The sequence below is a fragment of the Bos mutus genome, chromosome 28 (assembly GCF_027580195.1).
Source record: "Bos mutus isolate GX-2022 chromosome 28, NWIPB_WYAK_1.1, whole genome shotgun sequence".
NCBI classification, from domain to species: Eukaryota; Metazoa; Chordata; class Mammalia; order Artiodactyla; family Bovidae; genus Bos; species Bos mutus.
Genome location: NC_091644.1, coordinates 42,900,591 through 43,174,426, shown reverse-complemented (window position 1 = coordinate 43,174,426; position 273,836 = coordinate 42,900,591). Strand labels below are relative to the sequence as shown.

Here is a 273,836-nt window from a genome sequence, read left to right as displayed (position 1 = left end):
AATAGTTGTTCTCAAAGCTTCTTTGTCCTGGCCAGTGTCATCATGCAGTTTTTATCTGTCTTTAAATAAAGACGGAGTTGCTGGCATATTCAGGCTTTGGCCCAGTTGAATACTCACTAAACAACTTGCTTCCAGCAGCCGAAAAGGTCAGGAGTTAAATGTGGTGAAGAGTCCGCTTCCTGGCTTCACAGAGCTCAGCCCTTCTGCCCGCTCCACTGCAGGCTGTAGATGCTGCCTCTGAGCTGCTCGCAGTGGTAACCAGAGGGCAGGAAGGGGCAGCCCGGCCTCTGGCCTCTGTCTGCATTGCCATGGTGGAGCAGGGTGAGGAGTGTCCTAAGGCCTCTAGGGGAGTTAGGGAGAGAGAGTTGTCAGATGGCATAAGAAATGGTTGGATTCTTGTGTTAAAGGATGTTGGTTTTAGAGGGACTTAGTTCTTCTCCATTGGAGAAGGCAATGACACCCCACTCCAGCACTCTTGCCTGGAAAATCCCATGGACGGAGGAACCTGATAGGCCGCAGTCCATGGGGTCGCTAAGAGTCGGACACGACTGAGCGACTTCACTTTGACCTTTCACTTTCATGCATTGGAGAAGGAAATGGAAACCCGCTCCATTGTTCTTGCCTGGAGAATCCCAGGGACGGGCGAGCCTAGTGGGCTGCTGTCTGTGGGGTCGCACAGAGTCGGACACGACTGAAGCAACTTAGCAGCAGCAGCAGTTCTTATCCATAAGATCCTGTCATGTGACACTGTGCTCTGGGGACACAGGACCGTGCCACCTCCTTAAGTGCTACAAACCCAGTTACCCCATGTGAGGAGAGGCAGTGACGGTGACCCTGGCCTGCTGACCACAGCGGGTAAAGTGCTGCTCTCACAGCATGATGGCTGACTGTCTCATTTTGACAGAGAAAAAGGCTCTGCTACCTCTGTCTGTTAAGGATGGCCGTAGCTCTAAGATGGTTGGGGCTTTTAAAAAAGAACATTTTAACAATAATAGCATAATTAAAGCCTAAAGATTTTGAGTACTTCTTTTCTTCTAAATTTAAAAAATTTCCACAACATAGTCTTCATCAAAAAATAACTGATTCTTTTACAAACTGGGTAGTTGATAAATTATAAAGGTACTATAAAGGTGAGCATGTTTATTAAGGAGACAGAAACAGTTCTGACTTGGGAAAGGTTTTCTTTGCTCCTGTCTTTGAACACTACTCAGAAAGTCACAGCTTTTGGCCCCAGTCAAACAATAAGGTTGTGGATTTGATTGTGAGGAGTGGGCCTTGTGTATTCTCCTGTTTTAGGGATTTGTGAATGTGTCAAGGATTAAGACAGAATTTGAGAATCACAGCAAGAGACATGCTGGAATTCTTGGTGAGGTAGAAGGCGACTGATACTGATGCCCTTTGTTTTGGCATCTTGTTTTTGAAGAAAATTTTTTAGAAATTGAATTTTGCTTCTTTTTATCTTTGAGGTCTGAATCCTACTTTTCTTGAAGCGTCCATCACCCCCTAAGTACTGGGGGACTCTCTGGGGGAGTCAGGGTGTGTGGCACAGTCCTCCACGTAACTAGACCTGGAGGAGAGCCACACTTGATGACCTTAGCCTCTCGCCATGCGTGGGCATATTTGATAACTACAGAAGTATCAGTGCAGTCCACCTACCTTTTCCTGGACAGTTTATTCAAGGAATCCTAGAGAAAACAACTGTCTATATTCCTATGTAAACTTAACTCATTGAATACCAAAGTGTATTTTTCACACAGAATCTTATATAATTCTATAAGTCAAAAAATACTGTAGGAAATGTGAAACCTCTCAAAAATATATGGAGGAAAATAAACCCCTGTAATCCCACTAGCCAGAAATAACTTCAGTTACCATTTTGAAATATAGCCTAAATTGTGCATGTATCACATCTTATAACCTATGTATTTTGATGTGAGGTATTATGAGCAACCTAGACAGCATATTAAAAAGCAGAGACATTACTTTGCCAACAAAGGTCCATCTCATCAAGGCTATGGTTTTTCCAGTAGTCATGTATGGATGTGAGAGTTGGACTGTAAAGAAAGCAGAGCGCCAAAGAATTGATACTTTTGAACTGTGGTACTGGAGAAAACTCTTGAGAGTCCCTTGGACTGCAAGGAGATCCAACCAGTCCATCCTAAAGGAAATCAGTCCTAAATATTCACTGGAAGGACTGATGCTGAAGCTGAAACTCCAATACTTTGGCCACCTGATGCGAAGAGCTGACTCATTTGGAAAGACCCTGATGCTGGGAAAGATTGAAGGCGGGAGAAGAAAGGGGTGACAGAGGATGAGATGGTTGGATGCCATCACCGACTCCATGGAGATGAGTTTGAGTAAACTCCGGGAGTTGGTGATGGACAGGGAGGCCTGGCGTGCTTTGGTCCATGGGGTTGCAAAGAGTCAGACACTTTTTAGACACTGAGTGACTAAACTGACTGACTATGAGCACTTGTATGTATCTTTAGTCCAGTATTTCTCAACCTTCTTTTTCATTATCATTCCTCCTTAGGAGACTTTTTAGGACAATTTTCTTCAGTCACTGTTCCCTTCGCCCCCACCTCCATGAAAACTCATGCCACAAGTATATTGTGTGTCTTATTTATGGACCACAGCCTGTGGAGCCACAAATCACTGTAATGTCTGAGATTCTTGTAACCTCCTAAGAACTAACCTTTCCCCCTTCAAGAATGGATGTCTTCAATATTCCTCAAGATACGTGTTTTTTTAATGACTGCCTGACACTTTACCGTATGGCTGTATTAATTTATTTAACAGATTCTGTCTCTTCTCAACAGTCTTAAAACACTTGGGTTATCGGTCTTGGGTTGGGTTGGTTTATTTATTTTTTACCACATTAAATAAATACTGGAATAAATCTCTACAAAAATCTTTGTGCATAAAACACATTGACTTTTCCTGTCTAAGTGCTCAGTGAGCAGTTGTAATAGTTTTTAGTGTCTTTTGCTCACCCTTACCACCTCATCCCTCTCACCACCTCCAAACCCTTTTAGAAGATAGTGTACCATTGTTTTTGTGTGTATTCCATGCACTTACCTAGTTTCAACCTTCAGTCTTAAAGAGTAGGTGGCATCCTCAGTTAAGAAGGCTGATTGCCTCTGGAAGCCACCTGCCCCAGGTCACATAGCCTATCAGAGGGACAGGTACACTCAAATGAGCTTTACTGAAGGGCAATCTTTTAACTGATTTACTACAGCTGATGTGTGGAAATGGCAAGGGGAGATGCAGTAGAGGGAAGGGGGAGGAATGGCTCCAGTGGAGTCTTTAGTCCCTTAGAGATGACAAAGCAGAGCAAGTCTCAGGCTGAGAAAACCAGTAGAAGATCCAAGTCCTCTCTTCCTGATTGCCACAGTTGACTGCACATTTTTAGATGTGTGGCTTAGGAGGACAGCGAATTTGGGTTTTTTCCTTTACCCACTTGGTCACTGGACTGTTTCTGACTGTGTTGCCAGGCAGCCCCCCCTCACTATTTTTTTTTTTTTTTTTTTTTGAGATGACAGAGGATGGCCGCATGTGAAGCCATGACTTCAAGATGTCTTTGGCCCTTCATTGGAGAAGATCCCTTGAGGATCTGTTAAGTTCCAGAACATACCAAGTGTTGGACAAGTTTAGAGAGATACAGAAGGTAGCCCAACCACTCCTAGGGAAGGGAGAGTCTTCCAAGCCCCTGTGTGTCCCAAGCAGTATGGTACCCAGGACATGTCTGGCTCTTTGGACCTTGGTTTTCTTATGTTTAAAGCTAGTGTAACTAGTACATGTCTCACGTACCTCCAGATAGTAACAGGATTAACGGAACAATATGAAACATAAGCATTTTAAAAGTTCATGTCTAAACAGGTCAGAAACCGACAGCACAAGGCTGGGATCCACAAACGGGAGGAGGTGAGGGATGTGGCTGAGGGGATGGGGGGGAGCACATGGGCTGAGCTGTGGCAGATGGGCCTGTCAGATGATCGAGCTGCAGCTGCCCCTGCAAACCTGGAAGCAGGAGTTCTCCTCTGAGCATAGCTTGCATGGCTGACCTTTCCAGGGTCACTCTCAAAAGGCTGTGCAGTCAGTGACCCGCTTACTCAGACGCAAGGCACTGGGTTGATCCCCAGAGCGTACATGTATGGAGACTGCCTTCCACCTGCTCCTCGGACCATTCCTGAGCCAATGAGAGTTCAACCACCCCAGAGTGGCCCTCCAGGACTATTTCAACCAGCCTGACCTGGGGCAGAGAACAGACATGCCAACTGGTGTTCTTAGGGCCCACCTCCCCAGGGTTTGCTGTACCATCAGGTCTCTGCTAGCTTGTGAGTGCTTGATTCATAGCTTTTCATGTGTGTTCAAATCTAACAGACCCTGAGCTTACAAAAGCCTGATTCATAGCTTTGCGTGTGTGTTTGAATCTAATAGATCCTGAGCTTACAAAAACTTGCACTGAGAAGAGTTGCACTGAGCAAGAGTTTTGAAAAATACAACCTCCTTCCCCTTTAAGATGTCAACAAGTTCTTAGGTATTCAGTAAATGACATACTTCTACCTTCAAGACCAAAATTGAAGCTATTCCCCTTACACTGTATACAGAGTGCATTCGCCACATTGTTTTCCCCTAGTGTCTCCATGTCACACTGCCACAGCAGAACACAAGGTGTTGAAATGTAGTTCTCTCCAGTATTCATTCATTCTCTAATTTAAAAAGCTGAATATGAAGGCACAGTGGCTTTATACACATTAGAGAGGCCCCATACTAACTCCCTAGTTTGTAATTGACTTTGGTCATTTTTTAGGAAGGTCTGCAGTAGTGTGCCGGAGAAGGCAATGGCAACCCACTCCAGTACTCTTGCCTGGAGAATCCCATGGACAGAGGAGCCTGGTGGGCTGCAGTCCATGGGGTTGCTAAGAGTTGGACACGACTGAGCGACTTCACTTTCACTTTTCACTTTCATGCATTGGAGAAGGAAATAGCAACCCACTCCAGTGTTCTTGCCTGGAGAATCCCAGGGACAGGAGAGCCTGGTGGGCTGCCGTCTATGGGGTCGCAAAGAGACGGACACGACTGAAGCGACTTGGCAGCAGCAGCAGCAGCAGTAGTGTGCAGCTGGGGAGGAGGGTTTCATATGTGCTTTTATATCCCTCTTCGAGGACCCACACCTGTCCCAGTTGCTGAGTTCCACCACCGAGTTCCTATTCTGGGAACACTTGAGCACATCAGAAAAATGAGTGGTTCCATTCTGGCTCACACCACATCACTGATGCACCCGTTAAAGCATGTCCCTGAGTTCATTGCAGAAAACTGTTCCTCCTTGTACCTTCCACAGCAAGGTTAGAACTGTTCCCCTCAGGGGAAAAAACAGTGAGAAGCACCAACTTAATAACCTCCTCTGACCCCTACTCCACCTTTACCATAAGTAGATCCAAATCCTTCTAGAAAATCAGAAAGACAGATCCCCGTGTATCAGCGGTATAAATAGAACCGCTCTGCAGACTCTGGTGGACGGTGACTCTCCAAGGTGGATTGGGAATCAGCTGGCCTTGGCTGGGCATCACCCTCTAAATATAACGATGAGTTTGTTCAGCCTTTGCAGAAGGGAAAGGTTTTGCCCATCCTAGAGCGCGATGCCCTTGTCCTCTTTACAGGGAGGAGAGACGGTTGAGGCTTCATCTAGTAAGAGCACCTCTCAGTTCCCACCCTAGGGCTATGACACTTGCCTTTCCTCCCCAGGACTGGGAAGTCGGTGAGCCCCGCCAAGGATGCGGGAGTAGGGTGCTCAGCTCGGCCTGCCATACTCCAGAGCCGGCCAGTTAGTCACTCAACTTCACTCCCTTCATGAGCTCCCGAGCCCACAACACGTCCCCGAGACGGGCAGCTCTGGGTGTCCTGGCTCAGTGCCAGAGGCTGCGAGAGCCGCTGCGGGGCCTGTGCCGGGAGCCCAGCGCCTCCTCCCCGGACTCTCCACAGTTGTCCTCGCGACAGCTGCGCGCCCGCCGGCCGCCGGTGACCCTCTCCGGTGGGGGTGGGGGCCGACGGTGTCAGCCCTCTGGATTGGGGAGCTCGGGGCTGGGGAGAGACCGAGTTCGCTGGGAGTCTGGGGGGAGGGATCGCCTGCCTCCCTGCCCGGGACTCCGGGAGTGACTCCATCTCCGGTCCTCTTGGCCCCACCACTAGGATATAGAGTCCTGCTCGGTGGAGTCACACTTAAGGAGTTGGAGGTGGGGGGTAGGGGTAAAGAACCCGAAGAAGAGGTGAAATGTGGGCGCACCTTCCCGAGGCTCGGAGAACACCGAATGGCCGGGGGCGAGGCGGCTGCGGACAGGTGCAGCCCGGGCGCAGGCTCACTGGCGCACCCCGAACACTCGGTGACCCTCGCCGCACCCCAGCCCCTCCGCCAGGCAACTGGGCGGGGTCGGGAGGGGCCGACCAGCGGGCAGACACTCCATATACGGCCCGGCCCGCGTTACCTGGGCTCAGGCCAGGCCTCTCCTTCTTTGGTCAGCGCAGGGGACCCGGGCGGGGACCCAGGCCTTGAACTGGTCGGGGGAGGGGGCTCTAGTGCCCAACACCCAAATATGGCTCGAGAAGGGGAGCGACATTCCTGCGGGGCGGCGCGAGGGGAGCGCCCGAGGGCTATATAAAACCTGAGCAGGGGGACAAGCGGCCACCGCAGCGGACAGCGCCGAGAGAAGTCTCGCTTCCTTCCCACGGTGACCGGGACCGGAGCCGGAGAGCAGCAGGTGTAGCCACCCGCCCAGGTAGGCAGGGGCGGGGTGGGGACAGAAGGACGTGTCCCACTGCGGCAGCCTGGAAAACTCCAGGTAGAGCGCGGCCACTCACTGCATCAGCCCCAGCCCCGCGTCCTGTGAGCCGCGCCTCTGGCCCCAGAGTCACGTGTGCTTTAAAGAAGAGACAGGAAGCCGGGTCCTTTGGAAAGATCTCCAAATTTATTCCCAGCCCTTTGGGGCAGCTCTCCTTGACACTTCGTGCGTGCCGAGGTAGATGAAAGGTTTTGCTTTAGTCCTCCCCAGGGCAGTTCCTTCCCAACAGAACCAAAGGACAGTAGAAGGGACAATTTCCCCTGGCTCGCCATCAGTTCCAAGGGCGCTTCGGCTGTGAGTCTGAAGTGCCATGGAGGTCCAAAATAAGCCATTCGTGTCCTGGTGGAGTGCCCAAGCCCTTTCCACGGCGTCTCCTTCCACCCTCACAGTGGCCCAGAAATCAGGGTTCGCGGACCTTGACCCCCATGCGATGCCAGGGAGGGCGGAGAGGGCGGTGCCTGCAGCGAAGGCAGAGAACTCTCGGGTCCGTGTGTCCTGAGTTCCCAGATGGAGAAACGCTCTCTGTGGTCTCTTCGCAGTAGAGCTCGCAGCAGCGAAGCTCCGCCCGCGCGGCTTTGATTGCTTCCCCCGCAGGATGGCGCCGGGCTGCGGGCTGGAGGCTGGAGGTGTCCATAGGTCCCCGGGGAGGGAGGGCGCTCCAGCCACCGGGGCCTCTTGCCTGAAACACTGAGCGTCTCCATGGCATTCCTGTCCTTGCAGAAACCAGATACCATGTGTGACGAAGACGAGACCACCGCCCTCGTGTGCGACAATGGCTCTGGCCTGGTGAAAGCCGGCTTCGCCGGCGACGACGCCCCTAGGGCCGTGTTCCCGTCCATCGTGGGCCGCCCTCGTCACCAGGTCAGGCTGCCAGTTCCCGGAGGGAGCCGGGCCGGGTCCCTACGCGGCCTAGCCCCGCTCCACTGGGAACCTCGGTAATGAGAGCTTGGTATATCCGCTCCGCAGGGCGTCATGGTGGGCATGGGGCAGAAAGATTCCTACGTGGGCGACGAGGCGCAGAGCAAGAGGGGTATCCTGACTCTCAAGTACCCCATTGAGCACGGCATCATCACCAACTGGGACGACATGGAGAAGATCTGGCACCACACCTTCTACAACGAGCTCCGCGTGGCCCCCGAGGAGCACCCCACCCTGCTCACCGAGGCCCCCCTCAACCCAAAGGCTAACCGCGAGAAGATGACCCAGATCATGTTTGAGACCTTCAACGTTCCGGCCATGTACGTGGCCATCCAGGCCGTGCTGTCCCTCTACGCCTCCGGCCGTACCACCGGTGAGAGCCCAGAAACCCCCGCCCCCTCTTCCGGAGAGCCTTGCCCCTTCCCCGAGCGCCTAGCAGAGCCCAGCCGCTCATCCCCGACCCTACCCTCGCGCAGGTATTGTGCTGGACTCCGGCGACGGCGTCACCCACAATGTGCCCATCTATGAGGGCTACGCGCTGCCGCACGCCATCATGCGTCTGGACCTGGCTGGCCGCGATCTCACCGACTACCTGATGAAGATCCTCACCGAGCGTGGCTACTCCTTCGTGACCACAGGTGCGCGGCGCCCCGGGCTCCCCAGGCGGGCGGGCCGGCAGACTGTGCGCTGTCCCCGGGACCCCGCGCTGAGGGCTCCTCTCCCGCCCCGCTCCCCGCAGCCGAGCGCGAGATCGTGCGCGACATCAAAGAGAAGCTGTGCTACGTGGCCTTGGACTTTGAGAACGAAATGGCCACCGCCGCCTCCTCCTCCTCCCTGGAGAAGAGCTACGAGTTGCCCGACGGTCAGGTCATCACCATCGGCAACGAGCGCTTCCGCTGCCCGGAGACGCTCTTCCAGCCCTCGTTCATCGGTGAGCCCCGGGCACCCGCCATCCGGCCCGTGCCAGCCCCGCGGGCCCCCCGGGCCTCCCGCCCTCTGTCTCACGCTCCCCTCCGTGGCCCCCAGGCATGGAATCGGCGGGCATCCATGAGACCACCTACAACAGCATCATGAAGTGCGACATCGACATCAGGAAGGACCTGTACGCCAACAACGTCATGTCTGGGGGCACCACCATGTACCCGGGCATCGCCGACCGCATGCAGAAGGAGATCACCGCCCTGGCCCCCAGCACCATGAAGATCAAGGTGGGTGGCGCCCTCCCCCAAGCCCCTTCCTGTGAGGGGCTCCCCGGCCGCGACCGCGCACCTGACAGGTCCCTACTGTCTTACAGATCATCGCCCCACCTGAGCGCAAGTATTCCGTGTGGATCGGTGGCTCCATCCTGGCTTCGCTGTCCACCTTCCAGCAGATGTGGATCACCAAGCAGGAGTACGACGAGGCCGGCCCCTCCATCGTCCACCGCAAATGCTTCTAGACGCCTCTCCGACAGCCGCGACTTCTCCCCAGGACGACGAATCTGCTCGCGGCGCAGGCGGCTGACCTCGAGCCACCGCGCAGCAGCTGCTCTCCAACCATCAGCGTTGCCGCTGCAGCAAACTGACACACTGTTTATAATGTGTACATACATTGTTTACCTCATTTTGTTATTTTTAAAACGAAGCCCTGTGGAAGGAAATGGAAAACTTGAAGCATTAAACTCAGCCGTTCTGTTTTGCTGCGTAAAGTTGTCTGCTGTGTTTCTTTGCGGGGGCGGGGAGCTGTGGGGATAGGGGAGTAAAAGGGACTCCGTCTTCCTCCGTCACTTTTCACAATACTCTAAATGAGTGCAGGCCTTACAAGGCCGTGAGTTAGGTCTTCCGCAGCTCACGGCCCTCGCCTCTGGCTCAGATCTATTCCTCAGACTGGCACCTGCGCCGTGGCCCGACTTGACCTCTGGCGTGTCCCCTGTGCAGGGCTATCTGCCGGAGGCGCCGGGGCGGCGCTCGGGTGGCCAGGGCGCGCCTCAGGCAGGGCGCTGACCGTGGTGCTGGCCTGGGGTCCCGAGAGCAAAGCGCGCTCCCGCTCCACCCGCGGGGGCGTGGCCTTACTGAAGCCCGGTTCCCTCCTCAATCTGAGATCTAAACTGAAAAGTGTGCGTTCTGCATTTGAGGAACCAGTTCTCCTTTGTTAAGTGAAGATAACCACTTCTCGGGAAGGCCTTTGCTTCGTCTGGGTGACGAAGCGCCCTTTCCAGAGTGGGGAGGGGAAGGAGCCGCGCCCAGAGGTGGGAGGAGGCGAGAAAGGACCAAGTGGAGGCTCCAAAAGGACAGCCCGGCCTCAGCGGGGACAGGCGCGGGGGGCGGGCCAGCGAGGAAATGCCTTCAGGGAAGGAAGCGGAGACAGTGCTGAGCAGGGGTCAGCAACGAAGAGGAAGCAACCCTACTCCACTCCTGCAAAGTCCGAAAGGCACAACACAAAGGAACAGTTTGTATTTCTGAGAGAGCAGGACATCTATACATTTTAAAGTAGTCTAATGTTTCCTGGGAGAAGGCAATGGCAACCCACTCCAGTACTCTTGCCTGGAAAATCCCATGGATGGAGGATCCTGGTAGGCTGCAGTCAAAATTCCTGGGAAAAGTGTTTCCTAAATGAAATAGATTCTGACTCAAAGAAGGTAATACACTCATTCAGAAATATGTTTATAAGAATCAACAATACAGCTATATCATATGCCACCTTGCCACATTTATTCTCTCCTGTTATGGCCCAATGAGAAGCTTCAGGAATCATTGAAGCTTCCAAGGTAGGAATACTGCCAAACCCAGATATCAAAAGAACCAGTCATTCAGTAGAACTTAGGATTTTAATAAAACAAGTATATGATACCAAATCCATTGAAAACTATCTATCTACCCGGGGTGGACAAAGGTTTAAAAAAATGGTCTAAATTCTAGTCTTTCAGAGGAACCCATCTTTTACTGAAAAATATGAGAATTACATGAGTAAGCTAACTGGCAGTTTAAGTCTTTTTTTTAAAGCCAAAACCCAGGTCTCTTAATTAGAATTTTACTAAGAAATTTAAGACAGTAATGACACATTTCTCCTGTGTTCATAATCATCAAGCTACTGACAGAAGTTTTCCTCCTGCCTCATCTTTGACAGTTTTCTTCTCCTAAAAGCACGTACAAAATTTAGAAATTGTGTGGTTTCACTGGAAGTGTGCCAAATGACCTTTCCTTTTCTGGTATGTCTTTAAAAAGAAATAAGCATCACATATTTCATTAGTGTTCTGTATCTTTCCTTCTCTCAAGTAGTTTGTGATTGTAGTTATTCGGTAAATTGTGTTACTTATATTAGACCTGAGAGAAGATTTTTGGTGTGGTGTAGTAAATACTTTATATATATTCCCTGGGTGGAATAGGCTTCCCTTGTGGCTCAGGAGTAAAGAATTTGCCTGTAATTCAGGAGGCAAAGGTTAGAGTCCTGGGTCAAGAAAAAGATCCCCTGGAGAAGGAAATGATAACCCACTCCAATATTCTTGCCTGGAAAATCTTATGGACAGAGTCACCTGGCAGGCTACAGTCCCGTGGGGCCCCAGAAAGAGTCAGACACAACTTACCCACTAAACATCTATATATATGTATAACACTATACATATAAAATGCACATGCCTACTGTGTATAGAACACATACACATCTCTGTGCTGGGAGAGGAGAGAAATAACTATTTCCAGCAGCACTAAGTGTGTTTGCAGAAGGAAGAAGTGAGAAGCCGCTGTGTGGCAACAGTGTACTCACACCAGAGGGAATAGTGTTATGGCTGATTTCCCACTGAGAAGCCATCTCAGAGCTCCAATTTTTGGACCTGTGAGAGAATTGAAAACAACAAAAAAACTTTCTGATGATCACTTATGGTGTGTCTCCTTAGACTTGGTAAGTCTTATCAGGGATCTAACTGCAGTTATTTTCCTCTATCAAAATAAATTGCCACATTTTTTATTCACACCAAATCTAGTTTACTGGTGCTCAGTTGAACAAACAAGAGACAAAGAAGAAAATGAGAAGAGAGGATATGTCAGGATTGAAAAAGAAGGATTAGACTGAGTGGGAAAAAATAGAAGAATCTGGGATTGGAGTACACCTAGGCTTTATAACTTAAACCATTGGAAGTTATTAATATAAGTAGACCATGGGCTGTCAGGGTACCTCCTAGATGCATTAATTCCTGAATTGTTCCCAGATATGACAGAACCCATAAGGGGATTCATGAAATATTTTATTGACCATCTACTATGTGCAAGGTGTGGTTCCCTCCTGCTAAGATGTGATTCCCTCCTGGGAGTTTGCTGTCACTACCCCGCCATCACCGGGCACCGATGCCTTGACTTGGATCACCATAAGACTTGTTGGAGGAGCTGGCAGGAAACAGGGAGGCTACCCTGGAGCATGACCACTGGATGCTGTGGACTTCTGACTGCTTTGCTCTCACCACCACCAGGCTGGCTTCCCTCCCACACAGCATTGTCCTCTGACAGGCTGGATGGTTCCAAATATAGATTCTTGTGGGAAAACATCCCTCATTGTACTGGAGAAGGACATAGAGTACGGCCACCTCTCATCCAGCAGTACCTCTGCCCTGAGGACAGAAGGCAGAGAGGGCTCAGGCCATAGACCAGCCCTGCCTCTGAGGGCACTCATGTGGCCAGCCCACCTGCATGCTTTTCTCCTTTTCTGTCTTGCCTCATTTGTCATTTCTTCTTTCTCTCTGCCTGGTACTGTCCTTGGAAGTTATCCCCTTTAGCACTGTTGATATGTCACAGTTCATTTGGGGAGTTTCCACAAGCTCTGTGTCTGGGCTGCAGCTCAGAGAGGAGCTGAAAAGATTTGCTTTGCTGGCACTCTGGTGAGGTGGGCAGCATGGTGATTCCCAGGGCTCTGGGTCCACTTGCATCCTTGTCACCTACAATCAGAGCCACTCCTCCAAGCAGACCCAGGGCTGCAACTTCTGGAATTGGCATAGGGTGGCAAAAGCAGCTGGAGGTTAGCCAACATGAATGAGCAGCAAGGGCCCCTCATTAAGGGTGGCTCTGCTGCTGGGTGCAGAGTCCTGAGCCTCTTGCTTGACCCTGCCTCTGCTTGTAAGTTTCTTAATGGCTTATCCTGATGAAACACAGCAGGACCCTATGGAGTCTTCCTAGAACAGACACCGCCCTCTCCACCACATGTTATCTGCCTGCCTCTTGTCTGTAGAAAAAACTTCAGCCAAAGAACAAATTTAATAAGAGAAGTGAGAAATTGCAGAAGCAAAGAAGGTAGTCAAACAGGATGGTATAATGATAATCATTCAGTTCAGTTCAATCGCTCAGTCATGTCCGACTCTTTGCGACCCCATGAATTGCAGGATGCCAGGCCTCCCTGTCCATCACCAACTCCTGGAGTTCATTCAAATTCATGTCCATTGAGTCAGTGATGCCATCCAGCCATCTCATCCTCTGTCGTCCCCTTCTCCTCCTGCCCCCAATCTCTCCCAGCATCAGAGTCTTTTCCAATGAGTCAATGCTTCGCATGAGGTGGCCAAAGTACTGGAGTTTCAGCTTTAGCATCATTCCTTCCAAATAAATCCCAGGGCTAATCTCCTTCAGAATGGACTGGTTGGATCTCCTTGCAGTCCAAGGGACTCTCAAGAGTTTTATCCAACACCACAGTTCAAAAGCATCAATTCTTCAGTGCTCAGCTTTCTTCACAGTCCAACTCTCACATCCATGCATGACCACTGGAAAAACCATAGCCTTGACTAGGTGGACCTTTGTTGGCAAAGTAATGTCTGCTTTTGAATATGCTGTCTAGGTTGGTCATAACTTTCCTTCCAAGGAGTAAGCGTCTTTTAATTTCATAGCTGCAATCACCATCTACAGTGATTTTGGAGCCCCCCAAAATAAAGTCTGACACTGTTTCCACTGTTTCCCCATCTATTTCCCATGAAGTGATGGGACCAGATGCCATGATCTCAGTTTTCTGCATGTTAAGCTTTAAGCCAACTTTTTCACTCTCCTCTTTCACTTTCATCAAGAGGCGTCTTAGTTCCTCTTCACTTTGTGCCCATAAGGGTGGTATCATCTGCATATCTGAGGTTATTGATATTTCTCCTGGCAATCTTGATTCCAGCTTGTGCCTCTTCCAGCCCAGCGTTCCTCATGATGTACTCTGCATATAAGTTAAATAAGCAGAGTGACAATATACAGCCTTGACATACTCCTTTCCCTATTTGGAACCAGTCTGTTGTTCCATGTCCAGTTCGAACTGTTGCTTCCTGACCTGCATATAGGTTTCTCAAGAGGCAGATCAGGTGGTCTGGTATTCTCATCTCTTTCAGAATTTTCCACAGTTTATTGTGATCCTCACAGTCAAAGGCTTTAGTCAATAAAGCAGAAACAGATGTTTGTCTGGAATCATTAAACAAAGTCAAAGACTTTAGACCCTTCTTAAGGATTATAGGTAATAGTCTGAGCCATGTTCTGTGAGCTGTCTTATAGATACTGAAACTCCCAGCAGGTGGAAGAAGTTAACTACATGATGACCAGACTGTGGCCATGACACAGCTGCCACAATTCCAAGTAATGGGTACAAATTGACCCTGGAACCAAAGATGAACTGTACTGAAAACAATCAAGATGACATTGATCAGACCACTGCATGACTGATTTCAAGATGACCATCAGACCCTGTTGTGCTGTTTTTGCATGTATTAGATTGGTGCAAAAGTAATTGCAGTTTGGCATTGTTGAAATTTGCTATCTAATATTGGAATACATCCTTAAATAAATGTAGTTATGTTACATACCATTTTAATGTGCATTTCTTGCTCTATGTTTTTTGCTAATGACTTACTACTTTCTTTTATTTTATATGTATTTTAGACTATGGAAATGATGTTAGACAAAAAGAAAATTTGAGTGATTTTCTTATTTGAGTTCAAAATGGATCATAAAGCAGGAGAGACAACTTGCAACATCAGCAGTGTGTTTGGCCCAGGAACTGCTAACAAATGTACAGTGCATTGGTGGTTCAAGAAGTTTTGCAAAGGAGATGAGAGCCTTGAAGATGAGCACAATGGCCAGCCATTGGAAGTTGACAAACAACAGTTGAGAGCCATTGTTGAAGCTGATCCTCTTACAACTACATGAGGAGGTGCCAAAGAACTCAACATTGACCATTTGGTCATTTGGCATTTGAAGCAAATTGGAAAGGTGAAAAAGTTCAATAAGTGGATGCCTCATGAGCTGACTATAAATCAAAAAAATCATCATTTTGAAGTGTCATCTTCTCTTATCCCGCACAACAACAATGAACCATTCCTCAATTGGATTGTGACGTGCAATTAAAAGTGGATTTTATATGACAACCGGCAATGACTAGCTCAGTGATTGGACCGAGAAGAAGCTTCAAAGCACTTCCCAAAGCCAGACCCTTTTAGCACCATAAAAGCGATCATAATCACTATTTGGTTATCTGCTGATCCACTAGAGCTGACCCACTGTGACACTGGATCAGCAGACCAGTATCAGTGGTGGATCAGCTGGCCCACTACTGCTGATCTGACCCACTACAGCTTTCTGAATTCCGGTGAAACCATCACACCTGAGAAGTTTGCTCAGGAAATCAATGAGCTGCACTGAAAACTGCAATGCCTGCAGCCAGCATTGTTCAACAGAAAGGGCCCAATTCTTTTCCACAATAACACCCAACTATACATTCCACAATCAATGCTTCAAACGTTGAACAAATTGGGCTACAAAGTTCTGCCTCATCTGCCATATTCACTTGACTTCTTGCCAGCAAACTACTATGTCTTCAAGCAGCTCAGAATCTTTTTGCAGAGCAAACACTTCCACAACCAGAAGGAGGCAGAAAATGCTTTCCAAGAGTGCATCGGATCCCAAGGCTCAGGTTTTTATGCTACAGGAATAAACAAACGTTTCTTGTTGGAAAAAATGTGCTGATTATAATGGTTTTGATTAATAAAGATGTGTTTGAGCCTAGTTGTAATGATTTAAACTTCAAGGTCCAAAGCTGCAATTGCTTTTGCACCAACCTAATAACCTCTCCCTCTGCCTGTGCATCCCTGAAGCTCCCTTTCAAAGCTCTTGCCATCTGATTGGTGGGGGGATTGGCCTTTGGATATGAGTGTGCTTTCTCTGCAGGTCGCAGGCCTCCACAATAAAGCAAGCTTTTCTTTCTACTAACACTTGCCTCTGAAATATTAGCTTTCGATGATACTAAACAGTTTCTGGGGGTGGTGACCACATGAAAGAAAGACTGTGAAATGTGCAAAAGTGATGTTGTAGTTCTCAGAGGTGCCTGTGGAACCAGGATTGCCTTTCACATGACAGTCACTGGGGTTTCCTAAGCATTATTCCCATGTAGAGAGTTCTGGTCACTGAACCAAAGGAGCTGGCCTCGGGAGTAGTGGTCACTCTACATCATGAGCCAAGGGGGCCACAGTACCCCTGGATCCTTGTCCACCCCATCCTTCCTAATTTCCTTTACAAGACCTGTACTAAGTTCCTGTAACAAGTTACCACAAACTAGGTGGCTTAAAACAATAGGAATTATTATGTTTTCCCCAGAGTTCTGAGTGCTAGAACCCCAAATCTAAGCTGAGTTTTCTCCTTTTGAGGTCTCTCTCCTTGGCTTCCAGAAGCCTCTTCCCTCTCGCCATGGGGGTGTCCATACTTCCTCATAATATAACATTCTGAAAAAAATAAAATACCCTTTCTCCAAATACAGTCACATTCTGAGATCCTGGGAGTTAGGACTTCAGCATATGAATTTGGGGTGGTGATGACACAGTTCAGCCCACAATAAGGGCAACAATTTAACCCACTATAGAAGAGGTTACCATTAACATTTCATCCTATTAGTCTATGCATCACTTATGTTAATATTGTATCTGGTGCTGCATGAAGAACTTTAAAACACATTAGCTCATTTTATCTTTTAAGGTAGTTAGGATAGGGATTATTATTCTGCTTTTATAAATGGTAACAGTAAGGTCTCAAGACTCAGTGACTTGCCCAAGTTTATAAACAGTTTATAAATTAAGTTTATAGATTAGTCAAAGTAGCAGAGCAAAGACTTTTGTAACTCCTGACTTTATTATTTTCTTTTTTTAAACTATTCATTTTCAATTTTGATGTACCCTTATATTTTATTTTATTACCCTTATATTTTGTATATATTTCTTGTAAATAGCATAAGGTTGAATAGTGTTTCTAGCCTGACAATTTTGTCTTTTAATTGAGACATTTTGTTCATTTTATTTAATGTGATTACTGGCATATTTAGGATTAAAGCTATCATTTTACATTAGCCCACCCTGTTAAAAATCTAAAATTAATCAATATTTTTACCCTCTTTGTGATGGTGGGAAAGTTGCTCAGTCATGTATGACTCTTTGCAACCCCATGAAATAGTCCATGGAATTTTCTAGGACAGAATTCTGGAGTGAGTAGCCATTCCCTTCTCCAGCAGATCTTCCCAACCTGGGGATTGGACCAGGATGTCCCGTATTGCAGGCAGATTCTTTCCCAGCTGAGCCACCAGGGAAGCCCAAGAATACTGGAGTGGGTAGCCTATCCCTTTTCCAGGGGATCTTCCTAACTTAGGAATCGAACCAGAGTCTCCTTGATTGAAGGTGGATTCTTTACCAGCTGAGCTACCAGGGAAGCCACACAGGGACACTTTGAGGGCTGCTAGTTCATCTGTTTGCTTTCCTTCCGATTTGTCACATATTGTATTCTGTCTTTATAAACCCCTAGGTATGATTATTTATCACACATCAGTCATGGTTTTAACCTTCTCAAAGACTGCGATTGTTTTACAGAGTTGAGGTTCCCTTGTATATCATTAATTTTTTCTACTCATTTCTTCTTCCTATGGGTCCCTCCCAAGGGAGATTATTTCGCTTATGACTGAAGCACAGGCTTTGGAATTTCCTTTCATGATAAAGTGGTTGCAAAATCTTTCAGTTTTTGTTTGCTTGTTTACTTATGTTCTTATTTCTCCCTCATTTTTAAAAGACACTTTTCCCCTAATATAGAATTTCAGGATAATGGTTGTTTCTTTGTTGTAATGAAGATGACATTTCTCTGCCCTCCAAGTGCCATCATTTTGGTGAAAAGTCAGCAGTTAGTCTAGACCTTCTTTGAGGGAATCTGCATTTCCCTTGCCCCACATTCCAGCTTAATTTTTTTTTCTCTTTGTCTTTGATATTCTGCAGTTTCTCTATGTTGTACCTAAAGGTAGGTTTCTTTTTACTTATCTTGAGCTTTTGAATATGTGGATTCCTGTCTTTCAACAGGTTTGGGAAATTGTCAGCCTGTTTCTTCAAATATTGCCTCAATTCCATTTTTTCTCTCCTCTCATTCTGAAGAATTGACAGATTGGGCTTCACCAAAATTAAAATAGTTATTCATCAAATAACACCACTAAGAAAATGAACATTCAAACCACACACTGGCAAAACATGTATCTGACAAAGGATCGGTGTCCAGGCTATATAAAAATCTAAAATTCAATAACAAAGACTAAAATGCAATAAAGTGGGCAAAATATTTTTAACAGACACTTCACAAGAGAACATAAATGGATAAAATAAGCATATAATCATGCTATTACAATGGCTATTGTAACAAATAGAACAAAATAACAAGTACTGGCAAGAATATGGAGAAATTAGAATTCTCATGCATTGCTAATGATAATGTAAAATGGTATGGCCACTATGGGAAATGTTGTGGCAACTTCTAAAAAAATTAATGTTAGAATTACCATCAGACATGGCAATTCTACTTCTGAATATATACTCCAAAGAAATAAAAGTCAGGGATCCAGAGCTATTCACACACCCATATTCATTGCAGCATTATTCCCAATAGGCAAAAGGTAGAAGTGGCCCGTGTCCGTTAACAGAGGGTTAGGTAAACGAAGTGTGGTGTATATGTACAATGGAATATTATTTACTCTTAAAAGGGAAGGAGATTCTGACCCTACAGCATGGATGAGCCTGAAGACATTATGCTAAGAGAAGTAAGCCAGTCACAAAAGAACAAATATTGTACTATTCTGCTTATAGGATGCCCCTAGAGGAGTCAAACTCATAGAATGTAGAATGGTGACTGTCAGGTTCTGGGAAGAGGGGAATGGAGAATTATCATTTAATAGAATTTATCATTTAAAAACAGAATTTCAGCTTGGGGAGATGAAAAGTTTCTGTGGATGAATGGTGGTGATGGTTAGACAACAATGTGAATGTACATAATGTGCAGAACTGTACACTTACAGACATTTAAAATGCTAAATTTAATGTTATATGTTTTTACCACAATTGAAAAAAATGATAAGCATATGAAAAAGTGCCCAATGTTTTTAGTCATCGGATAGATGCAAAATAAAAGAGCAATCAGATACTACTATATACTCATCATGTGGTTAAAATGAAAAAGATTGGCACTAAAATTTTGTCAAGTATGTGGAGCAACTGGAATTCATACTCTGGGAATTGTAAACTGGTGCAGCCATTTTGGGGAACATTTGGTAGTTTCCTATAAAACTAAACATACTGCTGCTGCTGCTGCTAAGTCACGTCAGTTGTGTCCGACTCTGTGCAGCCCCATAGACGGCAGCCCACCAGGCTCCCTGTCCCTGGGATTCTCCAGGCAAGAACACTGGAGTGGGTTGCTATTTCCTTCTCCAATACATGAAAGTGAAAAGTGAAAGTGAAGTCGCTCAGTTGTGCCCGACCCTCAGCGACACCATGGACCCACCAGGCTCCTCCGTCCATGGGATTTGCCAGGCAAGAGTACTAAACATACACCTGCTCTAATACCTGATAGTGCTACTCCTAAGAATTTACCCAGTAAGATTAAAAATATAGTCACCAAAGGACTTACACAAGAATGCTAATAGCAACTTATTCATAGTAATACAATCTGAAAATAGACCAGGTGTCCATCAATAGACATATGGATAAACAATCATGTACAGCTGTATCTTGGAATATTATTTGGCAATAAAGAGGAACAGACTATAGATGCATGTAACAACATGAATGGGTTTCTTTTTCCTAAGTGCAAAAGAAATTTACACAGAAACATATGTACTGTTGAACATAACTTAGCAACTGCACAACAAATATATACAGTGATATTCCATTCATATAATATTCTAGAATAGGTAAAGCTAGTCTATGCTATAGCAAAATATCAGAGCAATGGTTGCCTCTGGGAGTGGCATGGACATTGAAAAGTGGTATGAAGGGATTTTTTGGAATAATGGAAATGTTCTATATCTTGATACAGGTTGGGATTACCAAGGTCAAATACAGTGACTGTATGATTAAGATCTGTCCATTTCATTTTATGTATATTTTAATCAAAAGGAACAATTGCAAGCAAAATATAGAATGTCAGAAATTCTGACACTTTCTATATTAATTTTTTTTTGCATTTTTCTTTTTAGGATGTATATCTGAATTACATCTTAGTTACATAGGATAATTTCCTCTAATTGATCTTTCAATCTGCTTCTCACTTACTTAATCTATTATTAAATCCTTTTGTTCAGTTTTAAATTTCTAGTATTGAATTTTTAACTTTTAGAAAAAAATTTTTAAATGTATATATTTTTGATTAAATGACACTTGCTTTATAATATTGTGTTGGCTTCTGCCATACGTCATCATGAATCAGCCATAGAACTTTTAGAAAATTTTAAAAATTATTTTACTACTTTTCAAATTCACTAAGTCATATGTTTATAGTTTTCTGCTTCCTGTGGATATTTGTTACCTTGCCTCTTACTTCTTTAACAGAGCAAGCGTGTGAATCTACCAGTCCTAGTGGCTGAAGTCTTGGAGTCTGGGTCTGTTACCTACCGTTTTGGTTCTTACTCATATTACCCTTTCCTGTGTGTACTTGACAGTACTGTGTTCAATGTCTCTGAAGAAACCCAGAACAAAGATGATTGTCTTCGGAAAGGATTGTGTTTGCTTCTGCCAGGGATCGCCTAGGATACTACTAATCTGAGATGATGTGAAACTAAATCCATAGGTCTCTTGGCCCCCGTAGATGACATGGGCTGCAAATATATGAGACAGCTCAGCCTGATTTTACAGTTTCCCAGGAATCTGCACCCCATGCCACTAGCAGGCACTCAGCACTAAGGCCCCTGGCTTTTCAGATCCTTGAGTTCCATATGGGCAGGGCTTACTCCTGGCTTACTCCATCATGCTTACCCATGGTGTAGGCTTCAGGGTCCCAGCTTTATGAGGGAGGTACCAAGTTTTGCAAAACTTTTAGCCCTCAAATGCAAAGTAAATGAGATAAGCAAACATTCTTGGGGCAAGAGCTCTTTCTAGAATCACTGGCCTTGCTGGCTCCCATCAGATTCTGGACTAATTTTTTACTTCCTTGTCAGCTCTTCAGTGCCTGTAAGATGTTCAAAATACTTGATCTGACTTTTTAGTTGTTTTCCACAGGAGTGTTGTTCCAAGAACTCAGCCTGTCATATTCCCTAAAAATAGAATTCAACATCTCTCACTGCACAAGCCTGGCTTTGGCCACCCCTGAAATGCAGCTCAAATCTCACACACAGGCTTAAGAAATTCTGCCCCAAATTCTGTTGCCTTATTTTAAAGCTGTTATTTTTTTTCCCCAGGGCCTAAAAATGCACTGGGTATGAAAACTGCCAAGGATGACAGGGCACCAACTGGGAGGCAGAGCTGCCTGGAGCCCTGAAGCCCAGCACTAATGTGCCATGTGTCCGCAGGGACCCACTGGACCAGGGGAAAATGAAGGGCAAAGGATCAAAGCAACTCGCTCAAAGTGATAAATCACCATGATGCTTTCTGTAGAGGGGATGACAGGTGATTTTTTCCGGCTTTTTATACTTCATTATTTTTTTTAAACTTTTTTTCAAGATACATGTGCTATGTTAATATTAAAAATACTTAAGTGAAAAATGAAAAAAAAATTAGTAGAGAAAAGCCCCTTCTATAACTCACAGCCCTGAATGGTATTTCCAGCAGCAGATATGGGTTTGGGCAGATCCATTTGCAGCCAAAGGAGTGGTGGGAAGCAGGGAAACTGAGCCCGACAGAGGAGCTTAGGACTTTGGGCTGGGCCAGGAGTCAGAGGATGGCTGTGTCCAGCATGATCCCAAGGCAGCCTCTGCTAAAGGGACTAAGCCTGTTTCTTCCATTTCTTCAGTCTGAGCTCCTGAGTGAGCTGGGCAGATAGCACTGGGAAAAGCATCTCTGAGTTCCAGCCCTGGCTCAGTGGTTGACTTTGGTTTCCATGGGTAACAGCAGTGGGGAGCTCTGCTCAAGGTGGTCCCCATTCCTCTGATAGCCTGCAATCCTGCTCCCCTCTAACTCCTCCTGCCTCGGACCCCAGGATAGGAAGGGAAGGCTGTTCTGAAGCCCTCAGGATGAAGGAGAAGGGGATGAACCAAGAAGATGAGACTCCAGTGCTCTAAAGAGTTTCTCCACCTCCAAGTTCTCTATTAAGTTCTGAAAAGTCTCCATTTGCACTTTGCCCTTCTTAAGCCAGAGCACTCGTAATTCTGCTCTCTCATCTCCATTCATCCACACATATTTATTGAATGTCTCTTCTATTGAGGCACTGAGAGGTACTGTGTGGGGTAAGTACCTTGCACTTGAACTTCTCCAGTAAATGCTTTAAAAGGATGCCTTAGATGCTTCCCAGCTCTTAAAGGTTCTCTGTAGTCTAGGTTTTCCTCTGAGCTTTGTTTCTGGCCTCTAGTGTGGGTGCAGGGCAGGCAGGTGGAAAGCTAGACCCCAGGCAGCCCATGTGCTGGGATCACCAGGGGCACCCAGAACTTGCCTCCTTTCAGAGAAACTATTTATTTCTTCCTATACTGCCCTGGCTGTGGAGGCCAGGAATTCAAAAGCTGGGGATGTAGCAGCCATAGGGCATATCTCGCTTCCATGGGAAGATACACAGTGTTCCAGCGGGGCTTGGAGGTGCCCTCACAGCCGAGCCTCCTCAAGTCTCTGTGCCCCCTCCCCAGCACCTCCCTGGCTGCTCCCTAGTCCCAGACCTGCACTGGGTGGTCATATTTTTTCCAAAGGGCAATCCAGGCACTGTGAGGCAAACAGATTTGTTCCCGGCCACAAGAGAGCACAGGGTCATGATTCGTTCACAGCCAAGGAAGTGTCCTTTTTCTCCACTTGTCTTCCTGGTTATCCAAGGACAAAGGCGTGGGGCCGTTGGTCCCTCAGCTGGAGGAGCCAAGGCATCTAACATCAAGTCTTGATTATTCTTTAGCTCATTTTCCAAAAGCACCCAGAACTCTGTCACTCCACTCTGGCACACCCTGCAGCTATCAATCAATTTGCTGATTTACTCAGTAAACATTTGCTGAACTTCTACTATGTGCAAGCACTGTGCTGGGAGACAAGGAGGCCAACTGGACAGTCTTGGTCTTAGCTTCAGGGAGTCGTGTAGGAGACCAAATTTATCAATTGTTGTTCAGTCGCTCAGTCATGTCTGACTCTTTTCGACCCCATGGACTGCAGCACACCAGGCTTCCCTGTCCTTTAATATCTTCTGGAGCTTGCTCAAACTCATGTCCATAGAGTCGGTGATGCCATCCAACCATTTCATCCTCTGTCGCTTCCTTCTCCTGCCTTCAATCTTTCCCAGCATCAGGGTCTTTTCCAGTGAGTTGGCTCTTCGCATCAGGGGGCCAAAGTATTGGAATTTCAGCTTCAGCATCAGTCCTTCCAATGAATATTCAGGGTTGATTTCCCAGGTCAGAATTCATCAGACTATGATACAAATGGATGTAAGTCTGTCCATTTGGCACAGGCTACAAGAGGCATGGCATGTGACAATATAGAAGCCAAGGGGGATGGGTTTCTGAGCAAGCATCTTTGAGGTACTTTGAAGATGAGGAGGAGGCAGCAGGTGAACTGGGGAGGCTGGAGGTTCTCCACCAGCAGAGAGGTGGGTGTGGCTGGGTGTGGGGGTGGGAAGAGTGGTGGGCAGCAAGGGTACAGAGGGAGGTGGACACAGCCTGAAGATCCACCACCTCTGAGTGTATATTTTCTCTTTATTCTAAGAGTGATGGAAAACCATGAAACTGTTTCAAGCAGAGAGAGAAGGGGAAGCTGCATTGCTGGGGCAGAAAGGGGTTCCAGGATGCCTCTTGGGCCTCTGACTTACCCGTGGATGCCCACTGAAGCAATGGCTCCTGGAGTTTGTGAGCTGTGGCTCATGTGGGAGCCAGGTAGATTGGTGGTCCCAGGCAGGAGGGGTCCTGGCCTTGAGGGGATGCAGCCTAGACCCTGAGGGGAGGTGCAGCCCTGGCCTTGAGACAGGGATACACGCTGGGTCCCAGGATGGGGTTGCAGCCTGAACCTTGAGAAGGGGGTATACAGTCGGAGTCCTGAGGCGGGAGTGTGCTATGGGCTGCAGCCTCTCACTTTCTCTCATTCCATTCTGAAACGTTCTCTATAGAAAATTCAGAAAAACCACAGGAAAATGAGGATTTGTGCTGTTTTCCTCCCATCTCCAGGCACTGAAGCAAGGAAACCGTAAATGATAAATGAGCCTTGGAGAAACCTGCCTCAAATAGCACTGCTTTATCCAGGGTTTGTTCAGAGGGGCCTGGGGGGCGGGGTGGAGGAGGAGGGGGCGGGGTGGAGGAAGGAAGGAGGGGGAGGGGAGGGATGGCAGCTGTCTGTCCTGCCCGCCGGCCGCAAGGAGTCAGCCCCCACCACCTGCCTCTATTTTTATATCAGTGCTTGTTCATATCTAGTGGGTTGAATCAGCATGAAGCCATCCCTCTCTCTTGCAAGATATTCATCTTTTCCCTGGTCTGCGGTGCCCCTGCCAGGCCGTCAGAGCTGTGGGGACAGAACAGAGAGTCAGCCCGGACACCAGCTTGGATTTGGCAGCGAACGAATCCAGCACGGTGGCAGCTGCAGGGGGGCTGGGTGCAAATTGTGCCGCCCGGCGGCGTGACGGCCTCAGTGAACAGTGGTGGATAACAGACTCTAAGAAACCCTCAGAAACTCAGGCAGGAGCCTGGGGTTGGCAGTCAGATGCCCGAGGAGCCTCCCTCCGCTGGGCAGTGCCACCTCCTGCAAACCCGTGGCGTCTGTGAGCCCCCTTCTGGTCTGTGCGAGGGAGCAGCGAACCCAGCCCTGCAGGGTGGGAGGATCTCAGCAAATCACTAGTTCTTCCTCTTCGCTGTGTCTTGAGAAGAGCTCTGCGCACTAGCCTAGCTCTGTGACGGGTACAAGAGCCTGAGGTCACTGGCAGGGGTCAAGGGCTAGAGGTGCTCTGCCATGTCCCTTTGGACCCCTCTGGGGCTCAGCCTCGGAGAAGGCAATGGAACCCCGCTCCAGTACTCTTGCCTGGAAAATCCCATGGATGGAGGAGCCTGGTGGGCTGCAGTCCATGGAGTCGCTAAGAGTTGGACACAACTGAGAAACTTCACTTTCACTTTTCACTTTCATGCATTGGAGAAGGAAATGGCAACCCACTCCAGTGTTCTTGCCTGGAGAATCCCAGGGATGGGGGAGCCTGGTGGGCTGCTGTCTATGGGGTTGCACAGAGTCGGACACGACTGAAGTGACTTAGCAGCAGCAGCAGCGGCAGGGGTTCAGCCTGCACTCAGGTAGAACAAGATCATCTCTTAGAGGTCATAGCTTCTCTGAGGTCCTGTACTTTCAATCTCTTGTTTATTTGGTGCATCCAGTCAGAGGCTGCTACTCGTCCCTGGCTCCTGAAGTTAGGTGTTTGCATCAAATCACAGCATGAATATTGCTAGCCTGGGGTCTAGAGGCCCTTGGAAGATGGAGTCAGGGTTGACTTTCATTGGCAGCGAAGGGATAGGCTGGGAACAATGCTCCCTCTCGCATGCTCTGTGGTCTGGGCGCCAGCCCCACCAGCTCCCAAGCTTCCAGGCCTGGTGAACAGCCATGAGTCTCGGATCTCCCCTCTGATGTTCCAAGTGCAAACCTGGTGGCCCAGGCCCCGGGCCTGCTTGTACCCTAAGGCTGGGGCTAGCCAGGCTGACCCTGACCCGGAGCAGCGCAAAGCCCTAAGGGTCACAGCCACAGAGCAGGCACCTGGCCACTGGCACAGCCTCTCCTTTTGGGGACTCCGGGGCAGGCAGCTGTCCTCCTTTCACACACTCCACCTGACCCTAGAAGGAAGCAGAGGGACAGCGACAAGTGGCCAGTTTTTCCCCTTTCTCCTTGGACACTGTGTGTCCTCCCCTTCCTGTTGGGCATCTGGAAAGCTTGTTCTGCCCATGGCCCCAGTCAGTGGGCAAGGCATGGCCCCCAGGGAGAGGCAGTCGGGTCTTGAGCTCCTTGGAGGCTGTCCTTGGCTTCAGGTGCCTGGCCACGGTCTCGTTAATCTCAGGCACTCCACGGGAGTTGGGGCCAAGCCCCCAGAGTCCTGCCACTCCTGCTAGGGGGCTGGCTCTGGGGGCCGCTGGCCAGCGCTGGGTCGCTTCCCATAGTGACCTGTGGTTGGGAGGTCTTCCCTGCCCCCTGCCCCTGTGTCAAGGAGCTGCCAGCCCCAGAGGAAAGGTAGAAGTTTTCCATTTTGCAGATTGGAAAGTCAAGGTTGAGAGGTGATGATACAGTCTCAGGCTGCTGTTGTGTATAGAAGCTGGTTATTTTTCCTGGGATGCATGGGGGAATGTGGTGGTGAGAATGGTGCACAAGCCTGGGACAGCCCTGGAAACAGTCAGGGTCCTTATGAGGAAGGATTAAAGGGGCACGACCCTCCTGCATCCCCTCAGTCAGAGTCAGCTTTGAGGACAAAGCTACCATTTCCTTTAATGGGTTTGCTGTTTTCCCCTCTTCTAAGTGGCCTCTCTGCACTCTGTGCTCCTGCTTTGCCATTTCACAAGTTCATTACCGTTCAGTCTGGGCTGCAGCTTGGGGACAGGAAGGAGGGTGTGGGGGGAGCTGGCTTTCTGGGCCGCCTCAGTGACAGCTGGGCCGCATGCCTGCCATTCCCCCCAGCAGGCTCATTCTCTCGATATAGGGGCTGCTGGCACAGCCGGGGGCCTGGTTCCAAGGCCGGGTGCCCTGCTGCTTTAGGGCAAGGCCAGCAGGCCAGGCTGGGCGTCAGCTTTCCCTCTGTCCTTGCATGGCCAGGGCCCGCAGCCCGTGTTCTGATTTGTGTGTATTATTAGGTCTCAGGACTCCTGCAGTCCTGGGCGATCCTCGGAGGGTGGGGCCCAGCCTGTCTGTGAAGGGAACGTGTCCCGGAACTTGCACTTTGTTGGGGGTCGTCCAGCCCACTTGAGAGGACAGGCTGACCAACTCCTGCTGGCAGATTGAGAAGGGGCCTCGGGAGCTATCAGTGCCTTTTCTTGCTGTTCTGCCACCTGTCTCTGAGCTCCAGATGCTCAGCCATCCCCACCTGCACCCACTGCCTCCCAGGAGCTGGTTTCTGTTCTATAAACTAGTTCGTGGCTGATGGAGGCTTCACTGCTTTCTTTCCCTGGTAACACTAGGGCATGTTTATGTTTACTGGGGCAATTAATGCCATGACTCTACAAGGAGAGTTAGTTTTTGAAATTGGGACTGCACTGCCCTGGTGGGCACAGAGGCACCCCGGTGCCCAGGCCTGGCCTGGCTGCTGAGTCCTGGGAAGGGCCAGATGCCTGGACACTATTCCACAATGACTATGAGAGGGGAGAAGCTGAGCAGCTTTGCCATCAAGGGGATGGAGTAACAGGCCCTTCACTCTCTGCCTTCAACAAGGAAAGCTCACTGCCTGCTGCCTTGGGGGGTCAGAGCCAAGACCAGGCCTAGTGGGCAAGTTTAGTTTGATTTGATTATCATTATTATTATTAATCTTTTGTTTACAAGCAAATAACTTCATTAACATTTGTTTCAAGGTTTATTCCCAGGCTTCTTCAGCTTAGTGAGCTGTGGAGACTGAATTGTTTAAGCAAAGGGTGAAAAGAACTGCAGTGTCCAGGAGGCTTGCACTTAAAACTACTGGAGATCTAGATTTTATCAGATTCATGAACAAAAGTTTTAAAAGCAGCCATAACAGAATGGCAGCTCCCAGTTACATCCTCAGGTTTTGTCACCTTCTGATGTTGACTCAGTTCAGTTTGATTGGCTCTTGGAATTCTCCAGGAGATCTGATCCTTATCTTCACTCCTCACCTGGGTTTGAGCACAGGTGAGAACCTGGTCCGGGGAGGCCGGGCTTGAGGCGGGAGCTGCAGGAGGAACCAGCCCTCAGGGTGTATGCCTCACGCTCATCCCTTGCCTGAGCCCGTGGTGAGACCCCTTCCCAGGGGGTGGCTCGGGGTGAGAACTGCAGCCTTTCTTCAGAGGGCACCTCACCCACAGCAGGCAGCCCAGAGGCCAGTCTCCCCTGGGCTCTCATGGCACCGGAGGCCCCACCTCCTCCAAGCACCCTCCACTGCAGATGTGGGCACTGGCCCCAGAGGGCACTGGGCACACATGTGGGCTCTTCCCCTTGCTCCAGGGGACAGTCCCTCCTGACTTTGTGCCCCTGAGTCTTATCTTCAGCTGAGAGGCTGAAGGGGCATGTGGGGCACTGTGGTCACTTCCCAGGGCCTCTCAGCCCCAGCCCTGAAATCCTGCCTGCCCTTCGACTCCAAGCTCAGGATTTGGTGGGCTCCTGAAGGCCCTCTCGACTATGGCAGTCCTGGTGGACCCTCCGCCCTTAGGGAGGAGATCTGCCTCCCTCCCTGCTCACAGCACCAGGGCCAGGGGCTTTTTTGTGTCCTCTGTCCTCTGCCTACCAGCGTGGGCCACCACGGTCACCAGCGTGTCAGAGGGAGAGGTGATGTTTGGGCCGCCTGGAGAAAAGCATCCTGGAGGGGGTGAGTGCAACATACATGGGTGTTGAATGCATTAGGGATTTATTATTAAAAACTTCAATTAGAGGTTTTTCAAAAAGGAACTTCTATTTTGGAAAAAGTTTAACTTTGAAGGGAAGTTTCCCTGGGAGGACACAGACTCCCGTGCATCATGTCTCCCCCTCCCTCCGGTTACGCTTCTGTTTCCTGGAACATTTGTCATTCTTGGCAACCAGCCTTAGTGCGATGCTATCACCCACTCCAGGCTTTCTCTGGGTTTCTCCGGTTCTCCCTTTGCTGCCCTCATTTTGCTCCAGGATGGACTGTACATCGCACAGGGTTATCACATTCATTTCCTCTGTTCTGCCCTCATTTTGCTCCAGGATGGACAGTAGGTTGCACAGCGTTATCACATTTATTTCCTCTGTTCTGCCCTCTTTTTGCTCCAAGACGGACAGTGCATTGCACAGAGTTGTCACATTCATTTCCTCTGGTCTGTGACAGTTTCTCAGTCTTGTTTCTTGTGACCGCAACAGTTTTGAGGAGTTGTGGTCAAGTACTTGGTAGAAGGTGCTTCAATTTGGGTTATGCCGGTGTTTTCCTCACAATCAGGCTTGGGTTATGGGTTTTGGAAAGAGCATGGCACATGGCTGAGGGCTGCCCAACAGTGTTTTCCACCCCGGGGGACTATTCCCACTGTCCCCACAATATTCTTTGGCTCCCAGGCGTAAAGGAAGGGGGTGAAGCGCCAGCCCCCTGGAGTGGGCATTGTATCCATATACTGTCAGAAACCCTTTGTAAAGAGCAGTGCCCCTTCTCACCCATTTACATACTTATTCAATCATGATTTTCATTAGTATGGATTTTATATATGTATATATATAAAACTATGTATATATAGTTATTTTGTACTTTGGGTTATAATCCAATACTACATTATTTATTCTGGTGTTCACATCCTTCTGGATTTGGCGATAGAAACTCTTTCAGGTTGGATAAGATAGTAGGAAATACATGTATTTTTGGTCCCTGCCACAGGTTCCTGGTACAGAGCTCCTAAGATCCTTGTGATTTCCTGAGTGATATCTTCTGTTCTAGTGAGGTGACTTTGGGGAGTGCTTCTGAGTAAGGCCGGGTCACCAGCAAGATCCAGGCAGGATGAGAATCCCGGAATTGTCAGCCCCGTCCCCCATTGAGAAGAGCTGAAAGTGGAGTTGATGACCCATCAGAAATGGCAGCCTGCTCCAGTGTTCTTGCCTGGAGAATCCCATGGGCTGAGGAGCCTGGTGGGCTATAGTCCACAGGGTCAGAAAGAGTCGGCCATGACTGAAGCGACTTAGCACACACATGACTTATGATGAAGTTTTCATAAAGCCCAGGAGGCTGGGTCATTAGAGCCCACAGGGAGGGGCCCACAAGGTGCTGTCTTGACCCCAGGATCCTAAAAAATGTGGTCTTCACTTCTGTAGGAGAAGCCTAGCCCAGGCTCTCGCCCAGCACAGTCCTGTCCATCTCTGCCGTCGTAGCGGAGCTTTGCCTTCACCTCTCAGGACATTGGAATGACCAGTCACCAGCCACATGGCCAGTCTGCTGCCAGCCTCCCCCTGCATGGGCATAGACGGGCTGCACCGCCTGGGCCTGAGGCCCCCTCTGCAAGTCGGGACAGAAGGCACATCTGAACAATACGTGGGACTCAGAGATCTTGGAAGCCTCAAGACTGAAGGGAGAGCAAGAGACGTGACTATTGTAAGAATGAATTATAACTCCCTTCTGTTCAGACCTGGTGCAGGTGGGGCTGGTGGAGGGCACTCCAGGCTGGGGCTGCATCAGTGCTGATCCCAGAGGGAGCAGTGCTCCCAGGGAGGGAAACAGAATGTGAATCAGAAGCAGGCAAGGCAAGGTAGCAGACACTTATTGGGTACCCACTGTGTACCTATCCTGTGACCAAGTGGGGAGACAGCAAAGGAAGAAGAGACATCCTTCCTGCCCAAGGAGCCCACTGTTTCTGAAAGAAAGAGGCATGGGAAACCACCCTGTTAGTAGGGGTGCTGGCCAGGGATACCTCCATGGGCCCACCTCCTGGAGACCGAGTCCAAGGTCCCCTGCCTGCCACTCTTATTGCAAGCTCCCAGGGAATCTTCAAAGAGGTATGAAGGGAGGAGCACATGCCCTGTGCTGGGCCCTTCTGCTTTTGCCTCCAACAGCAGCAGGCCAGGCAAATGGGACTCCTTACCTGTTCCCTTGGAAGCAGAAAAGTCTACAGTGGGGTGACACTGAGGACAAATTGTCCCCAAAGATGTCCATGTGCTAATCCCCAGGACCTGTGATGCTGGTACCGTATATGTCCAAGGAGGCCACAGTTTTGACTAAGGAAAGGGCCTTGAGAAGGGAAAGTTATCCTGGATTATCTGACTGGGCCCAGTGTAGTCATAGGAGTCCTTATGGGAGGGAGGCAGGGATTCAGAGTCAGACAAGTGATCATGGGAGTGATGCAATTCCAGCAGGGCACCAGGACCCAAGGAAGACAGGCAGCCTCCAAGGAAACGGCCACTCCCACCAGGAGGAGCACAGCCCTGCTAACAGCCTTCTCAGACTTCTGGCCTCCAGAAATGCCAAATGGTGATAGGAAACTAACACAAGTGCTTTATGAAAAATGACCCTTTCTAGGGCTGACTTCCTTCTCAGCCTAGACCACAGGTTGTACAGAAATGATGGAAACCGTGTTGTGAAGTGGACTGATTTCTTTGGGGTCTGTGTGAGGGATTGACACTGGGCTCCCACCACCCCCACATCAAAAGCACATTGATAATGTGCATCCACTTTACTCAGATGGAAGCAGACTTGCTTTCTGTTCTCTTTTTGAAGGTAGTAATTATCTGCCTTTGCTATTTAGAGCTTCTTCATTTCCTGCATATCAGGATGACAACAATACCCCTCAGGCAGACCCTCTGCTGCCTGAGGATTTATTTTCACACATTGCTTTTCCCTTCTCAATAACAAAGTGTCTCAAGGGAGAAGCGGCTCGGTGGAGCCGGGCACGCAGAATGGTGACATTTCTGTGTGCACGTGTATTTGAGGGTGTGGGTGTCATATGCTCTTGCCTTTCCAGAAATAGGTGGACTGAATTTTCCACGAGATTTGAGGAAGCCTTGAAACAACAAACCCGCTACTCTCTGTGCACTCTAGCTGATGTCACACTTAACGAGGACTACGTCCCTTTGGGGAGGGCTCCCTGCAGGCAGAGCCTTCCACAGATGGAGGTCCCTGGGCATGTCACAGACGTGCCGTGAGGAAGCCAGCAGAGCCTATGCCCCATGGCCTGCCGTTCACGATGGCGCTCAGACAGCAGCCCTGCACATCATACAGCATCTTAAACCTATTCTCAGTTCACAACTGAGAGCCGCTTCTTCATCTCTGAGAGATATGGCAAGGACTGCACTGGGCTCCTTGTCTAATGTGGTGGTGAGGCAGGTTTCTGGTAGAAAGCCAGGTGGTTGTCAGATGCCTCACTCACCTCACCCTGGAGCCTATAACTCAATCTGGATTACCTGTGTCTTGTATCCTTTTTGACTGAGGGATGCTCCATTAATTTTCAACAAAATTGCAAGACTACTGCATGCAAGAGAATAAAGTTGGACCCCTACCTTACACCAACACAAAATCAGACATAAATCTAAATGCAAAAGCTAAAATTATAAAAATTTTAAAAGAAACATGGCAATAGATCTTTTTGTGATGGAATAGGTGATGGATTCTTAGATATGACACCAAAGGCACAAGCCACAAAAGAAATAGGTAAATTGGACTTCATCAAAGTGAAAAACTTTTTTCCAAGTTCTGTGTCTTCTTTTTTCTTTAACTGAGATATAATGGACATAGACTTACATATATTTACAATTTTTTTCTTATAACAAGACCTTTTAAGATCTACTTTCTTAGCCAATGTACAATAGAGCATTATTAACTATAATGACCATCTGTACATTACATCACCAGGACTTATTTATTTTACAACTAGAAGTTTGTATTGTTTGACTACCTTCATCCATTTCACCTTTCACCCCTCAACCCCTGCCTCTGGCAACCACTAATCTGTACTCTGTATCTATGAGTTCGATTTTATTTTGTATTTTTTTTTTTACATTCCGCATTTAAGTGAGGTCACACAGTATCTGTATTTCTCTGTCTGACTTATTTTATTTAGCACAATGCCCTCAAAAGATCATCTATGTTGTCATAAATGGCAGGATTGACTATTCTTATGGCTGAATAGTATTCCATAATTTTGTAATAGTCACATTCTCTTTATCCACTGATGGACTCTTAGGTGGCTTTCATGCTACCTACCGTAAATAATGTTGCAGTGCACATGGGGGTCCATATATCTTTTTGAGTTACTGTTTTTGTTTCCTTTTGGAAAAACACCTAGAATAGGAGTTGCTGGATCATATGGCAATTCAATTTTTAATTTTTTGAAGAAACTCCATACTATTTGCTATGGTAGCTGGAAAAATTTATATTCCCATCAACAGTGCACGAGGGATCTCTTTCTTGTCTTTTGAATAATAAACATTCCAAAAGGTGTGAGGTGATATCTCATTGTGGTTTTAATTGCATTTTACTGGTGATTAGTGATGTTGAGCATCTTTTCAAGTACCTGTTGGCCTTTTAATGTACTTACATGTTTTCTTTGGAAACATGTCTATTCAGATCCTCTGCCCATCTTTCAAACTGGATTGTCCATTTTGTTTGCTATTGAGTTTTGCATGTCATTTTATTTATTTTTATTTATTTATTTTTAATTATTTAATTAATTTATTTTGCTTTACAATATTGTATTGGTTTTTCGATACATTGACTTGAATCCACCATAAGTGTACATGTGTTCCCCATCCTGAACCCCCTCCCACCTCCCTCCCCATTCCATCCCTCTGGGTCATCCCAGTGCACCAGCCCCGAGCACCCTGTATCATGCATCAAACCTGGACTGGCAATTCATTTCACATATGATATTTTACATGTTTCAATGCCATTCTCCCATATCATCCCGCCCTCACCGTCTCCGACAGAGTCCAAAAGATTGTTCTATACATCTGTGTCTCTTTTGCTGTCTCGCATACATGGTTATTGTTACCATCTTTCTAAATTCCATATATATGCATTAGTATACTGTATTGGTGTTTTTCTTTCTGGCTTACTTCACTCTGTATAATAGGCTCCAGTTTCATCCACCTCATTAGAACTGATTCAAGTGTATTCTTTTTAATGGCTGAGTAATATCCCATTGTGTATATGCACCACAGCTTTCTTATCCATTCATCTGCGATGGACATCTAGGTTGCTTCCATGTCCTGGCTATTATAAACAGTGCTGTGATGAACATTGGGGTACACATGTTTCTTTTGATTCTGGTTTCCTCAGTGTGTATGCCCAGCAGTGGGATTGCTGGGTCATATGGCAGTACTATTTCCAGTTTTTTAAGGAAACTCCACACTGTTCTCCATAATGGCTGTACTAGTTTGCATTCCCACCAACAGTGTAAGAGGGTTCCCTTTTCTCCACACCCTCTCCAGCATTTATTGCTTGCAGACTTTTGGATACCAGCCATTCTGACTGGCATGAAATGGTACCTCACTGAGGTTTTGATTTGCATTTGTCTGATAATGAGTGATGTTGAGCATCTTTTCATGTGTTTGTTAGCCATCTGTATGTCTTCTTTGGAGAAATGTCTATTTAGTTCTTTGACCCACTTTTTGATTGGGTCATTATTTTTCTGGAATTGAGCTGCAGGAGTTGCTTGTATATTTTTGAGATTAATCCTTTGTCAGTTACTTCATTTGCTATTATTTTCTCCCATTCTGAAGGCTGTCTTTTCACCTTGCTTATAGTTTCCTTTGTCGTGCAGAAGCTTTCATTTTACTTAGGTCCCATTTGTTTATTTTTGCTTTTATTTCCAGTATTCTGGGAGGTGGGGCATACAGGATCCTGCCATGATGTATGTCAGAGGGTGTTTTGCCTATGTTCTCCTCTAGGAGTTTTATAGTTTCTGGTCTTACGTTTAGATCTTTAATCCATTTTGAGTTTATTTTTGTGTATGGTGTCAGAAAGTGTTCTAGTTTCATTCTTTTACAAGTGGTTGACCAGTTTTCCCAGCACCACTTGTTAAAGAGATTGTCTTTTCTCTACTGTATATTCTTGCCTCCTTTGTCAAAGATAAGGTGTCCATAGGTGCATGGATTTATCTCTGGGCTTTCTATTTTGTTCCATTGATCTATGTTTCTGTCTTTGTGCCAGTACCATACTGTCTTGATGACTGTGGCTTTGTAGTAGAGCCTGCAGTCAGGCAGGTTGATTCCTCCAGTTCCATTCTTCTTTCTCAAGATTGCTTTGGCTATTCAACATTTTTTGTATTTCCATACAAATTGTGAAGTTATTTGTTCTAGCTCTGTGAAAAATACCGTTGGTAGCTTGATAGGGATTGCATTGAATCTATAGATTGCTTTGGGTAGTATACACATTTTCACTATATTGATTCTTCGATCCATGAACACGGTATATTTCTCCATCTATTAGTGTCCTCTTTGATATCTTTCACCAGTGTTTTATAGTTTTCTATATATAGGTCTTTAGTTTCTTTAGGTAGATATATTCCTAAGTATTTTCTTCTTTTCGTTGCAATGGTGAATGGAATTGTTTCCTTAATTTCTCTTTCTATTTTCTCAGTATTAGTGTATAGGAATGCAAGGGATTTCTGTGTGTTGATTTTATATCCTGCAAGTTTATTGTATTCATTGATTAGCTCTAGTAATTTTCTGGTGGAGTCTTTAGGGTTTTCTATGTAGAGGATCCTGTCATCTGCAAACAGTGAGAGTTTTACTTTTTCTTTTCCAATTTGGATTCCTTTTATTTCTTTTTCTGCTCTAATTGCTGTGGCCAAAACTTCCAAAACTATGTTGAATAGTAGTGGTGAGAGTGGGCACCCTTGCCTTGTTCCTGACTTTAGGGGAAATGCTTTCAATTTTTCACCATTGAGGATAATGTTTGCTGAGGGTTTGTCATATATAGCTTTTATTATGTTGAGGTATGTTCCTTCTATTCCTGCTTTCTGGAGGGTTTTTATCATAATTGGATATTGAATTTTGTCAAAAGTTTTCTCTGCATCTATTGAAATAATCACATTGCTTTTATTTTTCAAATTGTTAATGTGGTGTATCACATTGATTGATTTGTGGATATTGAAGAATCCTTGCATCCCTGGGATAAAGCCCACCTGGTCATGATGTATGATCTTTTTAATGTGATGTTGGATTCTGGTTGCTAGAATTTTGTTAAGGATTTTTGTATCTATGTTCATCAGTGATATTGGCCTGTAGTTTTCTTTTTTTGTGACATCTTTGTTAGGTTTTGGTATTAAGGTGATGGTGGCCTCATAGAATGAGTTTGGAAGTTTACCTTCCTCTGCAATTTTCTGGAAGAGTTTGAGTAGGATAGGTGTTAGCTCTTCTCTAAATTTTTGGTAGAATTCAGCTGTGAAGCCATCTGGTCCTGGGCTTTTGTTTGTTGGAAGATTTCTGATTACAGTTTCAATTTCCATGCTTGTGATGGGTCTGATAAGATTTTCTGTTTCCTCCTGGTTCAATTTTGGAAAGTTGTACTTTTGTAAGAATTTGGCTATTTCTTCCAAGTTGTCCATTTTATTTGCATATAGTTGCTGATAATAGTCTCTTATGATCCTTTGTATTTCTGTGTTGTCTGTTGTGATCTCTCCATTTTCATTTCTAATTTTATTGATTTGATTTTCTCCCTTTGTTTCTTGATGAGTCTGGCTAATGGTTTGTCAATTTTATTTATCTTTTCAAAGAACCAGCTTTTGGTTTTGTTGATTTTTGCTATGGTCTCTTTTGTTTCTTTTGCATTTATTTCTGCCCTATTTTAAGATTTCTTTCCTTCTACTAACCCTGGGGTTCTGCATTTCTTCCTTTTCAGGTTGCTTTAGGTGTAGAGTTAGGGTATTTATTTGACTTTTTTCTTGTTTCTTGAGGTAAGCCTGTATTGCTATTAACCTTCCCCTTAGCACTGCTTTTACAGTGTCCCATAGGTTTTGGGTTGTTGTGTTTTCATTTTCATTCATTTCTATCCATATTTTGATTTCTTTTTTAAATTTCTTCTATGATTTGTTGGTTATTCAGCAGCGTGTTGTTCAGCCTCCATATGGTGGAATTTTTAATAAGTTTTCTCCTGTAATTGACATCAAATCTTACTGCATTGTGGTCAGAAAAGACACTTGGAATGATTTCAATTTTTTTGAATTTACCAAGGCTAGATTTATGGCCAAGGATGTGATCTATCCTGGAGAAGGTTCGGTGTGCTTGAGAAAAAGTTGAAATTCATTGTTTTGGGGTGAATATCCTATAGATATCAATTAGGTCTAACTGGTCTATTGTATCATTTAAAGTTTGTGTTTCCTTGTTAATTTTCTGTTTAGTTGATCTATCCATAGATGTGAGTGGGGTATTAAAGTCTGCCACTATTATTGTGTTATTGTTAATTTCCCCTTTCATGCTTGTTAGCATTTGTCTTACATATTGTGGTGCTCCTTTGTTGGGTGCATATATATTTATGATTCTTATATCTTCTTCTTGGACTGATGGTTTGATCATTATGTAGTGTCCTTCTTTGTCTCTTTTCACAGCCTTTGTTTTAAAGTCTATTTTATCTGATATGAGTATTGCTACTCCTTCTTTCTTTTAGTCTCTATTTGTGTGCAATATCTTTTTCCAGCCCTTCACTTTCAGTCTGTATGTGTCCCTTGTTTCAAGGTGGGTCTCTTGTAGACAACATATATAGGGGTCTTGTTTTTGTATCCATTCAGCCAGTCTTTGTCTTTTGGTTGGCGCCTTCAACCCATTTACATTTAAGGTAATTATTGATAAGTATGATCCCTTTGCCATTTACTGTATTGTTTTGGGTTCGAGTTTATACATCCTTTCTGTGTTTCCTGTCTAGAGAAGATCCTTTAGCATTTGCTGGAGAGCCGGTTTGGTGGTGCTGCATTCTCTCAGGTTTTGCTTGTCTGTAAAGCTTGTGATTTCTCCTTCATATTTGAATGAGATCCTTGCTGGGTACAGTAATCTGGGCTGTACGTTATTTTCTTTCATCACTTTAAGTATGTCCTGCCATTCCCTCCTGGCCTGAAGAGTTTCTACTGAACGATCAGGGGGTGGTCTTAAGATGGCAGAGGAATAGGATGGGGAGACCACTTTCTCCCCCACAAATTCATCAAAAGAACATTTGAACGCTGAGTAAATTCCACAAAACATCTTCTGAATGCTGGCAGAGGACATCAGGCACCCAGAAAAGCAGCCCATTGTCTTCGAAAGTAGGTAGGAAAAAATATAAAAGATAAAAAGAGAGACAAAAGAGGTAGGAACGGAGATCCGTCCCAGGAAGGGAGGCTTAAAAAAGAGAAGTTTCCAAACACCAAGAAACACTCTCACTGGTGAATCTGTGGTGAGCCTTGTAATATCAGAGGGCAATATCAGTTTAGGTCAGTTCAGTCGCTCAGTTGTGTCCGACTCTTTGCGACTCCATGAATCGCAGCATGCCAGGCCTCCCTGTCCATCACCAACTCCCAGAGTTCACCCAAACTCATGTCCATTGAGTCGGTGATGCCATCCAGCCATCTCATCCTCTGTCATCCCCTTCTCCTGCCCCCAATCCCTCCCAGCATCAGAGCCTTTTCCAACAGTCAACTCTTCACATGAGGTGGCCAAAGTACTGGGGTTTCAGCTTTAGCACCAGTCCTTCCAAAGAACACTCAGGACTGATCTCCTTTAGGATGGACTGGTTGGATCTCCTTGCAGTCCAAGGGACTCTCAAGAATCTTCTCCAAAACCACAGTTCAAAAGCATCAATTCTTTGGTGCTCAGCCTTCTTCGCAGTCCAACTTTCACATCCATGCATGACCACTGGAAAAACCATAACCTTGACTAGACAGACTTTTGTTGGCAAAGTAATGTCTCTGCTTCTGAATATGTTGTCTAGGTTGGTCATAATTTTCCTTCCAAGGAGCAAGCGTCTTTTAATTTCATGGCTGCAATCACCATCTGCAGTGATTTTGGAGCCCCCCAAAATAAAGTCTGACACTGTTTCCACTGTTTCCCCATTTATTTCCCATGAAGTGATGGGACCAGATGCCATGATCTTAATTTTCTGCATATTGAGCTTTAAGCCAACTTTTTCACTCTCCTCTTTCACTTTCATCAAGAGGCTTTTTAGTATCTCTTCACTTTTTGCCATAAGGGTGGTGTCATCTGCATTTCTCCCGGCAATCTTGATTCCAGCTTGTGCTTCTTCCAGCCCAGCGTTCCTCATGATGTACTGTGCATATAAGTTAAATAAGCAGGGTGACAATATACAGCCTTGATGTACTCCTTTTCCTATTTGGAACCAGTCTGTTGTTCCATGTCCAGTTCTAACTGTTGCTTCCTGACCTGCATATAGGTTTCTCAAGAGGCAGGTCAGGTGGTCTGGAATTCCCTTCTCTTTCAGAATTTTCCACAGTTTATTGTGATCCACACAGTCAAAGGCTTTGGCATAGTCAATAAAGCAGAGATAGATGTTTTTCTGGAACTCTCTTGCTTTTTCCATGATCCAGCAGATGTTGGCAATTTGATCTCTGGTTCCTCTGCCTTTTCTAAAACCAGCTTGAACATCTGGAAGTTCATGTATTGCTGAAGCCTGGCTTGGAGAATTTTGAGCATGACTTTACAAGCATATGAGATGAGTGCAATTGTGCAGTAGTTTGAGCATTCTCTGACATTGCCTTTCTTTGCGATTGGAATGAAAACTGACCTTTTCCAGTCCTGTGGCCACTGCTGAGTTTTCCAAATTTGCTGGCATATTGAGTGTAGCACTTTCACAGTATCATCTTTGAGGATTTGAAATAGCTCAACCCGTTACCTCCACTAGCTTTGTTCATAGTGATGCTTCCCAAGGCCCACTTGACTTCACATTCCAGGATGTCTGGCTCTAGGTGAGTGATCACACCATCGTGATTATCTTGGTCGTGAAGATCTTTTTTGTACAGTCTTCTGTGTATTCTTGCCACCTGTTCTTAATATCTTCTACATAACATGGAGGAAAAATAAGTAAGTAATTAAAACCCACAAATTTGTGCCCCAGGGTAACTCCCAGTGGGAAAGCAGTGCAGCCACCCCCATCCCCCACTAGCAAGGCGGGTCTGGGCAGGGAGGCGCGGGCTGCATTGCTTAGAGTAGGGACCAGGCCTGAATGCCCTGAAGGCAAACTGAGGGAACTAACGTGAGATAGGAAAGCAGACTTTGGGATAGCTCCCCATGAAAAGGCGAAAAGCCTTAACCTAAAACACCACAGACCCGCTCACAGAACAAAGGACTGACTAGAGCTAGCCGACTGTGGACCAGCCCATCCCCCCCAGAGTCAGGCAGGCAAGGGCAGCCAGAGCTGGAAGAGGGCAATCGCGGCACCAGAGAGGCATCATTTACCAAACTGCAAGCAGGCTTCGTTGCTAACCAAGACTTCTTGGGATTCTGGATGGTCGACATCCTCCTGAGAAGGTGTGCCAGTTGTACACCCAGAAAACCGAGCGGCAGGGACGGGGGAGGTGATAAGTCGCAGCAACAGTGCTCACCAAACACCTGGTCACCTGAGCTGCTCGGACCTGGGAAGGGCACAAAACACAGGCCCAACCAAGTCTGTGCCTTTGTGGAGTACCCTAGTACCTGAACCTGAGCAGCTTAGACCTGGGAAGTGCATACAACCCAGGGACGGCCTCAGACAGTTCCCGGCAGAGCAACCTAGAGCCTGAGCAGTGTAGGCTGGGAAAGCAAACACACCGTGAGTGGGGGCAAACCCAGTGTGGCCGTGGCTGAGACACTGTGAGCACTCCCCACAGACACCAGTGTTATTTGTTTGCAGCGTTCCTCCCTCCCCACAGCACGACTGAACAAGTGAGCCTAAAAGAGTGTCCACCACCGCCCCCTTGTGTCAGGGTGGAAATTAGACACTGAAGAGACCAGCAAACAGAAGAAGCTAAAACAGGGGGAACTGCCTTGGAAGTGACAGATGGAGAAGCCTTGAGGCTACTGTAAGAATAAGACTGAAAACCAGAGGCAGGAGGCTTAAGTCCAAATCCTGAGAACACCAGAGAACTCCTGACTCCAGGGAATATTAATCCCTGGAACTCATTAAATGCCTCCATACCTACACTGAAACCAAGCACCACCCAAGGGCCAATAAGCTCCAGAGCAAGACATACGATGCAAATTCTCCAGCAAGACAGGAACATAGCCGTGAGCTTCAATATACAGGCTGCCCAAAGTCACTCCAAACCCAATGACATCTCATAACTCATTATTGGACACTTCATTGCCCTCCAGAGAGAAGAAATCCAGCTCCACCCACCAGAACACTGACACAAGCTTCCCTAATCATAAAACCTTGACAAGCCACCCGTCCAACCCCACCCACAGTGACGAAACTCCACAATAAAAAGAACTCCACAGACTGCCAGAATACGGAAAGGACACCCTAAACACAGCAATATAAACAAGAGGAATAGGCAGAGAAATACCCAGCAGGTAAAGGAACAGGATAAATGCCCACCAAACCAAACAAAAGAGGAGGAGATAGGGAGTCTATCTGAAAAAAATTCCGAATAATGATACTGAAAATGATCCAAAATCTTGAAAACAAAATGGAGTTACAAATAAATAGCCTGGAGACAAGGATCGAGAAGATTCAAGAAATGTTTAACAAGGACCTAGAAGAAATAAAAAAGAGTCAATATATAATGAATAATGCAATAAATGAGATCAAAAACACTCCGGAGGGAACCAACAGTAGAATAACAGAGGCAGAAGATAGGATAAGTGAGGTAGAAGATAGAATGGTAGAAATAAATGAAACAGAGAGGAAAAAAGAAAAATGAATTAAAAGAAATGAGGACAATCTCAGAGACCTCTGGGACAATGTTAAACGCCCCAACATTCGAATCATAGGAGTCGCAGAAGAAGAAGACAAAAAGAAAGGCCATGAGAAAATACTTGAGGAGATAATAGTTGAAAACTTCCCTAAAATGGAAGAAAATAATCACTCAAGTCCAAGGAACCCAGAGAGTCCCAAATAGGATAAACCCAAGGCAAAATACCCCAGTTCAGTTCAGTTCAGTCGCTCAGTCGTGTCGAACTCTTTGCAACCCCATGAATCGCAGCATGCCAAGCCTCCCTGTCCATCACAAACTCTCGGAGTTCACTCAGACTCACGTCCATCGAGTCAGTGATGCCATCCAGCCATCTCATCCTCTGTCGTCCCCTTCTCCTCCTGCCCCCAATCCCTCCCAGCATCAGTCTTTTCCAATGAGTCAACTCTTCGCATGAGTTGGTCAAAGTACACATATTAATCAAATTAACAAAGATCAAACACAAAGAACAAATATTAAAAGCAGCAAGGGGAAAACAACAAATAACACACAAGGGGATTCTCATAAGGATAACAGCTGATCTTTCAATAGAAACTCTTCAGGCCAGGAGGGAATGGCAGGACATACTTAAAGTGATGAAAGAAAATAACGTACAGCCCAGATTACTGTACCCAGCAAGGATCTCATTCAAATATGAAGGAGAAATCACAAGCTTTACAGACAAGCAAAACCTGAGAGAATGCAGCACCACCAAACCGGCTCTCCAGCAAATGCTAAAGGATCTTCTCTAGACAGGAAACACAGAAAGGATGTATAAACTCGAACCCAAAACAATACAGTAAATGGCAAAGGGATCATACTTATCAATAATTACCTTAAATGTAAATGGGTTGAAGGCGCCAACCAAAAGACAAAGACTGGCTGAATGGATACAAAAACAAGACCCCTATATATGTTGTCTACAAGAGACCCACCTTGAAACAAGGGACACATACAGACTGAAAGTGAAGGGCTGGAAAAAGATATTGCACACAAATAGAGACTAAAAGAAAGAAGGAGTAGCAATACTCATATCAGATAAAATAGACTTTAAAACAAAGGCTGTGAAAAGAGACAAAGAAGGACACTACATAATGATCAAACCATCAATCCAAGAAGAAGATATAAGAATCATAAATATATATGCACCCAACATAGGAGCACCGCAATATGTAAGACAAATGCTAACAAGCATGAAAGGGGAAATTAACAATAACACAATAATAGTGGCAGACTTTAATACCCCACTCACATCTATGGATAGATCAACTAAACAGAAAATTAACAAGGAAACACAAACTTTAAATGATACAATAGACCAGTTAGACCTAATTGATATCTATAGGACATTTCACCCCAAAAAAATAAATTTCACCTTTTTCTCAAGCGCACACAGAACCTTCTCCAGGATAGATCACATCCTTGGCCATAAATCTAGCCTTGGTAAATTCAAAAAAATTGAAATCATTCCAAGTGTCTTTTCTGACCACAATGCAGTAAGATTAGATGTCAATTACAGGAGAAAACCTATTAAAAATTCCAATATATGGAGGCTGAACAACACGCTGCTGAATAACCAACAAATCATAGAAGAAATAAAAAAAGAAATAAAAATATGTATAGAAACGAATGAAAATTAAAACAAAACAACCCAAAACCTGTGGGACACTGTAAAAGCAGTGCTAAGGGGAAAGTTCAAAGCAATACAGGCTTACCTCAAGAAACAAGAAAAAAGTCAAATAAATACCCTAACTCTACACCTTAAGCACTTCCGAGGTCAGGGGTGGCGGCCGAGAGGAGCTACCCCATGCCTGAGGTCAGGGGTGGCAGCCGAGTGGAGTAACCCCATGTCCAGGGAGCGGCAGCTGCACAGGCCCAGGAGGGCCAAGAGGAGCTACTCCATGTTCAAGGTCAGGAGGGGTGGCCGTGAGGAGATACCCCTCGTCCAAGGTAAAAGAAACCCTAGTAAAACTGTAGGTGTTGCTAGAGGGCATCAGAGGGAGACACACTGAAACCATAATCTAGTCAATCTGATCACATGGACCACAGCCTTGTCTAACTCAATGAAAGTAAGCTATGCCGTCTGGGGCCACCCAAGACAGGCGGGTCATGGTGGAGAGGTCTGAGAAAATGTGGTCCACTGGGGAAGGGAATGGCAAGGCGCTTCAGTGTTACTGCCTTGAGAACCCCATGAACAGTGTGAAAAGGCAAAATGATAGTATACTGAAAGAGGAACTCCCTAGGTCGATAGGTGCCCAATATGCTACTGGAGATCAGTGGAGAAATAACTCCAGAAAGAATGAAGGGAAGGAGCCAAAGCAAAAACAATACCCAGTTGTGGATGTGACTGGTGATAGAAGCAAGGTCCGATGCATGTGAAAATTGGACTGTGAAGAAAGCTGAGTGCCAAAGAATTGATACTTTTGAACTGTGGTGTTGGAGAAGACTCTTGAGAGTCTCTTGGACTGCAAGGAGATCCAACCAGTCATTCTGAAGGAGATCAGTCCTGAGTGTTATTTGGAAGGACTGATGCTAAAGCTGAAACTCCAGTACTTTGGCCACCTCATGTGAAGAGTTGACTCACTGGAAAAGACTCTGATGCTGGGAGGGATTGGGGGCAGGAGGAGAAGGGGACGACAGAGGATGAGATGGCTGGATGGCATCACTGACTCGATGGACATGATTTTGGGTGAACTCTGGGAGTTGGTGATGAACAGGGAGGCCTGGCGTGCTGCAATTCATGGGGTCGCATAGAGTCAGACACGACTGAGCGAGTGAACCAAACTGAACTGAACACGTGAGGCAACTAGAAAAGGAAGAAATGAAGAACCCCAGGGTTAGTAGAAGGAAAGAAATCTTAAAAATTAGAGCAGAAATAAATGCAAAGGAACAAAAGAGACCATAGCAAACACCAACAAAGCCAAAAGCTGGTTCTTTGAGAGGATACATAAAATTGACAAACCACTAGCCAGGCTCATCAAGATACAAAGGGAGAAAAATCAGATCAACAAAATTAGAAATGAAAATGGAGAGATCACAACAGACAACACAGAAATACAAAGGATCATAAGAGGCTACCATCGGCAATTATATGCCAATAAAATGGACAACTTGGAAGAAATAGCCAAATTCTTACAAAAGTACAACTTTCCAAAATTGAACCAGGAGGAAACAGAAAATCTTATCAGACCCATCACAAGCACGGAAATTGAAACTGTAATCAGAAATCTTCCAGCAAACAAAAGCCCAGGTCCAGACGGCTTCACAGCTGAATTCTACCAAAAATTTACGGAAGAGCTAACACCTATCCTACTCAAACTCTTCCAGAAAATTGCAGAGGAAGATAAACTTCCAAACTCATTCTATGAGGCCACCATCACCCTAATACCAAAACCTGACAAAGATGCCACAAAAAAAAGAAAAAGAAAGAAAGAAAGAAAACTACAGGCCAATGTCACTGATGAACATAGATGCAAAAATCCTTAACAAAATTCTAGCAACCAGAATCCAACATCACATTAAAAAGATCGTACATCATGACCAAGTGGGCTTTATCCCAGGGATGCAAGGATTCTTCAATATCCACAAATCAATCAATGTGATACACCACATTAACTATTTGAAAAATAAAAGCAATGTGATTATTTCAATAGATGCAGAGAAAGCCTTTGACAAAATTCAACATCCAATTATGATAAAAAACCCTCCAGAAAGCAGGAATAGAAGGAACATACCTCAACACAATAAAAGCTATTACATGACAAGCCCACAGCAAACATTATCATCAATGGTGAAAAATTGAAAGCATTTCCCCTAAAGTCAGGAACAAGGCAAGGGTGCCCACTCTCACCACTACTATTCAACATAGTTTTGGAAGTTTTGGCCACAGCAATTAGAGCAGAAAAAGAAATAAAAGGAATCCAAATTGGAAAAGAAGAAGTAAAACTCTCACTGTTTGCAGATGACAGGATCCTCTACATAGAAAACCCTAAAGACTCTACCAGAAAATTACTAGAGCTAATCAATGAATACAATAAACTTGCAGGATATAAAATCAACACACAGAAATCCCTTGCATTCCTATACACTAATACTGAGAAAATAGAAAGAGAAATTAAGGAAACAATTCCATTCACCATTGCAACGAAAAGAAGAAAATACTTAGGAATATATCTACCTAAAGAAACTAAAGACCTATATATAGAAAACTATAAAACACTGGTGAAAGATATCAAAGAGGACACTAATAGATGGAGAAATATACCGTGTTCATGGATCGAAGAATCAATATAGTGAAAATGTGTATACTACCCAAAGCAATCTATAGATTCAATGCAATCCCTATCAAGCTACCAACGGTATTTTTCACAGAGCTAGAATAAATAACTTCACAATTTGTATGGAAATACAAAAAATGTTGAATAGCCAAAGCAATCTTGAGAAAGAAGAATGAAACTGGAGGAATCAACCTGCCTGACTGCAGGCTCTACTACAAAGCCACAGTCATCAAGACAGTATGGTACTGGCACAAAGACAGAAACATAGATCAATGGAACAAAATAGAAAGCCCAGAGATAAATCCACGCACCTATGGACACCTTATCTTTGACAAAGGAGGCAAGAATATACAGTGGAGAAAAGACAATCTCTTTAACAAGTGGTGCTGGGAAAACTGGTCAACCACTTGTAAAAGAATGAAACTAGAACACTTTCTGACACCATACACAAAAATAAACTCAAAATGGATTAAAGATCTAAACGTAAGACCAGAAACTATAAAACTCCTAGAGGAGAACATAGGCAAAACACTCTCTGACATACATCATGGCAGGATCCTGTATGCCCCACCTCCCAGAATACTGGAAATAAAAGCAAAAATAAACAAATGGGACCTAATTAAAATGAAAGCTTCTGCACGACAAAGGAAACTATAAGCAAGGTGAAAAGACAGCCTTCAGAATGGGAGAAAATAATAGCAAATGAAGTAACTGACAAAGGATTAATCTCAAAAATATACAAGCAACTCCTGCAGCTCAATTCCAGAAAAATAACGACCCAATCAAAAAGTGGGTCAAAGAATTAAACAGACATTTCTCCAAAGAAGACATACAGATGGCTAACAAACACATGAAAAGATGCTCAACATCACTCATTATCAGAGAAACGCAAATCAAAACCACAATGAGGTACCATTTCACGCCAGTCAGAATGGCTGCGATCCAAAAGTCTACAAGCAATAAATGCTGGAGAGGGTGTGGAGAAAAGGGAACCCTCTTACATTGTTGGTGGGAATGCAAACTAGTACAGCCACTATGGAGAACAGTGTGGAGATTCCTTAAAAAACTGGAAATAGAACTGCCTTATGATTTAGCAATCCCACTTCTGGGCATACACACTGAGGAAACCAGAAATGAAAGAGACACATGTTCATTGCAGCACTGTTTATAATAGCCAGGACATGGAAGCAGCCTAGATGTCCAACAGGAGATGAATGGATAAGAAAGCAGTGGTACATACACACAATGGAGTATTACTCAGCCATTAAAAAGGATACATTTGAATCAGTTCTAATGAGGTGGATGAAACTGGAGCCGATTATACAGAGTGAAGTAAGCCAGAAAGAAAAACACCAATACAGTATACTAATGCACATATATGGAATTTATGAAAGATGGTAACGATAACCCTGTATGCCAGGCAGCAAAAGAGACACAAATGTATAGAACAGTCTTTGGACTCTGCAGGAGAGGGCGAGGTGGGGACGATTTGGGAAAATGGCATTGAAACCTGTAAAATATCATATGTGAAATGAATTGCCAGTCCAGGTTTGATGCATGATACAGGGTGCTCGGGGCTGGTGCACTAGGATGACCCAGATGGATGATGTGGGGAGGGAGATGGGAGGGGGCTTCAAGATGGGGAACACATGTACATCCATGGCAGATTCATGCCAATGTATGGCAAAACCAATACAATATTGTAACATAATTAGCCTCTAATTAAAATAAATAAATTAAAATAAATAAATAAATAAATAAAACATAAAGAAATGCTATGAAAAAGAAAAAAAAAGAAAGATCAGCTGTTATCCTTATGGGAATCCCCTTGTATGTTTATTTGTTGTTTTTCCCTTGCTGCTTTTAATATTTGGTCTTTGTGTTTGACCTTTGTTAATTTGATTAATATGTGTCTTGGGATGTTTTACCTTGGGTTTATCCTGTTTGGGACTCTCTGGGTTTCTCAGACTTGGGTGATTATTTCTTTCCCCATTTTAGGGAAGTTTTCAACTATTATCTCCTCAAGTATTTTCTCATGGCCTTTCTTTTTGTCTTCTTCTTCTGCGACTCCTATGATTCGAATGTTGGGGTGTTTAACATTGTCCCAGAGGTCTCTGAGATTGTCCTCATTTCTTTTAATTTGTTTTTCTTTTTTCCTCTCTGTTTCATTTATTTCTACCATTTTATCTTCTACCTCACTTATCCTATCTTCTGCCTCTGTTATTCTACTGTTGGTTCCCTCCAGAGTGTTTTTGATCTCATTTATTGCATTACTCATTATATATTGACTCTTTTTTTATTTCTTCTAGGTCTTTGTTAAACCTTTCTTGTATCTTCTCGATCCTTGTCTCCAGGCTATTTATCTGTAACTCCATTTTGTTTTCAAGATTTTGGATCATTTTCACTATCATTATTGAGAATTCTTTACCAGGTAGATTCCCTATCTCCTCCTCTTTTGTTTGGTTTGGTGGGCATTTATCCTGTTCCTTTACCTGCTGGGTATTTCTCTGCCTTTTCATCTTGTTCATATTCCTGTGTTTGGGGTGGCCTTTCTGTATTCTGGCGGTTGGTGGTTCCTCTTTATTGTGGAGGTTCCTCACTGTGGGTGGGGTTGGATGGGTGGCTTGTCAAGGTTTTCTGGTTAGGGAAGCTAGTGTTGGTATTTTGGTGGGTAGAGCTGGATTTCTTCTTTCTGGAGTGCAACAAAGTGTCCAGTAATATTTTTGAGATGTCAATGGGTTTGGTGTGACTTTGGTCAGCCTGTATATTGAGGCTCAGGGTTATGTTCCTGTGTTTCTGGTGAATTTGCATGGTATGTCTTGCTCTGAAGCTTATTGGCCCTTGGGTGGTGCTTGGTTTCAGTGTATGTATGGAGGTGTTTGATGAGCTCCTATTGATTAATGTTGCCTGGATTTAGGAATTCTCTGGTGTTCTCAGAGAACTTAAGTTCTTTTTGGACTTAAGCCTCCTGCCTCTGGTTTTCAGTCTTATTGGTACAGTAGCCTCAAGACTTCTCCATCTATACAGCACCAATGATAAAACATCTAGGTTAATGATGAAGTTTCTCCACAGTGAGGGACACCCAGAGAGGTACACAAAGTTACATGGAGAAGAGAAGAGGGAGGAGGGAGATAGAGGTGACCAGGAGGAGAAGAGGGGGAGTCAAAAGGGGAGAGAGCAAGCTAGCCAGTAATCACTTCCCTATGTGCTCTCCACAGTTTGGATCTCTCAGAGATATTCATGGAGTTACACAGAGAAGAGAAGAAGGAGGAAGGAGACAGAGGTGGCCAGGAGGATAAAAGAGGGAATCAAAAATAGAGTGACAGATCCAGCCAGCAATCAGTTCCCTAAGTGTTCTCCACAGCCCAGAACACACAAAGAGATTCACCTAGTGGGTAGAGAAGAAAAGGGGGAGAGGGGAGATAGAGGCAACATGGTGGAGAGAAAGGAGAGTCAAAAGGGGGAGAGAGCAATCAGGCCAGTGATCTCACTCCCAAGTAAAAATGGGTACTGAAGATTGGGTTCTTAAAGGTACAAAGTTGATAACAAATACCAAAAAGCAAAGATTAAAAATCTTGAGTAGAGGTTAGATTCTCAAAAATACAATATTAAAAAAACCCAAAAAACCAACAACAAAAAAAGCACAAAACAAAACACACAAAGTCACAGAAATTATAAATATATATATATATATGAAGTTTGCTTTAAAAAATAGGGTCTTTTTTTTTTTTTTGCAAGGTAATAGGTTATAAAAATGAAAATTAAAGGAGTAATGGGGACTTAAAAATAACAAAATAAAATAATTTTTTAATTGAAAAATTATAATAGTAAAAATATATCTAAGATTTTCTCTGGAGCTGTTGCAGACAGTGTGGGGTCAGTTAATTTTCAGATAGTTCCTTGGTCCGGCTTGTACTTCTCACGGTCTATAGGCCCCTTCCTATATAGTCGGTGCTAACTACAGGGTTTTAATCTATTGCACCTATCACTTTCAAAGCAGTTCCCTCTTTATTTTAGCTTCTTCTGTTTGCTGGTCTCTTCAGTGTCTTATTTCTGCCCCTACACAAGGGGCGCGGTGGTGGTCACTTTTTTTAAGGCTCGCTTGTTCAGTCGTGCTTTGGAGAGGGAGGAACACTGCAAACAAATATCACTGGCGTGTGTTCACAATGATTCAGCCACACTGGGTTTGCCCCCGCTCACGGCGTGTGTGCTTTCCCAGTCTATACTGCTCAGACTTTAGGTTGCTCTGCCAGGAACAGTCTGATGCAGGCGCTGGTTTGCATACACTTCCCAGGTCTAAGCCGCTCAGGTTCAGGTACTCAGGTACCTGACTTGGTTGGGCCTGCGTTTTGCACCCCTCCCAGGTCCGAGCGGCTCAGGTGACCAGGTCCTTGGCGTGCATAGTCGCCCAGTTGAAAGCTGCGACTTATCCCCTCCCCCATCCCAGCCGCTCGGTTTTCTGGGTGTACAATGGGCATGCCTTCTCAGGTGTGCCCTGTGTCTCTTCTGGGAAGCTGATCTCTGGCTTCGACCCTCCCATTGAATGTCGACCGTCCAGAATCCCAAGAAATCTTGGTTAGCAACAAAGTCTGCTTGCAGTTTGGTATAGGATGCCTGTCTGGGGCTGAGATTGCCCACTTCCGGCTCTGGCTGCCCTCACCTGCCTGTCTCCAGCGGGGAATGGGCGGGTCCGCAGCCAGCTAGCTCTGCTGAGTCGTTTGTTCTGTGGGTGTGCCTGGCGGTAGTTATGGCTTTTCGCGGGATCGCTATCCCACAGTCTGGGTTGCTATCTCAAGCTAGTTTCCTCAGATTGCCCTCAGGGCATTCAGGCCCAGTCCTTATCCTAAGCAATGCCGCCCTCTCCTCCCTGTCCCTCCCCCGCTTGCTAGTGAGGGATGGGAGCGTCTGGGCGGTTGCACCGCTGGGAGTTGCTGTTAGGCACGTAATCTGTGGGTTTTAATTATTTATTTATTTTTCCTCAAGGTTATTTTGCCCTCTGAGATTCCAAGGCTCACCACAGACCCGCGGGAGAGAGTGTTTCCTGGTGTTTGGAAACATCTCTATTTTTAAAGACTCCCTTCCAGGGAGTCTCCATCCCTACCTCTTTTGCCTCTCTTTTTATCTTTTATATTTTGTCCTACCTCCTTTCGAAGACAATGGGCTGCTTTTCTGGGTGCCTGATGTCCTCTGCCAGCATTCAGAAGTTGTTCTGTGGAATTTGCTCGGCGCTCAAATGTTCTTTTGATGAATTTGTGGGGGAGAAAGTGGTCTCCCTGTCCTATTCCTCTGCCATCTTAGGACGGCCTCCTGCGGGTTGTTTTAAAAATACTTATTTATTTGGCTGCTTCAGGTCTTAGTCCTGACATGGGACATCTTTAGTTGCAGCATGCAGACTCTTTGTTGCAGCATGTGGGATCTAGTTCCCTGACCAAGGTCTCAACCCAGGCCCTATGCACTGGAAGTGCAAAGTCTTAGCCACTGGACAACCAAGGAAGTCCCTGACTTGTTTTTTTCTTTTTTATGTATTTCACTGAAGTATAGTTGATTTACAATGTTTCAGGTACACAACAAGGTGATTCAGTCATACATAGACACATATATTATTTTTGATATTATTTTCCATTGTAGGTTATTACAAAATATTTACTATCCTGACTTCTTTATGTATTTTGGGTATTAACTGCTCAACGTCTTAAGTGCAGGAGCTTCTGACCTCATGAAGTCTCCCATTGTGGATGTGTTGCCAATCTGGAAGCTTTCTAAACCTCATAATATTGGGATATTATGGAAGCTTCTTCACATAGACATGATCGATTATTAACTCTGTCTCTAGACCCTCTCCGTTCTCTGGAAAATAGTGTGGGGCAGAAAGCTGCAAACTTCTGATCATTGTTTGATCTTTCTGTGGTTACCAGCCCCCACACAGGTCCCATGCAAGAGTCCACCCAGAGTCATCTCAGTAGAACAAAACATGCTCCTGGGGCTCTTACCACTCAGGAATTTACAGATTTGTGGCCCTGTGTCAGGGATGAAGTCTAAGAGAAATATTGGAATAAGAGATGATCCTAGATGATTCCTTATCACTTAGGAATTTATAAGGGTTTTAGGAGTTCTGTGCTGGAAAATGGGGACAAAGAACAGTATATATGAATATTCCTTATTATTTCATATGTATAGAAATAATATTTCCTGGAATTTTACTGAATTTGTTTATAGACCAACCTTTTTTTTTTTTTTTTTTTTTTTTGGAGTCTCTTGGGTTTTCTATAAGTAGTGTCATGTCATCTGCAAATAGTAACAGTTTTACTTCTTTCTTTCTGACTTGAATGCTTTCTGTTTCTTCTTCTTGTCTAATTACTGTGGTTAGGACTCCCAAGACTATTGGGTTGGTCGAAAAAAATGCAAACAAACACTTTTGGCCAACCCAATATGTTGAATAAAAGTAGTGAGAATGGGCATCCTAGCATGTGTTTACTCTCTACATATTTGTTCCTGATCTTAAAGGAAATGCTTTCAGCCTCTCATTGTTAAGTGTTATGTTAGTGGTGGGGATATCATATATATGGTCTTTACTATGCTGATGTACACTCCTTGTATATCATATTGTTGAAAATTTGTTTTCTAAATCATAAATAGATGCTGAATTTTGTCAAGTGAATTTTTTCTGCATCTATTCAGATGCTCATATGGTTTTTAGTCCTTACATCGATTGACTTGTGGATATTGAGCCATCCTTGCCTTTCTGGAATACGTTCTACTTTACTAACAGTTTTTGGTCTTTTAAATGTATTGTTGGATTTGGTTTGCTAATATTTTGTTGAGGATTTTTGCATCAGGGATACTTGCCTATAGTTTTCTTTTCTTGTAGTATCCTTGTCTGGTTTTGGTAGCACGGTAATGCTGGCCTAACAAAATGAGTTTGGAAGAATTCTCTCCTCTTTTGTTTTTTGGAAGAGTTTGAGACAGATTGGTATTAATTCTTCTTTGAATATTTGGAACAATTCATCAGTGAAGCCATGTGGTACTAGACTTTTGTTTTTTGGGAGGCTTTGTTTACTGATTCAGTCTTCTTACTAGTAATCAGTCTGTTTAGATTTTCTATTACTTCATGACTCAGTCTTGGTAGTTTGTTTCTAGGAATTTATCAGTTTATTCTAAGTTATCTAATTTGTTGGTGTGTGATTGTTCATAAGTAGTGTTTTATGATCTGTTGTAGTGTCTTTCCTTTCTAAATTTATTTTAATTTTTTTCTTTGTGATCTAAAGATTTGTCACATTTAATCATAAAAAGAAAAAAACCCACAACTATTAGTTTCCTTGATCTTTTCTATTTCCTTTTTAGTCTTTATTTTACTTATTTCTACTCTGATATTTTTTTTTCCTTCCTTCTGCTATTGTAATTCATTTTTCCTTCTTTTTCTACTTCCTTGAATTTTAATATTAGATTGTTTGTTTGAGATTTTTCTTGCTTCTTGATGTAAGCATTTTTCACTATGAGCTTCTCTCTTAGAACTGCCTTTGCTGCATCTTGTAAATTTTCATTTATCTCATGGAACATTTAAATTTCTTCCTTGATCTATTGATTGTTCAGTAGCATGTGTTTACTCTCCACATATTTCGATTTTCTCAGCTTTTTCTTAGTGTAATTGTAGTTATACACAGCTTTATACCATTATTGTAGTTTTATATCACTGTGGTCTAAAAAGATGCTTTATATGATTTAAATCTCCTTAAACTATTAAGACTTGTTTCATGGCCTAACATATGATCTGTTGTGGAGAATGTTCCATGTGCAGTTGAGAATAATCTGTAATCTGTTTCTTTTGGAGGGAATATTTTATAAATGTCTGCTAAATCTGTCTTCGCATTAGTGGTTGGGGCATAGACTTGGATTACTGTGATAGTGAATGGTTTGCCTTGGAAACGAACATAGATTATTCTGTCGTTTTTGAGATTGCCCCCAAGTACTGCATTTCAGACACTTTTGTTGACTATGAGGGCTACTCCATTTCTTCTAAGGGATTCTTGTCCACAGTAGTAGATATAATGGTCATTTGTATTAAATTCAACCATTCCGGTCCATTTTAGTTCACTGATTCCTAAAATGTTGATGTTCACTCTTGCCATCTCCTGTTTGACCACTTCCAAATTACCTTGATTCATGGACCTAACATTCCAGGTTCCTTTGCAATATTGTTCTTTACAGCATCAGACTTTACTTTCATCACCAGTCACATCCACAACTGGGCATTGTTTTCACTTTGGCTCAGCCTCTTCATTCCTTCAGGAACTATTTCTCCACTCTTTTCCAGTTGCATATGGGGCACCTATCGACCTGAGGAGTTCATCTTTCAGTGTCATATCTTTTTGCCTTTTCATGCTGTTCATGGGTATGGAACCAGACATGGAGAAATTGACTGGTTCAATACTGGGAAAGAGTACCTCAAGGCTGTATATTGTCACCTTGATTATTTAACTTATATGAAGAGTACATCATTTGAAATGCCAGGCTGGATGAAGCACAGGCTGGAATCAAGATTGCAGGGAGAAATATCAATAACATCAGGAGTTGTAACACATGCTACAACTCCTATGGCAGAAAGCAAAGAGGAGCTAAAGAGCCTCTTGATGAAGGTGAAAGAGGAGAATGAAAAAGCTGACTTAAAACTCAACATTCAAAAAATTAAGATCATGGCATCTGGTCCCATTACTTCATGGCAAATAGATGGGGAAACAATGGAAAGACAGACTTTATTTTCTTGGGCTCCAAAATCACTGCAGTTGGTAACTGCAGCCATGAAATTAAAATATGCTTGCTTCTTGGAAGAAAAGCTATGACAAACCTAGACATTATTAAAAAGTAGAGACATTACTTTGCTGACAAAGTCCGTCTAGTCAAAGCTATGGTTTTTCCAGTTGTCATGTATGGATGTGAGAGTTGGACCATAAAGAAAGCTGAGCATCAAAGGATTGATGCTTTTGAACTGTGATGTTGGAGAAGACTCTTGAGAGTCCCTTGGGCTGCAAGGAGATCCAACCAGTCCATCCTAAAGGAAATCAGTCCTGAATATTCATTGGAAGGACTGATACTGAAGCTGAAGCTCCAATAATTTGGCCACCTGATGTGAAGAAGTGACATTAGAAAAGACCCTGATGGTGGGAAAGATTGAAGACAGGAGGAAAAGGGGATGACAGAGGACAAGATGGTTGGATGGCACCATCAACTCAATGGACATGAGTTTGAGTAAGCTCTGAGAGATGGTGAAGGACAGGGAAGCCTGGTATGCTGCAGTCCATGGGGTCACCAAGAGTCGGACACGACTGAGCAACTCAATGACAAAGTCCGTCTGGTTTAACATGTTGTTTAAGGCCGATATTGTTTAAGGCCAATATTTCCTTATTGATTGTACATCTGGATGATCTAGTCACTGATGAAACTAGAATATTAAAGTCTCCTCATTAATGTATTTCTGTTTCTCCCTTAGGTCTGTTAACGTTTGCTTTATGTAAATAGGCTCCCCTATATTGGGTGCATAAATATTTGCAAATGTTATATCCTTTAGTTGGATTGAAACCTTCATCATTATATAATCCCATTCTTTGTTGCTTATTGCAGTCTTTGTCTTAAACTCTATTTTGTCTGATAAAAGTGTAGCTAACCCAGCTTTCTTTTGATTTCCTTTTCCATGGGATATCTTTTCCTATCTTTTCACATTCATTCTGTGTGTGTTTACATCTGAAGTGAGTCTCTTGAAGGGAGCATATAGGGTTTTTTTTCCATTCAGTCACTCCAATTTGAGAATTTAGTCCATTAACATTTAAAGTAATTATTGATGGGCATTTACTTGCTGCCATTTTGTTACTTGTTTTCTGGATATTTTGTAATCCCTTTGTTCCTTCTCTTGCTCTTCATTTGTGATTTGATGATTTTCAGTAGCAGTATGCTTAGATTCCTTTCTCTTTATCTTTTTTATCTACTATAGGTTTTTTGCTTTATGATTACCATGAGACTTACATAAAACAATTTATATTTATAATAGTTTAAGTTGATAATAATTAAGCTTGAATTCATTCTATAGATATACATTTTTACTTTCCTACCATGTTATGTATTTTTGATGTCACAATTTGCATATTTTTAGCTTATGTATCCTTTAACAAATCATTGTAATTATAGTTATTTTTCTACTTTTATCTTTTAACCTTCCACCTAGCTTTGTACGGAGAAGGCGATGGCACCCCACTCCAGTACTCTTGCCTGGAAAATCCCATGGACGGAGGAGCCTGGTAGACTGCAGTCCATGGGGTCGCGAAGAGTCAGACACGACTGACTGACTTCACTTTCACTTCTCACTTTCATGCATTGGAGAAGGAAATGGCAACCCACTCCAGTGTTCTTGCCTGGAGAATCCCAGGGACGGGAGAGCCTGGTGGGCTGCCGTCTACGGGGTCGCACAGAGTCGGACACGACTGAAGCGACTTAGCAGCAGCAGCAGCTGGCTTTGTAAGTGATTAATCCACCACATTTACAATGTTAGATTATTCTGATTTTACTGTATTTATATATATATATATATATATATATATATATATATGTATGTATGTATCTACCAGTGAGATTTCTACTTTCATATGTTTTCCTGTTACTAATTACTGCATTTTGCTTCAACTTAAAGAAGTCTTGTTAATATTTCTTATAATATAGGTTTAGTGGTGATGATCTCCTTTAGATTTTCCTTGTTTAGAAATCTCTTCAGTTCTGAGGGACAACTTTGTTGTGGAGAGTATTCTTGGTTGCTGTTTTTTTTTTTTTTAGCCCTTTAATTATATGATGCCACTCTCTTCTGACCTGCGAAGTTTCTGCAAAGTTATTTTCTACCAATAATAAGAGTATCTACTGATAATCTCAATGTAGGTTCCCTTGGACATAACTTATTTTTCTCTTTACTCTTTTAATATCCTTTTCTTGTCTTTAACTCTTGACAATTTAATTGTAATGTAATCTGGTGTGGGTCTCTTTGGGCTTATCTTTGGAACTCTTGGCTTCCTTGATCTGGATGCCTATTTCCTTTCCCAGGCTATGGACGTTTTTAGCCATTATTTCTTCAAAGATACCTTCCGACCCTTTCTCTCTCATTTTTCCTCTGAGATTCCTAGAATCTGAATGTTGGTCCACTTGATACTGTCTCATACGCCACCTTCACCCTTTTTCATTCTTTTTTCTTTTTTCTGCTCTGATTAGGTGGGTTCCAGTGGCCCTGTATTAGAGTTTGCTGATCCTTTCTTCTGTATTTTTCAGTACAGTTACTGTGTTCTTTAGTTCTATGATTTCTTTTAGTGCTTTCTTATATTTTCCATCTCTGTTGAAATTCTCACTTAGTTCATTCATTCTTCTCCGAAGCATGATGAGTGTCTTTATAACCATTATTTTGAACTCTTATCAGGTAAATCACTTATCTCTGTGTCATTAAGGTCTTTTTTGAGGTTTTATCTTGTTTGTTAATTTGGAACATATTACTCCATTTTCCTTGACTCTCTGTGTTGGTTTCTATGTATTAGATAAAACGGCCACTTTTCTCAGTCTTGAAGGTGTGATCTCGTGTAGGAGATGAACCTTATTATTCAACCCCGCCCTAGCTCTTGGTTGTGTCTCAAACCTTTGTGATTGTCCAGACTGTCTATTCTTAGTGGCTCCCAGGAGCTGAGGCTGTACCAAGACTTGTCAGTGTTCCAAAGGGGAGGATCCTGGTCAGTATCTAGATGTAGGCTGATTGAAAGCCAGACTCTTTGGCAGCAGCATTTAAAGTATGTAAATATACCTCTTTTGGAGAAGGCTGAGAGATGGGCATTCTTCTCTGCTCCTTTTTCACTGAGCCCTGGGTAGTAGCCAGTGAAGAATTGTTTCTTTGTTTGCTACCATCCTGTTGAAGCTGTGAGCACAAGCCCCACTGGCTACCAGAGCCAGCTATCAAGGAATGTGTCCTCTGGGCAACAAACACAAAAGCTAGGCAACAGACATGTACACAATCTCTTCTATTCTTTTCTTTCAAAACAGTTTATTTTCTGTCAACCTATTTCCACTTTACGAGTTTGTAGAAGAGCTTAAGACCACTGCTGCCCATCCAGTGTCCTGAGCAGTGGGAGCTGCAGGCCAGTCTTCAGTGGCAGGTTGGAATGCTCCAGTCTCAAGTGGGGAACTGCTGAGTAGGCTCTGAGGGCACCAGCGTGGCTTCAGACCAGTCTGCCACCTCAGGTTGAACAGCAGTGAACTCCAGAGCTGGAGTGATCCATTCTCCCTGAAATTCCTCCTTGGTCACAGCCTTCTCAGCTGTTCCCTGGTCTTCCTTTTCAGTCTCTCCAGGATCTCTGTAGAAGTAGAGATCAGGCATGACCTCCCATGCGTGTTCACTGGGGATTGTGCCATGCATGTGCAGAACTTTCCAGGTGAGCACCCCCCACATCAGACCCACTGAGTGAGCTCCCTGGTTGTTGCATGGGATAGCAGTGTCCACATAGCACAGAGGACAGTCTGTGCTACACAGAACAATGATAGGCAGGTTAATGTAGAGCCTCTCACAGAAGCTGACAGTCAGCCCTGAAACCAGTGAGCACCAGATGTCTTTGCTCCTGGAAGGCCATCAGGATCTGGTTAGGGAAGGAGCCCGGAGTGAGTGGCCAGAAATAGGAGTGGCTCCAGTGGCTGCAATAAACTTCCTGAAGGATGTGACACTGACATCAGCTGAGTTTTTAGTGACAACAGTGGCACAAGCTGCCAAGAGAAGCTTCTCTGAAGTTCCCTTCAGATTTATGATGCCATCACTTTTCCTTTTGTAGATGTACTGTTCCATTTGGAAGTTAAGGTGGACACCACCCAAGTGGGTTCTCGCAGGAATTTGAGGATATCCTCCTCCTTCATTTGCAGTACATCAAAGGTTCCAGGTATCATGAAAGTTTCCCTTTAAGTTACGCTGGGAATCCAGAACAATGCCATATGGACCCTGTCTGGATAGCACAGAAAAGCCACAGTTTCCTTTCTTGGAGACAGCAATGACCTCAAGCAGGGCAGAGAGCAGGCTTGAAGATGGCACCCACCAGCCTCCCTGGTCTCTGGAGAGGATTGCACTCAGCCCCATAATGTGTGTGTGTGTGCTCAGTTGTATCCAACTCTTTGCAACCCTATGGACTGTAGCCCATCAGCCTCCTCTGTCCATGGAATTTTCCAGGCAAGAATACTGGAGTGGGTTGCCATTTCCTCTTACAGGGGAATCTTCCCAACCCAGGGATCAAAACTGCTTCTCTTGGGTCTCCGGAATTAGTAGGCAGATTCTTTTACCACTAGAGCTGCCTGGGAAGACCCTAGATACAAGTTTAATTAGAACTCTGCTCTTTAGGCTAGAGCCATGAAGGTCAGTCAATAGGCCCCTTTCAAAGAAAGAAGGGGGTTAGTTTCAGTCTTCTGGGTCTGCTCTGTGCCCTGGTGGCAGCTGGCCAAAAACTATCCCTCTGTTTGTCCCAGTCCCCTGAGACCTACAAACATGAGTCCCCCAGGGCATCCAGGGACATCCCTTGCGGTCAACCACAGAAACCAGGGCACCAGATATGAAAACCAGGAAACCAGATGTGAAAACTGGGGTACCAGATGTGTACAGCTCCTCTGGGAGGTCTGTGCCCTCTGGAACATGGCAGAGGACAGTGTGAGGATGGTGCCTGCCCTCCAGGCCTCTGGGAAGGGTTACATCTCTACAGACATGTTGTTTGGAGCCTGCCCCTCAGGCTTTAGCTGTGGAGATGAGCTGACAGCCCTTGGTCTGCTGTCTCTGCTGTGTCTGTTAAACCCTTTCTCCATTTGTTACAGCTCTGTGGGACCCACGAGCATCAGCCCACCAGCTAGCAGAGTCAGGCAATCAAGAGGTGTCTCCTGGGTGGCAGCTGCAAAAACTGGGTGTCAGATGAGGGTGCAAGCTCAATAGTGGCAGCGTGGAGTGAGGCAGAGAGTGAAGATGGCCCCTACTGGCCTGCAGAGAGGGCCATCTGAACACCAGAGGGTGTCAAGCTAGAGGCCGGCCCCTCAGGCCGATGCTTCAAGATCAACAAGCCTCTTTCACAGAAAGTCTGGGCTCTTTTCAGCCACTGCCCCTGCACCCTGGGAGCAAGTTCATGCTGCTCTTCAAGAGCTGTTTCCCTTCAAGATCATGACAGCCTCATGTATCTTGTAGATAGCTCCAGTGACTTTCATAGTTAGATGTTTTGAGGGCTCATTTCCCAAGTGCAAGTCTTGAAAGTAGGGGTGCCAGATGTGGGTTCAGACCCTTCACTTCTCAGGGGGAAGCTTTGGGATGGGAGTTCCCTCTCAATTGTGGGTCTCCATGCTGAGCGTGGGGTGTATGGTGAGACTGTGTCTCAGCATCTCGTACCCACTTCGATGTGTTTTTTCTCACTCACCCAATGTACTAAGAGTTATTTAGACAATTGTGAGATCTTTTCTTTTTTTTCAGAAGAAATCATTCCATATGTAGCTATAGACTGTGTGTCTATGGTAGGAGGAAAGTTTGGGATCCTACTATGTGACCATCTTGAACCAGAGCTTCAAAATTGAAGACCTTTGTTTCTCATAGGATACTATCAAGAAAGTGAAAAGACAACCCACAGGATGGAAGAAAATATTTGCAAATCATATATTTGCTAGGAAACTTGTGTCCAGAAAAGAGAAATAATTCCCAAAATTCACCAGTAAAAAATGAGTAACCTAATTAAAAATAGGCAAAGGATTTAAATAGACTTTTCTATAGAAGAAAAAATAAACAAATGGGTAATAAGCATATGATGTTCAATGTCATTCTGGAAACATGGATCAGACTGCAATGAGAGGCCACTTCGTTCTCACTCAGATATGCAAAAAAACAAAACAAAACAAAACAAAAAATACTGGCAAGGATATGGAGGAGCTGGAATTCTCATGCACTGCTGGTGGGAATGTCAAATGGTGCAGTCACTTTGGAAGACAGTTTTGCAGTTCCTCAAAAAGTTAAATATAGGATTGCCTTATGGCTCAGAAATTCCACTCCTTGATATATACACAAAAGATTTGAAACCAGGTACTAAAACAAACACTTGTACATGAATGTTTGGAGCAACATTATTCATAATAGACCAAAAGTGATAATAACTCATCAATAGATGAATGCATAAAGAAATGTACCCCATTCATATAGTTCAGCGATACAAAGGATGAAGCTATAAAGTGGATGAATTTTGAAAACCTTACACTAAGTGAAAGAAGCCAAACATGAAAGGTCATATGCTGCCTGACTCCTTTTGTATGAATATCCAGAATAGGTAAATCTAGGAACAAAAAGCGGAGAGGTGGTTTCCAGGAGCTGAGGTGAGGTAGGTTATAGATGAGGAACTGCTTCCTGGGTGAGGGGCTTTGTTTTGGGGTGATGACAGTGTTTTGGAACTAAACAGAGGTGGGCATGGTTGCACAGCATTGTGAGTGGATTAAGTGATACTGAACTGTTCACTTTCAAATGGTTAATTTGACATCATATCAGTTTTATCTCAATAAGAACACTTAGGATAGTGATTGCCTGCAGAGCATATAGTGACCAAAGTGAGTCTCTGAGGGGATTCTGGATTGCTGGTGATGCTGTTTGTTAATCAGGGTGTGGAATATACAAGTGAATTCAGAATGTGAAAATTCATTGAGCTGCATACTCACCATCTGACATTTTGCTGGATATGTATTATAGATCTATAAAAAGCTAAAATGGAAAAAAAAAGATGCCCCAGACAGTGCCTGGGGGCCTCAGATAGGTCAATAGCCCCGCACTGCATTCCTGGGCCTGCTCCCTCACTGCCTTGGAAGCACGGTTTGGGGAGGGAGGCAGGCACGGCTCCTTCTTCTCACCAGTAGCTGATCTGATTCTCAAGAGAGTTCTGTTGCCCCCACTGGAGACATCACACCACAGCTCAGTCCTCAGACGGGACCCAGTTGTCAAATCCTATCAAAGATGCACCAGCAATGCACTGAGGAAGGATTTTATGAGAAAACACACGGAAAATGGGCTTTAGCCTTTAGTATTTGAAAGATTCTTTCTGCCTTGTTTATTAAACACCACGCTAACTGATCAAATATCCTCTTAAACCCTTTTTATGGCAGTTCACAGAGTGTTTTCTCCAGTTGTTTGTGGCATGAGCTCAGGCCACATCCTGTTCAGACTGGGGTCCCTTGAACCCTACGAGGACATTCTGTCTGCATTTGTACCACAGCCCCTCATGTCAAGGACCCTGAGAAGGAGCCGTGGGCCCCACAGGCTCCCAGGACTCAGAACAGAAAGTGCTCATGGAAGGCGCACCCTGTGAACAGGGCCCCTGTCCTGCTCCCCAGGTTCTGGCCCCTAAGGTCTCCTCTAGGCCCTCAGAAAGCCAGTCTCATCCCGCCTTAAGGCCTATGATTGCAATGTCTCCCCTGCCCCCACCTCTGATATAATAACTCCTCCTGCTTCAGGGAGCAGCTAAACCTCCACCCTGCAGAAGCCCCCCACCCCACCCTGATTTGCTTTCTTTTATCAGGAAAGACACTCAAACCTGGAAATGACTGCCATGAAGAAGAAATATTTTTATACCAAAGTTAACTAAGAAAGAGGAGGTGCCGAGCATTGCAAGGCCACAAGAGGAAGACTGTTCGGTCAGGAGGTAGGGAAACAAGGGGAGATGTGGGTACGGGCTTTAATTATAGCTTGTGTGGGAAGGAAAGGGCAAGGCTGGGTCAGCAGCCTCCACGGGTGCTGGTTTGGATCATTCAGGGGACACTGGGTGTGGGGGTCCCTAGTTGTGTGGTCCAGGATCCATTGGAGCAGGGGACGGGGATCCTGAGTGGAGTCACATAGAGCAGCTGGTCAGTAGGGTGGGCTCTGGGTTGGCTGCTTTGCATTTGAAAAGTTTGCTCCTGGGGTAAGTTAACTCTCTGTGGGGATTTGCAGCCCCTCCAGTGTTTGCTGGGAAAGAGGAAAGGCAAAAGGAGAAGGGTTGGCGGAGCATGAAATGGTTAGATAACATCACTGACTCAATGGACATGAGTTTGAGCAGGCTCTGGGAGGTGGTGAAGGACAGGGAAGCCTGGTGTGCTGCAGTCCATGGGGTTGCAAAGAGCTGGACACGACTGAGTGACTGAACAACAGCAGCCAGGTATTCATCACATGTTAAAGTCTGAGAATACAGAAAATAGGAGACGTTGTTACCACAGAAGCCTCCCTGGGCCAAAAACATCTAATGTATTTTCTTTCCTTCTTTTTTAATTTTCATTTTATGTTGAAGTATAGTTGACTTATGATGTTGTGTTAGTGTCAGGCGTACAGCAGAGTGATTGAGTCATATGGCATCCACGGTATTTTCTATTGGTTCCTCCGCTAGATGCTGGCTCTGGGAAGGGGCCACGTCTGTTGTTTTTACCTGTGTATTCCTAGCGTTTAGCACTTAGTAGAAACCCAATAGTGAATCAATAAGTGAATGAAATTATGTTTGCTTTGGCAAACTGAAATTTTAAGAATTCCTTTACTAAGGCCCTAATTGTACATGTGTGTGATTTTTTTTTTTCCCTAAGTGGGACACACTGGTCTTAGTGGCTGGCAGTCCTGAAATGGAGATTATATTCCCGTACGTCAGATCTCCCAAATGTTCTGACAAATGTTCCCACCCATGACTTCATGCTAAAGTGGCGCCTGGAGGGGAAACTGTAGGCTGAAGGAGGCAGGCACACCTGGAGCCCATGTCATATTTTCTTATCAACTCCTCTCCCCACTTTTGGGGGCAGTTTTTGTTTTGAAAGCATCCAGAGAGACGGAAGCTTGCACTTCAGCTAAAAGGATATGTTGTCTCCAGCTGACTTGTTTTCTAGACCAGGTCTCTGCTGAGAAGTGATGCTGCGCTAATCCCAACAGAATTAGCTGCTGACCACCCAGCCCTCCACAGTGGCCTAATGTGCAGCTGGCTTTTCCCTAGACATGGACAAATTCCCCTTGGCTGAGGAGTCAAGTAAGCCACTTCTGCAACCAGAAGAAAATGAGGACTTGATATACGTAGTTGCCAACGCCCAGCTGCAGAAAAAAAGGAATAAAAAAATGGGAGGAAGGGGGAGGGGAGATGTGTGGACGGAAGGGGGCTGGGGGCCCTCCTGACACTGGTAGCATCACTTTTTCCGTTAGAAATTTGATGGGGAATAAAGGCCTTGGTTGTTGACTTCATTTGCTTTTCTTTGTTCACTAGTGAGTTGAAGTTTGCTTTTGTGGCGTGTGTGTGGCATATGCTCACTGGGCCAGACTTGACCTTTTGTGATGGGCCTGTTGAAAAACACATCCAGTTTCCTGATTAGTCTGAAAGGACTCTTCACTCCAGCTTCTGTTTATATGTTGTGATCTTTTTTTTTTTTTTTTTTTTTTTGTGGCTCCTCATTTTGAGACGTGGCGGTGGATTTGTAGGTATTTACACATTATCAGTGTGGATCACACATATAGGCTAGTCTGGTTTTGAATTTAACACTGGCAAGAAAAGCTCTTTGTCACTAGCGCTGATAAATTTGCTTCCTCTGGAGTCTGCCTGAACGGGATGGAGAGTTCCAGTGGGCTGGGCAGCTCTGTGACACCCTTGCTTCTGAGTGAGGTAGGGGAACAGCAGATAGTCTTGGGGTGACAAGGATAATGATGCTGGCAACTTAGAGCTAGGGACAGGGGCCTCCTGACTTGCAGAAAGTTCTGGGCAAGAACAAGAATTTCTCTGGGCCTCAGTACTGACCTCATCTAAAAAGACCATAAACAAATAAAACAAAAACAATAAAAACTGGAGAGGCTGTAGAGAAAAGGAAATCCTCCTACTCTGTGGAAGTGTAAATTGGTACAGCCACTGTGGAGAACAGCATGGAGTTCCTTAAAAACCTAACCTAATAGAGCTATCATATCATCCAGCAATCCCATTCTTGGGTATTTATCCACAGAAAACTATAATTTGACACAATACATGCACCCCAATGTTTGTTGTTGTTCAGTTACTAAGTCATGTCTGACTCTGTGGCTGCATGGACTGCAGCACACCAGCATCCCTCTTCTTCACCATCTCCCAAGTTTTCTCATACTCATGTCCTCTGAGTCAGCGATTCTATCCAACCACTTCATCCTCTGTCGCCCCCTTCTCCTTCTGTCTTCAATCTATCCCAGCATCAGGGTCTTTTCCAATGAGTCGGCTCTTTGCATCAGGTGTCCAAAGTATTGGAGCTTCAGCTTCAGCATCGGTCCTTCCAGTGAATATTCAGGAGTGATTTCCTTTAAGATTGACTGGTTTGATTCTTGCAGTCCAAGGTGCTTTCAAGAGTCTTTCCCAGCACCATAATTTGAAAGCATCAATTCTTTTGTGCTCAGCCTTCTTTATGGTCCAACTGTCACATCTGTACATGACTACTGAAAAACCATAGCTTTGACTATATGGACCTTTGTCAGCACAGTGATGTCTCTGCTTATTAATATACTGATTAGGTTTGTCAATGCTTTCCTTTCAAGGAGCAAGCATCTTTTAATTTCATGGCTGCAGTCACTGTCGGCAGTGATTTTGGAGCCCAAGAAAATAGAATCTGTCACTATTTCCACACTAATGTTTACTGCAGGACTGTTTACAATAGTCAAGACATGGAAGCAACCTAAATGTCCATTGGAGAGGAATGGGTAAAGAAGCTGTACATATATACAATGAAATATTCAGTTCAGTTCAGTTCAGTCGCTCAGTCGTGTCTGACTCTTTGTGACCCCGTGAATCACAGCACGACAGGCCTCCCTGTCCATCACCAACTCCCAGAGTTCACTCAAACTCACGTCCATCGAGTTGGTGATGCCATCCAGCCATCTCATCCTCTGTCGTCCCTTCTCCTCCTGCCCCCAGCCCCTCCCAGCATCAGAGTCTTTTCCAATGAGTCAACTCTCCACGTGAGGTGGCCAAAGTACTGGAGTTTCAGCTTCAGCAGAAATATTACTCAGCCATAAAAAGAATGAAATAATGCCATTTGCAGCAACATGGATGGGCCTAGAGATTATACTGACTGAAGTTAGTCAGACAGAGAAAGATAAATATCATATGATACTGCTTATATGTGGAATCTAAAAAATGGTACAGGTGGACTTATTTACAAAACAGAAATAGTCACAGATATAGGAAAAACCTTATGGTTACCAAAGGGGAAAGAAGGTGAGGCATAAAACTGGGAGATTCAGATTGATGTATATGCACTGTTCTATACAAAATACATAACTAATGAGGACCTACTGGATAGCATCGAGAACTCTACTCAATGCTCTATAATGACCTATACAGGAAAAGAGTGGATACATGTGTATGCACAACTGGTTCACTTTGCTGTACTGCAGAAACTAACACAACATTGTAAATCAACTATACTCCAATAAAAATTAATTTAAAAATTTAAAAATTAAAAATTATGCTAAAAAAACCAACACAAAACCAAAGTTAGAAATCAAAACCAAAGATACTCAGCCTTTCTTGATGCATCAAACAGCAGCCTCCTGAACAATGAAAGAGTCACAGAATAGAGAGGACGTGCTGAGAAGAATGACATTTCGGGATATTCTGCTTCATCAAGATCAACAGATGTAAAGATCCATGTGTCTCAGAGTGTGTTCAGGAAATAAGAAAAAAAAAAAAAGAAATAGAATGAAGCAACTTGGGCCCTACTTTGTCTAACTTCTTCAATGTGAAATGACACTTGTCATGTTTGTTGAAGCCACTTTTCCTCACCATGCTAGGAACTTCCTGATCACTCTTAGGGGTGATACTGATTTCGATTACATCTTTGAAGGGTTTGGATGATACTGTAATAAGGAGAAATGGATCAGAATGTAAATAAAGTTCATCGTGAGGAAATCAGCACTTGATTCAGCTCTGTTATCACTGTGTAGCTTATTTCCCACAAGTAGGGAGAAAAAGCACTTCATACAAAAGAAAAATAATACAGCCACTCTGTCTAGTTTTGGTTTCTGCAAAGAACAAAATCTTGAGCATTTCCTGTAATCCAGGACTCTCAGCAGGAGCCACATCATCCTGGCTTTGGGTTAATGTCTGAGGCTGTACACAACATCAGGATGTAAGGAGCTGATCTTTTCCCACCATGAACAGATAGATGTAAAATGATGATCTTATGGGGGTTAGATATTGTTCGATTTTTTTATCGGTTTTATTGATGTATGATTCCCTCGCTTATTTTTGCAAATAATTTTTTTTTCATTTTGAAGTACTTTTTGCCTCTGAACCTAGCCTTGACAGATAGAATCAATGAATTTGATCTCACAGTTTTGAAAAGCCATACATGTCCCTCTTTCTAGAGCTATGTGGAACATCTACGGGGCCCAGAGCCCCAGTGTCAGCTCTACCACGGCTGCACCCCAGGGCTGGCACCCTCTTTCCATGGGAAACCAGCATCAGAACCAGCTAGTTCAAGGGAACTAGCCTCATTGGAAGCCTGATCACAGATCTACCTCACTTGGCCCATGTGTATTTCATGCAATAGACTGTGCTCAGCTTCATTTCTTTACAGGAGCACCTAGCCCTGGGATTGCAGGTGGGCGAGGAGATATTGCTGTGGTCCTGGGGGACTTTGGTGACTTTCAAACCAAGTCTCCATCACCTAGGGCCATTTGTCAGCATCCATGTATTTGGAAGGAAATAAGGAGATGCGTGGCCTGATCCCTGGAACAGCCATATGTAACTGAAACCACCTCTGCACCGCAAATCCAGGCTTGTGCTGTAACTGTGTGCCTGCTTTCCATCAGCCCTCCTGGACCCTGGAGGCTGCCCTCCCTAGAGGAAGCTGTGCAGGCAGCCTCTCAGCTCTGATGGAGAGCCGGAGAGCCGTACCCTCAATGTGTTTCTGGTTCAATGTCAAAACTCATGGTTCTAAGCGACCTGTGGCAGCTGCCTGTATCACGCCTACATCACATCGTAACAGAAGCTTTCTCACCATGGCAGGGGGCTGCTAGCAGAACACCTGCCACATCCCTGCTGCTCAGCCTTAGTGCTGACTTTCCCAGCATGGAGGCTTCCCTGGGGCAAGAGAACTGCTGTGCATGCCTCCAGGGAGAAGGCACTGCTGCACAGGCACAGGATGCTGAGATGCCTGGACGCTTTGTGGTAGACATCTGTCCACACCCTTCTGTCTTCCTGGGGACTGGCTGTCGATGCTGCCCAGCACTATCATTCACATTGTTGTACTCCCCCATCCCCACAAACCAGGACCAGGCACATGACCCAGGATGAGCCAGAAATAGCACTCAGTCCTGGATGAACCCGTGATCAAATGGTCCAGGGAGCGCCCTCACTCAGGCTGGTTTGCAGAGGGCAGAGATGGGGCTGCTTCTGTGGGATCTGGGCATCCCAGATCTGGGTGGGAGTCCTGTGTGGCTAGGGCCCCACACACCCAGAGAAGGAGTTGGGAGACAGAGAGACAGGTTGGAGGTGCTGGGTTTGGGTCTGAAGACCCAGCCTATACCTGTACCCCTTCCCATTGCTTGAGTAATGATGCCAAAAGATCAGTTTCTCTGTTTACTGGTGTCAAATCAAATCTCAGAGACAGAGTTTTGGGGGGAAGTAGAAAAGGAAAGCTTTCTTGCTTTGTCAGGCAAAGGGGGACAGAGTGAGCTCATCCTTCAAACCAAGTGTCCCAACCTGGGGAAGATAGTGACAAGTTTCATAGTAACGGTTCAAAGAAGTCATGATCAGCTTGTGGACATTCTTCTGATGGGTTGGTGGTAAGGTAAGTAGGAGTCAGCAGCATCAACCTTCAGGTCCAACTTCTGTGGGGTCTACATGCTTGTGGGCAGCATACCATCTCTGATTGTTAACTTCTCCCACCTGGAGGGTTTCAGGTAGCTGAAAAACAGCTCAAAGATTTTGTTGTATGTACTTGTTGATGGGGAAATAGGACTGTGCTGCAAAGCTGCTCTAGATCATTTGTTTCTTCTTGGTCTCCCGTCACCTCCTTCCCCTGATTAACCACTGTTTGAATCTGCCTCTTGTAACTCAGGGAAGGTCACGGAGGCTGAATGAACATTGTTTCCTATAATTAAAGAAATGGGGGATACAAAGGCCTCGTGCCCAGGAGCCCCACAGAGCCCTGTGTGGTATCAGTAATGAGAATTTACTTCCTTCCCATCTTTGTTTCGCTTCAGTTTCATTTGGGTTTCTGTCACTTTCACCTAAAATTGTTCTGGCTGTCCCTTGTACCCAGGCAGCTACCTAGTGGTTAAAGGCACAGATGCCTGGGTTGTGATCCTGGTCCTAAGTGCAGGATGCTAAAGCCTCCAGCCTGTTTTCTCAGGTGTGAGATAGGTCAGGCCACCCTTAAAGAGCCTGTTGGTCATGTGCAAGTGATAACAGGCAAGAAAGCTTCCAACACCTGCCAATCATTATGACTGAGTCTTTTTAAGGCCTCCAAGTCATGTGCTCCAAACAAGAGTTTGCTGTTGAGAAGAATGTTCTTATTTCTGAGGTAGATTTAAGTGTAACTAGATGAATCCAATGGAGAGGGCAATGGCACCCCACTCCAGTACTTTTGCCTGGAAAATTCCATGGACAGAGGAGCCTGGTGGGCTGCAGTCCATGGGGTCGCTAAGAGTCGGACACTACTGAGTGACTTCCCTTTCACTTTTCACTTTCACGCATTGGAGAAGGAAATGGCAACCCACTCTAGTGTTCTTGCCTGGAGAATCCCAGGGATGGGGGAGTCTAGTGGGCTACCGTCTATGAGGTCACACAGAGTTGGACACAACTGAAGCGACTTAGCAGCAGCAGCAGCAGATGAATCCAAAGGCCTCCACTTGCTTATTATAGGGAAATTTATCCAGAGGAAAGGAAAACTGCCATTCCCATTTCTTCAGAGAGCCCTTCAAGAAAGGAAACCCTCCTTATGCCAAGCATTCTGCTAAATTCACAAGCAAAAGTATTTTTATAAAATGTATAAGAAATACATATCATGGCCTGTACACTAGGAGGTTATGTTCATGATCCAGTTGCAGGGCAGTGTTCTGTAGAGTTCAGATTCCTTATAAAATTGCTGTATGCTTTTATTCTCATTGGGCTTCCCTGATAGTTCAGTTGGTAAAGAATCTGCCTGGAAGGCAGGAGACTCTAGTTCCATTCCTGGATTGGGAAGATCTTCTGGAGAAGGGATAGGCTACCTACCCTAGTATTCTTTGGCTTCCCTTGTGGCTCAGCTGGTTAAGAATCTGCCCGCAATGTGGGAGATCCATGGCTTTGATCCCTGGGTTGGGAAGATCCCTTGGAGAAGGGAACAGCTAACCACTCCAATATTATGGCCTGGGTTGCAGAGTTGGACACGACTGAGCGACTTTCACTTTTCATTCATATAGTAATTTGTATGAAAGTCCTTACAAGAGACTGAAATGTTTGTTTGTACACTTTCTTGTTCCAGAAAAGATTTATGATGGTTTATACAAGATCCAGCCAAAGAAGGAGAAGCTCTATACAGTCAGCAAAAACAAGACCAGGAGCTGACTGTGGCTCAGATCATGAACTCCTTATTACCAAATTCAGACTTAAATTGAAGAAAGCAGGGAAAACCACTAGACCATTCAGGTATGACCTAAATCAAATCCCTTATGATTATACAGTGGAAGTGAGAAATAGATTTAAGGGCCTTGATCTGATAGATAGAGTGCCTGATGAACTATGGAAAGAGGTTCGTGACATTGTGCAGGAGACAGGGATCAAGACCATCCCCATGGAAAAGAAATGCAAAAAAGCAAAATGGCTGTCTGGGGAGGCCTTACAAATAGCTGTGAAAAGAAGAGAAGCGAAAAGCAAAGGAGAAAAGGAAAGATATAAGCATCTGAATGCAGAGTTCCAAAGAATAGCAAGAAGAGATAAGAAAGCCTTCTTCAGTGATCAATGCAAAGAAATAGAGGAAAACAACAGGATGGGAGAGACTAGAGATCTCTTCAAGAAAATTAGAGATACCAAGGGAACATTTCATGTAAAGATGGGCTCAATAAAAGACAGAAATGGTATGGACCTAACGGAAGCAGAAGATATTAAGAAGAGATGGCAAGAATACACAGAAGAACTGTACAAAAAAGATCTTCACGACCCAGATAATCACGATAGTGTGATTACTGACCTAGAGCCAGACATCCTGAAATGTGAAGTCAAGTGGGCCTTAGAAAGCATCACTACGAACAAAGCTAGTGGAGGTGATGGAATTCCAGTTGAGCTATATCAAATCCTGAAGGATGATGCTGTGAAAGTGCTGCACTCAATATGCCAGCAAATTTGGAAAACTCAGCAGTGGCCACAGGACTGGAAAAGGTCAGTTTTCATTCCAATCCCAAAGAAAGGCAATGCCAAAGAATGCTCAAACTACCATACAATTGCACTCATCTCACACGCTAGTAAAGTAATGCTCAAAATTCTCCAAGCTAGGCTTCAGCAATATGTGAACTGTGAACTTCCTGATGTTCAAGCTGGTTTTAGAAAAGGCAGAGGAACCAGAGATCAAATTGCCAACATCTGCTGGATCATGGAAAAAGCAAGAAAGTTCCAGAAAAACATCTATTTCTGCTTTATTGACTATGCCAAAGCCTTTGACTGTGTGGATCCCAATAAACTGTGGAAAATTCTGAAAGAGATGGGAATACCAGACCACCTGACCTGCCTGTTGAGAAATCTGTATGCAGGTCAGGAAGCAACAGTTCAAACTGGACATGGAACAACAGACTGGTTCCAAATAGGAAAAGGAGTACGTCAAGGCTGTCTATTGTCACCCTGCTTATTTAACTTATATGCAGAGTACATCATGAGAAACGCTGGACTGGAAGAAGCACAAGCTGGAATCAAGATTTCCAGGAGAAATATCAATAACCTCAGATATGCAGATGACATCATTCTTATGGCAGAAAGTGAAGAGGAACTAAAAAGTCTCTTGATGAAAATGAAAGTGGAGAGTGAAGAAGTTGGCTTAAAGCTCAACATTCAGAAAACGAAGATCATGGCATCTGGTCCCATCACTTCATGGGAAATAGATGGGGAAACAATGGAAACAGTGTCAGACTTTATTTTTCTGGGCTCCAAAATCACTGCAGATGGTGACTGCAGCCATGAAATTAAAAGACGCTTACTCCTTGGAAGGAAAGTTATGACCAACCTAGATAGCATATTCAAAAGCAGAGACATTACTTTGCCAACAAAGGTTCGTCTAGTCAAGGCTATGGTTTTTCCTGTGGTCACGTATAGATGTGAGAATTGGACTGTGAAGAATGCTGAGCAGCGAAGAATTGATGCTTTTGAACTGTGGTGTTGGAGAAGACTCTTGAGAGTCCCTTGGACTGCAAGGAGATCCAACCAGTCCATTCTGAAGGAGATCAGCCCTGGGATTTCTTTGGAAGGAATGATCCTGAAGCTGAAACTCCAGTACTTTGGCCACCTCATGGGAAGAGTTGACTCATTGGAAAAGACTCTGATGCTGGGAGGATTGGGGGCAGGAGGAGAAGCTGACGACAGAGGATGAGATGGCTGGATGGCATCACTGACTCGATGGACGTGAGTCTGGGTGTACTCCAGGAGTTGGTGATGGACAGGGAGGCCTGGAGTGCTGCGATTCACATGACTGAGTGACTGAACTGAACTGATACAAGATTATAAAAGATAAAAACAAATAAGCAAAGCAAAAGGACCATGGAAGGTGGAAATCTAAGATATAGGAGTAAGATTAATTAGACAAATGAACTGTACATTTAATTCTGAGCTTAGTAACATTTTACACAAAGAGAGAAGGATGAGTTAGTATATATATGTACTAATCATGTCTTTGTATTCTGGTGCTTTGATGTCTTGGGGCCTTGATGACCTTGTGACGACCACTTCCCTCCCAGGACCAGAGACAGTAAACAATTAGAGATAGGCTGGGCTTCCCAGGCGCACAGTGGTAAAAAATGCACCTGCCCATGCAGGAAATGTGTGTTTGATTGCTGGGTCAGGAAGATACCCTGAAGGAGGAAATGGCAACACGCTCCAATATTCTTGCCTGAAAAACTCCATGAACCGAGGAGCCTGGCAGGCTATAGGCCATGGAGTTGCAAAGAGTTGGACGTGACTGAGCAGAGATGGTAAACAACTGGCCTTCAGGCACTTTTCAAATGCAAACCAACCAATGGCTAAGGGGCTCTCATACTCTGGGCCAAGATCCCCCTGCCCTGATCATCCAGGGTCAGGTAGCAGACACCTATGTCCCCAAACTCACTGAGATTATTCAAACTCAATTATTCAAAATCGAATTAGCCAATATTAAATCTGCTTACTCTACCTCTCCTTACCTTTTTTGTGGAAACTATCATAAAGGCTCTTGGCTGAATTTTTCCCACTCCCTCAGTCTCCTGGCTGACCATGGGGCTTCCTGTATGGCCCTGCATCTCATTTCCAGGGACCTGTGAGAGTGCAAAAATTCTTCCTTTGTGACAGATGTTTCCATGTCTGTGTGTCTTACCAGACCTGACTAAAACAAATCTCTGGCACAGTCTTACAACAGTGATTTTTGGCATCCAAGGAGAAAAAAAGAGACAGTTGATCAGAAGCGCAGTTATTCATAAAATTGAGGCCAGAGGTAATTATCTCCTGTGAGTCCTCTTAAAGAGGATGTTTTGTCATGGTGTAAGCAAAGCCTCAAAGGCAAATCCACAACTGAATGCCTTGGTATCAGTTAGGACGCTTTCAGCAGCAAGTGATAAAAAACTGACTGAAAGAGGCTTAGAAACTAAAGGTCAGGATGGGGCAGATCCACAGAATTCATAGCTCTGGGAGAACTTGATTTCTTTGTGATTTTTTGGGGGTCTTTTGCTTCACCATTGAGTACCTTCCAAGCCTTAGTAGATCTTATCATAAGTAGCAAGAAAACATTTGAAATACTAACTGATCATTATTATTCTTGGTATTCCTTTCTATCCCATGACCTTATTTTCTAACATTAGAGGTCAAGTCCAGAGAAAGAAAATGGAGTCAAACCCTTAGCCTTGACTCTAAATAAAACAGGCTTGTAAAACTCATAGCAGAGGGAGTGTCTTGAAAGCTAAGGATTTCAAATGACAGGAGTCTAGCCTTTGGGTGGGCTGAGGGGACCAGAAGGATCACAGTGGAGAGCTGAGTGCATGACATTTATTTAGAAATGACAACTGAAAGAATACCTTTTAGCCCAATCTCTCCACCACAGAATGAGAGAAGGAAGGCTTATTTTCTGGGCTACAGGGCAGAAAGTCATTCCATTTAGATGGTAGTGTAGCAAGCAGGGGCTTCCCAGGTGGCTTGATGGTAAAGAGTCTACCTGCCAATACAGGAAATGCAGGTATGATGCCTGGGTGGAGAAGATCCCCTGGAGGAGCAAATGGCAACCAATTCCAGTATTGTTGCTGGGAGAATCCCATGGACAGAGGGGACAGGTGGGCTATTATCTGTGGGGCTGTGAAGAGCCCGAACATGGCTGAGTGACTGAGCACACAGGAAAGGCCACTGAAGCTGTGAGTCTCTAAGAAGGAATTCTGTGTCAGGCACACACAGGCCAAATGAGTCATAATGACACCTATATAAGTTGGTGGGGCCACCGAGCACTGGAATCTGTGCCCTAAGAAGGAGCCAGCACGGACCAGGGCTCATTAGAACAGCATCTAATCAGGGTCTTTGGGTAGCCAAGGCTATGGAGTTCAGGGTGGATCAGGGAAAGGTGCTGAGACCCCAGGAGGTCCAAGAGGTGCTGAGAGAGCCAGGGGGACCTGGGGAAGTATCGTGGTCTGGTGGGGGTGGGGATAGAAACTTAGAGAGCAGCAGAAGAATAATGGTTCTGGTGGGGGTGGGGATACACACTTAGAGAGCAGGGGAAGGATCATGGTTCTGGTGGGGGTGGGGATAGATACTCAGAAAGCAGGGAACCTGGGGAAGGATCATGGTTCTGGTGATGGTGGGGATAGATATTCAGAGAGCAGAGATCTAGGGAAGCATCATGGATCTGGCGGAGGTGGGGAATGACACTCATAGAGCAGGGAACCTGAGGAGATTCATGGCTCTGGTGAGTTGAGGATAGATACTCAGAGAGCAGGAGATGTGGGGAAGGATCATCGGTCAGGCTGGGGTTGGGACAGACACTTAGTGAGCAGGGGATCTGGAGAAGGGTCATCGTCAGGCAGGGGTTGGGACAGACACTTAGAGAGCAGGGGATCTGGAGAAGGATCATGGTTCTGGTGGTTATGGGGATAGAAACTTAGTGAGCAGGGGACCTGGGGAAGGATCATTGTTCTGGTCGGGGTGGGGATAGATAATCAGAGAGCAGGGACCTGGGGAAGGATCATGGTTCTGTTGGAGGTGGGGATAGATACTCAGAGCCTGGGACCTAGGAAGGATCATGGTTCTGGTGGGGGGTGGGGATAGACACTCAGAGAGCAGGGACCTGGGGAAGGATCATGGTCCTGGTAGGGGTGGGGATAGACACTTAGAGAGCAGGGGCCTGTTGAAGGATCACGGTTCTGTTGGAGCGTGGGGATAGACACTTAGTGAGCAGGGACCTGGGTTAGGATCATGGTTCTGGTGTGGTGGGGATAGACAGAAAGAGAGCAGGCACCTGTGGAAGGATCATGGTTATGGTGGGGGTGGGAATAGACACTAGGAGAGCCAGGGACCTGGGGAAGGATCATGGTTATGGTGGGGGTGGGAAGAGATACTCAGAGAGACACTGTCCTGGGGAAGGATGATGGTTCTCGTGGGGTTGAGGATAGACACTCAGAGAGGTGGGGACCTGGGGAAAGATCATGGTTTTCGTGGGAGTGGTGATAGATACTCAGAGAGCAGGGACCTGGTGAGGTTTCATGGTTCCAGTGAGGGTGTGGATAGATACTCAGAGAACCGGTGAACTGGGGAAGGATCATGGTTCTGGTGGGGATGGGGATAGATACTCAGAAAGCCGGGTACCTGCAGAAGGATTATGGTTCTGGTGGGGGTGGGGATAGACACTCAGAGAGCCGGGACCTGGGGAAGGATCATGGTCTGGTGAGGGTGGGTATAGATAGAGAGAGATGGGACCTGGGGAAGGATCTTGGTTCTGGTGGTGGTGGGGATAGACAGAGGGTAGAGATCTGGGAACCTGGGGATTGATCACGGTCTGGTGTGCCTGGGGATAGATACTCAGAGAGCAGGGACCTGGGGAAGGATCATGGTTCTGGTGAGGGTGGGTATAGACACTCAGAGAGCAGGGGTCCTGGGGAGGGTTCATATTTCTGTTGGGGGTGGGGATAGTCACTCAGAGAGTAGGGGACCTGGGGAAGGATTATGGTTCTGTTCAGTGTGGGGATAGATAATCAGAGCTGGGGACCTGGGAAGGAACATGGTTCTTGTGTGGGTGGGATAGATACTCAGAGAGGTGGGGACTTGGGATAGGATCATGGTTCCAGTGGGGGTGGGATAGACACTCAGGGAGCTGAGACCTGAGGTAGGTTCATGGTTCTGGTGGGTGTGGAGATAGATACTCAGAGAACAGGGGACCTGGGGCAGGATCATGGTTCTGGTGGGGGTGGATATAGATACACAGAGAGGTGGGGACCTGGCAAAGGATCATGCTTCTGGTTGGGGTGGTGATGGACACTTAGAGATCTGGGGACCTGGGAAGGATCATGGTGCTGGTGGGGGTGAGGATAGATACTCAGAGAGCAAGGACCTGGGGAAGGATCATGGTTCTGATGGTTGTGTGGATAGATACTTAGAGAGGCTGTGACCTGGGGATGGATCATGGTTATGGTGGGGATGGAGACAGATACTCAGAGAGTCGGGTACTTGGGAGAGGATCACAGTTCTGTTGGGGGTGGTATAGACATTCAGAGAGCCAGGACCTGGGGAAGGATCATGACTCTGGTGGCAGTTGGGGTGGACACTTAGAGAGCCAGGGACCTGGGGAAGGATCATGGTGCTGGTGGGGATGGGGATAGATACTCTGAGCTGGGGACCTGGGAAGGATATGGTTTTCATCAGGGTGGAGATTGATACTCAGAGCTGGGGACCTGGGAAGGATCATGGTTCTGGTGGGGGTGAAGATAGATACTCAGAGAGCAGGGACCTGGGGAAGGATCATGGTTCTGATGGTCATGTGGATAGATACTCAGAGAGGCTGTGACCTGGGGATGGATCATGGTTCTGGTGGGGATGGAGACAGATACTCAGAGAGCCGGGTACCTGGGGAAAGATCATGGTTCTGGTGGGGGTGGGATAAACCTCAGAGAGCTGGGAACCTGGGGAAGGATCCTGGTTCTGGTAAGCCTGGGGATAGATACTTAGAGAGCAGGGAACCTGGGAAGGATCATGGTCTGGTGGGGGCAGGGATAGACACAGAGAGATGGGACCTGGGGAAGGATCATGGTTTTGGTAGGGTGGGGATAGACACTCAGAGAGCTGGGACCTGTGGTAGGACCATGGTTCTGGTGTGCCTGGGGATAGATACTCAAAGAACAGGGACTTGGGGAAGGATGATGGTTATGGCGGGGGTAGGGATAGATACTCTGTGAGCAGGGGACCTGGGGAAGGTTCATCATTCGGGTGGGCATGGGGATAGACACTTAGAGATCAGGGGACCTGGGGAAGGCTAATCGTTCTTCTAGAGGTGGGGATAGACACAAAGAGATGGGACCTGGGGAAGGATCATGGTTCTGGTGAGGGTGGGGATAGACACTCAGAAAGCAGGGGACCTGGGGAAGTATCATGGTGTGGTGGGGGTGGTGATAGACACTTAGAGAGCAGGGAGCTGGTGAAGAATCGTGGTTCTGGTGGGGATGGGGATAGACATTTGGAGATCAGGGACCTGGGGAAGGATCATCATTCTGATGGGTCTGGGGATAGACACTCAGAGAGCCAGGGATCTGGAGAAGATTCATCACTCGGGTGGGCATGGGGATAGACACTTGGAGATAAGGAGACCTGGGGAAGGATCATGGTTCTTCTGGGGGTGGGGATAGACACAAAGAGATGGGATGTGGGGAAGGATCATGGTTCTTGTGTGAGCGGGGATAGATACTCAGCGTTGGGGACCTGGGGAAGGATGATGGTTCTGGTGGGGGGTGGGTAGAGACACTCAGATAGGCAGGGACTTGGGGAAGCATCATGGTTCTGGTGGGTGTGGGGATAGACGTGTACAGAGCTGGGGACCTGGGAAAGGATCATGGTTCTTGTGTGGGTGGGGATAGATACTCAGCGTTGGGGACCTGGGGAAGGATCATGGTTCTGCTGGTAGTGGGGAAAGACACTTAGAGAGCAGGGTACCTGGGGAAGAATCATGGTTCTGGTGGAGGTGGGGATAGACACTCAGAGAGCAGGGACCTGGGGTAGGATCATCATTCTGATGGGGGTAGGGATAGACACTTAAGAGAGCCGGGTACCTGGGGAAGGATCATGGTTCTTCCGTAGTGGGAATAGATACTCAGAGATCACAGGTTCTGTGGAAGGATCATGGTTCTGGTGTGGTGGGGATAGTCATTTAGAGAGCAGGGGACCTGGGGAAGAATCATGATTCTGGTGGTGGTGGTGGGGATAGACACTTAGAGAGCGAGGATGTGGCATCCAGGACCATGGCAGGGCTGTGGGGGTGCTAGGCGTGAGAATGAGGGCCCCATTACAGGCCACGTGGACAGAGATGGACTTTGGCCAGCACCTCTGTCCACACCCGCAGCACTTCTCTGGGTCCCCCAGAGCCTTGGCTCTTCCCCAGTGTTGAGCAGGGGAGAGACATCTGAACCTAAAACCTGAAATGGCTCCATAGTCACAAACAGAGCTTGTCTGGAAATAAGAACTTATTTTTACTATTGAGAGAAAATAGGGGCTCAAGACAAAAGTAAGCATTTTCATGGAAAAATTATGTTCTTTTTCATGGTTGAGCTCACAGATACTAGGGAAGTCACTGTAAGATGTTTTTGTGTTTAGTAAAATAGCTATTTCACTCCAACTAATACCAGTTATTGATTATTAGCTATAGGCAAGACTCAAACGGGTCTCAGAGTTTCTCTTTTGTCCTTATAGGAAAACAGTTTGTCTGTGTTTTCTCATTTTAATTAATTTTCCATAATGAACATTATTGCTGTGGCATTTATTCATTCAGTAAACACTACTGAGGATTTCTAGGCATCAAAGACCTTGTGCAGCACTTTGGAGTAACAGACAAAATATCAGTGACTTAAACAAGACAGAAAAGTATTTCTCTTTCCTATAAAACCCTGCGAGGAGACAGTGTAGAACTGGAGGTGTGGCTCCACAACTCCACAAGGTCCTCACGCACCCAGAACTCTTCTCTTGCTTTACGCGGTCTCATTTCACACAATCACTTTCTGATCCAACACGGCTGCCCAGGTCCAGCCATCACACACACATTCAGCTAGTGGGAAGGAGGACAACACAGGATATGCCTAGCTGTCTTCTTTGGAAGTTCCTGGAGGCTTCCAGGTGGATACTGCCATTTACACCTCATTGGGCAAATCTTGGTCAATACGTATTGTTTTAAGGATGACTAAGAAAAGCAGTTTTTAATCTGAGTAGTCACGTGCTCAAAAAAGTGGGAATTCTATAAACATAGAAAAGGGAATGATTTAAAGAGAGAACTATCAATCTCTAACAAGCACTAAAAAATATGTAGGGGTGTTTCATTCAAGTCAATTTAATTCAACAAACATTGATGGAGCCTCTAGCACATGCCAGGCACTGGTAAGAAAGGTGTAGGCAGGGCCTGCTAGGCAGGCCTTCACCCCATCGTGCTGCTCTCCCTCTGATGAAGCAGCCATTCTTCTTTTCTTTCCCATCCGATTTGGGTTTGCAGAGATAATAAAGGTATTAAAAGTATTTTCCACTAGCAGTTGTTGCTTAATGCTGAACTTTGAGGGTAAATAATTGTTTTACTTACCTGACATTTAAAGGGGCATCCTAGACTACAATTACCTTTAGGATTTGAGTGTGAATCATCAATCAGTATCAAATTGCTCAGATCCAGAACCACAAAATCTTAAAACTAGAATGGTTTCAGAAGCTACTCAGTCCACCCTGCTCATTATACGTAGGAGGAGGACCTGACTGGTGCCGGAGAACGCCTGGGGTTTGTGGTCCTCTCCAGGCCCCCTGCCTCCCACCACTAATGGGAGCACTAGTGTCCGGCAGAGGCCAGCATAAAGGGCAATCCCAGGCCTGTGTCACATGTCAAGAGGCAGTGCCAAGGGAGGTTATAATTGATGCTTCATCCTGCTCTTTAATCCCCAGGTGGCTTGTTCCAATTCTGCAGATACATATCTCTGAGCCCTGCTGGAGGTAAAACTTGCTCCTCATTACCCATCTCCTTCTACCTCTCCTCTCCTCCTCTTCCTCCAGCCACCCATGCCATCATCCACCCCTTCAACACTTGCCTACCTGTCTTTATATCCATCCTTGGGTGCAGGGGCAAGGGGCAGAACTTCTCCGCACCAGCCAGGTCAGTGTGTCCTGAGTAGGTGGGCTGAGTATAATTTGTTGCCCTAAGAGTAAACAATCTGGTGGTAAGTGATTGAGTGGGTGTATATAGAGAAAATTACTCATGTCCTTCTCACTTGGGCTGAAGTTAAGCCAGGAGGGCTGGGGATTAGCCTCTCCCTGGCGTACTTGGAGGCTAACTCAGAGATGCTCCTGATATCTTCCTTGAGCAGGTTCTGGTCACACAGCCTCCAGTCTTCGATCCAGTTCCATGGGGGTCCCCACCCAGCCTGCCGCTTCCTCAGGCACCTTTCCTGTAGCTTCTGGGTCCTCATGTGCCAGGGCATGTGGAAAAAATGAGTCCTTTCCTTGGGCCCATGTGGGCCTCAGCTTTCTCGGAGTGCAATATGGGAGTGGAGTGCTCAGAGTTCTCCCTCCTGTGCATGAACAAACCGGAGTTACAGATGGGGTAGTGGGATAGAGAGGAATGGAAAAAGACCAAGGGAGCATCTCAACCCAACAGGCTTCCCTGGTGGCCCAGATGGTAAAGAATCCCCCTGCCAAAGCAGGAGACTGCGGTTCAGTCCCTGGGTCGAGAAGATCCCCTGGAGAAGGAAATGGCAACCTGCTCCAGCATTCTTGCCTGGAGAATTCACAGACAGAGGAGCCTTGTGGGTACAGTCCATGGGGTTGCAAAGAGTCAGACACAACTGAGCAACTAACACTTTCACTCCAACGGAGGCAAGATGAACCCTCTTCCCACCCCACATTCTGGAAACTGATTCTCAGATGTTTCTGTGATCTGGATTCATCTGACTCAAGGTCCCAACTGCTTGGCACAGGGTAGGGGTCACTCAGGGCTGTCAATACTCTGAACCATCCTTTTTTTTTTTTTTAACACACACACACACACACAAGTCGCTCGGTCATGTCGGACTCTGCGACCCCATGGAGTGTAGCCCACCAGGCTCCTCGGTCCATGGGATTTTCCAGGCATGAATACTGGAGTGGGTTGCCGTTTCCTTCTCCAGTGAACCATCCTTTAATCCTTTGGGGCAGGGGTGTGCAATGGGGCTTAAATATTGGGGAAAGGACTGGGTCTGTTTTGCTCCATAAGGAGGCAGAGAAAGTCCTGCTTGAGATGCAGAATCTCCTTTCTTCACCTGCTTTTTTGTTCTCTGTGTGTGTCTCCTGCATTTCAGAATTCCCCATGGAGAATCTACCTGGAAAAGAAAAAGCAAATATTCAAGAAGTAACGATGCTTCCTGGAAGTTAAGATAGCATCGCCTCACCTGGGGGCACTGTCCTTATTCGGGGAAGAAAACGGAGGGTTATTATTGGTTACAGACTGTGGGTGGCCTATTTCCTTGCAAGTCATTCTAAGTGGAAGGCCTAACTGCTTCAAGCTATTTTCCTTGAATTCATTTGCAAAAAGTGCTCCCAGAGTCTCCCTACAGAGAAAGAACACACCATATTATTTTAAAGAGAAAGGAAAACCCAGCCTGAGAATTCCTGGTCCCCTAGCCTTGCCTTCCACACTCTCGATCACCCTTGGCTGCCGGCCTGCACCAGGAAGGCTGTGGTGGGGGAGGGCAGCCTCCCTTTCCAGGCACCATGTGGTTTTACTCTTCCAGGGCATAGGTGGAGGGTAAGCAGCATACCTAGACCTGTCTCCTCAACAGGACGGTCCTGGTCTCGGGCGTTTTGGATGTTACTGCGAGTGACAACTATGTCCACAAAAATGGCCCCAGGTTACAATATCCAGAGTCCAGGAAGGCCCTATGGCCAGAGGTCCATTTGGCTACCTTGAGATCTATCCTCAGGGTCATAGAACAGCCTCAGCTGGGGTCCCACTGAAGCCTGAACTCTGACTTTTTCTCCTTCCAGTGTTGATTCCCTATTAGGAAACTAGTTTTTAAGGAGGTGGCAAAGAGGAATGAGACTTGGTCGGTGAATCTTCGTTTTAGTCTGAGAAATGAGTGAGGATCTATTTCAGGTCATCTTATCTCACCTTCAGCCTTAACAAGAACTGGGCATCCCATTGCAAAGGTGGAGGAGACATTATTTATCAAAAGTTCTCTTAGGGAAACACAGGTATTTATTTAGAAGCAGGTGTCCACAGAATGAAATCCCACAGTTAGAAGGAAGCTGCAGAAGGCGATTCCCAAATTGATCCAACAGTTCTTGTTTTGTTTGGTGGTGGAATGGGGATGGCTAGGAAGAGATGGATGGAAAAGGGCCAGTGAGAAAAATAAGCTCTCTGAATTATCCCACATCTTATAACAAATAAACTCACCAAAAGCTCTGGGTAAGTGAACATCTGGTGCAGAGGCTCAGTTTTGCCAGGGAGCAGGCACACATAGCCTGCACTCATGGAGGACCCAGAGGCAGAGGCTGGTGGTGGTGGGGTGGGTGGGGGGGATGGGGTCACAGACATTGGAGTCTTATACTCGAATGGGCCCCAAGATTGATCACGGGGCTAGGGATGGGTCTCAGCCAAACAAGTTTAGACCTTATGATGTAAAGGTCGACATCTATCCTAAATAAGCAAGTGAGTTTGGAATGAAAAGCAAAATCAGCCTGTATTTTCCTTTTTGTGCCACTTGAGAATGTCACCGATTTCAAAGCCACAGGCTTTGGGCTGTGTGTTTGTGCTCGACAATGAGTATCCAGCACTCTGGAGGGAACACCACTCCCGGCTCATCATGTGGGTCACATGACACAGGCACCCCTTTTGCCTGTCTCCTAGACTGAGAACTCTCAACCTGGGAGCGAACACTTTGTGCCTCCAACACTCCCCAGGGTGACTTGGGTTTCTTTCTGAATCTTATAGGGCTCCTTTGCCTTTATCTCAATTCCACCTCCCCCATGGTTGGGTTGGTGTGTCTTAAATTCTTTTGGTGCATAGTATTGCCCAAGGTTCCTATTTGGATGAAGATCCTGATTCAGTAGACCTAGGTGGTCTGAGATTGCACGTTTTAACACACTCCAGGTGAGGCAGTGCTGCTGGTCAGTGGACCACAGTTTCAGTACTGACCCTCTGGATTCTGGTTCATTCTCTCTATCCAATGGGTCCTCAAGAGATCTGCATAAGAGTCCCCTTGGTGGGGAGGTGGGGGCACTGGTGGCTAAGCCCCAAGCAGCCCAAATCTAGGGAGGATACCTGGCAGCAACAGATTAATAAAGTCCCAAATGATGTTCCTGCAGACAGATGTTGGTAAGCAGCTGCTCCAGGAGCAGAAAGACTCACAAAGCCTGGGACAGAGCCGGGGTCACAGTGGCCCACAGATTTGTGCTGCTGCTATGTGCATGACTTTCTCTTTCTGGGCCTCCAGCTTTGGCTCTCTGACTCCAGGAAACAGGAGATCATCTTTGTAGGATGGCTTCAATAAGCAGCAGTTCAAGTCTTGACATAAAGAAGACTTCCAGGGAAATGCCACCTAAAAGAAAAATCACCTAGGAAAGCATTGGTGGGGAGATGGTGAGGAAGGACTCTCCCCTGACTTTGTTCCATGGAGCATCCCTGGAAGGCTGAGGGGAATCCCCCAAGCCTTCACTGAGGGCATGAGGCTGGTGAAGCGGGCAGAGCTGGCCGGCAGGGCTCTGGTTGCTAACCAAGGATGCTGCCTTGGGGCAGCGCCAGCACCCTCCGTGGTGGACACAGCACCTCCCAGAAGATGCACCATCCCACAGGGCATCTAGCGCAGCAGACCTGGCCCTGCCCCAGCCCTCAGCAGAGCATGCATGCACTGGGCCCCACAGTTGAAACTGCAGGTGACAAATCATGTAGGGACCTGATCGCATGAGCAGACGGTGTGGTCCCCTTGGCACTTACATCTAGCGGCTGCTCAAACTCTAGAAAAAGAGTGAAATTAGAGTGTAGTTACACCACGCTTGCTTCGTATATTCATTTCTCATGTCAAGTGAGAAATGTCACCCTTAACCAATGGTTTTATCTTCCACGAAAACTGCCTGCCTGCCCAGGGTGGACCTGCAGATGATTTCTACTTTCATTTTAATAATGACCCTAAAGTCATCACCATCTCCCATAGCAGTGATGGTGCCCCTTGCGTGTGAAAGGACTTGCACTTTGAAAGAGCAATTCCACGGCGCCAGATCCACAGAGACCCCGAGCCGCCTCCCCACCCGCTTCCGCCCGCTTGAATACACAGGGTGCCTGCCAGGTGTGGTGGGCAATGCAGAGAGGGAGGCAGCACCTGGCATCGGGGTGTGCACGGCGAAGTGCAGAGACAGACAGGCACTTAGAACCCCTGTCGTGAGTGCGATGAGGGTGGTGCAGCAGGAGGGAAGCTTCCTGAAGCCACGAGGCCTGCACTGAGCCCTGGAGGCTGAGCAGGAGTCTTATAGGGAAACACACCAGGGCTGGAAGGTCTCTCCCACTCAAGGAACTAGAAGCAGCCAGCAATGCTAATGCTGAGGCTGAGGACGGCATAGGCTTAAGGAGGTGAGGATGAAAAGGCAGGCAGGGGCCAGAGCAGGAAAGGCTTCCTATGTCCTGCCTAGGGGGTTGGCTCCCACCACTGCCAGCAGAAGCACCTGTAAGGCCTTATGCAAAGGACCCTTTAGGAGTGGGTTCTGGAGGAGGCACAGGCAGGCCTTGCGTAGCTGCCCACCTGGAGAGGGAGGCCTTGGGATGTGCCAGCTCTGTGCTGTGCTAGCAGACAAATTCTTGCACACTTCAGTGCTCGTCTCATTATAGGTCAGATCCTCCACTACCCTTCACGCCCCAGTTGGTATTCTGAATGGATCTAGAGTCAGCCATCTGTCTGCCATGGAGGAAGTAGAACTAATGGAACGCAGCCATCAAATTCATTTTCTAACCATCAGTAGGGAAAATACTCACCACAATTAGAGAAATGGTTCATACCTAAGAAAATATTTACCTAAGAAAATAGAAAATTGACATTAAAAATAATCAACAGAAAGACAGGCAAAGGACATGTGTAAACAATAATTTCAGATAATATATAGAAGCACAAAGACTACAAATGAATATAAAATAAATACACAAGAAAAATATTTAATTCTATTAGTGATCAAAGTCATGACCATTTAAGCAAAGAGTTGCCACTTACCATATATCAAATTTGCCATATTTAAGAAGTAAACACCCAATTCAGTACTGAGTGGTGAGGTACACTCTCCCCAGCACAGCTGGGGGCTTGTAAACTGGAGACTTTTAAGAAAGCAACTTGGGAAAGTAAAACCAAAAGCCATGACAATTTCTTATTCTGTGATTTTGCTCTCATGAATTTCTCTTAAGGGAATAATAAGGCAGCAGATATATTCTCAAGGACACTGCCATATTAAATGGTGGGCCCTAAATGTAGAAGTTGAGTGTTTGAAAAAACAAGATGAAACCAAGAAACACAAAAAGTCATCTCTGAGGAAATATCTCAGGTCATGGGACAGGACAAAGGGGAGGGCAGGCCACCGGCCACCAGCCACCAGCTCATGCCTCAGGAGAAGTGTTTCCCAAACTGTGTCCCCTGTAGAGGTGGAGCAGTTCAGCCAGCCTGGACGTGTAACTCTCAAGGGATAGGAGCGGTTCTGAAAGCCTGGCACAGTGACACTGAGTGCGGTTGGGGTCAGCCCTCGGCCCTGCTAAGGGGCAGACTCTTTCCAGGGTGCGATTGGGTTTAGACAGTATTTATTAGGCATGTGCTGGGTGCTGGCAAACCTATGGGGCAGGGGGCTTGTCTGTTTTTCTCACAGCCATAACCCTAGAGCCTGGAAGAATGCCAGCCAGACCAAGTTCACGGTCAGCACAGGGTGCATGGGCCTGAAGCTTGCATGATTTGGAAGAGGCTCTTTAAGAAAAAGAATTCAAAACTCTTTGAAAAATTGGTTCCAGATAAATTATTTAGCATGAGAAAACAGTAAATTCTAAGCTTAAAAGCCTACAAAGGCCACAAATATACAAGATACAGGAAAATAGTATAATCATATTAACTAGCTGACTGACTCATCTCTAACATTCACACAGACCAGTTTTATTTGGCTGTACCGGCTCTTAGTTGCGGCACGTAGGACCTTTAGTTGCGGCATGTGAACTCTTAGTTCCAGCATGTGGGGGTCTGGTTCCCTGACCAGGGCTTGAACCGGGAGCCCCTGCATTGGGAGCACAGGTCTTAGTCTCTGGACCACCAGGGAAATCCCACCGCCACGTGTTTTGAGGCTGTGGCTCCACATCTCCCAGGACTGGGCTCAGTGAGGCTTCTAAGGGTCACAGTGCAGCCCTGGGGCTACACGGTGGCCTCGGAACCCTGGCTGGTCAGCAGAGGGCAGGGTAAGAGGTCAGGGTCAGAGCCAGCCATGTGATGAATGGTGATGATGGGGGCAACCAAGTACATAAGCCCCCACCCCCAACTCTAACTTAAGTATCCCTGTCTCAAATCCCACCAGCCAGGCCCCAAATTACCAGCAGCCATCCCCATCATATATGAAAGGAAATGCACTGGGAAAGTTGTGGTTAAAATATCTCACTTGGCAAATTTTACCAAAACCTATGACTTTCTGAAAGTGTCACTAGAATCCCTCCTACAGCCTCGATAGGGAACAAGGTGACGGGTGGTCCCCAAAGTGAAAGGCCACCTCTGTGCTTAGTAAATATGTGCTACTTTGAGTAAAGGACACTGTGACCCTGTGATTCATAATGAGAAATACTCATTTGGTCTTTGTCCCTGTTTGTGACTCACAGCTCTTCAAACCCTTGGGATTTCCTGCGCAGTAAGAGCCACAGAAGCATCTTTTGTTCTGCTTGGGCTCTTGTCCTCTGATCCACAAGGTGAAATGGGTGTCCTGTAACTCACAGAAAGCTCCTTTCCACCACTGCTAGGCTGATGTCAGTGAGGAGGCCTTTGGAAGTGCCTGCAGATGGGGGCTGGTTGCCAGGGGAACCAACCATGAATAGAGGGCTGCAACCTTCAGCCCCATGCCCTGACTTCCTGGAAGGAGAGGGGCTGGAGACGGACTCAGTCACCAGTGGTCCATGGCTTGATCGATAGAGTCTATGGAGTGAAACCTCCATAAAACTCAAAAAGACAGAGTCTGAAGAGCTTCCAGGTTGGGGAACAGTTAGTGATCTGGTAAGAGTGGTGCCCTCATGGAGGGCAGAGAAGCTCCATGTCCTTCCCCATGCCTCATTTGCCATCTGCATCTCCTCCATTTAACCATGAATATTGATTGGAAGGACTGATGCTGAATCTAAGCTCCAATACTTAGCCAACTCATTGGAAAAGATCCTGATACTGGGGAAAACTGAAGGCAGGAGAAGAGGGTGACAGAGGATGAGACGGTTGGATTGCATCGCTGATGCAATGGACTGAACTTGAGAAAAGCTAGATGATGGAAGGGAAGGGAAGCCTCATGTACTGCAGTCCATAGGGCCACAGAGTCAGACACAACTTGCCAACTGAACAACAAAAAAACCCCAGGAATCTAGTAAGTAAAATGTTTCTCTGACTTCTGTGAGCTTCTCTAGCAAATTAATCAAGCCCCAGGATGGGGTTCTAGGAACCTCCAAATTATAGGCATTTGGTCAGAAGCACAGGTGGCAGTCTGGACCTGTGACTGGAATCTGAAGTCGGGGTGGTCTTGTGGGGATGAGCCTTCAGCCTGTGGGACCTGATGCTCTCTCCGGGTGAAGAGTGTCAGAACCGAGTTGACTCATAGGACCACCAGCTGGAGTCAGAACCCTGCTTGTTGGTGGTGCAGGGAAAAGCACCTCTCCCACTCCTACACCCTGGACTCAGTACTAGATCATCAGAACTGCACCTTCCCTGGAGGAGCTCTTGTTCCAGTGCAGAGACCTGGGACATCTAGTCAAGGATGGATTCCTGAGTCTTCTTGGGCATTGCCTGGGCAGCAGGGACTGTGGAGCTGACCTCAGAGCCAGCCTAGGCCTGGGCACTCAGATGAGGAACACCGTTCACAAGAGGCACTTGCGTTCCCTCATGGCCTTGATTCTTGCTCCAAGGTGGGTGCTCACACTTATATCTGGGAACTCCACCTTCTAGGCTGGGGGCTACTGTTCCTATTTCTTCAATCCATGTGGTGGCTGGAAGGGGAGGTGGGGAGGCAGTAGGTTTGCTGAGGCCTGCAGATTCAGGTTTCTGAGCTCTGAGTGGAAATCAGAACCCTATGGGGACCCTGGATTATAAGGGACAGATCCAAGGGGAGGTATTTTTGTGGACACATGGTGTGGGTTTGGGAACCAAGTTCATTAAGTGGATGGCCATCACACGTTAACTGTAGTGGGAGAAGAGGAGTCAGGGGTTGGGGGACCTGAGAGAGGAAAGCCATGCTGTTTGCTTGTCTCCTCCTGCCCAGTGAACCCAGTTGTCTGACCTGCTGGTAGGAAAGTAATTTCAGATGCACACCTAGAAATCAAGACTCTTCTTCCGGCTCCTGTGAGAGGTGGCCTTGAAGATCCTTACTGGATGGATCCTGTTCTTTGGGAGCTGGATCCACCTGGCTCCTGCATCGCTCCTTGGCTGGGTGGCCGCATCCTCTCTGGGGGCCTCTCCCCACCCTGATCGAGCCCAGGTGTGCCCTCGCTTCCCACAGGACTAAGGGACAGGCTAGAAGCAGATCTGTTGCCCTCTGCAGTTGGACCTCGGTGCCCCCCCCTCCCCCTACTCTGGTTCATACCCGTGAGGCTGTGGTCAATGATAAACTGCGATGCTGACCCAGAACTGCCACGTTCTGTGGGTTGGACTGCAAGCAGCCCCTGCTGGGCACACAAGCCAGCTGTGCGGCCACTCAGTGGACACTCAGCATCTTTGAGGCCCTTCACTCTTCCAAGGGTGAAGTGCTGCTGTTCCAGACCACAGTCCTGGGCACTTTACAAGCTGCCTGAGTTTGTGTAGAATGCCATGGGGCAAGGATTTTGGCAGTTAGAATCAATCAATTCTGCTGGCCACTCTTCAAATGAACCCCCCAGTCAAGTCCACCTTTGTTTCTTTGTTTTCGGATCTGAGAAGCCAGATTGGGACCTTCAGCCACTGTCAGTGAGATGGTACAGAGTCGCCCTCCTGGCCACAATGCCCGAAGAGGACCAGGCTAAAAGCAGCATCAGATCAGAAAGAAACAAAGAAAGAAATCAAGCCATTAGCTTCTTTGGAAGCTGTCTTCTTTTCAGTATCTCAGTTCTTACACATGTCCCAAACTTAGTTCCCTAGCCTCCAGGAAAACTTCTGGTCAGGTGCTGACCATTGTTGTCCTAAAACTCCAAATCTAACTTCAAAAAGGAATTGATCTGAAAATCCTCGATTTTGTATGGGCTTGGCTCATTGATTTTATTTCATGCAAAGCAACCGCTGAAGAAAGACAGACATCTCTTTTGTGTCCAGGGGCCCCAAGCCCCTAGGTGTTTGGAGCTATTTATAAATGTGACACGATGATGCCTGCCTTGGCAAGTGGGTCATACAGAGCATGAAGTTTGGGGAGGTCGGAACAGATACCCCTGTCTGAATCTGGCCATGATGTCATTTACCTTCTAATTCCAGGTGGCTTGCTGCCCGGGGACGCCATCTGAGCCTTTGAGGGAACCAGGGCCCCAAGGGAAATTCAGTCCCTGAGGACCCCAGCTGGTAGGTTGGAGAACTCTGTACCTGTCAAAGGCAGTGGTGTTGGGAATGCTCCAGTACTCGGTTTTCTCAGTTTATGCCCTTGGAGCAGTCCTCGCGTATTTTAATGGAAATCAGGTTTCCCTCTGCCTCACCATGCTCTGCCTTGTCCTTTCTAGGCAACAGCACAACCCAGGGCAGAGCATGATGCTTAAACCACCCAGACCCCAGGCCCAGAGAGTCTACAGCTGAGCCTTCTGAAGATGCTCCTAAATGTCATTTGGAACCCCTTTTCTTTGGTGATTTTGAAGAATCATTGAGAATAGTAGAAATCAAACAAAAAAGTACGAAAAGCATTTTTAAAGGAAATTATAATAGATCCTAAGAAACTGTATGTCTGCCTGGCATTGCTCCCCAGAACACTCCTGGGATTGATTGTTGAATGATTTGTGACCATTACGAAACAGACACAGTGACGGCTGTAGGTCTGCACTAGTTCAGAACTTGCAGGTCACACCAACCTCACACCCCAACTTGTTTAGGTAGTGCTGCTCAGCTAATGCCTCAGAGGAAGCCCAAGCAGCATTTTTGCAATTTCATAAAATATGAAATATAAAGTATGAATTAGATCAGATCAATGAATAAAATACCAACCAAGATGAATGTGGACTTCAGATTTAAAATTTTAAATATGAAAAAAGAAGGAGATATATGTATATATATAACTGATTCACTTTGCTATACATCTGAAACCAACACAACATTATAAATCAACTATAATAAAAATTAAAAACAAAACAAAACAAATTTTAAGTTTGGGAGAAACATCTTGGTAATTCATGTGAAAAATAATTGGAAAGTTAAATAAACCACAGTGTTATGTGATCAAAACACATGCACAAACCTGCCCTGCCTGCCTGGAGGAGCTGTGCCCTCACTGAGAGAAGAGAGTCCTGACCCCGCAAGGCAGGTCCTGGCAGACCAGAAGGACAAGCACTCAGGGTCTCTCTGAGAGGCAGTGCAGGGCTGGAAGAACGAAGGCCTGCACTGAATTAGGGACAACTCAGAGCTCGCTCAGGACAACAAAGGAGTGGCTCCAGGTGGAGGGGGCAGAGGGGTCGTGTTTGCATGTCCAGGTGGTTGACCTTGGCAGACGCATGGTCAATAGACCCCTACCAGCTTCCCTACATTTTCCTCTGCAATTGGTTGAGTTCATGTGACCAAATCTAAAAATGATGTACGTCACTTCAATGGCCATGGATATTAAGAGTTGGTGTGTCTCCTCCATTCCTGTGAAATTATAGAATATACACATATACACACACACACACACACACACACACACACACAGAGTCTCTGTCCTTGGTTCCAGGCATAGAACTCCTAAAAGCCACATAATTTCCCAAATGATAAGAACAGTTGGAGTATCTTTTGTTTCTCTATCTTTGTCTATTTTGGACTCCTTTTTCCTATGCTAACTATCTAACGTTCCCCCCTCAAGAGACAGAGCTATCCTGAGAAATCTTATCCCCAGAAACTTAATTTTGGAAGCATTCATTGGAATAGCACTCATTTGTAGTCTGAATAGGTATCTGAGATCTCCCAGGGGCTCACAGGTACATTGAGTGTCCTCTTCTGTTTTCTTCCACAGCTTGACTCGTGAGTAGTGAATCCCGGAATCCCGGTACCTTGACTGCTGTGGGGGTAGAAAGTATTACAGGGTAGGGGCCCTTCCATGTGGGCTGGAGTTGAGCCTTTGGGGACATCTTTCCAGATTTTAATAGGACTTGAGTCCCTGGACCATATAGTGGTGGCTCTTTAGAATCTTTTGGGTCCTGGTTGACACCCAACATGTGTATGTCTTGTTGGAATTGCCTAATGGCCATGGTATAAGACGAGAGGGTCTGAGCCTCTGGATCTAAGAAGAGGTTATTGACACAAACAAAAGATTTCCCATATAGCATCTCATAAGGACTAAGACCAACCTGTTCCTTAGGGGCAATACGGGTGCAGAGGAGAGCTATTGGTAAAGCCTCCTTCCATCCCAGGGAGGTCTCCTGGGTTATCTTTTTTATTGATGATTTTAAGAATTGGTTGGCTCTTTCTAGGTTTCCTGGAGACTGAGGCTTCCAGGCACAATGGAGGTAATAAGTAATGCCCAGTGCTTTAGAGACCCCTTGGGTGACCTTAGAAGTAAATGATGTCCCATTGTCACTTTGTAATGACCTGGGCAGACCAAATCTCGGAATGATTTCATGGAGCAGTTTTTTTTTTTTTTTTTAACCACCTCCTCAGCCTTCTCAGTCTGGGTGGGAAAGCCTTCAGTCCATCCTGTGAATGTATCTATCATGACTAGTAGGTACTGATACACTTGAGAAACTGGCATCTGGGTGAAGTCCATCTGCCAGTCCTCTCCTGGTCCCATGCCGTTGGACAGGCTGGGCCAGCTGGGGTCTTCAAGCTCCTTGGGGGTTGTTTTATTGGCAAGTGGGACAAGAGGAGACAGCTTGCCTTATAGTCCTTGGAGGCCTGTTCCTCTGAAGGACCTTTCTGGTAGTCTTTGGAGGGCCTTCTCCCTAAATGAGTGGTGGCATGTAAGGAGTTAACCAACTTCCATTGGAGGTTTCCAGGCAGAAAAAGGAGTCCCTCTTTTGGGAAACACCCCATATGATCTTCCTGAAAGCCCTCACTCTTAGCTTTAAGAGTCTCACCTTCAGTATATGAAGGACTTTCTGGCAAATTAGTCTGTGGAACTAAGGTGGCCACCCCTATTAGGTCATTGTTCTGTAATGCTGCTCTCTTAGCTGCCTGATTAGTGGCTTGGTTCCCTCGTGCCACTTCCATGCTCCCTTTTCGGTGTCCTTCACAGCGGGAGACTGAAACCTCAGCGGGCAGATGGACTGCTTCCGAGTGTAAGGATTTGATCACCATGTTTGATTGGGGACCCGCGGGTGGTCAAGTGGCCTCTTTCTTTCCAAATAGCAGCATGCGCAATGTAGCACCAGAAAGGCATTCTTGGAGTCCGTGTAAATAGCTACTCTTTTTCCTTTTCCCAGCTCTAAAGCTCAAGTCAGGGCTATGAGCTCAGCCAATTGGACTGAAGTAACTGGTTGCAAAGGTTTAGCCTCTGTGGTCTTGAAATTGGAAACTACTGCATATCTGGCTCTTCTTTTTCCATCTAAGACAAAGTTGCTTCTATCAGTGTACCAGATTTCCTCAGGATTGGCCAGAGGATCTTATGACAATCCCTCTTAGGGTTTTGTCCAGTGGTCCAAGGTTTCTAGGCAAGAGTGAAAGGGCAGAGAGCCCTTGGGGGTAGGCAGGAGGGTAGCTGGGTTAAGAACCTCACAAGGGGATATAGTCAGGCCTGGATTTTCCATCAGCAATACTTGATATCTGAGGATCCTTTTGTCACGTGAGTGTATGTTCCTCGGTTCTTTGTCTCGTCACAACAAAGATTTGGAGCGACGGACATTAAAGCCCTCGGCGCGTCACAGCTCTCGGGTCTTAGACAAACCATGCTACAGCTCTTAAGCAAATCAGTGTTACAGCTCCATTTTATTTAGAAGATACCAGGAGAATCCAAGACTCGAGAGAGAGAGAGAGAGAGAGAGAGAGCCCGCACGCACGTGGGGGAGAGAGTCTGTGAGAGAGCGCTTTGGCTCCTCCTTTTATATGTTTTTTCCTCCACCTGGGCCTGCCCTATGCAAATTGGGCTTAGCCAGGAGTGCTGTTTGTTCTGCCTGAAGTCTTCACTCTGGTCCTCGGACCTTCCTTTGACCTTCCTTGTCTTTTAGCCACCGCCATTTTGGACTCCTTTTCCCTATTCTACCTACCTAACACTTTGATCAGACATCCATGAATGGTCTCTTCCATTTAGGAGTTGTTTCATTTGGTGGCTAGTAAAAATAGTTAGTTTACCCCTAAGAGGAAGTTTTAAAACATCTTATATCAGGACTGAAATAGCTGCAAGATTTCGAAGATAGGGAAAGATCTCTTCCTAATAAGGGAGTAGGACACTCAGGGACCACTAGAATCTGGTGGGAAAATATTTGTCCATCCCAGAAACAAAGAAGTGATCAAGTGAATCTTTTTGTAATTGTTTTTCCTCTAGCATCCAAAGTGGTACAGGATTGAGGGGAAAAGGCTCTGGAACAGGAGGTTAGGATAGAGTAGGTAGCCCCTGCATCAACCGAGAAATTCTTGGACTTATCTGCCACATCCAGTTTCACCCTTGGTTCCAGCCAGTGATGGTTATCTGTGACAGATGGGCTGGCTGAAGCCAACCACTTCAGTCCTGTTGAACCATCTTGAGGGAAGGCTTGACACTTGACCTTGAGTTTGTTGTGTCCTGAGGGCAGAGTGCCACCCACTGTCCCAATTGATGACATTTGTAGAAAGCCATTTTAGGAAGACTTGTCACAGTTTGGACACTCTTTGGCCCAATGTCTTGCCTGTCTATAGATTAGGCATTTGCCTCGTGCCTTGTCCTTCAAGAACTTGGGGTTTGCCATAGGGCTTCCCTGGAGAGTGGCCAGCATCTGGACATGCCTTGTCTCTTTCCTTTTCTCCCTTTCCTGGGCCTTGATCTCCCTCTCCTGTTCTGTTATAAAATATATTAGTGGCTGTCTGGACCATCTCATCTAAAGAGGCAGCAGAGTCCTGCTGCTGTAGCTGTTGTAGCTTTTTCCTGATGTCTGGTGCACATTGGGACAGGAATCTGTCCATTAAAATCACCTGTCCCTCGTAAGAGTCTAAGTCCCAATTGGTAAACTTTTGGAGGGCCTCTTTTAGCCTTGCCAGAAGGGCAATGGGGTTCTTGTTGGGCTCCTGAATTATTGCTGAGACCAGGCACAGTTCCACAACTAATGGCCTCCTTCTATTTCCATGGGTGGACGTCCTAAGGGGTGAATCTTTCTGAAGTTTATCTTACCCAGTACTGTTGCAACCCAAGAGCTTGGCATCCCCGGGTCAGGATGCAGATCCCTAGGCAGGTTGAGGCATGACAACTTCCTGGAGATCAAATCCCCAGGCAGGTCAAGGCAGGTTGACCTCTGGGGACCCCTGGACTTGCTAGATCCCCAAGCAGGTTGAGGCATGACAACCTCCCAGGGACCAGATCCCTAGGCAGATCAAGGCAGGTTGACATCCTGGGATCCCCAGGCTGGAGCTGGGGGTCCCCAAGGTCTCCAGCGTGACTAGTGCTGGGTAGGATTAAGGGCTTGTAATCTTAACTCATTGCCAGTTTGTCCACAGTGGATGGGAATAGATACCATGATGTAAATCAATCCAAGCCTGTACCCTGAGACTAGGAATCTGGCGAAATAGCCATAAGGCTTATCCTCTTATTGCTCTGAGGGAATATAAGTCACTGATTTCTTCCCCTAGTCTTCCATAAGAGCAGTTTAGAGTGTTTCCAATGGTAAACATTTCATTGTCATAGACCCAGTTTAGGTGATAACAGAAATAATGACAAAGGAGTGGGTTATCTGGTTCTGTTAGGGGCATTAAAAGTATTTTAATAATAGGCTGGGTGGAGTGATGTTGCCTACAGAGGGGGTCATGGTTGTAGGAGTTAGTAAGTGGCTTAAGCACAAAATAAGAGACAACAGACCAGATGTTCCATAAAAATGGAGTGGGGATTTGATCCAGGGCATATGTTTGTAGCCTTAGGAGAAGGGTGGTAAGGGTTTTGGACCAAATGGCCTACAGTGCTAACTCTTAAAGTGGCAAACATTGTCCTTGGAAGCCCAGTTGCCCTTGAAGAGATGCCACCAACAGATGGACTTCTAGCAGGCATTGTGGGCCTATCACCTACCCTTGCAGGTTCACTGAGAGGTGCTGTTGACACACATGTTGTAGGAAACAGGGAAGATGAAGGCCTGAATCTCTAGAGGGATTGGACATTATGCAGTATTTCCTTCCCAAGGGCCAACTGTTTTCTGGCTGTCCCTCCAGAATACTGTAGAGGCAACATTGTGGGCCCAGATGGGGCTCAGGAAAAGAGCTTGAAACAGGAGGGAAGGGGGCAGGACACAACTTTTGACATAGAATGACATAGCACAAGGGCATAACATAAACCAATTAAATCAAATGGGTCCAAGATGACAGTATTGACTAAAAAAGATGTATAACTTGAGAGTTGCAAGTTAAGTTTTATTTGGGGCAAAATGAAGACTGTGGCCTGGGAGGCAGCATCTCAGATAGCTCTGAGAAACTGCTCCAAATGGCAGTGGGGGAAAGTCAATATATAAGGTTCTGGTGAAGGGGGATTCAATACCATGAAGCTCTCATTTTATAAAAGGGTTTTTGTTAGTCATGAGGATCTGATGTCACCATGAAGGGATTTAGTGCTTCTCTAGATATGAGGAGATGCAAGGATTGAGATCATAAAATCTGTTCCTAAAAACGTCCAACTATCTAAAGACCTGTCCCACCAGATTCCCTGGAGCACAGAGTGCCTCACTCCACCCTGAACTCCCTCAGGGTTGTTGAAGGTCAAAAGCTATAGCAGCATGAGGTTCAATCTCCGTAGAGGCAGATGGCAAATGCCTTTGTTATTCAGTCATTGGTAATGTTCTTGGTAAGTGCCAGTTTGTAGTTGACCGCAGACAAGTCAAATTCAACTAAACCTTGATCCTCAATTTGCAAGCTAAATGACACACCCAGAGGTGCCATGACAGTTCCAAGGCACTGTCAAAAGACCAAGGAGTGGATAGTTTCTCAATTGTTGGAAAGATCCTCCCACTCATTAGGATATGAAATCAGCCAGCTCACAAAAACTAACCACACCACATTTCATGGCCACTGCATACACCCTCTGTGATGGTACACACTCTGTGAACTGTGCTTCTCTCTGAATCCAAACAAATCCACCTCTTATCTATTGCTGTGTCTCACTGAATTCTTTTTGCAATGAGACATCAAGAACCTGAGCTTCATTAGGTCCTGAAACGAGGCACCATCGGTTTTGGCCAGGCTCAAGTCTCAGTTGGACACAACTAAACCTAGCAAGGGTCTGCCGTGTGAGTTTGAGTCCCAATCTCAGGTAAATGGTTTCAAGAACAACTTTTAGAAATGGAAAGATGATGACCTGCCCAATACTTGGTAAACAGTGGCATAGATGGGGAGAGGAGCGGAAGGATAGGAGGAAAAAGCAGTGGGAAGAACATGCTGAGGAACCCCTTTCATAACTTGCTGGAGAAACTGCTAAATGCCTGGTCTGTGGCCACAATTTTCATTGGCCTGATCTGTGGCACAAAGGAGGTTAAGGACAGAAGAACCCTCACCCACTTGGGCAACGGCTACTAAGGTGCAGCAGATGGAGCCTTTGGGGCACACTGGGGAGTAACCCCTTCAAGAGTCCCTCAGTTGCACCCACTGCAACTCACCTGTTCACAGGGGGTTCAAGGAAACAAGAAATGAGAGACTGTAAAGGGATTAGGATTTTGTTAGCCATATGTCCTTCCAGGGGCATAGGGGCTATGACCTCCTACCTTAACTGGAGGTCTTCTGGAATCTGAGACTGAGTTGCCTGAGCTTTCTACCAAGTTTGTTTTTGTTGTCCTGGTTTCCAGCACACAGGGCTTCTTGTCACTTCTGCTGTTCTAGGTTTCCTTTGCATTCAGTTTCCACCACACGAGCTTTCACCAAGTTGGGCTTCTGCTCTGCTTGGTTTCCGCCTCGCTGGGGCTGAGCTGAGGTTGTTTCAGCCAGGTTACATCTGAGACACGGCACCCATATGTCAGGGGAGTATAATTTCCTCGGTTCTGTCTCGCTGAAGCAAAGATTTGAAACAGTGGAACAGTGTTACAGCTCAGTTACAGCTCAGGGTTTTTTTTTTTTTGCAAACAAAGGATAGTACACCCTCAAGGCATGAGGGCAGGCAAAGCCCAAAGGGGAGGCCTCAATCCTGGCTTCCTCTTATATGTTCGTCTCCTTCCCCCTTTGGCCTGCCCTATGCACATTGGGCTAGCCAAGAAGGGGCATGTTTGTTTCACCTGAAGTTCTCACTTCAGCCCACAGATTTTCTTTCGTTCCATTTTTTCAGGCTTTTCTCTTTGTCTTTTAGTCACCACCACTTCGGACTCCTTTTTCCTATTCTAACTATCTAACAATATCATATTGTTAGGGGAAGCACACTGACTGAAATCACCCACCCTGACCAGGCACCATCATAACCATTTGTGTGAGTTATTTTATGACAGGAGGTTTTGGTAAGAAACACAGAACTAATAAGCCACCACTAAGCCACTTCTGGGAGGCTTCCCTGGTGGCTCAGAGGTTAAAGCATCTGCCTGCAATGCGGGAGACCTGGGTTCAATCCCTGGGTTGGGAAGTTTCCCCTGGAGAAGGAAATGGAAACCCACTCCAGTATTCTTGTCTGGAGAATCCCATGGATGGAGGAACCTGGTGGGCTACACAGTCCACGGGGTCACAAAGAGTCGGACACGACTGAGAGGCTTCACTCACTAAGCCACTTCTTTCCCAGAAGAATTTGGGAAAGGTCAAAGGAAGACACCACTGACTACCTCCTAAAATCCTTCTTGTTGGCATCCACCTTGGCTGAACAAAACAATGCATGTTCTACCAGGAAGGACTGAGTCAGAATGACTGGCCAAAGACAACCCAGAAACTAATCCCATCACCATAAAACCCAAGACTGTGAGCCACATGGCAGAGCAGTTCTCTTGGGTTCTCTTACCCTACTGCTCTCTACCCAGGTGCCTCTTCCCAATAAAATCTCTTGCTTTGTCAGCAAGTGTGTCTCCTCAGACAATTCATTTCTGAGTGTTAGACAAGAGCCCATTCTCTGGCCCTGAAAGGGGCTCCCCTTCCTGAAACAATATCGTATTTGTCTTTCTCCATCTCATTTATTTCATTTAGTGTTGTTGCAGAGAAGAACCAACTCTGACTCCATTTTGGAACCATTTCTTTGATTTGCTTTTCATTGCTGTTGTTATTATAATCATATAATGGCCTGCCTCAAGGGACCCTGTCCCTCTACCATGACTGTTAAAGTGCCTTTGTTCAGCTCATAGATAATCTGACCCTGCCTACCTGTGAATGGCTACAGAAAAGAAGGGATTTAGTTCAGTCGCTCAGTCATGTCCGAGTCTTTGCGACCCCATGAATCGCAGCACCCCAGGCCTCCCTGTCCATCACCAACTCCCGGAGTTCACTCAGACTCACATCCATCGAGTCAGTGATGCCATCCAGCCATCTCATCCTCTGTCATCCCCTTCTCCTCCTGCCCCCAATCCCTCCCAGCATCAGAGTCTTTTCCAGTGAGTCAACTCTTCGCATGAGGTGGCCAAAGTACTGGAGTTTCAGCTTTAGCATCATTCCTTCCAAAGAAATCCCAGGGCTGATCTCCTTCAGAATGGACTGGTTGGATCTCCTTGCAGTCCAAGGGACTCTCAAGAGTCTTCTCCAGCACCACAGTTCAAAAGCATCAATTCTTCGGCACTCAGCCTTCTTCACAGTCCAATTCTCACATCCATACATGACCACAGGAAAAACCATAGCCTTGACTAGATGAACCTTTGTTGCCAAAGTAATGTCTCTGCTTTTGAATATGCTATCTAGGTTGGTCATAACTTTCCTTCCAAGGAGTAAGCGTCTTTTAATTTCATGGCTGCAATCACCATCTGCAGTGATTTTGGAGCCCCCAAAAATAAAGTCTGACATCTATTTCCCATGAAGTGATGGGATCGGATGCCATGATCTTCGTTTTCTGAATGTTGAGCTTTAAGCCAACTTTTCACTCTCCACTTTCACTTTCATCAAGAGGCTTTTTAGTTCCTCTTCACTTTCTGCCATAAGGGTGGTGTCATCTGCATATCTGAGGTTATTGATATTTCTCCCGGCAATCTTGATTCCAGCTTGTGCTTTTTCCAGTCCAGCGTTTCTCATGATTAACACATCCCTTTTCAAAGGTTGGCCCTTCCCAGAGATATTTTGCAAGACTGAAGACCCTCTTTACTTCCTCACTACCTCTCCCTCTGTATTCTCTTTTGACTTTAGTTCCTCACAGCTTCTCTCTGTTGTTTTATAAAAGAACCTGGCATCCAGGCAGGCCTTGACAAGATGGTTACTTTGAAACATTAGTCTGCCATCTTCTCAGTCATCTGGCTTTTCAAATAAAGTTGTATTCCTTGCCTAAACACCTCAGTCTCATGGATTCATTGACCTGTTTTGCAGTGAGCAGAGTAAGCTTGTATTCAGTAATACTGTGATAATCTTGAGGTCCATTCATGTTACTGCAAAAAGCATTATTTCATTCTGGCTGAGTAATAGATCCTGAGATGTTTGTGTTTGTCTGCTGGAGAAGCTGGTGGTTTCCTGTTCTATTTAATACACTAAGTAGGAAGTGTTTATGGAGACTATTATCTTATCCAAATGAGATGAAAGGCAGCAAAAACTTGCTCAGACTTCTCTACTTTTCCAGAGAGTGAGGACTGTGACCTTGGTTTCATCTGTTTCACTTGTTGAAGTGCACTTTGTCAGATGGTCTATACTGAAATGCTTCTGCTCTTTTTTCAAGAGGCACAAAATCAATGAAATTTCCTAACATTTATGAAAGTGAAACAGAAGGGAAGGGGGCAGGGCACAACCTTTGAAAGAATGACGTAGCCCGAGGGCACAATATAAACTGATTCGAACCAAATGGGTCCAAGATGTTAGACAAGTCAACTTGACTAGACTTTGATCCTCAGTATACACTCATTATAACATATCAGCAAGCTAAATGACACAGCCAGAGGCACCACGACAGTTCCAAGGTTGACCATCAAAGACCAAAAATTGGGTGGTGACCCAACCCCTGGAAATCCCCACCCCTTCCCCAAAATAGTTGAAATAATCCTCCCACTAGTTAGCCTATGGACTAGTTACCCAGTCCATCAAAGCTAACCACAGCACATTTCAAGGCTGAATTCACCTTCTGAGATGGCCCATACTCTGTCAGTGGAGTGTGTTTCTCTCTGAATAAATCCACTTCTTAGCTATCACCTTGTCTCTCACTGAATTATTTCTGTGATGAGACATCAAGAACCTGAGTTTCATTTGGAACTGAAACCAGGTCTGTGATCTCAGTTGGAAGATTATGGGTCTTGGCTCAGTTCAATTCCAGCACATGGGTTCAAGTCCCAGTCTGAGGTAAACAGTTTAGAAGTCTTGTGAATCCCCCAGTGTACATCTTGCTGCAATGTTCCAACAACTCTGTGACAGATGTATTGCTACCATTCCCATTTTTCAGGTTGAAAAGCTGAGGTTACACAGGCAAGTGGCTCCCCTAGGGCACAGTGGAGATAGGTGGGGAAGCTGGGTTCTCAGTCCAGGTCTGTCTGACTGCAGAGCCCTTGCTCCTAATGTCTAAGTGACTCTGCTGATATAATTTATTCTCCACTTGTGCTCCTGCAATGCAGGAGACCTGGGTTCGATCCCTGGATTGGGAAGACCCCCTGGAGAAGGAAATGGCAACCCACTCCAATATTCTTGCCTGGAAAATCCCACGGACAGAGGAGCTTGACAGGCTACAGTTCATGGGGTCGCGAAGAGTCGGACATGACTGAGTGACTTCACTTCACTTTCACTAGTGCTTGAGTCCCAACAAGGGTCTTCCATAGTCTACTTGATAGAGCAGTCAATCACATTTCTGGCCCATTTTAATTTGTCAGAAAGTTCTTCATCCTGAGGTGAAATCTGAGTCCCAGGTCTCCAATAAATGAATCATGAAGCATTCACGAGTCATCGTTGTCCTTCTACACTATATTCTGTATGCATCTTTCCACTTTAAAGAGACAAAGGGTCTGTACAAGAAAAGGAAAGAGCAAGAGGATCCTTTCCGGCAAGCTGTCCATTGCAGAGAGAAGCAGAACTGAAGAGTATTACACAGTACATTTCAACATCACAGTGAGGGATGAAGGGTAATGCTTGCCATTGGTCTCAGGATCTTGTGCTGTGCTTTTGTTGCTATTTTAACATATTTTACATGTAAATTCTATTTTGAAACATCTTTATTATGAATCATAGACAACAGTTTTCTTCAGAGTCATCTTTGTGGCTTATAACAGGTGGCTCTCACAGAATGTAATGTATCTTCTTCCATGTGGGATTAAGGGGAAGTGGATTTATTTTTTGGCTGCACCTTGGAGCATGTAGAACTTCCCTGATCAGGAATCAAATCCATGGCCCTTGCAGTGGAATTGCAGAGTCTTAACCACTGGACACCACAGAAGTCTCTTCTTCCATGTGAATGAGCCAAATGAAGGATTTAATTCTGCAGCTCTGTCAGTAAGGGTGTGACCTTGTGGGACCTTATAAGATTTACCTTATAAATCTTCACTAGAATCTTATAAATGTGTGTCAGGACCAGCCCAACAATGAACAAACCTGAGGGAGTGGTGCCGCAGAAGAATAAGGAAAAATAAGACTTGGAAATAAAGTGGGGATCAGGGGGCTGACGCCAATTGCAGGCAAAAGCCCAGATCCTAATCCTCGCATGCCTTTTATTTCTAACTTCTACTTCCTTATTTGTGCTCTAAAGATATCTGTTCTTTACGATCTCAGATCGGGGATAAAGATATACAATGCACAGTCCTCAATGTCAAACCTTCAGGCCTTTCATGACTTTGTTTAGCCCTTTGGCTAGTGATGCCCTTTCTCAGCAACTCCCTCAAGGCTCTGGAACAGTCACTAATGGTTTTCCATCAGTCACATCAGTACTTCAACATCTTGTTTTCAAGATGTCTTTCCAGGATATACTTTTTACTGCTCCCAGCCCTTCATCTGGGGGTGATGAGAAAGTCATTTTTATTTTTCAAAGAGGCCCTGTTAATTAGAGTACAGGCCTGTGCATAGTATATTCCTACAATGTGCTCTCAGTTTTTAAGACTAAGGGGATGTGGAGTAACCAATATCTAAACAGCCTCTGAATTTTAGGGGACCCATGAAGGAAAGCTTGCTATACCTCATCCCATCCCCACTGCCCCAACTCCCACCAACAGGAAGTCTAATTTAACATTGCAACCTTGATCAGAAGGCTCTTCTGATACTTTTTCTCCACTTTCTGTACTTTATCATCAGGATTTCTTGATGACCTGTGTCCTTGTGTTTAATCTCCAGTAGTGACAAATTGGTCTTCCCTGAACATTCAGAAAACTAAGATCATGGCATCCGGTCCCATCACTTCATGGGAAATAGATGGGGAAACAGTGGAAACAGTGGCTGAGTTTATTTTTTTGGGCTTCAAATTCACTGCAGATGGTGACTGCAGCCATGAAATTAAAAGACGCTTACTTCTTGGAAGGAAAGTTATGACCAATCTAGATAGCATATTGAAAAGCAGAGACATTACTTTGGCAACAAAGGTCCGTCTAGTCAAGGCTATGGTTTTTCCAGTAGTCATATATGGATGTGACAGTTGGACTGTGAAGAAAGCTGAGTGCCAAAGAATTGATGCTTTTGAACTGTGGTGTTGGAGAAGACTCTTGAGAGTCCCATGGACTGCAAGGAGATCCAACCAGTCCATTCTAAAGGACATCAGTCCTGGGTGTTCTTTGGAAGGAATGATGCTAAAGCTGAAACTCCGGTACTTTGGCCACCTCACGCAAACAGTTGACTCACTGGAAAGACTCTGATGCTGGGAGGGATTAGGGGCAGGAGGAAAAGGGGACGACAGAGGATGAGATGGCTGGATGGCATCACCTACTCAATGGACGTGAGTTTGAGTGAACTCTGGGAGTTGGTGATGGACAGGGAGGCCTGGCGTGCTGCAGTTCATGGGGTCGCAAAGAGTCGGACACAACTGAGGGACTGAACTGAACTGAACTGAACTGATGACTCAGTGGTCAAGAATCTGCCTGCCAATGCAGGAGATGTGCGGAGATGCATGCTTGATCCCTAGGTGGGGAAAAATCTCTGGAGAAGGAAATGGCAACACACAATAGTATTCTTTCCTGGGAAATAACATAGACAGAGGAGCCTGGCTGACTATAGTCCATGGGGGTCACAAAAGAGTCAGATACGACTTAGCGACTAAACAACAACAAAATGAGAAGTTAGTGAGCACAGCCCACAAAACTACCTTCCCTTTGACACCAATTGCAAATGTGAGGCTCCCCGAAGTCCATCCTTAGGTGACCTCAACTCCCTTTCACGTACCATTTTCTCCTTCTCTCCTGGCTCACAAAATGGGCGACACTCTGGCTCTCAAGATTAAGACTGCTGCTTGTGCATGAGGTCTCTTTTACCCACATTTAGCCTATTTCTTTCTGCAGATTTTCCCCTTCTCCAAATATGAACAATTTACTTCTGTCTTTAATAAGTATTTTTATTTGACCTAGTTATATTCTAATTTTCGGTTAGAGCTATTTACCCTAGTTATTCTCTAGAAGGACTGGTAGAACTCATTGAAAGCTGATATACTCATAGTTACAGTTTATAACAGCAAAAGGATGTAGATTGAAAGCAGATAATTAGAGAAGTGTATGGGCAGAGCCTTGGAGAGTGGTGGGCTTCCAACTCAAGCCTTTCAGCCTCTTCCCCTCTGGAGACAAGAATGGTGCTGACTCCTCTCAGCAATGATGTGAGGCTGTATGAGGGGAATATTGCCAACCAGGGACGCTCACCCAAGTCTTGGTATCCAAAGCCTTTATTGGGGCTCCATGGTCAGCTGTCCATGTGGCTGACCTCAGTCTCTAGACCTTCTGGAGGTTGAGCTGATACTGCATGACTCAGAACCCCCACATCAACACATTGTTAGATATTCTGGTGCAGTCCAAAACCCCAGGTCAACAAAGACACTCACCAGGTATGGCATTCCAAAGGATGCCACCCACCATGGGATGGGGGCTAAGGTCAGCCCTCCTTTCCCACCATGGTGAATGTTAAAATTCTTACTACACATGCAGAAATGTTTTATATCTAAAACATTTGGAAATAACAGTCTTCTTTAAAAAAAATTTTGTTTTCTATTTGAGACAAAACAGAGCCAACTACATCACCCACAGTAAATGCATTTTGAATACCTGCTATTGTGCTTGGAGAATCCAGTGTTAATGTTGACATATTCTACCTTACCATGTCTTAGCCATGTATGTCTTCTCTACTGGCCAAAGGTCCTGGTGTGTTACATGTAACATGCGCCAGCAGCACAGGCTGCACAGGGTTGGGGAGAGGCTTAATGTGGCTTCTGACTGGTATGGGATAGGGTTGTGGAGAGGCTTAATCTGGCTTCTGACCGGTATTGTCATTTTGGGCATGGTCGCCAATTCCCTGGGTTCTGAAAAGAAGCATGATGAGATGCTGAACAATATCAGCAGCCCCAGAATCCACAGTTGACTTGTCACTGTCACTCAGTTCCCCTTCAAACAGCACTTTTGTCTTCTCTCCAGGCTCAGAAATGGATGACACTCTGGCTCCTAAGGGTAAGGCCTCTGCCTGTGCACGAGGTCTCATTTACCCCTCTTTTAGCCCATTTCTTTCTATAGATTTTCTTCTTCACCAAATATGAACAAGTTACACCTGTCTTTGATAAACATTTTAATTTTATCTAATTATATCCCAATTTTCTGTTAGAGTTATTTGTTTATTAGATTAAACACATGCCAAAGACTTATTTAACTCATGACTAAAGGAACCAGTAAGCTGAGAGAGATAGTTCAAAGGGTTAAGGGAGATACAGAAGTATTTATAGGCACAGAAAAAATGCTGGAAGAAGATTACAGCACCCCACAAAATTGGTTAATGTTCCATAGAGGAGTAATAATTGTTGGAGTTTTATTTTCTATAAGCTATAAATAATTTGCATCTCTATGGGACAAAGTTCTTTGGATAACAATAATTTGTAAGTGATATTAGTAAAATTATTTTATACCTATTTCTGTTAAACCACATATAAAATATCTTTTCTGATTACAATGGAATAAAACTAGAAGTCAGTAACAAAATGCAAACTGGAAAATATACAATATATGAAAATTAAACAATGCTCTCAAACAGCCAGTAAGTCAAAGAAAAAATTATAAGCTAAACTAGAAAATATCTTGCAACAAATGAAAATGAAAACAAAAACATAATTATGTTAGGTCAAAACTTAAGTTAGGTAGCAGAAACAGTGCTAAAAGGGAAATCTGCGGTTGTAAACACATTAAAAAGAAGCACTTCAACTCAACAACCTAACTTTACAATTGAGAAAAAGAAGAAAATATTAAACTCTAAGCTAGCAAAAGGAAGGAAAAAGGTTAGAGTGGAGATAAATGAGATAGAGAATAGAAAAACAATGGGAAAAAATCAGTGAAACCGAAATTTAGTTCTTGAAAAAGATTAACGAAATTTAGAAATCTTTAGCTAAATTGATTAGGAAAAAAGGGGAAGAGAAGAAAAGTCAAATTACTACAGGCAGAAATGAAAATGGAGCCATTATTACTTATTTTATAGAAATATAATAAGAAGGAATATAAGAAAGTAGTAGGAACAATTGCAGGCCAACAAAATGAATAGCCTAGATGAGATTTACAAATTCCTAGAAACACACAACCTACCAAGAGTGAACCATGAAGAAATAGAATATATAAATAGACCTCTAACTAGTAAGGACATTACATCATTAATTTAAAATTTCCCAACACAGAAAAGCCCTGGATCAGAGTGCTTCTCTTGGGATTTTTACCAATCTTTCTCAAATTCTTCTGAACTATTGAAGAGGAGGAAACACTTCCTAACTTGTTCTGTGAAACCAGCATGTCTCTGATATCAAAGCCAGATATTAAAAAAAATAATAATATTACAAGAAAAGAAAACTACACACCTTTACTTTTGAACATGATATAAAAATCCTCAATTAGCAAACTGAATTAGCAGCATAGTAAGAGGATTATACACTGGGACCAGGTGGGATTTACTCTCAGAATGCAATGATGGTTCAACATATGGAAATCAATTAACATAACAAATATTAATAGAATGAAAGAAAAAAGTCACATGATTATTGTAATTGATTCAGAGTTTGTTTTTTTTTTTTTACAAAATTCAACACCATTTTATTTTATTTTTTATTTTACAATATTATATTGGTTTTGCCATACATTGACATGAATCTGTCACGGGTATACATGTGTTCCCCATCCTGAAACCCCCTCCCACCTCCCTCCCCATCCCATCCCTCAGGGTCATCCCAGTGCATCAGCCCCAAGCACCCTGTATCATGCATCGAACCTGGACTGGTGATTCGTTTCATATATGATAATATACATGTTTCAGTGCCATTCTCCCAAACCACCCCACCCTTGCCCTCTCCCACAGAGTCCAAAAGACTGTTCTATACATCTGTGTCTCTTTTGCTGTCTCGCATACAGGGTTATCGCTATCATCTTTCTAAATTCCATATATATCCGTTAGTATACTGTATTGGTGTTTTTCTTTCTGGCTAACTTCACTCTGTATAATAGGCTCCAGTTTCATCCACCTCATTAGAACTGATTCAAATGTATTCTTTTCAATGGCTGAATAATATTCCATTGTGTATATGTACCACAGCTTTCTTATCCATTTGTCTGCTGATGGACATCTAGGTTGCTTCCATGTCCTGGCTATTATAAACAGTGCTGCAATGAACATTGGGGTACACATGTCTCTTTCAATTCTGGTTTCCTTGGTGTGTATGCCCAGCAGTGGGATTGCTGGATCATATGGCAGTTCTATTTCCAGTTTTTTAAGGAATTTCCACACTGTTCTCCATAGTGGCTGTACTAGTTTGCATTCCCACCAACAGTGTAAGAGGCTTCCCTTTTCTCTACATCCTCTCCAGCATTTATTCATTGTCGATTTTTGGATAGCAGTCATTCTTACTGGCATGAAATGGTACCTCATTGTGATTTTGATTTGAATGTCTCTAATAATGAATGATGTTAAGCATCTTTTCATGTGTTTGTTAGCCATCCGTATGTCTTCTTTGGAGAAATGTCTGTTTAGTTCTTTGGCCCACTTTTTGATTGGGTCATTATTTTTCTGGAATTGAGCTGCAGGAGTTGGTTGTATATTTTTGAGATTAGTTGTTTGTCAGTTGCTTCATTTGCTATTATTTTCTCCCGTTCTGAAGGCTGTCTTTTCACCTTTTTTATAGTTTCCTTTGTTGTGCAAAAGCTTTTAATTTTAATTAGGTCCCATTTGTTTATTTTTGCTTTTATTTCCAATATTCTGGGAGGTGGGTCATAGAGGATCCTGATGTGATTTATTTTGGAGAGTGTTTTGCCTATGTTTTCCTGTAGGAGTTTTATAGTTTCTGGTCTTAATTTTTGTGTATAACACCGTTTTATGATAAAAAAGAGTCAGTAAACTAGGAATGGAAAGAAATTACCTCAATAATAAAGACCACATAAGAAAACTTTCATATCCAAAGGTGAAAGATTGAAACCTGTTTTTGTTAAGACCAGGAACAAGAAAAGGATGCTCATCTTTTTCAATTTCTTGAAGAAATAAAATTATCTCTGTTCACAGATGGCATGATCATATATGCAGAAAACCCAAAAGATTATACATAAAACTTGTCAGAATTAATAAATGAATTCAGCTAAGTTGCAGGATACAAAATCATTGTACAAAAATCAGTTGAATTTCTGATTATACAAAAACAATGACAATCCAAAGAGGAAATTAAGAAAACAATTCTATTTATAATAGCATCAGAAAAAATAAAATACTTAGGAATAAACAATCAAGGAGGCAAAAGTCTTGTACCCTGAAAACTGTGAAACATTGCTTAAACGAAATTAAAGAATACACTAAAAAATGGGAAGAAATTATTTGTCCACAGATTGAAAAGATTTTATGTTGTAAAATGCCAATACTATCCCATGTGTGCATGCTCGGTTGTGTCTGAATCTTTGCAACCCCATGGAATGTAGCCCACCAGTCTCCTCTGTCCATGGAATTTTCTGGACAAGAATACTAGAGTGGGTTGCCATTTTTTACTCCAGGAGATCTTCCCAACCCAGAGATTGAACCCCAGTCTCCTGCATCACAGGTGATTTCTTTACCACTACACCTGGGAAGCAATACTATTCAAAGTGATCTGCAGCTTCAGTGAAATCCTTATCAAAATCCCAATGATTTTTTTTTCAAAAATAGAAAAACATATCTTAAAATTCAAGGTACCCTGAATAGCCAAAGAAAACAAAGTTGAGGACTCATAATTCCGGATTTCAAAACTTATTACAAAGCTACAGTAATTAAAAAAAAAAAGTGAGATACTGGCATAAAGACATACACATACACAAATGAAATAGAATAGAGAGTGCTGAAACAAATCTTTTCACATAAATAAACCTTTGCAAAAGGATGCCAAGACCATTCAATAAAGAAAAGACAGACTCCTCAACAAATTGTGCTGAGAAAACTGGATATCTTATGCAAAAGAGTGAAGTTGTACTCTACCTTACAACATATACAAAAAATCTACTCAAAATGAATCACAGACTTAATTGTAAGAGCTAAAACTATAATACTGTCAGAAGAAAACAGGAAAAAGCTTCATAACAATTTCTTTGCTATTTCACAGAAAGCACAGCAACAAAAAAAAACATACATAACTTGGACTTAATCAAAATTTAGCTTTGTGCATTTCAAAGTACACTATCAACAGAGGGAAAAGGCAACCCACAGATTGGGAGAAAATATATGCAAACCATAGATCTGATAAGGGGTTAATATTCAGAATTATAAAGAATTCCTGCAACTTAACAACAATTAAAACAACCTGATTTAAAAACAGGCAAGATACTTAAATAGACATCTCTCCAAAGAAGATGTACAAAGGCCAATAAGCACATGAAAAGATGCTCCACATCACTGCCTGGTAGGGAAATACAAATCAAACCCCTATGTGATACCACTTCACACCCATTAGAAGTATTGGCAAAGAGTGGAGAAACTGGAATCCCTGTGTATCACTGGTGGGACTGTAAAAGGGTGAAGCTGCTGTGTATAAAATTAAACACATAATCACCATACGATGAAGACATTCCAGTTATAGGTATATACTCAAAAGAACTGGAAGCAGGGACTTGAACACTCATGTTCACAGCAGCATTATTCACAATAGCCAAAAGATGATAACAACCAAATGTCTATTGATAGGTGAATGGATGAACAAAATGTGGTATACAAAGCATGGGGTATTATTAAGCTTTAAAAAGGAAGGAAATTCTAATGTTACAAAATTGATGAACTTTGAAGACATTATGCTAATTGGTAGTCAGTCACAGAAGGATAAATACCCTACAGAGCCACTTATATGAGGTACTTAGAATAGTCAAAATTCATAGAGACAGAAAGCAGAATGCTTGTTGTCAGAGTCTGGGGGAGGAAAGAGAGAGGAATTACTGTTTAAGGTAAATGGAGTTTGAGTTTGGGATGATGAAGTTCTGGAGGTGAGTCGTGGTGATGGTTGCATAGCAGTGTGAATGTCCTTAATGTCACTGAATTATACACTTAAAATGGTGAATTTGGGGTTGTGTATATTTACCACAATAAAAAAATCATTTGCATTTTTATAAGTTAACATCAATACTTCCTTACACAATTAAAAAGTGTCTAATCAAAAATTAAGCAAGATACACTGAGCAGGCTTTCCCAACCTTGGCACTACTAATGTTTGGGACAGATGATTAACTGTTGTGGGCACTGTCTTGTGCCTTGTAGGGTGTTTAGTAGCATCTCTGTCCTCTTCTCACTAGATGCCACTAGCACTTTTTCCCCTTTGTGACAACCAGAATTGCCCCCAGACATTGGCAAATGCCACATCCTTACTGGTTGGGAACCACTAATAAGAGTTTTGGAAATTTTGACTTGATCTCATACTGAGAGTTGTCCAAGCAGCTTCAACTTGTAAGTCTATAGCTATAAATTTATTTCTTGAGGTATCGATTGTTAGACATTTCTGGTAAAATCTTTTCTACCAACATCCTAAGACTGTCATTCCCTGTTGTAATCCCACTTCCAGAGTCTGTATTAATAGTTTAGAGCAGAGCAAGTTCATAGCTCAGAGAACTGACCTCCTTTATGGTGTGCATGAAATATTTATGTAATTGACTTGAGTTCATAAATAGACAAACAAGACTGTTAACACAAGTCTCCATTGTATTTCATGTGGTAGAGAAAAATTATCAGCATCCTCTTACATGGTTAGACCATAAAGCCAGACTCCTAATCATTGCTACAAGGAATACATTATTAGCCATATCCAAATCAGAGCCAAAAGCAAGCTTGTCTAAAGACCTGAAACAGAACCCAAACCATGGAGCAGGGATGGAGGGCAGAGAAGCAGAGAGTCAAAAAAAAAAAGATTCCTAATACCACTTGGGATTCACTCCAGGGACTAACAAAATACATTCCTGGGCTTACCCAGCCTAGGGGGTGCACTTTTTTGGGGCAATGATGTGCTGAAAGTTGAATCTACTTGGACATCACATTGGGATCTCCAAAACTGTCAAAGTATATCCCATGGACTGAATGGTGCCCCCTCCAAATGCATTTGTTGAAGCTCCAACCCTCAATATGACTGTGTTTAGAGATAGGGCCTGTGAGGAAATCAATTTGGGATGCCATCAGGTCTACCTCTGGTGCATCTCTGTCCTGCCTCAATGGTAGAATGAGTGGGCTGATGGGAATGAGTAAGGTGTCTGTGTCAGTAAGGGACAGACTAAGTCAGACAAGGAAAGAAAAGCTTCTCTGGAAAGTCTGTCCCCACCCCCATCTAAAGCAGGGAGGGACACCTCCGGTGGAAAAAAGCCATGGCTGTGGATGCTGCTTTTTTCTCTCTTACAGATGGGAGCTAGCAGTTCCAAGAACTACTCCTTTAAAAAGTATTTTTAAAAAACTGGGGCAAGTTTGATCCCCAGAGTTTAAAAAAGACATGCCTGATCTTCTTCTGTGATACTGAATGGCCACAGTATCATTTGGAAGAAGGGGAATGCTGGCCAGTTGAAGGGTATCTTAATTATAATATTGTTTTACAATTAGACTGGTTCTGTAGAAAACAAGGGAAATGGGTAGAAGTGCCATATGTGTTGCGCTTTTTCTCTCTGTGAGACATGTCAGACTTGTGCAGATTTGGGTGTGAAACCGTCAGCTCCCTCCTATCCTCTTACTTTGCCCCTATATCTGGGGCTTCCAATTGAACAGACTGAGAATCAGGGCACCTTTCCAGGAGGGGTTGCCTCAGCCTCAGTAGAAATTCAAACAGTCCCAATTGTGGTCGAGGATCTAAAAAATACATAGAAGCCTTTATGGGACTAATTTTACTTTATGACTTTACTTGGAGAAATGTAACATATGTCTTGGGACAGACGCTGACTCCTGATTCAAGAGCTCAAGTTTTTGGGGAAGCTACTACTTTTGGAGATGGCTTGAATGTGAGACAAGTGGGAAAAGAACACAAAATAGTCCTCCTCCCCACTGGGAGATGAGCAGTTCCCATAACAGAGCTAGACTGGACTATAACATGGCTAAAGATGGGATCAGAGCCTTCTTTGTCAGATGTATTCTTGAAGGACTCAAGCGAGCACATGCTAAGACTTTAAACTATGCTAAGTTGGCTGACATAGAACTGGGAGAAAAGGAAACTCCTAACATAGACTATGGGAGGCTCTCTGCAAGTTTACTGACATTGATCCCAAAAGTACAGAGGGAGGAATGATCTTAAAAGAGATTTCTCATTCAGTCGGCTCAGGATATCCACCGTAAAGTACTAAAACAGGCATTCGTACCAAATCAGTCTTTAGATAAACTGCTGCAACTGGCTCAGACAGTTTACTATGGTAGGGAGGAGGAGGAGAAAAGGCAGAAAAAGACCAGGAAAGACTGAAGCCCTAACAATGGCTTTCAGATCCATTCTAAAACAGCCTGAAAAATGCCCAGAGGAACCCAGGCAAAAAGGGACAGGCTTGTTATTACTATGGAAAGGAGGGGCATCTCAAGTGAGGTTTCCCTCAGGCATCTAAGCCGCTCCAGCTCCCCATCTGGTCTGTAAAGGACCACACTGGAGGAGAGACTTCCCCCAGAGGCGTAGGCCTCAGGGGTTGGACTCTCTGGATAATCTGGACTGAAGGTGCCTGGAGGTCCCCACATGAGCCCCCGTCCTAATAACACCTGAGGAACCCTGGGTATTAAGAACTGTGGGCAGGGGAGGGGGCGGGCAGTCAATTGATTTTCTTCTGGACACTGGGGCAACTTTCTCTGTGCTCCCTGAAGGCCCTGGCCTGCTTTCCTCCCGATCCACTACTGGTACTGTCTGGATGAGCCAAATGCTATTATTTCAGTCATCTTTTAAGCTGCAACTGGGACTCTACGCAGTTTCTCATGAATTTCTGATCATGTTGGAGTCTCCCTCACGCCTTCTGTGGAGGGATATACTGAGCAAGGTCCAGGCCTCTGGTTTCATGAATATGGAGCCTGCTCTTTCTCTCCCATTATTTGAACAAAATGTAAATCCTAGAGTGTGGACTGATGGAAAAACTGCGAGTCAAGCACAAAATACTGTTCCTATCCTTGTCAAGCTCAAAGACCCTCATCTATTTCCATATCAAAAGCAGTATCCACCGAAACCTGAGGTTAAGGAAGGGTTAAAACCCATCATTGAAAATTTAAAGGAACAAAGGCTATTAATTCCCTATAACAGTCCATGTAACATTTTGAGTGTAAAAAAAGTCCAATGATAAATTGAAACTAGTTCAAGATTTATGAATAATAAATGAGGCTGTGGTTTCTTTACACCCCATGGTGTCTAATCCTTATACTTTATTGTCTGACTTTTAACTTTGATTATACATTATCTTCGAAGAAGGCAATGGCACCCCACTCCAGTACTCTTGCCTGGAAAAATCCCATGGGCAGAGAAGCCTGGTAGGCTGCAGTCCATGGGGTCGCTAAGAGTCGGACACGACTGAGCGCCTTCACTTTCACTTTTCACTTTCATGCATTGGAGAAGGAAATGGCAACCCACTCCAGTGTTCTTGCCTGGAGAATCCCAGGGACAGGGAAGCCTGGTGGGCTGCTGTCTCTGGGGTCGCACAGAGTTGGACACGACTGAAGTGACTTAGCAGCAGCAGCAGCAGCAGCATACATTATCCTGGTTTAATGACTATTTTGCTGCACATAAGTAGGTAAATGGGTCTAGAACTGGTGGTTTTCTTTCTGATGTTTATCAAATATGTAATGAGGTCATATGGCTAACTCCTGAAAAGGGACACCTGGTATCTAACACCTCCATATGCTGGGAACCAAAAGAGCCATACCCAGAAGTTAGCCGACAATTATAACGACTAGAAATAATTGGGATTTTTGCCCCAAGAAACAAGCAGTGTAACAATTCCTATGTGTTCCAATCCCAGTTCAAGTCCTCCTTTTGCCTGGCCAGGCACTGACTGGGGCTGGATCCCTCAGTCATGCTGGCTTGCTCCTGATGGGAGCCACTGGATGTGTGGCTCTTACCTGTGGGCATGGCTTCCCCCCGGCTGGATAGGGAGATGCACCCTAGGTCTAGATTTTATTCATGACTTCATGGTTTCAGAGTTTCCAGAGAGGCCTGCTAATCTGCCACACCTTAAAACTCACTGGACAAGGTCTGTATTTCACTGGTATGATTATCTGGCTGCAATATTCCTTTCCTCTGGGAACTACTGATATTATGCTACGAGTTGATGCTGACTAACTTTACTCAACAGACTTTACAAGATTCTCAAAAAATCAATTTCAGCCCTTAATGCTGAACAAATACAAATTAGAAAGGTGGTTTTACAAAACAGATTGGCCTTAGATATTCTAATGGCTTCACAAGGAGGAACTTGTGCCATTATTCATACCCAATGTTGTACATATATACCAGATATGAGCACTAATGTTACTCACTTCACTAAGCACATGAACAAGATGATTCAGGCTATGGATTCTCCTGAAGCCTCAGTCACCTCATTTTGGGAAACATTAACTAGCTCCCCATGGTGGATAACTATCTTAATAATAATAATTCTAATTGTTCTGTTTTTATTGTTTGCTCCCTGCATCTGTAATTGTGTAACTGGATTTGTTTCTAATCATCCGAAAGCTTTTAAGTTAAAGTGGTTGTCCAAGCTCCTATGAGTGCCACAGCCTCTCCAACTATTACTTGGGGGCCCTGGATCAGAGACTCTCAATGTCAGGGTTAGGGGAATATGATGCCTCAACAATTTAGGGACAGTGCCCCATCCCAGCAGGAAGTACTTATGGAATGAAAACACCACCCCTTTTCCTTTGCAACATAATTCTTCTAAAAGAAAAAGGGGGGCAATGAGAGTCAGTTCTTAGGTTGATAAGAAGTCCGGGATCCGCAAGGATGAGAAAGGGGTCTGGGGTGCTCAAAGAGGTGAAAAGGACAAACCAGAGCTAATGATTACACAACAAAACAACTCATCTTCCTCAAGGATATGTTCTTCCTTAAACTCTATACCAATGATTATATGACAATGTATCCTGCTCGAGGACATGTTTCTCCTTCTTAAGAAACTTCTAATTCTGTCATCCTAAAGTATATGTCTGCTTCAGTTCAGTTCAGTTGCAGAGTCGTGTCCGACTCTTTGTGACCCCGTGGACTGCAGCACACCAGGCCTCCCTGTCCATCACCAACTCCCAGAGTTGACTCAAACTCATGCCCACTGAGTTGGTGATGCCATCCAACCATCTCATCCTCTGTTGTCCCCTTCTCCTCCCACCTTCAATCTTTCCCAGCATCAGGGTCTTTTGAAATGAGTCAGTTCTTCGCATCAGGTGGCCAAAATATTGGAGTTTCAGCTTCAACATCAGTCCTTCCAATGAGCAGCCAGGACTGAGCTCCTTTAGGATGGACTGGTTGGATCTCCTTGAAGTCCAAGAGACACTCAAGAGTCTTCTCCAACACCACAGTTCAAAAGCATCAATTCTTCTGCACTCAGCTTTCTTTATAGTCCAACTCTCACATCCATACATGACTACTGGAAAAACTGTAGCCTTGACTAGATGGACCTTTGTTGGCAAAGTAATGTCTCTGCTTTTTAATATGCTGTCTAGGTTAGTCATAGCTTTTCTTCCTAGGAGTAAGTGTCTTTTAATCTCATGGCTGCAGTCACCATCTGCAGTGTTTTTGGAGCCCCCCAAAATAAAGTCTGTCACTGTTTCCACTGTTTCCCCATCTATTTGCCATGAAGTGATGGGGCCGGATGCCACGATCTTAGTTTTCTGAATGTTGAGCCTTAAGTCAACCTTTTTACTCTCCTCTTTCACTTTCATCAAGAGGCTCTTTAGTTCCTCTTCACTTTCTGCTATAAGGGTGGTGTCATCTGCATATCTGAGGTTATTGATATTTCTCCTGGCAATCTTGATTCCAGCTTGTGCTTCATCCAGCCCAGCATTTCTCATGATGTACTCTGCATATAAGTTAAATAAGCAGGGTGGCAATAGACAGCCTTGACGTACTTTTCCTATTTGGAACCAGTCTGTTGTTCCATGTCCAGTTCTAACTGTTGCTTCTTGACTTGCATACATATTTCTCAAGAGACAGGTCAGGTGGTCTGGTATTCCCATCTTTTTCAAGATTTTCCACAGTTTCTTGTGATCCACACAGTCAAAGGCTTTGGCATAGTCAATAAAGCAGAAATAGATGTTTTCCTGGAACTCTCTAGCTTTTCTGGTAAGATCTTTCTATTGTTAGTTCTAATCCTGTTATCTTAAAATGTAAATTGTGGGAGTGGGCCTGGTAAGACCTTTACAACCTTGAGACATTCTTTTGATTTACTGTAATAACCAATTGAAAAAGTGTATAACTCCCTTGCTAAGACTAGTGAGGAAGGGGGACACTGTCTATTCCCCTTCTGATGTCTATGTCAGAAGCTTTCTCTGTCCCTTTTTATACTTTAATAAAACTCTGCTACACAAAACTCTTGAGCGATCAGGCCTGTTCCCTGGTCATCCCAAAACTAAATCTTTTTCTTTAGAGATCACAAATCTGACATCATTTACCAAAGTGTTTAATTTTTACCATTCTACTTGTGGTTTGTTATACTCATCCACAATTCAAAAATTATACAGAAACACACACACACACACACACACACATACATGGGACTTCCCAAGTGGCTCAGTGGTAAAGAATCTGCCTGCCAATGCAGGAGACAGGGGAGTGCAGGTTTGATCTCTGGGTCAGGAAGATCCCTTGGAGAGGAAAATGGCAACCCACTCCAGTTTCCTTGCCTGGAAAATCCCATGAACAGAGGAACTTGGTGGGTTATATACTGTTGGGTCACAAAGAGTTGGACATGACTGAGCAACTGAGCATACACACACACACACACACACACACACACAAATGCACATATACACACATATATAGGGCTTCCTCAGTGGCTCAGTGGTAAAGAATCCACCTGCCAATGCAGGAGATGTGGGTTCAATCCCTGAGTCTTTCCCTGATCTTTCCCTCCAGAGGAAAGATGCTCTGGAGAAGGAAATGGCAACTCACTCCAGTATTCTTGCCTGGAAATCCCATGGACAGAGAACCCTGGTGGGCTACAGTCCACGGGGTTGCAAAAGAATCAGACAGAACTTGGCAACTAAACAAAAATAATACGTACATATATATATACACACACACACACACATTTAACATTTTTGCATCATTTTAATGTGCATTCCTCACTTTATTTTTTGCTATTGATTTATTACTTGCTGTTTATTTTATATTTATTTCAGACTATAGAAATGATGCTAGACAAAAAGTAAATTCAAGTTTCAAAATGGGTCATAAAACAACGGAGATAATTTGCAACATCAACAAAGCATTTGGCCCATGAACTGCTAATGAATGTACAGTGCAGGGGTGGTTCAAGAAGCTTTGCAAAGGAGGCGAGAGCCTTAAAGATGAGGAGCACAGTCACTGGCCATCAAAAATTGACACTGACCAATTGACAGCAGTCATTGAAGCTGGTCTTCTTGCAACTACACAAGAAGTTGCCCAAGAACTCAACGTTGACCATTCTATGGACATTTGGCATTTGAAAGAAAGGTGAAAAAACTTGATAAGTGGGTGCCTCATGAGCTGACTGAAAATTAAAAAAACCATCGTTTGGATGTGCTGTCTTCTCTTATTCTATGGGACAACAACAAACCATTTTTTGATCAATTTGTGACATGGGACAAAAAGTGGATTGTATATGACAACCGACTCAGTGGTTGGACTGAGAAGAAGCTCCAAAGCACTTTATAAAGCCAAACTTGCAGCAAAAAGAGGTCATGGTCATTGTTTGGTGGCCTGCTGCCCATCTGATCCACTATAGCCTTCTGAATTCTGGCAAAACCATTACATCTGAGAAGCATGCTCAGCAAATCGATCAGATACCCTGAAAACTGCAAAGCTTGCAGCCAGCATTAGTCAACAGAATGGGCCCAATTCTTCTCCACGACACTGTCTGACCACATGTCACACAACCAATCCTTCAAAAGTTGAATGAATTGGTTATGAAGTTTTGCCCCATCTGCCATATCCATCTGACCGTTTGCCAACTGACTACCACTTCTTCAAGCATCTTGACAACTTTTTTTTTTTTAGTGATAAAGAATGTTCACTTTATTAAAAATATAATCCAGCAAAGGAAGCAAAGACAATCACAGTCACTTGTCCACTTTGGTCACACAGGGAAAGTGGCAGGGCTGGTATCAAAAGCCTTTCCTCCTCTGCCATATCTATAATAATCTTTATTTTTGTCAGAAATAGAAAGTTGCAGTATCACTCACTGGGGAGACAGGGCCATCAAGGAGGTTAACTTCTTATCGCCTTTGCTCAAGTAAGCGCTGTGGGTCCTGTTTCCCAGTTGTTGTTTCCATGCTCACCATCCCTTTTCCTGGCCCATCCCCATCCCTACATTTAGTCACACACATCTCAGTGAGATTGCTAGGGCTTTATTACAAATGCAGTTGACTGCTTAGAACTCCCTCTTCAAACTTTCTTTTCTACACTCTTCCTCTCAATGCATCCCTTCAGGACAGGGCAGTAGGCCATCAGGGAAGAGAAATATGGGGAGAGTGAAAAGGAGGAATGCTTTCTCCAGTCTTTAGAAACAACCATCGAGTCCTCCTGGCTCCAGCTAAGACTCTGGTAGGAGGGTGACATTCAGAGTTAGCTATGTTCAAAGTCCTCCATGCCTACATTCTAGGGGGCTTTTGTCTTCTGTTTTGATTTGGGTTGTGTTTCACTAGTCCATTTCCATGGCTGCTTTCTCTTTATGGGCAAGCCTGATCTGCTGGAGTTTTCTGCACTTCTTCCCAGAGTCAGGCTGGCACTGGATGCCCAGTTCTTGAGGTGCCACTGCTTAAACAGTCTTCACAGCTCTGACCACCCAGTGCTTCAGTCGCGGATCCTGGTTCTAAATCTGCTGTCATTTGAACAGCTTCTTCTTCAGCTCCTTCAGGTAGTGGCCAGTTGATCTTTCCGCCTGGAGTACCCATGGATGCACAGGGAAAATGCTTCCACAACCAGGAGGAGGCAGAAAATGTTTTCCAAGAGTTTGTCGAATCTTAAAGCATGGATTTTTATGCTACAGGGATAAACAAACTTATTTCTTGTAGGCAAGACGTGCTGATTTTAATGGTTCCTATTTTGATTAATAAAAATGTGTTTGAGCCTAGTTATAACGATTTAAAATTCATGGGTCCAAAACTGCAATTACTTTTGTACCAACCTAATACAATGTAGTGTTACTTTTAAGTGTACAGCAAAGCGATTCATTTATGCATGCATATATATGTGTATAAGATGGACAGGGAGGCCAGGAGTGCTGCGATTCATGGGGTCGCAAAGAGTCAGATACGATTGAGCGACTGAACTGAATTGATATATATATACACATATATATTTATATTCAGGATTCAAGTGTATTTAGATACTGATTTCCAATTAAGGTATTTAATATCTCTTATGTATCTTATTGGAGAAGGCAATGGCAACCCACTCTAGTACTCTTGCCTAGAGAATCCCATAGATGGAGGAGCCTGGTTGGCTACATACAGTCCATGGGGTCTCGAAGAGTCATACACGACTGAGCGACTTCACTTTCACTTTCATGCACTGGAGAAGGAAATGGCAACCCACTCCAGTGTTCTTGCCTGTAGAATCCCAGGGTCAGGGGAGCCTGGTGGGCTGCCATCTGTGGGGTCGCACAGAGTCAGACACGACTGATGTGATTTAGCAGCAGCAGCATGTATCTTATATGCCGATGTGACATCTGTGTAGCTTCATATTACATATTTCCTGCAAATCTCATTGAATTAAAAAGTTCACATTTTACATGAATTTTGGAGAATTAATAACAATTTTCAAAAAAAAAAAATTTTAAGTCAGCTTCTGAAATACGTGTGCTACAAGAAGATCAAATCTGTAAGAGAGGAATTTAGAGCAAGGAAAAGAATACAGCCCTGGTATGTTAATGCCCAAAAGTGCACCATAAATTTGGCTCTATACTTTATAGCAGCTGAAGCAAAGAAAAAAAAAAGAATTTCCAATGTTCAAGATGTAAAAAACTAGTTAGCTTGTCAATATAAGACTGAGATGAATTTCTGCCATGGGTTGTCACAGAGGATTATGCACAAAGTGAGGACCAGGTCATTTCCCTTTCCAGATCCAACAGTTCTGTCTGGCTGTTTCCTGTCCAGATGCAATTCAGTAAAAGCAGTTCTGTGAGGGGCCAGAGCAGTGCTCTTTAAGTACATGGTTTTCTACTAAATTGGCTAGAATGCAAGGGATAAAAATAGACTTTGGAATCCTAGAGCCATGGAGAGAGTGCATATTCATTAGGGAATCCTCCAGGACAGATATTTTCTTGCTCCCCAGCCTGGCAGAGTTAGAGACTCTGTTCTCTGGGGAGAAAACTTGAAATGTAGGGAGTCTGTGCTGCTCAACTAAGAATGTCATCCTCTCATGAAAGTTCTGAAGCCTCAGAGAAAGACACATATCCTTACATGCATGGTGATGGGCTGATTCAATACAGGCAGTTTGGCCAAGAATGTCTTCAGAAATTTACACAGTTAGGTGGCCCTGGGCTCAGCATCCCCCCACACAGAGCAAGACAGTCGGAATTTGAGTCTGGGCTCACTCTCAAAACAGGCGTTCCCAATGCTGTCAGAAGAGTTGCACACAAAATTCCATGTTCTGTCAAATTGCCATGGTAATCACACTGTTCTTCTGGATTTGATGGCGTATTATCAAGTAGTCAAGGTAATTGGGGATATTTTTGCTTCTCTGTTAGATGGAACCAAGAGTGGGAACAGCAAGGAAGGGGAGGCAGGCACAACTGGAAGTGGAAGGGTAGAGAGGGGGACGGTGGTGGGGAGAGCTGGGGGACTGTTCCAGAAAGGCCCTAGAAGGTGAGGAGCAGCGGGGGGAGGGGGATGGTAGAGGAGGAGTGTTGCTGTGGGCGGAATGTCCTTGTCCCACTAGTTCATATGTTGAAAACTACCCCCCAGGGTGATGATTCTAAGAAGTGAGTAAGGCCTTTGCAGGACCATTCAGTCCTGAGGGTGGAGCCCCCATGAATGGGATTCTGCTATTATAAGAGATACCGGAGAGCTCCCTCACCCCTTTTCTCACTATATGAGGACACAGTCTGTGAGGGACGAACTAGATTCTCCCCAGAACTTGTCCATTCTAGCAGCTTGACCAGGGCTGTTAGAAATGAAGGTCTGTTGTTGATGAGCTGCCCAGTGTGTGATGCTTTGTTATAGTGGCCTGATCAGACTAAGATGCATCTTCACCTGAGAGCCGTCCCAGGGCTGAGTAGCCTCTCAGGCCAGAGCTCAACTGGTGGCCCAGGTCAGGGTCTGCAGTCAGTGGGTCCTGGCACAGAACCTCTCTTTTCCTCTTCTCAGGAAGTGAACAACTCCAGAAGCCCCAGAGATAAGTAGGAGTCTGGGCAACCTCACTGTTGCATAGACAGACAGTTTTGCACACAGGTTGGGGTTTGCTGTTCGGGAATCCTCTTCTCAAGAACAGGCTCCAGGCTATCAACTTGGGGGTATTTTCCCAGGCTTCTTGGCAGGAACTCAAGCTAAATATTTTGTTGTTTTCAATGGATAGTTTTGATTTTTTCTGTTGCTGGTACGAGGTTCAGACATAAGGTTATGACCACCAGGACTGATTCAGTGAAACAAATGTTTCACCCAGATCTTATCCACAAAAAAGGAACTGTTCATATGTATTTTTCTATATTGTAGTCCCTGACTACCTCCATTGTAGACAAGAAGAGAAAGAGGGCAGTTAAACAGTACTGAGTTGTATTTGATGATTTTTTAAAAATATGATTTTTCTCTGCCCACATTTAGCAGTCTGGACCAGCTCAGGCTCTGACAGCCCCATCCCATCCCAAGCCACAGGAGTGGCTTCCCTTGGCAGTCATCATGGGGGTGGGGCTGAGGGTGCAGTAACACAGCTGGGCCTACTGTTGCTGCAGACCATTTGTTTAGATCAGGTCCTTGTTCTCCGCAAGGCCACGAAGGGGGTTTGATGCTTGTGAGTTGTACCTCCCATCCCTGACCAACGTGATAAGGTGGGGATGAACTCAAGAGACACTGTCTGATGGACAAGATCACCCTAGCCTAGCATGTGGGCACCCAGGCTCTAGGATGACCCTGACATTTTGACTCTATGACTACTACTACTACTACTAAGTCACTTCAGACGTGTCCGACTCTGTGCGACCCCATAAACGGCAGCCCAGCAGGCTCCCCCGTCCCTGGGATTCTCCAGGCAAGAACACTGGAGTGGGTTGCCATTTCCTTCTCCAATGCATGAAAGTGAAAAGTGAAAATGAAGTCGCTCAGTCGTGTCCGACTCTTAGCGATCCCATGGACTGCAGCCTACCAGGCTACTCCATCCATGGGATTTTCCAGGCAAGAGTACTGGAGTGGGATGACTCTATGACTGGGAGAATGAAAATACCATTAACAAAATGGGGAACAGAGACAAAGGGATTGGTGGGGAGGGTAAGATGGTAAATATGAACACTGAATATGAGCTTTTGGCAAGCTGTGCACCAAGGGGGAATGGTCAGTGAGCTGCACAGTGGTCTGGCTCTGGGGTTGGGGGTCACAGAGGTATCGATGCCACAGTATACATAGTAATCACTGCTCTGCATAAGTGGTCCCTTGTGCAGAGATGGTAGGTGGGGAGAGGTGCAGAAAGAATGAGGAGTCCTTAATTTAATAAAGAGGAGGAGGAGGGCTTCTCTTAAAATCTGCCTGTGGCTCAGTGGTAGAGAATCTGCCTGCCAAATGCAAGAGACACAAGTTTGATCCCTGATCTGGGAAGATCCCACGTGCTGTGGAGCAACCAAGCCCATGTACCACAACTACTGAGCCTGTGCTCAAGAGCTGGGGAGTCACATCTACTGAAGCTTGTGTGCTCTAGAGCCCATGCTCTGCAACAACAGAAGCCACCACACGAGAAGCCTGTGCACCACAACTAGAGAGAAGCCCTCTCTCTCTGCAGCTAGAGAGAAGCCAGAGCAGCAACAAAGACTCAGCACACCTATAAATAAATAAATAGATAAATTTAAGAAAACAAACAGAGGAGGAGGACTAGGAAGCTGCCAAAGAATCCAGATACCAGTTAGCAAGGAGGAAGGAATTAGGACAGTCCAGTGCGTCAGGGTGCTTGCTTAGAGAAATCAACACTGCTAATTTTAGGAGAAAAGATATATATCAATATTTAAACAGTGCTTGGGTGGCTTCCAGAATCTCTGGAACAGGTTTGGGGCTCTGAGAGGAAGAACACCAATGGAGACCAATGGAGCTTGCATCCCTGACATCATTGGCTCTGGACAAAGGCATTTCTCCAAGTGTTGGGGCCACTGCTGCTCTAGGAACTTGGCTCTGAAATTGGCATTTCAGCCAAAGAGAAACCTTCTTGGTCCTTGTTTCTCAGCACCATCAGACCCTGATTCCAAGCCTGGGGGCAGGAGTATCTGATTAGCAGAGTTTATAGCTCACCTGGTAAAGAATCCACCTGCAATGCAGGAGACCTGGGTTCAATTCCTGGGTTAAGAAGATCTGCTGGAGAAGGGATAGGCTACCCCTTCCAGTATTCTTGGGCTTCCCCTGTGGCTCAGCTGGTAAAGAATCCACCCGCAATGCAAGAAACCTAGGTTTGATCCCTGAGTTGGGAAGATCCCCTGAAGAAGGGAAAGGTTACCCATTCTGGCCTGGAGAATTCCATGGATTGTATAGTCCATGGGGGTCACAAAGAGTCAGACATGACTGAGAGACTTTCACTTTCAGGTCACAGGCCTATATTCTAGCTGCAAAGGATGCTATGGAAAATATCTAGCATCTGTAGCATCCATGGGTTTCCCAAGTGGCACTTATGGTAAAGAATCTGCCTGTTGATGCAGGAGACATAAGAGATGGGTTCTATCCCTAGATTGGGAAGATCCCCTGGAGGAGGGTACAGCAAACCATGCAGGTATTCTTGCCTGGAGAATCCCATGAACAGAGGAACCTGGCAGGCTACAATCCATAGGGTCACAAAGAATCAGACACGACTGAAGCGACTTAGCACATAAGCATGTGAGCTTCCACACTGGGGGGTGGGTTTATAAAAAGGGTAGAGTGGATAGTGGATTCCCAAGTCTGTGTTTGGAGACAGAAGGTGAGGGAAAATGCAAGGGAGAGGGAAATAGAGAGAAAAAGAAGCAAAATCCAGAGACAAAAGGGAAGATGAAAGCTGATGGAGCACCGGCTGGGAGGGGTCAGGAAAGGCAGAAGGCACATGCCCGGAAAGAACACCTCAGGGGGAAGGAATGGTGAATAGGGGGTGCTCTTGGAAGATGGCCTCTCTTAGCTCAGAAGGACACAGACATTGACACAGATGGGATGGTATTCTGAGGGGAGGGAGTGGCAGTGCCCGGGGCCTCAGGATGCAGGACTCTGGAAGCAGGGAGCTAGGAAGTGCAGCCCAGCTTCCCTGATGGAGGCCAGCCTGCGGGGCTTGCCACTCTGTGAGGCCGCCAGATGAAGTCACTAGTAGGTTTTCAGACATGGAACCTGTGCACTTGGGTAGCAAATCTCGATTATCTTTCTATGATCTTTCAGGAGTTTAGCACTGACCTTCCTTTCAGCTCCCACTGTATCTTGTAGAGGGATCCACCCAGGGCTGCCTCTCACTGAGTTCCTTCTACCAAAGTCCTCTCCTGTCCTTATGGGGACCCTGATGTCCAGTCTCTGATGACCCTTTGGTGTCTGTCTGTTTTCTACTCTGTTCTTCTGTGAGCTCCAGAGGCCAGCCCTAAAGTCTCCCTCTTGCTTCAGAAACCCGTTGCAGATCCATATTTGCCACAGTTGTAGCTTATAATCTCTGCTTGCTGGTCCTGATTCTATCTGTAAAACAAAACAACACTGTTTTCTCCACAGGCAGTCCTTCAGTGCTCTAGGAACAGAGGGTTCTCTACAGGAAAGGTTTACTGCCCCTGATAAAGAAATACAACTTTGTGGCTACTGCTTATGATTGTATTCAACATCTTAACAGTTGCACCTTACTTATGGTCAACTAGGACCCAGAAGGTTCTCCCCACCCATGCTGTCAAATTAGATCTTTCTTATCCTGTTTTTTTTTTTTTAAACACAAAGACGAATATATGGATGAACATATGTTGTTTTATCTGCCTACTGCTCCTTCCTCTGGGGAGTCAGTCCTTTCTTGTTCCCTGTGGGTCTCCTGGGGCTGTCAATTTCAGCCTCCCACCCTATCCCCATTCACAGGGATGGAAACATGACCCATTCCTGGCCAATCATATCACCTCCTACCCCTGGGGTAGGGTTAGGTGACAGCCAAGAATCTTTCTCTATAACTGGAATGCTAAGAAGTTGTCTGTTCCTGGTGGTCCTCAGCTAAGACAACATAAGCTTGGAGTACAAGCTGCACTTTCTCCAGCTGTGAAGAGGAAGTCCATTGTAGTGGGAGAAAAGGCCAGCCCCCAGAGGAAAGCTCAGAGACCAGAGAGAGAAGTAGAGTCCCAATGATATTGACTGGATTCCAGGGTCTAGGTTTGCCAGAGACAATCAATACCCTTTCTGTTTAAGCTAGTTGAATCAGGTTTTTGTCACTTCCAAGTGGTAAGCCGTGAATAATAATACTTTAAAAAATTAGAATGAATGGCATGCACCTATCTGCACAATGCTACTGCTAAGTCACTTCAGTCATGTCCGACTCTGTGTGACTCCATAGACGGCAGCCCACCAGGTTCCCCCAGCCCTGGGATTCTCCAGGCAAGAACACTGGAGTGGGTTGCCATTGCCTTCTCCAATGCGTGAAAGTAAAAAGTGAAAGTGAAGTCGCTCAGTTGTGTCCGACCCTCAGCAACCCCATGGACTGCAGCCTTTCAGGCTCCTCCATCCATGGGATTCTCCAGGCAGGAGTACTGGAGTGGGTTGCCATTGCCCTCTCCATCTGCACAACAGAGAAATGTAAAACAAAAAAATAATTCCTAACCCTATTTTTCAGTTATACAGAAAATGGTGTCATACCTTATATACTGTGTGTGTGTGGTTGTGTGATTGTAAAATACAGCCACAAATTCCTCCATCCAGTATGCACACCCCTTTGCAATGCAAGTTTGCGTCTACTCCTCTCAGGGAGAGGTGGAGTTTCTTGCTCTCTGAATGTGGGCTAGCCTTGGGACTTATTTGAGCATTAGCTTGCAGCAGAGAGACGTATAAGACCTTCAGAGGCCTTCCAACTTCTGCTATTAACCTCTTAGAAGAAAGGGCCAGGTGAAGAAGCTAGGCTAACCTCCTGGGGGACAAGAATACAGGGAAGATATCAAGACAGCCCAGCCCACAGCCAGCCCCAGTGTCAGGCATGTGAGTAAAGCCATGTTGAACCTTCCAGACCAGTTCTCCCTCAGCTGAATGCAACTGTTCGAGTCTAAACCAGCAGAGTGAAACCAGCTTTGGAATGGCCTAGCTAACCCATAGAACTGTGAGAAGTAATACATCTTTTGTTTTAAACCACAAGTTTTGGGGTACTTAATTATGCAACCAAAGCTAACTGAAACAGATTGTGTTCTGAATTTTTTATGTAACCGCACATCATCATTTCCCCCACATTATTAATATATTTATTAAGGTTCTTTTGTTTGCAGCCAGGGGAAACCAGTTTAAAGAGAAATGCATTAGCAGGTTCCTGGGATATTTCAAGCTATAGAACATAAAGTTGGGGAGGGGAGAAATCAGGGCCACCATGTGGGTGTCAACAACAGAGGTCACAAGTGTTTCTCCAGAAAACTGCGGTTAACAATTAGTGTTAATGACTTCTGGACAACAACCTTCAAGGTCTCAGAACGGGCTGACTTGTCCTGCTTGGGCACTGTCTACCTACGGATCTTTTGGTTATGATGCAGGGCGGCACAGGAGGTGGAGGCAGAAGGGAAAACAGACGCGAGTTGAAGGAAATCCAGTATGGAAGCCAGAACCTAGGCCTGCTTTTTAACTGCTAATGTTTTGACTTCCCCCAACTTCTTTGCGAGGAGAGATAAGAAAGCCTTCCTCAGCGATCAATGCAAAGAAATAGAGGAAAACAACAGAATGGGAAAGACTAGAGGTCTCTTCAAGAAAATTAGAGATACCAAGGGAACATTTCATGCAAATATGGGCTCAATAAAGGACAGAAATGGTATGGACATAACAGAAGCAGAAGATATTAAGAAGAGGTGGCAAGAATACACAGAAGAACTGTACAAAAAAGAGCTTCACCACCCAGATAATCACAATGATGTGATCACTCACCTAGAGCCAGACATCCTGGAACGTGAAGTCAGGTGGGCCTTAGAAAGCATCACTACGAACAAAGCTAGTGGAGGTGATGGAATTCCAGTTGAGCTGTATCAAATCCTGAAGGATGATGCTGTGAAAGTGCTGCACTCAATATGCCAGCAAATTTGGAAAACTCAGCAGTGGCCACAGGACTGGAAAAAGGCAGTTTTCAGTCCAATCCCAAAGAAAGGCAATGCCAAAGAATGCTCAAACTACCACACAATTGCACTAATTTCACATGCTAGTAAAGTAATGCTCAAAATTCTCCAAGCCAGGCTTCAGCAGTACGTGAACCATGAACTTCCAGATGTTCAAGCTGGTTTTAGAAAAGGCAGAGGAACCAGAGATCAAATTGCCAACATCCACTGGATCATGGAAAAGGCAAGAAAGTTCCAGAAAAACATCTATTTCTGCTTTATTGACTATGCCGAAGCCTTTGACTGTGTGGACCACAATAAACTATGGACAATTCTGAAAGAGAAGGGAATACCAGACCACCTGACCTGCCTCTTGGGAAACTTACATGCAGATCAGGAAGCAACAGTTAGAACTGGATGTGGAACAACAGACTGGTTCCAAATAGGAAAAGGAGTATGTCAAGGCTGTATATTGTCACCCTGCTTATTTAACTTATATGCAGAGTACATTATGAGAAACGCTGGGCTGGAAGAAGCACAAGCTGGAATCAAGATTGCCGGGAGAAATATCAATAACCTCAGATATGCAGATGACACCACCCTTATGGCAGAAAGTGAAGAGGAACTCAAAAGCCTCTTGATGAAAGTGAAAGAGGAGAGTGAAAAAGCTGCCTTAAAGCTCAACATTCAGAAAACGAAGATCATGGCATCTGGTCTTATCACTTCATGGCAGATAGATTGGGAAACAGTGGAAACAGTGGCTGACTTTATTTTTCTGGGCTCCAAAATCACTGCAGATGGTGATTGCAGCCATGAAATTAAAAGACGCTTACTCCTTGGAAGGAAAGTTATGACCAACCTAGATATCATGTTGAAAAGCAGAGATATTACTTTGCCAACAAAGGTTTGTCTAGTCAAGGCTATGGTTTTTCCCGTGGTCATGTATGGATGTGAGAGTTGGACTGTGAAGAAAGCTGAGCACTGAAGAATTGATGCTTTTGAACTGTGGTGTTGGAGAAGGCTCTTGAGAGTCCCTTGGACTGCAAGGAGATCCAACCAGTCCATCCTAAAGGAGATCAGTCCTGGTGTTCATTGGAGGGACTGGTGCTGAAGCTGAAACTCCAACACTTTTGGCCACCTCATGCGAAGAGTTGACTCATTGGAAAAGACCCTGATGTTAAGAGGGAGGGATTGGGGGCAGGAGGAGAAGGGGACGACAGAGGATGAGATGGCTGGATGGCATCACCAACTCGATGCACATGAGTTTGAGTGAACTCCGGGAGTTGGTGATGGACAGGGAAGCCTGGCGTGCTGCGGTTCATGGGGGCGCAAAGAGTCGGACACGACTGAACGACTGAACTGAACTTCTTTTCTTCCAAATCTTTGTTACTAATGTATCCAGGCTCCTTTTCATAAAGGGGAAGAAGCTGCACGGGACCGCTCTGGAAACTGTAACAATCAGGACAACACTGTATACTTAGCACAAAGCAACCGAGTCCACCAAGGTTTTCTGTGCACCTGGGTCTCTGGGAGGGTGGCTTGGCAGTTTCAATCAATAGCTTCAAAAAATGTTCGGGGGCGTAGACAAGAAAGGAGTTGCACCAAAGCACTGAAAGGAGTTAAAGCCAGAGTAACAGGTGTTGTGAACAGAGGAAAGGAAGCAAGAGCCAACGCGCGCACTTGGGGTTGTTTCTGGGAGCGCGACCCTGGCAAGTGTCGGGAAGAGAACACACAACGTCGCGGGCTGGTGGGCGGCTCCGTTCCCTGACGCCTCCTGACGCGGCGGGGGCCAGGGGCAGCGCCTCCCACAACGAGGTTCGTGGGCGCCTCGGGCGGGCGGGGACCTGGCTAGGGTCCTGGGCCAGCCAAGTCGCCCGCAAGCCCACGCCAGGCGCCGAAGTCGCCGCCCCCACCGAGAGGGGTGGGGGCCGGGGACCGGGAGCGCGCGCGGGAGACGACTGCTCCCGGGACTGAGGCGGCGCCTTCCCCTACCGGTTGCAGCAGGAGCGACATCTTGCTCGGCAGGAAAGCCCTGGGAGAGCGGGCGGATCCGGGCTGCTGCGCCACTCGCGTCGAGGACCCGCCGGAGCCGCGGGGCTGGAGGTACAAGAAGGAGGTAATCGGGGCTGCCCCTCCTGCCCACACATCCCGCTCCGAAGACCCAGAGGCCGCCCCGCTCCCCGCGCCCACGCCTCCCTCTTTCACCTCCCATCCGCGGGCTCCCGCGGCCTCTGGCTTCTGAGCTCGCGAGCCGCCCTCCCCGGTGACCCCGAGCCCTGCAGCCCAGGCCGCTCGGCCCTCCCTCGCCCCCGGGCCGCCCTCCCAGGTCTCCGCCCCCTCCCCAGGCGGGCCGCGCTCTCCCTCCGCCCCTCGGCCCCACGCCCCGCCCCCACACTCCCGCCCCCGCTCCCTACCCCACTTCCCACGCTCCGCCCCAGCCCGCCCCGTCCGGGCGGGGCTCTGGGTTTAAACGTCGCGGCGGGCTGGGCTGGCGGAGGGGTGGGGCGCGCCTCTGTGTCGTGTCATGGGTCCTGTAGGCGACCGCGCGGCGCGGAAAGGCGGGCATTCGGGGCCGACGTGCGGCACCATGTCCCCGGGGAGCGGCGTGAAGAGCGAGTACATGAAGCGCTACCAGGAGCCGCGCTGGGACGAGTACGGGCCGTGCTACCGTGCGCTGCGCCACTACCGTCTGGGTCGCCGGCTGCTGGAGCAGGCGCACGCGCCGTGGCTTTGGGACGACTGGGGCCAGGCCGGCGCCTCGGACGACTCGGCGTCTTCGGCGTCGTCGGGCACCGGGGCCCCCGCGCCCCAGTGCGCCCCGGCCTCGCCGCCGCCGCCGCCGCCCGCGGAGCCTGAGGCGCGCGTAGGGCCGGAGGAGCGGGAGGTGGAGGCCGCGGGGGACGCGGAGACCAGGGACGCCGTGGACGCAGAGGACGCGGCGCTGCCAGGTACCGGGCTGGGGAGGGGGCTGCGAGGGCCCAGCTCGCGGGACTGGATTTGCTCTTGCGTCTCCTGAACCGCGCAGCCGTTTCTCGCAGTGAGAGCTCAGGGCGAGCTCTTTCTTAATTTTATTTAATCTATTTTTGGTAGGCGGAGAATACGCCACCCTTGACAAAATAAGGAAGGTGGCGGCCCCGCCCCCGCCCTCCGACCCTGTATTTCCATAAAGTGTGTCTCTGGGTTGAGCCAGCTGTGAACGCCGTAGACTTGCCGCTGGCGAAGTCCAGATTTTCACCAGGTAGCCTTGATGGCTTCTGGACCGCTAAACTCCTTTCTATTTATTTCTAAACGCTCATTTGTTTTATGAGAGGAGCCCAGCTTTCATCAGACGGCCAGAGGTTAGGAACTAACCTCTGTGAGCTACGCGCATTGTCCTGTGATTGGGGCTGTTGTTTTCTGTGTTAACTCCCTGATCTGGCCGCGCTTTCCCTTGGGAATATTTTGTATTTGTTTCCACAGACTGTTGCATAAGTCCCGGCTGCTGGGAGATAATCCTTCTAAATGCCAGGTCCTCTCGGCTGCTCGCCTCCCCTCCTCCAGCTGCTACTGTGAGCTTGGGGAGCGGCAGCTGGAAAATGGCTCTTGGGGGTGGTGCATCTGCTGCTCCCGTCGGGGCCCTGCACCTTCTCTCCTGCCGGCGGGCTCTCGGAGAGTGGGGCGGGCCGAGCGGCCGCTGGTGCTCAGGGCCCAGTTGAATGAATGCCCCAGATTCAGCCTGGAGGAACCCCGTGGGGTTCTATTCTACTCTAACCTGGGTCAGGCACCACCCGACGTCACTCAGTTTTAAAGAGACCCCAGCCAAATAACTAAAATGGCCTGAGAGCTTGTCATGCATCCAGTCTCCGATCTTAGAGTATATATTTTCTTAGTCAACGCTCAAAACAATTCTAAGAGGGAGGACCATTTACCTCGTTTACCAAGGGAGTTTTTACCTCGTTTACCTCGATTTTATAGATGAAGGAATAGAAGCTCAGAATCAACGATTGGTGACTATTTTTGTTTACCGCCTTGTAAGTGGTACTCTGATCAGATTTTTCTCTTGACTCTCATCCTAGCTTGTCTGTGAGATGCTGAGGAAGAGAGGAAGTTGAGTCTTGTTATACTGTTTCCAGCTGTTCTCGGTTCATCATGTGGCAGGGCTGCCCCTTCATCCTCATGTTACTTGTGAATTCCCACTGATTCCTGACCTTTGCTAGAAATTTGAATAACAGAAGATGGGGAGAGTATGGGGCACTGAGCTACTAGCTCAATTATGAGATGCATTTTATCAGACTGAATGAGCTTTTCTCTCTCCTTGGTTCTTTCTCTTCATTGCTTATGAAAGAGATGTCAGTTATTTCCAGGTGTATATAAATGCAGTTTTTAGACAGCATTGTAGTATGGAGTATGGGGCTTGTGTTCGTAAGAGTTCATGATTATTTTTGTTCCCTTAGAGACACTGAATCCTCCCAGGGGCTGGCTGAGGTAGTTATTTCTTCTTTGTTAATATTTCTGGTTTAGGAATCTGGGAAGAAAAAATGTTTCTGGACTCCCCATCCCAGGATCTTTTGCTTTGCTCATGCCTATCAAGCCTCTGTTCATCCCTATGTCTGGCAGGATTGAAAGTCCTTGTTTTTAAGTGGACAGAATGATGAGCACTCTTTTGAGTTTCTATGAAACATAAACATTTAGTTCTTGTCTTTACTGAAGCCATATGTACACATAGAATCATAGGGTTATATATGGCTTAGTACAGAGATACAGCAACCCTCCTCCCCCACACCAATTAACCTATTCCCTAGGTGACCACTTCCCAGTCCTCTGGTTTTTCCTTGGTGTGTAATTCTGTTTTTCCAAGTAACATGGCTTTTATTAAGATTTGTTGATTTGTTGTTGTTGTTGTTGAGTTTTTAGTACCATCTATTAATTGGCTTTAATTCTTTTTGTGTAGTGTGCTCAGTTGCTCAGTCATGTCCAACTGTTTGCAACCCCATGGACTGCAACCTGTCAAGCTTCTCAGTCCATGGGGTTTCCCAGGCAGGAATACTGGAGTGGGTTGCCATTTCCTCCTCCAAGGGATCTTCCTGACCCAGGGATCAAACCCACATCTCCTGCATTGGCAGGTGAATTCTTTACCACTGAGCTACCTGCTGCTGCTGCTGCTGCTGCGTCGCTTCAGTCGTGTCCGACTCTGTGCGATCCCATAGATGACGGCCCACCAGGCTCCGCCCTCTCTGGGATTCTCCAGGCAAGAACACTGGAGTGGGTTGCCATTTCCTTCTCCAATGCATGAAAGTGAAAAGTGAAGGTGAAGTCGCTCAGTCGTGTCCGACTCTTCACCACCCCATGGACTGCAGCCCACCAGGCTCCTCTATCCATGGGATTTTCCAGGCAAGAGTACTGGAGTGGGGTGCCAATGCCTTCTCCCTGAGCTACCTGGGAAGCCCTTAATTCTTTTTAGTGATCTCCTAACCCATACACCTGGTCCATCCTCACCCTTCTGGTATAGTCATCATAGAATTAGTTACATTCAGTTAGGGCCTGTCGGAGAAGGCCTTTTTCACTTTCATGCATTGGAGAAGGAAATGGCAACCCACTCCAGTGTTCTTGCCTGGAGAATCCCAGGGACGGGGGAGCCTGGTGGGCTGCCGTCTATGGGGTCACACAGAGTCGGACACAACTGAAGCGACTTAGCAGCAGCAGGGCCTATGGAAGAGGTTGCTTAGAGCTACCCTATCTTGTTTGCTGTGATTCCCTTTTCTCTCTGTTGGAATACCACCAATGCATCAGGTTCACTGTCACCCTCCCTATCTTAAGACGTCCCTCCCAGGGCCTCTGACCTACTTCCACCTGGCCTGCTTGCTGCTCTGGCAGCCTGCTGCCTTGTTTCGTCTTGGGAGGGCTCTTGGCCGCCATCCCAGGGACTCCCTGCCTTCCCGCTTGGTAGGACCCTCTGTTGTGTGCCTCTCACATCATCTTGCCCGGTTTATCCTTTCCTGGCAGAGATTATCTTTAGTACCTTCCTGAGAAAGAGTGTGTGAGAGGCTTAATATTCTGAGATCTTGCATGTCAAAAGATTCTGCCCTTTCACAATTCAGTAAGTTTGTGATTAGGCATGAAATTCTAGGTTGGAAGTTTTTGTCTCTAAGAAATCTAGAGGCAGTGCTGTCTGGTACTGGCACTTCTGTAGTTGCTGTTATACTCCCGTGTCGTTCTCACTCTTAATCCCTCATAGATAACATGTTCCCTCCTCTGGAAACTTCTAGGGTCTTCTCTTTGTCCTCTGTGTTCTGAAAATTATCCTCTGTCTAGGCCTGTTTTCCTCTAATGTGCTTCATGAATCCTTGCAAATCAAACTCCTATCTTGTAATCCTGGGAAGTTTTCTTGAATTGTTTTCTTATTACTATTATTTTTTTCTCTTTTCTTTCTGAACTCCTTAGTTGGATGTTAGACTTTACAAATATATCCTCTAATTTTCTACTTTGGCTTCCAATCCATCTGTCTTAAGAACTGTTGAATTGTTTTCTGGGTTTTCCTTCCTTCTCTCCTTCTCTTTAATCCTCTTTAAAAAATAGTATTCTGTTCTTGATTTGTACGTATAGTATCCTCCCTTGTCCTGCTGAGGACTAGGAGTTTTTAGTTTTTGCATGTTTCTTTGGCACAGGTTTCCGCTCCCTTTCTCTGGATGTGTGTGTGTGTGTGTGTGTTTTAATTTAATTTGTAATCCTGTATTTCAAGTTAGCAGCTTTCCTCAAATGTCTAATGATTCTTGGCTTCTTGCTCTTATTTAAGAGATGGTACTAAAAAGCTGCTGGGAAATTGCCTGGGCGTGGGTGTGGGCGTGGGTGTGGAATGCTTGTTCACATGAAATGCCTTCTCTCTGTAGCCATCATGCTTTCAAGAGTGTCTAGAATGTGTCCAATTCTTTTCTTCATATTTACATTTCTTTTTAAATTAAATTTTAGTTTTAAACCAGTTATGCATATGCAGAATTTTTAAAAGTATACTTAAAATGAAAAAGTAATCCTGGCCCATTCACCACCCATGCCCCTTGCTCCCTGGAGTAACTCTTTACCTTTCTTTTCAATGCTGTGGCCAATGATTTTCTCATTCAGAGTAATGTTGGCTTTTTTATTTTGAAAATTGTATATTGACTTCCCGTAATGGGAGATGATTTAGTTTAAGATATTAGCTTGGCCATTCCTCAAACCCTCTCTTCTTCCCACCTAGACATACACAAGCACCTCTTTTGTCCCACAGTATTAACTATATGACTATTTCACTGAAGTAGTATTCTATATTTGGATGATCATGGCTCTGTGTTATTTGCAGATAATCCATACAGTACATTTTGATTATATTTTGTTATTTATGTTTTGCCTAGAGGTAATTGTTGCTTTACTTGTATATTTGCTTTTCTTTTTCCTTTTATAATTTAGCCAGAAATAGTCTGGTGGGACTGTGAAACTTGTTATATGCCAGGCACATTAGGTGTTGATTTGTTGCATTATTTTCCTTGGGGAAATAATTTTGGGGAACCCTTGACTCTATTGTTTTAATTTAGACTTTAAGCTGTCCAGGTCTGACACTGCTGTCAAGCTGGGACTTCTCTTCATGTTTGCCAAGTATTCCTTTTGCTTTCCTCCTTTATCTAATCCCTGTTCTAGAAGCCTCCAATCTCCCTTCCTTTTGGTGGAGCACATCTTCTGTAAGTCCTGAGAAGTGTTAAAAGGGAAGTGAAAATTTTGTCACCTTGAAGTCTAAAAATGCCTTTATCCAAGGCTGGATTGCCATTTGGGCAAGACAGAGACTTCCTAGGTTAGATATTTCAGTATATGAAGGTATTATATTGAATCCTAGGTTTTGGTCTTATTGTTGAGAAGTACCATGTCATTCCAACACTTCTTTTGGATACGTGACCTTTTTCTTTTTTTAAGTTTTAGGACCGTCCCTTTATCCTAGGTATTCTAAAATACTATGTGTCATTTTTTGTTCATTGGGCTGATAACTTGGTGGGACTTTTTATTTAGTTTTTTAAAAAAACTTATTTTAGGCCACACCTCGTGGCATGGCATGTGGGATATAGTTTCCTGACCAGGGATTGAACCTATACTCCCTGCATTGGGAGCACAGAGTTAACCACTGGACTGCCAGGGGAATCCCTTGGTGAGCCTTTTAAATCTAGAAACATTTATTTTCAGGTACTGTTTAAAATAATTTCTGTTCTGGGGACTTCCTTTGTGGGCCAGTGGTTATGACTCAATGCTGCCATTGCAAGGAGTATGGGTTTGATCCCTGGTCAGGGAATTAAGATCTCACATGCCATTCAGAGAGGCCAAAAAACATTTTAAAAGCTTTTTTAAAATTTCTATCCATTTTTTTCTTGATAGTTATTTTTAGCTGGTTTGTATACCTCCTGGAGCAAACCTCTAATATTTTTATTTATTTATTTTTGAAAAAATTGGAACTTTGGTTTTGTTTTGAGAATGCTTCAATTTTATCTTCAAAATTTTCTGTTGAAATTTTAAATTCTACCATTCTGGTTTTTAATTTCAAAGAGATTGTTTTTTTTTGTCCCAAGTGTTCTTTTAAAAATTAATAAAAAATAGCATCCTTTTCTCTAACTCCCCCTCCACTCCCTCCCCACCCACCCTCCCCAAGCCATAAATATCCTTTGAGAGCTCTCTTATATTCCAAGCCTAGTTTTTTCCTCTTTGTTTTGGTCTCTTTCTTATTAAAGGATGTACTCTAATGCTTGCTTTTAGCCTGTCTGCTTATTTAAGAGGGAAGCTTGAAGGGCTTTTTGGGAGCTGTGTGCATGAAGGAGCTTGTGACTGTAAATTTTAGGGGGACTCTGCTGCTTTTCTGGGGGCTGCCCACATCAGTACCCGCCTGTTCTTCTGTCAGCTTACCAGACACTGCTCCTCCATCCTCCTGCCTGGGAGGGCCTGAGCCTGGCTGTCAGCATCCTGGGAACAGAGCTGGGGGAAAGGAGGAGGGACCCCATTCTTTACCACGCCATCCTGTTTTCATCCTGCCCCCCTCAGTTCTCCTGTGCCTGCTGCCCGCTGGTCCTCCTCCTTTAGGGACCTGGGCTATGGGGTGAGGTGGCGGGGGGGCAGCCACCGGCCTTGAGGACCACAGGAAGGACTGTTGAGGGAGTATCCATTGCTGCACAACAGGCTTACCCTGGAAACTAGTACTTCAGGTTCCAGGTCTCACCTGTGAGCTCATGGTTTCTGTAAATTAGAATTTGGCCAACGCACAGGGTGTGCCTTCTCTCTGCTGCGTGCTGACTGCAGCTGTCTGCTAGGACACTTGCAGGTGACTTCTTCATGTGCCTGGCCCTCCTCATCACTTGCAGGCCGGCCTCTAACAGTGAGCACTCCTGAGAGAGAGCTGGGCAGCTGCTGTATTGCCCATCATGACTTATTTCCAGGAGCCATGTGCCACCTCTTTCACCCCATTCTCTGCTCACAAAAATCTGCCCAGGTTCAAGGGCAAGCAGCAGGGACCCTGGTTCTCAGCCGAGGCACATCCTTGTTAAGCTGTCATTGGAGCACATGGCCTGGGGCACTGACTGATGCTGGGCGTAGCCTTCTGGGAAGTCTGGTGCCTCAATGCCAGTTACTGCACAGCTCCACGGTGTCCTGTGGGCCCTTCTCCTGCAGGGAGTTTGCATCTTCCTGCTGAGTCCCGTGAGTCATTTCTAAGTCTTCATCACTTTGCACCTTCCAAAATTTGTCTGGTGTCTTTGCCTGCTTGCTCGTTGTCCTTTCCCTCTTTGGCCTTTGTTCCTTCACTTTAGTGGGGTTTGAAGACGAAGGGCCTGTAATCTTGTGTCACCAGGGCACATTTAACCTGATGGCCTCATTTGCTCTATTTTTACTTATTTTTATTTTTTACCCTCTTTCTTTATTAGTCTTGCTAGAGGTTTGTGAATTCTGTTCATTTTTGTTCCAAGCTAACCCTTGGCCATATCGGTTTTGTTTATTATGTGTTTATTAATTCATGATTTTTTCCCCTTAGTTTCATTTTTTAGTGCTTATTTTTATAAATTTTTTACTATTATTTTTTTATTTTTTAAATTTATTTTTATTTTTGCTGTGCTGGGTTCGTGCTGCACGGGCTTTTCTCTAGTTGCGGCGGTGGGGCTGTTCTTCATTGCAGTGCAGGCTTCTCTCATTGTGGAGCACAGGCTCTAAGGCTCAAAGGCTTCAGCAGTTGTCCCACGTGGGCTCTGCAGTTGGGGTTCCCAGACTCTAGAGCACAGGCTCAGCAGTTGTGGTGCACAGGCTTAGTTCTTCTGTCGCATGTGGGATCTTCCTGGACTGGGATTAAATCCATGTCTCCTGCATTGGCAGGCAGATTCTTTACCACTGAGCCACCAGGGAAGCCCTTTTTATAACATTTTAAGATGGATGCTTATCATTGATTTTTTTTTCTTCCCTTGCCTTTTTTTCTTTTTGATATATTGATTTAAGGCTCTAGATTTACTTCTGATTACTTCTTTAGCTGCATTGTACTTAATCAAGAAATTTAGAAATATTTCTAATAAGAATGGGATTATGTTCTCTATCGCTATTACTTTTTTCTTTTTAAAAATTGTAGTAAACACACAACACAAATTATCATTTTAACAATTTTTAAGTGCATAGCTCAATGACATGGAGAACATTTACATTTTTGTGAAATAATATGATTTATTTTTGACCCATGCATTATTTAGAAATGTTTTTAAGGAAAGGGATATATTAGGAGTATGAGATTAACAGATAAAAACTACCATGTATAAAACAGATAAGTAACAAGGATTTACTGTATAGCACAAGGAACTATATAGAATATCTGATAATAACCTATAGTAGAAAGTGGCCTGAAAGAATGTATCTATATAACTGAATCACTTTGCTGTAACCTAAAACTAATACCATATTGTAGTTCAATTTAAGAAAAAAAGAGAAATGTTAATTTTATAACTGGAGATTTTATTTATCTACTGGCCATGCCATGAGACTCACAGGATCTTAGTTCTCTAACCAGGGATTGAACTCTGACCCTCAGTGGTGAAAGCATGGAGTTCTAATTACTGGACCACCAGGGAATTCTCCTATAGCTGGAGACTGTGAAAGATATTTTTGCTGTTGTATCTAGCTTAATTAGGGCTTCCCTGGTGGCTCAGCTTTACTGAATCCGGATATCTGTAAGCAGGAGATGGGAGTTTGATTCCTAGGTTGGGAAGATCCCACTCCAGTATTCTTGCCTGGAGAAACCTGTGGACAGAGGAGCCTGGCAGACTATACAGTCCATAGGGTTACAAAGAGTTGGACATGACTCAAGTGACTGAGCATGAGCACGATCTAGCTCAATTGCACAAGTCAGAGAATACATACTGTATGATTCCAGTTTTGTGACTATGTTAAGAGTTTCTTTATAGCTTTGGCTGGGTAAATTCTTGTAAATGTTCCGCATGTGCTTGATAAGATTGTGTATTCTGTGGTTTTGAGTGCAGTATTCTGTATGTACCCATTGGGTCAAATGTGTTAATTTTGTTCAAATAGTTTTAAAAATCATTCTGTTCAAGTCAAACTTTCTGTAATGATGGGCAGTTTCTCTGTCTGGACCGTGAAACAGGCTAACCATGAGCCATATGTTTGAGCACTTGAACTCTGGTATAACTGAGGAAGTGAAAATTTGTTTCTAGCTAATTTTAATTAATGTAAACTTATATTTAGGTCACCTCTGCTTCATGGCTTTTGTAATGAACAGCATAGTCCTAAATCAAGGCTGAGTTGATTTTTGTCAGTTACTGAGAAAGGTGCTATTAGAATCTTCCACAATAACTGTTTTTCCACAAACACTATTTTTATTTGCCTGGAAATGGCTTTATTTAAAACTTTGAATAGGATTTTGAAACATATATACACTTATCTTGTACCAGGCACTGTTTCAAGAGTTGTATAAGTATTAATTTTATAGTGATAAGTTCTATCTCTTCTGTTTTCCATCTTTTTTCTCTGCTGCAGATATTTTTGAGCTTGTGCTTCTTCTTTTAGTTTTATGGTCTGTTAGTGATAACCCCATTTCCCCAAGTCTCTTGCTCCTGCTGGACTTCCTTATCGTCTTGTCTCCTGTGTGACTGGTCATCCCCAGGACACTCACTGTTGTGTTCAGAAAATTATCTGTAGGAATAATCTGAGACCCAGGCTCCCTAGAGAGGATTTCAGTTTCTTGTGTTGGATACCGGTGGACACTGCTGTTTTTAATGTCAGACCTTTCAGTGATCCATGGTGAGGAGATCACTGGGGTCCCCCTGATCTGCAACCTGCTGTGACCTGGCTCTCCCTATCGCCTGTGCTCCTCTCGGTCACGTGAGACAGCCTGACTGCCCAGACCCAAGTCTGTCTTTTACAAAACTTGTGTAAATATTTTATCTTATGTTCGTTTATTTTATTTAATTGTGATGCAGCACACCTAACATAACACTTAACCATCCAGTTTCTTTATTGAGGTATATTTGATTTATATGTTTCAGGTGTACAGCATGAAAGTCAAAGTCGCTCAGGCATGTCCAACTCTTTGCAACTCCATAGACTATACATGGAATTTTCCCGGCCAGAATACTGGAGTGGGTAGCCTTCCCTTCTTCAGGGGATCTTCCCAACCCAGGGATCAAACCCAGATCTCCTACATTGCAGGTGGATTCTTTACCAGCTGAGCCACCAGGGAAGCCCAGGTATACTGGAGTGGATAGCTTATCCCTTTTCCAGTGGATCTTCCCAACCCAGGTATTGAACTGGGGTCTCTTGCATTGCAGGCGGATTCTTTACCAACTGAGCTATCAGGGAAGCCCTGGTGTACAACATAGTGATTCATGATTTCCATCTAGAGCTAGACAAATATTGGCTGTATTCCCTGTGCTGTGCAATGTGCCCTTGTAGCTATTTGTGTTTACATAGTAGTTTGTGTCTCTTAAACCCTAGAATGCCCAGTCTTGTTTTGTCCTCATTCTCCTGCCCTCTTTGTAAAATTTGGCTCTGTTAATTGTTCTGTCCTTTTCTGAACATCCTTCTCCAGCTTCTCTCCTGGAAGCTTCTAGACTTTGCTGGCTGTTCTTTTCCCTGGCTTCCTCTCTGGCTCTCCTCATCCCTTCTACCGGCTCAGCTGTCCAGGGGGCCAACCTCTGCTCCCCTTCTGCTGACTCTGTGTTCATTCTGGGGGATCTGCTCTGTGTCTGAGCCTCAGCCCCCACCTACCTGCTTATGACTCTCTCCAATTCCAAATTCTCTTTTGGGCCCCTGATTAAGGGTTCTGCTGTGGCCTGTGTGGTGGTCCCAGGGGTGTCTCATACCTGAGTCGTCAAGTACCCTTTTCCCATCTTTGATGGCTTTCTGCTGGAGGATAGTGTGACCATCCACTCCCAACCCCTGTAGGGGGCCCCAAGATTCCTCTTTGCCTCCCAGCATTTGCTTTGTGTCTGTCACCCACTCAGCTGCCCGTCTAGCCCTCTGTGGCTCTCTGGAGAGGCTGGGGTACCACCTCCCAGTTCACAGGTGCCCAGGTGAGTCCGAGCACCAGCCAGGTGTGGCGGGCACTATCTGGTCCTTTTCTCCCTGCTTGGCCCCTGCCAGCATTGCCCCCTACCCTGGACTCTCCATGCTTTCTGCCCCCACCTCTTTGGGGGCACGTTTGTTGCTAGATGCCGCCTTCCTGAAATGCAGATAGGACCATAGCATTTTTCAGCCTAAAATCCTTCAGTGATTCTTCTTCATTTTTAGGAAAAGATAAAACTCCTGTGTTTGGCATAGAAGGTCTTTATTTCCCCACTGCTACCCACTCATGCCTTCACCCATAGACTCTCTGTGTACCTGGCATTTTTAATTATTCTTTCTTTTCTTCATGTCTTTGTAGAAGCCAGTTCCCCACTTGCTGGAATTCTCTTTCCTAATCTCTCCTTGGTTGGCTTCAGCTTGTCCCGTGAGCCAAATCATTATCATCTTCTGGGACATGCTCCCTGGAAGGTCTGAGTTAGACATATGGGGGCTGGAGAGGAAGAGAAGGAAATGAATCCCTGAAGATGCGTTGAGTTGTTTCCCCCTCTCTCAGTGTCGTAACTGCGCCAGGCATGGACCCCCTTCTACTTCCCGTTGTCTTGGTCCTGATGGGCTCTTTCCCTTCTACCTAGATCCAGGGGAGGGAAGAGGATGAGGTGAGGACACATCACTCAGAAGAGTGAGTGATGAGGGGATTTGGGTTCTCAGGGTTCAGTATAAGACTGGTATCTCATGTGTCCCCAGACAGCCTGAGTGCTGGGTTTATAGATACGGTGCACAGCCATGCAAAGCACTGAACCCCAGGGCTGGATGCGTGCTATCTACTCCTTAGAATGCTTAGTAATAAGGAAATGACTTGGTAGATAAAGGTCATTGCTGAAGACAGAATGCAGGTGATGTGTCAGGGTGCACACACGTGTGCTGTGTCTGGATCACATGGATGTCATCAGGGAAGGGTCCACTGAGTGAGGGACATGAGTGCGTCCTAAAGATGATGCGGTTTGGGAAGGGGAACCTGTAAAATCACTACCTAGAGCCAAATTCTGGAGCCTCAGGAGCAAGGGCTTTTCTACAGATGTGAGCAAGGGGGTCTGTAAAGTGGTGCCCTGGATGCGCAGGAGCTCTTACTCAGATTAAAACATAGGCTCCCTGGGGCTTTACACAAGGAATACAACCTGTATAAGATCACATAAGATTATAAGATCATATAGGACTATACAAATGGTTGTAAAAATAATGATTGGGCAGTCATAAGGGGGAAACAGCTATGTTCTGGAGTGTGTCCTGAATGTCTGAGTACACCTCAGGTGTGCAGTGCATTCCCCACCAGAGTTTTACCAGCCTTGATGCCAGATTTAGGACTGTGTAGGCTAGGGGCCCTGGTTCATGTTGTCATGAATAAGAGCCCTCTTCCCAGCTCCTCCCCCTGGGTGCATGCAGCTGTACATGGAGGTGAGGAGCTATGGAAAACGCTCCTTATTGTGATGGAGGGCTTTTCATGTTAAGGTCACCAGCCAGCTCTTATAAGGAGCTCGGGAGAGCTGAAAGGAGCATTTTCCATAGTCTTGGAGCATGACAAAGCAGTACAATCCTGAAACTCCAGTTGAGTAACTTGAAAACTAACCCTTTGCAGCTGATGAATGATTGCCGCCAGTCCAAATCTGTCCCTGAAGCAAGATGGTAAATGACTGGATTTATCATGGGGAAAGCCATTAGGCCCTGGTGTTTTCTAGCCTTTTAGCTTTTAGTATTCAATTGAGACTCGTAATCTCAGAATGCGAATGATGGTTGTTACTTTTGAATAGGCTTGGTTCAGTCTTGGTATTTATTGTTGATTTTAAAATGAGATAGACTAACTTGTTTCTGTCTGTCCATTTTAAGTGAAACTTGTAGAATCAAGCTGTAAGTAAAAAAGTTACTTAATTAGGCATTATGAATTTTTCATCCCAAATATTTAAATTATGTGTAATTGTATGTAAACCTGAATTTAAAGCATTCATCCTGTTCTATCTCCTTTTTCAAAAAGCACTGCCAGTGAAAGATGTAAAAGAGAAACCTGAACGACAGATCAGGATGAGAGACCCTGAAAAATCAGCCAGCAGTACTGACCCTCAGCAACCACCAAGTGCCTTAGCTGCCCGAGGAAGCAGGAAAACCAAGAGTCCTCAGAGGTCATCCACTAGAATAAAAGAACACAGGCACCCGTTTGCCCTCTATGGGTGGGGAGAGAAACAGACGGATACAGGAAGCCAGAAAACTCACAACGTCTGTGCTTCTGCACCCGTGCATGAGGTAGGTGCCAGTGAACGGGCTGCTCTGCTTTCCCCTGGAGGGTGGGGTTGGCCTGGCTGCCACTGGCTATCATACCTGTGGTTGCTGTGATGTTTTGGGACATGGTAGGTCTCAGATGGGCCAAGGAAAGCCCAGGACTGGGCATCTGATCGCAAACAGGATGCAGGATGTTAGCTGCCTAGAGATTGGGGTTTTGCTGGGAGTTTTTGCTGACACCGAGCCAGGTATGCAGATGACTCCACTCTTATGGCAGAAAGTGAAGAGGAACTTAAAAAAAAGCCTCTTGATCAAAGTGAAAGAGGAGAGTGAAAAAGTTAGCTTAAAGCTCAACATGCAGAAAACTAAGATCATGGCATCTGGTCCCATCACTTCATGGGAAATAGATGGGGAAACAGTGGAAACAGTGGCTGACTTTATATTTTTGGGCTCCAAAATCACTGCAGATGGTGACTGCAGCCATGAAATTAAAAGACGCTTACTCCCTGGAAGGAAAGTTATGACCAACCTAGATAGCATATTGAAAACCAGAGATATTACTTTGCCAACAAAGGTCCATCTAGTCAAGGCTGTGGTTTTTCCAGTGGTCATGTATGGATGTGAGAGTTGGACTGTGGTCTAGTCAAGGCTATGGTTTTTCCAGTGGTCATGTATAGATGTGAGAGTTGGACTGTGAAGAAAGCTGAGTGCCGAAGAATTGATACTTTTGAACTGTGGTGCTGGAGAAGATTCTTGCAAGTCCCTTGGACTGCAAGGAGATCCAACCAGTCCATCCTAAAGGAGACCAGTCCTGGGTATTCATTGGAAGGACTGATGCTGAAGCTGAAACTCCAGTACTTTGGCCACCTGATGCAAAGAGCTGACTCATTGGAAAAGACCCCGATGCTGGGAAAGATTGAGGGCAGGAGGAGAAGGGGACGACAGAGGATGAAATGGCTGGATGGCATCACTGACTCGATGGAGATGAGTTTGGGTGAACTCCGGGAGTTGGTGATGGACAGGGAGGCCTGACGTGCTGCAGTTCATGGGGTCGCAAAGAGTCGGACACGACTGAGGGACTGAACTGAACTGAACTGGTAGCTGGAAGGTTTTACTGACACTGAGCCAGGTGGAGGAGGGGCAGGACGCAGGGCTCTCAAGTTCCTGGGGCCCAGGAGGTATAGCCGAGGGGCACAGCCAGGGCTAGCAGCTGCCAGTCTAGATTTGCCTCTGGCCTCCTGAGAGGCTCCTGCTCTGTTGGACTTGATAACTGGCATCTCACGCCTCAGCCCCTTTGTTGCTATCTGTCTATCAGATCACATCTTCTGTGGTTCTCCACATCTATCTAGACTCCTGTTTTCTCTTTGGATTAAATTAGAGTGATTGCATGTCCCCTGATCATCCCTCCCCCAAGGTTTAGTTCTCCTTGGACCCAGGCCTGGCATGTCCCCATGCAAAGACCTGAGAACAAGGCAGATGAGGGTGCCTCACGTGTGGGGTCATATAGCAATGATTGTGTTAGTGCTAACAGCATCCACCAGCCCAAAGCAAAGGAGTGAAGAGAAGCAGAGGTGCAGGCTGTTTGAATTCTCATTAAATACTGCAGTCCAAGTTTACTGAACAGACTTCTGAACTCTAGCAGATAGTGTTGTTTGGAGTGATATTTGAGATAACAGAGTTGTCCTCTGGCAATCCTGTGGAGTTAAGTTGAATGGGGTTCATTAAACATCTTAGGTGGTAAAATCTTGAAATCTTTTAGTATTTTGCTATAAAATATATAAATTCCTTCAATGGAATACTTATTCTTGCTTAATGCTAAGGAGTTCCAATCCTTTTCCAGAGGCAGTTTCTCAAGGCACATGTAGATTAGTTGCTTACCATTTAAACTGAAATGTAGTCCGGTGGACATTTTCTGTTGCCTAGTTTCTGTATTGCTGACAATGGGTAAGACAGAACTCAGGGGAATGGCTCTTCTGGAGAAACTTTTATTCACAGAAGTCCTGAATATGGTGAGACTGACTTGCCTCTGCCCTGCTGCAGGTGACCTGGAGGAAGCTTCATTGTGAATATTCTGGAAAATTAGTGCCAAAGCCACTTGAGTGACTGTTCATTCATTCTGACTCCCCTTAGATCCATGAATCAGCATTGCGAGCCAAGAACAGAAGGCAGGTGGAGAAGAGGAGGCTGGCGGCTCAGAGGCAGCGGGCTCACTCTGCTGATGTGGAGAAAAATAGGCGGGTCAAGCCTGCCTCCTCAGAGAACCCATGGATGACAGAGTATATGAGATGCTACTCTGCCAGAGCTTGAGGGAAGGAACAGTTGCTTGGACAACCTCTTTTTAAAAGTGTAAATGAAAGAAAAGAACAAGACAAAAACTATCAAAAGCAATTGGACACAGGTTTAAGAAACCAACTGATTATGCAAGATTTTTCTTGGGGAATTTCCAAAAGATTGTCTCTTTTGATGAATCCTGGTCACCTACCTCAGCAGTAGGGTGACAACTGAAGCCATAGAAATTTGGTTATTTATGAGGAGAATTCCCTAAATCTTTGATATTCTTATAAGGGTTTTGTTTTAAAGCATCTTAATCTTTTAAGATACTGACACCAAATGCCTTTAAATGGCTGACAGATGCTTAACTTCAGTATCTATGCTCAGTTTAGGTGAAGCCTGTTTTCCTCCTGTTCTGAACAGCTTCTCAGATTCCATAGCTGGTAAGGTCACACCAGCTTGCCACAGAAGATTCCCTTTCCTTATGTGTAGTTTGCTTTGAACATCAAGTTAAAAGTGAGTTTCAACACTACTTTTGATTCCATGTATAGTGAAAGTATTGTAGAACATTGGTAGTTCCTAAACAATTAAATGTTTTTTGCGTTTCAGTTCAAGTACCACTTCATGTGGACTGTGATATTTAAGAACTATCCGGGCTGGGTGAGGGTCATCTTTTCTCTTTAAATTGTCATCTAGGCACTTATATTAATAGTTTAGTTCAAGTGCATTCCAGTAAATGAAGTGTTTAGAAGTAGTACTGAAGTTTCTTTTGAGTCAAAGAGTCACTTTTTAATTGAGATTTTTTAAGGACACTTAATGGGGTACCAGTCACTTGCTACAGTCTCGCCTTTTGGCAGTCACCCACTGTGGACTTCTACCTCTTCTAGAAGAGTTTAGCAATGATACTTACAATTTAAAATCTGAACTTTTACTTAGTAAATTGAGATTGTCTTGCTTACCGGGAGTGGGGGACAGATTTTAAGCTACCTATTAGAGATGTGGATCACCCCTACTTTTCTCCTCCATGGAATTACCAATAACAAAGCCTTGATGATGCACATTGTTCAGACTTTTGGTTGAAATACATTCCTCACAGGTTCCTAGCTGGTAGGTTTTGTGTAGAAGCTAATGTGAGGGGATGCTGCTGTGTGTATGGGCATAGATGTGAGCATTTCAATGAAGTGTTTCCTTCTCTCCAGTACATTTGCTTTTGGGGTAGAAAGTGGTTTTGAGAAACATTTTTTCCATTCAGCAGAGATAGGAATCTACAGTAAGGATGAATGCTAAATTCCTGATAAGAGAGAAAAAAGTTCTTTGCCAACTTACCATGTAGAGATGTGTGAATGAAAATTTGGTGTTTGATGTGCATTTGAGCATTTCCTTGATATTTTTACTCTGGGTCTTTAAAGTATTGTGGTTGATTTCTACAAAAATGTTTCATTCCATGTAAAATCTTCACACAGTATCATCTTACACAATCATATTAAGCTTTGCAAATTTGTATTGAAGAATCATGAGCTTTTAGAAACAACTTAAAATATTTGCGTTATTTTGAGGTGAATATATAGAGAGCTCTCCTAGTCACTATGATGTATGTTTAGTAAGAGAAAGGTCTATGTGTTGTCCAAAATGTCCTTGCTAGGGATTCTGGTGAATCTTGCTGTTATTATAATCCTTAAACACTCCAGGTACCTAAAGATGAAATTTCTGTGGTAATGTGGTGGGAACTGCCTTTAAGACCACTTCCGGCATGTATAGTTTCAACTACCAGCTCCAGTGTTCTGTTCCCCTTGTAGCTGACAGTCTTAGGAAGAGGCTGTGGGGAGTAGCTCAGGTCTACACTGATGGACTGCCTTAGAAACCCTGACCCCTCAAGACCCTGAAAAACCAGACTCTCTCCTTTAAAACACAGACTTGTATTTAATATGGTTAATTACTACTGCAAACTCCACATGCAGATCTGGAAGAACCTAGAGGGTGATATTGGCCAGTATTTCCCCCCCTTTTAAGTAGAGGACCAATGAACAAGATTTTTTAAAGTGTTTTTAATGTGCATGAACAATGAATGAGTCAATATGAAGTAACTGGGAGTCCCCTTCCTGTGTCCAAGCCATTGGTTGGTTAGGGTTTCATTTTGTTCTTTCTCTTTAGGGGTAAAGATGATCTTTTGAACCTACAAAAATTTTTAAGTTGTAACAACTTGATGTCCTACTTTTTCCTTCTCACTAATGTCATTGTGATCATGTTCTTATTCCTTAAGACAGCTTATGAAACAGCGAGGTAATTTAAAATTGCCTTTCATGTTGAAAAATTTGAAACTGAGAATCCAGTGATATTTAAAATATAGATTGAAATAACTGCTGCATAAGAGTCTCCTTTTAAAATTTTAGTTTTTAAGTTCTTAATTAAAACAACTTGTAACATGTTTTCTGTGTTTACTAAAAGCAATAATAAAATAGTAGGTAACACCTGAATACTTCTGCTGGACTGAGGTGAATGAGAATAGGAATCTGTCCTTTTTCTTGCTTTTAAAACCTAGAAGACTGCTCTATTTATGAGGTGTCAAATGCTTGTACTCCCCCATGGCCAGAAAATTCCCAAGTACCTATATACATTTCTTTTAAAGTCTACTAAAAGTAAAATAGGGTGTAGTTTATCTGAATTGCTCGTAATGTAGTAAGCACACATTTGTGTGCTTCTTATGAAATAGCTTTGTCATTGGTTTATCAGATGTAGATTGCTAGTAATCTGAAAGCTCTGAGCACTCTGACGATCAAGTACTGACATTTCCGCTGATGACGTCTACATCCGCACAGCCTCAGCACTGAACGGCCGCCTTTCTGTTGCCCGTCGTAGCTGGCTGAGTTTGCGTGACCCAGCTAAAATGCACAGCAGAAGCCGCCTTTCTGTTGCCCGTCGTAGCTGGCTGAGTTTGCGTGACCCAGCTACAATGCACAGCAGAAGCCGCCTTTCTGTTGCCCGTCGTAGCTGGCTGAGTTTGCGTGACCCAGCTACAATGCACAGCAGAAAGGCGGCTTCTGAGCGCTGAGGCTGTGCGGACGTCAACTTCATCAGCGGAAATGTCAGTACTTGCTCATCAGAGTGTTCAAATGTATTGCTGGCAAAGAGGAAGAGGGGCCAAGCATATGTTAAAAGTGAAAACAACTGTCTTGTTGACTACTTCAGTGGAAAATAGCTCAGTGGGCACTCTTACGTTTCACTGGACTAGATAAAAAATGGTGCTAATATTTATACAGTCTGATTCTGTAGTTGGTTTGGGATCAAATTGCCAATGCCCGACTCATGGGTCCTTACCATAGTCTTATGATCAGTTAAGTAGTATTTAAAAAGTGGTCCTAAACGTGTAACCATGTATAATATTTGAAATGGATTTTGTACAATAGGCTGAATAGGGAGCTGTCCACTCTGTTTACTTAGTACCAAATTCCGTGAGAGGAGCCACGTCCAGGGTTGAGGCCCAGGTTTCCTCCCAGCCTGCTGGTGTGAGAGGAGAAAGCTGCTCCTTTATCATTTATTTCCATTTTGAAAGTCAGGACACCTGAGTGAAGACACTAGAGGCCTCTTTTTGGATTTCTTTATAATTAGCAGAACTGTTTTTCAGAGCTGTCTGCCTGTGTTGTTGTTGTATGTGTATTTTGAGCACTGCACTCACTTTAACATTCTGAAGGCACTAAGGCCGGGCACCTACAGTCACAGAGCTCAGGCGGTGGGCATTTGGGGCTGTGTTTTCTAAGAACTGTGTGTTGCTTTTAGCTTGTATTTAATATTGTAGTTACTTGGAAAAATGTGAATAAAGTTCATTAATACTACAGGCTAAGCTTCTGTTTTGTGGGCAGTAATTCTGATTAGTACATTAATGGTTGAAGAGAATTCGATGATTATATGGACTCCTAAATGTATTTTTCATTAGATAAATATTTAGTAAGGTATATTACATCCAGGAAGAGATACTTTCTGTGTATACACTTTGAATTAAACTCCACATTTTCCCAGTCTTTCCCTCATACCTTATTGCTTTGAAAATTACAAAAGGGATAGGGCATGGGCAAAAGAAGCTTAAAGAGATTTGTTGTTCAGTTGCATTCAGCTCGTTGTGAACCCATGCACTGTAGCCCACCAGGTTCCTCTGTCCATATGATTTCCCAAGCAAGAATACTGGAGTGGGTTTCCATTTCCTTCTCTAGAGACCTTCCTGACCCAGGGATCAAACCCAAGTCTCCTACACTGGCAGGCAGATTCTTTACCACTGAGCCACCAGAGAAGCCCTAACTCAAAGAGAAGTGTAGAGTAAAAAGTCAAAGTTCCTTTCAATACCACCCCCTCACCAATATTCTACATCCCTTCTTAGAGGAAACCAGACCTTTTTTCCCAGGCACTTGGAGGTACATATACACTGTTGTTGTTGTTGTTGTTTTTTGCACAAATATGGAATAATGCTATGCATATTCTGTAACTCCCCAGCTTTCCCTCACCTGCTTTCCTTGTTCATACTGTCCCCCTGATCCTAATTAGCCAGCCAAGCACCTTTGAGAGTGGGCTGCCTGGCAGACCCCTCCTCAGGTCTCAGACTGACCACAAAATTCTGTACATGTGAGGCAGGTCCAAAGAGCACTGCAAAAGCTTTGAAGGCTGAACTGGCATTGGAACCAGCATGCCAGGACTTGGGGCCTGAGCCTAAACAGATTGATTACTTGATAAAACAAAAACGCCAGCATTCTCCATAGGACTTGGTTGTATTTCATCATGTAATATTCAAAATACCTATGAGGCACTCCAAATTACTCAGCATATGAAACCATGAAAATGGCTATCATGGAAAAAGGCAATCAGTAGCTGCCATCATAGCCTTGAAGGAAGCTGTTATTGAAAAGTTCAAATGAATGATCACACTCTTGAAATAAGTATTAAACTAGAAATTTTCAGTAGAGAAATAGATAATAGGAAAATCAAGTGACAATATTAGAACTGAAAAATACTCCAACTGAAATTAAAAAAACCTTGCTAGATAGACAGAATAGCAGGTTGAAGATGACAAAATAAAGATAATAGATCAATACAAATCATCCAATCTGAAGAACAGAAAAGGGCTGGAGAAAAGTTTCCAGGTTGTGTTATAGGAATCATAGAAAGAGAAGAGGAAAAGTGTAGTGCTTTAAAATCATCTGCAGAAATGATGGCTAAAATCCTTCCAGGTGATCTGAGTGAAGCTGAAACAGAATAAACCCAAGAAATCCAAGCCCAGATAACATCATTAACTGATGAAAACTAACAGACATCTTGAACGCAGCCAGGGAAAAGTGAGAGTGACTTACAGGGGGACAGTTCATATGCCAATGCATTTTTTTCATCAGAAACTATGGAGGCCAGAAGTAAGTGGCACATTTCTTAAAGTGCTGAAAGAAAAGAACTGTCAACTTAGAATTCTATATCCAGTGAAATGTCCCTCAGGAATGAGGGTGAAATAAAGACATTCTCAGATGCAGGAAAACTAAGAGAATTGAGAGCCAGAAGACCTGCTTTAAAGAAACAGCCAAAGGATGTATTCAGACAGGAGAGAAGTGATACCAAAGGAAGCTGGGAGCATGGGGGAATGAGAACAGCAGTTCTAGAATTCGGTCATTTGTTCTGGGTCCCAGAAACAGCTCCAGAGCCAGAAAGGTGAAAGGAGTGCCTTGTCACTCATAATAGGCTCCCTTTTCAACACACATTTTTGAAGTGACTTTTGGCCAGCCCTAAGAATACTGTCTGGTTGCCAGGGAAACTGAGTGCAAAGAAAGGGTTGGGACTTTGAGTCCTACCCCCAACTTCTGACCTCCAGGGAGGAGAGAGGGGCTGGAGATTGAGTCAGTCACCAATGGCCAATGACTTAATCACTCACACCTATATGACGAAGCCTCTGTAAAACCCAGAAATCCAGGGTTCATGGAGTTTTCTGGTCAGTGAACAGGTGGAGATGTGAGAATGGTGCCCACAGAGCAGGGAAACTGCACCCTTTCCCCTACCATGCCCCCTACATGTCTTCCATCTGGGTGTTTTTGAGTTATATCCTCTACAATAAGGTAGTAATCAAGTAAATAAATTGCTTTTCTGACTCCTGTGAGCTGCTCTAGCAAATTAGTTGAACCCCAGGAGGGGGTCCTGGGGTGGTTGCTTAGAAGCACAGGTGACAGCCTGGACCTGTGATTGGCATCTGAAGTTGGGATAGGGGCAGGCTCATGGGGCTGGGCCCTTAACTCGTGGGACCTGCCACTCTCTCCAAGTATGGTGTCAGAATTGAGCTGAACTGAAGGACACTCAGCTGAGGTTGAAAAACTGCTTGATATGTGGGAAACCTCTTCTCACCTGGGGTCAGAGTTGGTCAGAGGCAGAAGAGTTCTATAGTGGAGGAGACACAGCAGTGGGCTTTCACTCAGACCCTAACAACAGAGCTTCCAAAGAGACGAGCATCTGTGCCAACAGTGAGAGTGTGAATGTGTGAATGTTCCTAAAATCTGGCAGACTCTTGTGGGGAGCGTGGCAGACAGCATCTCTACAAAATGACAGAATGCAAGATGAACTGGGGTTCTCTGCACGCATGGGGACAGCAGCACTATGAAAGAATACAAAGTGGCTCTGGTGGCTGGATTTTACTGATCTGCCTCTGTCCTCTTAGTGCAGTCTCTTAAACTGGTCTTCCAGTAAAAGGGAAAAAAATAAACAGTTAAAAAAAAATACATGCCAATCATCTTATAAATTTTAAGGTTTTTATAGCCTGGACTCAGGGCCTTTGATATAGCTAATACTCCATACATCACAGAAGCCATATAAATCACTGTCTTTAATATGGATTATACAATAAAATAAAAATTGCTGCTGCTGCTAAGTTGCTTCAGTCGTGTCCGACTCTGTGTGACCCCATAGACGGCAGCCCATCAGGCTCCACCGTCCCTGGGATTCTCCAGGCAAGAACACTGGAGTGGGTTGCCATTTCCTTCTCCAATGCATGAAAGTGAAAAGTGAAAATGAAGTCGCTCAGTCGTGTCCGACTCTTCGCGACCCCATGGACTGCAGCCTACCAGGCTCCTCCGTCCATGGATTTTCCAGGCAAGAGTACTGGAATGGGGTGCCATTGCCTTCTCCGAAAATAAAAAATTATTACTCTATTAAAAAAATTTAAAAACTACAAAGCAAATTGTCCTGAGGCAAAATATTATGAAGGAACACATCTGACTCCTGAAAAGAGAACTAGACAAATTTATAAAGACTTCAATACTCCTATCAGTAATAGAACTAGTAGACAAAAAATTAATAAAGATATTAGAAGGGCTAGACAACATCATTAACCAACTCACATTTATAGAACACTCTACCAAAAAAAAGAACAAAAAATTTTCACTGCACATGGAACATTCATCAAGACAAGTCCATATCCTGGTTATTAAAATAATCTTACATTAAAAATTATACAACTCATGTTTCTGACTATGATGAAATTAAACTAGAAATCAGTAAAGAAGGGAAAATCTCAAATCAGTTGGAAATTAAATAACCTGCTCATAAATAATCCCACCAAAAAGATGGTCTCAAGAGAAATCAGAAGATATTTTAAATGGGAGAAAAATGAAATGTTGTAATTTAAAAAACTTTAAAAATTTTGGGCACAGTTACAGCAGTGCTTAGAAGAAACTGATTAGCATTGACAGCTTATGTTAAGAAAGAAGATCTCAGCAATAATCTAAGCTTCCATCTTAGACTAGAAAAAAATAAGCAAAGCAAGACCACATCTTCAAGAATGAAGGAAAAAGAAAAGAGCAGAAATCAATGAAATTGAGAACAAAAACAAATGAAGCCAAAAGCTGTTTCTTTGGAAAGATCAATAAAATTGATAAGCCTCTAGCAAGCTTGACAAAAAAGAACAAGCCATACATTAGCAATATCAGGAATAAAATGTGGTTATCTAAATCTGAATTTCACTATTAGCCAGGGTTAGCTTCTTTTTCATGTTGATCAATCATCTATTTTTTTGATGAATGGCGTATTTATGTGCTTTACCAAGCTTAAAATTATTTGGGAAAAACTGGAAAAGCACACTGCCTTTTAATTTTTCAGTGGGTTTCTATCTGCTTAACTAGCTAGGATCTCTGTATATCTGATACCAATCTTCTGGTAAACACATTGCAAATACTTTGTCATAGCCCAGTGCTATGCTATGCTAAGTCACTTCAGTCGTGTCCGACTCTGTGTAACCCCATAGACTGCAGCCCACCAGGCTCCCCCGTCCCTGGGATTCTCCAGGCAAGAACACGAGTGGGTTGCCATTTCTTTCTCCAATGCATGAAAGTGAAAAGTGAAAGTGAAGTCGCTCAGTCATGTCCGACTCTTAGTGACCCCATGGACTGCAGCCTACCAGGCTCCTCCGTCCATGGATTTTCCAGGCAAGAGTACTGGAGTGGGGTGCCATTGCCTTCTCCGATAGCCCAATGCTAACTTTATGCTTTCTTTTGTGGTATTGTTGTTGTTCAGTCACTAGGTGGTATCCTACTCTTTTTGACCTCGTGGACTGCAGCACACCAGGCTTCCCTGTCCTTCACTATCTCCCTGAGTTTGCTTAAACTCATGTCTATTGAGTCGGTGATACCATCCAACCATCTCGGGAGCAACCAAGACTGTTGCTCCTCTTTCCTCTTGCCCTCAATCTTTCCCAGCATCAGGGTCTTTTCCAATGAGTTGGCTCTTTGCATCAGGTAGCCAGAGTATTGGAGCTATAACATCAGTACTTCCAATGAATATTTAGGATTGACTTCCTTTACGATTGACTGGTTTGATCTCTTTGCTGTCCAAGGGACTCTCAAGAATCTTCTCCAGCACCACAATTCAAAAGCATCAATTCTTTGGGGCTTGGCCTTCTTTATGGTCCAACTCTCATATAAGTACATGATTATTGGAAAAACCATAGCTTTGACTATTCAGACCTTTGTCAGCAAAGTGAACTGACTGCTTAGCTTTGTCATAGCTACTCTTCCAAGGAGCAAGCATCTTTTAATTTCATGGCTGCAGTCACTGATTTTGGAGCCCAAGAAAATAAAATCTGTCACTGTTTCCATTTTTTCCCCATCTTTTTTCCATGAAGTGATGGGATCAGATACCATGATCTTAGTTTTTTGAATGTTGAGTTTTAAGCCATTTTTTTCACTCTCCTCTTTCACCTTCCTTAAGCTCTTTAGTTCCTCTTCACTTTCTGCCATTAGGGTGGTATCATCTGCATATCTGAGGTGGTTGATATTCTTCTGGCAATCTTGATTCCAGCTGTGATTCATCCAGCCCAGCATTTCACATGATGCAATCTGCATGTAGGTTAAATAAGCAGGGTGACAATATACAGCCTTGACATACTCCTTTCCCAATTTGGAACCAGTCCGTTGTTCCATGTCCAGTTCTGTTACTTCTTGACCTGCATATAGGTTTCTCAGGAGGCAGGTAAAGTGGTCTAGTATTCCCATCTCTTTAAGAATTTTCCAGTTTCTTGTGATCAGTGCAGTCAAAGGCTTTAGTGTCATCAATGAGGCAGAAGTAGATGTTTTTCTGGAATTCCCTTGCCTTTTCTATGATCCAACAGATGTTGGCAATTTGATCTTTGGCTCCTCTGCCTTTTCTCAGTCCAGCTTGTACATCTGGAAGTTCTCAGTTCACATACATACTGTTGAAGCCTAGCTTGAAGGATTCTGAGCATTACCTTGCTAGTGTGTGAAATGAATACAACAGTGTGGTAGTTTGAGCATTCTTTGGCATTGTCCTTCTTTGGGATTGGAATGAAAACTGACCTTTTCTAGTCCTGTGGCCACTGCTGTGTTTTCCAGATTTGCTGGCATATTGAGTGCAGCACTTAAGCAGCAGCATCTTTTAGGATCTGAAATAGCTTAGCTGGAATTCTATCACCTACACTAGCTTTGTTAATAGTGATGCTTTCTAAGGCCCACTTGACTTCAGACTCCAGGATGGCTGGCTCTAGGTAAGTGACCACACCATTGTGGTTATCCAGGTCATTAAGATTTTTTAAATACAGTTCTTCTGTGTATTCTTGCCACCTCTTCTTAATCTCCTCTGCTTATGTTTGTTGTATAGGAAATACTAATTTGTGATGTCAAACCTCAAACACTTTCTTTACAGATGAGGTATTTAGTGTCACCTATAGAAAGATTCACTCTTTGGTCATAATAAAAATTCTGTATGTTCTTCCAGTGCCTTAAAAAAAAACAAAACAAAACAAAAAAAAAAACAAAAAACTCACCTTTTGCTTTTAGACCTTTAATCCAACTAGAATTAATTTTTAGTGAATATGAATTTGAGATCAACCTTTTTTAGAAAAAATTGAATTAAATGGGTAGAAAAAGGACTTAACACCATCCAGTGAAAGAGCTTTTACCGATTTAAAATGTCACATAGTACTTTTTCATAAACTGCAACAGATACAAGGGAAAGGTATGCTGCTCCTCTATGGATCTACACCTGAGCTCAAAGGTTTTAATTTTGCAGTGAATTTTAGTATTTGGTATGGCAAGTCTTTTTCTTGGGGATGGTCTTGATTTCTGTCTCCTGTACACTGTCACGAATCTCCGTCCATAGTTCATCAGACACTCTATCAGATCTAGTCCCTTAAATCTATTTCTCACTTCCACTGTATAGTCATAAGGGATTTGATTTAGGTCATACCTGAATGGTCTAGTGGTTTTATCCACTTTCTTCAATTTCAGTCTGAGTTTGGCAATAAGGAGTTCATGATCTGAGCCACAGTCAGCTCCCAGTCTTGTTTTTGCTGACTGTATAGAGCTTCTCCATCTTTGGCTGCAAAGAATATAATCAGTCTGATTTCAGTGTCAACCATCTGGTGATGTACATGTGTAGAGTCTTCTCTTGTGTTGTTGGAAGAGGGTGTTTGCTCTGACCAGTGCGTTCTCTTGGCAGAACTCTATTAGCCTTTGCTCTGCTTCCTTCTGTACTCCAAGGCCAAATTTGCCTGTTACTCCAGGTGTTTCTTGACTTCCTACTTTTGCATTCCAGTCCCCTATAATGAAAAGGACACCTTTTTTGGGTGTTAGTTCTAGAAGATCTTGTAGTTCTTCATAGAATTGTTCAGCTTCTTCAGCGTTACTGGTCAGGGCATCGGATTGGATTACCGTGATATTGAATGGTTTGCCTTGGAAATGAACAGAGATCATTCTGTCGTTTTTGAGATTACATCCAAGTACTGCATTTCAGACTCTTTTGTTGACTATGATGGCTACTCGATTTCTTCTGAGGGATTCCTGCCCACAGTAGTAGATATAATGGTCATCTGAGTTAAATTCACCCATTGCAGTCCATCTTAGTGTGCTGATTCCTAGAATGTCGATGTTCACTCTTGTCATCTCCTGTTTGACTACTTCCAATTTGCCTTGATTCATGGACCTAACATTCCAGGTTCCTATGCAATACTGCTCTTTACAGCATTGAACCTTGCTTCTATCACTAGTCCCATCCACAACTGGGTGTTGTTTTTGCTTTGGCTCCATCCCTTCATTCTTTCTGGAGTTATTTCTCCACTATCTCTAGTAGCATATTGGGCACCTATTGACCTGGGGAGTTCATCTTTCAGTGTCCTTTCTTTTTGCCTTTTCATGCTGTTCATGGGGTTCTCAAGGCAAGAATACTGAACTGGTTTGCCATTCGCTTCTCCAGTGGACCACATTCTGTCAGACCTCTCCACCATGACCTATCCACCTTGGGTGGCCCTACACAGCATGGCTTAGTTTCATTCTTAAACAAGGCTGTGGTCCATGTGATCAGATTGGCTAGTTGTCTGTGATTGTGGTTTCAGTCTGTCTGCCCTCTGATGCTCTCTCTCAGCGCCTCCCGTCTTAACCTGGGTTTCTTTTACCCAAGATTCTTAAATTTCTCCAAGCCAGGCTTCAGCAATACATGAACTGTGAACTTCCAGATGTTCAAGCTGGTTTTAGAAAAGGCAGAGGAACCAGAGATCAAATTGCCAACATCTGCTGGATCACAAAAAAAGCAAGAGAATGCCAGAAAACCATCTATTTCTGCTTTATTGACTATGCCAAAGCCTTTGACTGTGTGGATCACAATAAACTGGAAAATTCTGAAAGAGATGGGAATACCAGACTACCTGACCTGCCTCTTGAGAAACCTGTATGCAGGTCAGGAAGCAACAGTTAGAACTGGACATGGAACAACAGACTGGTTCCAAATAGGAAAAGGGTACGTCAAGGCTGTATATTGTCACCCTGCTTATTTTAACTTATATGCAGAGTACATCATGAGAAACGCTGGGCTGGAAGAAGCACAAGCTGGAATCAAGATTGCCGGAAGAAATATCAGTAACCTCAGATATGCAGATGACACCATTCTTATGGCAGAAAGTGAAGAACTAAAGAGCCTCTTGATGAAAGTGAAAGAGGAGAGTGAAAAAGTTGGCTTAAAGTTCAACAATTCAGAAAACTAAGCTCATGACATCTGGTCCCATCACTTCATGGGAAATAGATGGGGAAATAGTGTAAACAGTGGCTGACTTTATTTTTCTGGGCTCCAAAATCACTGCAGATGGTGATTGCAGCCATGAAATTAAAAGACACTTACTCCTTGGAAGGAAAGTTATGACCAACCTAGGTAGCAAATTAAAAAGCAGAGAGATTACTTTGTCAACAAAAGTCCATCTAGTCAAGGCTATGATTTTTCCAGTAGTCATGTATGGATGTGAGAGTTGGACTATCAAGAAAGCTGAGCGTAGAAGAATTGATGCTTTTGAACTGTGGTGTTGGAGAAGACTCTTGAGAGTCCCTTGGACTGCAAGGAGATCCAATCAGTCCATCCTAAAGGAGATCAGTCCTGGGTGTTCACTGGAGGGACTGATGTTGAAGCTGAAACTCCAATACGTTGGCCACCTGGTGCGAAGAGCTGACTCACTGAAAAGACCCTGATGCTGGGAAAGATTGAGGGCAGGAGGAGAAGGGGACGACAGAGGATGAGATGGCTGGATGGTATCGCCGACTCGATGGACATGAGTTTGGGTGGACTCTGGGAGTTGGTGATGGACAAGGAGGCCTGGCGTACTGTGATTCATGGGGTTGCAAAGAGTTGGACACAGCTGAGCGACTGAACTGAACTGATGGCAAGTCTCGCCACCCCTACCTTGTTCTTTACTTTCCTTGGTTATTTTCTTTCCTATATGAACTTTTGAACGAGCGTGTTGATTTCTATTTTAACATTCCATTCAGTAATTTTATTAAACTTTATTGAATGTACTAATTTTGAGGCGACTGACATCTTTATAGTAGTAGTGAGTCTTTGTACTCCCAAATAGAGTATGTCTCCTTTTAAGCTGGGTCTTTATGTATTTATTTAATAAAGTCTTCATTGAAAAAGTCTTTCATATTTCTTGCTGGATTTCTTCTCCCCTTTCCATCCGATTTTGTAGACTGTTCTTGCCTCTGCATAAGAAGAGGCTGAACTAGGAGGAATGATGTTACCTTTCTAATGAATGTCAATGAAGACAGAAATTGATGATGCTGTCACTAATCATATATTTTGGAATTACCTCATGAGAACCAGAGAATTGGAAACAACCCAGTTGTTTATCAATAAGGAGCTGGTTACAGAAAATATGTCATATCTGCACAACGGAACATTCTGCTGCCCTCAGTAAGGAGAAAGCTCTCACTCCAAGGTACAATGTATATGGAAAAAGACAATGTGTATAACATGTTGCTTTTTGTTTAAGAAAGGGAGGAGTAATAACATCTGTATCCACGTCAAGAAACTCTGCAGGGATACACACACTAGCCAGTGGTTACTATGAGGTGTAGGGAAGGCAGGGAGCCAGGGGGAGGCAAGGAGGCCCCAGGGTGACTTTCCACACTGCTTTCACTTTTGACACATAAGAATGTATTAGCATTTAAAAAAAAACTCCTAGAGAAAACAGGAAAAAGCAGAAACTAAATACCCACCCTTTGAAAATATGTATCCCCCTGAAAACTAAGCTTGTGATGGTTAAGCCAGGCTGGCCCCCATATCCACAGCTGGGGGCCTGTAGGGCCATGGACCACAGCCTCCTCTCCTGGGCCTGAGCTGGTTGGGAGCATACCTTGAACATCTGTTGTTGTTTAGTCTCTAAGTCGTGTCTGACTCTTTTGCAACATCACAGACTGTAGGCCACCAGGTTCGTCTGCCCATGGGATTTCCCAGGCAAGAATACTGGAGTGGGTTGCCATTTCCTTCTCCAGGGGATCTCCCTGGTCCAGGGACCAAACCCGAGTTTCCTGCCCTGGCAGGCAGATTCTTTACCATATTCAAAACATGGAGATTGTTGGATAGTGAGGTATAAGTCCTGAATTTACACCAAATAGACTAACCTTTCCTAGGAATACAATTTTAACTTGATTACACTAACAATAGGAGCTTATCAAGTTTTTCAGAAGAACCTGGGCTTGCTTAGGTGAGCCAGGCTGCTGGTTTTTCAAGCGTTCCCACACAAACTCCGCTCCACTTTCCTCTACAGCAGGACTGACTTCCCAGGAACAACTGTGGTGTCCACTTCATGACAAGAGCACACATAGCCTGTGACTGCTGTTTACAGATTAAACAATACCTTCTTCATGACCACCAAAGGTTAAAATTTAATAAAGACAAAATATAAACCTTAATTGAAAAAAACAGCATGAACTTAAGTTTGGGTCTCCTGCACTGTTGGGCTTCCCTGGTAGCTCTGCTGGTAAAGAATCTGCCTGCAATGCAGGATACCCTGGTTCAATTCCTGGGTCAGGAAGATACACTGGAGAAGGGACAGGCTACCCACTTCAGTATTCCTGGGCTTCCCTGGTGGCTTAGAAGGTAAAGAATCTGTCTGCAATGCAGGAGATCTGGGTTTGATCCCTAGGGTGGAAGATCCCCCAGAGGATATGGCAACCTACTTGAGCATTCTTGCCTGCAGAATCCCCATGGACAGAGGAGTCTGGTGGGCTGCAGTCCATGGGGTCACAAAGAACTTGACACAACTGAGTGACTAAGCACAGCACGGCACTCCTGCGATGTTAGCGGGAGGGTAAATGGGCACAGGCTCTCTGGAGGGCAGTTCGGCTTTCTGGCCCTTAAAGATGAGCACATCTTTGACTGGCAACGCCACTCCCAGGCTTCCCCTGCTTCCACATGCGGGCAGATGCCCTGGCCCGGGGAGCTGATGACAATGCAGCGTCCCAAGCAGAAGGGGGTAATTTACATGCCACTCCCCTCCACCCATCAGGAGCCACCTACAGGGGGTACAATGAAGAAAGGGAAGTGAGGGGTGTCTTCAGCACCAGCAGATGCCCTCTGCCCACGTCTGCACCAGCGCAGGGAGCCTGGTGGCCTCTGGGCAGGGGACACTATGCCCCTTGCCTAGAATCTTGCTGTGAATGTGGCTTCGATTTAAAGCCAAAACACTGGCCATGTTGACTGTGAGAGGTAGACTGAACTAGTTAAGAGTGACTACTTGTGACAACTAGGCATCCCTGGCGGCTCAGATGGTACAGAATCCACCTGCAGTGCAGCGGTCCCAGGTTCAATCCCTGGGTCAGGAAGATTCCCTGGAGACAGAATGTCAACCCACTCCAGTGTTCTTGCCTGGAGAACCCCATGGACAGAGGAGCCCGGTGGATACAGTCCGTGGGGTTGTCAAGAGTCAGACACAATTGAGCAACTAAGCACACAAGTCCTTGTGACAACTATCATCGCTGTTAATCCATCTTTTACTGGTTTTATGCCCTAGGTGTTGACTGGGCCCTGAGATCTTTGAGGACTTCATGAGAATGGGGGCAGAGGGAGATTCTTCTGTCTGTATGCTTCTGCCCCTTGAGAGGAACCTTGTGGGTCAAAACCAAATACCTGCTTCCTGCCAAGAGCCCCGTTCAACAGCCCACCTTGCTGGGGCCCCATGCTGGGCACTGCACCCGGTCCCTCATGGATGGTTCCCGCCCAACACTGCTGGCTGTGCCCTCAATGATGTTTTCTATGAACTAGACTTGTACCCACATGAGGTACATGAGGTACCACATGAGGTACCCACATGTTCTGATGAGGTCACCCCATGAGAACAGCTCTGACAGTGAGGGAGACACCATCCACTGGGACGTCCCTGAGGACAAACAGTAGACTTGGCCTAAAGTTGAGGCTGATACATGGATCCCAAAATGTAACTGAATTGGGTAAAAGTCTGAAGTCACCCCGCAGTGTTTAAAGCCAACATTACTCTTGGAAATTAGAAAAGGAAAGCCAGAGTAGAATAATCAGATAGTTACAAATCAAGTAAAAATAAGTGTGTAAAGACTTTTCTTCTCTTATTGCTCAAGGACCAAGTTAAATAAGCAGAGAAGAAGCAAGAGAAGAGCAGCAGCACAGATGAGGGCCAGCCGGGGTCAGGACTTTATTGACAGACGGCACAGGAGTGTTGCCACAGTAACCACATACAGTACATGTAGTGGGAAGGGGTGTGAGGCAGAGACCACCACCCAAGGCCAGGAGGGCCACGGCCAGAGCACAGGCCCTCAGGCAGGGTCTCACCTTTACAGAGTAACATCTGACCCACAGCAACTTCGATACAGCTTTCACCACAAAACACAAGAGTATTGTGACAAGCATTCTGAAAACCAGTTGGCATGCATTTTCAGTCATGCATTTTCAATTGATAATATTTTCAATGTGTTGAAGGCAAGGACAACAAAACAAGTTATCAAACTTGCAAATTTCTCTTTTTTAAAGCATGGCTTCACAGTGATGAAGTCAACTTGTTTCCCACCTCAAACGGTTTAACACTAAAGGTATTTTAAACATGGAAAATACTCTTACCAGTTAGGGTGGGGAGGGACGTGGGAGAGGGGTTCAGGATGGGGGCGACACATGTATACCTGATGTATCATGCTGATGTATGGCAAAAACCATCACAATATTGTAATTATCCTCCAATTAAAACAAATAAATTAATTATATAAAAAAGAATGCTTTACAGTTCTTGAAATTCCAATAAACATGAGTGTTTGAAATTGCCATCAATTTTGAAGGAAAAGAAAAAAAAGATTCCAGTCAACAGAAAACCCAGTGCTCTGTCCAATGGTGCTGCATGGTGGAAGCACAGGGCTTCCCCGGACCTGCCGTCCACTTCCTGGGGGTGGTGGCCCCTGCCTCTGCATCTCAGGCACCTGGGCTGTGGAGTGGGCCTACTTCTGTTCTGTGCCACCGCAAAGGGCTGTTTTGAAGGTTCAATCAGATGTTACATGTGAGAACACTGCTAAATTGTAAAAAATGCTATGCCCCTTTAGGTCTCAGTTACAGACATTTCAAATGACAATATTAAAAATGAGCGTTAAACTAAAAATTCTCCATAATTTCTTGATAAACTGTGTTTTTTTTAAAGGAAGAAAAGTGGGCACGAAATCCTGTACCTTGATCAGAGACACAGTGAACAACCAAAGCAGCACTTGGGTGCTGAATGTCACCAAGTGCAAAAGTAGAGTTCTCACAGTTAAGGTAGGACTAAACTAGCTGATTTGAAAAATCAGCTAAAAACAGGTATAAACAACCTAAATAGAAAAACAAATTTAAAAGCTTCAGGTGAAATCATTTCATCTTAAAATTAGAGTAGGGAAACTATTATTTGCCATTCCTCTACTACTGCTTTGAAAAGGCAGCAGTTAATTTTTATAGCTCCAGCTTCTGCTTCAACACAAGGACTTGTCAATTGTAACAGAGTGTGTGTTAACAGAATTTTCACACATTTAACCCCAAACACTTATGACCCATCCTGCAACTCTTGGATAGCTGAGTGGGTCTAGGCCTGAAAGCAGACGTTTATCGACAATCACATCCTCAGTTGCTCCTCACAGCCTCATGTACCGGTCAGTGCAGACAGACAACACAGCATCCTGGACAACTGCTTGCCCACAGGCTGTACTGTCATGTAACAATAGGCCAACTAGGAGTGTACAGATAGAGTTTCCAAGAAATACTGATCCAAACAACAAAACCTGCAACTTAAACAGTAAGGCTCTTCACCTAGAATGTAAAACAACTGGAGAACTATGCAGTGAAGCCAACAGTCACAAATGCCTCTTCATTTGAGATTTTAGACAGTTATGATTTTAGACAGTTTTGTTAAAAATATGTCTTGGAGAAAAGTGTTTTGGACTGAAACCTGGATGTCCAAATGCCTATCCAGGTTTGGGAAGTTCTCAGTCATCATTTATTTAAACAAGCTTCCTGCCCTTCCTCGCCCCTCTTCTCCTGGGGCTCCATTGATGTGCAGACTATTTCTTAATGGTGTCTCAGAAGTCCTATAAGCTTTTCATTTCTCTTCATTCTTCCCCCCACCCACTTCTCTGGATAATTTCAAATGCTCTGTCTTCAAGCTCACTGATTCTTTCTTCTGCTTGATCTAGTCTGTTGTTGAAGCTCTGTATTAAATTCTTCAGTTCAGTCATTGTGCTCTTCAGCTTCAAAATCTGTTTGGTTCTTCTTCGTGTTTTCTATTAAACTCCTCATTTTGTTCTTGCTTTCATGATTTTGTTAATTGTTTTATCTATGTTCTCCTGTAGCTCTCTCAGCATTTTTACAACAATTATTTTGAATTCTTTGTTGGGCAACTCATGTATCTCCATTTCTTTAGGGAGAGTTGCTGGAAATTTACCACGTTCCTTTGGTGGTCTCACGATTCCCTGATTCTGTGATCCCTGAAGTCTTGCATATAGGTGTGTATGCAGTTACCTCATCCACACTTCATGAGCTGCCTTTGGTATAAGACCTTCACCTCAGGTTGGGGATGTGCTGGAACATGCTGTGACCCAGGCCCAGTGGTACAGGGTGTCAAGTGCAGGTATGTGTCTGGGTGGGAGGGATACTGTCATTGACTCAGGTCACTGAGGGTCACAGCATCCACTGTGTGGTTCCTGACAAGCACTGTTGGGGGTCTGCAGTGTCTGCAAGGGCTGGTGGGTTCCCCAGTGGCACCTCCAGGTTCAGCATCTAGGGATCGGGGCAGGAAGCAATGATGACCTGGAGCTTGAGGCATGCACACATCTGGCTGGGGAGGCCAGCTGATCAAGACAGGAAGCACTGATGACCTAGAGCTCAAGGCATGCACACATCTGGCTGGGAGGCCAGCTGATCAAGGCAGGAAGCACTGATGACCTGGAGCTCGAGGCACACACACAACCCGCTGCAGGTGCACGTGTGACGGCAGGGGCTGGTTGTAGACACACACAGAGTGGTGGGGAACGGAGCCAGTAGCAAGGGTCTGGGCCAAGTGTGGGCCCATCAGGCAGGTGGTGTGCTTTCCCAGAGCTGCAGTATCTTCCCACAGGCATGTACACAGCAGTGGAAGCTGGCGATAGGGATCAGCCTGGGTGTGTGCAGGTACACAGCTGGAAGGGGCTGGCCACAGGTATGCACTTGGCAGTGGGGTCAGCCTCAGGGCCTAGGCTGGCATCTTGCACCTGTGTAGCTTCAGAGGTCTGGATAGGTTGCCAGTCCAGATCCTGGGCTCTAGTGGGGCCGGGGTGGGGTGGGGGTGGGAGGGTGGGGTGGGGGGTGGGGGTGGGAACAGGTAGCAGATGGTTGGGGATTGAAATTTCCATGGGGTGGTGCTGCAGAGGACTGTGGTCCAGGGCACTAGGAACCATGGTTTTTAACAGCTGCATGTTCGATACTTGCTCTGTGTCTCAGCTTTGCCAGTCTCTGAGTGGGATAAACTCAACAGGTCCTTTGTTTGATGCCCCAAAAGGCTGGGGAAGCTGGTCACACCCATGCCCTTTCCTGGGGTGGCGAACTCTTCCTAGTCTGGGAGGTTTCTCTTGGTGCTGAGAAGAGCCTGCCTAGGGGATGGGAGATAGCAGACAAAATGAAGCTCTTTTTCCTTCCATTTCTATGTGATTATTCTCAGGTTTTTGTCCCACTGAGTTGCTGAATTTTCTTAAGTAGATTCCTGAGCTCTCTCAGAACTGTTTATCTCTGCAGATAGCTAATTGCTGGTCTTTGCGCGGGTGGGCGGGCGGATGGCGGCTGGGGCCTCCTACTTCACCATCTCAGTGATGTCAATTGAAAATGAGCTCTAGGAGTTATGAGGCTCCCTCCCAGGAAGGAAGGGACTGAGCGGGATCACATGACCACTTTTTAGGGACTTTGTACAACAGGCACCTTGCGGTGGATAGGCTTGATGTCCATGTACTTTAGAAGGACCTGGGAACAAACCCAACTCCGATCATCTGTTCTTTTCACAAGCACTTCAGTCCCTTCTATGTGCCAGGCCCTGGGCACACAGAAGGCACCCTTTTCAAAGGACATCTCAGCCCAGCAGAGAAGACAAAGACAATACATGAATCAATGTGACCAATAGCAAAAGAAAGGCCAGGACAGAGACATACTGAAGCAGCGTGTGTCTGCGTGTGTCAGGAGTCAGGGCTGGGGACAGCTCCCAACTGTACCTGTCAGGACAAGGGGGCTTCAGCCTGAAAGACCTGGACAAACAGTGGGGTGCAGCATAGGTGAGGATAACAAAACACAGTCCCTACAAAGGCACAGAGGTGATGAGAAATCAAGGGGCGTTCAGACAAACACAAGTGTCCTGTAAAAGCCCCATTTTCCCCAGGAAACAGGCACAGCATGAGGGCATATGACCAATGTTTATGACTACAGAAACCACTATGATGGCTTTTCTGATGCTGTAGACTTACCCAGAAATCATCATATCACAAAATTTCCTAATCAGTGTAAAATGATTTGAGGGCTCCTACCCAACATACATAAATCAGCAGTTTTACTCTCATACAGAGTTAGCTGGCCCACAAATATTTAATAATCCAATTATTTATATGGTATTTTGGAATATGACATTTTCAGAAATTTAGCATTTTTTCTTATAATTTTTCTTAAAATGCTAGTTTTCCTTTAAAATGAAATTTACACATGACATCAAGAAATTAGAGAAGGGAGCTATCAGAGCACAGGCTATCTACTTTTCATCCAGTTCCCACAGGTGAAGGACAACATCCATCCTTTAGCATGAAGGAGCAAGCTGACATTCCTGCAGACTCAACCACATCATCCTTGGTTAGCGTTAAGTTCCACAAATGTGTACATCACGTTCAGTACATTCCTTCATGTGGACACACTGAGAAGAATTAATTAAGAGGGCCTTGCGTTACTGCAGTGGCAGGAGTGATACTGAGAATGTCTTAACAACCAGCACGACAAGGCCTCCCGCTTCCGAGGCTGCACTGGCTGTGGGTGCAGGTTGGCTGCCCTGTGTCCCTCCTGAAGGTACACTGTCCTCTGGGCTGGAGACAGAACTTCCAGTACAATTAGCCACATGCTGGGAAGTCACCTCTAGTAATATTGGATAAAGGAGGTGTATCTTGCTTCTTCAATACATCTAGAAAAACAACTATATAATTCCAAGAAAAAAAACCATAACTATTCTTGGCTTGTAACAGTATCTCTTCTGAAGTTCCCAACGGTATATTGACAATAACAAATTTTACATATATATTCTTGTTGAGATGTATGCTGAACTATTTTTGGGTGAAATGACAGAGGTTTTGGATGTTTCCAAATACTACAGTGTAAAAAAGTGGGGCAAAGGTAGATAAAGCAAGACTGGCATAATGAATAGACAATTGTGGAAAATAGCTGATGTAGTGGTTCTATATGCTATTTTCTCCATACTTGTGTATGCTCAAAAACCCTAAAATTAAAAAAAAAAAAGGAAAACAACATAAATTCTATTTTAAAAGAAAAAATAGACTCCCGGATCACATTATTTTCTAGCAGTTAGTTTCTAACGTTAGGGGGTGATGGCCAACAATTTATTTCTTCTTCCTGAACCTGGCAAGTTGAGTGCTCTCAAATAAATCCCTCTAAACATTTCTAAAAACAACTCCTTAAAGAAGTAAACATAATCAGGAAGCAACCAAGCAACAACTGGGACAAATCTGGACTGTTTTCAACTGATTAATAAAATCACTTTATAACTAGTACAAAAAATTATTTAAAATTTACAGGTGTTTTAAAGACTAACTTTCCCCTCTGAAAAAAAAGCAAAAAATAGGACAAATTTGACAGAAAATAAAGTACCATCTACTGTGTCACAGTATGAAATGCAAATCATTTAGATGACTAATTTTAGCATTTTCTTCATTCTGAATAATATTGATCTGCTAGGAATCAATGTTCTTACGATTTCAAGAACTCTTAAATTTTTAAGAACTCTTATTATTTTTCAATAAAACCATTACAGTATCCCAATTTGTAATGTTTTTATTCTCACTTAGATGCTGGACTGTGAAAAAATAAATTAAAATCTCAAGTCTAAATGGAGTGTAGAATTTTCTTCTAGGAAGACCGAGAAAATGCTTTTCTAGAAATGTAAATTAAGGACATCCTGCAAACTTAACAAATTGTGGGAAATGTACACATTTAATAACATTCACTATTAGATATATTTGGTCTTTATCTCTGGTTCCTGACACAAAGCTCCTAAAAGACTAAGAATTTCCTGAGTTTTAGGGGTCCCTTTTGAGCACAGTTTATGCCAATGAAATGACTTCAGGGTCACCCTAGAGAGGTTCAGGGTGCAGCTGGTCACGAGAAAGATCTAAGGAAGTTTTAGCTCCACCCACTGACCTGAGAGAAGGGGTTGCTAGAGATTAAGAGCTAGAAAAAATCTTAAATAACAAGATTTGAGGAGCCTCTTGTTTGGTGAACAGGAAAACAGCCATGAGCCAGGAGGGTGGGGCACCCCAAACTCCATGGGGACAGAGGTTCTTGTGCTCGGGACCCTTCCAGGCCTGGCCCTATGTGCTTCCTCATCTGCTGTTCATATGTAGCTTTTGTAATAAACCAATAATCTCATGGGCTTCCCTGGCGGCTTAGCAGTAAAGAATCCGCCTGAAATGCAGGAGCCATGGGTTTGATCTCTGGGTTGGGTAGACCCCCTGGAGGAGGGCAAGGCAACCCATTCCAGTATTCTTGCCTGAAGAATCCCATGGACAGAGGAGCCTGGTGGGCTACAGTCCATAGGGTCGCAAAGAGTCAGACACGACTGAAGCGACTTAGCACACACCATAATCTCATAAGGAAACTTTCAGTTCTGTGAGCTGCTCTAGGAATTAATTAAACCCAAGGAGTGGGTCATAGGAACCTCAGATTTCGGGCCAGCTAGGAAAGCACATGTGACACCCTGCACCTGTGACTGGCCTAGAATGTGTTGGTTTGGGTGGTGGTGGGTGTTGACACAGGCTTTAACTTGTGCGATCTGATGCCATTTCCAGTAGACAATGTCAGAACAGAACCCATCTGGTGTCAGAAGAATCAGAGGATTGGCTGGTGGTAGAAAACACTCCAGGGACCAAATACCACATCTCTCCTCTTCATTTTTTCCTAAAGGCTTTTATTACGAACCACCATGGTTTGGTTCTCCAGCAAATTTTATTGGTCAAGGGATGTGGAATTATATGCAATACCTGGGGTTTAAATTAACAGGCTCACTTATAAACCAACATTTATCTTATTTTTTTAAAATTCTGCTTTTGCATAAACTGATGTAGTCAAACAGACATGCTCCTACCCCATGCAAAAAGCTGTTCAAAAATGAGCAGCTTGCAAACCCACTGTTAACAAGACACTGAATCAAACATTCTTCCAGTGAGGTCCAAGAAGCAGATCAGTCTGAGAATTTGCTTCATATTCTGACTTTTCAAAATCAAATATTCAAGATATAAAGAAGCAAAATTAAAATATCTAAAACAGTTACATCTTGATATTTTTATCCAAGTCACTTCCAGAGTTTGTAGTGCTTCTGTGCTCCATTGGTTAAAACAAAACAACAAAAGCAGTAGGCAGCTTCCAACATAAAGGTAATCAAATTTACCAGTTTGAGCTAAAAGTCACAGTGGAAGGAACACATGTAAGGTGAAGAATGCCATTTAAACCTTTCAGTTTTAAATAGTACTGTATTTTAGCTTTAAAGAAAAGTTCTATTATATATTTTTGCATAAACATTTTAAAATATTAGAACGAGTCTTTGTAATACAATATACATTAACTCATGTGAATTAAAAACATGTCAACTTGATAACTGTTGTAAGGCATTTAAGTATTTAGCAAAAGTGTACAGAAATTTCTTAGAGGTGTCCCTTTAATATTAACTTTAGTGGGTGTCCTTAAAATGAACTCAAAACAAAAGACTAAAAAGGAGGCAGTGATGCTGTAATACTGAATCCCAGAAAAAGCACAGTAGCAAAAATGTGTTTTCTAACAGGAAGACCAGATGATCAGCAAACTGGGACCAGGTAAACAGCCCTGGTACAGCTACTGCACTGACCAATGCTGAGAGTCGCATCTGTTGCCTAGGAAGTTTGGTGAAAGGTACCAGCATCCTTAGTGCCTGAAACACATCAGGTGCTCGGCTCTACTTCCTGAACTGAGTTGATGAAGATGCTTTAAAATCAGAGTGCTAGACAGTTCATGAGAAAATTTCATTTATCATTTTATTTCAGTATGTGACTAAATTCTGATCTAGTATTTCCAGTGTGGCTCATGTAACACCTTGTGGACTGTGGTAAATGGAATTAACTAAGTATTGCATTGGCCATCAATGCCAGAATCTCTGAATATCAGGTCACAAACATAACCAACTGTGCAACATAACCAACATAATGATCAGAGCACACCTCACAATGAACAGATTTTAGTTCAGACGATTAAAAAAAAAAAGTATTAGACTGCATTTAGTGCAGTGCTCTATCATACTGTACGTCAGATACCATGCTGTGGAGATGCACTGGATGAGCATATGTACAGTACACAGCCAGGATCCAAACCAGGGTGAAAGGGCGAATATGGGACAGAACACTTTTACATACGTGTATACATTTAATGGTCTTGTCCACTGAACTGGATTTATTATACAGTTTGCTGTGCCACATCTACTAGCTTGTATAATATGCCAAATTATTATTATTATTATTTTTTGCACAAAGATCTACTTCCATATAAAGTAGAAAAAGATGGTGGTTAAAAAAAAACCTTCTTCTTCAAGCTTCAATAATTGTGTCCCAAATACCACTGTATGAATACCTAAAAAATATTAAGAACGATTTAGAAATATGCATAATTATAAATGTCCAAACAGAGCTTAAAGTCACAAAGGGAACCAGTGAACACTTCCAACTTTTATTTAAGCTTACTTATGCCTATTGCCTGGAGAATCCCAGGGACGGCGGAGCCTGGTGGGCTGCCGTCTATGGGGTCGCACAGAGTCGGACACGACTGAAGCGACTTAGCAGCAGCAGCAGCAGCAGCATGCCTATTAGATAATGTTGACTATACATAAAAAAGAGGAAGCTTTATAAAGTTAAAATATCAATTTGCAAATTTTATAAATAAGCCTTAGCTAGAGGCACATTCTATTAGACTTCAACTAACCCAAGAAAGACTCGTCACTGACATGAAGGCAGGAGAGTCTCTAACCCAATCATTGCTATCAACTTTCCTTTCTTTCTGAGCAAGAGCATAAGGATTTCCTACAAATTATTTCAAGCAGAATATCTAATTTTTTTTTAATAGGGAAGGTTTATGCTAGCATTTTGTTCCATATTTTCCCTGTTTGTTCTATGTCCTTTTTCCTTCTTTTACTGTCTTCTTTCAGATTATTTAGAGTAATTATGTGTTTATTCCATTTTAATTCCCATATTGATTTAAATTTGCCAAAACTCTTTGTTGTGTTGTTTCAGTGGTTGCGTTAGGTTTTTTTTCTTAAGATTTAATTTTTTTTAGTGCAGTTTTAGGTTCCCAGTAAAACGGAGGAGGAAACAATTACATACAGTTCCCAAACACCCACCTCCCCGCCCCCCAACCCTCACACATATACAGCCTCCTCCACTATCAGCATCCCGCCAGCTGGTACATTGTTACAGGTGATGAACCTACACTGACACATAATAATCACCCAAAACCCATAGTTAAACCACAGTTCACTCTTGTAGATTCTATGGGTTTGAACAAATACAGGAAGACATACATTCATTCCTCTCATCCCCAGTCTTTACACTGTCTCCATAGTTTTGCCTTTTTCAGAATGTCACATAGTTGCAATCAGGTAGCATGTAGCCTGGCTGGCTTCTTTTACTTAGTTATATGCGTTGAAGGTTCTTCTTTCATTTAGTTATATGCATTGAAGTTATATGCTAAGTCTTTTCATGGCTTGATAGTTCATTCCTTTTCAGTGCTGAATGATATTCCATGGTCTGGATGGACCATGGTTAACCCATTTGACTTCTGAAGTACATCCTATTTGTTTGCAAGTTTTGGCAATTATGAACAATGCTGCTATAAGCATCCATGTGAGGGTATTTGTGTGGACATGAGTTTTCAAATACTTTGTGTAAATACCAAGCAGTGAGACTGCAGATTATATAGTAAGAATATGCTTAGTTTTATAAGAAAATGTCAAACTGTCTTCCAAAGTAGCTGCACCATTTTGTACTCTTACCAGCAATGAAAGAGAATTTCTATTGCTCTACATCCTCACCAGCATTTGCTGCTATCACTGTCTTAGATTTTGGCCATTCTAATAGGCTTGTAGTCACAGCTCATTTATGAAGTATCTTTTCCTGTACTTACTGCCATCTGGATACCTTCCTTGGCAAGGTATCTGTTAAGAACTCCAGTGTTCTTGGCTGGAGAATCCCAGGGACAGGGGAGCCTGGTGGGATGCCATCTATGGGGTCGCACAGAGTCAGACACGACTAAAGTGACTTAGCAGGAGCAGCAGCAGTGACAGCTCATTTATGAAGTATCTTTTCCTGTACTTACTGCCATCTGGATACCTTCCTTGGCAAGGTATCTGTTAAGGTCTTTGGTCCATTTTTAAATTGGGTTTGTTTTCTTTCTTACTGTTGAGTTTTAAGAATTCTTTGTATATTTACCGTAACAATTATCAGATATGTCTTTTGTAAACATTTTGTCCTGGTGTGTAGCTTGTCTACTAATTCTGTTGACACTGTCTTTTGTACATGAAGTTCAGCTTACCAATTACTTCTTTCATGGATTGTATCTTTAGTGTTGTATCTAAAAAATCATCAAAATACTCAAGGACATCTACATTTTCTCTCATTTTATGTTCTATGAGTTTTATGATTTTGCATTTTACTTTAGATCTATGACTCATTTTGAGCTAGTTTTTGTAAAGGGTATAAGGTCTGATGTCTAGATTCATTTTTTGCATATGGGTGGCCAATTGTTTCAGGACCGTTTGTTGAAAAGACTATTTCTGCTTCACCGTTACTGCCTTTGCTCCTTTGTCAAACATCAGGGTATGGGTCTATTTCTGGGCTCTCTATTCTGTCCCACTGATCTCTTATTTCACCAATACCATACTGTCTTGACTACAATAGCTCTACAGTGCTTTGAAGCTGGGTAGTGACAGTCCTTCAATTTTGTTCTTCTCGCTCAGTACTGTGTTGGCTATTAGGGGTCTTTTGTCTTTTCTCCACATAAACTTCAGAATCAGTTTGGTTTTCCTCATACAGATGTTGTTAAGAGTTCTGCCTAAGTATTTCCCTTTTGGGGAAACTAACGTAAATGGTATTGTGTTTTTCAGTTCAGATTGCACTTGTTCACTGCTGGGATACAGAAAAGTGACGGACTTTTGTATATTAATCTCGTATCTTGCAACTGTGCTATTAATGTATAATCACTTACATGGGGGTTTGTGGATTCTTTCGGATTCTCTACATAATCATGTCATCTGCCAGCAAAGTTAGTTAATTTCTTCCTTCCCAATCTGTATACCTTTTATTTCCTTTTCTTACTGCATCAGCTAGGACTCCTGGTTTGATGCTGAAAAGGAGTGCTGACAGGGCACAATCTTGCCTTGTACCTGATATTGATTTTGATATTTGGCAAAACTAATACAATTATGTAAAGTTTAAAAATAAAATAAAATTAAAAAATAATAAATAAATTAAAAAAAAAAAAAAAAAAGCTCCAACTTTCTCCCCATTAGGTCTGATTTTAGACTTTACTAAGTTGAGGTGATTCCCCACTATTCCTAGTTCACTGAGAGTTCTCATTGCAAAAGAATATTGGAACTTGTCAACTGATTTTTCTACATCTCTTGATGAAATCATGTGATTTTTGTTCCCTGTTGATGTGATGATTACATTAATTGATTATGGAATGTTGAACCAGTCTTGTATATCTGGGATAAATCCCACTTGGAAGTATGTAATTCTTTTTATACATTGCTGGATTCAATCTACTATTGTGTTGAGAATTTCTGTGTTTACAGAATCTATGTTTACAGGAGATACTAGTTTATAGTTTTCTTTTCTTCTAATGTCTCTGTCTGGCTTTGGGATTAAGATAACACTGGCCTCATAGAATGCGTTACGAAGTGTTCTGTCTGCTTTTGTTCTGTGAACAAGACTGCAGAGACCTGGTATAATCTCTTCTTTAAATGTTTGGAAGAAGTCACCAGTGGAGCCATCTGGGTCTGGTACGTTCTGTTTTGGAAGGTTACTAGTTAATGGTTCAAGTTCTTTAAAACAGATATAGGCCTTATTCACATTATCTGTTTCTTCTTGTTGAGTTTTGGCAAATTCTGTCTTTGACAGAATTGGTTTATTTCGTCTACGTTATCAAATTTTTGGGCACAGAGTTGTTCATAGTGTTCCTTTATTATCCTTTCAAAGTCCATAGAATCTGCAGTGATGTCCCTGCTTTCATTTCTGATATTAGTAGTTTATATTGGGTTTTTTTTTTTTTTTTTTTTGGCCTGGCTAGTCACTGACTTTACTGTATTTTTTCAAGGAACCAACTTTGGTTTCACTAAATTTTTTCTATTGATTTCCTGATCTAATTTTTATTATTTCTTTTCTTCTTTCTACTTTGGATTTCATTTGTTCTTCTTTTTCTAGTTTTTTATGGAGGACACATATGATTATATTTAGATCTTTCTTCTTTTCTAATACATGCCTGCAATGCTACAAATTTTACTCTAAGTACTATTTGTGTTGAATCTCCCCCAAATTTTGATAAGTTGTGTTTTTTTCATTTAGTTCAAAATACTATTAAATTTCTCTTGAGACTTCTTCTTTGACCCATTTATTATTTAGAAGTATGCTCCAGTACTCTTGCCTGGAAAATCCCATGGATGGAGGAGCCTGGTAGGCTGCAGTCCATGGGGTCGCTAAGAGTTGGACACGACTGAGCAACTTCCCTTTCACTTTTCACTTTCATGCACTGGAGAAGGAAATGGCAACCCACTCCAGTACTCTTGCCTGGAGAATCCCAGGGACGGGGGAGCCTGGTGGGCTGCCGTCTATGGGGTCGCACAGAGTCGGACACGACTGAAGCAACTTAGCAGCAGCAGCAGCATGCTGCTTAATACTCACATTTCTGGATTTCCCAGTTATCTTCCAACTACAGATTTCTAGTTTTATTTCACTGTGCTCTGAGAGAAGACATGGAATGACTTCTGTTCTTTTAAATGTCTTCAGGTGTGTTTTATGGCCTAGGGTGTGGTCTGTTTTGATGAGTGTTCCATGTGAGCTTGAGAAGAATGTGTATTCCACTGCTGAGAATAAACTTTTAGTTATGCAATCACCTCTCCTTTTCATAATGCACCTTCAAAAAGCAACGACAACCTCCCCTTTTAAGCCTGTGTAGGGCTCTGGGTGGGAAACAGAGGACAGGTCTGAGGGCGACAGGACTGCTGCAATGTGGGCACCTACCTGCGCGCCTGAGCTGCCTCAGCAGCCACACTCCTGCGCGCTCGGGGCCTGGGCACGGCGCGGGGACCGCAGCTGTCTCAAGGCCGCATCTCCGTACTGGATACCTGAGCCCATTCTTTCTGGGTCCAGCTCACCTGAGGATCAAGTAAATCTTTAGAAAAAGTTTTTATGTTTCTGTGATCCCCAAAATATATTAAGTGAAAACCACAAAGTGCAGACACTGTATATATAAAACATTATTTTGAATAAAAAGGAAAAATACACACATATTTGCTTACATGGGCATAAAAATATCTTTGGATGGGTACATAAACTGGTAATTGTAGCTGACTTCAAGAAAGAGCTCTAGATGCTAGGGGATAGGAGAGGAGGGAAATAGAGGGTGACTTTCATTGTATCCTCTTTACTTGAATCTGGAATTATGTGAATATATTATGCATACAAAAAGCATTGAAATGAAACCACAAAGATACCATTCTTTACTATGAGACTGGTAAAGACCCAAACATGATAATACACCCTGTGGACATGGCTTTAGTGAAATAAAACACCTTCATTCATACGAGTGGGATGATAAACTGCCTCAAGCTTGAAAGGAGGAATCTGACAGCCTCTACATAAATTCCAAATGCCTATGTTCTTTGACCCAACAACTCCATTTCTGGGAATTTATCTTACATATACACTCACACACATGTGAAATGATATACAAAACGTTATTTACTGCAACGTTGTTTGTAACATCTGGCAACAACTCAAATGTCCAAGGCAGACTGGTTAGGTAAATTATGGCAATATACCAAATTGAATATTACACATACACACTGCATGTATATATACAGTGGCACAACGCGTATGTGGACATCTCTAATGCTGACTTGTAATGATGGGTAGGCACAGTAAGTGCAGAATGTACAGTATGCTAACGTTTCTGTATAAAGTGGTAGAGAAAATAAAGGTTTTTGAACCATATGAATATACTGCCTATTTAGAAGATTACAATGAAAAAGTACTGCTGAAGAATTCTAACACATCTGTATATTTTTTTCACTTGATGTAATTATGATTTTGATGGTTTTAGGAGAAAAAGATCTTGAAAGTTTTATGTGTGTTAACTTATATGCACTGTCTTCATGGGTGGATACCAAAGGGGGAAGGTAATCTAAATAAGTTGAGCCTGATTGTACTCAACACAATGCCAATTTTAATGTTAACTACTTATGCTACAGGCTCTTTAAAAAAGTAACAGTACTGTACCAAGTTGAGTAACTATTTTGTTGCTGTGTTCAGACCAAAAGCCCACAGAGGGATGGAGCACCTCTCTTTCTGCTGAGACCAGAGGTCTGGGCCCCAACATTCTCCCACCACCTTCCCTGCCCCACCCTCTCTGTCAGTTCCCCTCTCACGTTCTCTCCCTTACCTTCCTCTCTCTTCTCCCTCAGCATTTACAGGTGCTAAGACTTCTTCCACTCCTGAAACCTCTCATGTTAAATTAACCCTCTGTCTCCTCCTCCAGGGAGGCACCCAGGCTCTGCTTCCTCATCTCCTCTGTGCTCAGTTGCTCCATCTCCTCCCTGCATCATTCTGCTGGTAAAGATGACTAGTGACTTCCTCTTGCCCACCCCAGGGACACTTTTCAGCTCCAGTCTTAGCTTACGAGACTTTCCTCCCATGTATTTGATAATGAACAACCTTCTGGTTGAATGTGGGCACAGGTGACACTCATGTTCCTGGGTATCTTCCTGTATCTCTGACCTTTCACCCCCTTCTCTCATCCTTCCGTCCAAGGCTCTGTTCTGGCCACTGCTCTGCCCATTCTTCACTGCTCTCTGTGGGATCACATTCCTTCCCCAGGTGCACCTACTCCTATAGACCGACGGCTCCCAAGTGGGCACCACCAGCTGGGTTCTTCCCACAGGTTCCTGGATGACGCCCTGTGCCTGTTCCAGTGATGCCACCCAGGGAACATTTCAAAACACAACCATCCTGATTCGCATGAACTGGCTTCTCCTCTGGTTCTGCCATCTCATCACTGAGCTATCCAGCTGTGACACAGAGTTACCTGTGGCTCCTCCCCTCTTCTGATCCCTGCTCTTCCAATACCCCACAAAGTCAAAAGGCCCTGCCCTGCTATTTAGCATCTGAGTCAGGATGCCACTGCCAACATGTTTCTTAGATTCATCTATGTCTCTTCATCTCTGCTTCCACATCCTTGTTACAGCTTTAATCAGGCATCTTTTCTTGAATTACTCAAACATGCCTCGGTTGGTATCCTGGCCATCAGTCCTGGGCTCTGGTCCGTCACTGATGTGAATGCCTACACACACCATGTGTCTGCAGCCACAACCTGACCATATCACTCTCTGCCTCCCACCCTCAAGTGGCTTCTCAGCCCTGCAGCAGTGGTCCTCTATCTTGGGAGAATATGAGAATCACACGGGACAGTTTTTTAAAATGATGATGCTGAGATCTTAACTCAGCATCTCCAGAGGTGGGGCCTAGAATTAAAAGTTGTATGTATCCCAGGCGACTCTTGCGTCCAGCCAAGGTGGAGACTCAGTCACCCACGGAGCAAAGTTCGAGCCTGGGTGAAGATCACTGGCCTGGCTGCTGCCTCTCCTCAGTCTTCTCTCCTGCCATTCTCCACTGTGGTCTTTCTCTTCTAGTAACTGCAACTTTCCCCCCAATCTCCATTCATGCTGCCCCTCTGATGGCCTACCCTCCTTCCCGCCCTCATGCCCGGTTCCTCCTGCTCACACTTTGAAAGCCTGAGCTCAGTCAGTGTCTCTTCCTAGAAGCTCTTCCTGATATCACCTCCTAAACAAGCAGGCTCTCCTTTGTGTGGCCCCAAGATCCGGTGTACTTCTCAGTTACTGCAGTCACCACACTGTGTTATAATTATATTTTGAGTGTTTCCCTTGAAAGGCAGTTTCTTGAGGGCAAGGGTTGGGATTAATTTACTTTTGTATCCTAGCACCTGAAAAGAATAGGCATTCAGTTAAATGAATCAATTAAAAATGTAATGCCCACATGTGATTTTGGTGATATTTAAATAAAAATTAACTCTAATAAATGATTACATATTATTTTGTCAGCTGCCTATAGTAGGGTTGTTTTAAACTTATTTTCACTGAAGCAACAAGTAGAACAATAATGAGACAGGTTATTACTGTGACATGCTCAGTCAGCTTCAGAAACAAATTTTCCACGATGCCTGATCTGTAACCAGCAGCATTAAGCGAGGTGCCCATAACTCATTTCCCGTCACACAGCTGCTTCCCTGCCACCACACAGCTGAAGAAGTCCCTGCGAAGGAGGCCTGAGCTTCCACCTCCAGTGCAGACAAGACCTTCAAACCCCTAAGAGGCCACTGCAGGTCGGCAGGTAGAGAGAGGAAACTCCATGACCAAATCACTCCTGGAAATACTGAAAAGTGACACTACTGAGCTAGAGAGGAGAATGTGCTAAAGCAAAGTTTATTAATGGGAAGTTCTTACCTGATTCAATTTTGTTAAGTATTTTTCTTGCACACTGTACAAAGGCCTCTTCCACGTTCTCCCCTGTTAGTGCACTCGTTTCCAGAAACATCAGCTCTAAAATCAACATCAAACAAAACATGAAGCCATATTTAGAAGATAACCACAATTATTCAACTCATAACTACATGCTTAATATATTATTCTCTTAGCAGACAAAATAGAATTTTGTCCTTATAACCAGGTATTTCTGCAAATATAAAATCAATAAATGTCAATACATACATATTTTTTAAGTCTTAAAAGAATTCCAACTTTTTCTGAAAAGTAACTAGCAGTGTGTGCTAGCACTTAGTGTGTTGAAGAAGAAACTAAGCAAGCAGGACGCTGGTAGGGAAGCAGGCTGGCTGAAGGCACCCAGCTGCTGACATGAGACAAAGCAGCAACTTCCGTTCCAACGGGCTTCAGGTCACCACAGATACAGCCTGCAAGTGCTGGCATCTGGGGCCACATGGTGTGTGGTCCCTGACAGTGAGAGATCTTATACGAACGAGCCCTCCGCTTTCCACCGGGCAGTCACTCACCCAGGGGAAGGCCTCTCTCCTTGCTTTTGTGAGCAAACCACAACCTCCCCAAACACTTGTTTCCTTATTAGTAAAAATGAGTGCATGTAAATGATAGAGAAATTCCTTTTGAACATTAAAATTCTAAGCTTACATATTTCTAAACAGCTTCTTTACAAACTCATAAGGGCTTATGTTTTTATTGCATGCTTATTTTCTTAGCAGAAAACCTGTTTGTCCCATTGAAAGTTGCTATTAGCGGTATTTTATTTCCTGACTGGTTCTAAAAATTAAAGTTATTTTAAAATGTCTGAATTCTCGTCATTCTGCTGTCTATAAGGAATCATTCATTTTATATGTCATCCTTATGTATTCTAAATAAAAATTCAGCAAGTTTCAAAGGCATCTTTAGCCAAATGACTTAAATTTAATGTAAGCAAAATAAAGCCAGTAAGTCCAGTATCTCATCTACTGCTTCACTTTCTATTTAGAGCTAATATTTCACCAACTTAGCTTCAAATTTCATTTTAAAAATGATAACATTATCTGATTAGGGCCTTTAAAAATTGTTATAATTTTCACTTCAAACCAAGAGCTGTGATATTAAAGATCCTAAACTGAAACACCATCACAATGCAGAGAGATTAGCTTTTATCATCATAGCAACCTCTGCAGGCACAATGCAACAGGGTGAAAATATGCTAAATATCTAAATGTCTAATAAAAACAACAGGAGGTTTCACACTCCCTAAATACAGCTTCATCTTAAACCTCCAGTAGCTGTGACAGGTCAAAGGCCACTTGCCATTTTCCTGAGCAAATCGGGAGGCCTCCAGGAAAGTGACTTCCCGATCGGTGTCCAAGTCCTTCTTGTTCCCGCAGAGGATGATGACGATGTTCTGGCTCGCGAGCATTCGGGCATCTGTTAACCAATTAGTAAGCGCATTGTAGGTTTCTCGGCTGCGTAATATAAGATTGTGAGAACAGTACATGTATTTTATAAAGCTAGCAACTCTTTCCAGTCACTCACACCACTCAGACCGCCTCTACACACGCAGGGCAGTGCCCACAACCTTCAAAGCGCTCAGAGGACCTGGGTGCCCCAAGAGCATACCACATGCTAAGGGTGTGTTCCGCCTTGTTTCCAGGGCGATGCCACAGCGAGTCAGCTTGCCACCTGTTGTTTCCCCAAGCAGGGTGCAGTATTTACTGGGGTCTTGGTTCACACAACATGCGAGCAAGACCTAAGGCTAACTGCTGTCACTTGACGAATCCGTGCAACATGATGGTCCTTTGTTTCACAGGAATTTATCACACTGATTCTTTGTGACACACTCTTATCATCTCCCATTTACACGAGAAACCTGAGGCCCAGAGAGACTAGTTAAGTTGCCCAAAGTCACACACGCAGAGCCAGGACTTGACCAGGTCTGTCTGCCTCCAGGACTGTGTTCAGCTCTTATCTAAGGGCAAAATCCTCGTATGTTCTAAGGACCGACCAAGGAACTGAATTTTTAATTAAATTTAATTGTGAAACCAAGGTGACAGCTACATGCAGGACAGTGCACTCAGATCCTTAAGATGGGCCAAGAGCTTTATAGGAACTAATTTAACCACCCAACAGCCTCACGAGTATTATGTGGTCATCATGACTCAGTGGAACAGACAAGGAAACTACAGTCCAGAGGGCTCACACTGCTTTGGGACAGGAACCAGGATTTGAACTCAGACCATCGCAGCATAGAGCCCGTGCTTGATGGAGGACAATTACTAACAATTTACCACATGCAAAGCTTCAAGCTGTGAACCTTAAGGAAACACAATGACACTGGAGATACTTTATCCGTCTGAAACTTGGGAACATGTTTCACATGGTAAAGGGGTGCTCTGAAAACCTGCAAGACCCTCAGGGAAAGGGCGGAAGGTCTTGCTGAGTCCCACCTCTGCTGTCTGCTGACACACCAGCGGCCTATGGGGAGGTGCAGACCCCAGGGAGCACAGGCTGAGCAGGGGTGTTATTACCTGGTACTGTCGTAGACGAGCAGTGCCCCCGCTGCGCCTCTGTAGTAGCTTCTTGTCACAGACCTGGAAGAGTTACAGGCTTTTACTTTCACGGGAGCAGAGCCCTTGCTCATGAGCAGCAGCCTCCCATGCAAAACACCCATTTTTTGCCTTGACAACTGCAATACAATGACAGAAACCGCTCTAAAGAGAAATGATACACCGACATTTGAAAGCAGACACAAAGGGCTGTTCTGTCCAAAACCGTATCACAGTATTGATAAGGAGGTGGGGCCATGAGGCTGGGGATGAGTGTGCCCCTCATGGAGTGGGGGAGGCCCCCGCAGAACTGAGGGGACCTTTGCACGCCCTGCCCCAGGCCCAGCGGTGCAGCTCATGCTCCCTCCCTCCTGGGGGCACACCAGTCTGAACTGAGTGCCCACCCAGGTACATCACGTCCATTCTCACAACCTCCTGGAGTCTTCCTTCAGTAAGCACTCGCCTGAATCATGACTCTTTCCCTGTTAATTAGATTTTCCCAGGGGCAGAATAAAATATGCTTGGCACTTCCCGTCTTGAACAAGCATGGTGCAGGCAGCAGGATGCTCCTGCTACTGTTCCAAAGGGGATTCTTTTGTACCCAGACTTCTCAGAAGCTGCTTCACCAGTGCCTCTTCCTCCTCCTCTTTCATGACACAGCCCGTCTGGGCCACACAGCTTCACGGACAGATGACCCAGTGCCGCCTGCCCTTCCCCTCTACCTTGGCCCCTGCTTCCTCCCTCTGCTCTACAGCCCACTCCGTGTTGTATCACTGGAGACACTCTGATTTCACTCTCATACTTAATGGAGAGTCTGGCTGAGTGTACAATTTTAGGTTGGAAAAACATTTTCATGTTGAGTTTTGAAGTCAAGGTTGTAATTATCTTCCAGCTTTCAACTGCTGCTGCTGAAAAGCCCAGTGCAATGGTCATAGTGATCCTTGAGATGTGCCTGCTTTTCCCTCTCAGAATCTCTGGTATCTCCAGCCCACCTCTGGCGTTCTGAGATTTCACATGGCAGACCCTGGCCTCATCTGTGTTTGGTATAAGATGGAATTTTATAGACTCATTTCCTTCTGTGGAAAATCTTCAACTGTTGCTTTTATTCTTTCGTCTCCTCCTCTGCCTTCAGGAAGGCGTTACTGGTCAGGTCTTGGCCTTCCTGGACTAACTCTGGATGATCCTCTATGTTGTCTCTTCTCTTTCTCACCTTGAGTTTATTGTTTAACTTTCTGGAAGAGTATTACTCTATTCAATACATGATTTTAATTTCTCTTTTTAAATTTAAATTTTATTTCCTTGATGCAAACTTTACTCTTACTTGTGAGGACACAGTAGTTTTTAGTTTTTGTCTATTCCCTGAAAGTTCTTACTTATTTTGGGCTCTTTATTTTAGAAGCTTTCTTCACATATCTGGTGATCCATGGATCATTTATATTGAGCAAGGAATACCAACGTGTAAAAGATGCTCTTTATGTGTGGGATTGGGGGGCTCCACTGTGAGATGGCTGGACAGAGATTGGGCTATTTCATTGGGGAAATCAAAATGTTAGTACCTTTAAGCCTTTTCCTTGTGGCTGTTTTTCTGTGGAGAAGAATCATTTCCTCTGCCTGAGACACACACACCTGGCTGTCAGTAACTAAGAGGATGTGGGGGAAGAGATAAGGGTCAGCAGCTTTCAATTAACTCCCATCCTTCTAGTCCTTGCTTCACTTAACCCTGCCCTCTAATGGGCCCCTACTTTTAGTTTTTTCAGGAATCTCCACACTGTTCTCCTTAGTGTCTGCACCAACTTACATTCCGGCCAGCAGCATAGGAGGGTTCCTTCCTTTCCACACCTTCCTCAGCATTTGCTGTTTGTAGATTTTTTGTGATGGCCATTCTGACAAGTGTGAGGTGATATCTCACTGTAGTTTTGATTTCCATTTCTCTAATAGTTAGCAATGTTGAACATTTATTCATGTGCCTATTGGTCCTCTGTATGTCTTCTTTGGAGAAATGCCTATTTAGGTTTTCTCCCCATTTTTTTGATCGGGTTTTTAAAATATTGAACTGTATGAGTTTGTGTATTTTGGAATTTAGTAATCCCTTGTCAGTCGTATCATCTGCAAGTATTTTCTCCCAGTCTGTAGGTTGTCTTTTTGCTTTGTTTATGGTTCACTTTGCTGTGGAAAAGCTTTTAAGTTTAATTAGGTCCCATTTAAAAAATTTTTGCTTTTATTTCCATTATTTTAGGACATGGATCCAAAAAATACTGCTGTGACTTATGTCAGAGAGTATTCTACCTCTATTTTCCTGTAGAAGTTTTATAGTATCTGGTCTCACATTTAGGTCTTTAATCCCTTTTGAGTTTGTTTTTGTGCACAGTGTTAGAGAATGTTTTAATTTCATTCTTTTACGTGAGGCTGTCCCCTTTTCCCAGCACCACTTATTGACGAGACTGTCTTTTCTCTGCTGTATATTCTTGCCATCTTTGTGGAAGGTTAACTGTGTGGATTTACTCCTAGGCTCTCTGTTCTGTTCTGTTGATCCACATGTCTGTTTCGGTGCAATGCCATGCTGCTTTGATTACTGTAGCTTTGTATTCTTGCTTGAAGTCTAGTTATGATACTTTTTGAAGCAAACAATTATTAAGCATTTAAAATACTATACCTGACTTTTTAAGTGAAATTCTTGCACTAGGATTGAATTTTATTTAACTGAATTTTGAAATTGTGAATATCTTTTGTTTGACTTTCTGTACTAACTCAAAAAACACAACCAGAATATTAATCTACTTTCCTGCTTTAGCAGTTATTAGTTGTTGTTTAGTGTTTAAGTTGTGTCTGATTCTTTTGTGAACCCATGAATTGTAGCCTGCCAGGCTCCTTTGTCTATGGGATTTTTCCAGGCAAGAATACTGGAGTGGGTTGCCATTTCCTTCTCCAGGGGATCTTCCCTACCCAGGGACTGAACCCACACCTCCTGCAGGGGGATCGTTTACCACTGAGCCCACTTCAGTAGTTATGGAATATCAAACACGGAACTTATCTGCAGTCATCTGGCAGTTATTATTCCAAATTTTGATTATGACTTGAGTGTAACGAAAGTGCTAAGGAGAGAATATTTTGTGGACTGTTTTCAGTTCAGTTCAGTTGCTCAGTCATGTCTGACTCTTTGCGACCCTGTGAATCACAGCATGCCAGGCCTCCCTGTCGTTTACCCAAACTCATGTCCATCGAGTCAGTGATGCCATCCAGCCATCTCATCCTCTGTTGTCCCCTTCTCCTGCCTCCAATCCCTCCCAGCATCAGAGTCTTTTCCAATGAGTCAACTCTTCGCATAATGTGGCCAAAGTATTGGAGTTTCAGCTTTGCATCAGTCCTTCCAATGAATGCCCAGGACTGATCTCCTTCAGAATGGACTGGTTGGATCTCCTTGCAGTCCCAGGGACTCTCAAGACTCTTCTCCAACACCACAGTTCAAAAGTATCAATTCTTTGGTGCTCACAGTCCAATTCTCACATCCATACATGACCACAGGAAAAACCATAGCCTTGACTAGACGGACTTTTGTTGACAAAGTAATGTCTCTGCTTTTGAATATGCTATCTAGGTTGGTCATAACTTTCCTTCAAAGGAGTAAGCGGGTGGGGAGGAGGGGATTATATACATTAAGAGACCATAACTGGAATCACCATCTGCAGTGATTTTGAAGCCCCCCAAAAATAAAGTCTGACACTGTTTCCCCATCTATTTCCCATGAAGTGATGGGACCAGATGCTATGATCTTTGTTTTCTGAATGTTGAGCTTTAAGCCAACTTTTTCACTCTCCTCTTTCATCAAGAGTCTTCTTAGTTCCTCTTCATTTTCTGCCATAAAGGTGGTGTCATCTGCATATCTGAGGTTATTGATATTTCTCCTGGCAATCTTGATTCCAGCTTGTGCTTCTTCCAGCCCAGCGTTTCTCATGATGTCCTCTGCATATAAGTTAAATAAGCAGGGTGACAATAGACAGCCTTGGTGTACTCCTTTTCCTATTTGGAACCAGTCTGTTGTTCCATGTCCAGTTCTAACTGTTTCTTCCTGACCTCCATACAGGTTTCTCAAGAGGCAGGTCAGGTGGTCTGGTATTCTGACTGTTTAATGTAAAGCAAAACCAACCCCCAAAGAGATTTAAAAAATTCTTAATGTGCAATGCTATAACCTCCTAATGTGCCACTAGGTCTCAAAGAATAAATTATCCTCCAAATTAGAAAATGTTCATTTGGAAGTGATTCCCTAACCCCCAGGGCATATAGCAGGATATAACTGGTGGGCCAGCCAGTGAAGTTTCATCTGCCACTCCCCATCACTTCCCATCGCTCACATTACCACCTAAACCATACCCCCTCCTCGTCTGTAGAAAAACTGTCTTCTGTGAAACCAGTCCCTGGTGCCAGAAAGGTTGGGGACCACTATTCTAATGTATTCTTCCATAAATCAATGCTGAATGGAGAAAAATGGAGTTTTAGCTTGTCTTAAAGCTTTCACAGGTGAAGTTTCTAAAACCTGTGGTGGGGAGGAGGGGATTATATACATTAAGAGACCATAATTGATTATTTCAAACCAAGTTTTCAAATATTATTATTAAGTTAGAGAAAAAGCTACCTGAATCGTTCTTGGCCTGCTGTGTCCCATATCTGTAACTTTACATATTTACCACCAACATTTATTATCTTTGAACCAAATTCCACTCCTATAGTATGATTTGAGTCATCTTTGACTGCAAAAGAAAAAGAAATTTAATTTTAGGACATTAAGGTAACAACTTATAAATTTAAACAACCAACATTCAAATCAAGAGTTAAGTCAATAGAAAATGTAATTTACTTATGCCATTCATTTCTCCAAACATAAAATGATAAAAAGCACTCACTGCTTTAAACAGAATACATACAGTTTCTGTTCTCAAAGAGCCAATCAAGTTTTTTCTCAAAACCCCTAAACAAGCCATATATTTTAAAGCCAACGCTTGGTGACCCTGCCACATGAAACCATATCTACCCGACCACTGTTAAGGTTCTCAAGAATGGTAACTGCACAAAATACTGGGCACCATCTTGAGAGGCTTACTGCCCAGTGACAGACTGCAACTCGGCCAATGATGGTTTCAGCTATTTGGACAAATATTCTGAACAAAAAAAAGTAAAGGGAAGGAAAAGCACTGTAGCCCAAGAAGGAAACTTGATGGATACCAAAGATTAAGGGAAAAAGAGGAAAAGATAGAGTAAAAAAATGCAAATACCACCCCCTCCCCAAACCAAGACCTCGATGCAATTATTACAGCTGTTGAGTTTTCATGAACTTCAGCACTGTGTGTGGCAATCATTTGGAATGAATTTGTTGGCAAAATCAATACTGTCTAAATGGGCAGGGATGCAGGCAAAATATGTAGTTTGCCAAACCCAACTGGAATAAGCTGTCTATAAAAGAAAATATCTGTGATGATAAAAAGGGATAAAACAAACATCCTGGCTACACAGTCCACTGACTGGTTTATAGTTTATCACCATAGGATGAAATTTAATTGCACCAGAAATCATCTGACAGCTGTGTTCCCTGCTTCCTGGGGACCTGGGTAGGAAAGGGTTTGAGTCCAGCAGGCTGTCTCATCCTGGACTTTCACCAGCACCCAGCTAGTGGGCCAGCCTGGGAGGAAACGCCTCCAAAGGTGCCAACTAACAGCCAGGTTAACACACGGCGGAGAGAAATACCGTCGCTGTGGTCATGAGAAGCAAAGGGAGGATGTGTGGGGAGAGCGCCTGCTCAGGCCAGCGTCCTGGCCAGCGTCCCCTCTGCTGAGACGGAACAATACAACGTCTGAGTGACTGGTTCAGAACCCTGGGCCCACCCAGCAGATGAACGCTTGTTAACGCAGTGGGCACTGGCTCCGTGACTAAGCCACACTGGGTCTCTGTCACCACACAGAGACTCCAATGAGCTCCTGGTCGATGGAAATGGAAGCAGCAGAAAACATTCTAGAATCTTACTCTTTGAGCTCTTTCTCAGGACACTCTCTGTGTGCATTTTACCCACCATCTAACATATCTCACACACCCTTACTTAGGATGAACTTCATTAAATGAAATTAATTCTGTTTTTGTGCCTTCACCTGACTATAGTAATATAGACAGGTCATTCTCCAGAACTCTTCAGATAATTATAAAAGAATGGTACGTTTTAAGGGCCTTTCAAACCCACCATGTTTTACAATAGTTTGGAATACAAAATGTAACTTCCCTTACAACATGGGGCAAGTCAATGGTGAAAGATATTTCTGTGGGCAAAAGGCCTGGGTTTGAGTCTCACATGTACAATCACTACCTGTTTCTTTACCTGTAAAACAGGATTGATGACAACAGCTGCCTTAATGACAATACAAGGCCACTGGGGCCCAAACACTACTTTATCCAAAATGTACAACTAGGGTTATTGGGCCACTCCTTGTCAGGAAATGGAATTCCACAGCATTATAAGGTATTTTAGTATCTGGAAAATGTACAGGACAATTTACTACATCATGAACAATGACCCACTATGAAACTGAAGTGCTAAATAAAAAATCAGATTACTAAACATTTAATAACATAAACTTTTACTGTCATTTAAAAATATTTGTAAACTACAACTTTCTTCCTGAAAACATATTCAGAAGTTTTGCCATAAACAAATTTGTGTAGGAGCATGCTCTCAGAAGACGACATAAAAGGAGCATTGACCGTGGATGTCACTTACATTTTTTTTCAATAAACTGATGAAGCAAGCAAGACTTGCCAGTTCCTGCATTTCCAATAACCAAGAATTTAAACAAAAAATCTGAAACACAAAAAGAGACTGTGAACAATAACATTAAAACAGGTGCTATGAACTTAGACTACAGTCATAAAATTTAATGACATTGTAATTGTTAATATCACAGAAAAAAGAGGTCACTGAATATTTTGAGAAAATGGCAATAAATACATTGACTTACCTTTCCACATTTTCAATATCTGGCTTACATGCTAACCCAGTGCCTTTTCTAACTTCTCTGGGGATAATTTCTTTTCTGAAAGTTTGAAATGTAATTACTATAATGACAAAAGTGACTAAAATCTCTCTTTTGCTATTCAAATAAATATGCATATCCAGTGACAAGTAAAAATCATTTAGAAATTTCAAATGCTTTCTATACAGAAGAAAAAACTTGGTAGACTCATGGGCTTTGAGAAGTTCACTCCTTTCTTCTTTTAAAAAACAAGTGCAGCTTCTCCCTGCACTTGCTTCTGTGGCCTGGCCTCTGTTCCTGCACCTGTGGCGCATGGGAAAGCCGGCTTCTGGTCAGTACTGCCCAATTTGGTCAGTGTTCCCATGTGAAATTTGTCTCATTCAATACAGGGAGAGCTCTTCACTTCTTTACACAGAGGAATATATTTAATTTGGGATCTTATTTTGCATAAACTGTAAAAAGAGGCTTTCTAGCATGGAACCTGTAAGTCAGAATGAGGGGCACCAGTAGCCTGACACTGCCCTGGTGATTCATGCTGCTTTTTCTGATAGCAAAGGAGTCTAGTTCTGCTCAGCACAGCTCCCACCCTCACATTTTGACTGCCACCCACCTCTGCCAACCCCCAGGCTGCAAGGCTCACCTGTGGCTCTGAAGGCCCTGCTCTACCCAACTCTGCTGACCCCCAGGCTGCAAAGCTCACCTGTGGCTCTGAAGGCCCTGCTCTACCCACCTCTGCTGACCCCCAGGCTGCAAGGCTCACCTGTGGCTCTGAAGGCCCTGCTCTACCCACCTCTGCCAACCTCCAGGCTGCAAGGCTCACCTGTGGCTCTGAAGGCCCTGCTCTATGCTCCTGGTTCCCTTGGCTGCACCTCTGAGGCTATCACCTCCACACTCCTGTTTAGAACCTGACCACACATTCCCAGCCCTGGCTCCTTCTCTCCCCCAGCTAAGCCCAAGCAGTCCATTTCTTTGCTTAGGCTTGGCCCAGCCCTGTTCCTAAGAACTACACTCATTATCACTCAGAGATTAAGCCTATTCCACCTCTCATATTTATGGGCACTTAAACTTATAAGACAGTGCTATTAGGATTGTTAGCATTTACAAATACAGTTATATGCATCTCACTGACCATTTTAAAAGCATGCCACACTCACATTCATAACAGCACTATTCTCAGTAGCCAAAAGACAGAAGCAACCCAACTATCCATTGACAGATAAATAATAAACAAAATATGGTACATATATACTTTGGAATATTATTCAGCCTTGAAAAGGGAGGAAATTCTGATACATCCTCCAGTATGGATGAATTTTCACACTGTGCTAAGTGAAATAAGCCAGACACAAAAGAAGACATACCAGAAGATTTTATTCACATGAGGTGCCCAGAGTGCTCAAACTCAGAGACAGAAAGTTGAATGGTGGTTGTAGGGGTGCTGGGGGAGAGGGAATGTGCAGTCAGCGTTTAATGGTTCGAGCATCCGTGTGGAAAGATGAAAAAGTTCTGAGGATGAATGGTGGTGATAGCTGTACAACGAATGTGAATGTACTTAATGCCAGGGACTTTAAAATGGCAAATCTCATGTTATGTGTGCATTTTATCACACGCACAAAATAAAACATGCCAGGTCTGATCATTTGCACTGAACAGCTTTTACAGCCCAAGAAATTAAAATTTCTAAGTTAAAATGACAATACTAAAATTTCTCAATTTTGTTCAATATCCTCTCTGAGAAATAAAGCCCAATACATTGTTGCATAAGTTGTAAACACAGGAAGATGAGAACCAGGTAAAAATGCTGCCACCATGGAGGCAAAAGTAAGTCTTGAGAGAGAAAACTGTACACACAAATGGGAGTGTTCCTTATGCTTCATATGTACACAGCAAGGAGTTTCACTAATTCATCTAATCCTGAAACAAAACTCATATGTCTAAGCACAGACTTTGACTTAAAGCTTGTTCCCTTATTAATTTTCTGCTTTGGAAGTTTTGCTTAAATGGACTTCATTTGGACAGAGGAGCCTGATGGGCTACAGTCCATGGGGTCACAAAGAGTCAGACACAATTGAGTAAGAATGCGCACACACACACACACACACACACACAGTAATTGTCTTCCAGATTACACCACAGTCTCAACAGGTTAAAGGGTAATAATGTCAACTGATTTCACCTTGCTGGACAAAAGACAAGTAAGATATGCAATTTCCATATATGAAAATATTTAATTCCACCAAAAAACTCTTCACACTCTGAATCTTGTAGCTCAAAGAGGTAAGTTTTCTTACTTAGAAAACCTTTTTGTTTGAAAACGCTTTTGGAGTCAAACATCTAGAAATGCTGGATAAAACATACCACATTTAAAAAAACTATACAGCTGACCTTTTAGGAAAAGGACTGGAAAAAGCAGTAGGGGCCCTGGAGGGCTGTCACTTTGGGTCTTAAGACATGTGGGACAGGGTTCAAGACTGTACCCATGTGAAGGACAGAGTACAGAGGTCAACCTGAACTTTCTTCAAGGCTTGGCCTGAAGTGAAGGACAGGCTGGAAAATCCTCTCACCAGCTCAGGGGGACAAGGAGCCTTCTCTGACTCTGTCTGGCCCCTCAGCAAAAAACAAAACAAAACAAAAAACCCATTCCCTTTGAAGATTTATTATGGGCTGACTCCACAGGAGTTTGAAATTCAAACCAAAAAACATGTGCATGGTGAAACTCCAAGTCAAGAAATTTAAAACAGTAAAAATGGCCCTAGACAGTGATGTCACCAGGATGCCTGGAAGAAGCAAAGCAGATCACTCTGGAATCACACTGGCTCCCAGGTGGTGCTGGTGGTAAAGAACCTGCCTGCCAATGAAGGAGACGTAAGAGACTCAGGTTCAATCCCTGGGTTGGGAAAATACCCTGGAGCATGGCATGGCAACCCAGTCCAGTACTTTTATCTGGAGAATCCCATGGACAGAGGAGCCTGGAGGGCTACAGTCCATAGGGTCACCGAGCGTTTGGACACAACTGAAGGGACTCAGCACACTGGAAGGACACATCCTCCAACCAATACTCAGGAGTCCCGGCCTTACAGCTGCTCTGAAGACGAGCTCACAATTTAACACAACAAAACACTCCAGGAAACAGTCTGTGATGAGTGAGTCTGCAGTCCAAAGATATTATACTCTTAAGAATTTGATTTTAAAAAGAACCTGATAAGGGACTTCCCTGGTGGTGCATTGGAAGACTTTGCCTTCCAATGCAGGGAATGCAGGTTTGATCTGACTAGGGGGCTAAGATCCAACACGCCTCATGATCCAAAAAAAAAAATAAGAATCTGATGAAGTATACTCAACATGATTAATACCATAAAAAAGGAATTGAATCCATGAGCAAAGAATAAAATGATATGAAAGAATAGATCGATTTCTAGAATGTGTCTAAAAATAAAAGCTGCAGTCATTAGAAACAGTCAATGGATAAATTAAAGAGCAGAATTAACAAAACTAAGGAAAAAATTAGTGAACTGGAATAGAGACTGGAGAAAATTACCATGAGGCAAAATAGAGAACTGAAGAGAGAGAAAATATGAGAGTTTAAGAAAAATGCAGAATTGAAAGAAAGGGTCCAACATAGGTCTAATATGTATTTTGGAATAAAAAGAGAGAGTGAGAGAGAGAATGCGGTAGAGAACGCCAGGGTTAAACTGTAACAACAATCAATAAGAAAGGAAAAACTCCCTACAAGAAACTAGGTTCCTTTGGGGTTAACCAAAGGTCACCATCTTCAGTGTTGGGACAGGAGCACAGAAACAACGCACTGTCTAATGCAGAATTCAACAGGCAATGATTACCCTAAGCACCAAGATGGACTTCTGCTTCCAAAAAGAGGGAACAGAAAGAAGCACTTTCCCTCATTCCTCCTGCTCAGTACCACCTAGGATCCTAGGCACCACACATAAAAGAAACACAAGGAGACTTGGAAAAGTTAGCTAAGGTGAGAAACTGGCCAGAGACCTAGGGGCCTGAGGAGTGACACTGGTTTTTCCGTGGGTTTTTTCCTTTTCCCTCCTATCTCCCAGACAGGGAGCTGAACAAGCTAACAGCCAATGGAGGCAGATTTTAAGAAGTCACAGCAAAAGCCTGGTCTCTCTTCTCACAGGACCAGGAAAGGCCAGCCTAGCAAGACAGAAAACTTACACAAAACTGCTCTACTCCAGACAAACACTACAGGAAAAACTCACCCCAGGTCTCACCCTACCCACGCCAGCAAAGGACGGATGGGAACCCGGACCGCCACGCTTTTGAGGCTGTAATGAGGTGCCCCCAACACCAGCTGGGTGCTGTCACAGAGACCAGGGACAGGGCTGGGGCCCTCATTCCTGCGAGCCAGTTCTGAGCTGTCCTTGCACCCACTGCATGCCAGGGGAGACACGGCGGTGGTAGGGGGCAGAGGGCACAGGTCACAAGAGCTCTCATCCCAACTCAGCAGCACAAGAAGCAGCCCCTCCACCCGGATGTCCTCAGATGCTCAGACGGCAACCTGGACTTCCACCTCTACCTGGCAGTAACAAGGCAGCACCCAAGAGCAGAAATGAGCTAAACAAGATTTAAGTCAAGATCTAACGTCTCATAACATAATACAAACATGTCCATGTTTCGAATAAAAATCCCTCATCATAGCAAGAACCAGGAAGACCTCAAACAAAGGAAAAATATCAACAGATTCCAATGCCAAGATGATAGAAACATGTGAAAACTCTGACAAAGATTTTAAAGCAGCCATCATGAATGCTTCAACAAGCATTAAGAACATGTTCAAAACACATGAAAAGCTGAAATCTTCACAAAAAAGAAAGTATCATCAAAGAAAAAGAAAACATATATAAGAACCAAATGGATGTTTTCGAATTAAAACATACAATAACTGAAGTACGGGGCTCTGTGAATGGGCTCAAAACAAAATGGGGCAGAGGAAACAGTGAAATGAGCATCAAAGTGATAGAAAATACCCAATCTGAACAACAAAGAGAAAATAGACTGAAAATGTATTGATACAGGCCTCATGGACCTTTTAGACCACCAAAAAAATAAAAAAGAAATCTAACTTTCATGTCACTGGAGTCTCAGAAGGAGAGAAAACAGGATAGGGTTGAAAAAGTACTCAAAAGAAATAATGGCTGAAAACTTTCTAAATTTAGCAAGACGGCAATTAAAAAAGCTAGATTATTCCAAAGTGAAAGTGAAAGACGCTCAGTTGTGTCTGACTCTTTGCAACCTGTATAGTCCATGGAATTCTCCAGGCCAGAAAGCTGGAGTGGGCAAGCCTTTCCCTTTCTGGGGACCTTCCCAACCCAGGGATCGAACCCAGGTCTCCCACATTGCAGGCAAATTCTTTACCAACTGAGCTGTCAGGGAATCCAGGTTCTTCCCAGCAAGAATCTAAATACATTCATGTCAAGGCACATCATACTTAAACTTCTTAAAACAAATAAACAAAAATATCTTGAATGCAGCCAGAGAAAAATGATACCTTACCTACAGGGAAAAAACAATACCAGCGACAGCATGTTTCTCATCAGAAACCATTGAGGCCTGAAGGGGCACACTATTTTTCAAGGGCTGAAAGTAAAGAACGCTCCATCCAGAATCTTATACCCTAAAAATATCCTTCTAGCGTGAAGGACTGAAACATTCTTAGAGGAAAAAAAGAGCTAACAGAATTTGTCACCAACAGATCTACCCTAAAAGAATGGCTAAGGGAAGTCCTACAAACTGAAAGGAAAGGAATTCCCTGGCAGTCCAGGGGTTAGAACTCAGTGCTTTCAAGGCTGAGCCCAGGGTTCAATCCCTGGTGGGGGAACTATGATTTCAAAAGCCATGCCAAAAGAAAAATAAAGCCTGAAAAGAAGTGATAAAAGGAATTATAATCATGGAACATTATACAAAGGAAAGTGAAAGTGAAATTCTACAAAGGAAGAACATGGTAAATAAAAACATTGGTAAACATACTTTGCTGTTTAAGCAAAAATGGTTAACACTGTTTGATGTAACTCTGAATATAACAAGAGGAAATATTTAAGACCATTGTAAGTGAGGGAGGGTAAAGGAATGCCAAGTCCAACTCAGACGTACTGTGGCTCAATCCCAGTTTATTGCAACAAAGCAAAACTCACAATAAAATGAGTGACACAAATATTTTGGTTTCCCAGGACATATCAAGTTATGTTTGTACTATCTTTCAGCCTATTCAGTGTGCAACAGCATCATGTCTAAAAAATGCATACACTTTAATTACAAGTATTTTATTGGTAAAAACCTTAACCATCAACTGAACTTTCAGCAAGTGATAGTGCCATAATCTTTCACCATAGTAAATCAAAGATCACTGGTCACTGTAACAAGTATAGTAATAATGTAAAACTCTAAAATATTTTGAGAATTACCAAATCATGTCCCAGAAACAAGAAGTATGCAAATGTTATTGGAAAAATGATGCCAATAGACTTGCTCAATGGAGCACTGCCACAGCCTTCAATTTGTAAAAAAAAAAAAAAAAAAAAAAAAAACTCTGTGAGCATAATAAAACAAGGTTTGCCTGTAAGAGAAGGTAAGGTTTACACTTCGCTTGAACTAGTAAAACAATGACACAAGTAGACTGCAATATGTACCTATAATGTAACACCTAGCACGACCACTAAAAAAGCTATGCAAAGAGATACACTCAAAAACATTATAGGTAATTCAAAAAGAATTCTAAAAAATGTTCACATAAACCCAGTAAGACTGGAAAAAGAAAAGAGAAAAATGAAAAATTGAACAGAAATCAAAAATATAAAATGGCAAAAATAAATTCTAATAGACCAATAATTAGATTAAACTACATAAATATACCGATTAAAAGACAGATTGACAGAAAAGATGAAAAAAAGCCCAACTATAAGCTGCCTAAAAAAAACTCACTTAAATTATGATGTTCAGGCAGGTTGAAAGTAAAAGGATGAAAAAAGATCTACCATGCAAATATTAATCAAAGTAAATCATTATCAGATACAACAGTCTTCATGGCAAAGAAAACGACCAAAGACAGAACTGGTCACTGTAACAATAAAAGGGAAAATCCACCAGTAAGACATAGGAAAGCTCAGTGTGTGCACCATAAAACAGAGCTAAAAACACATCAAACTACAAACTGACAAAACTAAAAAGAGAAATGGACAAACCCCAAATTATGGTAGAGACATCAACACCTGTCTCTCAATATTGACAGAAAAACTAGACAGAAAATCAGCAAAGATAGAGAAGAATTCAGCGCAGAAAACCACTAGGATGGAGCAGGACACACTCTTTTCAAGGGCCCGTGTATCAAGATAGACCACACCCTGGGCCATAAAACAAATCTTAGCAAATTTTAAAGAACTAAAATCATATAGAATGTGTCCTCCAAACACAAAGGAATAAACATAGAAATTCGTAATATATATACAATAAGAAAATCTCCATTCATTGGGAGGATTGATGCTGAAGCTGAAGCTCCAATACTTTGGCCACCTGAGTCGAAGAGCCCACTCATTAGAAAAGACCCTGATGCTGGGAAAGATTGAAGGCAGGACGAGAAGGGGATGACAGAGGAGGAGATGGTTGGATGGCATCACCGACTCAAAGGACATGAGTTTGAGCAAGCTACGGGAGATGGTAACTGACAGGAAAGCCTAGCGTGCATCCCTGGGGTCACAAAGAGCTGGACATGACTGAGTGACTGAACAACAAAGAAAATCTCCAAATACTTGGATACTAACCAATCTACGTCTACATAAACCATGATTTAAAGAGGAGGTCTCCTGGGAAATCGAAAAATGCACTGAACCAAAAGGAAATGAAACTACAGCTCATCAAGAGCTGTGGATTACAACTAAAGCAGTGCTGAAAGGAAAAGTCAGAGCACTGAACGCATATATTAGAAAAGAGGAAAAGTCTCAATTGTCTAAGCACCCATCCTGAAGAACCTGGAAAGAGAAGAGCCAAATAAATGTAAAGCAAACACAGGAAGGAAATAAAGAGCAGACATCAGGAAATGAAAGACAAAGAAAATCCATAAAATACAGCTGGTTCCTTGAAAAGGTCAATAAAACTGACTCATCAGTCTAGCATAACTGATGAGTCAAGGTCTAGAAGTTGATCAAGGAAAAAGAAGTGTCCTTGAGATGGTCACAGCACACACCACCTTTGTCTTGGTAGCGCTTTGACAGGGTGCACGGGAGGGAAACCCTCACCACAGGAGGCCTTCCTACCGTCTCCAAAGGGGGAACAGGGCCTAGAGACTCCCAGACATCCAGCATCACACCCCAGCGAACTCAGTGTCCACGTCATGTTGCTCAGCAGCCGGGCTGGCAGCACCTGCGGGAGCTCTGTTACAGTTCGTTTAAGCAAAGATGAGTAGATGAGTGTGTGGCTTCACAGGGTATTCAAAGCAGGCAGCCTCTGAATGGCTAAAAATATGCATATTGGGGCTAAATTTAAAGTAACTGAGTGTATAAGTAAAAGGTTGTTGCTGAGCCACGAAAGACACCGGGAGTCTTGGCCTCCAGAGGAGAGGAATCAATCCGGGGCCAGTGACGAGCCTTGATCACTCAGCACTTCTGTGAAATAAGCACTTCCATGAAAGCTTCTGTGAAATAAAGCTTTATTAAAGTATAAAAGAGATAGAGAAAGCTTCTGACATAGACATCAGAAGGAGGCAGAAAGAGTGCCCCCTGCTAGCCTTTAGCAGTACGTTATATACTATCAGCAAGCTGTTAATGAGAAAGAGGCGATGTCTCAAACTCAGAGTGGCGCCAGGCCCCTCGCCCACAACATGCGTTTTGAGATAACACTGGCACCGGTGAGTCATCCTGGGCCACAAAACGGTTGACATGAATCTTGAAGAAAGGCAGGTTTCCAGGTGAATATATCATTTCATTAACATAGATTAGGAGAACAAGGTATGAGTAACACATACTGGTTTGTTGAGCCCTTACTGGTTCTGAGTCTTAAGCGAAACCCTAAAGTTCTTAAGCGGAACTTGAAGACAGAGTCGAGGGTAAATACACCAGGGTCATCATGGCAACACAGAATTTTAAAAGAAACCTCCTTTAAACTTTGTATAGAGAAGGAAAAAAATCTGACACTTGTAGTTTGTTTTCTCCTGCCGCTTAAAAGAGAAATTTAAAAAATGTCTAACCCTTGCAGCCCGTTTCCTCCGTTTGGAGACCCCTGGCCTTCCTGCCTGTTACCCTTTCATTAAGAACAGAGTTTGGTGCCGGCAGGCTTCGAACTAACGTCTAGGCTGGTTATGAAGAAGAAAACCGCAGAGGGACCAATACACAGGGCTATTTTAACTCGTTTATGTAACAAAGACTGACAACAACAGCAACCACAAAGAGGGCACAAATGGCCGATTTCAGGGCACAGCACTAGACCCAGCAGGGCAATGAGGAAGTGACAGTGCACACTTTAATCTGTCAACGACAGTAACACATGAAATAGACCAAGTCTTCGAAAACAAAAAGAACTACAACTCACCAACGTAAAATAATTTAAATAGTGATATAACTATTAAGGAAACTGAATTTGTAATTTTAAAACAAAAGAATACTCAGGCCAGGGTGGTTTTACTAGAGAATCCTATAAACATTCAAAAAAGAATCAACACCAACTCAGACATAAATGTTTGCAATATTTTCCTAGAAATAAGAAATAAAAGCAAACATAAACAGGACCTAATCAGCTAAAAAGATTTGGTACAGTAAAAGAAACCATTAACAGAATGAAAAAACAATCTATCGACTGCAAATATTTGCAAATAATGAGACCAACAAGGGATTCACTTTCAGACTATACAAAGAGCTCATCCAACTCAATATAAAGAAAATGAATAATCCAATTGAAAAATGGGCAGAAGACCTAAATAAACATTTCTCCAAAGAAGACTAACAGATGGCCAACAGGCACATGCAAAGATGCTCAGCATCACTGATCATCAGGAAAATACAAATCAGAACCACAATGAAGTACTGCCTCAGGCTGGTCAGAATGGCCACCATCAAAAAGTCTACAGAGAACACATGCTGGAGAGGGTTGAGGGAACCCTCCTATACTGCTGATGGGAATGTAAATTGGTGCAGCCACTACGTAGAAGAGTTCCTTACAAAACTAAAAATAAGTTGCCATATGATCCGGCTATACCACTCCTGAGTGTATATCCACAAAGACAAAAAAGCTCTAATTTGAAGATACACCCCAATATTCATGGAAACATTAAGTACAATAGCCACGACATGGAAGCAACCCACGGCATCAACAGGCAACTGGATTAAGATGTGGTGTAGGGGCCTCCCTGGTGATCCAGTGGTAAGGACTTTGTGCTCCCAATGCCAGGGGTGTGGGTTCCATCCCTGGTTTGGAAACTAAGATCCTACATGCCTCGTGATATAGCTAAAAAATAAAATAAAGGTCCACAGAAGTGGTGCATCAGTGACCCAAGATGACATAAAAAAAAGAAAGATGTGGTGTATATGTACAGTAGAATATTCCTCAACCATAAAAAGAATGAAATATTGCCCTTTGCAGCAACATAGAGAATATTATACTCAGTGAAGTTAAAGACAGATATTATGTGATATCACTTGTATGTGGAACCTAAAAAAAATACAAATGAATCTATATACAAAACAGAAGTAGACTCACAAACATAAAAAACAAACTTATAAGTACCAAAGGGGAAAGGTGGGGGGAAGGCATCAATTAAGAGTATGGGATTAACAGATACAAACTTCTATACAAAAAATAGATAAGCAACAACGATTTACCACACAGCATATGGAATTATATTCAATATAATAGCCCAGAAGGGAAAATAATCTGCAAAAAGTATGTAAATGAATCACTTTGCTAGATGCCTGAAACTAACACAACATTGTAAATGAACTATAATTCAATAATTAATTAATTAAAAAATCAAACCCAGTTAGAAAATGGGCATACACCATGAACAGGCATATTCACTTAAAAGAATATACCAATGACAAATAAGAATGTGAAGATATGTTTAAGATCATTAACCAATAATTAGGGAAATGAAAATAAAGCCATCATGACGTGTCACTACACATCTATCAGGAAAGGCTAAAATAAAAAGTCATGACAACAAAAAAGCTGACCAGGATGCACAGAAACTAGATCACTCATACATTGCTGGAAGAAATATAAAATGGAACAGTGAATCTAGAAAACAGCTTGACAGTTTCTCAAAAAAACTAAACACGCCACCAGATGACTCAGCAACTGAACTTCCAGGCATTTACCCAGAAAAAATGAAGACTTATGTTCACACAAAACCCTGTACATGAATGTCTATAGTAGCTTTATTTGTAACAGCCAAAAACTGAAAAGACCCAGATGTTCTTCAACAGGTGACTGGTTAAACAAATTATACATGCAGATCAAGAAACACTACTCGGCAATAAAAAGGAGTGAACCATTGATACTGCAATAAGCTAGATGGATCTCCAGAGAATTACACTGTGTGAAAATGCCAATCCCCAAAGATTCTACACTGCATGATTCTATTTACTGAACAGTCTTGAAACAGATGAAAAGATTGGTAGTTGCCAGGGGACAGGGAGGGGTGGGGACAGGAAGAAAGAGTATTCGGGGGCACAGGAGAGATACTTCTGCTGATAGAAGTGATCTGTATCAGCAGTTATGGCCAACATCAACATCCTGGTTACCTTAGAGTTTTGCAGGGGGGACGGGGAAATTTTCTATTTTTCTTAAACCTGGCTATGAATCTATAAAGATCTCAAAAGGACAATGACTCTGTAAGTTTACTCTGCACATCCCAAACTGAAAGGATTACTGAAGGATGGGCTTCACAGAAGTCCTACCTAGAGGGAGGGAAGCAGGTGAGATGCGAGGTATGTGCCCTGTTTCCAGTCTGGAGATACATGTGTTTGGGTGATGCAAACACAACCAAGGCAACCACTCATTCCCTGTAGGTGACAAAATTCCAACTTAGGAAGAGGTTCTACTCTGTTCCTCCTGTGGATGACGGGATGTGAATTTCACAGCCTCTCTCAGAGCTGAGTGCCTTCCCGTACAAACGTTCTCGCCTTCGAGCATAAGGTTGGATCGCTTATCACAGCAGCAAATCTCTTAACACACCAGGCACATAGCCATGGATTTAGCAGAAAATGTGCTGATTTTACTGATTTATTTGTTTTTACCATCTGTAAAAACAAATTTTTTCTCTTTCTTTGCTTGAAGTTGGATGACATACACATTGCATGTCATGTATGTTTTACACGTCAAGTGCACAGTGCCTAACAGCTACCAGGAGCAGAAAGCTAGCCATGTCACAGAGGAATTAATGGAGGGGTGTAAGATACATTGTTAGGTTGTATATGATAACTGTGAACCAAATAGTTTTGTCCATTTGAGTGGGATTGATGTTGTTTTATTACAGTGGATGTTGCTTTGCTCAAAATGACAAAGACATTTTCTGCATACAACTTACGATCATTACATTCACCTGATGAGGGTTTCCTCAGAATGAGTTACGCTGTAGGGTGGCGGAAAGACCATATTCTAAAACAGAAAATCTAAAATAGATATATGCTACTAATGCACTTTGGCGGGGGGCGGTGGCGGGGGGTACTGCATGGCAGGCAGGATACATTAGTTCCCTGCAGTGGAAGTTCAGAGTTTTAACCACTGAACTGCCAGGGAAGTCCCTGTATTTTTAATTTTGCATGATAAATGTAGAATGAAATAACAGGAAAGGTATCGAGTAATTAGAAATCAGTCTTGGGCAAAAGTCAGTCATTGAGGAACACAGACGAATTCACATCAGGAAAAAATGGCCTTCACTGAAACAGCTAACACAAAGCCAGGGGAGTAACTCCAGGGAGAAACCTCATTTGGAATGTACTGACTCGTTTTTACACTCATTTCAAGCAGCCTCCAATTTCCTGGAGCACGGGAGATTGGCAGCACATGCTACAGTATGGCTGTGGCCACAGGGACAATGACAGCCAGTGGCAGGGAACTGGGCGCTGGGCCAAGAAGGGGCGCTAACAGCACCGCACATCCAACAGCTGACCCCCAGCCTTCAGAGACAGCACCGCACATCCAACAGCTGACCCCCAGCCTTCAGAGACAGCACCGCACATCCAACAGCCGACCCCCAGCCTTCAGAGACAGCACCGCACATCCAACAGCCGACCCCCAGCCTTCAGAGACAGCACCGCACATCCAACAGCTGGCCCGCAGCCTTCAGAGACAGCACCGCACATCCAACAGCCGGCCCGCAGCCTTCAGAGACAGTCATGCTGGGTAGACCAGATGCCCGCTGCCTTCCTAGTTTCTCGCACAAGCACTGGTTCTGCTTTTAAGGTTCCCAAAGATTTGAAAGGAAGCACATGTGGAAGATGGCCTTGACTGCAGGATTCACTCCATGTATTCCACTTCCTGGGACAACGGGGTCATCGGAGAATGGTTTCTGGCCTCTGATACCAACAACTGAGATAAGAAAGCCTGAAGATCTGGAGGACGCATCCCTGTTGCAGATGCAGATTCACAACGTACACCTGTGACCATGGAGCAGATGTGGGGAGGCAGGGCCTGTGAGGGCGATTGTGAAGGGAAGCTCCTGAGGGTCGGCTGTGAAATGCCCAGGGTCTGACCCCAAGGGGAGCCAGGTCACCTGAGGTGGGGGCCGCGAGAGGCTGCAGGAGAACTGGGGAAGTGAGAGGATGCAGATAAACGTCACGAGCAGCTCTGACCAGAAGCTTAGGTAGGATGGAAAGTAAAGCCGGGGCAGTGAGAGGAGGGGGTAGTGTGGACGCCAGCAGACAAGAAGTGACCACAAGAAAAGCGGATGACTAGTGACGCCCGTCCCTGAGACTCAAGAGATGAGATCTGAGTAGAAGGCAGGGCTGAGTCTCAGCCGGGGACACAGGCAGCAGGAACAGGCCTGAGGTGAGGCGTGGAGGTAGACAGACATGGGTGGAGAAAGGGCAGGAGAGCAGGGAGGCTCCTCAGTGCGGCCCCTTTCTCCTCCAGTCATATAGCGTAGGGGAGCTTGGGGCTTAAGGAGATCACAGGGAAGGTTTAAAACAACCGATGCAGAGGAAAAGCAAGAGGGCCAGGAGAGGGGGAGGGTGGCCAGGTACCAGTGAGCTCCCTGCCAGAGGCAAAGGCCACCCATCTACAGGATCTCAATGGGAGAAGAGCTCTGTCCACAAGGCAGCAGGCAGGGCAGGCGGTGGAGAGTCAGGCCGGGCTTCCAGGGTGAGGGCAGCTGAGGAGCGGACAGGGGAAGGCAGGGCTGCGGGCGGCACAGCTGAAGACAGAGCAGCTCACCTCCTGAACAGAAGGGGCTGGAGGGGCATGGGACACCGGGCAGTGAGTAGCTGGGGATGTAAGAGGTAAAAGCCTGGAAGTAGGGGCAGAAGAGAGGCTTGGGAGGGGACTGGCGATGACATCAAGGAATCGAGAAGCCAAAGCTGTTGAGTGACTCCTGCGTGGGGACCCTGTGGCTGCCCAGGGCGGGCAAGGAGCTGGGGTGGAGCAAGGGGTGGAGAGCAGGACCCCAAGATAGGGGACCTTGCGGGGCGGGTAAAGGAACAGCCACAAGGACACCGGGGAACAGCAACGGGGAGGAGACAGGAAGGCACAGAACATCAGACGACACGTTCTTCAAACAAAGCTCTGGTTTACTGGGTGGCAGGAATCAAGCAGCAGAGCCCCTGGCAGAGCGCTGGCTGAGGCAAGGTGGCCAAGTGTGGCGGCAGGAGAGCAGTGAGCTGCAGGCAGCAGGGAGACACACACACACACACACACACACACACACACGGCCGGGCTGAAGGCCAGGTGCTGGGCTTTGCCTGCGCCACGTGACGGCAGAGAGGACCGTGGCACTGTGAGTTCATGTCCAAGGCACAGGCCCCCAGCGCTGCTCACGGCGGAGGGCGGGCTCTGTACCGCGTGGACAAGCGCGCGGGGATCTGACCCACTGCAGGTCTGAAGTGTGCACCCAGGTTCCTCAGCAGGCGAGTAAGCCTAGCCAGCAACCCAGCATCAAAACCACAAGTTCTTAGGTGATTTCTACTTGATGTAATAGTATTTTTTTAAAAAAAGAAAAGAAATTATTCTCCTGAAGTAGAAAATGACCCAGAAAAGGAAGCTGGTAGCTGGTGAAGTAGACAGAAATGAAGAGAACTAAATAAAAAACAACTATCTTTAACCAGGAAACAAGTTAGGATCCTTTAAGGAGTAGAATGTTAAATCTGATTGAGGTATTTGAAAGGAAAAAATCATTTAAAGAAATAAAGGCAAGTTGTTTGTCAAAAAGTTTTAGAGAACACTCCAACTAAGGTAATAAAAGGGGAAAAGCTGAACTGTTATTTTTGTATTTGAGGATTCCACAGACAGTGTGTCTTTCCAAACCACAAGTTTGAAGCAAGCATTGAGTACATAATAGTATCTGCAACTTTAGAGATTACACATCTATGAAAGCACCCCTCCCAAATGGGAGAGGTTTTCAGCATTAGCACCCACTTCCCAATTCTGTCTTAAGAGTTAGATTTTGACTCGTATCAAATATCCAGTGTTTGTGGAGAATATGCCCCTAGAGCTGTGCGATCCAGGGGGTCACCACTGATCAAAGAGTATAAGGAAGAGACAGATTTCTGTGGGAAAGAAAAATAGAGTACGAACTTGACTACCTTTGAGAATGAGTTCAAATGCCAGCCCCGCTGCCCTCAGCTCTGGGACCCTGAGCAGGCACCTAGCCTCTTAGTTTCCTCACCTGTAAGTGGGTCCCAGTGTTCACCTTACTCTGTCCTGATGAGAACAGAAAGTACTTTGTGTAGATTATTCTAATTTCACCCTTTATCTAGAGATTAAGATTATAATTCAGGCTGACATAACCATGGCTTCCTTAATAAGGAAAGATTTCCTGATATAAGGGAAACAGAGTAACAGGTCAATACCAGAAGAATCTTATTCAATGATATTGACCTGAAAGATACTTTAGTCACATGACTGCTAGAAATGACACTGTTCTTGGGAAATGTAACTAGAGAAAATTTACTTTATTACTAAATAATACATATAAGAAGAAATATGGAGAGGGTCAGTTTTAACTTATAATGCTTTTTATAGTTGTGAATATTTATTGAACTTGTTTATCTAAAAACAAACTTTAATATCAATTTTACCAATAAAGTTTTATTGATGTTTAGACTAGGAAGGTCTCTATGGATTTTAATATTAAAAAGACAATCCAAAATAAGGACTTCATTCTTATAAAGGTATGTGACAGGTATAGTATCCTAGTTTACTTAGGTATTTATGACAGAATTACTTATGGTGCTAATTTAAGGAAAGTGGGAAAATAGCAATGGTCATCAAATAACTGACTTTCATTTCCCCTCCAAAGCATTGTCATGGTCAAGGTGGTTCTGAAGGTGAATGTTAGTCTTCAAAATACCAAATACTTCTATCAGTTTCACAAAGACAGTAAGAACAAAGATTAAATGAAAGTATATTGTGTCTGCAAAATAAGAAAAATTTCACTCTTCCTACGAAGACCAGGGACTCTGACCTGTACACAACCATGGCGGGGCCCATGCCCTTTCCACAGCTCTGCTGCAGCTTCCACACTGGAGAAGAGACATCTAAGTGTGTCATCTACTTCAGTAAGATAACTAACTGGAAGAAATTAAGTTCAAACTGAACTGCAGCTGACATTTTTTTTGGAGACTAGGAGGCACCACTGCTGTAGAGGTCTATCTAACATTCAGGCTCCTCTGTCTGTGGAATTTTCCAGGCAAGAATACTGGGGTGGGTTGTCATTTCCTAACTCAGGGGATCTTCCAAACCCAGGAAGCGAACCTGCATCTCCTTTGTTTCCTTCACTGGCAAGCAGATTCTTTACCACTGAGCCACCTGGGAAGCCAGAAATACAGGCTTAAGACAATCATAGCCAGACATTACCTGCCTGTAAGTGGTCCAGGGCAGGCACTCGACCTAACTTGGCCCAATCACATAGGAAGGACGGACTTTATTTCATAAACATGGGAACGCACTCCTCTTTTCTGTGGATGTAAACAAGGAAGGGTACTCAGATTACATGACTCAGGAAATGAGAGAAGAGGATAACACGGTCAGAGGAGAGAGATGCTAAGAATTTAGGTCCCTGCTAACATGACTGTGCTTCTCAATCAAGCGGTCCTGAAACCTCATCTATAGCTATTTGCAAAAACACATTTTCATATCATCCATGCCACCTGCAGTTGGAAGCCTACTTGATAAAACGACCAAAAGAGCTAACTATTTACATCTATTAAACGGAAATTTTCTTATAAGCATAATTAAAAAGAATTTTTTTTTAAATTTTTGGTCATGTAGAGTCAATTTATAAACAGAGGTGGTTAAGTAAACATGGATATAAAACCAGGGGAGTACATTTAACAAATACATATTTAATAACTACCAACTGCTAGGTATTTTAATATTTGGTGAGCACAGATTCAGGTCACCTGCTGTCTGTCCATTCGGCGGGGAGAGGTCTGCCTGGGTGCCCCAGGCCCCAGGGCAGGGCGCAGGGCCCCCTGAAGAGCCTGATGGGCACACCGAGGCCTGCCTCTGGGCTCTCGTAGCTCCAGGCTGCCAGCTGCCATCTGACTGTTGCGTTCTCCGTACATTCAACTGAGCAGGGGTCAAGTGCTGCCACCCAAGAAGCACAGCAAAGGTGCCTGTGCACCCTCGGTTCCAAGGCACTGGAAGCTGATTTCAGATGTGACTTCTTGAGGGAAGTCCATTTACAAAAAGAATGCCTGGGTAACCTCTTTAGGGGACGTCTGAATTCGAGTTGCGTTTATGTCACATACAATGTAAAAACTGGTAGACTTCTACCGTAAAGAACAGAATTAAACTAACCTTCCAACTGGCTTTTCTGCTCACCCTGGCCTTCTGTTTCATGTTCTGTAGCAAGGAAGGAAACAGACCACCTACCTAGTGGAATCAAAGCAAAGGCTCATTCAGCCTTTCCTGCAGGCTGTCCAGGGACTGGTCACAGCATGAGAGACAGACAGTCACACAAGCAATCCCCTGCTTTCAAAGAGTCTGTGGTCTGGTCTCAAAAGAGACAAGCTTTGTCACCATTGAGAGTTGACTGAATTGCAAAACAGATCTGCTAAGTCCCCACAGGCAGCAACGAGTGTTTCTTTTATGAGGACGGCTGTCATAACCCATGTAAGCAAGTGAACCAGAGAACCTACTGTAATGAAGTGAGCACATCGCACATAATAATATTGTATATTACAACAAAAAAGGGAGACATGCTGTGTTTTTAAGTCCTCAGTCTCTTTTCTGGAAGATTAAAAATTCATACTTAAAAATGATAAACCTCCTTCTAAAATACATCCTCTCTGAACTTCCCTGGAGTCCAGTGGTTAAGAATCCACCTGCCAATGCAGGGGACACTGCTTTGATCCTTGGTCCAGGAAGATCTCACATGCCATGGAGCAACTAAGCCTGTGTGCCCCGACGGAGGCCCAGCAAAGCCAAACAAATAAAGTTAACTAATAAAATAAAATAATACTCTCACCATAAATTATTAGTACTTTATAAATGGTGTCCTTCCCTCCATATCTAAATATTAGCCACTTTAAATGCCCAAAACCTAGCACATAAGAGAAACAGAAAGAGTTATAAGGCTAAGGTCACTAAATGTCAACACATAGGTAGGTACCATTCTGAGCGCAGTGTTGCATCTGGCTCTGGCAGAGCAATCAAGTGTGATTCCTCCAGGTATTACATCTGTCATTATCAGGGATTTGTTTATTGGACAAATTTCTCTCAATGCAAACTTATTTTTGTTTAGAAAGCTCAGTGGGGATTACCAAGGGAGACAATTTGTAGAGACAGAGTCCTTTGACGTATGTGCTGTGCTGAAGTCCACTATCCTCTACATCTGTCTTTCGTGATCCATCTTTTAAATGACAGTACCCTGCACATCACTTCAGATTTTGATTCACAGCTAAAGAGAAGCAAAAGTATTCATCAAACACACAGAACTCAACCCATTACCAAGATGAGACTGGCAGGGAAAGCTGTGACATCCAAAGACAAGTGTTACAGGATGCATAGGAATCAAAGGTTTGCCCACAAACTATTTTCACTGGTGAGTATTCTAATGGTTATTAGAAGTGGGGAAAAAAAAATCTATTACATCAGTCTGAGCAATTTCTAGAGGATGGTTTAAGAGAAAAGGAAAAAAACAAAGAAACTTCAGCTTCCTTCTTATTCCAAAAAATATTCAGAGCAAAGATTATCTCCTAGGCAAATGCGGAAAACAAGAGTCTGTGGAGTAGCCATGGGTAATCAGTTGGGTTTGGGACATAGGCCAGGCTACCCCTAGGCCATCCACATGGAAGAAGTAGGTAGGAAGTTGAAACAAACGAATTTTAGCTTGAAGGACTGATGTGGCTAGAAATATTTAGGAGACTTCAGAGAAAGGCAAGCAACAGGCAAGGACTGGAATGCCTCACAGTTCAAAGGAACATGAAAAGTTCTCATAAACTTTTGATTTCTCAAAGACCAGTGTTTTCAAACTTTCATGGCCTGGCGGCACCACACAGAACAGTGCCCTGATAACGCAACTGTGGTCTTTAGACCAACAGCACCTGCATGGCCAGGGAGCTGCGCAGGTGCAGAAGTGAATACGCAAAACCAGACTTTGCATCTTTAACACACCAGTGGGCTGTGGCACGTGCAGTTGAGAACCATGGTGGTAGTGTTCCCCAAATTCTGGCCTTTGTTCACCAATTTTCCATGGTGACAAAAATACAAGCATTTAAAATGACAAATTCATTCAATTTAGGGAAATACCCTTTATTCTGAGGTCACATGCTTCCTCTGTTGACATCTTTTATATGCCCTAACAAAATACAGTAATGGCAATTAAGTGATCTCCCTAACAGCAAGTTATCTCATACTTCACTGGAACCAAGGTGAATTTGAAGACGTATGTCCTGTGCCTAGAATATTCTGCTTACTCCACTTTGCCTTCTCAGGCCTAAATTTCTCCTTGAATCATACTCTGACTACTATGTATTGGTTTCCCATGGCTGCTATAACAAAATATCACAAACTGGATCGTTTATTTCGTAGCCTTCATAGTTCTAGGCTACAAGTCCCAAGTCAAGCTGCCAGTCAGCCTATCCGAGGACTCCAGCGAAGGGCTCCCTCCTTGCCCCTCCCTAGCTTCTGGCGCCTGCTGGCCACTCTTGGTGCTCCTGGGCTTGTAGTTCTTCAAACCACATTCCTTCCTTCGTGAGTCCACATCCAAACTCCTCTCATTTTACAAGAACTCCAATGCATGAGAGCTCAGCCTAACCCGACATGACCTCCTCTGAACCTAATTACACCTATAAAGACCCTGTTTCCAAACAAGGTCACATTCACAGGGTGCCTGGGCTTAGGACCTGAACATACCTTTTGGGGGATACAATTCAACCCATGGCAGCATACAGTCATACATTTTAAAAAGAAAATATCCTGATAATTCTCAAAATTATATGGTAAATACTGTAATACTTTCAAACTAAAGCACAAAATAAAAATATTACGAGTACACTGTAATAAAGCTAGTACAAGACCAACAATGTGTGTTCTTGCTTCATAAACTGTTGTCATGGTAGAATGCATAAATTACAGTGTGTATAGAGAAGTGACTTAGATTTTTTTCCTCATTCTCAAACTGCCTCAGCCCTTAAATCTTTTTTTTTTTTTAATTTCTAGCATCTTCTATACCACTTACACTTTTTAGCTCCTTTCTGAACATCACTGCTTGATATTAATATTTGATTTGTTAGTTTTTGTCTCACAAATCTTGGTATCAGAAATCACCTAAAGCCAATCTGTGATCAACCAATCGAGCTCCTTGGGAAGTCCCAAGCCACATCAACTGGCCAGGCCTTTAAGAATGCTTAAAGTATCTGTGAAGCACTGTTTCAGTTTAGGGATAATCAGCAGGAACTTTCAGTCAGAAATCTGTATGCTTGAGATTTCAATGTTGTATTGCAATATTACATAAAGTATTACATAAGGTGTGGTATTCATGTGGTTGGTGCTTCTGGAGCAGCAAAATGTTGAACACTAGTCACTGGAGGGTGAAATACTGCCTTAAAAAGCTAAAAGGCACGCAGACACAGCTCATGAACAGTACACTGGTAAGCAATAGTTCTTCATTTTTCATCATATCCCTGTCAAACTACAGAGATTCCTTTTCCAGAAGAGAGAAAGTGAGCAGAGAGTACTACGGAGTTTAAAGATTAGGAAAACACTCCTTTACCATCTACCTAAGAGGCAAACGTCTGGAAGGAGGGAAACTGTTTTCCATCTGGGAAACAATACTATGCAAATCTATCAATGATAAGTGAAGGTCATAGCTTGGTTTGGGGTGACTTTTATTTTGGGTTAGCACTGTGAAGTGCCACACTTGCTCTTGCTAAAACTAATTTTCTATGTGTTTCCCTTAATTTCTTCTATTAGAGGGAAGCTAAAAAGTAAAAACATATTTGGAAGCTACCATGAAATAAGAGTAATAAAGGTCAAAGCCTGATGAACAGAATTTGATCAGTTGACCTGTGATGCTCGATGAGCTCTGTCTGAAATGGAGATACCATGTTTTATCAAGGTTATCATTTCATACGAAATATGGTGTCTCCACTTCAGAGGAAATGGCAACCCACTCCAGAATTTTTGCCTGGAGAATCCCATGGACAGAGGAGCCTGGCAGGCTACAGTCCATGGGGTCACAAAGAGTTGGACACAACTGAAATGACTTAGCATGCAAACACTGTTTCATATGGGGGCTTCCCAGGTGATGCTAGTAGTAAAGAACCCGCCAGTCAATGCAGGAGACTTAAGAGATGTGGGTTCTATCCCTGGGTTGGGAAGATCCCTGGAAGTGTGCATGGCAACCCACTCCAGTATTCTTGCCTGGAGAATGCCATGGAGAGAGGAGCCTGGAGGGCTACAGTCCATAGGGTCACAAAGAGTCGGACACGACTGAAGCAACTTAGCATGCATGTTTCACATGAGACAGATGAAACACAAAAGCTCCATCTTCCAGTCCTCCTCCTAACTCATAACCCCACTTGGTTTCTTACTTGGACTTTGCACTGCTCCCATGTGCTCCTTCTCCAGGTCAGAGAGGAAAAGAAAGTGTGGGGAAAGGAGCACTTGAAAAACAAAAAGCAAAAGCATAACCAACACTTGCTGGAGAGGTAGACCACGTGGATGTGGCAAGTGCAGTAGCATTAGAGGCTCTGACAACACTGATCCTTACAAGCCAGGGGTGTGCTTTCGGACTCCCTGAACCTTCTAGGAATAGCTGTCTTGCTCCCAGTGTTATCAAGAACAGGGCAGGTACCAGGCATAGGAGTGGCTGAAGGTGGAGCAAACGCCTGGGTGCTTGAGGGGCCTCAACCACAGTCCTCTTACAGGCATCCTGGATCCCTCAGGGCCTGGGCACTTGTAGACCAGTTCATGCCTCCGGTCTGAGTCACATTTCTTTTTAACATACCTTCAGAGACCACATTCCTTCAGAACTCCAGCCTGGGTTTGTTTGTTGTTTTTTTTTAACATTCATTAGTATCATAAGTGGATTAACACTGTATCCCCCAATGGACTGTAAACTTGCCAAGACCAGAACTGTGCAGGTGGGTACCTTGCAGTGTTGGAAACCACACCAGCCCATAAAGCCGGTCCTATCTGCTGACAGAAAAGGGGCAGCACGCCAGGGCACACGGAAGACATGATGAATTTGACTAGAGGTAATGTTTTTGAACTCGAGCCCCTCCCTGGGGCTGTAAAATCCAAATTAGACTTAATCTGAGAATGCACACATCTCAGAGTGACTCCAGACTGGTAAACACTAGTAAACCTTGATACAAAGCAGAGATGTACTCCATTGTTTATTTTTACCACGCAGGACAAAAACACACATTATGAATTGGGAAGGCTTTCGTTTATTAAAAAAAAAGAAAATCTCTGCTGGCTGCCTTCGGGTGTGAGTGCTACAGAAGAAGCAAAAATCAAGCAGAATAGGCTCTGCTTCCGAGGTGTTTATAGTCTTGCAAAGACACATTTATAAACAGCCATCATACAGCTTGAAAGATCTCTGAAGGAAGAAATGCCTATCCATAAGTCCTTGTAATATCCGTGCAAAGGAAGGAATTTCAAGCAAGGAAAGGTCAAAGTGGAAGAGCCGAAAAACACACTCAACTGCAGGCGTCGTCCCAAGTCCTTCACATACCTCGCTGGGGACAATATCGCAGTCTCTAATGGGCTTCCCTAAACCCTGAACTAACATCAGACCAAGAAACGGAAACCCTACCGGCAAGTACGCGGAGAAGCAGCAAGCAGACCCTCGGAGAAGCAGATCACATAGCCGGGCTACCCTCGGGCGGCCGCGCCCCAGCACTGGGATCCCGGTCCCCGCGCCCCCGGCCCCGGCCCGCGCCCCCCGCCCCGTACCGTAGGTCTCGGACATGGCCGTCTGCGACATCTTGGGAGCGGCTCCGCCTCTCGCGGGGCGCCGCTGCGGCTCCGCCGAGCCGGCGGCAGGGAGGCCGGGGAGTCGGCCGCGCCTCGGTGGGGTACGCGAGGGGTAGGGGAGAGGAAGAGGGAGGGGCCCGCGGTCCCCAAGGCAACTGCCGGCCCCAGCTGCTGCGGCCCCGCCGGACTGCGGGCTCCGCGCAGGCGCACGGCCCCGCCCCGCTGGTCTGGACGCCGAGGGGAGGGGCAGGGGCGGAGGGGAGGGGCAGGGGCGGAGGGGAGGGGCAGGGGCGGAGGGGAGGGGCAGGGGCGGAGGGGAGGGGCAGGGGCGGAGGGGAGGGGAGGGGCGGGGCGGGGAGGGGCAGGGGCGGAGGGGAGGGGAGGGGCGGAGGGGAGGGGAGGGGCGGAGGGTAAGAGGGGGCGCGAGACCCAGTCCTCGCTGGGGGCGCGCGCACGGGGCGGCTGGGGCGGGTCCAGCGAGGGGCGTAGCCAAGCCGGGGGCGCGCGGCCCCTGCAATGTCTGCAAGGGTCGGGAGAAGCCGGCGGCCCGCAGGCCCGGAGGTGACCGAAGGGGCTGGGGGTGTCCGGGGCTGAGCCAGCAGGGTCCGCTCCCTCACAGGGAAGGCTGAGTGCCCGCCTTGGAGAGGAAGGCCGCCCTTTGCCAGGTGGGCCGCCTCCGCAAAGACTTGGTCGTCGTCATCTGGGGCACTCGGCCAAGGAAGGACTTCCTCTGAGCTGTAATGATCAACCCGCGGCGGGGTGAGTGTGTACCTAGGAGGCGGTGGCCGCAGGTGTCCAGCGGGAGGCCAGCGCTGCCGCCTGGGAGGCAGGCTGACTTGCCGGGGATGGAGCTTTCACTCCTAACCTCCGGGGCCCTCGCCGGTGGGGCTGAGCTGGCCTCTGGGGAAAGCTGACAAAATCTCAGGATGTACCTGTTCCGAAGAGTCCCTAGAAAACTGTAGTCGTCACCCCTCTGCACTCCAATTTAGGGGAATGTGGCCTTTGGACAGGAAGCATCTCTCGGCCCTCAGCCGCGGGTGTATTTTCTACGGGTAGGAGTTGTTGGTTGAATATTTTGATGTAAGGAGTACAGCTGAATTCAGAATCCCCTTCTGTTGGCAATGTAGTGATAAACAGGAAAAGATTTTTGGATGGGATTTTGCTCCACTGGAGCATGATCAGGACCACGTGGTATCGCATAAGACTCAATCTTGTTCAAAAGATACAGTAGGTATGCCCTGGCTAACCTCCCAAGTGACGTGGGTGGTGGGGGCAATGCCAGAAAATACATTTTACTGAAGTCCATTTGAGTCTGTCCTCCAAATTGGCATCAGTCCTTCCCTGGTCATTCCTCTCCTCCCTAGCAGCTGTCTGGCTCTACATGGTTCCTCTCTCTGATTCTCCTAGAAAATAGATACTCTGCTTCTACATCACAGAGGAGCCCTTCCTGCGCCGCCTCCCCGCTGGGCAATGTGGTTCAGTTCAGTTCAGTTCAGTCATTCAGTCGTGTCCGACTCTTTGCGACCCCATGAATCGCAGCAAGCCAGGCCTCCCTGTCCTTCACCATCTCCTGGAGTTCACTCAAACTCACATCCATCAAGTCGGTGACGCCATCCAGCCATCTCATCCTCTGTCATCCCCTTCTCCTCCTGCCCCCAATCCCTCCCAGCATCAGAGTCTTTTCCAATGAGTCAACTCTTCGCATGAGGTGGCCAAAGTACTAGAGTTTCAGCTTTAGCATCATTCCTTCCAAAGAACACCCAGGACCGATCTCCTTTAGAATGGACTGGTTGGATCTCCTTGCAGTCCAAGGGACTCTCAAGAGTCTTCTCCAGCACCACAGTTTAAAAGCACCAATTCTTCGGGGCTCACAGTCCAACTTTCACATCCATACATGACCACTGGAAAAACCATAGCCTTGACTAGACGGACCTTTGTTGGCAAAGTAATGTCTCTGCATTTGAATATGCTATCTAGGTTGGTCATAACTTTCCTTCCAAGGAGTAAGCGTCTTTTAATTTCATGGCTGCAATCACCATCTACAGTGATTTTGGAGCCCCCCAAAATAAAGTCTGACACTGTTTCCACTGTTTCCCCATCTACTTCCCATGAAGTGATGGGACCAGATGCCATGATCTTAGTTTTCTGAATGTTGAGCTTTAAGCCAACTTTTTCACTCTCCTCTTTCACTTTCATCAAAAGGCTTTTTAGTTCCTCTTCGCTTTCTGCCATAAGGGTGGTGTCATCTGCATATCTGAGATTATTGATGTTTCTCCCGGAAATCTTGATTCCAGCTTGTGCTTCTTCCAGCCCAGCATTTCTCATGATATACTCAACATATAAGTTAAATAAGCAGGGTGACAATAGACATCCTTGACGTACTCCCTTTCCTATTGAAAGGTTGTTGTTGAATCACACAAATACACCGGGATTCTTGGCCCCCGGAGGAGAAGAATTCAATCCAGGGCCAGAGACGAGGCTTGATCGCTCAGATCTTTTGTGTAATAAAGTTTTATTAAAGTATAAAGGAGATAGAGAAAGCTTCTGACATAGGCATCAGAAGGGGGCAGAAAGAGTACCCGCTTGCTAGTGTTAACAATGAGGTTATATAATCCAAAGAATGTCTGGAGGTTGTAAAGACCTCCTCTGACCTACTCCCATAATTTACATTTTAAGATAACAGAAGGTTGAATCCAAAGACTGTCCTTAGGCAGGATACATTATTGGTATATAATCCTAAGGAATGTGGAGAAAGAAAAAAAGTTTGTCCTTTTTTCCTCCTTGAGAATTCCAGACCCCTCTCTCCTCGGGGACCCCTAGACTCCCTATCAACCTGCCTAGGAAATGACTCTCTCACTATTTGGAACCAGTCTGTTGTTCCATGTCCAGTTCTAACTGTTACTTCCTGACCTGCATGTAGGTTTCTCAAGAGGCAATGTGGTAGGAACTGTAGTTCTCTAGGATTATTTTGTATATATCCCTGGTTCAGTGGCTGGAACACATTGTTGCTTTCTTCAGGTTAGGGTTGATCTACACTCCTGAGTATAGTAGTCTTACTCTGATTAGAGCTATTTCAGAAGAAAGATAGTGATCCATTCTTTACATCTAAGTGTTCTTGTCAGGAACTTCTGTAGATGATAAGAAAGAAGTCACTGAGTTATTGAAACTGGACCTGATGAATTGTGAAACCTGGACAGAGTGATAGAAATAAAAATTAAATGACTGTTTCAAAACTGAGGGCGGTTTTCCTTAGAAGATGAATACTTAGATGGGCCTTCAGGAAAGATTGTTTGTTTTGGAAAAACCACCCGGAGAAGCCATTTTTGTCTTAGTTTGCAAATATAAAGCCAAACATCACAACTAGAAGGGGAAATACTCAAGAACTGAGGTTTGAAGGAGCTGGGCTTACTTGAATAATAATGAGAAAGGTGATTTGCATCTCAGCTACTTTTGAATCTTCGAGAGAAAATACGTTTCTCCTAAGTGTTCTTGGAGACTGCTTTGATTCTGAGGTGGTGATGATTGTGTGTAAGGGAAACTTACCACAAAATTAATTTGTGTTTTCTTCGGCTATTTTCTCCTTTCTCCTCACAGAAGGTTTCCATAAGCCAAGGCACACTGGAGATACTTCTGAGGGAAATGAAAGGAGAAGGATTTCTTCCAAAATAGATACTGCCTCCTCCTCAGGTCAGTGGGCACTTTCCTTTTTGTTCCCTGACATGCCTCACATTTAACAAGCAATTAGGAGCTTTGGAGATTGCCAGGCTCCAAAAAAGTCCTGTTCCCCAGGACTGGCAGAAGCCCACGTGGCTGGGGACAGTGGGACAGATGGGCTCCTAGGCACAGGGCCGGACCTGGAACCGTGGCCTAGTCCCCTGGAGGGGGCATTAGAAAGATCTAGAGATGAGAATCCTGCATGACCCTGACATTTCAGGGAGCAGTGACACTGGGAACAAAAGGACGTGGCATCTTGGCAGTGCCAGGCTTGGCGGAAGGCATTGGTCACGGTCTGTGTGGCAGTGACTTTCCTTGGTAACTGAAAGCGAAGAACAGGAGCCAACTTGTGTTTGAGTGTTTGGGGACTCAGAAGTATCTGGATGATACTGTGAGAAATTGCCAAGTTCTGCACAGGTTGGTGGAGTCTTGAAAAGGTCCCTTAGTTAAACACTCAGGCTGGTGACACCTGTGACATATAACTCATATTTTTAAGGTGGAGGAGCCCGCAGAAGCTGCTGGGCTGGTTTGCCTTCTAGGGCCAAACAAGACTACCTCTGTAATGGGATATGTGTGGTGTCAGGGCGTATTCAGTCAGCATGGGCTAAGTCAGCTGTAGTAACAGAGAGGCCCCAACACGTCTGTGAAGGCCGTCTCTGCCTCAGCCTGCCTGCCCCGCTCCCTCGTCCTGGCAGAGACTCGGCTCTGCATGCTGTTGGCAGACCCAGGCTGACCCAAGGCTAAGCTGCACATGTAGTCCCACCATCTCTGGGGCAGAAGAAGGACATGGCACCACATGATTAGCTTGTGAGGACCAACTGGGAGCTGACAGAATCACTTTCTTTGACATTTTACAGGCCAAAGCAAGTGATGTGGTTACAGCTCAGGCAGAGAGCCCAATGTCATTCTTGCTCCAGGAAGAGAGAAGAGGGTTGTGGAGAGATGTTTCCCTGCCCTCCCCTGCCACGCCATCCCTGGGAGCTCTCACCTGTGAAGGCAGCTCATTCTGCTTTTATTTTGAACAATTGCACTGAAGTATAGCTGACATTTAAACTACACACTTCAATAATTTTTGGTATCTGTGTATACCTGTTACTGCTACTTGGATGTCCCTGCTTCCAAGCCTTTAAGGTGGACAGAGGCATTTTTTAATGATTCTGTTTCATTTGCTTTTTGCTTATTAGGAATAAGTACTTGTGAGATTATGTTCGTGGTTGTTTTAGGGTCTTCACTGGTTGTTTAGTGGTTGTTTTAGGTCTTGGGGCTTCCCTGGTGGCTCAGATGAAGAATCTGCCTGCAATGCAGGAGCCTTGGGTTCAATCCCTGGGTTGGAAAGATTCCCCTGGAGAAGGGAATGGCTACCCACTCCAGTATTCTTGCCTGGAGAATCCCATGGACAGAGGAGCTTGGTGGGCTACAGTCCATGGGGTCACCAAGAGTCAGCCGTGACTGAGCAACAATCACTTCACTTCACTTGGGGCTTCACTGGTAGCTTGGTGTTAAAGAGTCCGCCTGCCAGTACAGGAGACACAGGTTCAGGCCCAGGTCTCGGAGGATCCCACATGCCGAGGAGCAGCTGGGCCTGTGTGCCACAACTATTGAGCTTGTGCTGTAGAGCTCGGGAGCCACAGCTAATGAGGCCAGAGCACCCTAAAGTCCTTGCTCTGCAACAGGAGAGGCCACCGCACTGAGCAGCCCTCACACTGCTGCTGGAGAGTAGCCCCTGCTTGCTGCAACTAGAGAAAAAGCCCGTGTAGCAATGAAGACCCAGTGCAGCCAAAAATAAACAAAATTTTTCAGAAAAGAACAATTTTATAGTAAATCCTTTACCTCATCACTGTCCACTTTCCATTCCCAGCAACTCACCCCTAACTTCCCCACCCACTGTGCTGTGCATCTTGTATCCTCACATTTCTTATACACCCCACATATGTTGTTGCTATTTTTGCTTTAAGCAGCCAGTTTACTCTCTTTTTAAAACTGTGATAAAGTTCCTCTCATGAAATTGACCATCTCAACCATCTGACTTGAAGAGTACAGTTCAGTCATTCAGGCCCTCTGTGACTGTGGGGGATTGGTCTCAGCAGCCCCTGTGGATACCCAAATCCATGGATGCTCAATCCTTTGGATAAAACGATGTGGAGCAGTTGGTCCTCTGCTTCTGTGGTTCCACAGCCACAGATTCAACCAACCACAGAGGAAAATTTCAATCAGTGGTTGGTGGAATCTGTGGATGCGAAACCCATGCATAAGGGGGGTTCACTGTATATTTATTGAAAAAATCCATATATAAGTAGACCCATGCAGTTCAAACCTGCAGTGTTCAAGGGTCACCTCTATTTGCAGTGTTCAGCCATTACATCCTCCATTCACAAAATTCTTTCCATCTTGCAAAAATGTAACTGCACCCATTAAACACTGACTCCCATTCCCCTCACCTCCTACCCCAGAAAACGACCATTCCATTTCTCTGTCTACAAATCTGACTGCATCATGTGAATGCAATCACACATTTGTCCTTTTGTGACTGGCTTATTTCACTGGGCATCATGTCTTCCAGGCTCATCCATGTTGTAGCACGTGTCAAAATCTCCTTCCTATATATTCCACAGTATGTTTTACCACGTTTTCCAGCAAATTCCTTGTTCAACAATAAAAGCAAGCATTTCATACTGAGCCTATAGGTAGCATATCTAGGATTCCCCAGTCCCTAGTGAGAATGCAGATCTCCACTGCTGTGATTCCCCTTTTGCCTGCAGGACTTTCCCAGTGGATCTTGAAGCACAGATCTGCTGGTGATGCATTCTTTCAGCTTATGTCTATCTAAAACAGTCTTTATTTCATCTCTGTTTTTGAATATTTTTGATAAATTTTTATTTCTAAATTCATGTGTTTTCCCCCCTATTAAAATGTTCTCTGGCTTATGTTGTTTCTGGTCAGAAGTCTGCTGTCGCTCTTATCTTTATACCTTTGTAGGCAAGGTGTCTCTTCTCTCTGCCAGTACTTAAGATTTTATCTTCATTTCTGGTTTAAGCACTTTGATTATGATGTGCTGCAATGTGCTTTGGTGTGGTTTCCTTCATGGCTTTTGTCCTCCAGTTTCATTAAACTTCTTTAGGTGTGTGTGTGTATGAGTTTCTACTTTTTATCAGATTTGGAAGTTTTTCAGCCATTCTTTCTTGAGATAATCTTTCTTCCCCTCCCCTTCTTCTGCACTGGTGACTTAGACCACACCTATGTTTGAATTTGTTCCAGTTAATGGCTACTCTGTTCATATCTGGCCAGTCTTTCTGTCTGTGTTTCATTTTGGATAATTTCTGTTGCCCTATCTTTAAAATCACTAATCTTTCTTGTGGTGCTGTCAATCCCACCCAGGGTACTTTCTATTCCAGACATTGTAGTTTCACCTCTGGAAGTGGATCTTGGGTGTGTGTGTGCCATGTTCAGTACTTGGTCTCTTATCCTCACTCGCTTCCTCATTAGTTGATCTCATCCGGTCGCAGGGCTTTCAATATCTTGTCAAGTTGATCCTTCCAGATCTTCCTCCTGCCTTCTGTATACAATTGCTTACTTGATATCTCTCACTTAAACAAGTATGAGGTTTCTTAATACCCACAAAATAAAACCCAAACATCAAAGTTCTCAGCAAACCCGTGCCCTCCGTGGGCTTTCCTGTCTCAGCACACGGCAGTTTGCTCAGGACAGACCCTTGCGGTCCTCGACTCCACTGTCGCTTGTGCCTGCATGTGACCCTCAGCAAGTCTCCTGGGCTCCACCTTTATCATCCGTGCTGCCCCTCCCCATGTACCCTCTGCTCCTTACTGGACTCTCTGCATCTCTCCTGACCTCCCTGCCTTCTACTTTCTATACAGCTGCTGGAGCAAGCCTATTAATATGTAGAGATGCTTTTGAACTGTGGTGTTGTAGAAGACTCTTGAGAGTCCCTTGGACTGCAAGGAGATCCAACCAGTCCATTCTAAAGGAGATCAGTCCTGGGTGTTCTTTGGAAGGAATGATGCTAAAGCTGAAACTCCAGTACTTTGGCCACCTCATGCGAAGAGTTGACTCATTGGAAAAGACTCTGATGTTAGGAGGGATTGAGGGCAGGAGGAGAAGGGGACGCCAGAGGATGAGAGGCTGGATGGCGTCACCGACTTGATGGATGTGATTTTGAGTGAACTCCAGAAGATGGTGAAGGACAGGGAGGCCTGGAGTGCTGCAATTCATGGGGTCGCAAAGAGTCGGACACGACTGAGTGACTGAACTGAACTGAACTGAAGCAAAACATACAGCTTATTAAAAAGCAGAGACATTACTTTGCCAACAAAGGTCCGTCTAGTCAAAGCTATTGTTTTTCCAGTAGTCATGTAAGGATGTGAGAGTTGGAGCATAAAGAAAGCTGAGCACCGAAGAATTAATATTTTTGAACTGTGGTGTTGGAGAAGACTCTTGAGAGTCCCTTGGACTGCCAGGAGATCCAACCAGTCCATCCTAAAGGAGACCAGTCCTGGGTGTTCATTGGAAGGACTGATGCTGAAGCTGAAACTCCAATACTTTGGCCATCTGATGCGAAGAGCTGACTCATTTCAAAAGACCCTGATGCTGGGAAAGATTGAAGGCGGGAGAAGAAGGGGATGACAGAGGATGGGATGGTTGGATGGCATCACCGACTCAATGGACATGCATTTGAGTAAACTCTGGCAGTTGGTGATGGACAGGGAGGCCTGGCGTGCTGCAGTCCATGGGGTTGCAAAGAGTTGGACACGACTGAGTGATTGAACTGAACTGAAGCAAAACATAAAAACAATCCTTTAGGGCAGCTGGTAATGGTGGGGTTGGGGGGCGATCACGCTCTACTCAGAAGCCTTCCTCTCATCGCTTGCCAGGGCTCTGTGTCTGCCTCTCCTCTGAAGCTCTCCTCCCACCCGCACCCCCACAAGTAGTCTCTTGGGTCTGATCACACAGGTCTTCTTCTTGTGTCTTGAACACACCAGGCATTTTCTGGCCTCACGGCCTTTGCACATGTTCTTTCCTCTGCCTGAAATGCTCTTGTCCCAGACATCTCCCTGCTTATACCTCCAGAACCTTCATGTTTTCTGCTTATATGTCACCTCACTTTCAGGCCCTCACTTTCAGATATAAAAAGTGATTCCTCCCCTCCCCAGTCCTTCACACAGCTCCTACTTTGCCCCCTGCCACAACTGCAGCATTTACCCTGTGCATGAATTATTAGTATTAATATAGTGTCTGCTGTCCTCTAGGCTGTAAGCTCTGTAAAGGAAGGGGATGTATTCATCTTATTTCCTGTTCTATCCTCATACCTAGAATAGTACTGGTCACATAGCTTCAATAATTAAAAAGCTGTTGAATGAGGAATGACTGGAATAAAACTCAGAAGCTCTTTATTAATTTGGATTAATTTAATATAATGAACTTAATTTTAAACTTGTTGATTTATGGGAAATTTAAAAGTCAGTGTTTTATATGCCACCATGTAATTATGGAAAGATTGCAAGAAAGCCATTTGAAAGTATCATCTAATACTATTTATTGAGGACTTAAGCATCAGATGTAGTGCTAAGTGCTTTACATGTATTATAAAGCCCAATCCTCACAACAAACTCATAAGGTAGGTATCATCTCATTTTGCAGGTCAGGAATTAAAGGTCCAAATGGATATATATTTTGCCCCAGTTCTCACTGCCAGTATGTAGCAATGTTGGGATTTTTCTTGAAAGCCAAACTAAACTAGACATGTCTTCCTTTTATCTATAATCTGGGTAAGAGGAAAAAATGCAGTATAAAAGCCATCAAAAACACAGAAGCATGACTTGAAAAGGCATTAAATTGTTTCAAGTAGGGGAACCTAAGAAAACAATGCTCCATGTGGGGGCTGTCTGTCTCTTCTCTTGACCCCCACAACACCTGCCCAGGTAGCTCTTGTCACCCTCCTTTACAGCCAAGGATGTGCCAATCCAGGTTTGCTTGGGCAACACCATGTTGAATGTATGGAGATGTGAGAGGGAGAGAGTTTATGGGAGCACTTCTGATTGTGAGACAGAATAGGCACTGAAGACTGAGCTCAAGGCTTTGGACTTTCCCTAAAAGCACGCAGACTTGTTGACCTGACCAGGATATACGGCAAATGCTCTATATGAGTACACATGGACAGTGTTCAGTTGAGGATGGAGCTGTGGGTACAATTCAGTGACGTGGTCATTCCCCACCTTCATCTTTTAATTTGACACTTACTTATTTCTGTATTTAATAACACTTATATTCAGGGATTATTCATGAATTCTTCTAATTTTTTTTTCAGAAGAAGATTTTCTGGTTCCTCTTTTTATTATATTTTCTGTATCAGATTAACTATGTGCCTGAACTACAAAACTTTTTTTTCTTTTCATTTTTCTGATTAAAATACCATGGAATTATACTTATTCTATTTTTCTGTTTCTTTTCTGTGTGTGCGTGTGTGTGTGTGTGTGTGTGTCTGTTAGGGGCTTCCCTGGTGGCTCTAGCGATAAAGAACCTGCCTGCCAATGCAGGAGACATAAGAAATACAGGTTCCATCCCTCGGTCAAGAAGATCCCCTGGAAGAGGGCATAGCAACCCACTCCAGTAACCCTGCCTGGAGAATCCTGCAGATAGAGGAGCCTCAAAGGCTATAGTCCATAGGGTCACAAAGACTCAGAAACAACTGAAGCAACTTAGCACGAATACATGTGTGTGTTAGTTGCTCAGACGTGTTCGACTCTTTGTGACCGCATAGACAATACTGGAGTGGGTTGCCATTTTCTTCTCCAGGAGATCTTCCTGACCAAGGGATAGAACCCAGGTCTCCTGCATTGCAGGCAGATTCTTTACTGTCTGAGCCACCAGGGAAGCCCCTTTCTTTCTATACAATGTTTCAAATCAAACGGCCTATTGTTAGCCTGATTTCTTGCTTAAAAGATGGTTTGCAAAAATAAGTGCTTTTAAAAATTTTTTTTTGTTTTGTTGTTATTTTGGATTTTCTCCCCAATCACCACCAAACTAATTTTACCTGAATTTTCTTTTTTGGACTGATTTATTTTTACTTTAATCAGCTTTGTGTGCATGTGTGCTAACTCACTTCAGTCATGTCCAACTCTTTGCAACCCCATGGACTATAGCCCGCCAGGTTCATTTGTCCAAGGGATTCTCCAGGCAGGAATACTGGAGTGGGTTGCCATGCCCTCCTTCAGGGGATCTTCCCAACCCAGAGATTGAACCTGCATCTTTTATGTCTCCTGCATTGGCAGGAGGGTTCTTTACTACTAGTGTCACCTGGGAAGCTGTTATCAGCTTTCTTGTTGTTCAGTTGACCAGTTGTGTTGACTCTTTATAACCCCAGGGACTGAAGCACACCAGGCCCCCCTGTCCCTCATCATCTCCTGAAGTTTTCCCAAATTCATGTCCATTGCATCGGTGATGCCATCCAGCTATCTCATCCACTGTCTTCCTCTTCTTCTGCCCTCAATCTTTCCCAGCATCAGGGACTTTTCCAATAAGTTGGCTGTTTGCATCAGGTGACCAGAATACTGCAGCTTCAGCATCAGCTTTATTCAGGTCATTGTCACTGTCATTTAGTTGCTAAGTTGTATCCAACTCTTTACAACTCTATGAACTGTAGTCCACCAGGCTCCTGTGTCCATGGGATTTTTCAGGCAAGATTACTAGAGTGGGTTGGCATTTCCTTCTCCAATAATCAACTTGACTGAGGTATAATTTACATGCAAAAAAATACACCAGTTTTATATACAATTCAATGAGTCTTGACAAATTTTATACAGTCATGTAACAACCAAGGGAACATTTCATGCAAAGATGAGCACAATAAAGGACAGAAATGGTATGGACCTAACAGAAGAAGATATTAAGAAGAGATGCAACAATACACAGAAGAACTATACAAAAAAGATCTTCATGACCCAGATAACCACGATGGTGTGATCACTCACCTAGAGCCAGACATTCTGGAATGAGAAGTCAAGTGGGCCTTACAAAGCATCACTACGAACAAAGCTAGTGGAGGGGATGGAATTCTAGTTGAGCTATTTCAAATCCTAAAAGATGATGCTGTGAAAGTGCTGCACTCAATATGCCAGCAAATTTGGAAAAGTCAGCAGTGGCCGCAGGACTGGAAAATGTCAGTTTTCATCCCAATCCCAAAGAAAGGCAATGCCAAAGAATCTTCAAACTACTGCACAATTGCACTCATCTCACACAGTAGCAAAGTAATGCTCAAAATTCTCCAAGCCAGGCTTCAACAGTACATGAACCGTGAACTTCCAGAATTCAAGCTGGATTTAGGGAAGGGAGAGGAACCAGAGATCAAATTGCCAACATCTGTTGGATCATCGAAGAAGCAAGAGAGTTCTAGAAAAACATCTACTTCTGGTTTATTGACTATGCCACAGCCTTTGACTGTGTGGACCACAATAAACTGGAAAATTCTTATATACCAGACCACCTGACCTGCCTCCTGAGAAATCTGTAGGCAGGTCAAGAAGCAACAGTTAGAACTGGACATGGAACAACAGACTGGTTCCAAATCGGGAAAGGAGTATGTCAAGGCTGTATCTTGTCACCCTTCTTATTTAACTTATATGTAGAGTACATCATGTGAAATGCCAGGCTGGATGAAGCACAAGCTGGAATCAAGATTGCCAGGAGAAATATCAATAACCTCAGATATGCAGATGACACCACCCTTACGGCAGAAAGTGAAAAAGAACTAAAGAGCTTCTTGATGAAAGTGAAAGAAGAGAGTGAAAAAGTTGGCTTAAAGCTCAACATTCAGAAAACTAAGATCATGGCATCTGGTCCCATCACTTCATGGCAAACAGATGGGGAAACAATGGAAACAGTGAGAGACTTTATTTTGGGGGGTTCCAAAATCACTGCAGATGGTGACTGCAACCATGAAATTAAAAGAAGCTTGATCTTTGGAAGAAAAGCTATGACCAACCTAGACAGCATATTAAAAAGCAGAGACATTACTTTGCCAACAAAGGTCCATGTAGTCAAAGCTATGGTTTTTCCAGTAGTCATGTGTGGATGTGAGAGTTGGACTATAAAGAAAGCTGAGTGCTGAAGTATTGATGCTTTTGAACTGTGGTGTTGGAGAAGATTCTTGAGACTGCAAGGAGATCCAACCAGTCCATCCTAAAGGAAATCAATCCTGAATATTCATTGGAGGGACTGATGCTGAGGCTGAAATTCCAATAATTTGGCCTACTGATGGGAAGAGCTGACTCATTTGAAAAGACCCTGATGCTGGGAAAGATTAAAGGTAGGAGAAGGGGATGACAGAGGATGAGATGGTTGGATGGCATCACTGATGTGATGGGCATGAGTTTGAGTAAGCTCCAGTGGTTGGTGATGGACAGGGAAGCCATGGGGTCCATAGGGTCACAAAGAGTCGGACATGACTGAGTGACTGAACTGGACTAAACTGAACAACCAACAACAACCATCATGATATAGAATCTTTATGTCACCCTAAAAGCTCATTCATGCTTTTTCCCAACCCTCTTTAGGCTGATTTTTAAGAAATTTTGGTAGAAGATTACTGGCTTTCCTATGGGAAAATATAATATGTTCTGTAAAATTGCAGGGGAGGCAGGGCAGATTTTCCCACTGTGAGGACACCTGCCTTATCCTCCATCTGCAGCCTGCCCTCCTTCCTCCAAACTTGGAATTTTCTGTTGGTCTCCACATCTATTTATTTGGACCCAAACTGTGCCAAATACCACCTCGATTCCTCTATGAATTTTCCAGGGCTATTGTGACAAAGTATTAATTCCACAGACTCAGAGGCTTACATAGTAGACGTTTATTGTCCCCCAGTCTTGGCAGCAACATGACCGGGATCAAGGTGAGGGCAGGGTTGGCTCCCTTTGAGGCTGTGAAAGGGGATCTGTTCCTGCTGCTCTCTGCTTCTGGTGGTCATTGAAACCCCCCATCTTCATTTTCACGTGGTCTACTCCCTGTGTGCGTATCTGTGTCCAAATTTTCCCTTTCTTTAAGGACGCCAGTCACATTGAATTAAACTTACCCCATGTGTGCGAAGTCACTTCAGTCATGTTTGATTCTTTGAGACCCCATAGGCTATAGTCCAACAGGCTCCTCTGTCTATGGAATCCTCCAGGCAAGAGTGTTGGAGTCAGTTGCCATGCTCTTTCCAGGTGGTCTTCCTAACCCAGCGACTGATCCCGCATCTCTTAGGTCTTCTCCTGCAGGCGGGTTCTTTACCACTAGCACTGCCTGGGGCCTACCGCAATGACCTCAACAAATTACATCTGCAACAAACCCGACCCTAAATAAAAGTTCACTTTCTGAGGAACTAGGGGTTAGGACTTCAACATATGGGTGTGGGGGTGGGGACACAATTCAACCCATAAGTAACACTTTTCATCACCCAAATGCTGCACAAGGGTACACAGTATACAGGTCCCACTGTCTTCTCAGACGTGAAGACCAGGCTTCTTCAGAGTCTGAAACTGTAAACACTTAGGAGACTGGCAGGAACACACACTCTGGATCCCAACTCCAGGGGCTCTGATTCACTGGTCCTGCATCAGGGCCCAAGGATCCATATATTTTTTAACCAACTTCTCAGTTTTCTGATACAGGTGGTCCCCACACACGGGGAATCCTGGTATGGGCCAGGTCGGGGTGGGCTTCCTTACTGAAGGACTTGGGCCCTGGCTGCCTGAGGGACATGCAAGGGAGCGGGCAGAGGCTAAGTAGAGTGTTTAAATGCAGTGGATGTCGGAGCTACCATGTCTGGAAGTGAGGATGTCTTGCTGGGAGGTAGTCCTCTGATTAGAAGTATAGAAGAGTTGAAAATATGCCGTGGGCTAAAGTGCAAGCTATCCATTTTGGGGGCTGCTCTCTCCCCGTCAAGACTGCTCCCCCCACTTCCCAGTCAGCAGAGCTCTCCAGGGCTGCAGCCACACCATGTCAGCCATCAAAGGTGGGAGACAGAGTGTGTGTGCAGGGCCCCCTCCTCACTCTCTCACCATTCTCAGGAGGCTCTTGAAACTCAGGACTTTCCCTCATCCCCTTTGTTGAGATGGTCCATTTCCATTCTTACAGCCCAGTTTGTTCAGTTTCTTTCTTTCTTTTAGTTTCCCGACTCCATAATTGAGCAATGGCTAAGTGTCACTGGGCCAGGAGTCTGAAGCCTTGGACCCAGGAGTGTCTAAGGACCCGCTTGACCACTGTTGTGCTCCCTTTTCCCTTCTCTAGCACCTGCACTGGATCCAGGCACTCTTTAGATGCCCCTGAATATGTGTGGGATCAGTGACTGGATCAGTGGAAGCTGGTACCACCTGTGTGGGAACAGGAATGATGGCCATGGAGATTATGTGAATGTGTTAGCCACTCAGTCATGTCTGACTCTTCGCGATCCCCAAGGACTGTAGCCTGCCAGGCTCCTCTGTCCATGGAATTTTCCTAGTAAGAATACTGGAATGAGTAGCCATTTCCTTCTCCAGGGGATCTTCTCAACCCAGGGATTGAACCTGGGTCTCTTGCATTGCAAGTGAATTCTTTGCCATCTGAGCCCCCAGGGAGGCCCATGGAGACCATGACAAGTCTTTAAACCATCCCAGGGGAGCCCCTAGTCTGTGCCAAGGCTTCAAGCCAGCATCCCCAGGATGGGTGAACCACTCAGGGCTGGGACTCAGGGACAGTTATTCTGAGGCTGCTTCTGTGGGTTTTCCTGCTGTCCCTTCTTGCTCAGCTTACAAGCTGCACACTGAATGTGAGTAACGAGGGGCTTTTCTTCACTATGACCTTCAGGGACTGGAGATTTTCTTTGTTGGAGATGTGGTCTGGGGAACTGAGGGCTTTTTGTGACCTGATGTGCTATGGCACCCCACTCCAGTACTCTTGTCTGGAAAGTCCCATGGACGGAGGAGCCTGGAAGGCTGCAGTCCATGGGGTTGCTGACGGTCGGACACGACTGGGTAACTTCACTTTCACTTTTCACTTTCACGCATCAGAGAAGGAAATGGCAGCCCACTCCAGTGTTCTTGCCTGGAGAATCCCATTGATGGGGGAGCCTGGTGGGCTGCTGTCTATGGGGTCGCACAGAGTCAGACACGACTGAAGTGACTTAGCAGCAGCAGTGCTGTAGGTTTGGGGGTGAGTCTGTGGGACATGAAGAAAGAGAGGGGTAAGGGGGTGGGTGGGGGAGCAAGCGGTGGTCAGAACAGACTTCTCTTCTTGGGCAGCTTCTCTGAGAGTTGAAATTCCCTTAGCGAGATAGGAGCTTGAGCCAGTCCCAGAGGGATGACCATCCTGCTCCTCCACGTACTTTTGTACTGACTTGAATCTCAGGATCAGTGGGAGCTCCTGGCCCCTCTAACTGAGCTCATCCCAAGGGAGTGCCCTGAATAAGTACCAAGGAGACACCCTCTTCCTGAAGAACCTAGCAGCACAAGGTGGCTCCAAAGGTGGGAGCAGTGAGTTTTAAAGCTGCTCAGAAACCTGTAATTGGAAAACCAATAAATCCTTGAATCTCTCTGGACTATCAAATGGGAAGATCCTAATTTAAGAAATAAAATTAAGAAACAATTCATGAAGGAATTTAATAAACCAACACACATTTCAGTTATTGTCTGGTCAAGTGGTGCCCCCTCCTGGCCATTTGTGAATTCTCCCAGGCTTCACCAGGGGAAAAGGAGAATCCCAGGAATCCTGTTTAGGCCCAGTTCAGTGACTGTCTGTAGATTGTCTACTAGGCAAGAAAATAACTATGAAGGTTTTCTGGGTTAATTTGTGTCCCAGCAAAATATAAGATGGAAACCTAAGCCCTGGTGCCTGTGAATGGGACTTTATTTGAACACAGGGTCTTTGCAGGTATAGTTAAGATGTAGTTAAGAAGTGAGATCAGGTCTTTTGGGTGGACCCTTACTCCAGTAACACTGGTGTCCTTATAAGAAGAGTAGAGAGACACAGCATAAGGTGAGGTCATGTGAGGACGGTGGCAGAGGTTAGATGGTGCAGTCACAAGGGGACTCGTGGGTAAGACTGCCACCAACACCAGGATCTTGGGAGGCTGTGAAGCACGTCTTCCCTCAGACCTTCCAGGAGGACTTTGCTGACACCTTGAGTTTGGACTTCCAGCCTCTGGATCTGTGAGTGAATCCATTTCTACTGTTTTGAGCCATTCTGTTCATGCTACTTTGTTAAGGCAGCCCCAGCAAACTAATACAGAAAGAGGCTGGGCTTTGAATCAGAAGACCTGGTTTGTATTCCTGTTACCCCTCACTACCTCTGTGACCTTGGACAAATCATTTCAGTTCCCCTGAGCCTCAATTTTTTGAACTACAAAATGGGGAAATGCAAGTGTTTCCCTTACCCTAAGTTTCCTGTGAAGATGAAGTGTGACCATGCAATCTGTAAGCTTTAGAGTGTGGTGCCAATGTTATATTGTTATGGAAAGGAAGCTGGGAGGTTGTGCAGTGCAGAGTCTAAGAGTTAGGCTCTGATGTCCTTGGTCCATGTGCAAAAATATGATGAAGACGGGATTATTAAGTGGGTCAAAGCAGTGATGCCCAGAAACGGAGTTGGAGGAAGTTAAAGGGATCTGTCATTTATTGCACTGTGACAAATTACACCAAAACTAGTGTCTTAATACAATAAGTGTGTTGCTGCACACAGATTCTGTGACTTGGGAATCTGGAGCACTTTAACTAGACAGTTCTGGATTGGGGTCTCCTGAGAGGCTGCAGCATCTGAAGTTCAGACTGGGGCTGGGGCTCCATACCAGGGTGGCTCCCTCACGTGACTGCTGATGGGAAGCCTCAGGCCCTTACTACATGGTCCCTGTAGGTCCGCGTGAGTGTTTTCCTGACTTGCCACCTCCTCATACCTCCCACTGCCCCTGTCTGCTTACCTCACCACCTTCTTCCCTTCCCAGTGGTTCTGACCTTAACAGGGACACAGACTCACTGAGATCTAAAGAGACCTAGGGACACTCCAGTGAAGCCCATGCACCCACAACACAGAATGTCCCAGAAAGAGTTTTGGGAGGCTCCAAGGTCCACAGAGAGCTCTGTGAAACACAAATCTAACTGGGTAATTTCCTGGTTAAAATCCTTCCATGACTCCCAGTCCCCCAGGACAAAAACTCCTTCATGGCCCAATTTGATTGCCACTTACTTTTATTAATATCAACAACAATGCTAACATCATACTCAGTGTCTTCTGTGTGGTGGGGACTTTTCATGCTCTTTCTCATCCTTCAAAGACCCCTGCAAGAACTGAGTTTTACTATTCCTGTTTTGGAGACAAGGAAAATGTTAGAGCTGAGATATGGCTTGTCTAAGACCATATCTTGGAAAGAAGCCAATTTGGGTTGTATTGGCCTTTAAAAACAAAAATCTGAGTTAAGGAGGCAGAAACAAAGGTGGGCTCCTCTGACTGACTCATGTTCTACTTTGACAGTGGTCTTTGCTGCAGGTTTCAGAGTCTAGGTCACAGACATTCACTATATGCCTGTCAATTCTGGGTCTGTTCTGTTTCTAGGGCTGCAGCAGCGCACAAGCCATGGTCCTGCCCCCTGCAGCTCACTTACGTGTCGGAGGAGACAGGACACTAGGGAAATAACAAGCCAATACAGAATGTGTCCTCTCTGGGAGAAGAGAGGTTCCACATGCTGGGGAGCGGGGGCTGTTCCCACCGTCCTCCAAGATGATAGAGGCTTGTGGGGCATGGGCAGTGAACTAATGGGAAGTAGATGGGTTCTGTATGTATTTTGAAGGTAAAATCAGCTAAATCTGCTGATAGATTAGATGTGAGAAGTGAGCGAACAGTGAGTGTCTCCAGGCACTGGCCTGAGCCATGGGGTAATCAACATTTCTAATATCTGAGAAAGAGAAGCAGCTGGTTGGGGAAGTGGGGGAGAAGGGAGCAGGACTGGGGGTTTCAGCGATCAATCGCTGAGTGACAGACCATCCCAAACTCAGTTCTGCTCACAAGCCTGCTGTGTGGGCAGAACTCAGTGGGGACCTGGTGGGTGAGACGGCTCACACGCTGGCTGGGCCAGCTGAGGCTCCGTGCACGCCTGCTGTTGACACTGTCTGTTGGCCATAACCCCCACACCTAACCTTTCTGCACCAGTGTTCGGTCCCTCCCCTCTTGGGGGGCCAGGCTCCAAGAGTGAGACTCAGACAAGGTGAAAGGGTGTGGCATTTTAATGCCCCAGCCCTGGAAGTCTCTTGGCTCATTTCTACTATTCTCTATTGCTTGAGGGAGTCATAGAGGTCTGCCAAGCTCAAGGGCAGGGGACACGGACCCTGGATGTCCATGGGGGGTGTCAGTATCATATTCTAGAGGAGCATATGGGATGGTGGATATCCTGTTGCCCTCTTTGGGAAATACATTCTGCCACAGGAGGGATGCAGAGATCAAGATCTGTCAAGTGTGAGTTGGGATGCTGTGTAGGCAGGTGGATGCAGGAATCAAAAGAGGTCAGAGTCAGAGAAATAAAATGTGGAGGCTGCTGTATACAGCTGGTATCACAGCTATCTGGGATGAGTGGAAAGGAAGGGGGTTATGAAGCCTGGCATTACTTACTGTGCCTCAAATGCATATATTCTCAGCGTCATGGGAGATGGTTTGTGGAGACTGTGCAGCTGGACTCGCTGCTGATATTAATGTGGATTTCAGCTCAGTTTCGACTCTGCATTTTAATCTCCCTCCCAGTGCCCTGGTGCCAGAGCTCCAGGATCAGATCTAACACAGGCCCTTTTGTCCCCAGGAAACTAGCCTCTTTGCTGTGCTTTGGAAGTGCCTTCAGGCTATCCCTGCGTAACAATAGCCATGAGTATTCAGATTTTTATAAAACCTGAAATCTTCAAAAGGGCAATATTGAGAAATAAAGAAATGAATCATTCCATTGTTGAGCAGCTTCATGTCAGAGTAAGAAAGAACAAGAAATTATGATGGTTAAAGTACTCACTTGAGATTAAAAAGATGAACAAAGAAATGAGATAAGAACACTATTGTTCATCCTTAAGCGATCAGATGATGCTTAGAAGCAAGGCTCTAGTAAAGTATCAGATCTTTATTTTATGATCAGACTACACAAGCTTCTTAGCATTATGCATAAAATCTTTCATAATCTGACCCTTCTCTTTCCCATCTCATGTTAAGCCCCATTATATTCTGGTTACTCCACTCTTATCCCCTAAACCCGCCACATCTGCTCACCTCTCCAGGGCTTTGCTCCTCTTTATTATTTCTGGCATACTCCTACACATCCTTCAAAGTTCATCTTAAATGTCCCCTGCCCTGTAAAATAGGTGTCCCTATAGTCTTTAGTAGTCCTGTAAATTCTTATCCCAAGCCGAACTAGTCCCTTCAGGGCTGTAACCCTGGTACTCTTTTCAGCACCCTGCTGCTGCTGCTGCTGCTAAGTTGCATCAGTTGTGTCCGACTCTGTGAGACCCCATAGATGGCAGCCCAACAGGCTCCTCTGTCCCTGGGATTCTCCAGGTAAGAATACTGGAGTGGGTTGCCATTTCCTTCTCCAGTGCATGAAAGTGAAAAGTGAAAGTGAAGTTGCTCAGTCGTGTCTGACTCTTAGCGACCCCATGGACTGTAGCCTACCAGGCTCCTCTGTCCATGGGATTCTCCAGGCAAGAGTACTGGAGTGGGTTGCCATTGACTTCTCTGGCACCTAGCAAAGCTGGGCACAGAACTGTTAAATCATTGTACTTTTTGCTTTTGGAATGGATACACTAAAACTTTCACACCGCACTTTGGCATAGAAAAGCACTTTGTTTCCGCTCCCATTTCTTGGTCTTCCTTCTAGATTTGCCTGCGTGGCTGCTGAGGGAGGCCTGGCCCTCCTGCTGAAGTCCTTCACCCACTTGTAGGGCAGCCCCACAACCTAGACAGGAGCACAGTGTTGTCCCCAAACTCAGCTTCATTTCTGCCTGCTTCACAGCTGCTGGTGAGGGAACCCTACAAACTCACCAATTTCCAAGTCACTGGGAGGCTGGCTCTTATCCTGAGCTGCCATAGCCCAAAGTCTGTTGACTTCTGTTCATAAAACCCGAACTCTTGACAAGTTAATGGGCTTAACAAATCATTTTGATTAACTAGATTCATGAGCTACAGAAGCTGGTCCTTAATGTAGCTTTAAGAAGCTTGAAGGGGACTTCCCCGGTGGTCCGGCAGGTAAGAGTCTGCCTGCCAGTGCAGGGGACACAAGTTCAACCCCTGGTCCAGGAAGATCCCACATGCCGTGGGGCAGTTAAGCCAGAGAGTCGCAACTAGAGAGCAGCAACAAAGACCCAGCACAGCCAAAAATAAAAATAAAAATAATAAATAAATAAATAAATAAAGTAAAGAAGCTTGAAGAAAAGGGCAGAGGGATATATTTGAAGTACCTCGTGGAAGTGACATGGCTATAAGAACACGTGACTTTATACGTAGCTCTGTTATTTTTATTTATTTAGATTTACCATGTTGTGTTTAATTCTGCTGCACAGCAAACTGATTTGGTTATATATATGTAATATATATGTATATATTCTTTTTCATGTTCTTTTCCATTATGGATTATCACAGGATATTGAGTATAGTCTCCTGTGCTATATAATAGGGATTTGTTATTTCATCTGCTAACTCCAAACTCCCAATCCTTTCCTCCCTCAACTCCCTCCCCCCGGCAACCACAAGTCTATTCTCTGTGTAAGTCTGTTTCTGTTTCATAGATAAATTCATCTGTGTCGTGTTTTAGATTCCACATGTAAGTGATATCATACGATATTTGTCTTTCTAGTTTAACTTCACTTAGTATGACGGCTGCCTCAGTGGGGTTCTGTGACATCATCCCCGGCACCTGCGGGTGTCTCCGTGGAGTCTGGCAGAGTTGACCAGACCCCGTGTCCATAGTCAGTGAACCTGCAGATTCCACTGTCACGTAGCTTGGATTTACTTAACAGTCGCCGAGCCAGTAGCAAGAGATGGAACCTTTGAGGGCAGCCCTCCTCCAGGAATCCTCATTGTTGGCTGGCACTGAACAATCCCTAATTGCCAGAAGAGGTAATTGGGCATTTCCCAGTTTACTTGTGTGTCAGCTGCCAAAAACTGCTAATAAGTCAGTGTTTTGGAACCTGGAATGTATTTCCTAGAAACAATGCTGTGTCTGGTGGTGAGGTGGCAGCCAGCTCAGTTACACGGATTCAACTCCTAGTGACCTCGTCTGTTAATCCTGCGAAGACTGGCAGTTGTGTAGGGGGCATTCGTGTGTGTGTGTGTGTGTGTGTGTGTGTGTGTTGGGGGTGGTCAGGAGACATTGACGGGATCTCACTCCTCCTCCCCCAGGAGCCCAGGAGCATCACAAGCTCCCTATCCTTCGCCAACCGCCATCACAGAGGCTGGCTGTGGCTTTCAAGGCTGGAGAAGCCCAGGGGCAGGAGGCAGTGGGTGGGTGGGAGCTGGTGTGGGGTGGGCTCCTGCCCGGAACCACGAGGCTGCAGCCAGTTCTCAGCTGACTCTTTTATACTATCGAACATAATAATGTTTATTGTTTTTCTTAATCCAGTAGTCATGGGAATTCAGTTTAGAAAACTTTCAAAACATAGATAAACAGAATGAAGGACATTTAAACATCCCATATTCCCACCAATTTGGTATATAGACTTTGAGTGTTTCTATTCATGTGTCTATGCATAGATTTATGTATATGTTCAATACACTTTGCAAATGATATATTATGAATATATTTTTGTGTCATTATTTTCCTGCAGCATTTCAAAATGGATAGATACATCATAATTTATTTAATCAACCTCCTGTGGTTGGGCTATTAGGTTTGCTACCAAGATTAACCCTGCGGTTTGCATGCATCCACTCTCATTTCCCTAGATGATTCGAAAAAAAGACAAGGTGTATATGTGAGTTCAGGTGTTCAATGACTTAGTATCAAGGCACCATTGCCCCCTTCCCTCCCCTTGTGAGTAAGAAGGCTTATCTCCACCTTTCCGCCACTTTATGTCAAAACATTTACAAAAATTGTGCTGGGTTTTGTTTGTTTTTTGAGTATTGATGAGCTTGGACATTTTTGTATGTTTATTAGCCCTTTTGTGAATCTCTTCTTTCTTTAAATCAAAACACTGGTGTTCTTGGATTGTTATGGCCCTTTGGAACAGAAGTGAGTGGATCCAGTTTTTATTATGCTTTGAAATGTAAGTACAGGCAAGCCTTCCCAGGGTAGTGAATTGTCTGTCTGACTCCTTAGCTGTTTTTGTTCTTTTTTCAAATTTTTTTTGGAGTATAGTTGATTTACAATGTTGTGCTACTTTCTGCTGTACAGCAAAGTGAATAGTTTTACATCTATATTGATATATATCCACTGATTTTAAGATTCTTTTCCCACATAGGTCATTACAGAGTATTGAGTAGAGTTCCCTGTGCTATACAATAGGTCCTTATTAATTCAGTATTTTATATATAGTAGTGTGACTCCCAAGTCCTTTCACAATCCTTCATCCTCTGACCCCAACTGCCTTGACTGCATAAGCCCGAGGGTATTCAACACCATTTCCCTGCAGCACCCGGCAGAGGCCTGTATTGAGATACTTTGCCTTTTTGGAACTTTGAGCTTTTAAGGAAAAGGAATGGAGGATAAAGTTAGATCAGCGAAACAGCAGGAAATCATGAATGGCTTTAAAGCCAAAAGGTTGGAACTGTCCATCTGCTGGAGAGATATCTGGGTTCTGTCCAGACACTGGCCATCACAGACAGACATGCCGTGAGTGCCGGGGTGTTTGGCAGACGAGCATCTGCATTGTGTTGCGTATTTACCTGGAAGTGGAATTAGTGGCCCAGAGTGCAGGTGTGTGTTCAGCTTTAGTAGATAATGTTAAACAGTTTTAAAAAGACCCAGTTTAACCTCTGACCAAATGGTGTCTGAGAGTTCAGCTGCTTTAGACTTTTACTAACATTTGGTATTTTCAGTCCTCTAATTTTAATCATTCTGTTAGGTTCCATATTTCTTTCAATAAGCTCATTTGCTGCCACATATTGTATTTTTACTTTTCTGTTCTTATTTAGTTTAGTTTTAAAATAGACTTTAATCTTACTAATCTATAGATATTATATTTTATAGAAAAACTGTACAGGATTTTATATAATACTACCTAGTAAAAAATTCTTGGTATAGTCCCTTTATGATGATTTCACCCTTTTCTGTACTCCTCTTCATGTATATCCTGCACATTTATTTTTGATAATGTGTTTATACCACTTCTCATTCATCCTATGAAATGGTATCCAATACCTTACTCCTAAGTTTTGTCTTATCCTGCCCTATTTAAGACATGGCATAAATATTAAGCTGAAATAAATTCAGCATGGCTTGTTCTTTATTTTGCCTTCAGGATCTTTGTTCTTCAACCAGGAATTGAACCCATGCCCCACTGCATTTAGAACGTGGCATCTTAATCACTGAACCACCAGGGAAGACCCTCTTCTTAAACGTCCTTTTCCCCGAGTTACAGTGTGAAGACTGACTTGGGCTTATATCTTGGCCACACAGTTTACTAGCTGTGTGACCTTGGGTTAGTGACTTAACCTCTCAGAGCTTTGGGTTCCCTATCTGTAGAGTAGGAGTAACAAGACCCCTCCCTTAGGATTGTTGGGATGGTAAATGAGGTGGCGTATGTAAAGTGTTGGGATGGTAAATGAGGTGGCGTATGTAAAGTGTTCCACATGCACGACGCATTCCGTCAGTCTTAGTTTCCTTCTGCGCTGGAAGCAAAGGCATCAGGTGCCTCTTTGCTACATTTGCCTCATGAGTTCACAGAGCTACTAAAGTGGGCACGACTTTACTTCTCTGCTAACTGTACCTTGCTGGCTGGAAAGAAACGCAAACTGCCAAGCATCACCTGGACTACATTTGACTCTTGGTTTCCCCTGCACACAGGGTAAATCTAAACATCCTGCACAGAATGTCACCAGACAAAACAGCATTCTTACAGTTGTGATTTTGAGAGCCTTCCACAGATCTGTGGGTTAGAAAAGTGCCCCACTTCTCTGCCACATCTGACACGTTCCCTCAGCACTTGACATTTACACTGATCTTCTAGAGCACTGGGCTGCCGGCTCCCAGTTCAGCTAGAATCTTGCCAAGCAGCCTGGAGCAGGGACCACTTTATGCTCTGGAGCCAACTTCATTCCAGCCAGAGACCCTTTCTTCTGCCAGGTGAATGTGATGGCATCCATCTATCTATTTGACACTAATCCTACTTTTTTGGTGTAAAGACCTTAAAAATGGTCCACAGAGCCACAGGGGTGAAACACTCGGGATACTGTAAAATGCTGGCGCCCACAATAAAAGGCAGCTGGTGCTTCGAGAGGTGGCTTGAAAATGCTCAGTGCTTCTGTTTTTGTCTTGGTCTCTCGTTTCCACCAAGATGCACACATATAACAAGGGATTGACATCAAGAAGGCAGCAGCTTGCTTAGTAAGGGTAAGTCATTATCAATCAAAGTTTCAAATACTGATTCTTCTTCCCCCAAGGTTAAGCTCCAATGCCATTGGGAACATGCAACAGTAATGGAGAGTAGGATTTATGGTGTCTTTTTGGAGACAATCTAGGAACTCACCCACAGTGCTGTGAGCCGGCTGGACAGGCCTCGAGAAGGCTCATCTCTCAGTCCTAGGGCAGAGCATTCATGGTCTCGGCCATCAGGACTGTTTGTCTCTCCTGAGCTCCAGGGCCAGGTCTCCAAATGTAGGAGCTGTGTCCCTTGGGAGGTTCAGTCGACCACCCCATGTGAGACGTGGAGAAAAGGAAACCCTCCTATACTGCTGGTGGTAAGGTAACTTATGGCAGCCATTATGGAGAACAGTGTGGAGGAGCCTTAAAAACTAAAAATGGAGCTATTCTATCATCCTGCAATCCCACTCCTGGGTATATATCCACAAAAAAATGAAAGCATTCAAAAGGATACATGCAGCCCTGTGTTCATAGCAGCACTGTTTACAATGCCAAGACATGGAAGCGACCTAATTGTCCACTGACAGAGGAATAAAGATGTGGTACATATACACGATGGAGTATTACTTAGCCATAAACAAGAATGAAATGCCACTTACAGCAACGTGGATGGACCTAGAGCTTATCCTACTAATTAGACAGAGAAAGACAAGTATGATATATCACTTATATGTGGAATGTAAAACTCGATACGTGAACTTGCTTGCAAACCAGAAACAGACTCACAAACATAGGAAGCAAACGTGGTTACCAAAGGAGGGAGGTGGAGAAGTACACATTAGGGGTATGGGGTCAGCAGATACAAGCTTCTATATATAAAACAGATAACCAACAAGGTTCTCCTGTATAGCACAGGAAGTATACTCACTATCTTGTCAGATAAATTATAATGGAAAAAATCTGAAAAAGAATTATGTATAATTGAACCACTTCATTGTATACCAGGAACTAATGCAATATTGTAAATCAACCATAATTCAATAAAACAAACAACATCCCCACACGAATTAATCATCTCGCTTGTCTTGCTGGCCCCTCCTCACTCCTCTTATTTCTGTTAATGGTCCCATCATTTCCTTGGGCCATTCTTTCTCCACTGCTCAGAAAGGTCTGGTTTATTAATTTAGGTGAAGTGCTTTTGTAACAGAAACTGCAGGTGACCCCTCAGCAGCCGTCTGTCCCTTTTTCAGGGTTATGGAGCTTTCACCCAGGCTGCCCATGACACCGACTCCATCTCCCAAGTTCTCTGCCCCTGGATGTGGCAACACACTGGGTCTGACCAAAGATGTAGGTGCAACTTGTAGGTCATTTCCTTAAAAGGAAATGGTGTTTTCTCCTTCCACACCTTCCTCCATCCTGCTGCCAAGACCATGGAGGCTGGAGCAAGCCAGTTCGGAGAACACTAAGAAGAGAATACCACAGGGATAGTAGAGCCACTGGGGAGGGGGGAGCTGGTCTGAGATACAGGCGACCATGGGCCATCACATGTGGACGATTCAGTTCAGTTCAGTTGCTCAGTCATGTCCAACTCTTTGTGACCCCATAGACTGCAGCATGCCAGGCTTCCTTGTCCATCACCAACACCCAGAGCTTACTCAAACTCATGTCCATAGGGTTGGTGGTGTCATCTAACCATCTCATCCTCTGTCATCCCCTTCTCCTCCACATTCAATCTTTCCCAGCATCAGGGTCTTTCCAGTGAGTCAGTTCTTCACATCAGGTGGCCAAAGTTCTGGAGTTTCAGCTTCAGCATCAGTCCTTCCAGTGAATATTCAGGACTGATTTCCTTTAGGATGGACTGGTTCGATTTCCTTGCAGTCCAAGAGACTCTCAGAGTCTTCTCCAACACCACAGTTCAAAAGCATCAATTCTTCAGCGCTCAGCTTTCTTTATAGTCCAACTCTCACATCCATTCGTGACTCCTGGAAAAACCATAGCTTTGACTAGACAGACCTTTGTTGACAAAGTAACGTCTCTGTTTCTTAATATGCTGTCTAGCTTGGTCATAGCTTTCCTTCCAAGGAGCAAGCATCTTTTAATTTCATGGTTGCAGTCAGCATCTGCAGTGATTTTGGAGCCCCCAAAATAAAGTCTCTCACTGTTCCCATTGTTTTCCCATCTGTTTGCCATGAAGTGATGGGACCAGATGCCATGATCTTAGTTTTCTAAATGTTGAGCTTTAAGCCAACTTTTTCACTCTCCTCTTTTACTTTCATCCAGAGGCTCTTTGGTTCTTCTTTGCTTTCTGCCATAAGGGTGGTGTCATCTGCATATCTGAGATTATTGATATTTCTCCCAGCAACCTTGATTCCAGCTTGTGTTTTATCCAGCCCGGCATTTCACATGATGTACTCTGCATATAAGTTAAATAAGCAGAGTGACAAGATACAGCCTTGACATACTCCTTTCCCGATTTGGAACCAGTCTGTTGTTTCATGTCCTGTTTTAACTGTTGCTTCTTGACTTGCATACAGATTTCTCAGGAGGCAGGTCAGATGTTCCGGTATTCCCATCTCTTTAAGAATTTTCCACAGTTTGTTGTGATCCACACAGTCAAATACTTTGGCATAGTCAATAAAGCAGAAATGGATGTTTTTCTGGAACTCTCTTGCTTTTTTGATATCTAACAGATGTTGGCAATTTGATCTCTGGTTCCTGTCCCTTTTCTAAATCCAGCTTGAACATGTGAAACTTCATGGTTCATGTACTTTTGAAGCCTGGCTTGGAGAATTTTGAGCATTACTTTGCTAGCATATGAGATGAGTGCAATTGTGCAGTAGTTTGAAGATTCTTTGGCATTGCCTTTCTTTGGGATTGGAATGAAAACTGACCTTTTCCAGTCCTGTGGCCACTGCTGAGTTTTCCAAATTTGCTGGCATATTGAGTACAGCACTTTCACAGCATCATCTTTTAGGATTTGAAATAGCTCAACTAGAATTCCATCCCCTCAACTAGCTTTGTTTGTAGTGATGCTTTGTAAGGCTCCCTTGACTTCGCGTTTCAGGATGTCTGGCTCTAGGTGAGTGATCACACCATCATGGTTATCTGGGTCCTGAAGATCTTTTATGTATAGTTCTTCTATGTATTGTTGCCATCTCTTCTTAATATCTTCTTCTGTTAGGTCCATACCATTTCTGTCCTTTATTGTGCCCATCTTTGCATGAAATGTGGATGATTACAGAGAGATAAATCCATGTCTACCTGGAGTTATGATTGTTTGGGGTCTCTGTGAGAACACTTGAAACTTTTGTTAATGAAAATAGCCCCAAGGGGCCTCAGAGCTTAGTCCACTGGCAGGAAAAGATTCCAATGTGCAAATAGAGTTTGGATGTGACAATGGTGGCAGCTAGAGAAGCTTCAATGGAAGGTTCTACCAAGTTAGTTGGAAACAGAGCTCAGCATCTGCACATGTCTCCCTCCCCCGCTGCCTGCTGTAGTCGCCTGGACCCAGAGCCTTGCCCTTTCTGATGCGGAGTAGCTGTCACCTTGCCTGCTTCCTCCTATCTCTGAGGTCCTCAGCATGCGAGCTCTGGGAGCTTCCTAGAGACTCTCTCTCTTTTTCTTCTGTCTTCTATCCTGTCTATTCTTTGATACCAGATGAATCTCTGTAAAATATTGATTTCAATATCTTGATTCTCCTCCTTAGGAGCCCAATGACTCCCATATGACTGATGACCTCATCCTCTCTCTCCTTCTCAGGGGAAAGTTCCCCACCTGCTGGGTGGATTATATGTCCTCAGAAATCTGTAGGTTTTGTGTGCACTTCCTATCTTTGCCCACTTTGTTAGGTGCCCCTGACAGCTATGCCTTTGCCTTTTCTTGTCCCAAATCATCCCAGTCCTCCTGCAAAAAGGCCAAGGTCCCTGCCCACTCTGCCCTCTCCTTTGTCTGGGGTTTGCTAGCAGCTGCTCTTTCCATTACTCTCAGTATGAAGTGTCTCTTACTCATTTCAATAGCTCATTGAGAGTTTGTCAGTGACATGCATGTGTTTTTCCCCAGCTGGAATATAAATTCGGAGTCCTAATCAGAGCCCCATTTTACAATGCCCCCTCAATTACCACTTTGATAATAAGAGAATAAAACTCCAAATTGCCCAGGTGGCTGTCACGGGCTGTAAACTTACAACGCTTTCTCTGAGCAGCACGTTTTCCAGGTGGTGTTGGCACCCACTCTACCCTTTGAAGGAAACCCCAACCCTAGCCTCCTGTTCGGAGAAAACAGTGATGTGACAGCCCACCAACCACAATGCAAGTTGAGGAGTCTCCTGACCTCCTGAGCATCTCCCTTGAGTTGAATCAACGGATGGCAGTACATCTCTGGCACCCCTGCGTCAGAAACAGAATCTCTTCTGTCATAAAAAGCAGGACAGAAAAGGCTCCAATGGGCGTCTCTGGATAATTTAGATTTCTAAGGCTGAATTTCTTTTTCCAGAAGAGCCCAGATCATCTCAGAGACAACCTCAAACTCCAAACTCAACAGCAACACATAGTGAGAGCATAAGGAACACCTGCTTGCTGTCTGATAATTGCATGGCTCGCCCTGTTGTTGGCTGGGTAGTTCAGCTCTGATCTCAGAGAAGAAATCATCCACCCATTTCCCTTCTCCTTGTCACTTTGCTGCCTCAAACTTTCCTACAGCTCTGGATAGCCTGGTTTTTATTTCCTGCCTAATTTCTGTTTCTACGTGTTTCTGCAGCCACCATATGGAGAGTGAGCTACTGTGGCCTCCCCCTCAAAAAAATAAAAAGGCTTTCTTGTGTGCTGTGTTTTTTAATTTCTTTTTTTTTGCAAGAGGCATTAGACTTCAGAGGTTTGGTCTGGCACTGAAAGTTGGTTGGGCACTCAGAATTTCCTCCAGCCCAGTAGGATTGAAGAGGTTTGGTAGAATTTGTTTAAAGAAAGAACTTAGCCAGCCTAGTGCTCTAGCATTTGCTCTGTTGACAGTAGCAGGTGTTTGCTTTGAAGCTTAGCAATAATACAAGGTAAGTGTGAGCTGTTGTGTCAATCAGTTTTTTTCTGGCTTATATATATATATATGTATATGTATATGTATGTATATACATTTCTGTTCAGGAAGCTTCTAGTCAGTGGAAAGAGAGTCTGGCTCTGATGATTATAAACAGAGGCCCAAGAGGAGCTGGGGTGTGGCTTGGAGCAGATGGGAGCGGGGAGTGCAGTGCAGCAAGCCCTCTTCCTCCCTTGTTCCCTCTTCCCCAGCAGGTGAGGAGCAGCCGAGCTGGCCCTGGAAGCCCCCAGGCAGTCAGAGCCCAGCGGGGCTGTCACCATGATTTAAAGCCCTGAGGATATAAATGAGGGCAGACTGTGTCACCCTGACCCAGAAAGGCCTCCATCGATCAGTGACAGCACAGCCCCCACAGCACCCCCTTCCAGCTGGTTTCCTGAGGCCCCTGCTTGCCCTGCTCTCCCTGGGTGGGGGTGAGGGGGTGGGTGGACACTGTCCAGGCTGCCTGACCTCCCAAATCCTAGAGGGACCGGCCTGGAGTCCTGGGCCCAGGCTGGTGCTCAGGGTCTGGCCAGAGAGGATCTGCCTTTGGCAGGGATGATTCCTTACTGCACCAGTTCTGTGTTGTTGGATAAACACGATGACGCTCCGACCCGTGGACAAGCCAGATTTGTTCCTTCTCCTTTGTGCTTTGTTCTGGGTGCGTCCCTGGCACGGATGTGCCCGGGTGAGCTGCCAAAGCTCTACTTCGCTCTTGAGTAAGGCAGGGACATCTCGAAGGTCAGCCCTGTCCCTCCCCTGAGGGCAGAGGAGAGGCTGAGACCCTGCCAGGGTCCCCAGGTGCTGTCAGTCTGGAGGTTTAAACGCACTCCCTGCCCTGCATCTGCCCAGGTCACGGGTTTGCTCTCCCTCCTCCCAGTGTGGAGAGCCTGGCTCAGGGCGCCCTAATGCCCCTGATGCCAGGAGCCACCCAGTGACTGGTCTTGTTTGTATTTTATGGAAGGCCTGGGAGTCACGCAAGTCAACAGGGCTGAACTTTGCCTCCTGAAATCATTGACCTCTCCTGCTAGGCAGATAGGCACAACTTCATCTTTTAGTAGAAAACCAAGTGGGAGAGAAGACCAGGCAGTGACTCCGAGGAGCCGAGGAGGCAGATTCAGGTGACCCTGCACCTCCAGGATGAACCCCAAGCCCCATGACTGCCCAGCCGCTCCAGGGTCCTCAGCTTGCCCCACCCCTTCCCCCACCCCCTCTTCCAGCTTCATGCAATTGCAGGAGATCACCTTCTGGGAGGGGACATGGGGCTTCTCCACTGTGGGTGGCGGGGCCCATCTGACCGTGGACTCACACACACTTTGTTGGTTGGTTGATTTTAGTCACCAGAGGAGAACGAATAGGAGGAGCAGTAGACAGACACGACCTGCTGCTCTGGGATCACGGACTCTGCATATCAGCGGGGTTGGGGAGTGGGGCTGGAATGGGTGGGGGTGTTACCACTCCTGCACATCCAGGGTTGGGTAACTGTCCTTGCATACCCCGGGAGGGGATGTTCCCTAAGCAGACACTCTGCTCCCATGGCCCTTGCTGATGTGTCTCTCTGCCCTGCCATTCTGGCCAAGTGGCCTCACAGGTTACTTCCCACTTCTGTGCCTCACCCCTTGCAGCTACTAATTTAATTCATAATAGCACCATTGCAGAGGAGCACTGTGAGACAGTAAAGGCAAAGCTCCTGAACAGTGCCTGGCTCACAGAAAGTGCACACATACTTTCTGTTTCCTTTCTGTCCTTATATGTTTTTTCAGTTCAGTTCAGTTGCTCAGATGTGTTCGACTCTTTGCGACCCCATGGACCACAGCACGCCAGACTTCCCTGTCCATCACAAACTCCCAGAGCTTACTCAAACTCATGTCCATTGAGTTGGTGATGCCATCTAACCATCTCATCCTCTGTCATCCCCTTCTCCTCCCCCTTCAATCTTTCCCAGCATCAGGGTCTTTCCAATGAGTCAGTTCTTCACATCAGGTGGCCAAAGTTCTGGAGTTTCAGCTTCAGCATCAGTCCTTCCAATGAATATTCAGGACTGATTTCCTTTAGGATGGACTGGTTCGATTTCCTTGCAGTCCAAGAGACTCTCAGAGTCTTCTCCAACACCACAGTTCAAAAGCATCAATTCTTCAGCGCTCAGCTTTCTTTATAGTCCAACTCTCACATCCATTCGTGACTCCTGGAAAAACCATAGCTTTGACTAGACAGACCTTTGTTGGTAAAGTAACGTCTCTGCTTCTTAATATGCTGTCTAGCTTGGTCATAGCTTTTCTTCCAAGGAGCAAGTATCTTTTAATTTCATGGTTGCAGTCAGCATCTGCAGTGATTTTGGAGCCCCCAAAACAAAGTCTCTCACTGTTTCCACTGTTTTCCCATCTGTTTGCCGTGAAGTGATGGGACCAGATGCCATGATCTTAGTTTTCTAAATGTTGAGCTTTAAGCCAACTTTTTCACTCTCCTCTTTCACTTTCATCAAGAGGCTCTTTAGTTCTTCGTTTTCTGCCATAAGGGTGGTGTCATCTACATATCTGAGACTATTGATATTTCTCCCAGTGATTTTGATTCCAGCTTGTGCTTCTTCCAGCCCAGCATTTCTCATGATGTACTCTACATATAAGTTAAATAAGAAGGGTGACAAGATACAGCCTTGACACACTCCTTTCCCGATTTGGAACCAGTCTGTTGTTCCATGTCCTGTTCTAACTGTTGCTTCTTGACCTGCATACAGATTTCTCAGGAGGCAGGTCAGGTGGTCCGGTATTCCCATCTCTTTAAGAATTTTCCACAGTTTGTTGTGATCCAGTCAAAGACTTGGGCATAGTCAATAAAGCAGATGTTTTTCTGGAACTCTCTTGCTTTTTTGATGATCTAACAGATGTTGGCAATTTGATCTCTGGTTCCTGTCCCTTTTCTAAATCCAGCTTGAACATCTGAAAGTTCATGGTTCATGTACTGTTGAAACCTGGCTTGGAGAATTTTGAGCATTGCTTTGCTAGCCTGTGAGATGAGTGCAATTGTGCAGTAGTTTGAAGATTCTTTGGCATTGCCTTTCTTTGGGATTGGGATGAAAACTGACATTTTCCAGTCCTGCGGCCACTGCTGACTTTTCCAAATTTGCTGGCATATTGAGTGCAGCACTTTCACAGCATCATCTTTTAGGATTTGAAATAGCTCAACTGGAATTCCATCCCCTCCACTAGTTTTGTTTGTAGTGATGCTTTGTAAGGCCCACTTGACTTGGCATTCCAGGATGTCTGGCTCTAGGTGAGTGATCACACCATCGTGGTTATGTGGGTCATGAAGAACTTCTATGTATAGTTCTTCTGTGTATTCTTAATATCTTCTGCTTCTGTTAGGTCCATGCCATTTCTGGCCTTTTTTACTGTTGTTTTATTTTTAGTCAACGATCAGACCTTACTTGAGTCGTGCGTTCTGAGTTCAGACCGTGGGAACACCATCCACCTGACTTCGACACTTTTCGTTCTGAAAGGTCATTTGCGTCTTAGGATCAACTCTTGTTTGAAGTGTTCCCGTCTTTCCTCTTATGTCTGCAGGATGTGTTCCAAGCCTAGACAGCTTGCTTGTTTGTGAGCATCCTTGCTGCGTCTCCGGTTCCTGCCTGCGTGCGCGACGCTCTCGGAGGAGCCGGCAGGGGGCGCTGAGCGGCCACGTCCCAGTTTCAGACCCGGACTGAGTAGCAACTGCCCCGGAGATCCTGCTGCGGGAGGACAGGACCGTCCCTTAGCTCCGGGTCTCCGCTGTGCATCTGTGCAGCGTTGAGAAGGCAGAAGAGTGCGTGTTGTGTAATAGCTGTTGAGAGCTTTGCAATCAGACGGCCCCGTGGTGAGGTTTCTTGGTTCTGCTTCCTTGGTTTCTACCCACCTGAGGTACCAGGAAGGTGGCCCTGAAGGGGTGCAGGGGTGGTGCTCTTGGAATCACTGGGTGGCTGGTAGAGATCTTAACAACTGAGGTGACTTTGGGCCCTGGCCGTTTGCGCTGGTCTTTTCCCTCCTTGCCCCCACCTCCTTTTCCTCTCCTTGGCTCTGCTCCCCTTGTGAGGCCTCGGCTGCGGCCCGCAGTGATACGGAGGTGGCCCTGGCCCATCCCGCTGGGCCAGGATGACTAGAGGAGAGGTGAGCCACCAGAGTGCTGAGAGCAAGGCTGGGCAGACCCTCTCCTGCTCTCACTTCACCTCTTAGGAGCATTCTGCAGACTGCATCTGGGCTCCTGGTCACTTGCAAGGCAAAATTAGCCACAAACCTCTTCCCATCCCCACACTACCCACCAGGGATGGGAAATGTCACACGAGTCTGACCCATGGATATCTATCTGTATAGCCCAGGGATCAGAACTGGCAGTGCTGTGTGGTCATTGCCCTTGGTGGGGTCCATCCTGCTCAGGGTTGGGCAGCTTCAGGGCACTGGGAGCCTGGTGGTGGCAGTTGGGTAGGAGGCAGTCAGGCTCAGTCTAGGCTGGGCATGGCTGGAGGACTGTTCAGGTCTGGGTTAACCCTGGTGGTTTGCTTTTGGATAGCTCTGGGAGTGAGGACGGGCACACCCTGCAACTGGGGGGCTGGTCCTGATGCATTCTGACCAAAGGGAGGTTTAGCTTGTTTGAGACCCTGAGTCTCTCTGTGGAGGGATGAGGTCCCTGTGGGTACAGTGACCAAACTGTCTTGGTCATAACCCTGGAAGTCCTCGGCCTCAGTATACTGGCCGCCCCATGGAACGTAGCACACAAGGCGTCCACCTCAGATGAGGTCCCTGCAGGAGGGCTGTGTGGCCTGAGGGGGACAGGACACCAGGAAGGGAGGGCGTGTATCTTCCGTAGCCCCAGAGCGGGCGCTGCCTTGCCAGGGGCACCTCTCATAGTACCCAGTGAAGGTGCAGCCGGGCCAGGCCTCCATCCTCCGGAGAACAGCAGGGAGGGGGTCAAAGACAGACTGGCTCCAGAGAGGGCACTTGAGCATGGCTCCAGGAGCTGTGGTCTGCCCCAAAGCGCGGCCTCAGGAGCAGGGCTGAGCACGCAGCAGCTTGCTGACTTGTGCCTCTCACCGGCTGCCTCGCCACACACAGCCTGGGCCAGAGCTTGGAAAAGGCCAGGCTTTCTTCCAGACCTTTGAGAAGTTCAAAGGAACCCATATCCTTGGGCGATCTGGCTACAGAGGCATCTTGATCTGAGGGTCCTAAGGACTCAGTGCCCCCTCCACTGTCCTTTACTGCTCTCAGTGTCAGGGTCTCTTGCTCTGGGGGAGGGGAGGCCCAACCTCACCAAGACCAGCTCTGTGGGGTTTTATGGGATCAGGCTGTGCCCTTTGACCCCACACAGCATCTTGAAGCAGGAACCCTCCTGGCCACAGGCCCCCTGAAGCTGATGTCAGGCTCGGCCCAGAGCAAGGGTGTGGCAGGGCCGCGCTCAGGGCCACGGTGGCCGTGCGCTCATCGCACGCTGGCTCTTCTGCGGGACCCTGGGCCCTGTGAGTGACAGGGAGCCCGGGAGCAGCTGTGTGCAGGCTGGGGGTAGGGTTCACAGGCTTTCGTGATGTTTGTACATAAACATCTTTGCTGCTACCCTATACCTGTGGAGAGTTTCTAGGGAACAGTGAAGCAGCTCTGTGCCCTCTGTCCCAGTTGGTGGTACTTAAAGTGCTCAGGAAAATCTTGTTGAATGGATGAATAAACTCCACTTATGGAACAAGAGGTCTTCCTTGGTGGCTCAGCTGGTAAAGAATCCACCTGGAATGCAGGAGACCTAGATTCGATCCCTGGGTTGGGAAGATCCCCTGGAGAAGGGAAGGCTACCCACTCCAGTATTCTGGCCTGAAGAATTCCATGGACTGTGTAGTACATGGGGTCACAAAGAGTCGGACAAGACCGAGTGACTTTCACTTCACATGGAACAAGAAGCTGGGCTCTCCAAAGGGAACCCAGTTCAGTAACTTACAGGTATCTAGAAACGGCACAGGGCTAGTGTGCAAGGGGAAAACTCATTTTATACATTTCCCTTCCCCTAATGACCTTCACACTCCTCTACTGCCCCAGGGTAAGGGATAAGATGCGCTCATTAATGCGCTTATGTGACCAGTGGCATGCTGGCTGCACTTTCTCAGTCCCCTGCAACCTGGTTTCTTTCCCTTTGCCCTCTGCCTCCAATCCTCAGGGATCAGATAGCTGCAGGATGGCTCAGTTTGTCAGAGATCAAGAACCCAGGCCCTCTGAGTTTTCCTTCACTTTGGTGTTTGGCTGAGCCCCTCCTGTGGCCAGTGGGCAAATATTTGGCATCTGTGTCCACATAATTCATGGCACCTTGGGCTAGAATGTGTTTGCCTGTTGTTTCATATCTCCAGCTTTTGGGTCCTTCTGAGTGGAGGTGAGGATTGAGTGACCCCCTTTTCCTCAGCGTGCATGCACACACACACACACACACACACACACATCCCTCCCCCACCCCTATGACCCCAGGTCTTCCCACTGGTTGAAGGATTGACTCAAAGGACATGAACTTATCATATGTCTGTACTTATTCACAATGTGCTGTACAACAGTCATTCTTTAGGATTTTTCAACCTATGCCTGATTGAAACTGCTCTAAATTTTACTGGTAACAGTAGTTTAATGCTATAAAAATAGATATACTTTTTTATGATTTGCAGCTTCTGAAACATGGTCATTTGCTACCTGCCTAAAGAATTTGACGCAGCAACATCCCTGAAGGCTTTTTTATGTTATTAGTTTGCTCCTCAAGCTCTTCTCTGAAATCCCACTATGGTTAGTGTCACCCAGCCCCACTCAGGTTACAAAGGCCATTGCTGAGTTCTGCATCAATGGAGTTTGAATTCAGCTTGTCTGGCAGGCAACCTTTCTGTGATCCATTTTGGGCAGTAGGTCACTCTGCTGACCAAATCCAGCATCTCCCTGCAGTGGGGGGACTGGGGGCACTGATTTCCTCCAGATCAGCCTCTATCCTTCAGGGATGGACAGCAGCTCTCATGAGCCTGCAGACTAGCTGTGACTTCCTGGTTTGTCCCTGGTGAATATTGGAAGCTTGAAATTCCTGTGACACTCTGCTCCTTGGTTTTCCTGCTACATGAGCATAGTGGTACCTGTCTTTCAGGACTCTTGTAAGGAGCAAATGAGCTATTTCAGTAAAACATCTGACTCTGGTTTTATCATCTGCAGTTGTGGCCGAAGAAGCACAAGCTGGAATCAAGATTGCCGGGAGAAATATCAATAAACTCAGATATGCAGATGACACCACCCTTATGGCAGAAAGTGAAGAGGAGCTAAAACGCCTCTTGATGAAAGTGAAAGAGGAGAGTGAGAAAGTTGGCTTAAAGCTCAACATTCAGAAAACTAAGATAATGACATCTGGTCCCATCACTTCATGGGAAATGGATGGCAAACAGTGGAAACAGTGTCAGACTTTATTTTTTGGGCTCCAAAATCACTGCAGATGGTGACTGCAGTCATGAAATTAAAAGACACTTACTCCTTGGAAGGAAAGTTATGACCAACCTAGATAGCATATTCAAAAGCAGAGACATTACTTTGCCAACAAAGGTTCATCTAGTCGAGGCTATGGTTTTTCCAGTGTTCATGTATGGATGTGAGAGTTGGACTGTGAAGAAAGCTGAGTGCCGAAGAATTGATGCTTTTGAACTGTGGTGTTGGAGAAGACTCTTGAGAGTCCCTTGGACTGCAAGGAGATCCAACCAGTCCATTCTAAAGGAGATTAGACCTGGGTGTTCTTTGGAAGGACTGATGTTAAAGCTGAAACTGCAATACTTTGGCCACCTCATGGGAAGAGTTGACTCATTGGAAAAGACTCTGATGCTGGGAGGGATTGGGGGAAGGAGGAGAAGGGGACGACAGAGGATGAGATGGCTGGATGGCATCACCGACTCGATGGACGTGAGTCTGAGTGAACTCTGGGAGATGGTGATGGACAGGGAGGCCTGATGTGCTGCGATTCATGGGGTTGCAAAGAGTTGGACGCAACTGAGAGACTGAACTGAACTGAACTGAATGGAATAAATTTGGTGTGTTGTGACTAGCATTAAAAAAATAAATAGGACTTTCCTGGTGGTCCAGTGGTTAAGACTCTGGGCTTCACTGCAGGGGTTGTGGGTTTAATCCCTGGTTGAGGAAGTGTGTCCAAAAAAAAAAATAAATAAAATAGAATAGGTATTAAGTATGAAGTTTCTCTTTGGGCTGACGAAAATTTAAAAATTCTAGACACTCCGAAGTTATTATGGCAATGATGGCAGAACTCTGAGAATTTACTGAAAACTATATCGGAGAAGGCGATGGCACCCCACTCCAGTACTCTTGCCTGGAAAATCCCATGGACGGAGGAGCCTGGTAGGCTGCAGCCTATGGAGTTGTGAAGAGTCAGACATGACTGAGTGACTTCACTTTCACTTTTCACTTTCATGCATTGGAGAAGGAAATGGCAACCCACTCCAGTGTTCTTGCCTGGAGAATCCCAGGGACGGGGGAGCCTGGTGGGCTGCTGTCTATGGGGTTGCACAGAGTCAGACACGACTGAAGCGACTTAGCAGCAGTAGCAGCAGCATTGAGTTCTACACTTTGGGTGAATTTTGTGATATGTAAACCATATCTCAATAAAGCTATGTATAAAAAAATTTAGCAAGCCCTACAAAAATCCTCAAGCTATATGTTTGAGATTTATGCACTTTATTATGGTGTATTAGACCTCAATTAAAAATTCAATATAAAAAATAGAATAAAAAATATCAAAGTACCTCACCTGTAGTAAGCGCAAGCATTGTTTTTATGAAGTGTGTGTGTGTGCATGCATGTGTATGTGTGTGTGTGTGTGTGTGCTGGGCTACAGTAAAACATTTCTTACTATAGATTGTTGTGTAAAATATTTTTATGTCCAGGTAAAGGAGGCATTTAACATGGTTATTTAGGCCTGTCCTTTTCTTTCTGGAGTCCACACCCATGTTCAGTTACTAGCCTTGGAGAGCTGGCCCATCTGTGACTCAGAGAGTGGACATACTGAGTGCTAACGGTGGTCCCTAGCCCTCCCAGTTTCCATGTGCCTGTGTGCACACACATGCACACACACACACACACATACACACATACACACACCACTCAATCAAACTCTTCTCCAGTTAAACAAGCATCACATTGTCGAGCCGATAACTGGCCTGTCCCCACAGGAAGTGCACCTCTGACCTTCCGGTTTTGGAGGTTTTGTGATGTTTGCTTTTCAGGTTCTCTGCTTGACTCCCTCCTTCTTTCTTTGGCTTTTAAGCCCCATAGTTGACATCAGCTGCCTGTGCATGTGGCCCTGGAGGGGGTGGTGCTGTCTCATGGATGAGAGATTCCCCAGCCCCTTCCTCCTTCAGAAGGGAGAGTGGGAGGAGCTGGTACCACAATCTGGAGAGACCATGGCCATGGGGTGTGACCAGTGGGGGCCCAGCCACCCACGGCCAGAGCCTGCTGGACTGTAGTTCAGTCAGAGAAACAGATCAAGTTACCAAGTGTGCAGTGACCTTCTGGAGATGACCAAGTCACAACAACCCCTCATGACTGGCAAACCACCCACACAACACCTTCCATGACTGTCAGAGGGGCTGGCACAGGTGTGTGGAAGGAATGACCACTTTGGAAATGACTTCACTGATGTCTGAGAAATCAGGGAATTGACTGAAGCATTACTAAAACTTACTCCTGTTTTGTAAGTTCTGTGTGCAGTTTCCATTTCAAGGTGTAGAATAAGACAACATTGCAGCTGGTTGGGTTGGGGGGTTAGTCTCTGATTGGAACCAGCTGCCCTGGGGAGATCAGTCTCAGGCCACTTGGACCTCTGATTGCCCAGAGCAAGAGTGGATGTTTTCATTACTTAATTTGTTTATTTCTTTTTTACTGAGTACGTGGTCACTGGTTAATACCCATGGCCAGTGGTCGATGGCCAATGACAGGTAGTAGTGTTGGATCGCCGACCTTGGAGTCCACCTGGCTGGTGAGGATCCTGGCTCTGCCTCCTTCTTACAGCACCTCCTTTATGCTTCAGTTGCTACACTGCAAAATAATAGGGCTTCCCTGGTGGCTCCAGCAGTAAAGAATTGGCCTATGATGCAGGAGTCACAGGAGAAGAGAGTTTGATCCTGGTCTGGAAGATGCGCTCCAGTATTCTTGCTGGCACAATCCCATGAACAGAGGAGCCTGGCGGGCTTCAGTCCACAGGGTTGCAAAGAGTTGGACACAACTGAGCATGCATGCAAGATAATAGCACCTCACTTGTAGGACTTTGTTTTTATTGTGGTAAAATACACATAACAAAAAATGTACCATCTTGGCTATTTGAAGTACACTGTTCAGTGAGATTAAATACATTCTTACTGTTGTGTAGCCATTACCACCATCCATCTCCAAATCTCTTTTCATCTCATAACACTGAAACTTCATCCCCGCTAAACACTAACTCCCATTCCCCTCCCCAAGCATACAGTACCCTTCTACTTTCTGTCTCTGAATCTGACTTCTCTGTGTACCTCATATGAATGGAATCATCTATTATTTGTCCTTTTGTGACTGGATTATTTCCTTTAACATTATGTCCTCAAACTTCATCTATGTTGTAGCAAGTGTCGGAATTTCCCTTCTTTTTAAAGCTGAATAATGGCCCATTGTATGTATACACCATATTTTGTTTATCCATTAATGTGTTGATGTGTTAATGTGTTTCCCTCTTTTGAACACGAGTTCAAATGAACTTTTTCATATGAACACGAGTGTACAAATGTGTTCAAATCCCTGCTTCCAGTTCTTTTGAGTGTATACCCAGGAGTGGCCTCCCTGGGTCATATGATAACTTTATTTGTAATTATTTGAGAAACCATCATATTGTTTTCCATGGTGACCGCACCATTTTACATTCCTACTAGCAACACACAAGGGTCCCAGTTTCTCTACTTCCTTGTCAGTACTTGTTACTTTCTGTTTCTTGTTTGTTTGATAATAGCGCTCCAGAATTTTATTTTTGAGGGTTAGATGAGAGAATGCATGAAAAGTACATATGTAGTCTTGGCTCAGTAAGATAGAGCTGCTTTTGGTATTTCAGGGTTTGCTTCTCTTTCTGCGGAAGTAGAGTAAATAATCGCTTCCTCAGAGGCCCCCCAAATGCCTAACCATCACCGCACAGACCACTGGCCCCAGACCCCAGGGGCGCACTTGAGAGTGGATTCAGCTCTGCTCTGAAAAGGCTCTAAATGGCTCGGGGCCACGTCAGGCTTTGAGGTTCTCGAGGACAGCAGCATGGCTTGTAAGGCACCGCAGAAGAGGGAATCCTTTCCAGTCTTTCTGTTGCCTAGGTTCCCACAACCTTGCTGTTTTATTACCAGGCCTAGTAAACACAGGCTGTTTCTGTAAATAGAAGAGCAATGAGAATATCCTGCCCCATGAACTTCTAAGAAGAGATATTGTGAGTAAGAACAAGGTTTTTCTTTGATTTATTATGGAAAGTTTAGAAAATGAGCGTATTTAACACTTGGTCAATTTTTAAAGGATATTTTAAATAGAATAACTAGATGAACAATGGTCTTTATTTTCCTGAATGAAGCTGCCTGTTGATGAAAAGGACAGGATGAACTGAGTTTAGATGGGAAGACAGTTGGCTGGAGTGGTATTTCTTCCATGACTGTGACACTTGGAGGAGGGTTGAGACAGGACCCACAGCACACTGGGCACTGGTGTTCAGGCGAGACTTGGGGTCATCCTCTCAACTGGGCCCTCTGTTTCTTTACCAAATGCTGTGCAAACATTTTAGCTGCAGATTTCTGTACACGTGGACTGTGTCTGGGAAAGAGAAAGCCATAGAAGTGGTTTTTGGATTAGAAAACCAGAAAGAATCCAGTCATCATAAAAAAAAAGAGAGAGAGGCAGAAAGAATAAAAAGCTTCCTTCAGTCTGGTGTTTTGCTCAAAAGAATCAGGGAAGGTCTTTAGTAGGCATAGTTTGGTCAGCTTGATAGTATCTTACCCATCTATTTGAAAACAAAGAGAAATATCAAAGTAATTAAAAAAATTTTTTTAAATGCTGTGTTAATTTCTGCTGCACAGCAAAGGTATTCGGTTTATATATATATATATATTCTTTTCCAGACTAATAGTTTTCATTTAATTTTGATTTTCCCTAAATGATCTCATTGGATGACACTATTATTATATGCTGTATTTATGTATGCATGTGTATGCATGTGTCTATTTGTCTTTCCTACTGTAGGCACACACACACATACAAATATTATCTGTATATATAAGAATGGATACCAGTTTCACAGAGTAGTAGTTTATAAAATTAGGGTGGCTTTTTTAAAGGAAAAACTATAAAGAATCTTACTTTGGGAAAGTTTCCCGAAACATGCCTGCGTTTAACACGTCACTCAGCCACTCTCCGCCCGCCCCCTGCCCCTTGGCGCTCTCCTGCAGCCTGACATTGAACACGTCACTCAGCCACTCTCCGCCCGCCCCTTGCCCCTGGCGCTCTCCTGCAGCCTGAGGCCTGTTGTCTCCTGGAAACCTGGTCCTGGTCCTGTTGGTCCCAGTGAAGGGTCCTGTTCAGAGGCTCCCTGACAGCGATGAAACACTGGTCGTGGTAACTGGCAGTCAGGACTCATACTCCCTCTAGGTCCAGGCCCCTCCCATCTTTACTGATTTAAGCAAATACCAGGAAAAGCATATTTTAGAGCAAATCCAGATGCTCTGGTCTCGAAGTAGAAAGATGAGAAAAACAGCGACAGAGGCAGGAGTAGAAGGGAAAAACAAAGAGGAAGAGGGCTGGGAGCTGTGGGAAGGGGTGACTGGTGGGGATGGGCTGGGCAGCTGGGGGAGGGGACAGGGGAGCATCTACCTTACAGGAGTGGGAGGTAGTTATAGAGCAGTCAGTAGTTCCAGACTCTCCCTCTGACCCTGAGCAGGAGGCTGGAGGCTGAAGAATTCATGAGGAGGAAACTTGCAGCTCAACTTCTGCAATCCCACTTGGTAAGAGCACGTGGTTTAAAATGGGCTCAGTTGGGTGCTTGGCGCCCAGGTCTCTGGGTCTCAATTGTGTCTGTCTCTCCTGAAGCTCCGGGAACCAGCCCGTGGGCCATGGGGAGCCATACTGCCCTCTTGGGCAGAGGGGTCAGGCAGGACACCACAGTGACATGTCTTCAGGGCCGGCTTTGTCATCCCGCCTCTGTCCTCTCCTGTGTGTCCACCTGCGATCAGAGGTGCATGGTTCCGGCCGGCGAGAGGAGAGACAGAGCCGTGACCATGTGCAGCAGTCCACGGGGGAGAGTGGACAGAGACCAGGACAGGCAGCTAAACCCACGTATAGCTGGGATCGAACCTTGGGCTGGTTGTAGAGGATATTATTTGATGTTTGAAGAACTTGGTATTTGGATGAAGAATATATAGTTGCATCAGTTTTTAAATTTTCTGAATTTTAAAATTTTAGTGTTATTATGTAATAGAGTATCTTTGTTCTTAGCGGAAAATGCTGAAATATTTAGGGATAAAAGGGAATGCTGTTTTTGCAACTTACTTTCAAATGTTTCAGAAAATAATAATTATTAAATATGTAAATACACACACACACACATATATGGAGAGAGAGAATGTAGCATAATGTGAATATCTGATGGGATATAGGGAGTCTTTTGTAGTATTCCTACAAAATTACTTCTCTCTTTTGAAATTGTTTCAAAATAAGAAATTACAAAATTAAAAAGTAGAAGATACAGAACTCTTAGGATCATGTTTTTAGGGCGTGTTTCCCAGCTGTGTTAGAATGCCTGGGTGTGTCTGCTCCACCAGGTTCGGCCTGAGCCTGAGGTGAACAGCTGCTGCTTTAAGACACATTCCTTCTCCAGGAAAGCGTGCTCACAGTCTGCATGGACAGACAGATATGCCCTGGCAGAGCCTCTTCATCCCACCTCTGTTGCCCCCGGCTCACTCGAGTCCTGCTTGCACTGTGCAGACTCAGTTCTGAGCTAACTCTATTGAGACAGGCGTGATCTCTGGTGGCTGTAGGGTGGGGCAGCTTGAGGTTGGTGGCTGGGAGCAGGGCCTCAGCTCTTCTCTGCTTTGAAGAAAGAGTTCAGCTAAGAGATGAAGAGTAGTGAGGCAAGTAAAGTGTTGATTAACAGAGAAGATACCTGGGCAGAAAGCGCTGGGCTGAAAGAGCGAGAGAGGGAGAGACCTGGGCACTCCCCTGTGTGCATGCTTTTAGCCAAGATGGATTCCAGTGTGAGGGTCTCTGAGAGGTTTGCAGACATTTTATGGGCTAGTGCCCCTTCCCCTGAGGATCCTTTCTGAGCATGCACAGTCTGGGAGGTCTCCTTGACCCCAAGAATGAGGAATATGTGGCCTCCTTATCGTTGACCTAAGCAGGGCTTAACCCCTCTCTGTTCTGCCACTCCTTTTATCTTGAAGTGCCCACAGGAGACACAGTCCAGCTGCTTATCCTATTCCTTTGTTATTATCTTTGTCTCAAAGCATAAACAGGAGGCTAGTAGTAGGTGTCTAACCTGGGGCCTATCTATCTCCTTCCTCAAGAGGCCTAAGTCACCCACCCAAACCCAAGGGTGTCCCATGTTGACTGGACCCCCAATTTTCCCTGTGTCTTTTTGCTGACACTGTGGACATGGTGTTCCTAGAGAGGGCTCAGAGTCCCTCAGTCCTTCCAGAATGCAGAGGCGGCAGTACTGACACCAAGGGAGGGATCCTTAGAGGCAGTGGAGGTGTGCTGCCAATGAGGAACTGGGAAAGAGTGACAGTATAAAGAGACCAGGTCAGGGGAAAGGCAGGCACAGTGTAGGAAGGCGGAGCACAAAATGTGTTGGAAATTGTGTGTTTGTTCACCAAATATTTTGTGGCTGCATATCCAGGCACTACATGAGGCACATAGTATAATCACAGGTACAGCCCCTGCTCTGTTCTGGAGCTTGCAGGGGCTAGGAGACTAGGAAGGCTGGCCCTGATGGGTAATGAAGCCTCATAAAGTGAGCGGGTGAAGGGGAAATGGTACTGGTTAGAAAGTTTGGTCCCATACGATGGGGGATGAAGGGGAATTCTTGAATATCAGGGAACCCACTTTTCTGCAGGTCCCATCAGCCTGACAGGTAAAACTCAAACTATATGTCCCAATAATAGTAATTATTTTAAAACTCAAAGTTTTTTGGACTCTACTGGCGGTCCAGTAGTCGGGACTTTGCTTTCCAAATGTGGGGGTGCAGGTTGCATCCCTAGTCAGGGAACTGAGATCCCGTATGTGGGGGACAGGTTGGATCCCTGGTCAGAGAGCTGAGATCCCATATGTGGGGGTGCAGGTTGGATCCCTGGGCAGGGAGCTGAGATCCCGTATGTGGGGGACAGGTTGGATCCCTGGTCAGAGAGCTGAGATCCCATATGTGGGGGTGCAGGTTGGATCCCTGGGCAGGGAGCTGAGATCCCATATGCCTCACAACCGGGAGGCCCAAGCGTGAATAGAAGTGGTCATAACAGGTTCAGTAAAGACTTTAGATACGGTCCACATTAAAAAAAAAAATAACAAAAACAAAAAACCACAAACAAAAGCTTTTCATCTCAAGCTCTCAATAGTGGCCTTGAGAATCAGGGATTTCAAAACTTCAGGACCCTTCCCCTCTCTGGTGCCAGGGCGTCCCTGTCTTCCAGCAGGTGAGTGACATCCATGCCCAGGCTCCGTGTTGGTCTTACCTCCAGGTTGCCTCTGGCTTCTTCTTGTAGGGAAGTTTCTCAACCACCTCCCTCTCTTCTCTAGAGGGAAATGCATTTATTTGGTTCTTACTTACTTTTATTTACCATTTACTTGTTGAATAGTAATGTGCTCCAGAGTTGAAAAGTAAAAGGTGTAAAAGGTGCGTAACCATAAAGGGTCTGTCCTTCCTCCCAGTCACCAGTCTTCCCAGAGGATGTATTTCTTTTGTATTTCTCCACAGATAGTCTCTGTATTAAGGAATGCATTTTTCTTCATTTTAAATAAATTCTAGTACCCTTTTGATACTGTTTTGTATTTGCATCCTTCACTTATTTAAAATATATCTTGGGGGAACTTTCCCAGTAGTGCAATAGTTAATACTTCACCTAATGCAGGGAGTGTGGGCTCCATCCCTTGTCAGGGAGCTAAGATCCCACATGCCTTGAGGCCGAAAAACCAAAACAGAAAACAGGAGCAATTTTGTAATGCATTCAGCAAAGACTTTAAAAATGGCCCGCATCAAAAATATCCTTAAAAAATCAAGTATTAAATATATCTTGGAATATTGGAGCTTCCCTGGTGGCTCAGACAGTAAAGAATCCACCCACAATGTGGGAGACCTAGGTTCAGTCTCTAGGTTGGGAAGATCCCCTGGAGAAGGGCAAGGCAACCCACTCCAGTAATCTTGCCTGGAGAATCCCCATGGACAGAGGAGCAACTAAGCACAGCACAGCACATGGGAAACAAATCTGAAAAAGAATATATATAAAGGAGGAAACAGACAGAACAGGCTCCATCTTGAAAGCAGGACTCCATGTTGGGCCAGACTGTGGACTTTGAGCTATATGCCCAATATCTATGGAAACGACATACTAACTGGAAAACCAGGCCCCCGGAAGGAAGAGCCCCAGAACTCGTACCTAGACTCCCTGTTGCCTAAAAGAAAACCCTAATTATCTGTGTAACCGAATAGAATCATACATTCTATTATGCTTATTGAGGTATGACCACAGGTGTATTCATAATTATCCAGTGTTAACTACCTGGGCTTAAGGCATATGAATCACGGGTTGAATTTGATTGTATCTTTCTTTTCCTTTGTTCAGACTAGTTTCAGGGAATTTAGGGAGGTAAGTTTGGGCACTTGTACACTTAGGGTATATAAGGTTTTCACAAAAACTGGTCACAGTCCTTGGCTAAGAGGAGACTCTTCCTTGAGCCCTCCAGTGTAATAAATTGTACTCCACTATCTGCATTGTCCTTCTGAGTGAGTTTGTTTCCTGGAATGCATGGATACAATATATATACTTATATGTATAATTGAGTCATTTTGCTGTACACCCAAAACTCACACACACTTTTAATCAACTATACTTCAATAAAAATTTTTAAAAAATCATCTTGGAGGTAATGCACCGTTGTTGCAGGAAAGGGGACCCCTTCCAGGGCCCGAAACTGGGTTCTTGTCTAACACTCGGAAATGAATTGTCTTAGGAGACACATCTGCTGACAAAGCAAGAGATTTTACTGGGAAAGGGCACCCGGGTGGAGAGCAGTAGGGTAAGGGAACCCAGGAGAACAGAACTGTGGCTCGCAGTCTTGGATTAGTTTCCGGGTTGTCTTTAGCCAATAAGCTGACTCAGAGTCCTTCCTGGTGGTGCATGCCTTGTTCAGCCAAGATGGATGCCAGAGAGGAGGATTCTGGGAGGTGGTCGGACATGTGGTGTCTCCTTTTGACCTTTCCTGAACTCTTCTGGTTGGTGGAGGCTTATTAGTTCCATGTTCCTTCCCAGGACCTCCTGTCATAAAACAACTCATGCAAATGGTTACTATGGTGCCTGGCCAGGGTGGGCGGTTTCAGTCAGTGTGCTTCCCCTAACACCATTAGTATGTGAGGCTTGTCTCATTCTTTCTGTGACTGCATTTATTCCATTACATATATGACCTGTGATTTAATTGATTCTCTATTAATGGTTGTTTAGGTTTTTTTCAAACTCTTCCCAATATAATACATATACAAATATAATGCAGGTGAAAATCCTAAAAGCGGAGTTGTTGAGTCAAAGGATATTAATGGATCCTGCTGGATTTCTTTCCACTGAAGTACTGATCGCCATGGCCACCAACCATTTTATCAGCGCATATTTTACCCCACACTTGCTGCCGTAATACTTACCATTTTTTGACATTTATAATTTTGTAGGTGGAAAAAATGGAGACCCAATGATATTTTAACCTGCATTCCTCTTGTTATGACCAGATCTGTACATTTTTCATGTTTTATTTTCATTTTATTTTAGAAGAACTTTCCTTTGATCATTATCTTTTTCAATTATTTTTGTTTTTATTGAAAAGGAGCTCTTATATATTAGACCAGATTGGCTCTTTGTTAGTGATATGAGTTGCAAAAGGTATTTTTCAGTTGATTGTCTTTTAGCTTTACTTATGTTGATTCCAGATGTTCAAGCTGGTTTTATAAAAGGCAGAGGAACCAGTGATCAAATTGCCAACATCTGCTTGGAAAATCCCATGGACAGAGGAGCCTGGTAGGCTGCAGACCATGGGGTTGCGAAGAGTCAGACACAACTGAGCGACTTCACTTTCACTTTTCACTTGCATGCATTGGAGAAGGAAATGGCAACCCACTCCAGTGTTCCTGCCTGGAGAATCCCAGGGACCGGGGAGCCTGGTGGGCTGCCGTCTATGGGGTCTCACAGAGTTGGACATGACTGAAGCGACTTAGCAGCAGCAGCAGCTGGATCATCAAAAAAGGAAGAGAGTTCCAGAAAAACATCTATTCCTGCTTTATTGACTATGCCAAAGCCTTTGACTGTGTGGATCACAATAAACTGTGGAAAATTCTGAAAGAGATGGGAATAGCAGACCACCTGACCTGCCTCTTGAGAAACCTATATGCAGGTCAGGAAGCAACAGTTAGAAATGGACATGGAACAGCAGACTGGTTCCAAATAGGAAAAGGAGTACGTCAAGGCTGTATACTGTCACCCTGTTTATTTAACTTATATGTAGAGTACATCATGAGAAACGCTGGGCTGGAAGAAGCACAAGCTGGAATCAAGATTGCCGGGAGAAATATCAATAACCTCAGATATGCAGATGACACCACCCTTATGGCAGAAAGTGAAGAGGAACTAAAAAGCCTCTTGATGAAAGTGAAAGAGGAGAGTGAAAAGGTTGGCTTAAAGCTCAACATTCAGAAAACGAAGATCATGGCATCTGGTCACATCACTTCGTGGGAAATAGATGGGGAAACAGTGGAAACAGTGTCAGACTTTATTTTTTGGGGCTCCAAAATCACCGCAGATGGTGATTGCAGCCATGAAATTAAAAGACACTTACTCCTTGGAAGGAAAGTTATGACCAACCTAGATAGCATATTGAAAAGCAGAGACATTACTTTGTCAACAAAGGTCCGTCTGGTCAAGGCTATGATTTTTCCAGTGGTTATGTATGGATGTGAGAGTTGGACTGTGAAGAAAGCTGAGTGCCAAAGAACCGATGAGTTTGAACTGTGGTGCTGGAGAAGACTCTTGAGAGTCCCTTGGACTGCAAGGAGATCCAACCAGTCCATTCCAAAGGAGATCAGCATTGGGTGTTCTTTGGAAGGAATGATGCTAAAGCTGAAACTCCAGTACTTTGGCCACCTCATGCGAAGAGTTGACTCATTGGAAAAGACTCTGATGCTGGGAGGGATTGGGGGAAGGAGGAAAAGGAGACGACAGAGGATGAGATGGCTGGATGGCATCACCGACTCGATGGACGTGAGTTTGAGTGAACTCTGGGAGCTGGTGATGGGCAGGTGGCCTGGTGTGCTGCGATTCATGGCGTCGCAAAGAGTTGGACACGACTGAGTGACTGAACTGAACTGAACTGAACTGATGTTGATTTTTGCCATGCAGATTTTAAAACATTTATATGTAAGTGGTTGACCAAGTTTTTCTTTTATGGCTTCTATAATTTGTTTCACGATTAGGAAAGTATTCTTTATACCAAAATTATTTTTTAAAACTATCCCATGGGATCTTCTCATACTTTCATGATTTAATTTTTTATCTTAAAAATTTAAATCCACACTACATATCCTGTTGTAAGATGTGAAGTGTGAATTCCACTTCGTGCCTCCACAGATGGTTACCCACTTGTCCCGATGTCATATTTTCTGCACTGATTTGACGTGCTATCCTTTCACACACTACATTTTCACTTATGCTTAGGTTTATTTGTGGACTCTTGATTCCATCCCATTTATCTGCCTATTTTTTCATCAGTATCACACTATTCTCATGATTAACTAACTGTCTTAATAGTTGCCTAGATGACCCATCATCACCCTTCTTTTTCAGAAATGTTCAGACAGCTTTGCTTGCTTATTTCTACATCTTATCTTCATCATCAGTTTATCTAGTTAAACAATCTTGTTAGTATCTTATTTGGATTGCTAATTTATGGGCTATTTATTTAGACAGTAAATTGGGAGAAATTACATTTATGATGGTTCTCAATCCAAGAATACAATAGGCCTTTCTATTCACTCAGGGCTTCCCTGGTGGCTCAGACTCAAAGCGGTAAAGCATTTGCCTGCAATGCGGGAAACCTGGGTTGGATCCCTGGGTTGGGAAGATCTCCTGAAGAAGGAAATAGCAACCCCTTCTAGTACTCTTGCTTGGAAAATTCCATGGATGGAGGAGCCTTGTAGGCTACAGTCCATAGGATTGCAAAGAGTTGGACATGACTGAGCAACTTCACTATTCACTCAGGATACATTTTTTATGTGTCCTACAGTAACATTTTAAATTTTTATAGGAATTTCACTTGTTTCTTGAGGTTTTTTTAAAGTAAATTTTCTTTTCTACCAGAAATTACTCTTTAATATATCTTCTACGTCACTGTGATTAATTCAAGTGCATATTGAAGGAGACCTAGTTAATTATTTCTGTATATTAATTTAAAATTCAGTCCCCTTGTTTTTTTTTCTTTTAAATTTTATTTTTAAACTTTACATAATTGCATTAGTTCTGCCAAACATCAAAATGAATCCGCCACAGGTATACATGCGTTCCCCATCCTGAACCCTCCTCCCTCCTCCCTCCCCATACCATCCCTCTGGGTCATCCCAGTGCACTAGCCCCAAGCATCCAGTATCGTGCATCGAACCTGGAATGGCAACTTGTGTCTTACATGATATTTTACATGTTTCAATGTCATTCTCCCAAATCTTCCCACCCTCTCCCTCTCCCACAGAGTCCATAAGACTGTGCTATACATCAGTGTCTCTAATTCAGTCCCCTTGACACATACATAGAGAACAGACTTATGGACACTGGGGTGGTGGAGTAAGGAGAGGGTAGGTGAAATGGAGAGAGCAGCATGGCAACATATACACTACCATATGTAAAACAGACAGCCAAAGGGAATTTGCCCTATGACTCAGGGAACTCAAACCAATGTATCACAACCTAGAGGGGTGGGATGGGGTGCGGTGGGAGGTGACAGGGAAGTTCAAAAGAGAGGGAACATATGTATCCTTATGGTTGATTCATGTTGATGTATGGCAGAAACCAACACAATATTGTAAAGCAATTATCTTTCAGTTAAAAATAAATAAATTTAGTGAATTCAGTCTCCTTACTGAATTATTGCCTATGAATAAGAAATACTGAGTGGGAATATTAATCATTGTACCAGAAATATGGTTCATGCTGAACCACCTGCTCTCCTCTGGGGGCCTAGGGTACCTGCTGGGCAGGTGTGTTCACATGATCAGCTCCCAGTACAATCCTTGAGCACTGAATGTCTCATAAGCATTTTACTCGAATTAGTGCCACCTGTCTCCCCAGGGTCCTAGAAGGGCACCTGGTTTCCTCTAGACCTCACCTCTGTGCCCTTTCCCTCTGCTGTGTTCTCACAGAGCCCCAGAGTCCTCCTAGTGAATTACTGAACCCCAGGGGATCTTGGGGACCACAACACCGCAGACACTCTGTTTGTAGTGGAGCCCTCCCTACCCTATCCTCCTCATTTGTAGACCAGTTATTAGCCCAACCTCCCCACCCTATCCTCCTCATTTGTAGACCAGTTATTAGCCCAACAGCTGGTGCTCTCAGAAAGCCCTGCTTTCTTGCTATTCAGCTGAAGCACTGTCTCAGAGCCTGGGAGGCCTGTTAAAGGTACAAAGTTTGACTCCCAACCTGGGAGCTCCTGTGAGGAGGTCTGGGGAGAGAGGGCCCAGGTACCTGCATGGCAACCGGGGCCCCAGAGATGTGACTGATGGTTCTCGGGCAGCCCATGTGTCTGCTTGCTCTTTTCTTGGAGGTTTGTCCTCAGAGGTTTCTCTCTGTTCTTCTTGACTTCCCTGTGTACCCCACATCTGGCCCTGTCCTCTGGTGTGTGGGCATGGGGGTATGGATACTTCTTTGTGCTGTTGTTTATTTTCAATCATTCCTCTTCACAGATACTGTTTTTCTATCCCCCAGGTCAACAAACTCTCTTTTCAGGGCAGACGTCTGCTGGATCCATGTCAACACTCGAAAGGCTGAGAGGGGGTCTGGATTCCCTGATGCGCCCAAGAGCCTCCATCCTGGGTCCAACCGGGCTATCAGTTTCTCTGTCCTCTAAGGTAGGCAGACCCCGAACTGTCCAAGTGCACAGTAGTGGGTCAGGCTGCTTAGACTTGCCCTGGGACCCCATCCACCACTGGCTGAGAAGCTTCAATCAGGGATTAAGATGATGCATAGGAAGTTCTTTAAAAGATTAAAGCCATGTTCTGTGGTGATTAATCTGAGTGTATTGGAATGTGGTGGGAAGATGCTTTGATGTCAGTAGGAACCTGGTACCATCATCCAAGTGTGAAGTAATGAGACATGAGGGTCAGGGCTAATTGGAAGCTTGGCGGAGGAGGACACATATGATAATGATGAGACTGGAGTCAGGACCTTTTCAACCATGGGGTCAGTATAATGTTTTCCAAACCAACAGATTCTTCCAAGCTCCCCTCCCCACCCCCAGCCCACTTGGCACAGCAGAGAAGAAACCCCTCCACCAGCCACTGCATCATGTCACTGCCCTACTTGACAGCTGGGGTGTAGCCTGCATCTGGAACTGATTGATGGTTTGGGCTTTCCTGATAGCTCACTTGGTAAAGAATCTGTGTATAATGCAGGATACCCCAGTTCAATTCCCGGGTTGGGAAGATCCCCTGAAAGAGGAACAGTCTACCCACCCCACTATTTTTGGGCTTCCCTTGTGACTCAGCTGGTAAAGAATCTGCTTGCAATGCAGGAGACCTGGGTTTAATCCCTGGGTTGGGAAAATCCCCTGGACAAAGAAAAGGCTACCCACTCCAGAGTCTGGCCTAGAGAATTTCATGGACTATACAGTCCATGGGGTCACAAAAAGTCCAACACAACTCTCACTTTAGGGCTCTTTTAAGTCAAGTTCCAAGGGCTTTTGGCAGCTTCAGTGCTGTCCTCAACATGTCCAAAGGCAAGTGTGAGTCTGATGTAGCCAAGCTGGAGGACAGCAGAGTGAACTATGTGACTGATCTGAGGTTGTGCTAATCCACTAAACCCTGTGCTGAGTGATTCCAGGCCAAAGCAGGGAACTCCTATTACTTTCAGCAATCAACAGAGTGAGTTTAGATATAATACAGTTTTTACATTGTATCTGCAAGAATGATCAGATACAGATTTAATCAGAACATTGCATTCAATTACACACCTCTAGCAGAAATTATTAAATAAACATTTCTTTTGAAATTACCCAGTTTTAACACTTTTGGGGGAATCCTTTCCAATGCTCTATGCATAGTATGTACATATTTTTATATATAATATATGCTTATACATGCTTTTTTTGCATAAATGAGATCATCCCATATATATTATTGTTTATGTCCATATTGGCATGTAGAGATAGCTCATTGTTTTTAATGGGTGGAGAGTATTTTGCTATATGGATGTTTCAGTATTTATTTTACATGGTCCCTTTTTTGTTTTTTTCAGTTCTTTTGCTATTAAAGATAATATTGAGATAAATATCTTTGTGCCAAAAAACTACTGCACACTTTTGAAAGTTTATCTGTTGGAGAAATTCCTGAAAGTGTAGTTGCTGGGTCAAAAATATGCATTTTTTATAACTTCGATAGATATTAACAGGTTGCTCTCCAGAATGGTTGTGCTACTGTATACTCAGCTCCAGCATTTGAGAGAATAGCCATATCTTTGGCTACAAAGCTGGGGAGGGGATATCTTTTCACTGTTCACATGCTGACACAGCAGAGTGGAGCAGTCAACGAACCCTAAGATGGGACTCGGGAAATTCTTATAGTTTGGTGTGGCACAAAAATTGGTTTTGGAGGTCTAAAGACTTCGATTTTAACCTTGATGCATCATCCAGTAACAGGATGATTCTGGGGCAATTTACTTACTTTCCCCGAGTAAGCATAATGATGCTACCCTTGCAGTACTGTTGCGGAGGTGAAATAAGGTGGCGCTTATAACGGCAGTGTTTGCCGAGTCCTGTTTCCCTTACCCATCAGCCCCCATGTCTCAGGCTCCCTTGCAGTGGGAGGGGTCACATGATTGGGTTCTGACCAATCAGATGTAGGCAGAAGGGATGAAGGCCATTTCCAGGCCCTTTCCTTGACTTTGGAATAACAGGTTCATGGGTCGAGATATGACAGGCATCTGAATCCTGGGAGCAGTGTGCTCCCTGCATGGAGGAGCTCCACACTGTGTCCAGCCCAGGTCACACCACACTAGACCAAGCAGTGTGATCTACCAAGTAGTAGAGCCTTTGAGATTTCAGGGTCTGTGGTTCAGACAATCTGGCCAAGCCCGCCCTAGCCGATTTGAGGGCCTAGTTACCACTACAGGCACTCTGAAAGTATGTGTGCTCCTCCAGGCCCACGATTGATCTGAGGCTTAGGAAGTCCCTTCCTGAGGCCGCGCATCCCCATCTGTCAAGTGGGAGAGCGGAGCTCAATGAATCCTAGTGTCCTTTCCAGTTCTCATACTCAACATCTCAGATTCAGTAGAGAGCAGTGTATTGGTGTAAATCGTAGGTACCTCAGACCCAGATACCAGTAAACCTCAAAAGCAAATCAGTGTAGCTTGGCGGTTATAACACAGACGTCATGGCCTAGTTTCGTATCCAACCTTCCCCTGTATAAGCTGTGGGAACTTAGGCAGGTTAATGAACCTCTCTGTGATTTAGTTTTCCATAATTTTTATAGTTTTGGAGTTTTGGAGGTCTAAAGACTTTGATTTTAACCTATTTTTAACCTATATTTGTTAGATCTAAGTATTTCAATTTGGGGGTGCAGGCTCTTGGTTTCAAATTCCACTTGTTCATAACTGGTACCAAGAAATACATTTGACTTTTGTACATTAACTTTATATCTTGCAACCTTGTTATAATTGTGTGTTCATTCCAGGAGTGTTTTTGTCATTGTTGTTGTTGATTCTTTCAGATTTCTACGTGGATAGTCATGCCCTCTATGAACAAAGACAGCTTTATTTCTTCCTTCTCAATCTTATAGCATTTATTTCCTTTTCTTATTGCACTGTGACTTACAGCACAACACTGAAAAAGAGTGGTGAGAAGGGATCTATTATCTTTATTTTTTATTTTATTTTTAGTTTTTTGGCCGTGCTGCATGGCATGTGAGATTATAGTTCCCCAGCCAGGGATTGAACCAGTGTCCCTGCAGTGGCATGGCATCTTAATTATTGGACCACCAGGAAAACCCCCATACTTTTAAAGTGGAGACAACAATGGGACCTGCCCAATAGGATTCTTTTAAGGCTTAAGGAATTAGTGCCTATAAAGTGCTGAGAGGAGACATGGAACTCAGTAAGCACGATGGAAGCATTTGTTCCAGAAGTAAATGCCTCAGGGCTTCCTCTGCCTGGATGACCCCAGATAGGTTAAGTGACTTCTCCACCATGAAAGGTGTCAGGTGGATGCTCAGGTCAGGTGAGAGAGCTAGTGTTCGGCGATAAGGTCGCTAGATCCAGTAAGCTGTCACTAGCAGAGGTGCTTTTCCTGACCATCAGGTTTCTTGCCAGACCTGCATCACGAGGTCAAGGAGAAGTGACCCAGGCTCATTATAAAAACTCTCCGTTGTTTCTAGTTTAATTTCAGCTGAGGATGGAAGCCACAGCCCCTGTCTTCACTTCACTTCCTGTGCTTATACCAGTGTACTTGTTTCACCTCAAACCACAAGCTTGAAGCACTGGAAAGACCCCTTCTTTAAGAAGGATAATCTGGAAGCTGCCCAAGGCCATGTCCTGCCCAGTGGGAGTTCGGGGCCCCAGGGAGAGGAATGCAGGCATGCTGAGCCTCAGAGGAGTGGCCCCAGACTGTCCTCAGACCCCTCCCAATGGCAGTAGTGTTAGGAAGGGGGCTCAGCTCTCAGAAGTTTGGTGTGTCTCTGCACCACCAGAGAAAAGTGTCTCTGGAGCTCTCCTGCCAAGAACCTTGGCCTTGAGCACCATCCAGTCTCTCCCTGTCACCGAGGATGCTTACAAACTCAGGTCTTCTGAGCAAAGCCATGCTGGATGGAAAGAGAGGGACCTTGACCTGAGCTTGGACTCCTTGGGTTTATTTCTGGATTCACCCACTGACTTTCTTTCTGATTTTGGAGTTGTTCAGCCTCCCCAGGCTTTTCTCACTCATCTCTAAAATAGGTATTTGAGAAGCCACAGTGAGGAGCTGACAGGGTCCAGAAGTGACCGGTCTTTCTACTGCTGAGGGAAGACCAGCTTTCCCTCCTCCTCTCTCCTCCCTCAATAGCAAGGGAGTGAGTTCATCTTTGAGTCACAGTCAAGGGATTTGGAAAGCAATTGGAAAGTCCTATTTTTTAAGAAGAGCTTCCCAGGTGGCTCAGTGGTAAAGAGTCCACCAGCAAGGAAGGAGCCATAGGAGAGAAGGGTTGAATTCCTGGGTTGGGAAGATCCCATGGAGGAGGGCATAGCAATCCAGTACAGTATTCTCACCTGGAGAATTCTTGCCTGGACAGAGGAGCCTGGTGGGCTACAGCTCATGGGGTTGCAAAGAGTCGGACCCTACTGAAGCCACTTAGCATACATGCATTACTTGATAAAAAGTCATTAGAAAGGACTCACAGATGAAACAGTGGAATCTTTAGATATTCTTGAGCTCTAACCTTAATTCGCAAGTCACTGGGCAGTCATCACAGTGGGAGTGAGAGCAGGACGTTCCACCCCTGTTCCTGGAGAGCCTAGAGGGCGAATAAATTAGAATTTCTGTGTATAGAACTGTGAAGGATCCAGCACAATGTCTTTATCAGAGTGTCATTTACAATCTGATACCCTGATGGCAGCAACATCTCCTGTGGCTTAGTAGCAGTCTGACCGGAATAAATTGTTGCAGACCTTCCACTGGAAAAAATTCTGCCTGGATCCCTTGACAAGAGCCTGCTGGCCAGACCTGACCATCCTTATTAAAACTTCTTTCCGAAGCTTTGAGAACAGAACTTCATTAACTGGGCAGAGTAGAGGACTAGGTGGGTGCTTGATATTAATGCTGTGATGATGGGAAGGGAAAGGCTGATCTTTTGTGTGCCACATGCAGCATCCACCCTGGGGAAAGCTGTAATAAGAAGTGACCTCATACTGTAGACAGCTTCTCTGCAGCAGAGACTCTTGTCTGTTTCAAGAACACCCTCCACTCAGCCTGGAGGGAGGATCAGGGTCACAGTCAAATGTCTGAGGAGACTCACAGCTCATCAGACCTGCAGGTGTGGTGGGCGGCCCACTTCCATTCACCGTGCTCAGCGATCTGCATATTCTCACTGCTCAAAGTGTGAAATCCAGCCCTGGACACATCCCAGGCAGCATCCTGAAATAGAGTGATACTTGGTAAAGGGGTGAGGGTTTGCCATTTGAGGCTCTCAGACCCCTGGCCAGAATCCACAGAAACCTTCCAGGATGTGGTTCAGGGGAGAGTCGCTCAGGGCCCAGAGAGGGTGGCAGGCATTTCCTCCAGAAGAAATCTGTCCTGCTACTGGGGCCCGACCTGTGGGCCCTCCCTTCCCTGGCCCTGGGGATGTTGGCCTGTCTGCCTGCTCCTCCTCAGCCTGGGGGGAAGACAGCAGGCACTCACCTCTTCCAGGTTTTGAGTTCTGGACTTCAGATGTAGGTATAAGACTCTGACCAACTTGGACACTGTGGGAGATGGCCAGGAGGGGAGAGGGCTCAGGCTTGCTGCTGCTGCTGCTGCTAAGTCGCTTCAGTCGTGTCCGACTCTGTGCGACCCCGTACACGGCAGCCCACGAGGCTCCCCCGTCCCTGGGATTCTCCAGACAAGAACACTGGAGTGGGTTGCCATTTCCTTCTCCAATGTATGAAAGTGAAAAGTGAAAAGTGAAAATGAAGTCGCTCAGTCATTTCCGACTCTTAGCGACCCCATGGTCTGCAGCCTACCAGGCTCCTCAGTCCATGGGATTTTCCAGGCAAGAGTACTGGAGTGGGGTGCCATTGCCTTCTCCAGGGCTCAGGCTTAGGGAAGATGAATTGAAGAACTCAGGGGGGTTCAGCCAAAAGCTGTGGAGTAGGGGAAGGAAGTGGGCAGTCATGCCATCTCAGGGCTCATTCAGAGGGGACACACTAGCCACCACTTGACTCACTAGCTGCCTCTCTTTTGTGGGTGTGTAGCCACCACCCACCGGAGAAGGCAATGGCACCCCACCCCAGTATTCTTGCCTGGAAAATCCCATGGACCGAGGAGCCTGGTAGGCTGCAGTCCATGGGGTTGTGAAGAGTTGGACACAACTGAGCAACTTCACTTTCACTTTTCACTTTCATGCATTGGAGAAGGAAATGGCAACCCATTCCAGTGTTCTTGCCTGGTGAATCCCAGGGACGGGGAAGCCTGGTGGGCTGCTGTCTATGGGGTCGCACAGAGTCGGATACGACTGAAGTGCTTATCAGCAGCAGCAGCAGCCACCACCCACACACCAACAGTGCTGAAGGGAGGAGGGGAGCCAATTTGTCCACCATCCTTGCAGAACTAGAGGGCAGAGTGGCTTAGCCCTGATGGGGGAACAGGCTCTAACTCTGCATGGGGCTGGGTGACTTGGTGTCAAGTGGCAAATGACACCTCACCTCTGGATTTGTGGCTGCGGAGGAGAAAAACACTGGTTTGAAGGGAGACAGGCCAGACTAAAATCTAGCTCCATCTCTTACCATTTGGGCAACCTGGGGAAAGTCTCCAGCTGTCAGGGTTCCATATGAATGAATGCAGATGCTCAGAATGGGAGGGTGTGACATACGGCTTTTATGATGGAGGAGAGACTCTGATTCTGTCATTTTGTGTCTCCTCCAAGTGAGCAATGAAGCCTCCTAAGTCATGAGCTTCTGAGGCACACTGTCAGAGGCAGCAGGTGGTCAGATATACATGTGCCAAATGCGGGGAAGCTGGGGTGTGAGCTGCACTGTAAATTGGAAACAGCCTTGTAGCAAAGCAGGGACTAATTGTGTCACTAGGGGAAGTTAAGGAGGCTCCTCCATATCCAGATCACCATGTTAGAGACAGCATCTTGGAATTTTCAGATGTCAAGTGGTGCACACAGTGGTCTCATCCTCGTGGTCTGAGCTCCTGGGGGCGTGGGGCGTGCATGTCCTGGGCCCTAAGCGGTGATGGTACTGGGTGGGGGGCAGGCTGCACTTGCTCCTCTCTCCTCCTGTGGCCTGGGCAAACGCTGGCAGGGTTCCTACTTCTGAGATGATTCTGGGATCACAGCATTTTTCTTCCCATGGGCTGCATGAGCTGGTGCAGGGCGGGCAGGGGACTTAGAGGGAGGATGGGCAAGGGCGTAGAACCCAGTCTTTGAACCCAGACCCCCTTCCCCAGCCCAAACACGCGCCCACCTGCCAGTGCCCCTCCATCTCCCAGGAAGCTTCGAGTGGGACCCATCTGCCTCAAACATGGCTTCTCTCCAGGCAGCAGCCTGGCTTTGTCTTCATGCTGTAGGAAAGATACACGTCTGGCCCACATCTGCCTGGTGTGTCTTTGAATATCCAGATCTAAAGCCACACCAAACTGCAGAAGTGTATTTGGTCAAAGCACAGGGAGATGGCTCAGGTGCCTGGCCCCTGGCTCATGGAGTCCTGTGTTCCTGGGGGGATCACACGTGGTGCCCCCAACAGCGTCCTGGGAAGCGTGACTGCCGTGTGGGCGTGTGTGTGGGGGGCTGCTCTGCCCTGGAGACACTGGAGGTTCAAAAAGGCAAGGCCAAGCACATGTTCCTGGAAGGAGAGCTTTTGTGCTATGTGAGGCTGCTCCAGTGCCTGGCCCTGGCAGCCCAGGAAGTCACCTCATCACATCTTTTGTGGACGCCGGTGGAACCCACAAGCCTCCTGAAGCTCACTGCTTGGAACAGACACCATGTAAAGCCAGCCTACTGTTTTTGAGCACCAAATTTGTGCCAGGGACTCACACATGTGCTCTCCTTGATTCTTGACAATTTCTCTGCCAGGGAGGCACTGTTAGGCTCACTTTACAGCATGAGTGTAAAGTGAAAAAAAAAAAGGCTCACCCAAGCATGTGTGTGAGTTGCTCAGTCGTATCTGACTCTTTGCAACCCAATGGACTGTGGCTTGCCAGACTCCTCTGTCCATAGAATTCTCCAGGCATGGGCCTTGCTCAAGGCCCCAGGGCGGCAGTAATGGAGCCAGCCCAGCTAGTCTTGGGGCCCACGTCTCCCAGCACACTGCCTTGCACACAGGCCCCTGGCTGGCAGCCAGCCTCACAGTGGATGTTCACACAGGAAATGGAATCATTGGAGCTGGAAGATGGGGATCAACAACCCAGAAAAACTGCCAGAGCCATTCTCGGTCTTGTAGCTTCTTCCTTTTCTTTCTGCTTTTAAAATCTGGGGCTGAGTCCTCACCCCTAGACTCAGTGCAACTGGGAAGTTTTTCTGCTCCAGGGTCTCTGTTTCCATGGATAAAATGGAATAATAAAAATCACAGCAGGACTCTGAAGGGTTTGGAGCACTAATTCCAGAGAATATTTACTGCTTTGGAAAAATCTATTAATGAGGGTTTTTTTTTTTATGTTAATGCAAGTAAAATATATGAAAGCCCAAGAATCCCACAAACTGTGTGTATAATTCAAAAGTCAACTGAGGACAAGAAAATAGCAGCTGAGTTCAACCAGGGCTTAACCCAGCCTCCTGTTCAGAGAAAATCCTGGATTCCACAGATTTCATCCCTGTAAACCTTGGTGAGTTAGTTCTAAGTCATGTAGCCAAT

At 44.8% G+C, this 273,836-nt stretch overlaps 3 protein-coding genes, 1 long non-coding RNA gene and 1 pseudogene across 12 annotated transcripts; 2 read left to right on the top strand and 3 right to left on the bottom strand.

Moving 5' to 3' along the window:
* Positions 1–6,617: 6,617 nt before the first annotated feature.
* Positions 6,618–9,444, top strand: ACTA1 (actin alpha 1, skeletal muscle). The gene is made up of 7 exons (XM_005896702.3): positions 6,618–6,776; positions 7,560–7,700; positions 7,806–8,130; positions 8,234–8,395; positions 8,497–8,688; positions 8,784–8,965; positions 9,052–9,444. The coding sequence occupies exons 2-7, from the start codon at positions 7,572–7,574 to the stop codon at positions 9,193–9,195; spliced, it is 1,134 nt and encodes a 377-aa protein (XP_005896764.1). The 5' UTR covers positions 6,618–6,776; positions 7,560–7,571; the 3' UTR covers positions 9,196–9,444.
* Positions 9,445–57,952: 48,508 nt separating this feature from the next.
* On the bottom strand, positions 57,953–58,816 carry LOC102273712 (small ribosomal subunit protein uS2 pseudogene; annotated as a pseudogene).
* A 20,421-nt stretch (positions 58,817–79,237) lies between these two features.
* Positions 79,238–130,069, bottom strand: LOC138986090 (uncharacterized). Its single transcript, XR_011462984.1, has 5 exons — positions 129,962–130,069; positions 97,466–97,746; positions 85,244–85,283; positions 83,630–83,819; positions 79,238–82,593 (listed from the first exon to the last, which is right to left on the bottom strand). It is a non-coding gene; the product is annotated as an uncharacterized lncRNA (long non-coding RNA).
* CCSAP (centriole, cilia and spindle associated protein) lies at positions 129,517–159,032 on the top strand. 6 transcript variants are annotated; one of them, XM_070364641.1, is made up of 4 exons: positions 129,550–130,072; positions 130,507–130,917; positions 143,529–143,794; positions 145,901–146,634. In XM_070364641.1, exons 2-4 carry the CDS (start codon positions 130,557–130,559, stop codon positions 146,075–146,077), a joined length of 804 nt encoding a protein of 267 aa, XP_070220742.1. In that variant the 5' UTR covers positions 129,550–130,072; positions 130,507–130,556; the 3' UTR covers positions 146,078–146,634. The 6 variants fall into 6 exon arrangements, with proteins under 6 accessions (XP_070220743.1, XP_070220744.1, XP_070220745.1 ...); XM_070364640.1 differs by having other exon boundaries at positions 129,550–130,085; XM_070364642.1 differs by having other exon boundaries at positions 129,517–130,917; positions 145,811–145,945.
* Positions 140,751–212,771, bottom strand: RAB4A (RAB4A, member RAS oncogene family). 4 transcript variants are annotated; one of them, XM_070364646.1, is made up of 8 exons: positions 212,512–212,771; positions 188,685–188,765; positions 186,558–186,672; positions 181,910–181,972; positions 180,693–180,847; positions 179,346–179,441; positions 175,849–175,982; positions 140,751–141,992 (listed from the first exon to the last, which is right to left on the bottom strand). In XM_070364646.1, the coding sequence occupies exons 1-7, from the start codon at positions 212,540–212,542 to the stop codon at positions 175,867–175,869; spliced, it is 657 nt and encodes a 218-aa protein (XP_070220747.1). In that variant the 5' UTR covers positions 212,543–212,771; the 3' UTR covers positions 140,751–141,992; positions 175,849–175,866. The 4 variants fall into 4 exon arrangements, with proteins under 4 accessions (XP_070220747.1, XP_070220746.1, XP_070220748.1 ...); XM_070364645.1 differs by having other exon boundaries at positions 141,991–142,130; XM_070364647.1 differs by lacking the exon at positions 140,751–141,992 and adding an exon at positions 162,473–165,930.
* Positions 212,772–273,836: the final 61,065 nt, after the last annotated feature.

What these genes read in the sequence shown, in the direction of transcription:
- ACTA1 (XM_005896702.3), top strand. Translation starts at nt 7,572, where the DNA reads ATGTGTGACGAAGACGAGACCACCGCCCTCGTGTGCGACAATGGCTCT. An exon ending in CTTCCAGCCCTCGTTCATCG is followed by an intron (nt 8,689 to 8,783) that starts GTGAGCCCCGGG and finishes CGTGGCCCCCAG; the next exon opens with GCATGGAATCGGCGGGCATC. An exon ending in CCAGCACCATGAAGATCAAG is followed by an intron (nt 8,966 to 9,051) that starts GTGGGTGGCGCC and finishes ACTGTCTTACAG; the next exon opens with ATCATCGCCCCACCTGAGCG.
- CCSAP (XM_070364639.1), top strand. Translation starts at nt 130,494, where the DNA reads ATGGGTCCTGTAGGCGACCGCGCGGCGCGGAAAGGCGGGCATTCGGGG. An exon ending in AGAGGACGCGGCGCTGCCAG is followed by an intron (nt 130,918 to 143,528) that starts GTACCGGGCTGG and finishes TTTTTCAAAAAG; the next exon opens with CACTGCCAGTGAAAGATGTA. An exon ending in CTTCTGCACCCGTGCATGAG is followed by an intron (nt 143,795 to 145,900) that starts GTAGGTGCCAGT and finishes GACTCCCCTTAG; the next exon opens with ATCCATGAATCAGCATTGCG.
- RAB4A (XM_070364646.1), bottom strand. Translation starts at nt 212,542, where the DNA reads ATGTCGCAGACGGCCATGTCCGAGACCTACG. An exon ending in CTCGTCTACGACAGTACCAG is followed by an intron (nt 180,848 to 181,909) that starts GTAATAACACCC and finishes TATATTACGCAG; the next exon opens with CCGAGAAACCTACAATGCGC. An exon ending in ACTTAACAAAATTGAATCAG is followed by an intron (nt 175,983 to 179,345) that starts GTAAGAACTTCC and finishes CTTGATCCTCAG; the next exon opens with GTGAGCTGGACCCAGAAAGA.